The 243,793-nt window shown below is 40.6% G+C and overlaps 3 protein-coding genes across 6 annotated transcripts; 2 read left to right on the forward strand and 1 right to left on the reverse strand.

Moving 5' to 3' along the window:
- Window positions 1-68,152: 68,152 nt before the first annotated feature.
- Window positions 68,153-80,559, forward strand: HAO2 (hydroxyacid oxidase 2). 2 transcript variants are annotated; one of them, XM_059467017.1, is made up of 8 exons: window positions 68,153-68,255; window positions 69,857-70,009; window positions 70,668-70,819; window positions 71,593-71,876; window positions 72,254-72,469; window positions 74,206-74,364; window positions 76,068-76,137; window positions 77,839-80,559. In XM_059467017.1, exons 2-8 carry the CDS (start codon window positions 69,879-69,881, stop codon window positions 77,892-77,894), a joined length of 1,068 nt encoding a protein of 355 aa, XP_059323000.1. In that variant the 5' UTR covers window positions 68,153-68,255; window positions 69,857-69,878; the 3' UTR covers window positions 77,895-80,559. The 2 variants fall into 2 exon arrangements, with proteins under 2 accessions (XP_059323000.1, XP_059323001.1); XM_059467018.1 differs by lacking the exon at window positions 74,206-74,364.
- Window positions 80,560-83,168: 2,609 nt separating this feature from the next.
- On the forward strand, window positions 83,169-94,033 carry LOC132069537 (3 beta-hydroxysteroid dehydrogenase/Delta 5-->4-isomerase-like). 3 transcript variants are annotated; one of them, XM_059465819.1, is made up of 4 exons: window positions 83,169-83,342; window positions 83,470-83,683; window positions 88,458-88,622; window positions 92,659-94,033. In XM_059465819.1, the coding sequence occupies exons 2-4, from the start codon at window positions 83,530-83,532 to the stop codon at window positions 93,471-93,473; spliced, it is 1,134 nt and encodes a 377-aa protein (XP_059321802.1). In that variant the 5' UTR covers window positions 83,169-83,342; window positions 83,470-83,529; the 3' UTR covers window positions 93,474-94,033. The 3 variants fall into 3 exon arrangements, with proteins under 3 accessions (XP_059321802.1, XP_059321803.1, XP_059321801.1); XM_059465820.1 differs by having other exon boundaries at window positions 83,169-83,262; XM_059465818.1 differs by having other exon boundaries at window positions 83,171-83,204.
- An 11,468-nt stretch (window positions 94,034-105,501) lies between these two features.
- On the reverse strand, window positions 105,502-238,291 carry MAN1A2 (mannosidase alpha class 1A member 2). The gene is made up of 13 exons (XM_059466123.1): window positions 237,757-238,291; window positions 208,379-208,634; window positions 195,015-195,111; window positions 178,784-178,902; window positions 176,350-176,430; window positions 152,733-152,827; window positions 151,206-151,329; window positions 150,700-150,793; window positions 132,680-132,795; window positions 126,740-126,959; window positions 119,640-119,812; window positions 112,440-112,555; window positions 105,502-109,989 (listed from the first exon to the last, which is right to left on the reverse strand). The coding sequence occupies exons 1-13, from the start codon at window positions 238,062-238,064 to the stop codon at window positions 109,857-109,859; spliced, it is 1,932 nt and encodes a 643-aa protein (XP_059322106.1). The 5' UTR covers window positions 238,065-238,291; the 3' UTR covers window positions 105,502-109,856.
- Window positions 238,292-243,793: the final 5,502 nt, after the last annotated feature.

Consider the following 243,793-nt stretch of genomic DNA (forward strand, 5'->3'; position numbering starts at 1 on the left):
GAAGGGACCTTAAGATCATATAATTTTCAAACCCCCTGCCATGGGCAGAGACACTTCCCACTAGACCAGCTTGCTCAGAGCCCCATCCAACCTGGCCTTGAACACTTCAGGGATGGGGCATCCACAGCTTCTCTGGGAAACCCATTCCAGTGTTTCATCAACCTCACAGTACAGAATTTTTTTGCAGCATCTAATCTAAACTGTCTTGAAGTTTGAGGCTCTTTCCTCTTGTCCTGTCACTCCAGCCTTTCTAAAAAGTCCTTCTTCTCCTGTAGCCCCTTCAAGTACTGGAAGGTGCTATAAGACCTCCCTGGAGCCTTCTCTTCTCCAGGCTGAACAACATGAACTCCATCAGGAGTGTTTGCAGCAAAGCAGTGCCAGATAGATCCGGTCAGAAGTTTTTTATTTGCTTCACAAACATTGTATCAGCAGCATGGACGCACAATGAATCACGCTGATCTCTTGGTTAGTGAAACTTAGACTAGGGATGCTACAAAGTGACAATGAGGGTGCCTTTTCAGATGCAGTCACAATGAACATGCTGTCTCTGCAAACACAGATGGGTATGAATGAGAACCCAAGCATCAGATAATTCAGTCCACTTTTTGATTGCCAATGCAAGATTATGTGCAACAGTACACATTTTGTTTTAACAGTTTTTAATGATGGGTGTCTTCCGTGTTTGGATTCTGGCTGTTTTTCCCGTAATTTGATTCATGCAGTGAGGCATGGTTGCAACACTTTCTGTTCTGTGACAGAATGCTTCTTACATCACCTAACATATATGGAATTCTTTTCAGGCTCTACCTCATTAAAACCCGATGCTTAGATCTCCTGCCTCTCTAATGTACAGGGGCAGATCTAGGCATATTTTCACTTTGAAAAGATTTCCTTTCCTTTTCATTAATGACAGCTATACAGCTGTCTAAAGACTGTGGAGATCTCTCTCTACACTGCTGTGTTTACTGTCTTTGTAATCTGTTTTGGAGAGCCACATGCTTTTGTTCCCCCAGTAAAGCTCCTCTAAGTAGAACCTGTTTTCCCTAGTGTGGCCCTCCCTAATGTAGTCCTCCCAGTAAATAGGAATAAAGAGGGTGAGGTGCTCAATATGTGTGTGGTGGATGCCAGTGATGGGATGGTACTGCAAGGAAAAGGCTTTCTCAGCTGTGTCTTGGCTGCTGGGAGTGTTTCATGTCAGGGGGCTGAAAAAGTGCATCTCTCTGTGAGGGTGCATATGGAGCACCCTCAGAGTGCTTATAGGTGCACACCAACCGACAGGGCTAAGGATAGGAAGACCAAACCAGCCCCCAAGCATTTTGTCATCTAGTCTTGCTGAGCTTTATGTCTAGCTGAGCAAAATGTATTACAAATACTTGCCAGAGTTGTCAGCACTCTAATGGCCTTCCATGCCTGAAGAGGGAGTAGCTTGACCATGGTGTTTCACCTAGGGGCTGACTTAAATAACTGGGATACCCCAAGCTAATTCCTGTTTGAATAAGAGCACATACATAGAAACAAACCTTGATTTAAAAGCAAACTAAGTGATTACCAGTCTATTACATGACTATCACACTGTAACTTTTAATTTTTTTTCTCTTTACTCCACTGCTTTTCTTAACTTTCCCCATGAGGTGCACTGTCTTTATGGCAGTGACTTTCAGTCTGTGACCACAGAATCCTGGAAGTTGGGGGACTGCTTCTAAAGGGTGTGAGAAATAAGAGCAAAGTACATGGGCTGTGCTGTAATTGATATAGTGAAATATCTACAGTAGATGTTCCTGTGCCCATTGGCATGGTCAGGAAAGTAGGGTGATAGGTATTTCTCATGGGAAGAAGCAGGGTATTTGAATCCCAAGTTTGTGGCAGTTTTGTAATTTTTAGATTCTGCTTTGTTTCAAGAGAGGCATGGCACTTTGTACTTGGTACTTTGCTGGTACTTTGTAGCTTGATGGCACCTCCCAGGAGTGTCCTGTACCCGCAGAAAAAAAGGATACACAGTGCAGAGGGTGTTCACATGTGATTGGAATAGGTTCCATGCTACAGAGGTATAGTGTATCTGGCTCAAAATTCTGTGTGAGGAAATCTTGGACATGACATCCATGCACAGGAAAGATGCTGACATCAAAGAGTGAAAGTAATCTCCTTAATAAAGGGAGGCACAGATGCAAACCTGTCCTGGACTTGGAGGTGAAAATTTTTTGATCCTGTGCAAATGACTATGAATCAGTTATGTTTGATCTCTAATTCAGATCCTATTTAGTACCTTTCAAGTACACTCCCTTGTGTTCTATTCCATTTCTTTTACCCTTGCTTGAAGTGCTACCATGGCCCATTTGGCCACCTGTTAAATTTGATTCTGGTTTTGCCCAGCACCTTGGAGCCCCTTTTCTTCAGAGTCTGTGGTTCCATCTGTTTGTGTCAGCTGTGTTCTAGAAACAGATTTTTTTGCCATTTTTGTTTTCCCTCCAAAGCAAGTGACAAGCACAATGGATGCAGCAAAACTCTCTTCCATTGTTACTTGTAGTTAGCTCTTAGCTTTTCCTTGCAAACCTCAGTCAACTCCACTTAGCTTAGCTGTCTTTGTCAGAAGGGGAAACAGACTTTGCTGTTTTGTTTTCTACCAGTGAACCCCAGCAAAGAATGGTACTTACATTATAGAAAATCTACCCACATAGTGCAGATCTGCAGTCTTACTGTCATTGATCCATGGCTTAGGCCTAGGAAAAATTAATTTTGGCAGTTTGGCTAGAGGCAGATTAAAGCATTTTTAAAAAATAACAGATCTCTGGGTTCTTTCACAGATCTCCTTTTGGTTTTGTTTCTTTCCCAAAGCATCTTGTGTTTTCCTGCAGACAAACAGAATGATGTGAGATACTATGTATACCTAATCTATGCGAAATTTCTATATAATGCAATGCACATATCTGATTCTCCACAGAAACATATACTCACAAAAAATTCTGTAGATTCATAAATTTAGATACCTTAACAGATGCTGGATGTCCACAGGTGCTAGATGTTGTGAATGCACAAAATGAAACTAAAGTTTAATTCGGTGGAAGCTAATGAAATTCTGTTGAACATTAGGGCATTTTGACATATATGAGGAAAAATGCTTTATTAAGTATTATATTGTCTAAAATAAGCAAAGGTGCACTTACCTAATCCTGGGTAGAAAGGAAATTTTTGTCACTGGCTCTTGAACATACATACTTAAATTGGAAGACCTTAGGTTTTGGGTTTTGTTTTTGCAGCATGGATCAGTTGTATTATGAACTGGGAGTTATGAAATATGAAGTGGGAAATAGTGCTTTTCTTTAAAGGCTTGTCTGCTTCCACTTTTGTCAAGTTTTTGTTCTGTGTTTATCCTGTGTCCCTCTACTTCATTTTCATGTCTTTCAGCTACACCTGGATGTCTGTTATTAGCATGTACTGTTAATACTGCAAATTTAATTTTCAGAAGCGCAGCACAAACCAAAAGCAGTTGCCTTTGGTCTCAGCTGGAATCCAGCACCTCTGAAAATCAGGCACTCCTGTTTTTCAGTTGGAAGAACTGATTCTCATCTATAAAATGCTTTGAATTTACAATTTAAAGAACTTCCAATCTATGTAGGTTTTAAAACACTGTGTACATGCTATGTTTGCACGGGAATCTGGCAGCCATTTCTAGGGAGCATTAAGCAACAAGATCTTGTAGTGAGCAGCAGAAATATTTTTTATTTAGACATTACATAACTCTGACAAAATGGAAACCAGCCCCTGTGCTTCACTGTAGACCAGAACTTTCTCTTCCCAGATGGAGGGTGACCTTTAATTGTGTCAGTTCCACCCCACATCCTCAGAAAACAAGGGCAGCTGCTTCACACATGAAGGGAAGCAGAGACTGAAGCAACCATGTTGATCAAGGATAGATCAAGACTGAGGTAACCTTCCAATAGCTCCACAAATCCGACTGCATCCATCAGTCAGGTCTCCAAGAGAGTCCAGGTAAAAATAATTGGTCTTAAAATGTCTCAAAATGAACTTGTCCCCACCTGCCTGTGTCCCTTTAGCAGCCAGTGCCCTGGCAGTATTGATGCAGGCGGCAAAGCTGCCTGTCACCGCTAATCCATGTGGGATGGATCAAGCAGTGTTTGATGCTAGCAGTACAAAGAGTGACACTGAGCTGGAGTGGGAGGACTGGGCAGACAGGGAGCTGATGGTGCCTTGAGGCTCAGTCAGGGGAGGAGGAGTTCCCATGTGGACTTCATGTAACTGAGACTCAGAGCAAAGAGAGAGAGAATCTAGAGCCACCCTCAGTGCTCTGTCCTGAGTTAATCAATCGGAACTCTTATACCCCTTCAAAATAATTGTCCTAAAAAATCCAGCACCAGCTATGCTCCCCTACCTTTCACTCCTTATGTCCTAGACACTCTGCTAAACATTCAGAATTTTGATTCTCTTTCCCTGTTCCTTTAATGTTTTCATGGTGTGGAGGGGGTGGGTAGGCAGGAGGTGCTGGGACCCCTTCTGTGGAGCAGCTGAGATTGCTTCCCGAGGATGTGCGAGAGTTGGGAAAGATTTTGAGGTATGATTTTTTACTGAAAGGCTTTCTCCATCACCCTGAAGAAAAGAACCTGAGGAGTTGTGAAAAGGTATAGAGTTGTCAGCCCTGAAACGAAAGCGTTTGCACAGTTGGGAAGTAACTGGACAGTGTCTGTGTCCTCTGATGAGCTGAGACAATTCCATTACCCACAGTTTGCCAGAAATCAGCGAGTTCCCCTCTCTGAAACAGGTATTCAGTGTGTGCTCTGCTGTTCCTTAAAGCTCAGGGCTCTTGGTCAGAGATTTGACTTCAGAGATGTGGTGGCATGGAGTCACAGCAGTGAAGACTTTATCATTGCTTTTGGCAAAGCTGCCACTGTGTCAAACGAAAGCAGTTGCTTGCTAAAACACAGTTTTAAAATAAGAATTCACTCTGACTCTGTTTATGTTAACTTTCTGTGAACAGTCAAGCAATTTACTTTTATTGACAAGAAAATCTGTAAAAAGTCAATGTCAAAGATACATATGTGTGCATTTAAGTAAACTAGTTTAAAGTTCTCATGCATAAGCATTCAGTTTTGAAGCGCTTACACATTCCCTGAGCCAAAGGAATGGAAACAATACAATGTGATTTATCTGACCAATCAAACCTAGCCCAGACAGCTGCGGCACAGGCTCTCCTGCTGGCTGCTATTTTCATGCCGGCAGAAGAAGAGGGTAGATGCCTCACATGATTGTGTTTTTGTTGTGATCTTGGCACTCTGCTCTTCTCACCAGTGACTCAGAAGCTAGAAAAAGGACAACCTGCCTTGAAGGGTCAAATGGGAAAAGCCCAGGAAACCTGGTGCTCACCAAGCAACTGCCTACCCATGGTCTTCACCATGTTTGATCTTTCATTTCTGTATTTGAATAGGGATATGTGGATAGGGAACAGTTTTCATGCTGTGCTGGATACGAAATCTCAGCCCTCCATAACTGATCCAAAATCATTAAAGGAACTGTGGACAAATTCTATGCACTACGTAGCATATTTGGACAAAATACTCTGACATTTTTTGTCACAGTGTTGTTCTCATGTAGCTTGGGGAACATGAGATGATCACTGAAGTAACAGCTTCAAGCTGTACCTTGTATCACTCCTGTGGGCATATCCCTGTGAACAGCTCAGAAATAAAATACAAAGGCCTCATTAAAAAGAAACAAAACCAACCCACTAGCACCAAGAACCAATATCAAGATTGCTCAGGGACATGCCAAAAACACCAGCAAAGCTACTGCCAGACCTGAAGATGTCTAAATTTCTTGCTGGGCTATCACATTGCCAGTAAAACTCCTTGTGATCTTGAAAGTGTTGCTGAGCAGGTAAAATCTGACTGCATTGGGTAGTGCAGCATGTAACCTGCAAGATCTCAAGAAGAAAACCAGAGAGGTATGAGCAGGATTTCCCTGCACACCTCTCAGGTCTCTGTGACAGAGACTACAGAAATCCATGCCTGGGATTCAGGCGGGTTGTGTGCATGCTTGTGATGTGCTGGTGATCCCACCTGGCAATGTGGTTTAGTTCATAGCTCCCTGTCCATGCTAGTTCTTGGAATCTCTCTTACTTGTCTTTCCTCCATCTGAATTTGTTACAGGGAGTCTTTGCAAAGAACTCGAGAGAAAAGGGAATTTGAGGACAGGTCTGTATTTTCAAGGGGCACATTTTGACTGGGCTGTGCACTTGGAATAAAATGACTCAGAATGCAGTGCTTCTCAAATCAAATACTTAATTAGCCGTAGGAGCATGACCTGCTTACTGTCTGAAGTCAGTTGTCAAACAGAAACCTCCTTATAAAAACATTATTTTGAAATGAGAGAAATTGAGTGCTTTTCCCTTTTCGAACCAGAAGTCAAAGACAGATGGATATATAATGTGTGAATGCTGCCATTTTTGGTTTGTTGCTGATCCCTCCCATGCATTTAGGCGAAACCCCTGTGGCTCCCAAGGTGTCTATGGCTATGAAGGGACCATTTTCCGAGGTGTGGGGAGCTTCTGGTGGCCCCCACAAGGGCAGGAGCAGCAGACATCTGCTGCACACGTTTTGTGTAGTTCTTGTTTGCAGCAGCCGTATGGGCAGCGCGGTGCATCTCACACGTTTTCTCAATCTGTATCCCAACCAGGTAGGATTGACAGCTGGAGAAAACCATATATTCTGGGTGCTAAATAGGTTATCCACCATACCTAAGAAAGAAAAGCAGTGAGCTTTGCAGTCGTGCCTCCCAGCCCTGCCCTTGGTTGTGACTTTGCCACCGGCAAGGCCGAGTGCCTGACCCCTGCTAACGTGCGGTGCCTTTAATAAGGAGAGGGAGGGAAGTAATTTTATACTCAGCATGCATGTGATTCATGTTCTCAAAGGGGATAAAAATGTTATTAGAAAATTCTCCTGCCAAATGTGTGGCAAATGAAACCAATTTATTAACGCTGTGAAGCCGACGTGTGAAATTGGGATAAAAGGTGAGGTGCAGTCTCACCCCTGTGCTTGCTGTGGCAGAATGTATGCAAGACAAAGGGCTCTTGTCCTCGGGAAGGGGATGCTGCTGTTGTGACCACATGCACCACCAGCAAACAAACACAGCAAGTTTTCTTCAGCGCAGATGCACTTCAAAGTGTTAGGGTGAGAGATGCCAAGACATAAAGAGCAAATCTTGATCATGGGCGATCAAGCTGCTGCTTGAAACCTGTTAAACATTGTCAGGACACGTTTGGAAATGCTTTTATTAATTTCATAGTTCATGGCTTCCCATTCATTTAGGATTAATATTTATTTTATTATGTGTTAAGCAGTCTCAGTGTTCTCTGTGTCTCCAAAGACACGAAACAAAATCAGACCCAGGCCCCAGAACACTCCTGACCTGAAATGAAGTCCACACAAGCAAGGCGTGGGTTTGGAGCCAAGAGGCCCCAGACGTGGCCCTTGCTTTCGTAGTAATGAACTTTATGTGGGATGACAATGAAGGTGACCACATGTTCATGAAGTACCTATAAAGCAGGTGCTGTACTATTGACAAAAGCAAGGTGAAAGAGGTTTATAAAGTGACCCTTGAGAGGTGAAGAGTCCTCTGCCTTGGTGCCCTTAAGCTGAAAAGGTCTGTGACTCTTCCTGCATCCTCCTAGTTTTTGCTGTCTCTCTGCCAACACCATGCTTGATGCGACTGAACAAGTCTGAAACAGTATGGATGGAGTTAGAAACAGAATGGAGCAAGCCTTAGCTCCGCATCTTTTTACCTCATATGCAAATAGCATCATCTGCCTGTTTTCAGTACCTGGAAAACATCAACATCTGGACAAAGAACAGTCGTCCAGAGCCTGTCAGGACAAAGGAAATCTATGGAGGAATTTCTGCCTTGGAAAGCTTATCTTCTCCAGAGCAGTATCTGACTTCAAATTATTATGTAAGTAGTCATACACAGTTCTTCTTCCTTTCCCTTCCTGAGCAGCCCTCAAAGCATAGAATCTAATAATTCAATTTTTTTCAGCTGCAGGTATTTAAAAATCTGGACCTTGTTTAATCAAATTCTGATTTCACTGGAGCAATCATCATCTCTAAGGTGTTTTTTTTGCATGATTTCATAGTCAGAAACAAGGCTGAGGGTTGTTCTGATCAATTTCTAGAGAGCTTTAACCCAGGAATCAGCTCACTTAGCCCATCCAAGACCAATCTTTCTGATCACATTTCATTCAAGGAAGCACTTGCCATATTATCCCCACACACTGGCCGTGGGGCAGAAGGGTAAAGCTTTGAACAAAGCAATCAGTTTTGTTTTATATTCCCTCTCTCCTCCTCCCCCTCTCCTCCCTCCCCCCACCATTAATAGAAGCTAGAAGTCTAGCTTCTATTAAAGAATCTTGTAATGGCAAATTTATTCAGATATGAGATTTCTTCAGGCTTCTCTCAGCTTCCATTGTATGACTTTTCTGCCTGCCATCAAACCAGCAAACTAATTCCAAAAGATCTTAACATTATTTGTATTTTGTCTAAAGAAGGGATAAATCAATTAGTTTCTGGCATAATGTGAACATTTTATTAGCATAAGTCACAAAGCCAAGTGATTCAGAATTCAAATTAATTTTTGGGATTAGTATAAATACCCACAGTCATCTGTCAGGTAAGTGTCTCCATCTGTCTGTGTTTATGGCTGGATTTGAAAGGTGAAGTTTCCAGAATCAGTGGCTCAGTCCCTCACCTTCATATCATCAGCTAACAGCACTCAGCTTTCTTGCCACTAGACAAGAGTCCTTCCAAGAGTGAGGTAACCACAGCTGATGCTCAGGACACAATATTCCCAAGTGGAGTCCAAGGTCTCTAACACATAAAAAGCCATAAATAAATAAAGCCTACCACTGTTTGGCAGAAAAAAATATTCAAGCTCAATATATGGTTCAGAGTTCCCAGACTCATGAGAGGGTCCAGTATCACACTCCTAATCCAAGCCCCACAGTGTTTTCACCTTCACAAGCTGCTTATTGTTGATGCAAGTTCCTGTGTCTCTTAACTTTGTGAGTGAGCTTCTAGGTACTCCACATTTTAAGAACATCTTTGAGACTCGAAGCTTAATTCCAGCATTTGTCCACCCTCTTTATGGAAGTGACCTCAGAAATACCTGGCTGTGGGCTCGCTCGGTTAAAGCCAAGGAAAATCTTACGCATTTATTACACTTTGAAATGAATTCAAGTATGCGCTTGCCCAGAGTATGGATGTACTTAGTATGTTCTGTCTGACGAGTTGATTCCATGTGTTCTTTGGGCTCTTCAACAACATTGAAAACCCATTGAAACCAATACATTAGATTCAGGAACTTTCCTAGAAGAACCTGCAGAGCAGATAGAACCTGTAGACGACTTAGGCAAAGGATATCTGTGCCTAGATTAAGGCAAGAGGAACACCTGAAGCTGCATCTCAGGAGGTGAAGCCTGAGATGAATGGGCTGCTCAAACCATTCTTCAACAATCTGCTAGTTGTATTTCCATTTTTCTTAATTTTTTATTTTTTTATTTTTTGTTAGCACAAAAATATTACTACAATCCCTTCAGATATCAGGAAAACCAGGAAACTGTCCCTCCCTGAAGAAGTCTTCTCTGTGGGATCCCTGGAGACCAGTGTGCTGCATTTCAGGAGATCTAAGAGTTTACAGTCCGGCACTAATTCTGGAAATGCATTCCCTACATGAAGACTATTATTTGTGCAGTTCTAGTTCACAGACCTGTTATTTGAATTTTCTAATCCCTTGCTAAAATCTATCATGGGTCAGTGATTACAGAAGAATATATTCTGACAATCACTAAGCAAAATAGAAGGCAAATAACTCCATTAATTATAAAACTAAGGGAAAGAACATGGATGAAAACTTGTGGTATTTGTGTGGCATCCACTAAAATTTTGATGCCTAATAATGACATGAAAGACCTGGACCTCTTTCTCTAATTACCTTCAAGAGCAGCTTCCTGAATGGATTCTCTGGGTCAAGGAAGAGCTAATCTTGCCTTGCCATCTCCCCATCAGCAGGGAAGAGCTTGCAAAGATTTTCCTGTACAGGTAGACACTGTCATGTTGACTATCTAGAATCAATATCTGTGAAATATTGTCACTTGTGTCAGATATAGTTGAAACTGGCTAACCTGTTCAAGCAGCATTGTGAGGAGAGAGAGAATAGAAAGGAAATTCTAGGAAAACGAACATCCCAGTCTTCCATTTTCACCTTTGACAGCCCACATGTCTTCATAAGCCTTGCTTCCTCGGGAAGCATTTTAATTTGCTCTCAGCAGCAAAAGCGCCCAACAGACTTTTCTGCTGCAGTTTGATAATTTTGTGTTCTGAACAGAGACTTAACAGTCAAAATTATGGAAAGGACAATTAATGAGTTTCTGACATCACCTGTGCTGGTGTGTCCAACCTTTGGAGCTCTCTCTGTTGAAGTCACTGGGATTACTCTGTATTTCCACTGATGTGAGCAGACTAAAGCATAGCCTAATTTGTGCTGTAACTAATTTTTTAGGGAAGCATAGGATTTTCCATTTTGTATTGCAGTGCTTAATTGGGAGTTGTTTGTTATGTAGCATTATTTTCATGTGGCCTAAGTGTTAGTGGGCAGAATAATTTCTCAATGTAGTTTTGTATTTCCTGAAGTCCCAGGTCCTTGGATGTCTCAGACACAGTGCTCCAGCTAGTAGCAGCATAGATGTGACTGAGCTGTAAAAAGATTTTGGTATTGCCTTGCCACATAAACTGTGATTTATTGCTGTGTATCTCATTGTTGTTTTTTGCAGCTATATGTCAGCAGTGCTCTTCACAGTGTGCCAGAACTGTATTTGGCCTTGGATGTCAACATTTCCACAGCAGGACTGCATGATTTCGGCAGGGCCAATGAACATTCATATGTAAATGGATATATTCATATACATACCCTCTTGTGCCTGCTCCACTGCTCTGTGAATCTGTCTGAAGCTGGTGTTAGAATCATACAATAGTTTGGGTTGGAAGGGGCCTCTAAAGTCATCTAGTCCCAACTCCCTGGAAAGAGCAGGGCACCTCCCACTAGATCAGGTTGCTCAGAGTCCTGTCTGACTTGGTCTTGAATGTTTCTAGGGATGGGGCATCCACCAGTTGCAGTATTTCCCCACCTTCATTGTAAATATTTTCTTTATTATAGCTAGTATAAATTGACTCTCTTTCAGCTTAAAACCATTACCCCTTATCCTAATCCACAGGCCCTACTAAAAAATTCAGCCCCATCTTTTTTATAAACTCCTTTTAGGTTCTGGAAGGTGCTGCAAAGTCACCCACAGCCTTCTCTTCTAGAGGCTGAACAACCCCAACTCTCTCAGCCTTTCTCCTTAGTAGAGGTGTTCCAACTTGTTGACTGTCTTTGTAGCCCTCCTACCTTGGAGCAGGTCCCAGGTGGACCTGCTCCAAGGTCTGATGTACGTAATATTTAAGTGTTACAGTGTTTATCATCACAAAGAAAGAATGTCCAGAGAAAGAGCTACGCTGGCATTTCCCATTGCTTAGACTGCAAGACCCTCACTGAGAGATGAAGGTTGAAGAGGAATGTGTAGTAAATGTATGCCTTAACAATGAAGGCTCTTTCAACAGTCTGTGTCGGTGTAGTCACAGTTGGATCAATTTACCTAAAAATTGGAAAACACATTCTTGAAGAGTTCTCTTAGTAGCTAAGTGGGGGACAGTTAGGGCATGCTGGTTTTGGCTGGGGTAGAGTTAATTTCCTTCACAGTGACTGGTACGGGGCTGTGTTTTGGTTTTGTGCTGAACAAAGGATTGATAATATAAAAACATTTTTGTTATTGCTGAGCAGGGCTTTCACAGTGCCAAGACCCCTTCTGCTTTCCATACTGCCATGCTGGCAAGGAAGCTGGGGGTGCATGGCAAATTGTGAGGAAACACAGCCAGAACAGGTGACCCAAACTGACCAAAGGGACATTCCAGACAACATCACATCATGGTCAGTATGTACAGTAGGGGGAGGAGGGAGAAATAGGGGATGTTTGAAGTGGTGACATTTGTCTTCCCAAGCCATCATTACATGTGATGGGCCCTGCTCTCCAGGAAATGGCTAAACACCTGCCTGCTGTGGGAAACAGTGAATCAGTTTCTTGTTTTGTTCTGTTTGTGTGTGCAGCTTTTGCTTTTTCTATTTAACTGTCAACCCATGGGTTTTCTCACTTTTACCCTTGCAATTCTCTCCCCAGTCCTGCTGGAGAGGGAGTGAGCAAGCAGCTGTGTGGGGCTTGATCCTGGTTGGAGTCAAACCATCCCAAAGGGCCAGTGCTCCCTTAGGGCTGGGAACCTGGAAGCCAGCAACAGTAACATGCCTGACAGGGCAGCAGGTTTACCAGGCTAGGTTTACTTCCATCATACCTAAATGATGGAAGCAGAGTAGACAGGGTCAGCTGAAACCAAGAGTCCAGATCTTCAGGATGAAGATGAAGCAAGTGCAAGGTCAAGACAGGAAGTCAAGCAATGGGACAGAGTCCAGGATTGTGGGGAAGGTCTGCAGTGACAAGACAGGTCCATGAATGACACCTAAAACATGGGGTTCCAGATCTTCTCTGGAGAACAAAGGTCAAGCAAGGGCTGTAGTTAGCTCAGGACTGAAGTCATAGGAACCTTCTGGGCCCATGGTCAGGGAGTATGGGAGAGTTCCAGGTGTAAGGCTGGTCAGAGAAACTAAAGCCGGTTAGTGCAGTCAGAGCACTGACAGCTTTACACTGAAAATACTGTAGAAATAGTTAGAAATGTGGCCCATTATTTAGATTAAATTTTCCTCAGTACAAAATGCTCTGTAAGCCTCCTTTTCTATGTGCCTGAATTCTGTTTGAACTATCCCATACGAAAAAACATTTTCTATCCAAATTGACCATGGTCTGGAGCTAATGTGAGCTCTAGAGCTTGCAGGAGCTCACAGAGGAGCTTTAACTGCAACATTCACAACATTCAATGCATTTCCAGGGAACATGGCAAGTGTGTGTTCATCGAGTTTTTTCTTAGTCTATTAGTCTAATTTTGTGTGAAAGGGAGTCAAGGGCATGATCTCTTAATGGAAAACAGATGCTGTGCTTTCGGTTTGGGGCAGTATTATATTATATTAACAGAAATACTCAGCTGAGAACAGGTCTCCAAAAGAGATTTCTTCTGCAAAGGAGAGAATTGTATCTTCAACTTGTCCAAAAGACCTGTAGGCCAAGTGATTCAGCTGCATTGTGGGAAATTGTCTAAGGTCCCCACAGTACTTAATCCACACTTGCAGTCCTTATCTCATGTATTCCTAGTAAGAACTTAGTCCAAAGATCTTTTAAGTCTTTTCTGGAAATCCAGCAGTTCCTGGGGCAAATGCCACTTTTTATGATGATTAATTGGAGTAGGGACTTAAGTCTTGTTTTCACCTGCACTGGACAAGTGCCATATCTGCTAAATATGCAGAACCAGTCACTTGGAGCCAGCAGGAGTAATGCTGACTTGCATTTTGGTCCACCAAATGTCTGATTGTTTATTTGAAGTCAAATCCTGTCAGTAGGAGAAATCAAAATGGAGAAACCTCATTTCAAGTTATTGGTCTTTGCACAGGTAAAACTGAAATCCACATCTCTGTTCAGGAAAATGTGTCTCCAGCAAAGAGTCCTACTATAAAATTGATATAATTGCAACTTTTAGTGATTGCCATCTTTCCCAGCACCAGACTACATGATGTTGGAATCAATACTCCACAACTGAGTGGAAGGAAAGAATGCAAGATAATAAGAATAGCATGTTTCTGTCTTGATAGGATGCTGAGCACTGTAAATCAGTGTGGACTTCAGCCAGAAAGAATCTTCAGCTCGTGCTGAGAGTGTCAGCAGCAGAGAGTTCCCCAAGTTTATATCCCTTTGCACAAAATTTGTACAAATTCGAGCTCCTCCTCTCTGGTCCAATAAATTCTGAAATAGATCTTCATTCTCCATTCCTGGAACTTGTGATATCAGTCTCTAGGGATTTGGCTTTTCTGTGTATTTTCCCCTTAAAATGTCTCCAGTTGAATGAAATAAAGTTGTTTTTTCTACAGTGTTTTGGCAGAAGTAATAGAACGTCAGTCATAGAATTCCAATATATTTTCAGCCAGTGTCTAATGCCTGTTCAGATATGCTGAGAATGGACAGTCAAACCCAAGGCTGGCCTTAACCAGCTTAATGAGCTAGTAGCACATTGTGTTCAGATGAATTGCATCACCTTACCCTAAGGTTAAATAGGGTATTTGAGGGCAGTGTCTTTATGCTTTTGCTCTTGTTTTGATAGAGTATGCCCTTTGTGGTGAGCTCTTTGAGTGAAATTCCACAGTCCCCAGCTGGAATGTAAATACAAGCGGAAATCGTTGGGTGGTGAAAAGTGTTGTATCTCTAGTTGGCCAAAAGTCAGGTGAATAAATACAATTTCCATAGCAAACATAACCCATAGTAAATGAATAGCATGGCTGAGTGGTATGTGGTCAATTTGTTTGTCTCTGTGTGTAGCTGAGCTCTCAAGTGGGATTTTGTATCTGAAATAACTCATACTGGGATCCCTCCTAGACTCCTCATAGTTAGGTTTTTTCCTTTTACTTTCATGTTCTATTTCCCTCCCTCTCAGGATGCAAATGGTGCAACCTGAAGAATTCTTATTAAGCTGTCACACTAAGGATATTCCTTAGCAAGAAATGCAACTCAGATACATGGTCTGAAAAGGAACTGGCTGGTTCTGTAACATCCCACAGTTAGTGTTGTGCTATAGGGGTGAGTTGTCTTACTGTGAAATTCTGTGTGAGGCTGACATGGAGTGCTTCACCCTGATGCAAGAAAGTAATTTTTTCCTACCTTTTTGAAGTGAATGGGATGCTATACACTAGCAGGACAAAGGGAGTAGGGATAGCTGCTGCTGAAGCCTAACTGGGAGGCAATAACTGTGGAAGTCCAGCTTGTGGCAAATGACTGAATATGACCTTTTGGTGCAGGGCCATGGCTGAGTGAGCCCCATGAGTGATGGCTGGGTAATCACTGGGTATATAAACAGACAACACTGAATAAGGGGATCAGATGTCCTCTGCAAACAGCACCAGTCATATGTATCTGGCACAAGATCTGTGCCTGGTTCTGCTGTCCACACTTCAAAAGGGCGATGAAAAAATAACGAGAGTTTAGAAACTACTGCAGATAGGACCCGCAAAGAGAGTCTCTGCAACGAGAAAGCAGCTCCACAATGGCCTGTATGTAACTATACAGACAGAAGATTTTGATTGAACTGCTTGGGCAAAGGCAGAAGTCACCAGGAGTCTGCAAGTTTACACATTGTGAGATAGACAAAATCAAACACAAAATCAAGTTTGGACGCAGGGTGAGGCCAAAGAGTTGCTGGAAAAAAAAACCATCAGCAAATGCAGTGTGTTCCTCTTTCCTTGAAATAACTAAGTAAATTTACATTATGGCTGGCAGTTTGCCTGTGAAATGTCCTCCAGTTTAGAGAAGTTTTATATAGGATTTCTGTGCCTTGTATTTCACTAAAAGTGAAAGTAAACTATTTTTCTCCTGTAACCATAAAATCTATGTCCACCTTCTCTCCTGCTCCTTTGGCCTGTGGGATTGCTTCTTCTCCTTTGTGGCACAATTCTGAAAGCTGAGATAGTTCATATTCCTAATCTACAGGAAGGGTGGATTAAATTCACTGGGATAATTTTTCAAATTTTCATCATAAACAAAGAAGCTTGCCTATGCTTATTTCAGTTGTGTTATTGTATGAAAATGTCACGTTTAGCAAATAACTGGGATCTTGCTGCTGCTGCTGCTTGTGTCTTCACCTCACTCCTCATCTTCTTTGGGCCAGCTGCAGCTGTTGTGTTGGTGCTGAGTGGCTAGGAAAATAATGATCTGGAACTCAGCAGCATATTGTGTGCAAGCAATGAATTTATTGCCAAGAGTATGTATAAAATAAATTACTGCCACAATCCTTTTAGAAATCCTCACTTTCCTTTGCTCTGTGGCATCTCCTTGGACAGTGCTGCTGGGCTGGAGCCCTGGCAGGGACTGTGTGTACCTGGACAAGAGGTTGTGATTTGGCATGTGGCAGTGGGAGGTGGGAGAGGAAATCAGAAGGAGCTGGTGGAAAGGCTGAGGCGAAGTTTTGCTCCTTTGTGCTGTGAGACCAAGGTAATTTTTCTGAGACAGGCAGCTGGATGAGGAGAGGAGGACCAAGGTGAGAAAGATGCAGGAGAGAGACACATAGTAGGATCAGTTAAAGAACCACATTGGGAGGAAAAAAAAGGCCTTCATTCTTTTCCAGCCTCTGATGGAAAAACTGAGAATCATTAGTTTTTTTTATTCACTTACCTATTAACAATACTGTAAGGGGGCTTAATCTTTATATGTAGGATTAAAGACATTGACAATCAAATATTTCTCTCTATTTGATAAAACAACATAGATCTGTGTTATTTGGAAAATAACAGGATCTGTATCCTGTTATCTGCCATACATTGCCACTTCTGTGCCACATTTTTGTGTTTCTGATTTTTCAGGAAGCCTTTAAAAAAATGTGTCATATGATTGTATACTTAAGGGTTGAACTATAGTGTACATCCACGGAAGAGCCTAATTAGTGCAGGCAGCATAAAAACCCAAGCACGTTAGATTATTTCTGATTTGCGATTATCTGGCTAGCAGTGTTTTCATAATTTCATTTTTCTGTTTGTTGAATCGTACAGTTCAACCCGGTAGGCAATTCCCTAATCTAGTAGGGATTGACCTGCTGACTGCTTTTTGCAAGACTCATGCTTGTGCACAACCCAGCCTCTGCTGAAATCCCTGGTTTGCCTTCATTTTCTCATACTCTTATCATTCCATTTCTATGGCTTCCCTCAGTCCCAGCTGTCCAAACCAGCACATACCAAATTCTGCTGCCCATCTGTTCATCTTCACAGAGAAGCGTGACCACATCCCCACAGCCTCAACCAATTTCATTCACTTCCTGCTGTCTTTGGATTCCAGATAAAGCTTTTTTTTTAAGAAACCTGCCCCTAATCTGTCCACTGACTGATGTTAGTGGGCATGCTTTCATTTAGAAGGAGGTTTTATCATAATGGTTGTATTGCTTTTGTAACAATGCCTGCCTAAGTAGGTTTGTGAGTTGAGACCATGGGAAGAGCAGGCATTTCTTTTTGTTCCAATGAGGCATTCAGTGCTGGGTGGCTCCACATTTCCACTGTCACCTGGTTTTCCTAGGAAGTTCTTGTATCAAAAATTTGCACTTATCCATTACTGTGTTAGGACTGGTGTCAAAATAGTGACTGTTAGGACAGTCACTAATATGGCCCTGCCATGTTTGGTGTTATATAAGCACATGAAAACACAGCCTTTCCCCCCAGTTGCTCACAATGTGCTAGCACCATGCAACACGTACCCCTGCAGCAGGCACTTCTCATATTATTCCCTGGTATGGATGCCTGCAAAATGAACATCATCTGGAAGCAATGGATCATTTTACCTAGGCCACCAAACATGTGTTTGTTGCTAATAACTTTGGTTCACTATTCAGGCATGTCCAAGCAAAATGAATGGCCTGGATTCAGAAGCCTTTGTATCCCACCTCCACTTTTCCCCACACATTATTCTACAAGTCCCTGATCTATGGACGTTTGTTTTATAGCCCCCATGTAAAGTACCATGTGTTTTACAGAACAAAATAATAGTGACTGCCACATTTTCAGTCAATGTGGTTTGGGATTTGGATGTCTTTCCTCTGCCTCTCTCCCTGCTTTGGGACACTGTATTGTTTTCAGAACTGGCATATCTCAGCAATCAGCAAGTTACTGTGACTGGGCTCTGCTTTACCTGGGACCTTCTTGAGTCCTGTGCCGTGAGTTTGTCCTGAATTTAAACATGGAGTTTCTAGAAAAGGTAATCCCAGCAAGGCAGTAATATTTAGCTTCTTTTTGCAGCTATGACATCCAAGTAATGAGTAAGCCCACCAGAGTACCTGCCTGGCAGTGCACACGCCTGTTGTGCCGGTCTGTAAGCCAAAACACTTCAAGTGATGACCAGTGAAAGCAGGACACCATTGCCTGGGAAACCAAATAAATAGAAGCACACAGCCATCCATCACTGCCATCTGGAAAAGATTGGGCTGAACGTCTTCCTGTCAGGATCTGCTACAGTATTTATTTGTGTAGCTGAGCTTTGACTTTGGGGATTTCAGCAAAATATTTCTTTCAGTGACGACTCGAAGAGAAGATTTGGGTCTGATTGTCAGGCTAGTGCTAATTCCTCTGTTCAGTTTTGCAAAATTACAACTGTAACTAATATTTATGTTTCTTGTTTTTTTCACAGGTATGGACTTCACATGTATGGAAACAACATGTAAGAGATGATCTTGTTTTGCTATTGTGTACATGTGTTACCAAAGCACGGTGAATGACCATGAGCTGGTGACAGGTACAGGTGTAAATGATTCATGATGGATGAGTTTGCTCCTCCAGTGGATGTCTAAACCTCATAAGAAGAACAAGGTTTTGCTTAACACAAATAGTCTGGTGGATTCTCCTAACAGCTGAAAGATGAAGTTATTTTAAGCATTAAAAATAGAACCATCTGAATTTACCTAGTGTACAAGGAGCTTGTGGGTCAGGTAAGCAGTTCAGAGGATAAGGCTGTACTAAGGAATGTATATTGCAACGCAGCAAAACAAACCTTGAAATGTACTCGTGCCATAATACTGGAAGAACAGCATGAGGTGTCCAAGCTGTACAAAACAGAAAAGGGCAAGGAGGAAGTTGTACTGACTCATTTCTCTAAGTGAGAACACAAGAAAAGGAAATAAACAATATATATGTGCACTTTCCCCCACCCCCACCTAACTACAAGCCAGAAGGAGAATATGAACAAAATCTTCTCAAAACAGAATATTATAGAATCATAGGATCATAAAGTATTTAAGGTCAAAAAAGACCTCCAAGATCATGGAGTCCAACCTTTGACCAATTGCCACTTTGTCAACTAAATCATTACCATGCCCAATCTTTTCTGGAATACTTCCAGGGATGGTGCTGAATACAGGAAGACAGTCACTGCCCTGGTCCTCCTGGCCACACTATGGCTGATCCAGGCCAGGTGCCATTGGCCTTTTTGGCCACCCGAGCACAGCTGGCTCATGTTCAGCTGCTGTCACCAGCACCCCCAGGTCCTTTTCCTCTGGGCAGCTTCCCAGCCACTCTGTCCCAGCCTGTGCTGCTGCCTGGGGTTGTTCTGACTGACAAGCAGAACCTGGAACTTGGCCTTATGGAACCTCACACTATTGGCCCCAGCCCATCAACCCAGCCTATACAGATCCTCTGCAGAGCCTTCCTGCCCCCCAGCACAGCAACACTCCCACCCTGGTGTCATCCAGGAACTTACCCTCGATCCACTCATCCAGACCACTGATAAAGGTTTTACACAGGACTGGCCCCAGTATGGAGCCCTGGGGAACCCCACTGGTGACCAGTTGGATGTAAATCCACCCAGCACCACTCTCTGGGCCCGGCCACACAGCCAGTTTTTAGCCCAGCAAAGAATGGCCGTGGGCTGCCAGCTTCTCCAGAAGAATGCTGTGGGAAGTGGTGTCAAAGGCTTACTGAAGTCCAGGTAGAAAACAAGAACAACCTTTCCCTCACTCACTATTAGGGTCACCTGGTCCTAAAGAAAGGTCAGTTTAGACAAGCAAAACACCACAAAATGTCAAGTTTAGGGAGAAGCATAAACTTTATGTATGCTGATACCTGCCATAAATTCTCTTTAGTCGAAGAAGGGCAAAATAATTTTCTAAACTGAATAGAAAAAACAATATTACAGAAGAGAGGGAGTGTAGTCAGAGAAGGCACTATGAGGTATTTACTTAGCCATCTGAGAGGGCTGGAGAGCATGTGAAAGGCACAGGATAGTCTGGCACCAAGACTTGGGGTTGTGCCAACAGAGGACATGGACTGAATTACTGAATTCACAAATACACTGAAGAAGTAGAAGAAAGAAAAGGAAAAATTAATTAAAAATAGGGAGGACAAAAGAAGAGGGAATTGCAGTGGGCTTATTCTTTGGGAAAACAGGCAGGCATTTAATTAACACATTCAGAGAAAGATCTTCTAGTCAATAAAAGTCTAATAATCAAGGTTAATAGTCAAGAACAGAATGCAATAGTAGAAAAATCTGTTCTGCAAAGCTGAAGCAGACATATCTGAGAGTAAGAGCTACTATAAAGGGAGAGATTATGGTGCAGAAGATTTTGGTCTGGCCAAAACCAAGTGCTGCTGATTTGCAGGAAATTTATTCAGAAGAGTTTTGGTCCAGAGAAACGAAACCTCAGAGCCTGTGCAGACAACAATTTCTTTACCTTTCAGCTGTTCACTTTAAGTGCTGTTCTTCCTAGTTGAGTGAAATATGTTTTGCCAGATAGTTTGCAAGAGCAGTAATACATAGATGAAGAAATAAGCACTGAGCAAAGGTGAAATTAGGGATCAAGCAATATGGTGTGTAGTTTCTGTACTATTTTACAGGAAGTCTGTCAGACTTGAAAGCAATGGCCTGAGAGCAGAGGTGGAAAATTTCTCAGTAACTGGCTTGCTTTCCAGTGAAGATGAGACTTTGGCATTCTGTAAATAAAATGTATAAATTCCTGTGTTCAGTGAAGTTTACATCAGCAGCAGCAGCAGCACCACCACCACCGCCAACAACAGATAGGTGTGGAAAATGAGGAGGAGAAATAAAATGAAAAATTCCCTCAGCGTCTGGACTGTGGCTTTATGTTGTTGGAACAGTAACTCTGGGACTTCCATGCATCATGGTGATGTAAGTCTACCAATGCTTAGATATTTAGATGGACAGATGTTGCAGAGGTGCCACAATAATCACACCTGCTTTCTATGTCCAGCATCTTGCTTACTTAGGACTCACTCTGGAGATGTCAAACAGCATTGCTTCTGTGCTCCTTGTATCTGCTCCCTTGGAGGAGGCAGGGGTTTATTTTCTGCCTTGCTCCCTAGAGAAATCCTGAGGCACAGTTGTGTGGGGATGGTTGCAGTGTGAGCGTGTCCCTGATGAGCTCAGCTCGCCTCTCTTCCTGCAGTGATGCCTTCTTGGCTGCCCTGCTGGCACGTGGTAGCGAGCTCACAGTGTCCTGCCAACATGGAAAGCATGATCAAGGATTCTGAGAGCAGATGTCTTTTTATTTTTGATACCTTATATTCTGTAACAGAACTTGGAAAAAAGGGAGCATTGGTGTTTTCCTAAAATGGGAATGAACTTCTACTGTGCCTTTCCACCTTGTTTCATGGTGCTAATTTACACTATTTACCTGTTTGTCCTGTGACAAGTAATATTTTGGTTTGTTTCTTTTGCTAAAGGGATTGTGTATGTCATCCTTTGTCCATAAAAATAGCATATTTGTATATTAAGAGGGCCAAATGTCAAGACTAAAAATATAGAAAGACATAAAACCAATTTATTATTTTAAATATATTTAATGACTTTTAAGTAAACCTAACAATCTTCTTGCATTTGAATAGTGGAAGGAATAGGAAGGAAGGAAGGAAGGAAGGAAGGAAGGAAGGAAGGAAGGAAGGAAGGAAGGAAGGAAGGAAGGAAGGAAGGAAGGAAGTGTCGGAAGGAAGTGTCGGAAGGAAGGAAGTGTCGGAAGGAAGGAAGTGTCGGAAGGAAGTGTCAGAAGGAAGTGTCGGAAGGAAGGAAGTGTCGGAAGGAAGTGTCGGAAGGAAGTGTCGGAAGGAAGGAAGTGTCGGAAGGAAGTGTCGGAAGGAAGGAAGTGTCGGAAGGAAGGAAGTGTCGGAAGGAAGGAAGGAAGTGTCGGAAGGAAGGAAGTGTCGGAAGGAAGTGTCGGAAGGAAGTGTCGGAAGGAAGGAAGGAAGGAAGTGTCGGAAGGAAGTGTCGGAAGGAAGTGTCGGAAGGAAGTGTCGGAAGGAAGTGTCGGAAGGAAGGAAGGAAGGAAGGAAGGAAGGAAGGAAGGAAGGAAGGAAGTGTCGGAAGGAAGTGTCGGAAGGAAGTGTCGGAAGGAAGGAAGGAAGTGTCGGAAGGAAGGAAGGAAGTGTCGGAAGGAAGGAAGTGTCGGAAGGAAGGAAGTGTCGGAAGGAAGGAAGGAAGGAAGGAAGGAAGGAAGGAAGGAAGGAAGGAAGGAAGGAAGGAAGGAAGGATGGATTGCCTCCTTGATCAGAGGCTAGATTTTGCTTTGATGAAACTGCAAAGAATGTGAGCACATATGAAGAATGTCTTATGAAAGTTTTTAGAACCCAAATAAGACATACTTCACTTCTCAAAGCATTCCCAAATAGCAATGTCCCATTTAGTACATCAGCCGCAGTGCATCAAGCACCTTCAATTTATCACTCTGGCATCTCTCAAGTACCTTCTGTTCAATCCTCTCCTTCAACCTAGGCAGTTGTCTTTATTCCAGAGAGTCTTTAAATGCAGGAAGGCTACGAAGGCAGAAGGAGGACAAAAAATACAGCAGCTTATATCAGGCTACTGACAATAATTTTAAAGTGATAGAAAATGAAGGACGAAGCAGGAGACTTAGTGAAAGCAAACGTAGAGCCCATCATCAAAAAAAGGAGCAAGATTGATGCTAGTGAATGCTGTGGCTGTCTCAGATGGCATGCAGGCTACCAGCTGGACTGTTAGCTGTGATATAAATACTTTGTTGAGGTTTTTTTAAAATATTCATGGCAACTTTTTGGAAACATTTTTCTCATTTCTGGAGTCACACTCTATGAACTCTAAAGTCGCAGTAATGTGCTCGTAGGCCAGGAATTGTTTAGAGTCAGGAGTAGAACTGGTAGATATTTTTCACTTGAAAACAATTTTTTGATGAAAAATGGCCTCTTTTCTGAAACCTTCTGTATTTAATGAAAAACAGAAAGCAAATATGTTCTTTGACTCTAAGTTAAGAGTAAATATCATCCCAAGGCAGTGTGAGCTCCACATGAAGGGGGAAATCAAAGAGTGGGAAAGTGCACACACTCCCTAGAGCTTCTTTCACTCAGAACCTGTCATTTCCTCCATAGGGGTGCTTAATTGAAACTGGTGCAGGATATAAATGTTGAATACAGAGGAAAATAGCGGTTGCAGGAGGAAGACTGCAGCTGTATGCCTAATCAGAGAATATCAGCTAAGGGCTGATATTGTTGTCCTCAGAGTCAGAGTCCATGGCCTCCCTGTTTGAAAGATTTACCCATGCAATGATAGTTTCTGGTCACTTTTCATCTTGGTGTTATTCATAGCCTTCCAGTGATTCTGGAATATTTATGGTCTGATGTGGGTTCACAGAGCGAGTCACGGCTGAGGCATTTTTCACTCTAAACATAATTACCTTCAAATTGTCATCATTTCCTAATGTGCTTAGTCTCTGTTCAGAGCTAGTAATAAGCTGGATTAATCTCCATCACTTAAGTATTTAAGTAGTGAATAGTTTTGGAGTGATATGTCATTGAACATCTCTGTACTTAAACATATGTGAACTCTCAAGGACTAAACTTAATCCCTGGCTTCTTGCTTTGCAGGGAGTGCCAGCCTTGTGTGGTGCAAGGGAACTCATTTATTGGTTAACTTGGGGCTTCATTCCTTAAGCACACGGCACAAGACAGACTGATACTGTGACTGGCTTTATTTAACTGATGCCCTTCTATAAGCTGATGTCCTAATTACATTTCTTGTCAAGGTGAAGGGTTACAGACAGTCCCCAGAGGCAGATATTTTTAACAGGACCTCTATGACTTAGACTTTTCTTATGGGAAGCTTATCCCAGATAAAGGTTCCTCTTTGGAGGAGCAATGAGCAGAGGCCATGGATCACCTAGGGATTCAGCTGGCAGCTCTGACAGCTGTGAAATTGTCCTATCAGCAGTGTCATTGAAGGGAGTGCCACACAGATCTCCAAACAGAGCTAAATGACTAGGAATTGCCTATTAATTTCTTCGTGGTGCTTCACATTGGAATAAACTTAACATTTTTCCCTTCAATCTGATCTGGTCAGAGAGCACTGAGAAACCTCTATGTGAAGAAATGAACATAGGGAGGGAGTGGTCCCTTGGGGGCCATCCTGTGCCCACTGTAGAAAGTCCTCACTGTTCTGCAGGACTGTGTCCCGCTGAAATGCAAGGAACCAGACACACTGTGTCTGGAAAGGGAAGTCTTCCTTGGTAAGCAGTATTCACAGCTTGCCAGCAAGCAAAAATCCAAGAAAATACATAGCAACTTGCCATTGTCTTAATTTTTTTTTTCTTGATTCCTAGATTAGTAGTACTTTTGACATCGCAGGTTGTTTCTTCTGCACCAAGGTGAGTGTTAGATAGCCAGGGGAGGCATAGGACCTTATAATAGATGGGCTACTACACATCTGTGCTTATGCTCCATGATGAGTTAATTCAACTTGGCTTGAGGGTCATGTTATTTATTCTTTATTTCCTTTTATTTATGCTAATATTTGAAAGAAAAAAAAAGCATGTTGTTTATTTCTAAAGAAGGATAAGTTGCAAATCAATGACAAAGCTTATAAATCAAGTGGGAATGATTGCTGAAGCTGAACATGCAGAATTTTTTTTAGTTCAAAGGCTCTCTTTAATTTGTTCATGACCATCTGTAATTTTCACCCTGAGAGTCACGTTTTCAAGACTGACCACTGGTCACATTTTTTTTAAAGTGGGAGAAAAAGTGATTTAGTAATTCCTAAGTAAGGGGAAAACTGCAAACTCCATTCTTTCTGATTAAAAAGGGATGGAAATGTTCTTATGATACTATAGCTGCAGACAAAAACTTCAAAATCAGCAAAAAAAAGTGTCTTCACTGAAGACAAAAGCTTGTGGATGTCCTGGTGAAAACTGATTTGCTTTTGCCTCAGGGATCAGACTCTGCCTAGACTCAGTTAGTTTTAAAGTGCTCCTGTGGTACTCTTAACAACAAATGCCCACTGGAGCCTTTACTGTGTCCATTGTGTCTCCTGTATATGAATTACTTTTGTGAACTGTTTGTCTGGCACATGCAGTAGTGGAGGGCACTGTGCATGTGTATTTGAAGTAGAGAAAATTGTATGGCAGAAGTAGGCAGGTTTCATTGGTGCTGCAGCGGTATGATCTCTGCTTTAATAGTTGCCTTGGCATTCTGAAGGATCAAAATGCTACAGAAATATAAGTTATAATGTAGTTACATAAAATTAGAGCCACAGTAAAAATGAGAGTGGGCTAGAGCCAGGAGAGGATACATGAGAAAACAGTTCCTCAAGTGAAACATGGATTAAAGGTTCATTTAAACAGGTTGCTGTGTAGCTTTGGACTGACCACAAGCATGTTAAGGCAGCATTCAGCTCCTCTGTAAAACATTTGCTGGTCCACAGGAAGAGTTTGTTGCATTAAGTAATTTATGGGGTGCTAAGAAGTTCCTTAAGCTATTATTAAAAACATACAAAATCTTCCCTGGTTAGGACTCTAGTAACTCAGACTTCTAACTAAGCAGAACTGATAGGGCAGGCCTTTTGATGTTTAATGAGTTCTGAAGCAGATGTGAGATGTGATAGACAGGGGAGCCGGGGTGATTTAGTGCTCATGGAACAAAATGATGAGATCCCCCCCTGAAAAAGAAAATGTAGCTGAAAAGGACAGGTTTTCTGGTATTTTGGGTTTTTTTTCTTCTTCCCCCCTTCTTCCTTCTTGGTGCATGTGTTTTTGATTTCCTCACCCCGTGCCTCTCAGTGCTGGCTTGTTTCCATTCAAACACACACAGAACACTGAAAACTAATTAGCCCTGGATGCAGCCACAGGAAGTTAGGCTGCCAAGTCCCCTTTCCCCCACAATTCCTCAACTTTCTCAGCTTGCCTCAGGCCAAGGGCCTTGCACTGGGCCTCTCTGTGTAGGTTGCCAGGTCTAATTTTACAATTTCCCTTCACCTTATCAAGTGTGCCCCAGGCCCAACAAGGGGGAAAGGATCAGAGCCAATGTTGTGTTGTGGGCCTTTCTCCCCCACACCCAGTCCCCACCCACCTCTTTTCTTTTCTGCATCAGTTTTGGGAGTCTTGGTCGTATCTAGTTTCGGTGTTGACTTGTTAACCTGACCTTTGCTAATGCTTTTTAAAGGAACTAAACAGAGCTTCACCATCTTGTAAAACTTGAAAGTCCCTCCTCTCCAAGAGCTTCTCTTGAAGGTTAACAAATTTTCCCGAGAGCCAGAGGAGTACAGGTGTCAACCATTTTCAGGCATCTCATTTCAAAGCAGAGCCCACCACAATCCCAATGCGAGAAGCCAGACTCTGATTAGAGGAACGCAGCAGGCTGGATGCCAGCCTAGAGTGGGCAGAGTCGTGACATGTGCAACTCAACTAGAAATTACCAGCACAGCTGCGAAGTTATCATAGGCTGGGAGCATATTGGGGTTCTCTTCTTGATTCTTATGCTTGGTTGCTGTGGGACATTGAGCAAAAGTCACTTCAGCATGTTTGACATGCCTTTCTAAGCTGGTTATACCAGGACATAACCCCTACAGAGTGTACTTTGAGCTTTGTGGATAAAAGGCATGGAAAGAGTTGGAGAAGGAGAGGCATCGGGCAACTGAAGCCCCCTTCCTCCTTCTGTGGTATAGAGGAGTGGAATCTCCTGGTCCTGTTGGACTGTTGCCCATCCAGTCCAGTGTCCAGAACCCAAAAGTCTTCAGAAGAAGATTTGAGGATCCTGTGGTATGATAGCTGAGGAAAGAGAAGAGGATGTCTTGACCTTGTGTCCCAGTGCCATTAAGATCTCCAGGAGTTGGGAAGTGGCAGAAGTCCTCAAGTACGGAACATTGGCTGTTGTTGCCTGTGGCAGCCGTGGATGTTCTTGGTCTTTTTCAATTGGTGTTAGGTTTTGAGCTGTGCCTGTTTCCTAAAGATATGAGCTCCACAGTGTAACTGTGTGTTGTGTGACCATCCTCTTTCCACTGATGGGCTCAGTGAATGTCTGGAGAAACTCAGGCAGCATCTGCTGGTGCTGCACCTGCTCTGTAGACAGAGAACTCCACTCTCAGGCACGGCTGAGAGAGGGGAATTATCTGGGAACCAGCTCTAAATCAACTCAGAGTTTGAAAAGAACCTGAAGAAAAATATTAAGTACAGTGCTAAGAACTGCTGCTGTAGGAAAGGAAGAATATTCTATTTATATTCTTAATGTTCTTATTTCATTCTTCCCTGATGCAAGACTTGAGAAGAGTTTTGTAGCTAAGTTACATTTTAAACACGTTTACCATCTTGCCTTTCATTTCCATGAATGTTCTTCCTGTAGAGCAGGTGGAGGCCTCTGACGGAGAACAATGTGTGGGGAGCCATGCCTGCAGCCAGCCTCTTTTCGCAGCCTGCAAAATGCCCGCTATGCTGTTGTATTTAACATTTCATACATTTTGTAAGTGTTACAGACAACCAGAGCAGTGACTTCACTACAAAGGCACACTGTTCTGGAGTGGAGACCAAGCAGGAGCACAAAAATATGAGGTTCTAGAGTCCAGTTCAGAGTGTTCTTAGATGTGTGGTGTATAACATGTGACTAGTCCATTCAAATGAAAGGGACTACTCTGGTGACAGTTGTAATGCTAAGTTCAAATAGCTCATTGAGCTCAGGCAACCAAAATAAATTTTAGGGAAAAAAACAACTGTCTTCATTGGGTACAGACAATCCTGCTCATCTGATGTCAGAGATATCAGAGCAGCATAAGTTCTGTTGGGCAGTCTGTTTTTTCCTCTGCATCTAGACCTGGCACTGACTCCCAGTGTGTTTGGCCGGTCCCGATTACAACATTGACAAATATAAATTTGGCAGGGTTGTAGAACTAGCAGCTCACTAGCTGACCTCTATGCTCTTCCTCTGGATCCGAGTTTCAACAGTTCTTGCAAGAAAATAGCCTCTTAGTTTTTTGATCTCTGCCTGAGTGTCAGGACTCTTGGCCAAGATTATCACATCACTATTGGTTGCTCTGAAGGAATCTCTAAACCCCAGTGAGAACTAATCAGCAGGACCACATGTGTCTTCAAAGAACAAAAGAAAGACCATTTATGCAAATATCCGTATTTCTTTTGCGGAAATTCCACATTGCGCAGGATGCCTCTGAGACCCAAGCTGGCACCACTGCCAGCTCGGGCTGGTTTGACAGTGCCAAGAGTCTCCTGCAATCTACCATCAGGAACTGGGCCTGGTGAGTTTTGTTTGCCAGGGAAAAGGGCCGGCATTGATGTTCAGGGGCCTGTGGTGCTACGTGGCTGGCCCTCTGCTGGGGTTCTGAAAACCAGGCTGCCTCTGCCCCATTTGTCACTCTGCCCTTCACCCTTCCCCATCCTGCCCCTTCACTGTCACTCTCCCCACCGCCCACTGGTGACTCCCTGCAGCAGCACGTGGGAGCCCAAACATGAGCTTTGGGTGACACACAGACATTGTGGGCTGAGGGGCAAAGACGGGGTGGCTTGACTGGTGGAGAGCTGACACCGAGGATTAGGGCTGCAAAGGACACAGGGTACCAGGTAGGGTTAGGGTACAGGTGCAGCCCTAATGGTGGGACAGCCCGAGAACCCTCCCAGCAGGTTCAGGTAGTTACCCCAGTTAATATGTAGAGATGATTTTTGGAGGCCACAGAATTACAGGTAGGGGTTGAACAGTTTTTAGGGTTCTTTTTAGGATTTTTTTCAGTAATTTTTAAGGATATTTTCGGGGTTATTTTTTTGCAGAAGTTTTTTAGGAATTCTCTGTCAATGTTTGGGATGCCTTTAGGGCTTTTTCAGGGCTGTTAAAAGAAGTTTTTAGGGTGTTTTAAGGGCTGTCTTACTACTAATTGGAATTGTTAGGTGTGTTCTTGGGGCTGTTTTAGGACTACTTAAAAGTTTTTAGGGCTTTTTGAGGACTATCGAGGGTATATGGAGAACATTTTTAGGACTAGGGTATTTCTGTGGTTTTTGTGGGAATTTTTTAGGCTTTTTTAGGGTCTTATCAGGGCATTTTCAAGATTTTAGAGGTATTCTCAGAGCTCTTTTAGGACTATTTAGAGATTTTTTTAAAGGTTCTTTGGGGATTTTTAAGGGGTGTTTTAGGGACTTTTTAAAAGTAGGGTATTTTTAGTGTATTCTGAGGCTCTTTTAGATGTTTGTGGGGTGTTTAGGACACTGAAAACTAGGGCTATTTTGGGGAATTGATAGGTTTTTTTTAGGGTCCTTTCAGGGCAGGACAGGTTGAGGGGCAGCTTGAGGGGCACTGCGGCAGCTTGAGGGTAGCAGAGGCTGGGAACTGAGGGAGGAACAGGGAGAAGGGACAGTGGGTGACACACAGAGATGCTGAGGGTGGCAGGGGCAGCTGGAGGGTGACTCAGAGAAGCTGGGGGCTGAGGGGCAAAGGAGAGGGATTAAGGGTGACACACAGGAGCTGAGGGGCAGCTGAGAGGCACCTTGAGGGGCATAGTGGGGGCTTGAGTGTGACAGACAGAGCCTGAGGGCTTGAGGGCTCGACAGTCCAGTGGAGATCAGGGCTACAGGGTACAGTTTAGGAGGCAAGTTATGGTACAGCTGCACCACCCCTTAGCCCAGCCCTAATCAGCCCCCCTAACAACAGCCTTTTTCCCCAACAGCAGCACAACACAGCAACCCTAACAGTGAGACCGGGAACCCTCCTGGTGGGACAAGACATCAACCTTCACACCAGGATAACAACAGAACTCTCAGAGACAAGATCCACTGCAAAAAGGTAGGGAAGACATCTGAGAGCAACAGGTGGGGCTTGGAGGCTGAGAAGATTTTTTTCAGGATTTTTCCACAACTTCTGAGGATATATAGGGGATTCTTGAAGGTTTCTTAGGACATTTTTGGCTTTTCAGTGTATTGTAAGGGTTTTTAAAGGCTATTTCAGGATATTTTGGAGTATTGTTATGGTCAGGGTCAGGATCAGAGAGGATGCTCAATGAAAATGCGGAGTTTTAGGACTGCAGTGGAATGCATCTGAAAAGGGCCAGTGGTAACAGAGTGGATTGAATAAGACATTGCTGGTCTGAGGGCTGTGAGTTCTAGGAGCAGAGGAGTCATTGTGGCTAGGGTCAGATGCTGGAAGCTTTATAATGGAGAAATCCAGGACAGTAAAACTCACCACTCCATCAGTTTGCCACATGTAAAGTGAAACCAGGAACCTGGGCTGCTGAGTTTTATGTCCCATGGAAAAGGGTGTTGCTGTTCAGGGGTTTGGGGCCCTGAGTGGCCAATCATCTGCTAGGGTACTGAAAACCACAAAGCCCAGAGCTCCAGGCACACTGCAGCTGCAATACATGTCCCGAGGGGAACAAAAAACTGCCACAACATGGATTCCTCCACAGCTTTTTCCTTGGAATGAGCCATAGCCCAGGCCTGGGTTTATTGCCTTGTTTTGTTTCCCTGGGGAAAGGGCTGGCGTTCATGTTCAGGGGCCTGTCGTTATAGAGCAGGACACAGTACAATAATGCACGACTCCATCAAAAGTGTGCAAGAGAGAGATTTATTAGCGCAGCATTGCTTTTATACTTTTCCAGATGTTTACACCCATCCAACACACATACAGTGCCCATTGGCCATAAGAGAGAAACAAAGTTCCTAGTAGGCAGCCAGGGAGCGACATCACTCTGCGAGCCAGTAAGAGTCCATATTTCTCAACTTTCTCTCCTTCCTTCCGTCTCCATGGTAACAACCTTGGACTTCCTTCAGGAGAGATATGGGGCTTCTCCTTATCTTTAGGAGGCCCTGCTATCTCACAAGGACAGCATAAAGTGTCTGTCCCACAAAGGCCTGTGGCCAGAAATGGCTGGCTGCGTGCTGGAATTCCGCATTGCACAGGATGTTCCCCGACTCCAGCTGCCACCTGTGCCAAGTTGGACTCGTTTTATAGTGCCAAGTGCCTCCTGCAAACTGACACCAGGAACTTGGCCTGGTGAGTTTTGTTTCCTTGGGAAATGTCCTGAACAATTGTTCAGGGGCGTGAGGCCCAAAATGGCCGGCTGCCTGCTGGAATTCTGCATTGCACAGGATGCGTCCCAGACCCCAGCTGCCACCAGTGCCAACTCGAGCTGCTTTCATAGTGCATGGTTTCTCCTGCAAACTGACACAAGGAACCTGGCCTGGTGAGTTTTGTTTCCTGGAGAATGGGCCAGCGATGGAGTTTTGTGGCCTGTTGCCTGGTGGGGCTATCTGCCTGCTGAAAATCTGCATTGCGCAGCATGTCTCCCAGACCCCATCTGCCCCCTGTTGCAACTCGGGCTTCTTTGGCAGTGCCAGTTGGCTCCCTCAATCTGCTATGAGGAACCTGGGCTGATGAATTTGGTTTCCCATGGAAAAGGGTCAGTGTTTTTGTTCAGTGGCCTGTGGCTCGGATTGGCCATCTGCCTTCTGAAATTTCCCATTGCACTGGATGCCTCCCAGACCCACGCTGGCACCACTGCCAACTCAGGCTGGTTTGACAGTGCAAATCACCTCCTGCATTCCGCCATCAATAACCTTACCTGGTGAGTTTTGTTTGACAGGGAAATGTCATGGTGTTTGTGTTCAGCGGCCTGTGGCCCGGAGTGGCCGGCTGCTTGCTGAAATTCCGCATTGCACAGGATGCCTCCCAAACCGAAGCTGGCACCACTGCCAACTTGGGCTGGTTTAAAAGTGCCTAGCGCCTCCTGGAATCTGTCATCAGGAACCTGAACTGGTGAGGGGAAAGGGCTGGCGTTGATGTTCAGGCCTCTTTTGTCCTGAGTGGCTAGGAGCAGAGCAGTGCAGAAATGGAGCACTTGATCAAGCTTATTTCTGATTTCTGCTTTGCAGTTTTCTGAGAAATATTGCTAGTATAATGTCCTACAATCCTGAAACACATCACACTGCTTTTGTGTCTCTTTTCTGAGATTAGATTCCTATAGTTTGGCTCATTTTTCAGAATTCTTCCTTTTTTCTGTAGACCCAAATGTGAAAAACAGAAGTTCAATATGAGAAATTTTCTTCCTTTCATATTTGTGATATCAAAGAAGTGCCTATATTTTACTAGAGTCCTAGCAAAATGAGCCCATGTGGCTGGTCCTAGAGGTGTGACATTTATCTGATTGCAAGTATAACAAGCTAAGTAATTTCTATCCACATTTTTCTAAAATTCAGAAAGAATTTTCTACTGAAAATGGGCAATTACTCAAAATAATCCTCATCTCTTTAAGTTGTTCATCTATTCTTCTTAGACCCTAAACAAAAGAAATCAGAGGACATTTCTGAGTTCTTTGTGGCTAGGATTTATAACCATTTGTCAGTTGTTAAAAAATGCTTGCCTTGCCTTGCTTTGCCTTGCCTCACCTTGCTTTCCCTCTGTAGTTTGTCCTTTTTCTCAGTGATAGGCTTTTAAAAAGTAAATGTTTGATGTTCTCCTGTCAAGTTTCTCCCTCAGAAATCTTCACATTTCTAGGGGTATTACTGTAAAAGTTGCAGTCTGTCCACTTTTGATAATTCTGTGGAGGAGAATACAAATGTAGCCATTGGTGATGCCTGAGTATGGTGAACAGCTTCAGCTGAGTGCACATGGCTGGGTTTGAGGAGATGAAATTGCCAGATTTTAATGTCTTAACACAGAAATCAAATTTTAAAACATGTGAGAAGCTGATCTCTCACCTCTGAATTTGTGATCAATAATAGTCTTTCTCCAGTTAAGTAGGCCTGAATGTGCAAGATCTTAATTATCTTTCTGTGTGGTCTTGCAAATTAGTCCAGATTCCTTCAAGATTCTTCTAATGTAATACAGAAGACGATGATCTCTGAAGCCCTTTCTCTGGAAAATGCATTTGTAAATATGTTTACAAAGACTCACCAGAATAAAATTTCTGCAACATTTTGCCATTAAAATATCTGTGTAAGAATGGTCTAAATCAGGACTAGGGAACAGGGAAGTACAAAATTCATATTCCCCAAACTTATCAAGCCCCTCCCCCCAAAATCAAGAAAATGAGATAATAATGACCACAAACCACTTTCAAGTTGCTGTAGTTGGATGTATTATCTTTTTTATTCATTTTGGTTGTATACTAGAGCTGGTTGAGTGTTGAATTTTATTTGATTTGGGCACTTTCCCAAGGAACTTGGATTCTTTCAGTAAAAAATCAACATATGCACAGAAAATAAATCTTGCAATGCAAAATATCTGGTTTACAGAGTTTGCTTGATGCCTCTCTTCTTCCTGGTTTTCAGATTTTTGCCTCTTACAGCATCTGTCTTACCACCAGCCCTTTCCTGGTGCATGATTGTGCCAGAGCTTTAAGTTATCTAGGACTACACACTAGAGAAGCACGGAGGCCTGAGTGACCCAACAAAGGTGAAAGCCAACATTGGTCAATAGAACTGTCATTAGTGATGATTCTGGTATCTAATATCCCATGGGTGTTTTACAGAGATACATTGCATTTATTTACATTTACATTATATTTCTGGTGCTTAATCAGTCACAAAAGAACAGTTGCATGGTGTTCAATGTGGTAGATAGGAACTAGCGAGAGAAAAATATTTATGCTGGTATATGAAAACCAAATAAATAAAAACAATATCTCTCAAGAAAGTGAAATCAAAAGATTAATTACTACTACTCTGTTAGGGGAAAACAAAGGGACTTCTCTAGTGCAGCTGATATCCTTAGAAAGTCTTTGATGTCACTGTCATCTGGGCTCCCATTTCTGAGAAACTATCTGTCTCATTCTCAAATATATCCATGCATATAAACATGGCTTTTTAGTTTTGAATCACATGAAATAATTTAGTATAAACTAGAAAATAACTTCCAAATGCCCATTTTTGCCTGCAGTCTTCTGAGAACATGTGGGGAAGATAGTACATAGTTTTCTTACAAAGAAAATGAAAATGTCATTGTTTTCCCCAAATGAATTTGAAAAATTGATTTTGGAAAAAATGCATCTTTGAGATCAACCCTTCCCATATCAATACATCAGAGGAGTAACCAGTCACCTCTGCAGAAACATTTATTAGTTTCCATCATGTTGCATTGTTTAAAGATGAGACAGCATACTCTGCAAAGGGCAGAACTTCCTCTTCTCTCCACTTAATTGCATTTCTGTTCTCAGTATTACATAACTTTAAAGGCATGTTATAAATATTGTTCTGCATCATAGATCATGTCTATAATTTATACAGCAGTTTCACGTAGACATAGTCTCCTAAAGAACAAGTTAAGCATGGGGATTTAAAATAAAAGGGGCCAAGATGCCCATTTGAAAGACATTTGGTGCGTTTTTTTTCCTTCAGAAGCCAATTTGATGTATTTTGCATAGCATGGTAATTCTTCAAAGTCAGATTAGAAAGATTTGATAATTTTGTTGGAGTCAGAAAAAGATTTTTAATTGAATTTCCCCTCCGTGTCCATAATGTCATGTAATTATTTTAAATTCAAGATGAAATCATGTCTGATTTCCACCCACAGTGAGGTAACCAGATTAACTATAGTGGGGAATGTCACACTCTAAACAGTCAGATGTGTGAGAACAACCAACTTCACTCCTTGAGTTTTACATAGTAGAGCAAGAAAGAGGAGTGCTGCAGGTACAGGCATTTGCTCTTTTCAAAATTTGCTCCAGCAAGGTATAAGTTAAACTCCTATGGCAGAGAATAGGGTCATAATGCAAAGACATCTTACTGCTTATTGCAAATTCTACGCATTGGCAGCCTTGCAATCCAGCCTACATTTTCCCATTTGTTTGTGAAATCATAGCTATGCAAACCGTCAATTTTATCATTCAGGGTATGAATATGCTGCCATTTGTCTCCCAGTTGAATCTTTTTAATTTTTCTGTGGATGACTCACCTTAATTTTGAACTTTAGTAAAGAATGGAAATATGTATTTAAGTAACAATTCTTTTTTCTAAAAATAGGCTTACCATTAGCATATCAAATGCTCAGACCATCCACTTTCCTGCAGAGTAGAAGTTCTGAAAAGCTTTATCCAGAAAGATAAATTTTTTGACATCTTCATTTCTATAACATATTTCAATATCTATGAATTATGTTTTCTCAGGGATTTTTTTTGAACCCTATTTCATTATTAAAATTAGTTTGTGTACTGCATTACAAGCTATGTAATCCAAGTTCCTGTTCTCTCTTAGAGTTTGAGTTCCCTGGCTGGACAACATCTTTCCATGATGTGCTCAAAATCTAGTGATTCCCAGGACAAGCTTTCTGAGGAAAGGAAAAGAAGGGGAAGTGCATATGGAGATGGGATGGATCTCATCTGATGATTTCGGTACAAAGCATAAGAAAGCAATGATGGCTTTTTTGATGGCACAGACCTGAGGAAATCATGAGCACAAAAAAGGTCATATTTTACACAGGAAAAAAAAAAGGATATAAATACTGGTGCATGGAAAGGGGAGGGCAAGGTTGTTTCAGAGCAGGATAAAACCTGAGGGTTTACTTGATTGCACGTTTGCTGTGAGTTGCCAATGGGATATGAATGGGGAGAAAACATATGTCATCCTACAGTGTCCTGAAGCATTTCTACCAGATGTTGACTTTTAATATCGTGATACAAGAGTTCAGTGAGAACACAGTTCATGCCTGGCAAAGCCTAAGCTGGAAGTAAAATTGCAGAGGATGCCTTGCTGGCACGGTTGTAGGTAGAAAGCCTGTCTTATGTGTGGACACCTGTCATGGTTTGAGAGGAAGTAAGTTAAGAGGAACCAACATAATTTGTCTTTTTAAACTGAGTTTTCAGAAGACCAGGAAGAAAATCCTCATATTTTCTGTGCGCAATCCAGGGCTGAGCAGCCAGGGTACAGAAGAGCTGTATAAGCAGAGCGACCATCCTGGCACAAGAACAAATGGCTCTGAGCAAACATGTGCTGTGAATTGGAAGAGTTGAGGAAAAGCATCAGTAGGAATAATGGAAACTGGAAGCTGAACAAACTCTAAGATGGAGCTGGTAGATATTTTAAAAGGATTACATGATGTGATTGCCTGCTTTGGTGACTGGGGAGGTTCATTATGGTTCTGCTTTCTGCTTCCTTTCAGCCAGTGTAGCCCTTTCCTGGACACCAGTCCTTGGAAACAAAGGCTGAGAGAGACCTCATGAGATGAGATGTCTGCCCACACATCAATCACATGGGTTGTGCCAGAGGTCCCTTTGCACATCTGGAAGGATGGAGATCATCCCATTGTGTCTCAGTGGACTGCTTTGGGCAGTCATGCAGCATCTGCCCTAGGTTTGGCAGGAGCTGGGTAGAAAACTTCCACTTCATGTTCTCCATGTAGGTGCTGTCTAGTAGATGACATCACCTAAATGCCCATAGTCCGGGCTCTCCCCTCAAAAGGCAGTGTGATTAGGGAAAAAATAAACCAAACCTCCTCCCTAATCCCCCTCATCCCTAGAAAAAATGCAGAAGTCAAAAGTCTTATTTAATTTTGTCAGCTGAAGAGCAGCAACCCATCCTCAGGCCTCATAATTTGTTACGGATACTTAATTGCAAGGTTGGTTTTCTGTGTTTTTGATTGGGTGGGAAGCCTGCAGTTCCTCTTAAGGCTCTGTAAAGAACTTTGTGACGTGTGGTAGTGCTGGGGAGAATAAAGACCAGGAAACATATGTGGCTAGACAGGCAGGGCCAGTTGTCCTCCTTCTGCCAAAGTAGGCTGCCTTCATATGTGTTTCTGGCAGGGAGCTGCATGACACCTCTGGTTCCCTCCCATGTCTTTCCAAGAGTAACAGAGATTTTCTTCTTTGCAAAGGAAAAATGAAATCATGACAAAAAGTAATAAAAGCCATCATCCCGAGGCACTTGAAGGAGTATAAGACAAGAGTTGGTAGGTTTCTAGCACAGAATTATTTCTTTGCAGATTATTACTGGTTAATGTATTTTATAATTTTGTATTTTATTTTGAAGTGTTTCATTTCTTTAAGGTTGTGACCTTCAGCATGCTGACAGCACAAGTGGATGATCTTACCCTGTTTTGTACGGTCCAGTCATCCTTATGCATGTTTCAAGCACTATAAGCCGCTCCTAAGGTACTTTGAGACTAGAGTTTACTAATTAAATTTTTGACTAATTAAATGTTGACTTTTCCCTTTAGCAGTGCTTGCACTCAGGGGGGCAATGGTAGTTTCCCTGCAGTGCAGAAGGAGCTGGCAGCAAGGTGGGTGGTGGTGTACCAGAGCTTTCCTGCAGCACAAATTGTGGGGAGATGGGTGTCCCAAGCCCTCAAAAGTGATTAGCCCATCCACTTTTAAATATTTATGGATGTATGATTCTTACAATGGCATAAACTCTCTTTCCCTTCACTCTGTTTTGTGATGTCTCTAGCCATTAAATCCTCTCTGAGAAAATTACTTTTTTTTCTTTCTCTTTCCTCAGGCGGGTCTTCACCTCCCCAGCCTCTCAACATCTCTTTGTTCTTTTGCTTCTGACCTTTACAGTCCTCTATGGTTCTTAAAATCCTACTACACCACAGAGTCCCCTGAGATCCTTGTCAGCCCTTCCTTGCACACAGCATGCACACAAGTTTTTGTAACTACTTCCTCTTTATTCTCTGTGGTTTCCCCACGCATCCCTATTTTCCTTCTGTCTCATCCTCCTCCTCCATGTTTTATGATCTCTTTGCCAGTGCTAAGTAGTCCCCAGTAACATATTTACTACTCTTTTAATAATTCCTAATGATTTAAATGTCATGAGAGGCATGACTTGCCTAAATAAGTGATAATTCAAAGATGAGATCCTAATTCTCTCTTTAAAAACACAATCCAATTTGTCTTCCTCCCCGCATTTGCCAAAACTACAAACCAGTCTGTCTTACATTTCATATATATGATCTCATGTCAGAGCAGAAGTTTTCTGGAAAATTTGAGACAAATTGGATGAGGCATATTTGGACTTGTAGAGAAACTGAAGCATTCTTTAAAATATTATTTTTTTACACTTTTTTTTTTTTTTTTGGCATGTCATGACTCAAAAGCTCATGGGCTGGAAAATTCCAGATCTGCCAAAATAATGGGTTTTCTCCCCACAGTCTAGGTTTTCAGGTTCTTCTTGGGGCCCAGAGAGTAAAATCAATGAAAGGGACAGCCCTTTTTGGTTGGTTGTCTTTCTCCCTTCCCTGACTGAGCTTTGGTGTGTACCAAGGGACAGCCTTCCATGTAATTACCCATCACCTCTCAATTCCAGAAACCAAGGGTTAGGGAATGACCTGGGCCAAACTGAGCCAAGCCCATGGTTGTTCAGTGTCAGCCTTTTTTATGGTTACTGAATGTTGGTTTTTGAATGGTTTATCAATAGATGGTTTTCAGCTTTAATTCTGATTCAATAGTTCTGAAATTTTTTTTTCTTTTACTAATACAATTTTTTTTTCTCCCAGTAAAATAAAACATTTTTTCAGGATGACTTTTTTTTCCTTCAATACCAAAGCAGAGAAATAATTTAAATTTAGTGAGTTGTTTTTTAGTCTTAAGACTATTACCTGCAGGCAAATCTCAAAACAAAATATTTTGTGGAAAAATGAAAATGTTTATCAAGAAAATGTCAAAATTATTTCTTTGCTGTCCCCTCTCACCTCACTCCCCCTGCAAAATTTCTCTACATTTACTAAATTCAGTGTGGATTTATGTTTTGATTAACCCCAAATGACATTTTTCTGAGCAAATAGGTTAATTATTTGCCCCAATGTACTTTGTAGCTCCATTTTACAGTCTTTTTCTCAGTGATGATATCATCACTGACTGTCACCTGTGACTAGTTTGGTTAAAGTTTGAAGTTGAAATAAACCTATGGAAGCCTTTAGGAACTTTGCTTGCTGATTTTTATGAGCCTGAAGAAGCCCACCCCAGCCAGCTATGACATATTTAAATTTTTTTGTAGCTTCCCTTTTTGGATACAGCATAGGTTGAATTCTCAGTGCATATGGGGGAATTTACCCAAGCAGTTTTAAACACACAGAAGGTGACTAGGAGCTCTGTATTTCTTCCATGATAGTGCCATCAATTCAAAGATCGGGAGGGCTTTGTCTGCTGTAGTTGAAGATCACAGGTGCTCTCCCTGTGCAAGCAGCAAGCTATTAGTATGGTTTTTATTCTTGCTAAAATCAGTTCCTACCAGAAGTAGAGGAAATGTGCATAGAATACTAAAAAATAAAACATAAAATACTATAGAATGTGCATTCTTTTATCTTGGGAGTGAGAACAGTGGAAAGGAAACTCTCCATTTTTTTGTTTCTCCATTTTTCCTCCTCCTCTCTTGTACGAGCTCTAGGGTATCTCACAAGTGGCATGGGTATGGTCTGCCATGAGGGTCAGAGCTTTGGGAGGAGTAAAACTGGAAGCAAGGCTTTCATGAATTTTTTATTACGCACAAGTTGACAGTGATGGGCAATGTGGTGCAGTGCTGCCAGTGTGACTGTCAGGGCAGAACGTGATCACAGCTGCCAACAACGATTTCATGTCCTACCCCGGTGTATAAATCAGGTATATAAACCAATTGCACCGGCCTTTTGCATAGGATTAATTTTATTCTAGAAAGGAGTGACATTTCTTCTACAGAAAAATGAGCACTCCAACAGTCTAAATTAAATTAAAATTAAGAAAATACCATTAATGTCTGAAGAATGAAAAATAATGGTAAAAGACTAGAGTTAAAAGTAAGTAGGCTTAATGGAAATTCAGTGAGGTAATGTACAAATCTAAAACCTCAGTGAGTTCAAGGTCTCAACAATCTGTAGCCTGTTTTCCTCTTGTTGCATGTCTTCCATTTTCGGTAATGAAAACAACCCACACAGATCTGCAATCCCTATGTACATTGACAAGATGAGCCATCAGTGTGCACTGTATGTGATTTAAGAACATCTTAAGCTCCCACCCAGGACATGTGGACATCTACATAACCAAAAATCCACATAACTACTCTCTTCTAGCTCTTGTATCTATGGGGTAATCCTGACCTTTACAAAAGGAACAAAGATGCCCAGATTCCCATTTAAATTCCCCCTTCCATGTACTGAAAATATTAAAACAATTTAATCTCCTTACAATTCCCAATAGTGCCCTTTAAATCAGCTTTTCATTGGGAATTGAATACATACTTTCTGTAACATAAACTGAAATCTGGGAATTGTAGGCTGCCAGCAAAATATGAAGGTATGCTCAGATATATAAGATATGACAATACTTAATATATATTAAATTTAACAGGTGCTATGATCTCCTGCGTAGATACACAATATTCAAAGGTGTACTCCAGAGAACTCTACATTCCCTGCTGGTTCTGCATTTCTGTCCTTTGCAGCATATTCTTATCTCTAATCTTACCTCGCATTTCTTACAATCCAGATTGTTTTATTTAAGCAACATTATCCATTTTTTATCAAGTTCCTAAATTACAGGCAACATATGCAACCTTAGCTCTGGCTTCCCAGAGGTGTTAGCTGGGGTAATTGCAGGCTGTTTAGCTAAGCTTTGAGAGAAACAGAATGAAACTTGGATGTCACATTTCTCAACCGGTTGGAAAAGCTCTTTCTCTCACATGCTTTCTATTTGAAACTTACGTGGAGAAATTTTAGGGAAAAGGTGGACGGGAAGAAAGGATATTTTTATTTTTTTAAGAGCTCCTTAGTCAGTGAAGAGCCATCCATTACTACCTCGATCAGGGATGTAAAGCATATCAATGTGTCCAAAATTCTAAAATTTACACATTCTAAAAATTACAGGTCTTTCTGTGAAGACATGGTTCTTGATTGCCAGTTACAGCACCCACACATTGATTTCACTGATGCTGCAATGTCCCAGGCAGTGACCTTTAGTTTGTTTAATGTCTCACCCACTCAGGCATTAATAGAGACATCATCCCCATACGCATGACCGCGCTCTGCGTTCTCTGAGCATATCATGCACACCCTCATTCACTCAGCACTCCCACATCCACCTGTCCTTCTGCAGCTCAAGGAAGTCACAGTGAGATTTCCAGGCCAGCTTTCAGTGGGGATCAGCCAGCTGGTAAGAAGCAGGTTCTCTGAAAGTTTGTTTTCCCTTTTCGGTCAAAGGAGGATCACTTACTGGGAGAGCTATGTGAGAGGAAAATGTCATCATCTGAGTGAGCTAAAAATAACCATACTTTGCTCTCTGCCTGGTTCAGTATTTTTAAAAAGGGACCTGATGATGATGCACTGTACACAGAAGGAAGGAGGCTGCTCAACACAAAAAGAGAGACACTTCTACACATGAAGAAGCTGCATGAGGTTAAAAGCTGAAGATCAGCCTATTAAAAACAGAAGAGGTAAAATAAAAACTAAACTCCTGTAAACACAGGACACTAATGATGTTCCCAGAGATTCTAAAGCCCAGAGTAACCTCTACAATATTTGTAGTGTAGGCTTTTCCATAAGATAAGACAAGGATTGGTGGTTCCGTCAATAGAATGGTATCTTCTGCTTTATCTCTAAATTAGCTGTTAGAAATACATTCAATTTTTTATTTGAAAATGTCAGCTGATGAAGTGTTTCTTGGGTAAGTGGCTTCATGGACAAGAATATAATCTAATTTATTCTCTGAGATGATCTTCTTCAGTTTCCAGTCATTGATTTCCTTTTGCTTTTATTTGTCTTTCACTGGGTATCTTTTGCCCATCAACATACTTCCAATAATTGCATGACAGTTAACTTCCTCTTGTACAAATTAACCAGGATGTGGTTTTTTTACTACAGAGAAGACCATGAAGTTTGTATGAAATGTTTGAAATCATTGAGTTTCCTTTCCAAATCTAACTTCCTACAATTCTCTGGTGAACAGGACTTCAAATGAAATCTTTCTGTCAAGAGACAGTCTCATTCTAAAACACTGAAATGTCTTTGTCAGAGGTATCTTCAACACCAGATAGAACCTGTTTTTAAACCTACAAGCAAACAGGAATTGAGCACTTTTGAAATGTGTTAGATCGTGCTCCATGATCAGAATGATACCTCAAAAAGAGTTAATTCCATTCCATGTAGTTGTCCAGCAGAGGGCCTGGGTACAGATATCACTAGTTGCCTTGAGAGGAGAAAAATGCTGATCTGAGAATGCACATTATATGAGGAGTATGGAGGTGTATGAATTCTGGATGTTGAATGCATAAGTTGCATCCTTTGTGGATTTCATTGGTTTATGGATGATGTGAACTGGTGAATCCATTTACTGCAACAACGGGCAGATATCAGGCCTCTGCAATCCTGCTGGGAAAGGTGTCATATATCTTAGCTACTAGAAAAGAAAACCCAAAAAAAAGGTTAAAGGTTCCTTAATGCTGGATCCTGCCAAGATAATTTCAGAATCAGCAACAATATTGCTAGCCTTCTGTGGAATATACACACCTCTGACAGCCAGAGGTGCACTGGTCCAATCACATTCCAAATTTATGAAGCTTTCCTCTAGAAATATGAGTGTTCCACAAAAATTTCTGTAAGCATTTTGTAATAAGACATCAACCTCCATATATACAGCAGAGGTGCTAACCTTCCAAGGGATTAGCTTAAGTTGAGCCACAGTAATAGCATTTAGATTTTAAAAATCAATAGGGCATGTATTTTAAGGAATGTATGTTGTATGACATTTTGCAACTCTGGCGCAAGAGGCCTGGTGTTTGAAAGCCAAATCTGATCCAATTGAGATTGGGTATGAAACATGTGCATGGCTGTGGAGTCAGTTAACTACTGAAGTAACTTACTTAGGCATATGGTGGAATTTCCAGTAGTTGGAGACTTTAAATCAAGCCTTTGAGCACATGGAAAGGTTGGGTATTGGGACTGGTGTAGGGAGAAATGTTTTAGATAATTTGTTTTGTCTTTACATTCTAGTAAAACCTACAAGGGAAAAAGATTACAGGAAATCAAGCTAGCCTCATTTGTTGGAAAAACACAATTCACACAGAATGAATAAACATCCTGTGGTTCTGAAGTGGAAGAAGGAGAGAAAGTGAGGATAAAATGTGGAGCAAAATCTTTTTGTTTTATTATTTTGGTGGAGTATGCCTAGGCAGCGTAAGGTGCCTACTCTATAAAACAAATAAAATGAAAGAAAGCATGGTATAAACAGCTGTGTCCAGTATGATGGATATCCCTGCCACATGGAGAAATGAAATTTATATTTGGTGATATGACTTGCTTCTTCCAGGTGGTTGCACTGGTTTTGAAGCTTGAGGAGGTGTGTGGACACTGCAGCCACAGACCTGATGCTGGCAATTCCCTATAGGTTCTCACAGACCTCCCACCTGGGCATTACTTTGCGGTAGGATTTCCAGCCATTGTAAGTGCACCTCTGAATGGGTGTGTCCCAGCCCATCACTCATACACTGCAGATGTGTGATGGTTCCATTATGGACACCAGAAGACAAAATGGGAACACAACAGAATGGAATCATCTGTAGCACCCTCAATGCTATTTGCTGTTGCAAACCACTGATAAACAAAAGAGCAAAACAGAGATAATCACAGACTAAACCAGCAGGAATATATAGGGTGTATATGGTTAGCCCTGAAATCTGATTCTCACTCTCATAGCATATTCACATTGTGATGCTGCCCTGTCAAATATCTTGTCTCTAAATTCTACACGTTTTTTCCAAAGTGATTTTTTTATGCTGCATAAATTATGCATCTTTCTATCCCAGAACTTGTTAGTTAATTGAAAAACAATTAGAATACCATGGAGCTAGACAGAAAATGGTAGCAAAATTGAGTAAGAAGTTGAGATTACTGGAAAAATGAATATATATGGATTGAAAACCTTCCTGAGACCCACAGTGAATATATTACTTGTCATTTTGAATGACATTTGGCACTTCAACCTACCAGTATTTGTCTGAACAAAGAAAGGGATTGCTCCATGCAGGAGACTCAAGAACATGGCCCAAGTGCTGGGGGAAAGACAGTTATTATACTAAAGTGAGTACTTCAGGAAAACCTTCCTAAGGCAGGAAAAAAATGTTACATGAGGGGCTTATTAATTAAACAATTGAATGTGTCCAGAACAGGAAATATAATGGAAACGAGTACAGCACTTCTTCATTAAAACTAAACAAACAAATACATGTACAAGAAACTCATGAGCCAAAAGTTTTGTGGTTGGTATTCTGTTCCACTTATCAGGACCCACAGAAGGCATAGATGTAGCAAGTCACAATGTAAATCTAGAGACAAATTCCCTGTCTGAGGAGCGCAGATATCCAGTTAAGAAACTTTACTGTGCTGCCATTAATTATGAAAGACTTGATGGCTGTTTTCTGGACTCACTTTCAACAGGGATATGCAGGACAAATGTTAGTTAGCCAGTATTTTTGGTGTTCCCATTGTCTGCCTGACAACATACGTTAAAGTAGGAGTAAAAATTACAGAATCCTCTTTGGTTGACCTTGAATATTACCTAGCACAGAGGCTGCCAACAAGTTAAGAGGCTATTGGCAGAGTTACAAAAAACTGTAGGCCTCTACAGGATTTAAGATCAAAGTTGTAAACCTAAAGGGTTTAGTAATTTTTTTCAGTGACTTTAGTAGCCTGTGGCTGAGTTATACCATATCCTTTGCAAATCTTTTCAGTTTTGATGTAAGGTGTTTTTGTAATGAAAAATACCTCATGTCTCCCCATAGGTGATTTCATTGTTTAATTAGAAATCCTTCCCAACCCAAATTTGTAACTCTCATAGTCTTTTCTTGCTAAACTAAAGAGCTCTTTCTTATCAGATACCTCCTCCCCACATATGTATTTGTTGTTAAGGTTCCAATCTCATCTCAAAACATCTATTGGATAAGGTAGGTGTGCATTTCTTCCTTTTCCACTATACAGCAGATATTCCTGACCTAATATTAGTCATTAAATTATTTTCTGGAATTTTTTTGAATCCATTCCAATTTTGACCATTCTGACGTGGGTGTGGACACCAGAACTAGAATCATTGCTTCAATCACAGTACTTTAGCTATGGGTATAAACTGTTCAGCTGCCCATTTCTCTGTAGAAATTAGAAAGATTAGAGACACACAGTTGTGGAGGCAACTCCAGGAAGAAATGCAGAAGTGCCTAATCTCCAGTCCTCCAAGATGTCTCTGGGAAAAGCCATCCTCTTGTCAAAGATGGCAGAGGGAACCTAGAGAGACCAGCTTCCCTAAGCTGAGGTTAGTATTAGTAAAAAACCTGGAGCTAAAAATTGCTTTGCCCATGTTGTCACTACATGATTATCTAGCACTACATGAAAATCTAGACAGATTTTCTCAGGCAGCTGATTCAGACAGAACCAGATTTACTCTTTGGCCATGAACCAGGTTCCTGGTTCAAGAACTTTTCTGACAGTTTTCCATGTGGGATGTTATTCTGATTCATGTTTGGTCTACAGCAATAATTCAGTCCCTCCATACAGTAATTTTATGCTTTTCTAGCTTGTGTTCTTGGAAGATCTCAAAAATACTATAAATACTCATTGATTTACATTCAGGATGATCTAAAGAAGAAAGTAAATGAGTCTGCCTTAATAAGATTCTTCTGAGCCTTGTTTTAATATTACAGGTGAGGTCAGTTTCTGAGAGAGAAATAGAGCCAGTTTCTCATGCAAACTACTGAGTCCATCATATCTCTCTACTTGATATTAGAATTACTGTGCTCTGCACTGAAAATTCCTCTCCTTCTTTGTCTGTGTAAGTAGCCAACCCTATTGCTATAGTACACAAATACTTGGCTATATGCTGGAAAGGAACCTCAACAAGTATATGTTGAGTGTGGCTCCTTTTTTCAACAGGAGGGTTTTTTCCCCTCTCAACATTCAAAAGAAGAAGGAAATGTGGAAATAACTTCCCCAAAAGCATAATGGAATATTCCTGGTTCATACATTTCTCCTCTTGGACCACGCCCTCTTGGCTTGAAGAGGAAAAACTTCAAAAGATGAGGGCAGGGAGTTCTTTTTCAGTACATTTGTCTAAGCTGTGGTCCTTTGTGCTATGAGACACCTCTCAAGCAGCTTCAGCAAGAATCTTCTTTCTGCTCCCTTCCACATCTTCCTTTATTCCTACCTCCTTCTCCCCCTCCTCACTTTCTTTCATGTGGATCAAGGCCTGGAAAATGACAAGCCATTTGATTAATAGATACAGAAAGTCTTCTTATGTAATTTATTTGCTTTCTGCACCTGACTAGAATCACTAGGTTTATCTGGAAAAGAAAATATATCGCCCTTCCTGACTCCAAGTGGCAGCAGAGAGAGCTGAGCATGTGATATCAAGCTGCGCATGGAAAGCAAACAAAACGCCATTTCTGTATTTTGTAAGCATCTCAGGTCATAAAAGTGTCAGCACACTATATTTCTTGCTGGGATCCTCTCTGTTTTATTATCTGAGCCCTTTCCATTGTGTTGAATGTGCAAGGAGAGTCTCCAAAGCAGGCAACATCTGTTTCCCTGCCATGTTTTGATAATCAACTCCATATTCCTTGCAAGTCTCTCGTTCACATATTCCAATCAAACTCAATGGGGGCTTCAACAGTGAGGACACTTCCTTATCTCCCTTCCCCCAGACTCTCCATCTATCATTCTCACATGCTGGCTCACTAAATGCTGATGCAAGAAGCCTGTTCTTACACTTGGGGAACACACTCATAACCCCTCCAATTTGTTTTGTTTGCTTAAGTCTAATTGCTGTAAGGATGCCTGCCTTGTTGTCCTTGATGGGGGAGAGGTCAGAGGAAGGAAGCAGGTGGGACATCTGACTGATTTTCACTTTGGTACCTGTGGAGAACAGTTTTCTAAAGCAGTTTTAGATGTGTTTCCCAGTTTTCTTCCCTCAAGAGGAAGTCTCTTCCCCTCTTTCTCAGTTCCCAATTGCCAAATCAATCTCTCTGTCTTTTGCCAAGAGATCTGTTTTACCATTTATGCAGGAATTTCAATCTGTGGATGGGGATTCTGCCAATAAGAATCAATTAATCAATTGTCTTTTCCCTGTATTGCATTTAGAGGTTATCTGGCATACTGAGATTTGGGAATGCAGAAATGTAAGTTTCATTAACCTATGAGTTGTTTTTCCAGTGATGTTTTGTATTCACTTTCACAGGATCTGTTTGTGCCCTTGTGCAGAACAGCATTGAACAATCATAGGATGATGGCACCAGTGTTGCAGTTGAGATACAGAAATGGCATTCTGTACAAGAGAATTGAACTTAGTTATTTAAACTGTGGATTTCCACCACCACAGGTAACCCATCCGTCCATCCATCCATCCATCCATCCATCCATCCATCCATCCATCCATCCATCCATCCATCCATCCATCCATCCACAACAAAGCCATGTTGTGAACCCACATGGCAAAGCATCCCAAAATATCTCCTAGATCTCGGGGAGACTGGACTTCATACTTGCCTTGGTTCTTGACAGTTCCTCTTGCAGCTTGATTAAAAGGTGTGGGAAAGAGATCAAGGGTTCAGCAGGTCAATACCAGCACCAAACTGACTCCATGATGAAAGGCCACAAGGACTGAATACAGAAGAAAAACAAAAGAAAGTGGCTCCTTGCAGAGTACCTGTCACCAAAGATGACTGCAGGAAACAAAAGATAAGAGTGACGAAAAGTGGGGAGAAGTGATGGATGGACATAGCTCAGGTAGGAGCCAGACATGGAAGACCCCAGTCTTTGTTGGTGGGCCCACAGAGCAAGCTGTGAGTGCAAAGGCAGAGTGTTGTGAGAAATTGCAGTGCTCAGGCAGCTGCAAAACAGGAGTGTCCTAGAGAGGGGGTAGGAATCCCTGAGGAAATAAAAGGTGGGGGAGAAGAAAGGGAGCTGCAGTAAGGTGGGAGAGTCACATTGTGCAGGGTGTGAATAGCCTGAATGGGAATCGTGGACAAGGAGAGAGAAATAAAAAACGGTGGTCAGGAAGAGAAGGAGGTAATAGAAAATTGTGGTGAAGATCCACAGAGTGCTGTGTAGGAAAAGAGGTAGGACAGGTAAGGAAAGAAGATGAAGAGTGTGAGTGAACATGGGGGTGCCCATAAAAGGCAGAAAGAGAGGGGAAGCAGAGATCACAGCAGAAACTTCCTGTCAGGGATCCAGGAACAGAACACAAAATCCCACAGCTGAGGTCACTCATCCACAGTTTTTGCTTATGTTTCATACACCCTGTATTTATTAGATTTTTTTCTTCTTTTTTTTTTTTTATATGCATGCTATCTTCCCTACCTTCATGATCAGAAATATATTTACATAATATATTATTTCCTGTTTTTTAAGCACTATTTAGAATTTTTTGTGTTATTTTAGTAATAAAATATTTATGTATGATTAGATGCATACTTATGTATGAATGGAGCTAGCTAAAACTATTTCCTAGGCTGACTTCTTAATTCCAATTCCACTATATAAAAGTGTGAATGGCCTCATTAATTTTATTGGTTTAATTTGCCACAATGTTTTTAATAAATTCATTGGGAAATTTCTAGTAATAGACTGTTCTATTTAATACAGTATTTTTAAAAATGCATAATAATTTGCTTTACCCTTTTATACCTTTTAATAAAATACACAGCAGCAAGTTTGCATTAATGAAATCAAATATTTCAGCTTGAAAGTGAATAATTGCCTAGAGAAAGTGCCTAAATTTCAGTTATCTTGAATTAAAAATTGAGAGAGGGGTTGGGGGGAATGTCCTGTCTACCCTGTTCCTTTAAAACCACAGGATAGGAAAAACAGCATGAAAAACTTTGTATTGGATATCTGGGCACAAAAAGCCTTTGGGAGGACACTGTACTTCTGCAATGGGAGGTGGGAGAGAAGGTGGCTGTGTGTGTGACACTTTCCAAAGGCTGCTCAGCTGAACATTCAACAAGAGGCTCTTGAGCATCAATTAGTTAAATTTGTGAAGGCATTCACTCTCACTGTAGAAGAAACCACATATCTAGACAGTATCAGGAACTGAATGAGATTATAGAGAAATGTGGATCCTGTTACTGGGAGTTAGTGACTTCAGTTTTTGTTCATGGATATTTCAGATGTGCTCGCCAGGAAACACCATCCAATAAAAGGCAATGTACTGTGCAGTGGTACAAGGAGAGTTGATTGCAAGACAGATTGACTCAGGGCTTAGCTCTGCAATGGCTGTAAAAGCAAGAGCCAAGGAACATTGAAATTCCAAGTGCAGTTTGGCCTCAACTTGCTATGTGGTCCCTTACACAATATAAAGATGCCACAAAGGTTTGCCCTGTCTTGATCTCATGTGCTTGACCTTCCCAGTTTTCTCCCCCAGGCTTTGACGACTCTTCTGCCCTTTCTGCTGCATTTGGGAACCTCTGTCTTGCCCCTGCCTTCTACACAGCTCTCTGCAATGCTCTTCCCCACCTACAGGAAGTTTACAACCTCCCTGTACACTTCGTTGTCCCTTCATCTTTTTGTCCTTTATGGGTTTCTACATTAAATTTGAACCAAGAGGCAGTTGCAGTGCTTTAACTAGGAGATGTCAGATCACCAGTTCTAGTGTCTGGGCCTGGCTGTTGATTAATATTTAAGATAGATGCAGGCTATGATTTTTTTGCAGGCAAGTTCCCATTCCATTTGAAAATGCAATTTTTATTGAGTATGCATGATTGATAACAGCAGAAACTAATCTGAAAAACCTGACAAAATCAATTATAATGCTATTAAAAACAAAGAAAGTGTTGTGTCTAATTTTTATTCTATTTAAAAATATTTGCTCATAAGTCCAATGTGCCAGTCATTTATGATGCAGCATCACAACATCTGCAATTTTATTAGTTTGTCCAGACAAACTAATTCAGACTGGGAGAAAAGCTCTAGCCATGTTTTGCAGTTGGGAATGTGCCACCTTATGACCTGTGCCACTTTAGGATGGACTCCTGGCAAACTTTCTTTGCTTCTGATCTTGCCTTCTGCTGCAGCTGCTTGCCCACAGCATATACATCATTTGACTGCCTAAATCCAGTGCTGTCTTTGAGCCTTGACGCTGTGCATCTGAGCTCACCTGTCAAAGGATAAGTAGCAGTAAGATCTACAATATGGAAACATGAAGAGAAAGTAGACTTTGTCAGACAGAAGCTTTTAAAATAGATTTCAGTTGTGTGTGAGATGAATGGGAAGAGTGAGGGCAGTAGGTGGAGCAAATATGACACGAGAACTTTAACACAGAGCCAGGTTCAAATGTGCCTTACATGTCCCCCTGAGTACCCCCTGCTCCTGTCCTGCACTGCAGGAAGCCAGTCACACTACCTCCTACTTTGTCCCTTCTCCAGGTCACCAATGCAAGCATGTCACCTTCGCATTCTTCCCGTCCTCACCTCATCTGGATTCCACATGCCTGAGGTCAGTGAGATGAATCAGAGCAGCCTTCAAGCAGTCTTAGCTTTTAGGAGGCACTTGCAGGCAGCCCGACTGGGAAGTGCTAAGAGTGCTTTGCTGCTAAGGTTTCACAGTGCTAAGCTGCTTTGTCCTGTCTCTTTTTTAGAATTGTGTCAATCATGTTGTAACTCTGGACTCAGACCTTTGGCTTTAGTAGCATAATTTAAAATGCTTTGTCACTAACAGGCAATCTGAAAACTGCCCAAAAACTGGCTTACAGTCTACAGCTCTCCAGAATTTTGCAGAACACATTGCACACTGAACAATAATGTGGATATTTTCTAGATCTTTTGGGCAAGGGAGTGAGACTCAAGTTTCTTATGTCTGCAGGCATGAGGGTACTACCCAGGTTGGTGGGAATAGAGAAAGCCCAAGAGTTAGAGAGTAGGTAACTGGGTGACAAAATGATATCCTAGTTGGGAAAAGATAAAAACCAGTACATATGGGGAAAATTATCTAAAGCACATTATTCACCAGGGGAGCCGTGGGAATATGTAGGCTAAGGAAAAGACCTAATTTTGAGAGAAGCCTGTAAATTACACATGAGTTTCCAATGTGTCAGCAACAGAGTTTGGGGTGCATACACAAATGATACCACATGAGAGAACATGACAGTAAATCCCCTCTCTACATGCCTGGTGTGCCTGCACCTGAAAATTTTAAGGACTTTGAAGGCAAGTGGAATTGTGCCAATGAACACCAGCTGAGTGTCTGCCTGTTGGTTTGGTTACAGGGGTGTCATTAGAGATCATTATTGACAAATTGGGCAATTCCACACAACAGGAACAAAAGTTATGACTCAGATGGCAAGGCCCACACCTGTTAATGTGTATATATATATGATACTACATATGTTTGTGGAATGGTTCGGTTTGCATAGATTTGCATAAGAACAAAGATCTATGAACAAACATGGGTATGGGAGCAATGTTGGGGCAGTGCTGTGCTCCCTTGGCATGCCTATTTTAGTTGCAGCATCCCTGGAGCTCTGGGCTTTCTGGTTTTTTCAAGCCTAACCCTAAGCAGAGCAGTAAAAGCAGCCTTTTAGCTGAGGTGACCAACACATGGGTTGTGCCAAGAAGGAAGATGTGGAGGGAGCAAGCTTTGGGCAGTGGGATGCTCTTGTTTTGCAGTGAAATGGACCAAACCTTGCCAAAATGATACTCATTGAAATCCAGAAATCAGGGAATTAAGTAAAATAAAGAGAACTGGAGAAGAAATTGATTAAATGAACCACTAAAAATACCAAAAAGAAACAACAACAAGAAAAAATCCAAAGTGAAAACAATAAAAAGGAATGGGATGACATGAAGTGCAGGGAAATGGGCTGAACCATGCTGAATTGATCCTTATTGAAATCACAAGATTTCATTTCCTTTCACGAAATAAAGAATTTCATTTTGTGAAAGGATGTGAAATCTAAAAGAGAAAAAAGTGAAAGAAAACTGACTGGGATGGACTTACAATGAAATGAAATTTGATTGAGAGAAATACAAAAAAAATCTGGAAAGAAGTGATTGTAATCAAATGTAAGAACGTGACATGGAGTGCTCCAGTTTGGATGCCTTTTGTAATTGCAATGTCCCTGGAACTCTAGGCTTTGTCATTTTCTCAAGCCTAACCCTAAATGTAGCCCTAAGCCTATGTGCATCATTAAATGACACATTTTATTGAGGTGCCAAGCACATGGGTGATGCTGAGCTGAAAGGTGTGGAAGGAGCAATACTGGGGCAGTGCTGTTCTCCCCTTGCCCTATATTTCACAGCTACAGTGTCCCCAGACCTCTAGGGTGTTTGCATTTCTCAAGCCTAACCCTTCAAGCTTGTTTTCTCTCCATATCTTAGTTACATAGAAGTTTAGGTATATATATCTCAGTATAAGTGTCTAGATTGTTGTTGCTTTAGTGTACAGCAGTGAAGTGACCATGAAGCTCCAAACATTTTCCATTTCATTTTTAAAGGTACACCGGCCTTTACAGCTAGTCAAGGCCATTTAATGCCATGTCCCTTGAAATGAAATCCTGAAGATGAAAGTTCCCTGTCATTCTGTATAAGACTATCCAGGACCTGATTCAGAGCTCCGGAATTCAGTGAAAATCTTTCCATTGACTTCAAAGCATTTTCAGTCATTCCTAGATAATAGCACAAATGTCACTTCTTTCTTTCTTTCCAGTTGGGTTGTCTGAAACTGCACAGTGGATGATTGAATCCCTATGTCCCTTGCATATCTTGCATGCCAGCTCCCTTTAACACATTCTGTGAAGCTGGTGATATTTAATGACACACTCGGTTTCTGTAGGCATCTTCTTTCCAATCTGGACCCCAGCTGCTTGAGGTCTAACAAATTGTTCTCAAAGGACAATGTGAAAGCAACATTTGATGTATCTAGTCAGCTTAGCTGAGCACCTCTAAACAGATGACTATGAAACTTGGAGAGTTAATCTAGTTTCAGGCACAGAAGCCTCAGCAGCAGACAAGTGATTACAAAGTTACCTATTCATTAAGCTTGATAAAGGTAGATATTTTTCTTGTTTCTAGTGTTTATAATACAGAAGAGTCATAATGTTGAAGTGCCTACAGAGAATTTAACCTCTTAATTGTCAGAGACCCAGATAACCTACATCACATACACATATGAATGTGAATACATGACCAAGTCTGCAGCAAGGCTTTTACTCACAGAAAATGACAAACCTATAAAGTCTGCACTCAAAAAAACCAAAAAACAAAACAAAACAAAACAAAAAAAAAAAAAAAAAACCCAAAAAAACCCCCAAAAAACCCCCCATGCTAAAGACAGATAAACTTCCTATGGTGAAAACTCCTTGAGTTTCTGTCATGTTTTTTTGTCCCCAGATGATGCCAGAGGTCAATATAGGGTTATTCATCTTTGTACGTGAGATGGGAAATAAAAATCCTTGAGCTACCTCTCTGGTGCTCCTGAAGCTGTTCAGTCTTTCTACCACCTGACTGGTGCAAACACCCTCCAGATGGTATTTAGCTACTATTTAGATCTTATTGTTAGCTCTGGACACACAAAGTCTACTAGTTTCATTAACACTTGGTATCCTTATAACAAAAACTTGAAGGAAGTGGAATTGTCTATCACAAATAAATGATGTCAGGTTTTTTTCAGGGGATTCAGTCCCACCGCTGAATCTGGTCTAACCTGTAGGTAGCTCTCCTAAATTCACAGACACTGTTTCTCTCTAACAGTGTACAATCTACCTGTGTTGTCAGCCTCCTCACTTGGGCATTTCTATTGCATGTGACAGTGCAAAAAGATATCACTAACTAATATTGCAATGAATGCAAAGAGCTGAAGTTGAAAAATACATACAAGAGGAGGCAAGACTATTTGCCCTTGTCATGCTGGCTGACTGGTGATTAAAAAAAGAACAAGGTTAAACAAAGCAGATGAAAGGTCAGTGTACTCCCTGTCATAGGGGCAAAATAGCAGCATGGCTTACTAATAAAACCTGCAAAGAAACAAATAAGAAAGCCTTCATATGTAGAAACACTCTCCAAATACCACAAGCACTGATGGGGAGGAAATGAGAGGCTGGGGAGGAAATGAAAGGCTGGGCAGGTGGGATGGGTGAGAGCACCTCTGGCCAATCCAACAATAACTCCTAGACACGAATTTCAGACTCCAGCCTGAAATTTGGTCATTCTCAGAAGCTTCTCTGACCATGCCAGACAGGTCTGCTTTTGTGTTTCCATATCAGTCTCAGACACGCTTAGGCAGATGGAGTATTTACTCTGTCACAGCTTCACAGTCTCTTTTTTGAATTAATCCACATCTCCTAGAGAAGTGCTTGATCCCTGCTGTGCCATAACTTTCACTGTCTTTATGAAACTGAGTGCCCAGTCTTCCAATGTGAAATCCTCTCTCAAAGGTAATAGGAATTATAAAATAATTATGGACTATGACCTATGGTGACACAGGAACATCTTCCATAACTGAGGGCTTAGAGGTGGACATCAGAAAAAATCATGCATAATCTTTTGCAGACCAGGGCAGAGGAGAAGAGAACAGACAGGAGTGGAATGCACTTAAGAGAAATAGATACACAGATGAAAGAAAAAAGCCTTGATATTTAAAATATTTATTGTCTTAAAAGGCATGAAAACTGATACTAGCCATTAACTAATAGACGTTCTGCCTTTGTGATGCAGCTTACATCCCTAACTAAAACCACATCTCTCTTCTGACTTTGTCTGAAGCCAGGTGCACAGATGATTAAATTTTGGTCCAGCTGTAAGGAGGGTGTCTCCATCCTGTCCTCTCCTCTAAGCACACACCATCTGTATGATACTTATTCATCTCCTTTTGCTGGGCTGACATACTGAGTCCATATTCTTCCAGCATCAGTTGTCCTCGCACTGTCAAGCTGTGCAAATGGAAAGGATCTAAGCCTAAGGGAGTAGCAGGCTCTGGGAGAAGGCTTCTGCTGTATTAAAGCAGTATTAACTGCTCTGCTTTAACCTTGATGTTGTTCATATGCCTTTTCACAAAAAAGATTTGGGGCTCACTATTCACTGTTTCCAGAATGACTTATACATCTGTATTTACCATATTCAAATGCTGTGCTGCTGTGAATGTCCTCCGTGTGAATCAGAAAGGGAAGAGGTTGGCTTTGTATCTCCAATCATATGGATTCCTTGTAATGAGCAGAGGGTAGATTGCTTAAAGCATTTTTATTTTATTTTCTGAGCATAATTTTTGAGCCCCTGTTCCTGTGTCATAGGCCTGCTTGTAGCAGGAAGTTATAAACCCAGACCGCGCCTCTTTGAGGAAAGGATAGGTGGAGAAAAAGACTTCAAATACATGTATGTTTTTCATAAAAAGATAAGACAGCTACTTTAAGTGTGCTGAACATACCGGAGAATAGGAACAGATTCAATTTTTTTTTCTTTTGTTTGCTTCTTCCTCTGGTCTAAGCCACAGAGCCTAACCAGATCAAATGTATGCAATAGGTTTGACCCACATGCAAATGTTATTCAGACCTGGATCCAATTCTATCACCCAGGTTTTTCACTCTAGCAGATACTGAACCACACAAGAGGCATTCAAACTTCCATTTCAAGAAGTTCCTCTAAAGCATGTCACTATTGACTAACCTTACCCTTTATTCTCCCTAATTTCCTCTAAAATGCAAAAAGACATTTTCTTAATCAAGAAGAAGACAAGACTTTTTCACAAGACTTTAGGATCTGTTTTCTGTTGAGGATGGTGCCTTCTAGATGTGATTCTGCCCTGTACTTCCCAGGTTTATTTCAAGGAGGATGGACTCGGGCTGCACAGGGCACAGGTCTCGAATGGAAAAACTTTGAGAAGAGCAGGTAGAGAGCAGAGAAAACACCTGATGGCTTCCACAAATAAAGAGGCTGATGGTGGAGATTCAACACTGCTTGTTGAATATATCTTGTCAGGAGACAGCATCATCCTTTACCTCACATCACCCACAACTGGTGTCCCTCCAAGGTACCAGAAAAATGCTCGAGAACCCAGAAGGACGAGGATAGATCTGTGCTCTCTCTGCTTTACCAGTAGAGCACCCACCAGTACTGCATTAGTTTCCATCTTTCAGTCTGATTAGAATCTAGGGTGTGATAAGCCTAGGCCAGGCCACATAGCCATGCCAAAATTTCTAGAGATAAGGAGAAAAAAATTGAAGTGTTGACAAGAAGGCGACTGCTTGCCAATAGCATTCTGTCAAGTGTCCTACACCATTGTTTGGACACCATAAATAGCATTTTCTGCAGGATATTGTCCCTTGATAAAAATAGAAGCCCCAAGTGAAAGAACATCCAGAGAAGTGAATTGCTAAAGGTGAGATAGAGGAGAATATGGAAATTATGAGCTATGCTTTGCAGCCACTTCCTAGCTACAAAGTCCTTGCTTTCCTCAGCCACCTAAGAAATTTTGTAGGGAAAACCTGTAATTCAAGTAAAATTACAAACATATATAAATTATAATAAATAAATAAATATTTATGGAGTAGTCCATTTGGCCAGTGGGTTAGCAGACAGATGTAGGTGTAAAGGAAAAATAGAACAGCAGGTCATAGAAAGGGTTCTTTTAGAAGCACCAAGTTCCATATCAAGATAGCTTTTAGTGAACTCTTACAATAAATAGGGCAAGACATATTTTTGATAATGAACAATTCACATGTAAATGTAACAAACACATTCAGTCATGGGGTTTTTTTGTTTTGTTCAGTAATGGGCAATAAATTGTTAAACCTGTAACTGCTCGCTCTGTCACATGTAAACCACAGTCCAAACATAGGATATTAGGGATAAAAAAATAGATTTGGTTTTATCTAAAGTTTACCTTAGGGTCATTCTTGGAATCCAACCTTAATTCTGCTCTGAGAAAGGCTGTATCTCCTCTTCTCTCCCACAGGGAGCTGGGTGAAAAATGGGAAACCACTGCAAATTGATTAAGAATAATGAGATATAAAAACTTTATGGTGACATTATTAGTGAGATGATTTACTATACTTGAGATTATAATGCTTTCATGGGGGAAAGAATTGGCCTTGCTGGAGAAAAAGTAAGCAGGAGAGCAAGGCAGTAGCCAACTGGTAAGAAAAATTTGACTGTGTTCACAGGGGTCTTATGTTAAGGGAAGAGACAAGGATTTGACTCCATGTTTCAGAAGGTTTGATTTATTATTTTATGATATATATTACATTAAAACTATACTAAAAGAATAGAAGAAAAGGTTTCATCAGAAGGCGAGCTAAGCTTAGAATAGAAAGGAATGATAACAAAAGCCTCTGTCTCAGACAGAGTCCAAGCCAGCTGACTGTAATTGGCCATTAAGTAGAAACAACTCTATGAGACCAATCACAGATCCACCTGTTGCATTCCACAGCAGCAGATAATCAATGTTTACATTTTGTTCCTGAGGCCTCTCAGCTTCTCAGGAGGAAAAATTCTAAGCAAAGGATTTTTCATGAAAAGATGTCTGCGACAGAAACATTTCTTACCAACACCCAAACTAACAGGGCAAGGGCCAAACTTCAGGCTTCAAAAACATTACAGCTGGAAAATCCATTGAACATTTACGAAGATCTCAGTACAGAAAAAGGAAGAGAAGTTGAATGTACAGGACTGTCAGTGGCTTCTTTTTCCAAGTAGATATGTTGTTCTGCTGGATTAGAACCTTTTTAGTCTAAGTTTTTTTTTACTTTCAAGAAATAATCCTTTTCATTGGGACAGCTGCTTGATTGGAAGACAGGACTGCCCTTGCTTATGGAAGGAGCAGAGCAGGAAGTGCTGCAGGGAATCAAGGCACAGCAAGAAGTTCTGGTGTCCTTCAGGCCAGCCTGAGGAACCTTTCACAGGCTCTTACACCTGCCCCTCACACAAACCTTGCCAAGGCTCTGGCCTCCATGAAAAGGCTTTGGAAAGGGCTGCTTTTAAAGCTTCTGCCCTAGACTCTCCTTGCTAATAGGAGCCAGCAGAAATGACATGCATGAAATCTGTGTAAATGGTGAAAGAATGCTACATTTGCAAAATAATGATTCAACTTTGTTGTAAGTGTTCTGTCTAAAGGATTTTTTTTAATAGGCTGAGAAGACTGATAAAAAATTGATTCCTAGAGCAATCACATATATTATTTTCTGCATATACTTCTCTTTGTTACAGAAATTCAATACCAGAAAAGGCAAGCAGAATACAAAGTTTATTTTCTCCACAATACCTCGGTTAGCATAGTACTGTATCTTCCCCTGCTACAGTAAAATAAAAGATAAGAGCAGCCCTAAGGAGCTGGAAATTTAATTCACAGACAAATTAGCTGCATTGCACTTAATATTCCCAGTGAGGAAATGAAGAGAAATTTATTCTGTTCCCACTCTCCACAAATTCACCAGAGGGAATGATAACCCTTAATTAAAGAAGACTGATTGCTTTTTTTTTTCCCAGCTTTCATTTGCCCTAAAATAAAATGATGAGAAATAAATGGTGCACATAAAAAAATATTAAAACCTCACTGGAAATGTTGCAGTAATTCAAATTTCTCATTGTAGTAGATATTACATTCTAAAGAGCTCTTTAATAATCTAGCAGGAGAGGAGCTCAAATTGGACAAATCCATTCAAGAAAACAAACAAAACCCAAGGAATTCCTTCTCTTACTTCAGGACTCATAATTTTGGATAGTTTACAAGTATACAGCCTTTTTTTTTCCCTATAAGGACTATATTTAAATATGAAGAAAACAGGAAGATCTGGATGAAGAAGGAGATGGATGGCAAAGCAGAGAAGAGCCCAGGACTAGAACTATGCTGATGACACCTTGGCATGGTCCGATGAAACTGAATAGGAAACACAGGCTGAACAGCAGATCTGATCCTAATGCAAGCTTCACAAAGAAGTGTGGTTGTGCCTAGAGAGCTGCAAACTGTTAAAATGTTCATCAATATTTAAGGAATATTTATCAATATTTAAGGAGATGTGAACTAAAACCTTTGTTTGCATCTTGTTTATAAAGAATGTTCATCTTTCCATTTGTTTAAAAATGCAAAATAGAGGAGTTGGAAAGTCTAGTTAGAGAGAAGATGTCTCAGTACCTTCTACTGCACACTTAGACCAAGAAGGAACTCTGAAGAGTCTGATGGCAAGGGGGCCTTTGATAATGGGTAGGTAAGATAGAGGATGACTCTTGCATGACTTGTTTCTCCTGGCCTGAATGTAGCCATGGCGCTGCCTTAGACTGTCACTCAAAGGGCTGATGACACTGTATTGACAGTCTCTGACACTTTACCCACAGCATTCTACTGTTACAGATCTTTTCCAACCCAAATTTTTAGGATTCTATGTAAGAAAGAGGTCTATAAAAACTGTTATCCTGCTTTGATCCAGGATACTTTTGGCTCTGGCACAAATCCTTGTGCAGCTTCTCTGGAGATATCTGCTCTGAAAAATATGTATTGCTACTCTCTGTTTCCTTTGTTTCAATTAATTCTTTTTCATAAACTTCCTTCTTACACACTGGCTATTTAGTGCACTTATCAGGCTTTGGTGAGGCAGATTCTGTCTACAGGGCTGTCTTTGAAAATCTGCTGACGATCCTTTCAGAGATATGCAAGGAAAGCTCTCAGAGAAGACTTCTCTTTACACAAAGATTTTTACTCACTTGAAGTATATTCTATCTCTTCACATATGAAGAATGAATTCTCTACTGAATGTTAACGACTTGTCAACAGCAGAATTTGCCCTCTGACACAAACATGCCCTGGTCTTCTGGAGCTGTGCTGTTCACATTTCTAGGCTTAGAAAGTACTATGAAACATAAGAGCTGTGTTTCCCCAGATGTCCCCCAGGACCTGTTTTAAAGATTGGCTTCATAAATGTCACCTTTCAGTCTTCAGGTCCTAAAGAGGTTCCAAATGGAAGGCTGCACACCGTGAACAGTAATTCAGGGTTTCCATCCTTGATTTCTGCTTGGTATCATCTGACTCCAGCAGCTTGTAATAAATATTTCACTTTGTCTATTTGAAACAAAATCTCATCCACAATTACTTTGACTTCAGATGTATCTTCTGCATTGTCCCCCATATGAAAACTTTTTCCCTTTTCTTCCAGTGAAAAACACTGCAGAATGGCTTAATTGTCTCTGATTTTTGTCTAATCACTAGTTGGCCATTGCAGAGCCCCTAGCAAGATTTTTCTGCAGACATTTTTGATGAAGTACTAGTTTTGATTTCTTTAGCTAGTTCTCCTCAAACTCTTCTAGGATTTTTGCTTTTAATCTGCCTGACAACACTATTCTTTTCATTTTATTGGTTTGGATACAATAGGCATCTTTTTGGAAATTGCCTTTTTGCTGCTAATAAACTTACTTACTTGGCTGTTCATATGTGCTGGCCTCCTTTAATCCATTCTCCGGCCTTTCTCAATAGGTCATACGCAGCGGTGTTATGCTTCCAGTCTGGTGTTCTTCAGAAGTTTCCATGCTGTTTGCTAGGATTTCTCTTTGTTGACCTTTCTAGATTCTTTTTAACAAGCTCCCTCATTCCTGCATAGCTTTTCTTGAAGTGGAGGACAATGGCACTGGCGTATTTGGCCTGCAGTGCTCCTCTAGAGCTGGTGAAGCTGAGCCCTCTGTGGTCACTGTCACAGAGTGGAGCTGCCATTAGAAGGGCTGGAGCCACAAAGCTGAGGACTGCCTTTGCTCCTGTGGGCTCAGACCAGATGCTCCATGAAATAACTGCTGACAGAGCCCAAAAATGTCATCTCTCTTTCATCTGCTGGCATGACATTTGTCAATCTACAGGAGGGCTGTTGATGTCTCCCATTGCTACTGTTTTTCCTGCTTCTCTGATTTCTTACAGTGTATTGAATTCAGGGCATTTTGCTATCCTGGGTCAGTAACATTATCTATCATAACAATAATCTTCTGTTTAGGCCTGGAATTTCAACCAGCACAGACTTCATGTAACTTGAGATGGTGAACTGGTAAATTTTTTTTGCTGATGAGCCTTTGATGAGAAAGAGCAGATCTCTGCCTCCTGCACAGTTTATCTTTGTATTTTCTATCCTGGGTTTAGTGTCCCTTTAATAGTCTTCTTTGCTCCAGGTTTCCAATATGTATGATTGATCGGCATCTGTGTTTTGGATCAAACATTCTGCTTCCCTATTTCCTTTCTGAGATTTCACATGCTATGTGGAAGTGAGTGTAGCACTATTTTGGTTCTGCTATTGGCATCTTGTATAAAGTTCATTATGTTTGTTCTCCTTTGCCTGCTGGGTTACTTGCATCTTCTGCATTATGATTTTCTTGAGGATTCAAAACTTCCCCATTTTTTATCTCATAAGGATACCCATGTTGAACCTGGCCTTTTCCACACCCATCAGCTTGCCCCAGCTACCTGGGTTTTCCAGCCTGTTGGGGAATATTTTAATTCCACAATTATTGTCTGGGGCCTTCATTTTGCTAAGGATGTTTGGGAGTGTTTTCAATTTGCTGCAAGACCAAGCAATATCATGAAAGAGATATGTTGGATGTTTTCAAATCAGCTGGACTTGATGAAATTCCTGCTAGGATACTGGGAAGATTGTCTGAAGTGATGCCAGCACTATTAGCTGCTATCTTTGAGAAACTGTGAGGTACAGAGATGAATGTGTTGCCTCTTACATTTTTTTTAAGAATGAGGGAGCAGGGGAAGCAATAGTTGAGCCTCCAGAAGTCAACTACAAGGTGAGTGGCAACCAGGGTGGATTTATTAAGAACAAATCATACCAAACCAATCTAATATGTTCCTGTGATGGGACTTGTGGCAAGGGAAGAAAAGCAGACAGATTATTTTAACTTTAGTGAGGCTTGGAACATTGTCTCATGTCTCATAGCTTCTAAGAAGCAAGCTAAGGAAATATTGTCTGTGTACAATTTTCAGCAGTTGAGAGCAATACAGACTGAAAAATATAATCAGACAGTAGTCCTTGATATTCACACTTAATTTGATTATTGAGATCTCTATTGCTAACTTTTTAATTAATCAAATAACACAGGGAAAAAAAAACCCACAGAATATTTTAAGAGTTTTAAATTAGTTTAAATGATCTTGATGACCTGGAGAAATAATCTGGAAAATCTAGTATACAGTTTTGTGAGGAAAACATCTTCTGCCTTTAGCTCTCAATCACCAGCTGTCTGTGAGCTGGACAGCAGCATTGCAGGGAGGAATCTGGAGGCTGCAGAGCGTCCCAAGCTGAAAGATTCGTGCAAAGCTGCTGCAAAACAGAGAAACCCCTCAGTGGAGCGTTGCCACAGACCAGTGGGCAAACAGGGTCACACAGCCTCAGCTCAGCTGCATCCCACCTCTCAGAGTCAGTGTCAGCCAGAGGAGTGCCTCTGAGTGGGCTGCTGGGGATGGGGGCAGCCTCTGAACCCATTCTGGGGCCTCTTGAGAGCAAATTCTCTACTTTCAAGAGAGACTGAAGCTCTGCTGGGTGCCTAGACATTAGCAATAGTAGACAAGCCAACTTCCAATACACCAGTGGAGGTTTGCTCCCTGAAGGCAGCAGTTCAGGTGTTCCAGAGCCCTAGGCTCAGCTTAAGCACTAATTCAGTCTCAAGGCTAAAAGCAGCCTCTCATTTATACTTCTGAGTCCACAGTCTCATTAACACTGAGATTCATTAAAATGTCCTTCTTTTCTGTCCTTCCACCACCACGAAATCTCAAGGCTGAGGTGGACCTGTCATGATAGAGATTGTTCATGACACTGTTGCTCAAAGGCCTCCTTTACACCATAGCAGTTTTCTCTGCCTCTTTTTCTCTGAGGTGACTTCCAGGATGTATTAGGGTGTCTCTGTCATGTATTTGGGATGGAGTCTTTTTAAGTCATCTGCCACCTCTCAACATCTTCAGCAAAAATGAGAGTTCTTTGCTACGTGGTTGATCTCTGAGATTTGAGATTTTTATTACCCTTAGCCTGACTCTTATCTGAGCTGAAGAGGAGATAAGACTACTTCTTTGTTTGGAAGAGATGAACAAAAGTGTTTGTCTCCTTTCTTCATCTCCAGGATGGACTGGCACACCTGAAGCAATAAGTAAGGAACATACTGCTGAGTAATGAACACAAAAATATTGTATCATCACAGCTGAATAAACAGTAGTATTGGCAAAATCTGTCTCCTTTGTTCCATATGAGGGCCAGGAGAGGACTCAGCTGGAAGATCATGTCCAGTTCCTGGTGCTTTAATTAAGGGAGGATGTTGAACAGCTGGAGAGTCAGAGGACAGAACTTGGGATGACCAGAAATCTAGAAAATATGGCTCATGATGAAAAGCCAAAGGAATTTGCATAACTTGGTTTAGAAAAGAGACAATAGAGGGGGTGGCCCATCAATGAACTTGAAATATTTTAAAAATAGACATGAGGAGAAAGGGACTGAATCTTTTTTGTGCCCATTATGGGTAGAAAATAAGTGAAATTACAGGAAGAGAGATCCAGATGAAACATCTCTAAATTTTCATTGTATAGTCAATTGATAAAACTGGTTTTCTTTGGAGGAACTGGCATCTCTATGAGTGCAGACAGGCATGGGTGTAGCTAATTCTGACTTCAGGAACAGGAGTGGACTGGATGGCTTCTCCTCTCCAACCTACTTTTCTGTTCTTCTGTGAATGTTGTCCAGTGGCTGACAATGACTTAATCCTCACTGATTCCCAAATGATGCTGCAGATAGCAGGATTACTCCCACTGCAAGTAGAAGCCACCAGGACTTTTTCCAGCTGACAAAATGGAAAGGGAACATCAAGAGCAGAGCACCCTTTAACTCAGACAGGGGCAGGTCCCAGGTACCTCTTGTTTCTGTTTTTCATGTGCTCTGTGAATCTGAGCAAGCTACTGCTTTCACTGCTAGGACCACAGTACTTTAAAAGCAAGGCAAAGAAGGAAGGCCACAGCTACAGAAGCCTAGCTGGCCCAGCAGGCTAGGTAAGGCTAGGGACAAAATAATCCACAGCTAAACCTACATTTATCATTATATATGTCAGGGTATGTCATGATTAATGTAGTTCCCAGCTGCCTCTGACTCCCTGGCTTCAAGAGGGACAGCTGTCCATGGAAAACAAGGGGAAAACCCGAAGCTGAGTCTTGTCTGAGCTCCTCTGCTGCTCCACCCTGTGTGAGCTCAGTGTCTTTGGAGACAGCTTTGGCAGCAGCTGGTGAGAACCAAAGGGTGTTCTGGGAAACAGCTTCCATAGACCTTCCTCCCCAAGTCTGTTCTTGCTCACCTCACACTTTACACCAACTTTTCATAAAGGCTATAAGTTGCACTTATCTGTGGAGTTCTTTGACTGACAGTCGTCTTAGATACATACCTGAAGGGTGCTGTACGTTTTCATAGTGAGAATATACAGTCAGTGTCCTCCAGCATTTCCCAGCAATAGTTCAATAACTCTGCATGTGCTCTCTGAAATCCATTTTTAAAAATGTTTTGTCATGGTCTGCTCAACCTGTGACTCTGCTTGCACACACCCTCCCTGATATCTGCAGGTCATCCCTCCTCACATGACCCATCTGGGTCTCCTACATCAAACACTCTTGTGGTCTTTCCTCCCAGCCTGTTGGACTCATCCAAGCACTGCTGGTGTCACAGTTTACAGCTCCAGGTAAGAGAGGTAACCGCATTATCTTTCTTCAGTACCACAAAGCACTCCAGATCTTCCTCATCTGAAGAAAGACAGCAGAACAGACTTCCACAGTAGGACACAGAAGCAGGCTGCTGAATTCTTCTGGGTTTTTTTGGGGAGAGGGAAAGGAGGAATGAAAAAGGAAATTGTAAGGGTGAGAGGAAAGAGGATACCACAAAAATTCAGATGAATGCTGAGCATAAATCAAGTTCTCTTCTGGTTTTTGGAGACAAGGTTTTGCAGAAAGAGCAGCCAAATTCTTAGTAGTCTCCTAGAACACTAGAACAGTGTGTCACAGGCTGTCCCCTCCTGCCTCTTTCCCAAATTTATCCCCTTCTCTTGATCCTTTTATCCCCCTGCATCCCTGCCATCCCAGGACATCCCTGTCTTTTTTGTTCCCACCTGCTCTGTCTCTGGCCTTGTTGCCTCTGCACATCCCTCCCTGCCTGTCCCTGGATGCTGTCCTGTAGGTCCTGTTTTGAGGCATTATTTTTCTCCTCCTCCTCCTCCTCCTCCTTCCCTTCATTGCTGTTTAAGGCTGGATCCAGCCCTGGGTGGCACAGGGTGAGGGAGAGCAGGGCACAGCCAGTTCTCTGCCCTCTGCTCGTACTTGGGGTTGAGCTCCTGCAGCACCAGCATGCTCTGCACCAGGCAAGTCTTCAGCACAGACAACATCTGGATTTCAGAAAAGCTCTGCAGGCCATGTGCAAGTGGAAAGCAGTGATTTACAGCTAGGTCAGATCTGACAGGATTTTCATATGGCCACCAAGTACAGGCTGATGTCTCCAGGGATCAACCCCCGCTAATTTCAAGCCCCTGCATGAAGCACTGAACTGCAGTGAAACCACTGTAAGATATTTTCAGCATGGGCCAACCATATTTTTCACTAACCTCATTCTTGGAAGTTGCTGACCAACTTTCAGTGAAATGTTCCCAAAATAAAACACAGAGAACAAGGGTGGAAAATTTCAGCCTAGAATGATTAAAATATGAAAAAAAAATTAAAAGCAACTGAAAAACAAATCTTATAATCAAAACTGTTAGGCAACATTAAATATAAGATGTGTTGCCCTCTCCACCTGTAACAGAGGGATGGCTATTTAAGCATTCAATTTGGGAAAAACTTTCTTGCATAACTGGCCTTCTGCACTTGAGGCATATGCCCAAGAAAGACATCTGATAAGGAGAAACAGTGGTGACTATGCAAACTGTTATATGATCTGAATTATTTACATTGCTTGGAATTCACCAGATTCTTCACCTAAGTGTTTTAAAGTCACTGAGCTCTAGTGGAGCACTAGTGGATGCATCAGGGAGAGAGATGTCAGCTTGACCCATCGTGATTTGCCATCTGTGAAAAGCAAACAAATACAACCAGCTGGAGGAAGGAGCATTGTGACTGTAATAGGAACTGGAGCACTGATTTACAGAGGATCTTTGTGTTGGACTCATGAGCCTTTCACTATGTTAGCACTGAAAAGTAAGCAGCTGCAAAAGCCCAGCTACACAGATCTGTGCAAAAATCAAGCTTTGCCTGTTGACTGCTTGACAAAATTCTACCTGCAAGGATGGACCAGATGTGTGTAATTATTTCCTATACTATTTTCTCTAGTTTTCAAAAGAAGATAGCTAGGTTTCCAGCAAAGTTTTTAGAGAGTCTTTGTAAGGTTTTTTGCTATACTCCAATGAAAAGGCTCCAGGATTTTAAAACTTGTCCACTTTTTTTCAAGTATATACAGGGGTTATAATAAAAGATATTATCTCTGTGGCAAATTCTGGATTCCTCAGATTACAGCTTCGTAGCTAAATCAGGATTATTACTGCTATCAGAGAAACTACCACTTTTGGAACAAAAAATCACTGCTACTTTGAATTGAGTCCATTGCTGAAAGAAACAAATATATCTAGATGCAAAGTACAGCCTCTTAAAAGCCACAGCATAAACACAGAGCTTTTCCCCCTTTTCTGATCCAAAATACAGTAGTCACAGACTATTTTGAATTCATGTAAAATTATGATAATCATGAAAGCATAAAATCTATGGTTTGCTGAATTGGCTGCAATGTGCATCCCTAAAGTATGGAAGTACTGAGATCAGCATAATGAGAAATATGACAGAGGACCCTGCAGCTGAACCGAAGATCATGCCAGACCAGATGTAGCTACATTTATTGCTGTGCTGTGCACCAAAAAATGTTAAAAATAAGGCACAGGGAGTGAAGATTTCCAAACATATTAGCAGTGCTCTGGTGATGTGATTGTAGCAGTTTTAAGGCCATAGTGCCTTGCAGCGCAGGCCAGCAAGTACTGCGCTCTTGTTATTGCTTTTACCAACCTAGATATTGAAATATATGACCCAAACCTGACATCTAGTGGAGGAAGAACGAGGGCAGGATTTTCTTTGCCTTCCCAGGCATGCCCTGGGCTGTGAGCACACACTTTGCTCTTTTCAGAAGAGACCTGAAGGCTGTCTGCCCTATGGCTTGTGCTGGGCAGGGAAGAAAACCAAGGAGCTTGTGGGCATTTCAGCTAAATGTGCACACCTTGTCTAGCTTATGACACCTTTACCCACAGCTATCCATGCCAGAAGCCAGTTCCACAGTGCTGTCAGCAGATAACGAGCTCTGAAGGCTGAATTTAAAGTTTCAAAAGACAGTAGTAGAGCCAACCATGACTGGTTGAATTTAGGCAGGATCTTGTGAATGCATCTAACAGGAAGAAGAGGTGCTCACTACAGCTGCACAGATGGTGCCAGCGACCTTCAATTTCTGCTGTCACAAATGTCAGGTCTGTTCTCCTGGACGAGACCAGAGAGTTAAATGCTAGCTAATGAGGCTGCAGCTCTGTTTAGCTTCCAGCTTTTCCCACCACAGTAGTTCATTCACTCTCCCATCTGGGCTGCTTGAGCTGGGAGGCCAACAATACTTTGGGAAAGTTTTAACAAGTTTCTGAGTTGTCCTCTGCACCTGCCTCTGTAATATCTCATTTCTCAGTTAGCAAAAAATCAAAACTTCAGGCTCTCATACTTGCACAGAAATGTCGAAGGCACGAAACCTAAAGGCTAAAAGAAGCTAAAAGCCAAATAAAACTGTCCAGTGTTTATTTTTCATATCTTGAAAATTTAAATCAATATCAGAAATTTGTTGGTACCTCTGTCCTGATGAGGTACAGGCCATTAAAAAAGGCAGAAGAGAAAGGGTATTTTAGTTGTCTATACATTGCAGGAAGCAAAAAACATCTCCCACATGCTAGTAAATTATTCAGGCTTTGTAGCTGGGAGTTGTAACTACTCACAATGTCTGTGAAGCATCATTTTGGGAGTATGAACCAACAAGTTACCAACAGTTTAGAGATTCATTAAACCCCCTGAAATACTGTTGCTTGATTAGTGAATGCAGAGCCATCAGCCACTGCCAAAGATCTCAGCTACAGGGCTCTGTCCCAAGCAATCACAATGCTGACAAGGTGATGCATTTTTCAGAAGGGATTTTTAATCTCCTGATGGCAAAACAAAGTTAGTGTTGTACAAACAGTACAAAGTTTACCACAGGATTGAGCTTTAATCTCTGGTGGTTGCTTATTGACTGCAGAAGAAACAGAAGCCGCTCAGTGAAAAGACCTTCTCAAAATCCTGTTTGCAGGCAAACTTGAAGGAGAAGCTCTCACCCCCAGCAGCTTTCCCTGAAATCCAAAGTAAGTCTGAACTGGGGTTGTTTAAAATTCCTGTTTATTCTGCCATGAGAGGACTTGGTTTATCTTATCTTGCTTGATGATGTTGACCTTTCTAAAAGTTAGAAAAGCAGAAGTTGTGATAGATGGTTTAAAGAATGTCACAGTACATTTATGAAGACTTGTGCTATCAGAGCAATTTCAAAGTCAGAGAAAGCAGACTTGGGATACTTGCACCCTCTCCTACCTGATGCCTGTCAGAGCAGACTGAACAATACTGAAGAAATCAGTTGCATTTCTTCTTCCAAGGAGTTCCTCATCCTGGGCTCTTTACTAGCAGAGAATTGTGAGTGCTAATTCTCAAATGCAAACACAGGTACTTCAGTCAGTGAGAAGCAGGGTGCCTGCAGTTTGACAGGTTGTGTCTGTGTACAGAACCTGTGTCTTTATCTGTGCCAAAAGTGACCAACACGGGAGGCTGATTTGGGTGAAGCTTGCAACCCTTGCTAATCTGGGGTGGGAGGTTAATCCTGAAAATTAGGATATTTACTTCTTCCTGTATATTTTTTAGAGTAGTCAGACTGAGCCGCAGCTGTTTTAAAATTTCATGTTTCCACATATCTTGCTAAATACTTATTTTAATCAGGACTGCAGAAGTAATTGCAACAAACAATTTAGAAAATTGACTTTGTCTGTGTTTTGTACACGTTTCTGCACACACGGGCATGGTTTGCTAAAACATTCATTTGCATAGCTTTCAGTTCTTGCTTCTTCAAAAGTATGTAAGTGCAGGCATTTTCTGGGCAGCATTTATGTTGGTTTGATTAGACATCTGGGTCACACAACTTCACTTCCATTCCCTGAAAGGCTGAGGTTAGTTCTCAGAAATATGTTTCATATTGTGGAATTTGATTTTTGCCAGTGTCTTCTCATGGTTTGTCCAAATTCTGTATATTCCTTTTATAATATGTATGAGTGCTCCAGCATGTAATGCAAACACCCAGAAAGTATTTGTTCCAGAAGAGAAAGGAAGATCTGTAGAAAATTGTTTGTTTTTTCCACAGCACTGGCCTCTACAGTGACTTACTCTCAGGGTCTGGACATAGTTTTACAGTGTGTTCATCCTGGAGCAGGTTACATGTAGACTCTGTATTTACTTGTTTCCAGATTTCATGGTCTTGAATTCCATCCCTGTGCTCCATAACTAATTGTTCAGTCATGGTGCCGTCCTTAGGGGTAATCTGACAAATTATGTTCTGGGACAACCTTTGAGCAGAATTAGTGGAACAAATAATGCAGCTTGTTTTAAGATGGAACTTATGACAGAATTACACAATTGAAATAGCAGAGGACCTAAAATGTCCTCTTCAGGCTGCTGTTTAAAACAGAATGAAGAGAGGCACAGAGATTCAAGCTTCCTCCTTCTGTCATGGCTGCATCTGCAAGTTTTCCTCATACTGTGGTAAAGGATTCATAGACCAATGTGCAAGACAGACTGACAACTCAGCATCTCTTCTATAAAACAGATGGCTCCAAGTTTTGCCTTCAGTGACATTAGAGCCCCTGGAAGAGAGAATGACAGTTCAGGGATCTAATTTCTGCTCCATGTCATTCTTTTCTTCAAGGTTCTCTACACCTCTCTCAGCAATGTCTATGGTGTGTCTTTCTGACTTCGAAGCTTATGCTAAGAAGTATTTGCCCAAGATTGCTTGGGATTATTTTGCAGCTGGAGCAGACGACTGTACCACACGAGATGAAAACATCCTGGCATATAAAAGGTAATGTGAGAAGGGAATGAAGGGAGTCATACTGGGACCTTTCAAACTGGTTTTGTGCAAGTATTTGGACTTGACAAGCAAAGGAACCTAAAACCTTGTCCTTTCCAGGGGGTCCCCAAGCTAAATGCAAAACCTGAGTGATGTGCACTGTGTGCTCTGATGCCAGACTGAGTATGACACGGGTTGTATGAGGCTTTAGGGATGCTGAGGATATAGGCAGGTGCTAGGGTAGGGTAGGGTAGGGTAGGGTAGGGTAGGGTAGGGTAGGGTAGAGTACAGTGTGCTATGGAGTGTGTGGCATTACAGGAAAGGGCATGAGCAGCTCTGATAGAATGAGTTGCAAAAGGGAGCTCTTGGTGAACAGCAGGAAGATTATGTGCAAGCAGGGTGGGATTTGGGGAATATGCTGCAGAACCTGAGGGCAGGCACACAGTACAGTGAGGACAGACACGTGAATGGAGAGGTGGAAGGACCCAGCCTGCTTGCAAGTTAAAGGAATCTGGAGGAGGAAGTGGGAGAACAAGACACGGTGACCTGAGGCGGGAGATGCAGAAATTATGTGGTAAACGAAGACCTGGTTTCCATGAAATTTCAGAAAACTCACTGAACATCTGCTATCCTGAAAGCAGATGTGGAGAATACATTTTTTGCCTTACAGAATTTGTTTCCGGCCACGTATGCTGCGGGACGTATCCGTGATGGACATCAGGACTAAAATTTTGGGTTCTGAAATCAGCTTTCCTGTAGGAATTGCCCCTACAGGCTTCCACCAGCTAGCATGGCCTGATGGAGAGAAAAGCACAGCCAGAGGTACTCTTCTGCTCTGGTGCCATGTAGCACCAAAAGGGGCTTGTAGAAAAGCCTCAAGAAGCTGTTAGGAGGACTCAAAGTGTGACTGAGAAAAATTTTCAGTCTTGAGGGGGAAAACTCCATTCCCACTTTCTGACACACTGCATGGGAAGCCGTATAGATGGTGCCCTTCTTCTCCAGCTACCAACATTAAAAATCAGCACCATGGAGTCTGCTGCAAACCGAAGAAGAGGGCAGTGAACAACATATTTCTGACTCATACCAAAAACTACATAAGGTTCTCAGTCCTAGGGGCTCTAGATGGGTTGTAGAAGGGGTGGATGGGACTCAGACTGTGAATTCCTTGTTACTGGTTAAGAAATGTCTCCCTTGGACAAAAAGATACCCCCTTTTCACAAATCCTGTGGAGAGTTTGGAGACCTGACCCCTAGAAATGTTTTTTCTTCTGTGTACACTGAATAGATCTAACAGTACATCCCTGAGAGGACTCAGTCATAAAGATAAAATTCATGCTTTTTAAAAAATGCCTATGCAAAATGAAAGCACAGCTTGATTAATTACCTCTCCCTTTTTTGCTTTCTTAACCATGGACTAACAAGAGTGTAGGGTAAATACATTGTTAATCCTGGGGCATAGCTGCCCTGTGCTTTGTAGGATGCACATGAAATCAGGAGTTGGGGTGGTCTCTGCAAACAGTGCATGGTTTTGTGTCTGATGCCTGGCAAGGCCCTTCAGATGCCTTTGTTTCTGACTCCTTCCCAACGCCCCCCCAGCGGCCAGAGCAATGGACACCTGCTACATTGCCAGCACCTACTCCACCTGCTCGCTGGAGGAGATCTCCGCCGCTGCGCCCGGCGGCCTCCGCTGGTTCCAGCTCTACATCCACCGCAACAGGGCAGCTTCCCAGCAGCTGGTCCGGCGGGCAGAGGCCTTGGGCTTCCAGGCCCTCGTCCTCACCGCGGATCTGCCCTACACGGGCAAGAGACGCGACGATGTCCGCAATGGCTTCCGCCTTCCTCCCCACATGAAAGTGAAGAATTTGGAAGGAGCCTTTGAGGTTTGTAAAATGAGCCTGTCCTTTCATTCACTGCGTTGGCATGTACCACATGAGAGAAAAACCACTGGGTAACTGCTGCCCTGGCATTTGCTGTATAGGGTTGTATCTCCTCCCCTGCTGCTTCTGCAGCATCCTGGCTTGACCTCCTGCCGGACTGGGTTCTGTCACAAAATCCCCACACAGCTGCCTCAAAGACACTGATCTCCACCCCCATTGTAATTATTCTCCTCCAGAGACATGTGACATTTCTGGAGCTGATGAACATGTCTGTTGGCAAGTTTGATTAATCTGTTCTAGGGCAAGGGAAGACACCAAGGGACCTGTGTATTGCTGCAGCCTGGATGAGTTTTCCTTTTGCTGTTTCATTGTGGCTGTAGGGAGATGACTGCTCTGAGTACGGACTGCCACCCAACAGCTTGGATCCTTCGGTCACCTGGAATGACATCTACTGGCTGCGGAGCCTGACACGCCTGCCCATCATCATCAAAGGCATCTTGACAAGAGAAGATGCAGAGCTGGCAGTGAAACACGGAGTTCAGGGAATTATTGTGTCCAACCATGGTGGAAGACAACTGGATGAAGGACCTGCCACTGTAAGTGAGAATAGATGAAAATGGATGTCCCACATTTTCCCTGTTTACGGTCTGCACGTTTGCATTAACCTGGGTGTCTCTATGCCCAGGTTTGTGCGTACACTTCTGGTGGACTTGAGTTAGTCCAGTGGCCATGGAGGTGTGCAGACATACTTTAGCTTTAAACTGGTGAGATCCATGCCTTGGCATGGGGCTATCCACTGAAGTATTTCCTCAGCTTCTTGGCAGGGTTCTGTATGTACCACAGAACCCACTTAAGTGCAGGTAAACTCCTGGCCTAAGCCAGGGAGAGTTCCTGTCTGTGCCTTCATGAGCTGGTGCAGCACACTCAAACTCTTTGCGCACTGCAGCAAAAAGAAAACAAAGCTCTGGAACCAAAATTGTACAAATGAGAGCATAATGTATTCTCATTGTTCACATCTGTCAAAACATGCAAAATAATGCAGCTAGATTTAGTGAGAGGTCTGCTTGCGTATTTACAGGCTCAAGTCTAAATGGGAATTTATTGACTTACATGAGCCAGAAAAAGGATAACTTATCTGGAGAAAAATTCCCCTGCTTTTAAATTTGTACAAATCATGCATTGTTTAGACATGCGTGTATTTCACTGGATTAATTTGGCTTCTGTCAGTTTTTCCAAATGCTTTTATTTTACAGTTCTACATTGCAGAGTATCTTACGAACTTTCTTTTCTCGGTTTTCTTTTGTTAAATAAAAATAGGTACCAGGGAATTCTCTTCTATTCTGCGTCACGGCTGACAACAACGAATAAAAAAAATTTAATAAACTCAATGCTAAAGGCATAATAACAGAAACGGCATCCACATTAAACTGTTCTTCTACCTTAAAAGTTGTTTTACATACACAGACAAGGCAGTAGATACCTAGTTGGGCTCTGCTATTTTTCTAGTGCCAAGCTTGGCTCTTGCTGAGTTAGTCCTAGAAAATTTCAGCCTGAAGGTTCTCAGTTTGAAATTCAGAAAAAAAAAAAAAAATAAAGGAAGGCAAAAAGGTATAAGACACTGCAGAAAAGAGCCTTTTGGGTTTGCTCTGAAGGAGAGTTAATTATGTCCAGTGCCTTGTCCTGCCCCTGGCTGTACTGCCTTTGGGGCCAGAGCCAGCATCTCTGCGTGGTGCTGCCCTGCAATAACATCTGAGGCTTACTCCATGCTGAGCTCTACAGAAAAGACCTTAGGGAATCAGGAGACCTAACCTGGAGGAAATTATTGACTGTACTACATAGCAAATGAAGCCCTTCACAGATGCTTTAGAGGGAGGCACTCAACAAGTGGTCACCAGGATTAAGTTGAAATGTAAGCTTAGGTAGTTTGAGCAGTAGAAGTCTGACATAAGCCTTTCTTGCAAACAGCTATATTATTCATCATTGTCTCAAATAAAACACTGATGACAGTTATTCTCATTGAAATTTATATTTAAAAATCTTTCATAAATCTATTGAAAATGTTGCTTTTTCACTAATCAAAAGTGATAGCAAAGAATATCAGTATAAGCAAAGCACTGGAAAATGGCATTAAGTGTCTGGAAAGCAGAGCAGGGATCTGCATGTTTGTTATTCTGCAGCTCCTGGTGCTGCACTATTTGTGATGCATTGTCACATTTCACTTCGAGAAGGTATCCTACTAAAGCACTGTATCCTCACCTGTCTCTTTGGAATATGTCCTGCTTCTCTGGGAATCAAAAGCTGCCCTCGAGGTGAGACTGGCTTCTTCTTGCAGATTGATGCTCTGGTTGAGGTTGTGGAGGCAGTACGAGGCAGAGTGGAAGTTTATGTTGATGGAGGGATACGAAAAGGCAGCGACGTGCTAAAAGCTCTGGCACTGGGGGCAAAATGTGTCTTTATTGGAAGACCAGCTTTGTGGGGCCTGGCTTACAAGGTGAGTAAGGAGCTCTGGGTCCATATGCCTGCTTCTCACACTCTCCAGCAGTCCTGCAACTGAAGTCACACAGTTGTCACTGGTGGAGAATATATTTTTTTAATTTTATTTTGCTGAATTTGAAGTGGAATCACCCCAAATTGAATGAAACTCCGACATTTCCTCTGATTTAAAAATATCACTGAATTTGACAATTTCCTGGGATTTTGGACAATGGGATTTTGAAGGTGATAGCATTGTTTTGTGGGACCTGATTTCTTGATGTTGTAGTTTGGTGCTAAAATACTTTAGGACTCAGTGCTTTTGAAAACTGGAGCTGGCTTATTTGCCAGAAAGATTAGTCTGACAATTTTATTTGCTTTCAGCTAATAGTTGGGAACAATACATGGTTTTGGTAGAACAGTTTCAAAGCAGTGCTATGAATTCTTCAGAAATACATACAGAGCTCAATCCCATGGGTGGCTGAAACATTTTGGACCAGGCTGAGCAAAACTGTATCCTGGAAAAATGTATCCACAGTTTTCCACTGTGGCCTGGGTTTCCACAGCTATTTCAGTTCCAGCTTTGCTGCTTCTCAACTCCAGGCATATTTCTATGGTCCAGAGTCATGAATTAGGCCTCTGATGCAGGAGGTAAACTTAATATAATTAAAATTCAAATAGTATTATTATACCAGATGGGGGCTTTTGTTAATTTTTTGCTTTTTACACTCTGGATGGAGTCTTCCAAAACTTTTCTCTAGAAGAAAAGATACTTTTTTTGTGTGGTCTAGACACATTTTCTTTCTCTTAAATGGCACTCTTGTCCAGTGGTGTGATTGCTGTGGATTCCAGTAGCAAGACTTTGATCAAGAAATCACCTGAATCTCCTGAAAAAACCTGTTAGAGTTGACAGTACTGTGTTTTTGGCCAGTAAATATCAACAAAGGGCCCAAAATGAAAAAGGTATTCCTGTGAGTTGCTTGCACTTTCTCCACAATGGCAACAGAAAGGAGATGAGATTTTGGGGGGTTCAATTGTGCTTTGGTGTTGTATTCTGTAGAGTATTCCTAAAGATGTATCTCAGTGGCATTACCAAAGCATACAACAGAGGAAGGGCATAAACAAGTGCTAACACTGACTGCACCCAAAGCATTCATTATTGCAAGACATAAAAAGAAAATTCAAGAGAAAAAAAATTAATCCCCCAGTATTTCATAGGAAGATCAAAATCTTCTATGCATTTTTTTTTTTTTGGCTTTTGAGCTTCTTGGTGTCACTTACACAAAGGAAAACACATAGTCTATTATTTTTAAAGATTCAGTCTAGTAATTGAGTGAACTACGGTTTCTGGAGTGGTAACATATATAAAACTCATTACTTTGTTAAAACCTGTCAGCATTGTAAGGCTTGACATTTTAAATAGCAAGCCCATTGGTGGGGGAAAACTGAAAGCTAAAAAAAAGAACCAGCTATAAAATGTCAGAAGTGAAAAACAGCTTTGTTTTCTTTTCCTGTTCAGATGTATCCCAAAAGGAAAAGTATCTAAATTTATCTGTGATGAACTGAGCACATCCATCATATCATTTTAATCATTCATCTGCATGACAGACTGGAATTGGCATGGATTTAAGGGACTATCCCAGCTCTCAGGGTGCAGGCATCCTGTAGCACTGCTCTGTGCCAGTGCTTCTTTTACCCTGACTGCTTTCTCTGTTGGTGCAGGGTGAAGAAGGGCTTCAGGATGTCTTGAGAATCCTTCAGGATGAGTTTTGCTTGTCTATGGCCTTAGCTGGTAAGTATTTTGTTTGTAATGGGTGTTACAGATCTTTCTGCATGCAAGCCCTGTAAAATCAGGAGTGTGATGGATAGGTGACAAAAAGGGAATCCACAGGAGCTGCGATGGTTCTAGCTGCTATACTTGAGATTCTCTGCTTCCTGTGAAACCACTTGGCATTCCAGGTGTCACAGCAATGAAGTTTGCACAGAGGGACTAGGTTAGAGCAGCTTTGTGACCCAAGTAAACACATGCAAAACTCCGAAGTACAGCTGAGCAAAACTTGGAATTTCTGTTCTCTTGGGAATGACAGCAGCAGTTTTTCAGTATTTAGTGTTTATCAAGGTGAAATGCGACTGATCTTTTTCTGCATGAAGAGCTCATTAAAAATGGATGCAGAATTTTTCTTTCTGTGTGTTAGACAATATGGTCTGAAGGTGATTACACGTGTTTTAAAAGCTTTTGTGTCTCCTCCCTTTACTCTCACTCTGTTTTTCTCACTCCTGCTCCCAGCTGTAGCTGCCCTGTTTGAGCCTCTCACCAAACAGCAAATTTGCAGAGCCCAGTGCAAGCTCCAGTTTTACTCTTGGACAAGAGGGTTATGGCACTGGAACAGGCTCCCCAGGGCAGTGGTCAAAGCACTGAGCCTGACAGAGTTCCAGAAGCATTTGGACAGTGCTCTCAGGCACATGGTGTTATCCTTGGGGTGTCCTGTGCAGGGCCAGGAGTTGGACAGGATGATCCTTGTGGGTTCCTTCCAGTGCAGGATATTCTATATATTATGACATGTAGAACTCAAGTGGATAGCAACACTGACTGGGAGACTGAAGCTGAAATCCCTGTGGCCATAGTGTGGTTTTATGGGTTACTTTTTCAATCAGTAAATATTCCTGGGTCTTTTCCCCAGTTCTTTTCATGCAAAAGGGCACAGGATTCAGCAAGAGTAGCAAGTTGGGATCCTTTTGCTGAGGCTGTGAAATTCATTGAATGATACAATCTTTTAGGTTGGAAAAGACATTTTTAGATCATCAAGTCCAACTGTTGACCCAGCACAGCCAATTCCACCATGGAACCATGTCCCTTAGTGCCATATCTGCGTGTCTTTTAAACACATTCAGAGCTGCTGACTTAACTACTTCCTTGGCAGCCTATTCCAGTGCTTGATAACAACTTCTGTGGAGAAATTCTTCCTAATATCCAGTTTAAACCTCGCCTGAGCAGAGGATTCAAGGTGCAGCCTCAGCAGTGCCCTGCACAGGGGACAATGACTGGCCTGGTCCTGCTGCCCACACCATTGCTGACACAGGCCAGGATGGCTGTACCAGACCTGGGTACACAGCTGGCTCATGTTCAGCCAGCTGTCAACCAGCACCCCTATTCCACCCATATTTATCCAAATTAAATGGCAATGCAAATCTTCACCTCTGGCCATTTGGTGCACAGCAACCCCTGTCTTTTCTCTGTTTTTCTGCTGATTTTACTGGATCAGGTTGGACCCTGCTCAGCTTGTTATAAAAATAATTTTTTTCATGTTTCTGACTCTTCTTGTTGGGGAACTCCAATGCTGAACCTCGAGGCTGATGATGCTGCTGAGGAGTGGAGATATTGAAGCACCAACCTATTTCAGCCTGGCTCGTACAAGACTGGGGTTCAGAGCAGGGGGGCTCCCAAGCTTCACCCACAGACCTTTCCCTCTCACCAGTGTTTCATTTATTGCAGGCTGTGCCAGCGTCTCAGAGATTGGCCAGCACCTGGTTCAGCTCTCAAGGTTGTGATCAGCCTCCTGCCCACCAAACAGAGGCAGCTGAAGCTAAGGTCCCAGCCAGACTGAGATGAAAAAGGAGGTGCAATAAGTATCTGATAAGGCCTTCTGGACACTTCTGAAGAGATGAGGAAAGGCTCTGTGTTAGCAACGGCTGTTCTCTGCTTTTATTGAATGAATTCCATAACAGTTTGGGTAATTGTTACTTGTCTAAATGCATTTTCTTTAAACTGGCTGTTCCACAGCATTACCTATGTTGGGTCTTCCTCCAAAGTTCCTCTACACTGGACAGCCAGACGTGGAAAACCCTGTGCCTTGCTTTTTCCACTTGTCATGCCAAGTCTCACTGCAACCCAATCCACACACCTCTCCTGCTCTGGGACTGTAAGTGTTGCGGCTGCTATCTTCCACAGACTTGGCTTTTCCTGGATGTATTCATAAAAGATATAGAAGTAAGGTGAATCAGCTGCCATGCACCTCAGCTGCCCTTTGCAAGTGGGGGCAGTTCTTGCCCACTGCTTCTAAATGCAAAGCAGGGAAGGGGTGTGAGTGCCACAAGAGTGCCACTTGTGGGGAAAGAGCCAGCTCTTTTTTCCAGTGGTGCAGCCCCCTGCCTCCTCCTGCTTTGGAGCCAGCAGATTCCCTGACACCCATTTCCTTGGCACATGCAGGTGGGGCCATGCTACCAAAAGGTGACCTTTTGCATGAATCCCACTTTGAATCTGCCCAAAGAGGGCAGAAGGAAGAAGCTAACCCTGTTGGCTCTCTCTGTTTAGACTTTGGTTTTTCTCAGAGATAACAGTGTCTGCAGTGATCTTCCAGAGGCCTTCACATGGAGGCCTTCCTCTCTGTTCCAGTAACAATAAACCTTGTCAGCAGAGTGACAGCCCAGCAGATAAGACTTGGGAATTACAGCACATCACACATGTTGATGGATTTCAAGGATGTACAAGAAGAGAATGAGACAACTGGGAGTGCTCAGTCCTGCGAAGGCTAAAGGCAGGGGGAGGAGGGATCACATCACTGCCTTTTACTACTCATTTGGAGAAGATCCAGGCCAAATTCTTGGATGTGTGCAGTAAAAGGGTGAAAGGCAATGGGCAAAAGTTGCAATGAGGAAAATTCCAGGCAGAAATCAGTGGGGAGAAAAACCACCATGAGGGCAGTGAGACACTGCAACACAGGGTTTGTGAAACCTCCATTGTCAGAGATATTCAGAGCTTGCCTGGGCAAGGTCCAGACCAACCTGTCTGACACTGCTGTGAGAAGAGGCTGGCACTGAGATCTCCCGAGGTTGCCTTTAATCTGAATTGTAGGAACATATCACAGAATCATAAAAAGAGCTGCACATGAGATCTGTACCTGCCATGCCACCGTGCTGCCATGACCAAGTACCTGGAGCTGCAGAGGCTCCGTGTATCTCCGTGAAAGGCTGCAAGAAAGCATTTTCTGAGTGAAAAACAAAGATATTTGGTGAGTGAACCTAAAGTGAGAGGTCACAGGGTTCAATCAGGATAAGAGCCTATTTAACAAGCCCAGTTTTTCCAAGATATTGAAAGTTTTCTGTGATCTGAGTTAGGCCTAAGCCAATGCATACCAAAGTTTTACACCCCGTTGTCTGCACCCAATTCTGCTTTATGTACTTGATGTCTCATACACATTCAAGCAAGGTTAAATCTTATAAAAAAACTGTCCTCAAAGATTGTAAACATGCAATTTAAGGACTAATCAAACCCTGCTGTTTCCCAGCATCCCTGGAGGATGGGACAGAGAATCAGCCTACTTACAAGGGTAGTTTATCTACAAAATGGATCCAAACATAAACATTTTTCTTTGGCATATAATGCAAATTTCTCCAGCCTTTAAATATATGAGTCACTCATCAATTTCACCTGAGGAAATAGAGTTCTTCCTAAAACTAAAGGGAAAAGGAGACTAAATGTTTGTTTCTAGATAATTGCCCAAATCATGTGCTGTCTAATATGGCAAAGACTACTGCAAGAAGCCTTTTTGGTCGTGGAGATAATGTCAGAAATGTTTACAATCAGCTTCTCCGTTCTACTGGAATAATTTTGGTATTACTGAAATAGGAGATATTTTCTTTGTCAAATTTGAAGACACAGAAACACTGAGGCCTCTTAAGCTGGTTTTCTTCATACCATGATAAAAGTGTCTTACAACTCTCTCCACTATGAGAAGTTGTGTTTATTCAGAGTCCAATACAGGACAGTTGTCCACAAGTTAATTATTTAAATATTTTTCCCCTCTTGTCAATATATAACTAGTGGAGAGAGAAATGTTTCCAGGATGGAACAGTGCCTCCCACACTGAAGGGCAGAAGATTTCCTTGAATAAAACTACATTTCAAAGTCCAGCCTCTCTCCCAGAGCTGCCAGACATACAGTGCTAGAGAAACACATTAGTTTTTCATGTGAGAAGAAACATAGAATTGAGTGAGAGAAAGAGAGAGAGAGAGAGAGAGAGAGAGAGAGAGAGAGAGTGTGTGTGTGTGTTTTGGTCATAATTACTCTATATTTAGAAATCAAAAGGTCCAGCGAAATAAAGAGTATGCTTTTGCTGCTTTTGCTTTTCCCTGCTTCAGTTCTCATAGGTCTGGGCAACAGGCCAGATTTCAGAAACCCCTTTCCTGAATTAAAATTCTTTCTGGACAAATAGAACTGTTCTTTCTTTTTTACTTCTGGATACCCTGATTGATAGGAAAACCAGTTTACCAGATTCCATAATTAAACAGCATTGCCCTCTGTAAAAGTACCTTTTATCCTATAAAACTTCCATGCTCATTCCAATACCGCGATACAGTTTTTTCCTAATGCTGCTGGGAATTTTCCCTTCATTATTTCTCTTTGTGTCTTCTCATCTCCCCTACACTCCCTCCCAATCAATTTTTCCCCTTGTGACAAGGCTAAGCAAATACATTCTCTGACACCTGCCAGACATTGCCCCAAAGTATCTGTCACAGCAAAGCAGAGGAGCAGCCGTTCCTGGGCCAGGCTGGAATGGGACGTGGGGCATTGCCCATATACTAAGCTATGCACTTAGTCCATGTGTAGCAGTTCTCCAACACACACATCAAAATGTACAAGCTCTGATTTTCTAAAATGATGCTCTCAGTAATGCAGTCCATTCTACAGCAAAATATCAGATTGTGGTGGCTTCATTTTACAGACATCAACATAGTTTAAAAATGTCTATGCCTTGACACAGCTTGGTACCCTTTTCAATTACTGCTCAATTATGTTTCTATCTGCAAGTCCCCTACCTGTGCAATAACTCTGAATTTCATCAAGTTGTTCCTGGTGGGGGGGTCTGGTGGACTTTGGCCTTGCTGCTCACTGGCATGTTCTGGGGTGTGCAGCCCATTCCAGCATCTGCCTCCCTCTCCTTTGGGGAGCACCAGAGCCAGTCCTGTCTGCCCAGGAGGAGCTGGCACGGCACTCAGCAGCCCAGCAGCGATATCAACACGAAACAAGAGGTGAAAACGTTGTCTCTAGATGAAACTGCAGAAGAACCAGGAGGTCTGAGCTGGAACTGAGCAAATTGCTGCTGTCTGACCACTGACATTCACACACAGCAGTTCAGATGGAGGCTGCTATGCAGTGATGTATAAAATTCCCTCAAACTAAGCCAAGCATTTGTCTGAGTAGTACCTGAGAGGACAAAGCACAGCAGCAGTAAATCTCCCTGCAGTCCCCCGTGAAGCACTCATATTCTCATATAAGCACTACCCTGCTAAGCTTGGTCATTCTGATGGGCAAGCTTGGTGCAGAAGAGTGTTTTGTATCCTAAGAGGCTATGTGGTGTTGTGTGGTCTTGTAACGCCTCTTCAAAGCATTTTATTTCCTTTTTGAAAGCAAAAAAAAGGAAGCCCTGTTACAGAGAATGCCACTTGGAGCAGCAATATTTGGCCAGTTTTTTTTTCCTTGCAAAGTGCACAAAATTAATTTGCAGCAGCTTCTGATAAGAATATACAATGTCAAGGTCCTGAATGTGAAAAGCCAAGGAGAGAAGCACTGATAACAAATTTTTTAAAGCTCTGTTGGGGTAAGTAACAGATTTTCAAGGACTCTGGGATTGGAACAGTTGCCAAAACTTTGTCATCTGTGTCAACTAGAAACCTTTCTCCTTCAAGAGAAGAGGTTTTGTTTTCCTCCTGAGACTTGCAAGCCCAGTTTTGCTCTAAAAAAGTAACAGTGTGGGGATGCTTCTACAGCTTTTCTTCAGAACTCTCTTTAATGAGTGAACAAAACCCATGATAGAATAAAAAAAGGAGCGTAGCATGAAAGGAAACAAAGCATTTTTAGAGATCCATTCCAGCTAAGTCCCAAAACAAGGATCCCTTCTCCAGTGATTTCAGCCTAATTAATTGTGTTGCTGGGCTTCTTTGTAACTTCCTTGTCGCTTAAGGCAGCTCCCTATTTATCATCCTGCTTCAGCAGGGATGGCAGCCTATCCCTGTGTGAGAGAGAGAGAGAGAAAATACAGCTGCAGCCAGCGTGTCCTGACAGACCCAGGAGGGCAGTGCTGCCTTCAGGGGGTTCAGGCTATTGCCCTGCCCTGGTCTCACACTGCAAAACAGTTTTGCTGGAGGTGGAGTGAAACCCCAGGGAGAAACACCTGGGCATTTTCCCTGCTTGTTGGAGATGCACAGCAGAAAAGACACAGATCACTGCAGAGGCACAAACAGCCTTACTTTAAATAACTACTCTTGCACAAGACATTTCCAAAGGTGAATCTTTCCCTCCTGCGCTTGAATTTAACTTGGATGGTACATTAAACAATTTCATCACTTCAAATGCCTGTAGTGTACTGAAAAAATACAAAATCCCCAGGGTTAGTTTCTGATGTTGCACAGAGAGAGTAACAAACCCACATTGTGGGGTAATGGGGGAGCCCAGTATCCAGAAAATATACAGCAGCACAATTCACTCCTCAATCAACTTTAAATAGCTTCTCCTCTATTCACATTTAATTTAAATCCTCCCTACCCTCAATATTGGCACACTGGCACTGTATTACACAAGCAAGTGCAGCTGAAGAGAATTATGAACATGAGGGTTTATTCTCTGGGGATTTAGGGATGCAGGACCACAACTAGGCTCAGACCTCACTGTATTCAGAGCCTTCCTCTTTGGTGGGAGTGGTGTGGAAGCATCACATTCTTTTGCAGCAAAGGAGGCACTCAAGAGGGAGGGGAGCAGAATGACTGAGGTGGTGCCCTGCAGGGTATAAATACAGGCAAATCTCCCCCATGGTCTGCTGAGTGCTAGGGAGGTGGAACCGAGACTCAAGGCAGACTTGTGGGGTTTGTTTGGCATTGAAGTCGATTTTGAGCATTTCCAGATTTGCTAATTGAATTGGTGGTTTGTAATGATTTGTTAGAATGTTTTCTTTGCATGGAAAAAATCCATAGACTACCTCTGAATAGGATTAGCTAGCAAAAGTAAGGCATGCTTAAAAATTTTTTTGATGTAGGGATTAAAGTTTGTTTTTCAGTAGTCTCTCCTTCTGGTAACACCCTTTGATTGGCAGTGTTTCCAGAGGTTGATGTCATATGTTCCTTCCCTCAGGCAGGAGGAGAACCAAGCTCAAGAGACGGCAAATCCACCACCGAGGAGCAACCCAGAGCGATGTCCCTGGCTGGGGTGAGCTGCCTGGTGACAGGGGCAGGAGGGTTTCTCGGCCAGAGGATTGTGTGCTTGCTGCTGGAAGAAGAGGAGGCTCCGGCCGAGATCCGGCTGCTGGACAAAGCCTTCAGCGCTGAGGCACTCAGGAGGTTTGACAGTAAGTGACATTGCTGGGACTGTGCTGCAGCTGGGGGTGCTGCAGTCCCTCCTGGGCGCCTGGGAAACCTTTACCTGTCATCTGAAACAGCTCTGCAGATAGAGGTTTCAGCTCAAGGAATCCTTGCTCTATCCCTCCTTCTCTCTCCAGCACAGAAATCAGATGTAAAATGTGAAAACAAGAGGGTTTTTTGTCAGGCCCTGAGGCTTCTGTATACTGTTCATGCAGTAAACAGGCTGTCTTCAACCTGACCCCTCTTACAACAAAACCCACAGAGCAAAATTAATGCAAAAATCTCACACTTCTTCTTGGGGAAAGGGAAAATTCAAGCATTGCTGTACTGGGTGGGAGGGCAGAGATATCCAGAGCATGCTGTGCTGGGCTCTGCTGTGCCAGACAGCGAAGGCAGTGAAAAAGTTGTGGGTGCAAATTCCAATGGTTTTCTTCAACCTGTGATTAATTTGATTAATAGTGATCTTCTGGCTGAGAGCTGTGGTGAGGTATTTTTAAAACTGCTTCTGTTAATAACATTATTGCAGTTTCCTGTTTAAGCAAATGCTAAACAGAAGAGACAGAACCCATTTGCAAAGTGCAAGGCAGGCTTCTTGAATGGATTGGAGACAGCACAAGGGACTGATGTGCCCAGTGTCAGGAACAGTCTGTGGCAAGGAAAGCAGCTCAGAGGGTTTAATTTTGAATATCCTGTTTACTGAGATACACTGAGCACATCTATAAAAAGGCATCTAAGGGGCCTAAATTCAGTCAGGTTTGTAATTCCTTACATTATATTTACTTAACAGTAACTTCCTCCATCACATCTTCACTGCAAGACTCCTCTTCCTCTATGCAGGAAACTATATGGGAGCCCTTAAGGAATATCTCTGTATGATTTGCTGAAGAGCCTCAATCACTCTATAGAGCATTAAAGTGTCATCAAGGGACAGCAACAGTGCACAATACACCTGGTACAAATTGCACAAGCCTTTATCGCTGTTTTACACAACTCTGCTCCATTTTACAGACTTCTTCTCCATTAAGTCTGACTCAGGATTTCTAAATGCCCCTGAGCTTTGCAGCAGCCCTTCCTGCTCTGGTTTCCAGAGAGTTTCCACAGGAACAAACCCAAAACCTGCAGCTACAATAGAGGCTGAAGCAGCAGGAGTGTGTGTGGGTTTAGCAGTGATGCAGCAGGGCAGAGGCATCTACACAGCTTTGGGCCAGAAGAGCTTTGTGGGGATAATGGAACATCCTGGGGAGTGACAACCATTGTTTGTGTGGGCACAATGTTGGCTGGGCTGCAGCAAACATTTTGATGCTTTGTTTTTTTGTTAATAGGCAAGCTCTGTGCCCTCTTTCCTTATTCTCCCTTCTTCCTCCACAGAGCACTGCCCATACACCCCCTCTCTTATTCTTTTAACATTCCTTCTGCCTATCTGAGCAGCACAGGAGGTAGGGAAAAATCAGTTACCAAAGCCTTTTCTTCCCCATAAATAGGTAGTAGGGACCATAGGCTGACATTCCAGATGCGCTTAAACAGATTTGAACCCCTGCACTTTGACTGGCAGCACCTCTGTCTGCATCAGCCCTTGTGGCTACATGTCTTTTAGTGTCCTGCCAGTCCCTGTGCTCAGAGCTGCCCAAAATATTTCCCTGCTGCTCCCTTTCAAGCCCTTCCCTGTCTCAGTACTCCTATTCCAAGTGCGGGGCAGCTACAAAACCTGTGGGTGGGGCTGGAGTCTTCTGACCTGCATTATTTTTACTACAGGGGCTTTTACTCGCTAGCAGATGTTATCTGGATTTCTGGAACAGGCAGGAGCAGAGCTGAGTGGGTTTTTTCATCACTAATCTCTTGAGCACCTTGCACTTGCAATATCTGTGCAGAGTCAGAGCTGTGGGTAATGAGACAGAGCAGTGTGTGCAAGTCACAGGTCCCTGTGCCAGAAGGCACTCAGGGGCACTCCCCTTTTGTCCACACAACTTTCCTGCTGAGAGCTTGCCCCTCCCATCAGTCTGTGTAGGACAGTGGCATTTGTGGTCTTCCACTGCCCCAGGGAGTCTGGGATGATCCAGTCAGTGTCCAGGGCTGTGAGCTGGAATCCACCTGGTTCCATTGTGTGGTTGAGAATGGATGTCACATTCAACATGGTTCTTTGGTTTCTTACCTCCCACCTCCCATGTCAGATTTATCTTTCTGCCCTTCCTGTGCTCCCACTTACACAATCCTTTTTTTGTTGTTCACTATTGCATTGGCACTTCTGGAGAAATGAAAACTCCTATGTTGTTCTCAAGTTCAGGGCAAATAGTCTGTACTGCTGAGTCAAAAACTGCTCACAACAGGACACTGAATTTTATTGAGAAATCATTGCATTTTCAAGCAAAAACTACCCACAAGCAAGCAGGGAGATTACTTACAATTCAGAGGACACAGAAACCACTGGTGAAGAAGAACAAGTTTTCCCAGTGAGGAGGTACTTTGTCATAATCACTTTATGCAAAAATGGAGAGCTGACTTGAATTTATTCTGTTCCTCCCCCTCTGACCCACCCACAAGCGTTCTTTTGCTGCCTGGGTAATGGTTTGTCCAGATGGAAATCAAGAGCAGTTCTCTCTGCTGGCCATCCCTGACTGAAACCCCTGCCAGTCATTTCTTAACTCTCCTTTCTTCCAAGCTCACCTGTAGTTTTGTCTTCAACCAGGGCAAAACAAGATCAATCTGCTGATTCCTGACATGCAGCTGATGCTGCTAATGGGAGCAAGGCCCACATTGTACTTACCACGGCAACTTCTGCTGGATAAAACAGAACAGAGGAGCAGATTTCCTGACTCATATAATACACACACAAACTGCAAGCCCAAACAAGGCACAAAGCACCTAGACAGCAGACTTCTTGTGATCAGCTTTAAAAGGAACAGGCTTCTTCTGTACTTTTCCCAAAAGCTTTGATTTGCATGTGTAAAGCTTCCATTTTCCTAACCCCTTCCTGGGCATTGTGATAACTTTGAAGAGGTCACATGTCAGAATTTATGTTGTGAAAACTATTTCTGTCTGTTCTTGGGATTATTACAACCCCATAATGCTTTGTTCATGGAGAACATAAACCTAAGGGCAATGCAGACACTAATATTTATTAGAGCAAATCTCTAATAAATCAGGAGCTTAAAAGCCCAGCCCTAGTCTGACACTTTTGCATCCATGCAAGCAGAGATCAGAGTGAAGCTTCTGGAGACAGAATCCTAGGAAATGAATGCAGTCTGTAAAATAAAGGAGCAGAAGAGAGTGTGTGGCAATGACTGTGCTGGGAGGGCAGCAACTCTAGATTTAGTAACAGTTCAGCAAATGTTCCACAAACCTTAAATCTCAGACCAACTGTCTGTGGTGGGAGAAAAAAAGTCCCTTAAGCCTGTTGCATCAGAATAATTGTTAAATTGACACAGGATTACATTCTTAGTGTGCTATAGAGAAAATGAGATAAAATCATTTTAAAATATATCCCCACTCGGTTCCAAATCCAGCAGCTGTCTCTCTCAGTGTTTCTTATTACAGACATGGGATGAAATACTGCCTGCTTTGGAGCTGGTGACAAAGCACTAGGATACACAGGATTTCAGTCATGGCTGAAGCTAAAAGCTGTACAAATTAATCAGCTTCTCTTATCTAAAAGGGGCATTTGATGATGCTGAAGAAGACAGAGGCTCTGCCTGTGCTGCAGAGTCCCTGCCCAGTGGCTGTGCCTGGGGAGCCATCTAGTGCAGCCACAGCAGAGGCTCCCAGGGGACTTGGTGATGGCACCAGCTCCTCACAGGCTGTGGGCATGCTGGGGAAGTCCCCTCCTGTCCCGTGGCACTGCTGCAGCCAGGCCAGCTGAGGCCCCTGCACAGCAGCACTGCCTTGGATTGGGCATTTTTCCAAGTGATTGTCTGGTGCTGGCTCATTTTGTGTAGCTCTGGGCTGCAGAAAGAATCCTTCTGCCCAGCACAGCTTAGGGAAGGATGGCTCTGAGACCTAGAGCTCCTCTGGGGTCACACACTGCAGCTGCTGTGGAGGGACAGGGCGTAAAAAGCAAGATTTAATCAAGCCAGGCTGAGGTAGCTCAGGAGAACACTCTTGAGAGTTCAGGTATGAACCAGAAAGATGTGCAGGCTAAAAATGACCCCACAGCACAGACACTGAAATGGAGCCAGAGCTGGAGCTGGAAGAGGCACTGTAGGTCCTGGCCAAGGTAAAAGAAAAAGATGTCAGAATTGTATGCGATTTATTAGAAGAGCTGCAACACAGGCAAGGTAAAGGTGCAGAAAGTAGGCATGAACACATCCCTGTGCTCACATGCTCTGGGCGGAGAGAGATCATTCATCAGCCTGAGGACAGGAACATGCAGTGCCTGTTCAGTGCTCTTGGGTTAACACATCCATAGCCAGCCAGCCACCAGAACATGCACAGCTAAAGCCACTCCTCTGTGAGCTTCAACACAGCCACAGCTCAAGGAAGCTTGCTAGCAGGGGGAAAGATCTCTCTCTAAAAAATAAAATAGAAAGAAACACGTTGAATATTGGCTCCAGATCTATGGCAGGTAATGCAAAATAAACCTCTGTAGCACTGTAGTTAGCATTGACAAGAGAGTCCTGGGGAGATGCCTTCTGTTTCACAGCCTTAAATATCCCTGCACTTGCTGGACAGTCAGCACCTGCCAGGCAGGGTCAGCTCTTCACCAGCCTTCCAGAGCTCTTCTTAGGGTGCCTGTAAGGTCTTGTGCTCTGTTTTCTGCTGCCCCTGCAGAGTTCAAGGGGAAGACTGAGCTGAAGATCCTGGAAGGGGACATCCGAGATGTGACATTCCTGCACCGCGCCTGCCAGGGCGTCTCCCTGGTCATCCACACGGCCTCCCTCATTGACACCCTGGGCCTCATCGAGAAGAAGCTGCTCTGGGAAGTCAATGTCACAGGTGAGCAGGGGAAGCACCTTCCTCAAAGCCACATCTGTGTCCTGATCACTGCTCAGGGAAGGGAGCACCTGAGCCGTGGTTGTTTTGGGCCAGGTTACCTGGGTTGTTCTGCATCTTGCACAGACAAACCCAGGGGTGCAAATCCCGTGTCTGTGCAGCCCCAAGAAGTTCTGGGCCTCTCCACATCCAGTCTTTCATTTCAGGGCAGTGCAGGATCACCCACTCTTGTCAACACTTATGTATGCCCATGCTGAAGTCTGCACAGGCTCTGCCTTCAGTGGTGATAGTTACAAACCCATGCTCAGTGGAACTTTCTGGAAGAAATTCCCCTCTGAAATCCCAATGCTCACCTCAGAAATTGGTTCTTATTCTCCCACCCCATATGGCATCCCTGCCTAAGTACGTTTTTCAATGTTTACAACTACTGCAGACTTTGGCTGCAGTTACAGAAATGTTGCACTGATAACATCCCAGAGCCTGTGGCTCTCTCCTTGCTATTCCTTTTCTTTTGCTCTTTCTCCTTTTCCTTCCTCTGCCTTTAAGTCTGTGTGTGCAAGAAGGCAGTTGAAAGGAACAAGTGCTCTCCCACCTTGAGCTTATAATTTAAAAGTCCCCAACAAATTCAGAGCTTTGGGAGGGAGGAGTTTCAGTGACACAGTGATGGGATTTTCCCTTCCACTAAGGAACCCCCATTCCTCAGGAAAGATCGGGTGAAGGGAGAAGGTTTAGCATCACCTACCAGGAAGTTCAAGGTATTACCTAAAGGAACAACTTCACCCCTGTCTGTGATGCCAAAACCCCCAGTGCCATTCAGAGAACAGGCACTGCCTAACCTGCATGCACATTGGCCTCCCTGGCTGTGCTGCTTCAACAGCTTGGGGCAGATTTGGGGAAGATGTTCTTATTTACATGAACAGCTTTCCCAGTTCTTTGTTCCCCTCTGCCACAGCCACAGGGCTTCTTCACAGAAAAATAAGGAACATACCGGTACAGGCATCACTTCCACAAATATTGGCTGCTCACCAGTGCTCAGAGGAAGAGAGAATTCTTGGCAGTCGAGTTGTTTCTTACATGTACCTGAAAAACAGTGGGATGGCATTTTAGTTGTTTTATGTGCCTCATTCCCTGTATCATTAGCTTCCAGACCCTTTCATTTTGGTTCAATCAAAGCCACAAATTGTCAGTGATCAAAGCACAGAGCCCACTGGGCAGCCTCTTAGGCCCCTGTCAGGAGGGAAGAGTAGAAAGGCAAGTTCCTGGAAACCTGTGCATTGGGTAATATGAAAATATACCTGGTTGGTAGTTCAGAGAGAGGATTTCTAAAGCTCTGTCTTGATGCCTGTACTCCTGCTAAAATGTGTTTTTTCACAGCAGAATGTGCTGCTCAAACACATTTTACCATGGGGAAAAATAAAAAACAACAATTAAAAAAATAAAAAAAAAAAGAAAGAAAGAAAGAAAGAAAGAAAGAAAGAAAGAAAGAAAGAAAGAAAGAAAGAAAGAAAGAAAGAAAGAAAGAAAGAAAGAAAGAAAGAAAGAAAGAAAGAAAGAAAGAAAGAAAGAAAGAAAGAAAGAAAGAAAGAAAGAAAAGAAAAAAAAAAGGAAAAAAAAAAAAAAAGGCAAAAAGAAAAAAATCCAACTACTATTAAAATGTCCCAGAAAACCCAGAAAGCTCTTTAGCTCTGACTCCCCAGTACTCAGTCCCTTGGCAACAGTGTCTGCCTATGGGTGAAAAAAGCCCCCTGGGCCAGGGAGGATTAGCTGATAACATTTGCTAGAATGAAATACCACCCACAGTCCTGCTCCCAGAGCCAAGTGGCCACAAGGTCAGTGAGTGAATGCTGCTGTCCTCTCTTCCCTGTTTTCTTCCATTTCCATTCTGATGCTCTTCTGGTTTTCTGACCAGCCAGGGCACTGCTATGTATTTCATGGGCTTGCAGGATGGAAGTTTTGTTTCTCCTAGAAAATAGAACTTGTGTAATATAAATATAAATGTTTCTATAATAGAAATGTTTCAAGAATCAGATGTGGCTGTTCATGAACCAGGACAGAAATGAGAAAGTTAAACCTGCCTTGATGCAGGGCTTTGCTCCGTCACACAATATCTCAAAGCAAAAATATCTTTTTAGGAAGGAAGGGAAGCAAATTTTTAAAAGTAAGTGAATTGAGAAAATAATTAATTATAATCAAAACAAAATACCTTCTGTGAACCAGATCCTCAGCCAGAAGGGCAGGCAAACCATGGGGACCCTCTCACTAAATAAAGCATGTAACACAGTAATAATTTACTTTATTACATGCTATATGAAAGATACTCAGATTCCCATTACTGTAGGAATCTTTAAACTTTTACATACAACTCTGATGTTCAAATAAACCACGTTTTATTTGGGTGAAAATTATCTTGAACAGATATCAACTGTCAAGATTATTTTATTATTGCCTTTTTCTAAAACTTGCTATCTCATTTGATTTCATCAAGACCTTCTGTATTTGATTACTTTCCCTTATTTACCAAACAGTATTGACAGCAGGAATAAAGCTATTATTTTTAAAATAATATAATAAATACATTTTTTTCCAGATGACCCTGGCTTTTATGTCATCTAAACAGGGTGACTTGCATGAGCTCATTTTTCACATTAATTTATTCCTATCTGTATAACTTTTTTCCAGTGCACTTCCTTAATGTTTCTGAAAGCCTCATACAGATTTGTTTTCCATTTGTTTCAATTTCTTTCTTTTTCTTGTTCAAGGTTGAAAAGAGGAATTTTGGTGCCCTAACAATATTCAGTTCAATAATTCTTCCTATTTTTCACTCATTAACAAGTCCATATTTTGCTGCCAATATTTCTGGCTCTTCTGAACCTCTGTAATTCATTATATTTGTTTCAGTCACACTACTCTGGTCTGCCTTGTGCTGCCTTCAGTTGTTGCTGTAACAGACTGGGCAGACTTGAATGATCTTTAATGTGCCTCACTGCTGGTGCTTGATTTTATCCCCTAGATTTTAGTCTACACCCTTCTGATATCATATCAGTCATTTTAATTTAATGTTTCTCTGCCAAAGATCTTTTCAAATGTCTTTGAGCTGTGTCTTCATTTCCAAAGTCACTGGCCTTTTTACATTTAATTTCTCTCATTACACCATGCACAACAAGTAAGGCAATTTCTGCCTGAAAGCTGGGTAGAAAAAAAGATTTTAATTGCAACTATAACAACACAACTTATTAAAGTATTTATTTCCCCCTTCAGTGTGCTTTCCTTGTTTAACCTTCTTGGCTATTTAAAAGACTTTGAACAGCTGACCTCTGCTGCCCCCGATGAAAGCATTAAAGGATTTTAAATGTAAGAAATCCTGTACTACTGCAAGGAAAAGCCAGATTATGCCAGAACAGGAGACATACATCCACAAGCCTCTGTTTTCTCATTGCACTTCATGATCTTTGACTACATGTTATTGTGTCTTGCTTCACCATGTTTCTCTCCAAGCCCTTCTCTTTAGTCAGTCAAATACTGGATAGATTTGCACTAGGTGTGAGTGCACTGATTTTGCAGCAGACCTTCAGGTCCCATAATAATTTTGTCCCTCCTTAGCAAACCAAGAGCATCCTCAAACCTGAAAAACATGGGCTTCACCATGGATGACACCTAAGGAGAGGGGCAGCTTCTGAAGGTTCTCTGCCTTAAGCCTACTCAAGTTGGCACAAATCCCTGAACCCATGGTCAGTCTCCATGCTAAGGAAGGGCAAAATTTTGATTCTTGGCATAAAAAAACCTCCCACAATATGCAATTAGGATCAAATATTCACCCTTGTTTAACTCTGGAAGGTGCACTGATACCACTTAAATACACATTCAGAGCAGGTTCAGGGTCATTGAACATACTGCCCTGTTCAGGACAGGATTCTCCCAGCTGCAGGGAGGGAGATCTGGCTAAGTTCAGGCCAGAGATGCTGTTTGTGACCCGAAACCCCCACTTTTCCCTGGTTAGGAGACCCTAACCTAGACTGCCTTTCATGTTTGCTTTCTGAAGGTACTCAGCTGCTGCTGGAGGCGTGCATCCGCTGCAACGTCCAGCACTTCATTTACACCAGTACCATAGAAGTGACGGGCCCAAACTGCAAAGGGGACCCCATTTTCAACGGGGACGAAGATACAGCTTATGAGAGCACATCCAAATTTCCTTATGCCCAAAGCAAGAGACTGGCAGAGGATGCTGTGCTGAAAGCAGACGGCCAGGTGCTGAAGGATGGCGGCACGCTGATGACCTGTGCCCTGAGATCCATGTACATTTTTGGGGAAGGCTGCCCCTTTCTCCAAGGCCATCTGGACAAGTGCCTGCTGAACAAGAACATCTACCTGCGCTTCTCCAGGAAGGAGGCTCTGGTGAATCCCGTGTACGTGGGGAACATCGCCTGGGCACACGTGCAGGCCGCCAAAGCCCTGCGGGCCCCGCAGAGAGCCAAGCACGTCAGGGGCAAGTTCTACTACATCTCAGATGACACTCCTCACATGAGCTACGCCGACCTGAATTACGAGCTGACCAAGGAGCTGGGGTTTGGGATTGAGCCCCGGCTCCCCATGCCCCTGACAATGCTCTATTACTTCTCGCTGCTGCTGGAGATGCTGAGCTTCCTGCTGAGGCCCTTTGTCAGATATGTCCCCTCCACCAATCGCCACCTGGTCACGCTGCTCAACACCCCCTTCACCTTCTCCTACAGAAAGGCACAGCAGGATTTTGGCTACGTGCCCCGCTACTCGTGGGAAGAGGCCAAGCAGGGCACTGGTGAGTGGCTTGCCTCCGTGATCCCCCAGAGAAGGCTGATCTTGCAGAGCAGCACTGCCTGAGCCCGAAGAGGAGCTTAAACCCAGCTAAGCAAGTAGGGCCTTGAGCCAGAGGAGAGCCTGTCACAGACATGTTTTATGAAAAATCCTTTCCTTAGGATTTTTTTCTCCTGAGAAGCTGAGAGGTCTCAAGAACAAAATGTAAACAATTATTATCTGCTGCTGTGGAATGCAGCAGGTGGATCTGTGATTGGTCTCATGCAGTTGTTCTTAATTAATGGCCAATCACAGTCCAAATGTGTCTCCCTCTGGTCAGACACAAGATTTTGTTATTCATTCAATTCTTCTTCTTTCTTGTTAGCCTTCTGATGAAATCCTTTCTCCTATTCTTTTAGTATAGTTTTAATATAATATATATATCATAAAATAATAAATCAAGCCTTCTGAAACATGGAGTCAGATCCTTGTCTCTTCCCTGGTCCTAGGACCCCTGCAAACACCACCACAGAGGGCCAGGAGAGCAGCAGCAGCAGCAAACTACAAAGCATTTAAATGAATACTTTGTGTAAGAGCCCACTGCAATCCCTCACCCTCGACCTCAGAATAAATAAAAGTAAAATGTTCATTTGTTTGTTGAGTACAGGCTGATGAGGGTAACTGTACTGCATAGTTCACACCCACTTGTACATCTCTGCAGCACAAGGACTTATTTTAGCAAGACTCCACACAATCCATGGTGTGAACACTTCGGCCCTTCTTTCACTCCACGCCACCTCCAAGGCTTTTGTAAAACACAACTTGTCCTAGAAGTATTACACATTACAAATGTGCACCACTCAGCTACTCCCTATTCACTCAGAGTTTGCCAACCTCACCAAACAGTAGGCAGGCAGAAGCCACCTGATGGCAAAAGCTGCAACAAATCTTGTTCACTTTTTCAAGGGTGTTGTGCATTTCATGTTCATCTGACAGTCAAACTCTGAGCACCGTAAGCATCATGAGATCAAAAGTACAGTGTAAGTACAATACAGTTTTAATCAGGACAGCATGTGGAGGGAGAGAAGGGACAGATCTGGTCAGGTGAATACTTTATACACCCTCATTTTGCAATAAATCCAGTGGGTGTCCAGCAGAACAACTTCAAGAAAATGGAACGGAGAAAAATATTGCAGGAAGGCCTTGATCACAGAGGGGTTCCCACTGCAGAGTCAATGTATTTGTGAGCGCTGAGGAAAAATAAAGAGTGCTGAAAAATATCCTGCTCTTACCACACTTCAGCTGGGAACAAAGGCTAACCTAGGCTGATAGGTACACGTGTGCTGCCCCTGTGCTTCTCTGATAGCCACATGAGCTTCTGCACAATGTGTGACTTGACTTGTGGGCAAAAATACAGATCTTGTCTGAACAAACAAATCTGATCCAGTGTTTGTTTCTTAAACATACATCTCACTTGCTGAAAACAACTCTAAAGATGGGAATTCCTCTGTTGTTTCAGAGGTGTGAACAGAAACATTTTACCTGACTCAATACTAACATACATAAATCACACTTCCAGGGGTGCTGAGTGCTTGAAGTCTGTGTTCAGTTTAATTATTCAACGCCCTAGACATTAGGTAGTCCCAGTGCAAACATAACTATGTGCTTTAGTAACATCTTTGGTCAACTGTGTAAGATGTGAAGTAGCAGAATAGCAGACACCAGAACTGTCAGTCATGTTCTGGGGACACAGATCCCCACAAGGGTATGGCCTTTGGTTTCCATCTGCCTGCAAGGAGATTACTTCATCCCTCCCTGCCTTCAGATGTGAGATGATTCACCTTTTCTGCCATGGTGACAATGATTATCAAATATCCTGAAGGAACACAGGATCTCTCTTCCAAAGAGGTCTGGGGAGAGAAGGAAGGGTCACAAGCACTTTGGGTGCTGCTGCTTTGGGCCCTGGCAGAGCACCAGCTGCTCCTGTCAGGCCTCACCTCTCCCTGCAGCTGGGACACTGCACTTGGATCTCTGTGCTTTCTTCTTCTCCATCGCCTTCCATGGACACTGTTCCTCTTCCCTCCCCTGCAGGCACACTCTTATTGCATTTATTCTGCTCTCTGCACACCCTTAGAAAAGCAAAAACATGTTTAGCACAGTAACACCCACAGTTTTTCTGGGCTAATGATATTTCATCCTAATGCTCAGTGGGTGTCAAGCAATGGGTGCAGCCATGGCTGCTCTGTCACTGAGGTAGGAGCAGGAAGGGCAATCCAGGCACAGGGAATTAGATCAGCAAGGGAAGAGGGACAACAGCACCAAAGCTACTGTTTAACAGGGGGAGACACTTCACACATCAAAGGGGTGGGGCATTAAAACACATACCAGAAAACTGGGACAACTTTCCGCATGTTTAACAGAGGTCCTAAAATATTCACAGATACTGCCAGAGAGAATAAAGGACAATTTTTCTTCCACAGTTCAGTGACTTGTTTCCCAAGTGCAAGCTCCCATTGCCAGACTTTTCTTTGCCATTTTTGCCTTCACAGGAAGACAGTGGGATCTTTTTCATCTCTCCAAGAGCCTTGCTCCCAACAGTCAGATTTCTAAGTGCCAAATGCCTCCTTTGTTGAACTTCCTCCCTGTGTCTCGCTACCACATTCCTTCAATCCCCACGACAAGTCATTCCTGCTTAGAGGAAGCTCATTCCCCACTTCAGTCCCTGCCTGAGCACCCCTGGGTTGGCATCTGTGTTGCCTTTTGCTTCAGGTGTCTGCCCAAAATAGTGGAGTGCCTGCAATAAAACGTCCTGGAAGCCCAAGGGAGTGGCTGCCTGAGACATTTATCCTGCTGCCCAGAGGCACTGGAGCTGTTACCCAGTAACAAACACAAGCCAATAAAGATTTTCCAAGGATACCGCGAGGGAGAACAGGCAAAATTACTGCAGGGGGTTGATTTCCTGCAAGTTTGCACTCCAGTCTACTTTGCAGTAACTTGTTTCCATGCTTTTACCCTTGGCAGGTTAGCAAAATGGCTACAAAATGCACTTGATCAGGACAAGCCTTGTTGTTTTTATGTCAGCTGACCAGGACCATTCTTCTGATTTAATTAGTTTGTCTGGCAATCAAGAAAGCAAACTATTGGTTATAAATGAAGCTCCACTGTCAACAGGATCACAGTCAGTAAGAAGAACTTTACTTCTGTATAAAGAATGGAAAGGAAAAAAAAACCCCAAAGCATTAAGGCTGCTTTGCTGGAAAGGTGTTTATTTACCCTTCAGACATGCAGAAAAGGATGAAATAGCAAATATATCAGTGGTACTTACATGCTAGAGGCAAATTAATGACTTCTGGTTCCAGCAGGTTCAAAACCCTACATTTATAAAGACCACCATTTGCTGTTAAATATTTTGTCACTGCAGAGGAGCAGAGTTTTGCTTGCTAAAAGGGACCAGGAACTATAATAACACACATTTTGAATAGATTTAGATATAAGGAAGAAGCTCCAGAGGAAGAGAAGCAAAAGTGGTTATCATGTCAATACCAGAAATCCATGCCTGGAATTGGTATCATTAATATAGGATACAGTCAGTGGAGGACAGTTGGATAGTTGATGCCAATGAGCATGTTTTTGTGAAAAATCCATTTTATCAGACAAGCATGACACTGGTATTCTGAGTGCATTGCAGACTTCAAAGAATGATAAAATTTTTTTACATTATGAAGTTAAATGGATTAATGCAGACTAAATTATAAAAATCACAAAATTAATGTTAACGTTCTCAATTATGATCTTTAAAATTGCTTTTTTTCCTTTTTAAAGCTTTGGCTCAGTTCACAGGCTTTGTGCAGAATAACAATGTGAAAAGTTATGAACAGGCCCTGTAATGTAGGAAACCAAACGTACCAATTGTTTCTTGACCTGAGAAATCTGTCACTGATACATGTAGCTATAATAGATTATAGTGGCTGTAAAGCTAATTTGGGAAGTGGGAGCACAGTTGGGTACATTCCCAAAGAACAACTTCACCACTCCTTGCCATGTCCCCTGCAGTCCCATGTAATACTCTTGTCCCTCCTGAAATCTCTCCCTCCGCATCTCCATCCCAGTTCAAAATCCACTGGATAACTGGAATTCATGTGTGGCTGTACAATGGATTTCTTACTCAGACCAGTGATTGCTATTTCTAGACATTCCTCATTCACAAAGCTAAACTTGTCTCATTTCTTAAATAAGATGTGTCTCTCCAGTGCTGGCAGCAGGCACTGAATATTAAGCAGTTAAGGATTAATCTCCAAAAGGGAAAAGAATATTAATCAAAAATAAAGATTTATTAAATCTCCAGCTCGATCCTATAACAGGCGCCACTCAAAATGCTTAACATGCATTGTGGAAGACCATCAAGACAGAGAAAGGTGGGGATTTTTTGCTTCCTAAAACGTGGAAAGACAATCTAGAAACTTGAAAGGAAACAAAATACATGTGGGCAAAAATTGCTTTGAAGGTACTGATATACTCGGTAATAATCTCATCCTTCCAGGGTTTTTTTGTTAAAAAGAAAATTCCTGTAATTTTCAGGAATGAAGCACTTTCAGCTTCTCTATTTTCTTTTTCAAATATTCTTGCACCTCAAAATTTTCTATGTGGTGATTTCATCAGAAGCTAGATATATATTTTTCTGATAATCCCACATGCAATTTTAATTATATATTTAGGTTTCATTTATCTAGACCAAAAGCACACTGGATTTTTCACATGCACTTGGGCTTTCTACATGCTCTGTTTGCAATTTCTTTGTGCTGATGACATAAGGAACGCTCCGTACTCACCACTAAGTCCAAGTAAGTTCACTTTCAGGGGGGAGTTTCTTTTGGTCCAAATTGGAATTGATGTCTCTTGTCTCCAGGGCTCTTGAAACAACCCCTGGCCCACAGGCGCTGCTGCAGCAATGGTCTCTCTGGCCGGCCACCAGCAATAATCAGGAGATGAGAACTGTCGGATCCCGATCATGGCACGGCAGGTATTGCCTGTACAAAGTGGTTGGGGCAGTGTGCTTCTGCAGTGTTCAACTTCTCCTGCTTCTCCAGGAACTTTCCCTCAGCCCCCTTAAATGTCCTGGCTATCCATTTACAGACAGGAATTAGTTACTATTACAGCGGCCTCATTTAATTCGAACTCTCTGTTCCTGGCATTGCCATAAATGAGGGAAAGGAACCAGGACAAGCTCTCAGCAGGAGCTGGATCACCTCTAGGAACAAGCTCTGTGATTAAGTGCGAACTGGCCGGGTCCTGCTGCAGGACACAGATCCCAGATGGAATCTCCTGCCCTCGGTGCCTCCTCCTGGGCTATGGGAGCAGCCAAGCTGGGCATCAGGGGCTGGCGGCAGAGGGCAGAGCTCCTGATGGACTGGACAGGCGGGTGGGAAGGGGCCACGGACACACCTGGGAGAGGTCCCGGGGTAAGGACCCGATCTGTGTGAGACTCCGCGTCTGGGCAGGCTGCTCAGGTCCAATCCGGCTGGCTATGGCCCTCAGCCCACACGATCTTACATGGACGAAGGCAAAAGACGAGAAGCGCTCTTCTCCACGTGGGAATGACTGTCATCCCTTTATTCCCAGGAGAACTACCAGATGGAAAAACCCCCACGGACCGAGACCGCCAGCGGCCTCTAGGGCATTTTATACCCGGGGAATGGGGCGGAGGAAGAGAACCACAGGCAATGGGACACCGGTGAGGAGGGGCGAGAGGAGGGACTGACCAGGGCAGAGACCCCCAGGGGGTACTGGGGAGAGGGGTGGGTGAGGGGAAAGCCATATGATAAGAGAGCGGAAGAACAAACCATGTAATATAACATCAACTATTCCGTGCAATATAAAGACTACTCAGTGCAAATCTCCAATCACCCAGTGCCAAACAACAACTAAATTAATTATTTAGTGCAATACCACAGATCTGCATTCAGATCTCGCCACCCTGCCACAGGGAAAGTTGTTTAGGGCATGGATGTCCAGGAGCGGCCGCTGGGTGGGGTGAGTGCCGTGTAAACCTGGGGCTCTCCCTGCGTGTCCCCTTCCCGCGGCTACTGGGCGAGGACACAGCGGGACCGGAGCCCAGGATCAGGACTTGCCCCTCGGTGGCATTTCCTCCTTTTCTTGGAAAGGCAGGAGTGCACGATCAGCTGTTGGGTAGGACTGATGCTTTGCTCCACGCAGCTTAGATCTGCTGGCTCTGTTGGTCTGTGCCTCTTACTGCCACAAGATGGTATCTTCAGCGATGGTTTCCCCTCACTTGCTCTGCAAAGCCCGACTTAATATTCCGACTGCGGAGTTTCTGTCCTCACAAAGTCTGCACTTTTATCACAAAAAACACCGTGCAAGGTTGCTGGTGTGGGCTGCCTGCTGCTGGGTACGGGGGATCCAGACAAACAGAGACAAATGAACAACCCTGATACATCACAGAAGTATTCATCCCACCTCCTCTTCTGCATTCTTGGGTGCTTTGCAATCCAAGACAGCTCCTCTTACGAGTCAAAATTTCTCAATGTCACTTTAAAGGAATGACTTGATACATATATTTTAAGAAAGGGTCTCAGGTTCATCCTCTGACACTGCTCCAGTGGGAGTGATGCCATGCTTAGCTGTGACAACACCAGAGCTACAGCACAGCTGAGATAGTGTCTGGAAGAAGCTTCCAAAACTGGAGTGTCACTGTCTAGCTTTTTGCTCCTGTCTGAGAACAAATTGGTTAATACACTTGAAGTCTGCTGGGTCTCTCTGTACAAGCAGATAAGTAGCACAGGGTTAAAAAAATCCCGGGAGTTTCTCCCTTGCTTCCTCCCTCCAGCACTCCTGCTGCAAGTGATGGAAGAACCACAGGTGATAGACTCAAGGTCAAGTGTATGAATCCCATTCAAGTGCGTAAATCCCATTTATTCATTTCCACTTTGGTGTGGAAAAATTATTCTGTCCCCATGAAGATCAGTGCAAGAATCCTTGAAGTGACTCTGGGGCTCACATTTATATCACAGGGACATTTTACCTGGATGTTCTGTTTTTGAGTGTTATGTTTTGTACTTGGTTACTGTGAGCCATCTCACTAAAACCAAGATGCCGCCAACTGTTTGAACCAGAGCAGTCCACAGGATCAATTGTGTGGTATGTCTATGGAATGAAGATCCATGTCTGCTTCACATTTAAGTTGTAAAAAATTTTGGAATTTTATTTTCTGAACAGCAAGTTGCCCTTAAGTATCTGTAGCAACGCTCTGGGTGAGCTTAATGCAGCAGTGCCCGCTCTTGATCATTTAATAATGCTGGAACTTCTGCCAGATTGGAAGATAAGCCAAGTTTTATTTTTCATTTATTTTTAAGGGTGGTTCTCACCATTCTGGAAAAAAAAAAAAGGTCAGAGCTTGGAAATATTAAACTCTGAGTGGCACAAAAGCTTGAGATTAAATAAAACCCCACAACTGCAGACATGGAAAAAGATCCTCAAACTCATTATTTAGAAGCAATCTCATAATTCTTGCAGCCTCACTCATCAGTTTTTGAAAAATCAGGCTTGTGAAGCAGCTGAAGTACAGCCTTTTCCCAACAGGAGCCAGTTAAAATCTCATGGTGCCCACAGAGGTTACAGACCCTCCACATCAGGTGATTTTTTTTTTCCCTTCAGGAGGAAGGCTCCTCACAGACACAGTTCCTATCCCATATCAGAAATGCATTTTCATCCTTTGTATTGATTTTCTGATCTGTTCAGGGCAGATTGCTGTGCCCCCTGTGCCTGGCTGGCTCTGCTCAGCCTCGCTGACTCCCCAAACCAGGAACTTTGCAAATCCTGGCAAGTTAAACACGCAGGGGTGGACAAAGGTTGTTCAGCATTTGGGTGAGAGTGTTTGACATATGAACCTTAATGCTCAAATGTCACCATTCTGGAAGTCAGTCTGATTCTATTATTGAAAACAAACTATGACTTCCAGATTCTGAACTGACATGTGCCAGAGCACACCCAGCCACATCCTTGCCCTTTCCCAACAGCTCAAGCTGGCAAGAAGTTTCTACTGCAGGGGTAAAAAAAGGATGTGGGCAGAGCATCTTCCTGATGCAGCTAACCAGCCTCTGGCACCAAACATAACCTGTTCGGAGGGAACATCTCCAGGGCTACAGACTGTGCTCTATGAAGCCTGGATGTGCTTGACCCATAGACTTCTATTAAGAAACAGCATGAGCAGGATCTGGAGAAAATTTGAGGCAGTATATTGAATTTTTTTCTTAGGGGATACACTTGAAAAAGGAGCATTTGTGTATTATTTAAGCTAATAAAAAGTCAGCGTAACGATGTCACCTAGATGTGGCAGTGAATTTTTCACTGTTGTCACTGAACTCATCAAAGCCTGCTTCACAGCGAAGCAATTAATTCCACAAGTTGATGGCTGGTGTGCATTCAAAGATTTGGAGGATTTTTTCCCTGTGGAAAATTTGCACTTCAGTTGCAAAATTTCTAATGAGAACCTGAAAACCTAACCTTGCTGTGATACAAGTAGAAGTACAGTGTGGGAGTTTGGCATAAGGTTTAGCAGACTGTAGTACTGGTCTGACATATATGGTTGCTCAAGTTACACTGGTTTTAAGATTTGAGCACACTAACAGCAAGAATCTGTGCATTCTTTGAAATTATGTGCCTGGCTGAAGTGTTCAAAATGCATGACCATGTATCAGTGCTGAGCTAAGAGAACACTTGCAAAAATGCCAGAGAACTGTCATGGAAATCCCTTGATGTGAACATTAATTAGTGCAGAAATAGCCCACAGGCATAAAGCGCCCCAAGTAATAACAGGATGTGTACCCAAACAAAGGACAAGATGAGCCATCTAGAACTGGGAGCAGAAAGAATTTAAATTCATGCAACAGAGAGTATCTTCAGAGATTCTCTCTTGAGGGTACTGGTGATCTTCCCTTAGTTTGCTGAGTAAGAATTACTGCACAAAGGACTCTATTTGCAGACTGTACAACTCCTTTGTTTTAATATAATATTCTTAGTTACTTGGGTTTTGTTCAGTAACAATCTTTAGATCAAAAGAGATTGGTGCCCCTCTGTTGTTAACACTGTGCTCCAACACCGTGCAATCTGTTTCTGATTTCTCCACAGAAAATCCAGTGGCAAAAGGTCATTGGATAACCATGTTAGAAAACTTAATAGGAAGTCTTCTGGTGAATTTCTATTCATCATTACTCAAACAGCATAGCAAATGTGAGTAACTCCCATCCATGAAGTTAAGAAAGGCTTTTTGCTTCCTGATTCCATGGCCTTTTAAACTCACCCGGCCCTAGAAACAGATAACAGAGCAAAGGAAAGAGCTTTTGTAAACTCAACCCTAGACTTAGAGATCCCACAGGAGCTCTGGAACGCAGCAAAGGACCTCCTACATCCTTGATTCAGGTACATGAAACTGCAGGCAAGCACACAACATCACCCTTTTATTCAGCAGATAAACATGTGTTCTACTCCTAGGACATCATTGTCAGAAATTATTCAGGTGTTGCAGATATCAGTTTGTGTGGGGCCTTTGTGCAAGGTTTGTCCTCCAGGAAAAACAGCTTTTTTCTCTCCCAGGCTGACCAACCACTTGATTGTGTTGTGGACAGCAGATATCATCTCTGTAAGTCTTCCACTTTGCCAGGCTGAATTCCTCTCACCTCTCCTGATGCCAACTCCCCATTCCCTGGTAAGCCTCAATACTCCTGTCTCCACTGAGACAAGCCCTCCTGAACACAGGTGACCAGAACCACAGAGCACATCTCAGAGGTGTTCACCCATCTCTGCACAGCACTGACATGCTTTTTGTGTCATCAGAAATGGCCTCCCAGTGCATGGATGCCTTGCCAGCACCATGAGGCTCCTTGGCAGAGCTTGCTCTGTCCCTGACAGCTGCTATTGATTCAATGAGTGACTGGACTAATTCCAGAGAACAGCCCCCCTCCATGGATGTCAAGGCCTATTAAATACCACGATAATCACCTATGGCTCAGGAAGCTGCAGATCACTTCAGGCTACGTTTGTGAAGTATCAAAATTCACTTTCCTGCTCTTCTGTTGGAATTTGCTCTTGATCAGAGTTAAGATACGAGGTCAGACAGACATTAGTTTTGACTCAGCACAAAAATTTTAATTTTCACTTGTTTTTTTCACCCTGCACTGGTGATCTGTGTATTATGGCTGACTGTATGTTCAGCCATATATATTCCATTTTTTCTGTTACCAATTTCAGATTGACATCACAGACTACAGTGAAAGTTTTTGCTCCTTCTCCCAGGAGGAACAACTTTGCATTTTCACTTTTTAAATCTCTTTTGTCTTCTGCTGTTAGAGGCATCAGCATTATCTGATCCTTTATTCTCTGTATTGACAATTCTTTCTAGATTTTTCTGCAAACAAATTCTTCTTACCATTACAGACAGACATCACACCTGTCACCTGTGACTACTCGGAAACCACCTAAGAAAGCAGTGACACTGTTGGTACACATGAACACACGGTGCTTTTCCCTTACTCCCCAAATTCTTCCCTGAATTTTTACCTGCAAGTAAGTTTGGCTACATGAGTGACTGCTCTTTCTCAAACCATTTCTCATGGGGGTTGCCTCAGCCTGAAATATGGTCAAAAAGACTCTTGCTCTTCATATTAAAAAAACAACCACACCATCACCAGCCTTCACACATCCCACACGTGAACCAGCAAAGACAGAGTAATGCTTCCTTTCCAAAGCCCACAGAAAGCCTATGACTTTGCACTGAGAGAAGCCAGCTCCCAGAGTTACAAGACAAAGGCTAAAAATAACCCATTAAAGGATTAATTTCAGGATTTTTAAATACAGCCAATTAATATGCATAGGAAAGGCACACGGTCTCTAGGAAGGAGCACACACCATCACAGAGTCTGCAAGGGAAGGGGGGGGGGGGTGACATGCAGGCAGAGTGCCAGCAGAGAGATAAAAGAGGATATTCCCTATATATATCCCTTGGGCAGAGAACATGCAAAAGAACGTCTGCTTCAGAGGAGGTGCAAGCAGAGGCGGGAAGCACTTCACTGTTGAAGAGGCACAGACAATGCAGTGCAACCACAAAGGACAGGACACACCTTGCTACAGCAAGTGAATCCCAGTGAGGTGGTTCAGGGGCTGAGGACACCACAGGGAGATCAAAGGATGCAAAAGCTGCTGCTTTGGAAGTGACGCTGCAGCTGGGAGCTGGGTGCAGCGTGAATGTGCCAGTGCAAGAAGCTATGGAGCAACACATGGATGAAAAACTGGATCTCAAGGTGGATGGCATGGCAGTGCAGCAGGAGCCATGTGTTGCACTCAGTTATGGCACTTAGAAGGCAATTTCCTCTTATGATCATTACATCCTGAAAACAAGGTACCATGTATGAGCAACATGGGTGATGTCAGACAGAAAGGACTATGCAAAGTTAAAGTGAATCAGAAAGCAAATCTGGTTATTCACTGGTTGTACTGGAAAAAACAGAACTACAGCAGCAGTTCCAGAGAATTTCAAGGTGCAGGGGAAAAACAAGCTCAGTTGAAGCCACACAGCAGTTTCCCTGTGAATAACACTTAATTGGAAACTTTCCATTTCCCAGACAGCAGAGGAATGGACAGACAGATGTTATTGCCCAACTCACTGGCTACTGAAGTCTCAAGAAAAGCTGGGGGTTTAACCTGGTGTCTTAATTATTTAGTACCACTGCTTGTCTGTCTGACCCTTTACCCTCATCTAAAAGGATCTTTGGACCTTTTAGCCCCTTTCACACAATTTCACACAACTTTCGTAAGGTTTGGTGGCTTTCACAATGACACCCAGGAACAGCCTTGAAGTGTTGTGCCTGAAGCTGCACCTTGAGAGCCATCTGAGCACTACAGGGACCTGTCAGAAGCAAGTACAAGGTACAGGGGTTTAAATTTGCAACAGGGGGTCTTGATACATGTTTAAGTTGACTAAGTCCTTAGTAGAGCTGCAGTGGAAAGAAAAGTTGCAGCACCACCACGACTTTGGAATAGGGTCAGCTTCACACTTAGTGCTACAGGATGCTGCTTTTGGAGGCAAAGGACAAAAACCACACTCTTTTCACTTAAAGACATTCTTTATTCAATCTTTTTTATATACAATATTATTTTTTAATCTGTAAAAAGTACATATGCAGGATTCCAGGTCAGAGGCAGAAGGTTTCCACATCAGAAGATAGACTTTTGCCCTTTTATTATTTTGGAGGAAAAAAAAAATCTGTCAGTTTTAGACAAAGCAAGAATAAAGGCAGAATGCAAATCCAACTTCCACCAAGCAATTAGGATTAAAGGCAACAATTCACTGTAACAGGTCAGGCTGTCTCCTCTGACTTTGGTGGTTCCCAACTTTCCTGGGCAATTACAGAGCAGTTTGTTAGAAGGCGCTGACAGCTGAAGCAGCTCCTGCTTAATATCTCTGCTACAGCTTGCACACACCTTGCAAAAGAGCCTGGGCTTCCTCTGTGTATGGCAACTCAAACTCTTGAGTCAGAAGACTTTTCTCAAGATTCAAGGAGTGAAAGAGGGATGTCTTACTCAGGGTGAACGGATCTCCCAACTACAGTATGAATCAAGAGCTTGCTTTCATTTTTCTCTGGCATCAAGAAGTCTGTTTCTTATTTGTCCCCTTATAAACATGGTCTAGGCTTAGTGGTGTGAATACCAACAGGGCTTTGCTGAGGGGGTGCACCTCTAACCTTAAAGGATGGCATTACAGGGAGTGTGTAATTAATGTCACCTTTCAGAACCCAGGCAATATTCAAATCTTGTAAAATACTGTGAGGGAATGTGTCAGTGTTTGGGAGCTAGAACACAGTGATCCATAAATCTAGAGCTGAAGGAACAGCAAAGGTGTGACTGGCACATGGAACTACTTGCTCTTCCTTCTACTCCAGGGCACTTGCTATTTTCTATACTTTCCTTGAACATTCAGTTTGAAGGACTATATTGTGCAACAAAGTTAACACTCAGAATATCCTTCAAGGGTGCTTTTTATTTAGAGGACAACGCTAAGAATTTGACTTCTTGACTGCGGGACATGCACAGCTCCAGGGTTGTTAATGGAAGCTGCAGAAATCTGGCCTCTTTGAAAAGTCAAGCTCTAATTGCTAGAAAAAAAATTACTGTTGGCAGATCCTGACCAACAGGCAAGTTTGAGGCTTGGATTAGGAAAAGAACGATACATCTTTGTTTTGACTGCATGCAAACAGGAAATAGACAATTTGGGGATTTCCAGGCTCTTGCCCAAATCCAGTGTGCCAAAAATGCACATGATTTTCTGGTTTTTATTTCATTCTGTAAGGGGAGAGGGTATTGTAGAAGTTGTAAAATGGACAGCTACCTAGAGAAAATGAGGATTGTTTTGTTAGAGAGTACAGTGCAAGACTCAGAAACAGCTAGGACTAAAAAGTCATTTTTGTGCTTAAATTTACACTCTTATCTTCAAGAAAGTAAGACAGCAGCAACAGAATGAAATGACAACATTCTACTGTACCTTATGTACCCAGAGGGAAAACAGTCTGAACTTTGGGTTGCACATAATGCCATTTTGCAGATCAGAACCTACTTTTCTGTGAAGGACTCAGAAGGAGGGCACATCACTTCAGTCTGAAGTTTCAGTATCTGTGGTGCCTGGTAATTAAGCATGTACCTCGGCCAGAACCCATAACCTCCAAACTCTGCTTGATCTAGGAAATCTCAGGATGAAATTTATGAAAGACACAGCAATTAGTCCTTAAAATGCATTGTTTTTGATAGACTCTGCACATCATTAGCTTCTGGAGGAAAAGGCCAGTTGGTACTTTAAAGAATGATGGAGAATAAACTGACTGTCATTGGGGTGACTGGGAAACAAGAAACAAGTGTTCTTTATTTGGTTCCTGCTGCTTATCTACACAAAGAAGAAACAGCAGTACTGTACATCTGCTTTGAGAAGAAGACCATCCCATAACATGAAATGGCGCAGTCTTCAATTCAGACATTCTTGTGGCAATAAGTTAACCCACTGGGATTCATGGAGAAGTTTGAAAATTTGAAGGGTTCCTCTTTAATTCACAAGAGGGGGATGGAGGAGGAGAAGCAAGTTTGCTGTTTCTGGGACTCCTTGACATTTCTCTGAACAGACTGGCAGCCATTCTACACCTGCATTTACCAGGAGGAGTACAGGGACAGGTCTATGGGGCAGAAAGTGCTTTTATTATTTTTAAATCTTTCTTTCTTTCTTTCTTAACAGAAAGGTCTGCTTTTCCTCTTTCTTCTATATACCCAGAGACATGTAGGAGAACAAGGCAATCAAGTGCAGTTTTAAACTAATAACAGTTCTCATAGGATCAGAAAAACAATTTGAAAACACAGCATACCTGAACTTGGAAAAATGAAAAATTGCTAGTTCTTCAGTAAGTCACTGAATAATAATTAGAAAAATAAATTAATGTGGGGCCAGTAAGAAGAATCCATTTATTAAGCTACTTCTAATTTTAAATAAACAATTACTGAAATCAGTATTATTTACTATACCAATTACTTTATAAGTTCTCAAATTATTTTTAGGATACGGCTGCAAATTACAGTAACAAAGTAACTGGTATTAAGGTACAAACATTGAGACAAACTTTTCCCAAGCCCCATGTTTTCTTCCTCTTAAACTAAAGTAACTGTCTGGAAAAAAAGCATCTGACAGTATTTTTACTCAAGATCATATGATGATTTCTATGTCTAAGTTAGTGACACAGACAAATGAAGAGTAATTTTGGGGGGAAACTCTACAGTCAGATGTAATATAATATGATAAGGAGCAAAGTTTTTTTTTTAGAAAACTTTATATAAAAACATTTTTGAGGAGGGAAAATAGCACTCACTCCCTTTAAACTGATGCTGTACTGCTGTAGCTCACTGAAGAGTTCTCCCACTTGCTTCAGTACAAAAACATCATCAAGATTTTTTAAAGACTCAACCTGTGCACTAATTAGGAGGGAAACCTGTGGGCTGTTGGTCAGCAAAGGAGCCAGTCACCATGGCAAAAAGGTCTGAGAGCTATATAGGGGAATAAAAAGAATAGTTTGAGCTGTAATTATTCTGAGCAACAGTAAAAGAGATTGAGGAAGACAAAACTGAAAAGATAAAAAATCTGGAAAGATGAAACTTTTTTTAGCAAATAAATGAAGACTGAAAAAGACTCCATTTAAGGGATACTATCCAGCCCAGCCATGATGTACTTGAAAATACCCCATGCATTTAGCAGCATCATAAATTAATAAAAGAAGAGACTCTTCAGTTTCTTTTTCCAGTCACATATGAGAGATGTTAGGCTGCTTCCAAAGATCATGTTGGATTTGTACTGGAGCACCCAGAAGAAAAGCAAGTTTTGTAAAGTAAATCAAAAGCAGTTTTAGGCTTCTGTCAAACACCCATATACCTGCAAAGAAGGTTCTGTGAATAGTATCCAAAGAATGAAACGTAACAAATTGTGTACAAAAATACAGAGCAGCAAGCTCTCACTGCTTAGCTCAAGGGGAGCTTCTTTTAGTTCCATATACTGTATCCTCCTATATAAATCATGAAACAGTTATGCTTATGTTGTCATCTCTTTTTATCTAGCTAAAAGAACCAGGACTAAGAGGAGAATGGTTTTTTCCATGTGACATAATTTGTGAAGAAGGGAAACTTAGGCTCCTTCCTACTCCTGTGATACACTCCAGACTCTGACTGAGCTTGCCAAATGAACTAAGCCCACTCTGCTGACAGTGAACTACAAAGCAAATGCTTACTAATTGTTTTTCTTTTTTGGATATAAGCATTATTTTGAAAAGGGGAAATGAGGAGGCAATATTTTTTGTACTTTAGGTCTAACAGATAAGAGGCTCTGAGAATGGCTGCCAGTCTGGACAGATGCTCCTTAGAAAATTCAGACAGGTACAGAAAGAAATTCAAATCCTGATGCTGCTGGTGCAGTGGTGTTGCTTTGTTCATGCCATCATAAAAATTTTTGAAAAAAAGAAAAAAAGAAAGGAAAAGAAAACCTAGGTATTTGGAACCCACCCAATCTGAAGAGGTGACTGTGTGTTGTTCCTTGCAACAGCAAGCAGCAAGTTCCTTTCCCTGGAAGGGAAAGCCTCCTCTTTCTCATGCTGCTGCATTAATATCATCTGTAGATTCCATGTCTTGCCAGGGTTCAAAGCGTGTGAAGTCTCCGCCTGCAAAAATCACACTGACGTGTTTTGGTCATGTATAAAACAGAACTTTTAACTTATTTATATGTTGAAGAGCTTCATTTCCCATGCCAATACTTGCTTGACTCGGGGGTCTAGGTTTACCAAGTGTCTGTCTGTCTGTCTCCCCTCCTGCTAAAGTCTCAAGTGGTCCATGTAAACAAAACAGAGCTGAAAACAGTCTCTCTTCCTCTTCATAGAGCTGTTTTTATCGATATGCAGGATTTCCTGACAGCGTGGTGTTGGCTAAATGTAAAACAGGCAGCGGATGAGCTTCTGTGTTAAAAACCCAGTTGTCTAATGGTAGAAGATCATCATTGGAGAAAAGCAGATACAAATACCTGGACAACAAGACAGAGATGAAAAACGTGGATATTAAAGCAGAGCACAGGCAGACAGGAGCAACAGACCATCTTCAGGCCTCACAGTTCAGCAACTACAGCTATAAACAAATTACTTGCTTTCAATCTTTGTACAGCACACACACAACCTTCCCTATTATGGCAATCTGAACTCATTTTTATTATGATCAAGCCCTTCAATGAAAAGTTGTTATAATGACAACATTTTAATCTTTCCAAGAAACTTTTGGTTTTTGAGTCTCCATTCAAAGACCTGCAGTGTAAAACAAACATCAAGACCCCAAGCACAAGTATTTGGAGACCAGAAGAGCAGAGAAGTTGTCAAAAAGCTTTTCTTAATGGAGGAAACCCACTTGGAAATTACTAATCCTCTTTAATCCAAGCCAAAGATTTCGTGAAGAAGCTACTAAACCATGGCAGGTATCTGATTTGTCATCACTGTTCTGGAAGCTGGTTCAGCTTCTGGTGAGAGGAAATGGGACAACAGATTGTGCAGAGGTTTTCACAGATGTTGGACATTATAATAAAATGCAGAAGACATAAAGCATGTAACAAAATAAGGATTACTGGACATATGCAGAAAAAAAATATTTGTTGTTCCTTTTTTCTTAATGCACACTTTGAACGCGGCTGTGCTGTAACTCTGTAGGACATACTGGTAGTAGGGATCTGTCAAAGTTTCCTAACACAACAGCTAAAACTCAAATGAATTTCCCGTGTTACAGAACACCTGGCTGTCTGAGTGCAACCACAACAGCGTGGGTGTACAGGATCTCTCACCTCCTGCTTGCTTTCCTGCCATCCAGAAAAAGACAGCTCTTGCTGCACTTGACAAGGAAAGGGTGTCATTCCCATTAGTGGACTCTGTCACATCCAGAATGTGCACACTTGTTCTGCTGCTCCTTTGCTCTCTCTCCATTAGACACTGGGAGTGTCTGCTGCTTTCAGCCCTGTGTCACTGTCTGATCAATTCTTCTGCTGCCTTTATTTGCCGGCTCTATCCACAATCCAGTCAGTGGAGCCTTACTTTTTCTTTCCTTCCTCATCTATTTACTGTTTACAGATAAAAATTTCTTGCAGGGATGATTCAGTTTTGTCACACATATCTTGTTTCCTTCTCCACACTCTTCATTTGTCTTTAAAGCATCAGGCCCTTCCTTTCCTCAATACTTCTGCCTCGCTGTCTCCTGCTGCAGCTCTCCAAGCCCCTTCTCACCACAGCAGCAATATTTAATCTTACTCAAACTCACCTTCCTCATTTGATTCACACTTTTCCTTTGAATAACTTAAGCAACCTATTTCTCCATCTTGGTCCTTCCCACTCAACAGGTACCTTCATGCCAGGTATTGCTCAAATCTCTCAAATTTGCTGTGTATCTCTGATGAATTGAAGTATCCAAGCAGCAACAAAGCATATTTGGGACAGTTACCAAATTTGAATTTGAGAGGAATGAATATGCAGAGATAATCACCAATAGCAGAAAAGACTACAGCAGGTATTGCTTAAGACATATTTTACGCCCCTCTTCTGAGGAACATCTTCATTTTTCTCATGACATCATACCCAACCCTTCTGTCTTTATTTTCATTTGGGCTATCTCATTGTGAAAGCAGTTTCTGGTTTAGGCTTTGCCAATTGCATAGATGTCAAAAACATCTAATATTCAGCTCTTCAATAAACCTTCATTTTGTTCCACAAGCAGGAAATACTCCAAACCAAAAGTCAGTAAAAATTTCTGAGTTCTTTCCTAGAAATGCCACCATCTGCAATGCTTGTACTATAATATATCCAGTTACTGAATGATGCATCAGTGAATTTTCAGATCTCCTTGTGATTATTTAACATGCAGACAGGATTCTGGTGATACATCAAAAGTCAGCCTTGCCACCACACAAGTCCCTCAGGAGCAGATTTCATTCTCTCATTTGGCTTTTATAGGCAGATCAATCATATACCATCAGTTCCTGGAGAGGTACTGTTTCTCTGCCCTGATCTGTTTGAAACTGCTGCCTCTCTCTTTGGGACCACTGCTTTTAGTCTCCAGAAAATGAACTTGAAGGGTAAGTGAAATAAAATTAAAGAAGACAACAGAGGAGGTGGCAGCGGCTGACTTCCTTTTTATAATGGTAACACAAGGCAACAAAGTATTGTGATTACCTAGAGGAATTTGGTAAGGAGCCAGCAGAAGGATAGAATAGCCACACTATCCCCTTAGACACAATGAACTTGGAGTCCCTTTTTCCCAGTGAAACATGCTGTGATGCCTGAATTAGACACAAAACCTGCCATTTTCAGGACCTGCTTTCTGTTCCATTTGGTGCTCCTAATACTTGAAAGCAGTCTTTGTCTCCTTTAGCTACCTGTGGAGCATCTTCTAGAATTTAGATGTGAGTTTTTACAGAAAGATGCAGAAGTGAAAAGTACTTACTTCAAAGTTTCAGCAAGGAAAAAGCTCTGCTGTACATCATCATATGTAGGAGATGAGGAATACACATCCTTGACACCAGAAAAGCCACCACTAACTCGGCAATACTTGTCAATTGCCTGCAAAAAGGAAGGGAAAAGACAGAAAATTTAACTGTAGAACAAGATTTGGAAATTTTAAAGCATCAAGCTTAATCAACAAAGAAGGTGGTTCTTTTTGTGCTGCATTTCTCTGCTGTGAATGTCTTAGTTGAAGGATGCTATGGACATTAACAGATTATGCTGAAAAAAATAGACTGGACACATACAGAAGTCGCATCCTTCCAGCATTATTAATGACACCACATTTGGCAAACTGCTACATGCTAAGAAAGTAGTCTGGGGAAGAACACTTTCTTTCCTGGGTATTTACTGTTGGCTGATATTGATGACATGACAAGGACTCCATACACTTTTTCTCTGAGCTCATGCAGTTCCTCATTGGTGACACTGGGTAGAACATCAGTCAAATCAATGGAATAAGTGCTGTGATGTGCACAGGAAGGTAACAAACATCCCTGGATTTTGGAGCTGGAAGAGTCTGAAGAGTTATAGGAATTTTTTGATTGGTAGCTAGTCATGGAGACTTACTGAAAGTAGAAATAAAATACTGTTCTCATCTTTATGGACTGTTGATTCCATCCTGTAAATTCTTCTAGCTGCTGCTTTCTCCCCTCATCTCCTTCTCTTACCTACGTTATTCTCTGTTTCCTGTTTATACAGCTGAAACTCAAGTCAGCTTGCATGCTGGACTGCAGCAGAGCTCTTTACCTTTAAAGCATGGAGTTTAAATCCATGCACATTCCATGAAGGAAGGGGCCAATGGATTCTTCCCCTCCCCAGCTTCAACACAGTACTGTGAAAAGCACAATGGAAGAGGAGGAGACGGGAAAGAACGCGTTAGTAGCTCAGAGCACCTCTCGCCTACACTTTCATTATTCCACTGGCATGCACGACCTTACAGCACACAAGGATATCAGCCATTAAAACTGGCTCTGAAGAAATGATTCACAGGTTATTTGTGCTTCCCTGCTGCTTTGACTGTGCTTCCTCAGCAGATAGCAACTCTTTTAATAGATTCATGCAGGGACAGAAAAGAATCAGGGATGAAGGAAAATGTTTGTCTCGGGATGTCTGTCATTACCAACAACTGAACACAGCCACCTGTAGCTCAGTCATCTATGATTCAGCCCGATAGCCTTGTGTGAAGCTCCTCTCCACAGGGTGCTTTAGGCCCACATTTCTGTTAATTCTGATTTTTGCTAGTTATACTCAGCAGAAGCTGAGGGGAGTCAAGGCAGGGGAGCAAATAAGTTTTCAATTATGCCCTTTTTATGCAGAGAAAACAGATTCAATCAAAACTAACTCTTCAAGGACCTCAGTATTGCCTTTGCATACTAGAAATACTGGGAGACAAAGAGGAATTTTCCACTGGGCAAATGGACAAAGAATGTCAGCAGATGCTGTCACTGAAATCAGGAGGAAAAGCAAAAAATTGAGCAGGATACCCAGGACAGTAAGTCACAGCAGGTACTACAGCTGACCTCCTCCTAGAACATACCCTGTGGAAATCTCAGACCGTTCACGGACCAAAGAATAATCCAGACTGTACAAAGTTCTTTCAATTTTCCAAAAAGCAAGGTTTTAGAAAAGCAAGAGGAGAGACTGGCAAAAGGATGTTATTGGAATAGCTGTGGCTCTAGAGTCTGAACTTCTGCCAAGAAAGGTACAGTCTTTCTTGGCAAAATCTAATGCTTGCTCTAATTCCTTATCTCAAGCACAGCTTTCTCCAAGTTTGGATGGAAAGGCTCCATTTTTTGTTGGGACTTGAGTCTAAAAGGAGAAAGTGTCTGGATGAATTACTTTCAGATTTGGTTACTGGTGCAGGATAGGGCTACACTGAGAGTGCTCACATGCTGAGAGCTGGGTGGACCAGGTTTTCTCTACAGTGAAGGGAAAGGTGTATGTGACACATCTAACCCATGACAATCTCTTTGTCTGCATGCTCTTGCACAACAAAAGTGATGCTAGCTACCACATGGCAGCCAAACAACAACATCACAACACAAACAACCCCAACATCACTCTCTCCACACAAAATCAAAACACACCCATCAAACAAACCAACAAAAAGGAAAGAAAAAAAATGAATTAATTAGCTTCTGAAGAAATAACGCATATGCTGTTTACAGAACAATTTGCATATTCCTCCCCAGAACTCCTACAGCCACCAGGTAGGTGTTTTATGAATAAACAAGAGCCAAAGCCCTTTTTAGGCAGAAAACGAAGTGCCTGCTCTTGGCACTATCCCCTTTTATAATAATGCAGAACCCGACCTTGTGTCTGCTCTGAAGCATGGCAAGATGGAGGACGAAGCCCCAGTGTTTACAACTCCTGCCAGAATTCCCAGCATACAGCCTGATCAGGACTCTGGTCCACCAGCCAGCAACCCTGATGCTGTGTGCCCCAGCCTGTACAGGAGAAACCTGCTAGCGACTGTGGCAAAATAAAAACAAGGAATACATGGTACCACTGTAAGGACACTATCTCCTTCCTCCAGAAGAATTAAATCCCCAAGCCAGTGTAAGAGACAAAACTTGCTTATTTTGGAAATTGCAGCTAGTGGATAGCACTGAGATCCTCCTCTATGCTGTAGAGGTCTCATATTTGGGTAACTAAGTGCAAAACTGGTGAAGCCAGCAGGCCTACAAGCCTAGAGAGAGAAAATGTATGTTTTTTTTTTTTTTCATGATCAACTTTTTTTTTTTTTCCTTACAGTTACCAAGTAACCTTGTATCTTCAGAAATTTCTCCTTGGGAAGGTAGACTTGTGTTCAGAATAGGCAAAGGATTTGCCCTAGCTGATCAGAGTTCTACATAATACAGGTAGTAGTGAACTGTACAGGAAAAAAGCCTCTGGAAAATTGCTTTTCAGCTATATTTGTCCTTGATTCCAAGATGTGCAGAATTTCAGGACACTGGCTGAAAAACTTGGTGGCACAGACAAGCTGCTTAGATGCCACTTGAAATTCTCAGTGTTCTGTTTTCACACAGACCTCAGAGCACTTGGTGCACTGGCATCTGCTGTGCCACCCAGATACACTTTCACTCCAGAGCTGAAGACCAGTCTCCCTGTAAAAACAATGCTTAATTTATTGCACCAGAGAATACAGGGAAGCTTCAAGATGACTGGAAGGGTATTAAGGTAATATTGCTACTATTATGAGGCATTGGCAGACTGAATAATTATAGGACAGCATACCTAATGTTAGTTCCAGTCAATTACAGAGACACATGGATACATATATATATATATATATATATATATATATATATATATATATATATGTATGTATATAAAATTAGAGGATAACTGACACCAATCAGCATGGTTTTATAGAAAACTATTTTGGTTACAAGCTTGATTTCATTCTTTGAGAGCTACAAATTTGACAAATAAAGGTAACTGCAAAGATGCAATAAACTTAAAAGCTTCTAAGGCAATCACCACAGTATTTAAGATGTTATGAGAAGACAAGGCAGCACTATACCATATCAATATAATTCAATTTAAAATTGACTGACAGCGCTATAAGAAAGAACTGGCAATGCAAAATCACCACAAAATAGAGCTGCTTCTCACAGAGATCCACAAGGAGCAGTCTGAAGTTTTATCAATCACTGCAACACTGCTGCTGGCTACAATGACATATGTAAATAACAGCAGACAGTGTAATCTGCTGGTAACTGGGTGCCAAACAAAATGAGTTTCATAAAACCAGGCACATAATCCTAAATCTAGTCATCAAGACTGTGTAACTGCAGACCCAGGCTAGCCTGGAAGGTAGAGACAACCTTTGGAATGCAGAGACACTTCAAAGACTTCCATGGCCATGTAAGATAGTTCAGTCTGAATTCCTGCTAGGACATTGCTTATTATAATCTATGAAAATTCTTTGGAAAGAAAACATGGGGGAAAGGACATTTAAAAATGGCATAGGAAGTCACAGGAAAACCCAGTGATTGAGAGCTGAAACTAGGCAAGTTCAAGTGGGAAATAAAACATGGTTTTTTTTAACAGCAAGAACAAATAAATAATGGAGCAAGCTACAAGAAGTAGTGGGTTCTCTACTTTCCTTTATTCAAATACAGAATAGAACAGGAGAATATTCAGCAGTATACTCCTGCCAAATACATGTGTCTTGACTCAAAAGTGACAAAAAATGAAATTTCAGTGCCGATAACATACAGGGAGGTCAACATGAACCTAAGTTCTTTGGAAATAAAATTTGATATGCTTCTAGATTGGACCCCAGCTCCCTCTTTCTCTGAGGGTGTTTTTTGTGGCATATGCAACTTTTCTTGACTGTGCCAACAACATGCCCATGAAAACTGTGCCAGTTTCTTCACCAGCTGTCATACTCACAGCTTCTAACCCACGAAACTGTGAAACCATATTTCTTTTACCTCCAACTTGTCTGGCTCTTTTCTGTCTACTCCTCTCTAAGTAGAATCACAGAATGGCTTGGGTTGGAAAGGACCTCAAAGATCATCTAGTTCCAACCTCAGTGTCATGGGTACAGATGTCACTCACTGGAACAGGATGCTCAAGGCTCCATCCAACCTGACCTTGAACACTTACATCCACAGCTTCTCTGGGCAACCTGTTCCACTGCCTCACCATGCTCTCAGTAAAGACTTTCTTTCTAACATCTAATATAAATCTGTCCTCTTTCAGTTTAAAACCATTGCCTTTTGTCCTGTCATTATCTGCCCACATAAAAACACCATCTCGCTTCTTTTAATAAGCCCTTTTTAGGTACTAGAAGGCTGCAATGAGGTCTCCCTGGAGCCTTCCCCTCCCCAGGCTGAACAACCCCAGCTCTCTCAGCCTTTGTAGGAGAGGTGCTCCCACCCTTGGATCATATTTCTGTCCCTTCCTGGAACCTGCTCTAAAAGGTCCACGTCGTTCTTGTGCTGAGGACCCCAGATCTGGGTGCAGCTGAGGTCTCATGAGGACAGAGAGCTATGGGTCTTTCCACTCCATCTTAGTATCAACCCTCAGTTTGCCTGAACTTAGCCTGAGCTTCAGGTCTTGGCTATTTATTTTCACTGTTAACAGAAGCTCTGACGAACTCAGCAGCCTCTCTCTGGTGCAGTCCTATTTAGTGAGATACACAAGTCCACAACTCTTAATTGAGCCCTTCATTCACACAGCTCAGATTAGTAATTGGCTTTACATGCCTATTGTGAAATGGTGGCTCTTACTGCTTTCAAATAATTAGCCTGAAAAGGATTTTAGTAATTTTCTGTATTTACCCTGAGTATCCTCCATGCATATTTCTGCAATACTTCAGCCAGCCCCCCAGCACACCATCATCCAATTTGACTGGCCCAATACAATTGAGATGAATGCTGTCTCTAGTGCTAAGTACAGTATTAGGGACAATTAGCCTTTTTTCATCAGGAAAGAGATAGAGACCCTGTCACAGGGATTTATGATCACTGAGGGAATGTAAGATTGAACTTCCTGTTTTTTCCCCCAGAGACACTGGATTTGGAGAGATGCAAAAGAACAGGCCTTGGACAAAGCATAGGATTTGTACTAAAGTGCATAAGTTTTGTCAAAAAATATAGATAATAAATCCAAGTATGCTTCAGAGGTTGGAAGGCAAAAGGAAGACAAATTCAGACAGTGTTGTACAACAGCAGTAAGCCAACTGCTCTGCGTGTCACACCAGCTTCTTCTCTATTTATAAATGATGGAATAAACACAGCCAGGGCAATGTGTGATAGGGAAGAAGAAAAAGTAGTGAGTAGGTGTGAGGAATAAACACAAGAACTTATTATCTATATGCAGTGAACAGAAAATCCTGGGGAGCAAAAAGCTTCAAGCTTCTGTGTCAGTACGATTGTGGGGTAGGAAAATTCCTAATTGTGGGAAGGAGGGGTTTGCAAAATTATTTATGAAGAAGTCAAAAATAATTTATGGCTAAGTTAGATAAAGAAATCTTGTATCAAGGAAACAACAAGCAGAAGAAGGCAGTCTGTAAGGATAGAGGCAATTAAGCACAGGGGCTGCTTGATTTACAACTTCAATGGAGGTTGACAGAAGGATAAAATAAAATCCTACCCCGCACACAGAGAAAACTGGAGGCAGGGGAGGAGGAAGGGAGGGTTTGTTTTGAAAGCATTAATGAGAACCAAGATAATGAAAGCAAATGGAGAAAACTGAGCAAAATGCAATTAAAATACATGCTTTGCAGTGTGCTTAAGAGACTGATCCTGGCTTGAAAATCTTTACATCTGTAAATTTTTTAACCTATTACAAAGGACCCCACACCTCAGCTTGGATCATCCAGCCATAGCTTCTGAAAGGAGCTTGGTTAGATCAGCAAGAATTTGTAGTATCTACACAGGCAAGGAGACAATGTTTTGGAGACAGCAGCAATGCATTCTGGAATACAAATGTGGAACCTGTCTCCAGAATAACATAATTCTTGTTGGAACAAAACAGGCTAAAAGGCAAAACCACACTAATACATAACTGTAAAATACCTGGCCTCTTCTAGGTGTTGCAGCTGCGCTGAGGAATGGATAGTAATGAGCTTGGCTAAATATTCTGAATACAGGCATCTCAACAGATCTCTTCCCACCTTTTCTTGATCTCTTGCTTCTGGAGCAAAACTGGTTTTCAGCCACAGAATAAACTTATCCAGTCTCCTGGTTTTGTCTCTTCCTTTGCTTTTCTCTCATCTCCTCTGGATGTAGTCAAAATATTTCATTACTGTCTTGTTATCTTTAATGTTTATTCTCATCTTTGAAACTGGCTTTGAGCTGTTTCCAAATACTGCTGGAGCAATTCAGAGAAGCAGAGAAACTCTTGGGGGCTGCACACTACTGACAACAGTAGGAGTCATGACTAAGGAGTTCTGTTTCCATGCCTGAACTCATGGGCTGTGTAATGCTGAATGCACCTCTCACCTGAGCATCTGACTCAGCAAATGCAAAACAGCAATAACTGTGTGCACCCTCATATGTACCCCGGTTTGCAGCAAACTGTGAAAATCAATTACCACTCCAAGTGTTTCATTACCATGAGACTGAAGTGGCTTCAAAGGGGAAATACACAAAATTAATTAGTGACAGATGATTAACAGAGTTACCTGTGCTGCCTCCCAGCCCCACTGCCTGTACTTGGGATCGTGGGTGAACCTCCACATATACCAGTAGGTCTCAATCACCTCTGGCCTTAGGATGTAATACTTCTCGTTCTGCCGTACTGCCACTGCCTCCACGCCACCATCAAATTTGAATGCTTCTGGGCCCAGCTTTAGTGCTGCAGAGAAAACAAACAACAACAACAAAAAAGTAAAGGTAAGAAAAAATTTGTTCCATACCAATCTTTGCAGGAAGGATGGGTAGGAGACTGCTTTATCCCAAGCTTGTGTGGAAAAAAAACCAGAACCTTTAAGCAGTCTCATAAATATTTCTTACTTTAGAGGCCTATAATTTTTCTTATGAATAATTTATCTAATTCCTTTGAGAAAACTACCTATTTTGACAGGACTACAGTAATCCTCTTGAAAACTAATGGAACACTAAGAATATAAACACACTAACACATTCAATTATAGGATAAAATTGAAGGGACCAACATCAGTTCCTTACAAGAAAAAAGAAAAAAAGGGTCAACACAGGTTTTGATGTCATTTGATCCCACCTAGAACAGTAGGAAAAGATCTTGGAACTAAACCAAGTAGTATCATACCAAATAACCTGTATCATTATCCAAACTGTTGGTTTAAGGATGTGCTGTCAGGTCACTGTAACTGATGTGCTGTGATCTTCCAGTAAAGGGTTTACAACTGGGCAGCGAAGTCTTAAGTACACCAGAAAATAAATCTCTGAAATAAGAGATTCACTTATTGTTAAAGCCCTTAAAGGAACCTGTAAGGGCCCTGTGTCAGCACCTGGAAGACTACTCATATAAGAACAACACACCTGTAAAACATCTGTCTATAATAAGAAGTTACACATATTTTGTATTAAACAGCTGAACATTGGTCCTCAAATTTAACATTACTAATGCACTCTTATTACTGCACTGCACCATTTGTTTTGGCAGAGACTTTTTAAGGTGCTGAACTCTGAAGCTGCACTCAAGCTTTAAAAATTATCAAAGCAATTAATCGTGTAATTCCTATGGGCTAGAGATTCAAATTAACCAAGGTTTCATGGGTCTGAAAGGGGAACCTTAGAATGCTATAATGAAAAATACAAGCAACTCTCAGTGCAGCCCCAGCAGAAAATCTCCAGAAGTTCCTTAATCTTTTTGTTTCAAGGGACTATGGCTCTGCATGCCAAAAGAAAAAGCATCACACTGCTTCAGCCACATGAATGGTATGGGAAACTCCATCAAGAAATTTTTATTGCACTTCTTTCAAAATGGGACACTTTACCAGTTTCACTTAAAAAATTATATAAATCTCACTATAAAATAGAGGAGATTAGATACAGAGTTCTACCAATCCAAAATTCTGAGTATAAGAATGGTTATCTTGGACCAGATGGAATTCTGTCTGCTCCAGTATCACATAAACAATTGCCAAGATCAGACATTGATGGGGAAGTGGAAGCACCCATCAAGTATATGAGATACCTTTTTCCATCTTTTCTACCAGCCTCTACTGTTTTTGAGCTCAAGACTTCTCCCAAACTAGACATATTTTTTTTAGGTGATCAGTAATTCTTAATAAATTTATTTCCCAAGTATTCATCTGGTGCTTCCTTAAATCTGTGTAAGCCTTGAGCATCCAAAACAACCTCTGCTAAGGGGTTCCACACCTTTAATACCTATTTGAACCACTCTCCAATCCCTATGTGATTTTGCAAATCTGATGAATCCTACCTAGAAGGTCCCTTTTCTACCCCGAATAATATTATTCAATTCAGTTGTGCCTTGAATAGAAACTGTTCCATGCCTCTAGTTAATCTTCTTGCCCTTCTCTGCAATTCTTCCAGTTCTACTATATCCTTTGTTAAATGAGAGGACCAGCAAATACAGGGAAAAAAGGTGCAGGTGAGATTAATACAGTGACATAATGACATTTTCTATTTTTCTCTTTCTCATTTTGTTTTTCCTGAGTGCTACTGAGTTGACATTTTCATAATCTCAAAAGCAATTTCCTGAATTGCAACGGTCAGTTAGCACTCATCATTTAATATGTAAGGTTAGAAATAATTTTTTCAGAGGTGCCTCACTTTACAATTAACTACACTGGATTTAATTTAGCAATTTATTATGCAGTTACTCAACCTCATAAGGTCCTTATGTAGTGTTTTTTTTTGTTGTTATCAGCACACTTAGTTTACTGTTCCTGCCCTTTTCTGATAATTTATGTATATGTGTGCTTTATTTATAGATAATACATACTAAAATATGAAATGCAAATATATTACACACTTACAATGTATATAAATACAGTATACATTTTATACACCTATACACACACATATATATATATATCAAATATATCAGAGTAGTGCTGGTTAACCAGCATTTATCCACTGCAAGAGTAGACTATTTACCTCTATCCTCTTTTCTATATTATGCCCATTTTCTTCCTCCATGCAGGTACTTGCTGCTTAAATTGTAATCATTTTATGTCCCTAATGGGCCTTAGTAAAACACTTGTTAAAAAGCCTTTTGGAATCAGGGAATCACAGCTATGTTAGTCTTATCCACCAAAGAAGCTGGATTTCAGACACTTCTGGTGATCCACCACCTACAGAAACTGTGATGTCTTGTCTTGCTTTGTAGCCTGCTCGTGCATTAAATCCTTAATTATCTACTCACACCTACTCCTAATGCTATTGAGCACTACAAGAAATTAAACCACCCAAGGATGGGTGACCTCTGCATGTTGTGATGATTTCACCAAATACTTATCTGAAATCAAGGATGCAAAATTGATAGCTGACTAAAGAAAATAAGCTATTATGGACACAGTATCTTTCAGGGGCCATTCTTCTAAGCCAAGAACCATCTAAGGCCATTTTACAATGCTATAGTGGTCACAGAATAATCCAAATATTTTCATATTAATAGCACTGATAGACTATAGTCTAGGCAGTGAGACTAGATGAGAAACAATTTTATACCAGTGCAAAGCTGAACAACCACCATTAAAAAAAAAATTTAACTGACGTAAAGTTGACTTCAATGAGAGCTGTATTTAGCACTGCCAACAAAAGGGCAAATCTTTGTACTTTTAAATAAATATTTCTAATTCCGTAAGTATTTTTGAAAATATTGTTGTCTGTTTTGTATGTTTCTTTAAGACTACAATCAATCTAACAATAAATTTCTGAAAGTAAGAAAGGATTCACAGTTATAATAATACATGCTAGGCTCTAATTCATACAAAATTGGAGGAACAGAACATCCAAGACACTTCTCTTTGAGACTCTGAACTATTCCATCAACACATTGCTATTTCATACGTCTCACAAAAACATGTTATTATTCTCATTTCCTCAGCCTTGCCTGTTTAGCTGCTTAGTGAAAGTCTTGGGTCAGAGATAGCATCTACTCATACCCTTGCATATGTCTCAGCTGAAATCTTAGTCATCTGGCTTATTCTGCACTAGAATTGTCACACATAAAAAACAGCTAAAGCTGTACTGCGATTCTGAGGACAGCTCTTGTCAAGAAACTTTAAAGAAGTGCAAAAAATTTCATCCTAAAATAAGCTCTCTGTAGTCAGTCAATACTTTACACACTATCAGCTAATGGCTAGGAAAATTCTTATGCATAAGGGATGGTAGAGTGTACTAAAAATACTGTGTGCTATAGATCAGCACACAAATGCCATCTATACAGATAATTTTGCTTATTTATCTAACCTCTACAATACTTATGAAAGCTGATTATTCAGATTGATTTGTTAGTGATCTTTCCATTCCTTTGATTTCATTGAACTTGTTTTTTGTTGCCATCTCCAGATTTCGCATTGCCAATTATTTTATGCCTGTGCCATGTTTCTCAGTGGTTCACATTAAGCATGAAAAACAAAGAACTAATCGCCAGAAACCAGAACACCTCAAGATGTGCAGTACTCACATAAGCTTCAACATCAAGAAACCTTGTGCCATGAGCACAGGAAGCTGTATTTCTGTAGCCTTACCAGTGCCCACTGACAGCATTGTGATTTCTTCTGCTGGTAAATGAGCACACCAATCAGAATATGCCTCCTATCTTTGTTTTTCTCAATCTTCTCTTCAAACCGAGAGCACACAGGACCACAGGAAAATCCTGAAATCTCCTGTCACAGGATGGGAGATTTAGGATGGCTGCAGCATTAATATATTGATAATTCATGGTACAAAAAAAATAGTAGAGTTGGTAGGAAACAGAGGTATGTGTAGACTGCACATCACAAGACTATTCTGGTTACAGTTAAGTTTTCTCATTGAGCATCAATAATCCTTTTCAAATCCTTTCTAAGGGTGCCACATGCATTAACAATTTCCTGAAGAGGGGAAGAGCCTTGGAGGGGGCTCTCATGCTGCCATGCCAAATAGATCCTGGAAACACAGATCCCTTGCTCAGAGGCAGACCAGAACGACGACTGCACCCCTTGCCTTCACCTTCCAAAATCCACCAGCCTCCTCCAGCTGCTGAATTAGAAAGACATCCTTTGAGCAGTGCTACAGACTGATCCTCAGCTCAAGCAGAATCTACACGGATTTTCACAGAGCCATGACAAGGGCCCAAGCTTCTCACAACATACCTAGTCACTCCTCCAGCATCTTAGTCTGGAGTCTAAAGTCTTCTCTCAGGTATTCCTGGGGAACATTGACAGGTGACAGATTATCAGTGGGACTACATCTCTGCATAAACTTCTTGATTACATGGCAGTGATGCCAGCTGCCACTGGGACATAATCCCCAAGAAAACACATTAGGAATAGTTTCAAGGACTTTCCAGCTTCCCTGTACCAGTCAGCACTAAAATAACCAGCTTTCTGAAATATCAGGTTGTTTTTTCTAACAGACTTTCAAACCTCCAATATGTGCAACAGGTTGATGATAGTTGTCAATATAATGCCCTCATTTTCCAGAAATGCTTTTCTTCTGTGAAATTTTGTTTCAATTTTTCTTAGAGAGAGACTTAAGCTCAGCTATGGAAATTTAGGTTGCTTCATAAAGTAGTATTTTCATACTGAAGTATTACATCACCATTACTGTAGTTTATTACAAGCAGCTGTGGGATGACACAGGAAAGGGCAGCTCTGCTGGTTTATCTAAAGAAAGAGCTGCCTAACCCCTGCCTGCAGTCTCTGCATCCTTCTCCCTCCTCTGGGCATGCCCAATGGGGCAAGCTCTCCCATGTCCATAGGAGAAAAATCAGGAAATCCCCTTTGCCTGCTGAACCATAAACCTATTAGCTGAACCAGGATGTCTGCCTGCCCTCTTAAAGATGCTTTTTCTGCCATCAGTTCTGCCATTAAAGTGTACCATTATGCTCAAATCCTGCTGTTGAAACATAACAAAAAAGTTGACATTTTGCATATATAAGTTCTCAATATCCTTTGAAAAATCAGGCCAGAAAATTAAAACCAAAACATCCAAACACAAACAATCCACATTCCTGGGACTGCATGACTGAACAAAAGAGAACAAGAGCATTGCAAATTTATAGCTGTCTGTACAGCTTTCAGTCTTTCTTGCTCATGTGTTCTTATACAGTCATTAAATATGTAATCAAAACTTTTATCTCCCCCATCTTTTGACTTATTTAGGGTACAGAATAAACATCTGAAGGAATAAAATTAGGTCTGCTCAAACAACTGTGAATTTAACATTGCTTATTTTTAAATGTCAAATTAAACATTTAAATGCAATTTTTCAGAATGCAACAATAGCTGCTATGTCCTACCTTTTCTTCTTCAGCATACTCATATTTTTTCTTTTCCTTTTTTTAAAACTGTTGCTTACGCAAATAAAATTATCACTTCTGTGACTGAATTATTTAGAAAGACAGGCAACTATACAATGATACGATGTAATCCTGTGGATAAATACATGAATTCTCATCTTAAAACTGCTTAAGTTATAGTTACCATTATTTCTACTGGGAAGGTATTTCAGAAACTCACTTCTCTGATAGCTATGCAAAACCATTTCCAATCTCCAACCTACATTTATGCACAGCGAGCTTAAAAATTTTGCTCTCATTACAACTGTGTTCTTTTATATCCTAAAATAACTATTTCTCTTCAGTGTTTACCCCTTGAGATGGCAATAAATTTGTTCCTTTCTTCGGTATTATTTTTCTAGCCTGAGCAGGCCAATCTCTCATATTTTCCCCACTGTAAGATAAAAGCTCTGTCACTCTATTCATTCTCTTGGTCCTTCTCTGCATTTGTTCTGCTTGAAATTCAGATTTATACAGAGTATTCAGGGTGACAAATTACACATGTCTTCTAAGGCAGTCTTAATATTATCTAATCTCTGCTGAAAATTCTTCATCTGATACAGACCAGGACATTTTTCAACTCCCACTTCAGACAAAGAGCTCCTGACTTTTTCTGGCAAACTTCTTATTTCTGATAGTCCAGTTCTCAAGATGTCCCTGATTACTATTCTGAGACTCTTCCATTTTAATTATGTTCTACAACTATATGGCCACCCTAAGCATACTCAGTACACTTCAAGCATCAAGGTCACTATAAAATAATCCTGGTCCAAAAGACTGACCTTGAGAAGCTTCCAGCCCAACAAAGTTTGATGCTGCCTCCTCACTAGTCAGGCCTTTGGCCTTCTCACAGTCTGCAGAATACTCTTCATCCTCTCTTGTTTAATTGTTCTTATTCAGAATGGACTATTACTAAAACCAGTAAAAAGTCTATTTACAATTTTTACCCTCTACTTAACTGTAAGAACAGTATATATGAAAGAAAATCTTCCCTATATATCTGTGAGGACAAGAGGTCACATAAATTCCTTCCTCACCATACCCAGATAACCCATCTTAGCTGACTGATCCAAAAATGAGGACAAACATGCATGAAGGAACCATAAAATCTGGGTTTAGATTTACTCACCATGATGAAGAGCAGAAGTAAATACACAGATGTTAAAAATTCATATTGGTATAAAACCAGTGCATGTTAGACAGAGTCCAAACAAATCCTAACAATAATTACAAGAGTTACTGTATTCCAACTATTGAAATAATTAGATTAACAATAGGTCTTACTTGTCCTGTCATACGACTCATGACACGTATGTGCAATTTCAGCTCCGAGCTGCAAATAATGTCCAGCTTTATCATCTCTGGAACCATCTGCTCCAAGGGCAAACATTCCACCTGCAAAACAGGTCAAATGGCCCATCTTTCTTTCAAGATGCCCGTTCTTCCACTCCCCAATGAAGGTCAGTCCTCCATTGGACTTTCTGATGAGATGTTTTTCTATGGCCTACAAAGAGATTAAGAGAACATTCAAATGCTGTTCACATGCAAGCTTTACTTATTAACTTTCCTTTAGCAAGCAAAGTCTGGCTTTCAAAACAAAAATAATTTTCTTTTTTCAAATTCACTTCTGAGCACCACAGGAACAGACAGCTCTAAGAATATAATTTCAAAGCACAAAAAAAACCCTTAACTGCTAAAAATGCTAATGACATCTAACATATGAAAATCACAACAGAGACAATACAGGGCTTTTACTTGAGAATTCAACACTTATTTTATGGCTCAAACAGTATTTGTCAAACTGGTAACTCTGGGAAGTACCGGAGCTCTGTGCACTCTGTGAGTACTCAAAAAACATAACCATGTTGGAAATTTTTGGTCAGCAATGTATGCAGTCATCCTGTCTTTAATAGGAAGTGGCAGGAATGCTCCAGCCACCTTCTAACTTCTCCATAGCAGCTTTCTGATTGCACATTCTCAAATGATAGGTGTTGCAGCAGCTGATCACAAAAAACCCTTTATTTTATATGTGAGGCAATTGCTGCTTTCTTTTTACATTTGTACCTAACATGCCATTGCTTGTGACTTAAAAATGGTATCCTTCTCTTAGAAGAGCAGCTGACTTAACTTCCCAAAGTTTGCAAACTACATGGAACAACATTTGCTTAAGCCTCTTTCAGAGAGGATCACAATTCCCACCAACCTACTTCAGTATTTACTATGTCTAGCATTAGACAGTGAAAAAGTAATGAAAGAGAAGTGCTGGTCTGCATTGCTGTTGGGTTAATTCCTTCACTAATACCACTGATAGATCTGAGGCTTGTGCTCATGGCAGGATCCAGAGAGAAGAAGGCAGAAGTAACTGACAGAGTAGAAACCAGTAAGTCTCTGTCAGCTGCCAGGGTGCCTGTCTAACCATCAGGCAAATTGGTATTGACGACTGCCTTCTGCTGCTAAGGAGCCTGATGTGGTTAACTCTACAGGCCTCATTTGGGCTGAAAGTACTGGTACAGGAAGTATTGGACCTGCTGAAAACTGCCATTGGAAAGGATATCAAGATCTGGAGCATTAACTCTGTTGATTCCATTATTCTAGACTGTGACAAAACTGATGTTTTTCGACCATATGGTACATAAAAGTTGAGCACTCTTTGAAGGAAAGCCACTTTAACTGTGAAGAGCAAAAAGGCACTAAAGCGTATGGATTATTTATTTCCTAGAGGAAAGCATTTTTTTCCAAATGCTAAATGACATCCCCTTTTGAATTATATTTTCCCATAACTTCATAACTGTTGAGGAGCAAATGGTTGCAGAAGCATTTCCAGTGGGACAAAATTACTGTGGCTAGCACCAGGACAGCCAACAAGGGCCAAATTTATATATTTCTCCACAAGCTACACTTCTACTCTGGATTTGCTTTCATAGTTTGACTGAAGAGGATGTTCTAGGTGCAACATGCTCCTTTTCTGAGCAGAAAACACATCTTCTGAAATTGGAAATAACTGCCTGGTAGAAGGGGTAGTTTTTGAAATCTGAAAATCAAGTCCTATCAGCTACTTAATAACTAGGTTAGGTTCTGAGAGTCACAAAGGAGGCATCTCAAGAACATAAATGCAACTCTCTCAAAATACTTTATCATTCAACAACCTGCTGCCTGCCAACTGCAAAAAAATGGCAATTGGTATTTACAGTAATTAACAAGGGACAGCTGGGCATTGCTGGGAGCACTGCCCAGGGGTGCAGGTTGGGATAGGTGCGGCATTTGTACCCTCAGCTGGATGGCTGAGGCCACAGAGCACTCCAACAGGAACTGCAAAGCAGTGGCATCCAGCTGGACTACAAGGAGTATACACATACCAGAGTGGATGTGTACACCTCAACTCCCAAAGAGAAGATTTAGTTCACATCACCTAAGAGATTAACTAATGGAAGGAGCTTCCTTAGTCTGAGCAATGCCTGAGCAACAGGGGTGGTTGAGGCCACTTGGTTTGTTCAGCCTAGAGAAGAAACTGAGGGGAGACCTCACTGCAGCCTTCAACATCCTCACGAGGGGCAGTGGAGGGAAAGGCACTGATCTCTTCACTCTTGAGACCAGTGACAGTAGGCATGGGGACAGCCTGAAGTTGTGTCAGGGGAGGTTTAGGTTGGATAGCAAGAAAAGGTTCTTCACCCAGAGGGTGGTTGGGCATTGGAACAGGCTGCCCAGGGCAGTGGTCATAGCACCAAACCTGACAGAGTTCAGGAAGTGTTTTAACAACATTCAGGCAGATGATGTGATTCTTGGGGTGCAGGGCCTCCTGTGCAGGGCCAGGCGCTGGACTCAATGATTCCTGAGGGTCCCCTGCTATTCAAGGTACTCTGTCATTCTATGCAAAACCTGAATGTTCCCTGAAGTTCACATGCTTTTCATGACTACAAAAAATAGCATTTTCTGAGCTGTCTTGCAGCAGTACTTGCTACGTTGTGACAGTCAAGCACACGGCCAAATCCTTCTTTTAGCTACCTAATGCTGTGCAGTAAGAAAGAGTGAGGATCAAATTTGTGAGCCTAACAGATTAGGCTACTCAAGGCAGCAGATCAAAAAGAAGCTTACCTATCCTCCACCTGATGTGAAAAGGAAAAAAAGACACTTGAAACCAGACTAGCTGGAAGGCCCACATGATGATGTTGAAAGCAAATTCAAGAGGCCCATCCTCAATTTTTATCATCACAAAAAATTCCCAACACGTTTCACAATTTCAGCTTTTATCACAGCTGTGAATTTCCATACTAGGAGATAGCAATGAAGTGTCCTTTACAGTGGAAGATTGCACCCATTTTATACAGAGGGGTTATGGATATACAAATTGTTTGGATTCATGTTAGAAGTATGTGGTGACCTGGATAAGACTTCATATGCCATGGATCGGAAACCATGACATCTGAAGAACAGATGCTGCATTTTTCTTCTCTGTGATAGTTCCAAGGAATGAGATATCACTGTCTACTGTAAGACTTAGGAGTGAGGTTATGTTGTCCATCTTCCACTCACATTGCTGTAATAAGGGAATGAAGTGTGGCTGGACAGACACATTCTTTTAGACTGGTGGGTGCTGAGAACATTTCCAACTCTGTGCTGTGAGTGGGAGGAATGCATGCTACACCTTTCCCCTTCTGCTTGCACAAATGATGCAAACAGCTTCTGCTCCACATTTTGAAAAACAAAGAATAAGAAGTGTTAGCTATGGAGGAAGACCTATATTATAGGCAAAAACAAAAGAATGGTAAGGGAATGGCCTCTTAAAAAAATTATAATAAAAATTCCAATTGCAGTTACACAAAGCGAATCCTACTTAATGACTCTTTTCCTATGTCCTTCAACATCAAGTAGGACCTGGGAGAGAGACAAACCCTGAAACAGCACATAAATTCCACAGCACATAAATCAGTACAATTCATGCAGACTCAAATGTAGAGGGTGGGTGAGAAAAAACAGAAGGAATTCTCTGATACTTGGACTGCAGGACATATCACACATGAATAAGAAGCAGCTTGGCTTTTCCTCCCTCCTATCCACAGTGTGTTTTCACCTGGTCCCAAATTTGCTTTGCTCTGTCTCCATTCAGAGATGTGCCCATATAAAATGTTTGCAAGATGATTTACAGTGAAGAGGATGAACAGGAGAGTTTATTTCCTCTAATTTTGAAGTGTTCAGAGTTTAAGAATTAGAGTAAAATATTTCAACAGTAACCACAATGGAAGCTAAATATCAACTGCTAAAAATCTCTAAACCCACAGGCCCCCATACACTGTATTTTAACCTATTAAAAATACACGAGTAATTTATGAACCAGTAATATAGATTTTAACAAACCCTGGAAAGCTAAGGAAGTTCAAAAGGACTGGGAAACAGCCAATGCTTGATCAGTAGTTTAAAAAGTTAATAAAACAATTATATAAAATGAATGATGTGGTTTCAAAAATAAATGTTTGATTGATATGTGTATGCTGATACTAGAAATATTAGAGATTTCAAAAATTTCTTGGCATTTTACAAAATATTAGTCCTAAACAAGTAAAGAAAAAAAAAAAAATCCTTATCCCATGAAGATTCTGCATAGCTACTTTATTCAACACCAGACAGTATTTCTAACAATGATCTCCAAGAAAAATGCTAGAAAAAAAATTGCAGATGACACAAAAATTGATGTAACTATAGATAATGATAAAGGAAAAGTCAGTTCTGTAAAATCACTGAGAGCAGGTGACAAAACAGGTTTTGCCTGAACAATGTGTTGCAATAGAGATAAGTGTAAGGTCAAACACTGAGGAATCAGGAATGTAAATCACAGTGGTAGGAAAGCAGTAAATCGAAAAGATTATAACCAGCTTCAGAATAAAGCAACTGGAAAGTGGATGATGGTGTGAGGCAAAGGTTAAGAGTACAAGCAGAGCTTCTGGCTGGATGAAGAGGATAAAATCAAGAAGGAATCAGTTAGAAGAAGAATCACATTAGAAGAACATTGCTGTCTCCATATTGAAGATACTGGGAAATACATAGAAAAAAGCTTAAGAAATAATTCAAAATCTGTTTTATCTTGTGAGACGCAGAAAAAAAAAAAAAAAGGCACTTTTCCTTCAGGAGAGAATTTCTATTGTACATTTGATAGTAACCAACTATATGGTGCAGATAACCCTTTAAAACAATGTAGAGAAGGGAAAAGTCAAAGCAGCTGGAAGTCAAATGTAATCAAATTCAGGTCAGGAGTAAGACATATTACAGCTTCAAAACAATTTTGTACTAGAATTTTCACTATATATCTTGTAAAATGTGAATTTTGATAATTCCAAGAATAGGTCTTTTGCTTTAGAAGACCGACCACACTAAAACTAAGCTGTAAAAACTTACATTGAAAGCAACAGGGCATGCACAGAGCCTGGAACACATCAGGCACCAGCCACACATCAGCACTGGGACAAGGCTACACAGCCCCTGCTGCTGCTGGTACCACAGCTCACTCAGACCAGCTCAGTTACTCTTTATGTTTCTAAACTGCAGGAGAGGAATGGTGGCCCAGTGGGAACCACTATGAGAGGCTGCTGAGAGAAGATGGGGAAACTGGGAAAGTAACAGCTGGGCAGCAAAAAGCTCAGAGCCACCACAGAAAGGCCACCAACCCCCAAATCCCACTGAACCATCTGCAGTACTGCCCTGCTTAGGCAAGCACTTTGTCTGTGACAGGGAGTAAGACCATAGCACAAAAGAACCATAGAAACAGGAATAGATATGAACTGCATTTTACAAGGTAAATATGGAATATAACATGTAAATGCCCTAGAAAATAATGCAAAGAATAAAACAATTTGGGACTTTGTGTCCTAGAATGATGAATTCTCAACACTGTAAAAAAGTGACTTGGTTGTTCTGCACACATCTCAAGGTTGCTAGATCTCCTTCTAATAAATTAGAGCCTGGGCTTTTACATTGTACCATTTGGGACAAGCTGATTATTTTTAGCACAATAATCTGCATCACATGTATTCCACAATAATACTTTTTAAACTACTCAAAGTGAAAGCTAGTATTATTCATCACTTGATTTCTTAAAACTTACATAATCAAAACAAGTCCTTTGGTTGGTGGTGGTTTTTCTCCCTAGGTTTCTTTTTTTAAATTTAATTTCATTTCCTTAAAATCATTAAAGATTGTTCCACTGTATTGGAAAACTCAATGAATCATAATCACCTCAATTGCATCGTCGTACATTTTCCTTGCCTCCGTGTCCGTCTTGTCTGACATAAGCCAGGCTTTCAATAAATATTCATAAAAACTGTCTCCCAGCCCGCCCACGGATGTGTGATCTGTAGAAGGGAAAGAGGGAAGAAAACAACAAAAAAAAAAGGTTGAAGTTGTTATGTAATAGCACCTTAGATTTATTCAAAACATAAACTTGTGTTTTTAAGGCCTACTGCTGCAGAATTATAAACATTTTTAGCCTGTTTAGAAAGCTGCACTGCGCTCCTTCCCCTCCAAACTTACATCACAGGCATAGAACCATCTGTATGTGTTCCCTATTTGCCATTCTGCATAGGCTATCCCTCATATCAAAAATGTACTTTAACCTCTGTTTTTACTTCATTCCAAAGAACCTAATTGTTTTACTGCCAGGGTTTGGGGGTTTTAGTTTTTGGGTTTTTAAGGTATATGTGAAAAAAGCATGTAGAAAACCTCCTAAGACCTCTGTATCCAGGATGCAACCAGGTCATGTGGCTGGCTACAAACTGTCATTCATTAACTACACAGAATCCAATCTTTCCAGCAGATTTTTATTTCTTACAGGGTAGTTACTCAGCAGCCTAATGAATTCCCTAAATTAAATGTTCTTATTGAAATTATTTTTCAAAGGCAAGCAAGGTGCCTTTGCAGTGTACAGCACAAGCCCTGCTCTGTTCCACTGTGCCTGAGAAGCTGTGCCATGTGCCACAGGGTAAGAGTGTTTCACTATTAGAATCAACCAGCACATAAACTGAACCTCCTAACACACAGATTTCTTCTTTATCCCCTTTTTTATTTTATTTTATTTGTTCCCTTGCAGAGGTTGCCTTTCACCAATAGTGTCACTGCTATTCTGTGCTGATAGACCACTTGAGAACTATCTGTATTTCTCTTTGGCTGAACTATCATACTTCCCCACAAAAAGCCTACTGATGGTCTGGCAGCCTTGCAGCTCCTGCTCCAACCAGGGTAAGCACTCACTCAGTACACTCTTCATTGAAAAAGCAGCACTCTGTTTGATTTAATAAGTGACTCCAACCAGAATACACATAACCTTCTCTTTCCTAATGTTACAGCTCTCAAAACAGCAGCACCAGAACAGTCTTAGACTCCTGAAGCTAGGCAAGGGAAATGTTTAACACCAACATTGTCACAATGCCAGAAATTCACTGCCCTAAACATGGCTGGTTGAGTCATGTAAGTACCCTTTCACTGGGTGAAGAAAAGATATGACACTTCCTTTAAAAAAATACCTCAAAAAGTGGTATTATTCACAGTTTTTCTGGGATAAAGGTGCAAAAGAGAGGTTGAGCTCTCCTTCTGTTCTTTTTTCCTCCAAGCACCACTCTACCACAGCATGTCTGCTTGTCTCTGAAGATGTGAGTAGGAGGTTAGAGCTGGTAGATGCTGCTATATGCTGCTATCCTAACTCTTCTAGCTGCCTCTTGGCTCCTCTGCTACTTAAAAATGGATTTCTAAACAAAGGAAGGAGCAAGTAGAGTCTGTAGCTTTCCCATTTCGTTTCAAGTTGTGAATTTGAAGCAAATTACTTCATGCCCTTCTTTTGTACCTCTGACTCTCCCTGCCTTTTCACACCCAGTTACTCAGTGATTATGAGTTTTCATAAGCTTTCTCACCCTGAGCTATAAGAGGACATTCAGGTCATGAGTCACTTTCTTACACAAAAACAAGGGCTAGAAATCATTCCTTCGATTTACAGTTACATTCTTAAGCAGACACAAGAAACAAGGGTCTGTGGTTTTCAGGAAAAAAAATAAAAAAATCCAAACTATCCCAAGACTTCAAAGCTACAATTCATGCCAGCATTGCTCAGGGACTGACTTCACAAGAGACAGTTTAAAACTACTTCTGTTAAGCTGCTGCCTTGTCCCCAGCTGAGCTCTGTCATTTGAGTAAAGGATGATCCTCAGCCAGATTTCCTTGAAAGATGCACTCAGGTCCCAACAAGGACAGGCTGTTGAGCCCTCAGCAGTGTTCTCGTAGTAGCTCCAGCTGGGATTGGAACAGGAAAGAGCAGGAAGATGAGCAGAAAAGGTTCATTTCCTAAACAGAGAAATCCACATTCCAGGTGTCTTTCAAAAGTCAATTATCAGCAACATGTCCCATTTCATGACTACTTCTCCAGGCAGTCATTTGAGAACTGTCCTTCTCTTCTGTCAGCAGCTCTTCTCCTTCACATTCCTTCTCATCTTAGCCAAGAGTATAGGGAACACAGGCACCAGAAGCACTGGGGGACACAGAACTCACAGCCATCCCCTAGACAGTCTTTTTTGCACCTTCTTCGTGCAGAGAACAGGGCTGCTCAAGCCTCTTGGATTCAGATCCTCCTCCCATTCAGAAGCAGACAAGCACATGGTAAGAAACTAAGGCCTTTCAAGGGCCTTCCAATTCCCAGCAGTAGCATTTTCCTTGTTCCTTTTATGCATACCTCACTGCAGCTCTGACCAGCCCAGAGTTTTCAAGGTTCCTCTCTCATCCAGCAGTGGGCTACTCCACTCCCCAGCTGATGCCTTTCACAGCTGGACCAGAGGGAAGACCTGTCAAAAAAGGCAAACGGATCCTGTTCCTTCTCTTCAGCAGCAGGAGAAGGACATATGAAATATTTCTGGTGGGAACACATGATGGTATTTCAGGGGAGCTGGCCACATCAAGATGCAGCTGTCTTTATGTCCTGTCCCCTCCCCATTCACAAAAATAGCCAAAAGGGGATGGAAGTGAAAAGGAGGCCAGTGCAGCAGCTGAACTGAGTTTTAAACACAGTGAGTTTTCCAGCTTCTGCAGCTGCATTAACTGCACTCTGGCAAGGTCTTCTTCAGCTTTTCTGCTAGTGTCTGCTAAAGCAGAATTTGCTGCATTTTATAAGAACTGTAAGTAGAAATTACTTAAAACACAGTTTGCAACAGATTGTGGGTCTTTGACAATTTGGTCTCACCTAGAGCAGAAATGCTAAAGAAATATTTTTCAAGATTCTTTAGGAAATATATAACTGGTGAAGACTGTAGAACTGGGTCATCGCATATCATTCTCTCCTAAAAGCAAACCTCCCTATCCAAACTTATCAGAAGGTCCATGGTGGTTATCACTTTCTCCTGCTCTTTGAGCTATAGCTCAGATGGCTTCAAAGATTTAAGTCAGCTCAAATCTGAATGTTTTGCTCATAAAAATGTTTTCCACATGAAATTTACTGACGTTTTCACACTGGCCCTAACCTTCTGTGTCAATCCAGAGTACTAAAAAGGAATAACTTGTGATTTGAATAACTGAGCCTACAATAGCATCTTGACACTGGGTACTCCGCAGTAAACAACTGAGAAGATAAGCATTAAGTACAAGCATTTTGAACATTTTAAAATGGATTCGCTCTTTCACAAATTTGATCTACAAGAAACATTTAATTAGCTCTTTGTCATGTAAAGGTTTTTATTTTGAGCTGTTTTTGATTAGCTGTTTTACAGTGAAATTCTGGAGTTAAATTCATTCCAGATTAAGACAAATATAGCAAAAAGAACAGAAGTTCTTGATAGCACAACAAATGTGGCTGAAGCCACATGTTCTGTTCAATGTATATATTTTTAGAACACTCATTCCTTCAAATCAAGACAAATTTGGGTAATTTCTTCATTCTGCATTTTTTCAAATGTAGGCCCAGATGACTGGGCAAGCATAAAAGGATTCCAGTCAAGAATTGCTTTGGAATTCCTTTCAAACTAAAAGACACAGTAACTGCAGTTGGAAAGAATACCTTCAACTTCTGCAACCAAAAGCAATTACAAGAAACCCTGTATTTTTTCTGGTTTATCACACTTGAAAATATATTGTGTGCAAACCTGTGCAGTTAGTCTGTTTGTAAGGATTCTTCTTCCCAAAAAGAGACAAATAAAACCTTAATAGAAAGACAATGGTATTCCAAGTTCACAGCAATATTTCTGCTCAGCTACTACAAAGGATCTTAATCCTGTTAAATATTGGCATTTTTCTTCTCAATAAACAGCATTCAATTGTAAACAAAAAACTCTTAAAGAACAACAAACCAATCAATCTCAGAGCAATACTTTAATGAGTTTTTAAGATATTGATAAATATCTGTGCTTAGTAACATATTGTGTCTCAGCTAATATGCTGAAAACCAGATCTACCTCTTTCCCACAGACTGAGACGGGGACCTTCTTTTACAACATCACACCATCATTATCTAATATTCCTAAGATAGTTTCATTCCAAATGATCTTATTGGTATCAGCAACCCATGAGCTCACTGCTGACACAGTCTCCCAGACAAGAAGCAGGACAGCACTAAACCACAGCACAGGCAGGAGGTCAGACAGGGCACACAGTCTCGCTGAAATGTCACTGGATCTCAGCCCCAGAGAGGAGGGAGGGTCTGCAGAGCTCGAGTGATTTGTTCTCTGTAAGTGAAACTGTTTCTTTACAAATCTGGGGAAACAAATAAACAGGTTTTTTACTGCAAACAGCTCTTCAAGGCATAGGCAACAAGGTTCCCCCTCCTCAGTGACAGGTGAGGCACTGAGACTGTCTGCTCTTTCTCTTCAGGACTAATTTTTGAGGACGGTTGTAGATACCATGGATACTATGCATTCCCATAGCTCATCCTCATTTGTCATACCCAGACGTACCTAATATCTGTAAACAACTTCCTCCAGAGCAGGCCAATTTCCACATGAATGGCACTAGTTCCCAAGAATATGGTTATGGCCACAGACTGCAAGTTACCAACATGTGCCACTTTGTTTTGTTTACAGGGAAAGTTTGGTTCAGTGAGCATGTTTCCCACAACAACTGACAGCCCCCTAAAGATAACTTTAATAATGAAGCCTGTTCTAATGAAGGTCTACCTGCTCTCTAGAGCAAACTTAAGATGTGCAAATTATTTTTAAGCAGATGGCTTTAAGTAGTTAACAGCAGCTTAATGAGGCAAATTAAAAACAGTTCATGATTTGCTAAACCCTCTCTGCTTTGTGCCTTAATTGTTCAATTGTCATTTCTTGGCAAGGAGCAAGAATAAATAAAGAAGCCAAGCATTGTATTAAAGGCAGCACCTCATGCCAGAACTGATGCTGCAGTCCCAACACCTGAGGGTGAGGCTTCCTGCTAGCCAGGAGCAGAGGGGAGCGAGCCTCTGCCCTTCCCTGACCCCGGGGCAGAAAGTTTCTGCATAGATTACTGCACACAGGATAAAAAAGATGAAATACAATACTGAGCAGAGGTATGTTTAGCATGCACAGGCTGCCCTGCTGGAAAGCAAGACAGTGAGATAACATTGGAACAGTGCAGAAGCACAAACAGGTGGAGATCAGGATCAACTATGCCCACAGTATTTTTAATTCACGAATTGTAACTACAACACTGATTCAATATTTTAAACTAGAGACAGAGAGAGAACAAGCAAGCAAAAAATTACTAATTTGGCTATTTGTAAACTGAAATCTCGGAACTGTAATTGTCACTTTGGACTTTAAAATAAAGCAAAACTCACTAAAACCTGTGCTATTCTCACTAGACTGGAAATGCCAAGATAAACAAACCACTGATTAATTTCAACCAAGAGCAGTAGTACAGAATTACTTTGCAACAAAAGAAGAAAGCAATAAAAAGGAGGCTGATCTTCCCCAAGGATCACAAATTGACAAAGTGTTATTGTAATATGTCAGAGAAGGAGTTCAAGAGTGGAGAAGTTAAATGACCAGGAGGGGGTAGCTAATATTGACTTTCATTAAGAAACCCACATAGCCCATCACCATTAGTTGTTCTGGCCTGCACCAACTAGCCTTACACTGCAGGAGCCCTCTTTCTCTGTGCAGGAAACTTCCAAAGAATTGTTTTTCTGTTTGTCTTTAGGCTGGCTCTGATTAAATTTCAGTTCAATCTTTACTTCATGTAGTTGGTCTTACTGCTCCTCAGCAGCTCTAAATAGGTGCAAGCTCCCCTTTTAATCCTTTAATCCAGAAAGCTGAGGCCCTGGAAATTGCAGCTGCTGCAATTCACAGCAGAAATTCAACCTAAGGATGTCATAAGCCATAGTGGTTGGCTTAAAAGTGCAAACACTTGTAAATTAACTTCAGGAAAGGCAGCCCTGGTAAAAGGAAGTGGAGGTGCAATTTTAAGTCAAATATAAACTATGTATCACTAAGGAACACATTACCAGCATGAGAATTTTTCTGAAAACATTCAGGGTCTCATATAACAGAATCACTTTTGGAGAATTTAAGTTAAGCATTTATCAGTTGGGAGGTAGCTGAAGAGACACTCCTTCCCATTCTACAGTCTGGTGCCACAACAGAATCCAGCAACATGAAACACCTCGCTCAGCTCCTCCCAACCTGGGGGTGCGTGAGCACGCCTGCTCAGCACTCAAAGCTCTGGAGAATGGAGCAGCTGAACTCTAAAAACTCCAGATGGAGAACCTAGATGTAAATATTTTAACAAGACTTGGGAAAATATGGATGGTTCTTGAGTTCCTTAACTGTACTCTTTGAAAAAACAGTTTAATCTGAGTAGAATCACGTTCCATTTCTAGTTTCATTTAGAGATGACTAAAGCATTTTTGTCAAAGTTGTTTAAAGAAACCCCAAGAGAACAGCTTGAGGCAGACAGAATATTCCAGTTGGAAGAACTAAAGTCTGGCAGCTACAAAAACTGAAAACACAATCATTTAATGGAAAGTATTAAGCAATCTTAATTATAAGTGCTACCAGTTTCTCATATAATAAAATTAAGCAAAATTACTTCCTAGATCTGTAGGGACTATCAAACTACAGATTAAAAACAGTTAAACTTGCACAATTTGAGTGAGTCCAAAGACAATAGAAACACTTTGAAACAGACCAGCAAGCATAACAAGCCAACTAATACACATATTTAGGTAACTAATGTTCTTAGAATCAAAACATTTCTTCAGACTGAATGTAATTTACAATTCTGTAATGTCAAAGGAATATCCTAATTTGGTATCTTACAACAGACTGTACTTTCACTCTCAGGAATTCACAGCTGGAACAAATGTTTTGTTTTGTTTTTTGTATTCAAACTTTCCTGAAACATCAAAACATTCCAGCTATTATTTATAATTCTGGAAAGATGTAGGTCATCTCTCAGAAGACATACTCAAGAATTAAACACCAATCAACTAAAAAAATCAAGTCCACATGCTAAAATTAGAAACACATTAAATCCTTATGTCAGTGTGTTTACTGAGAAGTTTACTCAGAAGCCTTTTATCACCTGAAGTTGTCTTTTCAAGGTTATTACACTCACCCACAGAGCCACCCAAATGAAGCACACCTGCCTCTTAGCCAAGTTTGGAGTCACTGTAAATCCCAACTGTGTGGGCAGCTTTAACAAAGCCTCTGGGATTTGCAGTGGATTGGTGGGAAGTCACGTGCATGCTTGTCTCTGATGACTTTACTTGTCAAGGTGGCTGTGAAAAAGCTAAAAGGGATAGCATCACCTGCTGCAAGTATGCATCCAAAACCCAGAGTCCCTTTTGAATAAGAGTTCATGTATAGGGGGATTGACAAGTTCTTAAGGTTGTTACACCCTTTAGTTTATTCACCTTAATCTTCCTTGAATATCTTGATTCTCCTCCTGAATATTATAAACAAGATCATGGGAGAGGGAAACCTTTATTAGAGTAAATCTAGTCCAACATTCATCTGCACCAAATCAGCTGGAAAAACCGCTGTCAAAAACTTCACCCTTCAAGCTGTATAAAGACATGGCAGTTTATATATTTACATATATATATTTATATTTATATCTCTTACATGGACGCTGACAGTCAAAAGTGATTCTGAGGAGCAAGGAAAGACACTCCCTGTTTTTGATGTACTTTTGGATTATACCACATGCAATATAAATCCAGGCTACTCTGTTTCTTTCTCCTAAACTTCAGTCTATGTAGCTCTTATTTTTCTTCTCATGACAGATGCTTGAAATGGTGCACGCAGCTGCCTGACATTTTGATCACTCTGTAGGTGCTGGGAAATTGTGCTGATTTTAAGACTTGTTCAGTCCATGCTCTGTGACTGACACTGAGCTATAACACCATACGTGGACTGCATTCATCACCACTCCTCTCTTACTTGACTATATATGTCATATGGGACCATATCACACAGATCTTCAAGTTGAGACAGTATTTTAGGTTGCTGCTACAAGGACAGTCCAACTCCCAGTGAAAATTCAGGATTAAAAGATGCCATTGGTCAGATACATTCAGTGTTCACAGAACACAACTAGAGACCCTTTCCTCTCAATGTCACCAAACTGGAAATGTTTCTCTCGTGACCACCAGCAGTTATATCTCCACATAGAACTCAGAATATGGAGTCTTAATACTGAAGACATAATAAAAAGAAAGAGATGTCAGATATGACAACAGATGTGTCACCTGAATTTACCAATCATCTAGAGAGCATCAACAGAAACACTAGGACCTCCAACACATTACAGAGAAGGAATAAAATAAAACCAAGAAAGTTTAGTAAGACTGTAACAAGTCTGTAAGTGGACTTTGATAGCCTTCCCTTTAGTAAGAAACTAATTAGTCAAGAATGGTTCAAAAATGCAGTTTTAGGCATAAAATTATCACAGAAATAATGAGATTCCACAGGCAATCAAACTCTAAAAACTCACAGAGGTGTCAAAGGATAATAATCATTGGAAACTCCCCAATGATTTCAAGTTAATGTCTTCAAAGCCATCAGTTTAAGCTCTCAAAAACATCAGGCAGTACCCTAAACATGCCATACTTCATTAATACAGATAAACTTACTGAATTCACAGTAAATGACAAAGATGAGAAAGACAAGTGGAAAAGCCGCTGTGGGACAAATCACAAATTCTAGATATCGATGCACTCCCCACCGAGATCATGCCCTAAAAGTATAGCTTGATGGTAAAACAAAATGAAACATTAATCTCTTTGCCTAGCAATGTATGCAAGCATTCTCATAACCCAAAGTTACACCATATCCAAATCCTCTCTTTAGGAATTATTTATAGACACTTCTTTCCAAATGCATAATTCATATACATGTTTAACCTTCCAATAACACTAGAATCTTTAACACACTAAACAAAGCTTTTATTTGTTCACCTCTTCCAGCATCTTGCTCAGCAGACCAGCTGACCATCTTAACCTTGTAGTCTTATAAAAGCACATTCCCTGTAATGCACAGTTCTGTTGTATTTCATTAAAATAAAGTTTTAACAGATTATCTTGCTCTTGGCTTCTAATGAATAAACAAATTTGAATGCAGCTTTTTCCTGGAACACAGCTAATTACATTTGTACAAGGTTGTAAAGCAAAAGTGCAAGGGGAATTCCCCAGCAGAGATTACACAGATTATCTTCTATTCAAAACACATGCATGTTCCAAAGGACAGAACAACACAAAATAAATTGGAGAGTAAAATTAAGGACACCTGTCAAGATAGCAAAAGAAATTAAACTGCAAAGAACCACCCCCACATCCTCATATGCAACAGCATGCCTACTACTGGAAGTCTAGAAATACTGCGGTAATTTTATTTGTTCATAATGTAATAAACTGAAAGCAGATTTCAAATAGCAAAACCTCCATAAATAAATGCTTACACAAATGTCCAAACTATCCAATAGATCACATATCTCCAGTTCTATAAATGATGTTCCAAACACAAATTAAAAAAGAAATTTACTTGCTAAATCAAATAAATGTGCAAAAATGCAGTCAGGTTGAGAACTACTCCACATGTACTTTTACAATATGCAATTATTTTACTTCTGTACCATTTCTATTTAAGAGAGAAAACCTTTTCCTTAAGCTGAAGGGGAAAAATAATCATCTGCAACTTAAAGTATTAGAAATTATTATTCACAAGTCCAAATAGAAAGTAGTTATCTGATGAGTTTTGGAAAATACTTCGGAATATACAAGGTTGACTTGACTCAATTCCCTTTGCTTCATTTTAGCTTATGGATGTTTTGCCAGAACTTGACCTTATATTTCACAATTTTATTTTTCCTGACTTTGCTAGTTCCTGACTTTGCTAGTTTCTTTAAAGAAGGTACAGGTATTAATAGACATAATTTAAGATACTCCTTGTGCTAAGCAAGGCATGTAGTAAATAGGTAAGGGTACAAGAGAGAATGTATAATATCTTCACAGTTAAAGGAGATTATGAGCAGCTTCAGCTGGAAAAGACGTGTTTTCCACAACTAGTATCTTTGCACTATCTCTAACCACACCATCAACCTGTTAATTTATGCTACAATTACATTTTTATCTGAAATATTTATCTGCAGTATTTCTTTAATCTTTTCAAAGACTACTTCATTCTTCAGTATTATTCACTTCACCTTGCCATCTGCAAGGGTTTTCATCTCCCAGAGGCAGGTGTAAAGACTGAAAGAGCTTCTGCTTAATTTTAAAAATGAAAGGCCTGAAAACTGATAAATAAATCAGGATCTGGATTTCTATCTCTGTAGCACCCTTGAAAGTTTGCATTTTAGAGAGCCACTCTCCCTATGGATCAGACAGAGCTCACACTGACAGGGCAATACCCTTCAGCTGACAGGCTGATTTTTCTCAGTGTTTGCATTCTCACAAGGGGATGCACAGAGTGTGACAGCACCTTCTTCATCAAAAAGAGGTCTGCAGATCATAGGGGCTGGGAGAGCTGCGTGGCAGAGCTCAGAGGCTGATGGTGGGTCCCAGGGCCCCAGGTTTACGTGCCAGCAACTGAAATCACCACTGTGTGTTTGTTTTTCCCAGTGAATTTAATCCTGAGTGCACGTGTAGTTCATTAGCAAACTCTCAGCTGGACAGCAGGAGACAGGAGACCTCTGCATCTACACAGGTCCAGGGTGCAAGCACAAGTATTGGACTGAAAGCCTCTGCTAATATTTGAAGGGTCCATGAGCATGAGGATACTTGTGAAGGGTGCAAGCCCAGGCATCTATCTGACAGTGAACATAAGGAGGAGGATCAAAACTTGGCTACCTGTGGGTGTGTTGCAGGTGAGTTGTGGCAGGACTACACAGGGGTGCTGCCAAGGCAGGGCTCTTGGTGGCTGTGTGGGCAGCTGCATCACTATCCTCTTAATGCACCTCTGGAATATGTCCTGACTGCAAATGGGAACTTCAGCAGTCACATCCATCAGACAGGGATGGAGACACTTGGACCTGGCTGGCCTTCAAGTGCTGGGAAAGAGGAATCCACAGGTCTTGGAGTCTGCTAAATACAGTGGTTTCTTTATCAACTTTAACCATGTTACATACATTATCATCAAATTTATTTTCACTGTTCCTTTAAATTCTGAAAAATAAATATACACAGATGGTGCTGTGTATTTGATACCATATCATATCACAAATGAAAATAGATAGGATGCATTGCTCATGGTTTGTCTATTACCTGCAAGAGTTTAAATGAAGCCTTTTGCTTAATTACTTTGCTCAGCCCAAGGGCATTAGCCTCAAACCAGCTGTACAGACAGGCATAAAAAATCTGGAATATTCACCCAGTATTTCCACTGACTTAATGACAGTAATTTAATGTTTTTTTCCAATGTTTCAAATTTGCACCATTTTAAAAGAAAGGTAAATCTAAGACAAATAAATCTACAGATGCCTCCTCCAAGTAGCATTTTAAAATTAAAAGTGTTTGGTTTCATTTAAGCAGTTATTGTTGAAAATTAAAGACCACTTGAAGAAAATGCAATCTGCACATTTATAAAGATACTTGCTTAAGTTTATTAGAAGGCCAGTCTACAGCACAATCAACTGGGAAATGGAGGATGTAAACTTCTCCCATTCAGCCATCCAGGTTGTACCTTTATCTACTCTGTAGTAACAGGTACAAGAAGCTGCAAGAAAGTGAGAACATCACCAGAGGGGGCTAAGATAGTGTAAGAAGCTAAATAACCCGGGTGAATCCTCTTATTGTCTTTAAAGGATAGCTATCACTTTGACATGGAAGACACCATTTAGATTTAGTGCACTTAATACTCTGATCACTTGTGATCAATATCACACTGTCAATGAGTCCTTATAAAGATGATGACAGTGTCCCACACTGGGCTACTTGCAAGTCTGAGTAAGGGGCTTGTTTTCTGTAAGGAGACACGAATAAAGCAGCAGAGAACAGACTGCAGCCTGAATGTTCATCACATCAGCATTCGGTGGTGACAAATTTGGTGTCTGCTGCTACATTCCTAATAGCAATGCTCAGCTCATGCACTCTAAATTCACATGCTAGCTTACTGCATAGCAACCTGTCAATGTGCCCACATATCACTAAGGTGAAATAAACATATAAGTTTAACACAGTATGACACTTCTGCTCATTTTCTTGCATATGGAAGCCATATTTCGCCTAAACCCCATCTTCAGTTAAACTGACAACTCTCTTAGTAACCAATCCAGGTAACTCCATAGGTAGCCCAGATGCAGGAAATGAGATTTGAAGTTAAGAGTAATTAGAGTTCCTCTTCAATAACATTATTACTTGCAAGAGATATTGGAACCAGAAGAAATAAAGTAGTTTATTTTCAGTGTTGGAAAGCAAAAAGGAAGAATGACCAATTTACAGAAATGTGCAAACATGACGTGCATGCCCTGACTTTGCAATAACATGAAGATTTGGCTTTTCTTTTGTTGTTGCCTTTCTAGTTGGTATTCTCATCTAACATGTTTGCAAATGCAAACTAAATTTTTTCAACATGTTTTAATTTTTTAAGAAATCACTTTTCTTCAGTACCAATCAATTTTCATAATTTTGAAATACCAGCTTTTTAATCAACTTTCTGTTATATCTGCTTAGGAAGCTTCTCTAGAAAGCACTGTTACTGCTTTTGGAAATAATCTAAATTCAAAGTTCTGATGCTTATACCAATCCAACTACTCACCATGTGTAAACCAAAAGCTAACAAAGTCTACTGAAGGTTAATGTGAGAGATTAGAAAATCCTTCCTGACAGCTATTTTCCTTTCAGTCTTACAGAAACTGAAACCCCAAAACAGAAGTATTGTAAATAACTTGTTCCTACTGGACCATCACCTTAGCCCATACGTAAAAATGGAATCTGTCAACATTCCTGTAGGCATTACAGCTCTGCCTTCTAGCAAATGCCCCAGTGAGCTGACAAATACTGAGCTGAAGCCATTCAAAAGATGTCTGTCATGACCCCCATGCTGCAATAATGCCTGCCCATTATAAGCTTAACCCCAAATATTTAGCTATCATTTTCCTCCTCCTGGGTATAATGAACCCCCTTGCTGCTACACAGCATTAAGTGTCCAGTTGTATTACAAAGTATTTGCATAGGAAAGGATGGGGATTTAGCAATGACCAGTAAACCATTCACCCAGAAGTTCTTAGAATTGGGGTTTACAGCATTCAAGTGGAAAGAATTATGGGATGAAGCAGTAGTCCCTGCTCAGTCCTGCCTGCTGTGGCTTCAGACCCTGGCTGCTGCTGCTTCACTGAGGCAGGCAGTAAAAGAAAGAAGTAATCTGTCACCCTTCTTCAAGGGCTATGTCAAGTGCATTAAATGCAAATGAACATTTATATTAATTAAATTGTAATCACTTCAAAGACGTGCCTATAGATTAATGCCACACTGACATAATGATTTGACTCATCTCTATAACTTGTTAAGAACCTGGAAGCAATGGTCACATTGTTCTTGATGAAATGATTATTACTAATTGACTGGTAGGTTACTTCACTGCTTCTAGCTGTTCAGGCATTTGTAAGAGAAGCATTGACTGGTTTGAATGAAAGCACTTGTCTTTGTAAGCTCCAGCAGACGAATAAGTGGAAAAGACGGTCTGCGCATCTCAGGGCACTGTCCCCAGCATGTCATTCCCAGCAGTGAAGCCGCAGAACACGCTACTTACACTGAGATCAAAAGGCCTGCACTCTGATAAATCCAACCCCAGCAGAAATGACTCACTGGACCTCACATCAGAAGGATGTTGACAAAATTACAGCATATCACACACACCACTCCCCTTCTCCTAACCCAAGAAGAGCACAAGACCACATTTTGAGCAAACATTTAAACGAGGCAAACCAGACACAGCAACATGGCCTAAGATCTTTGGAGGCTAAGACAGAAATATTCTGAGGCACAGAAAAACCCTGTAACAACTGCTGATCCCCAAAAGGCCTGAAAGACCTTTACAAAAGCTAGCTCATCACCATTCATGAACACTGGATATGCAAAGAGGACTAGGGGGGCCAATGTACCTTTGGTTAAACCCTACAAAATTAGGGTGTGCCTAGGTTCCTAGTGCAAACAGCTCTGAGAAAGAATCAAAATACTCTAACAAGTATTAAGGTAGAAGGTACCAAGAACTTTCCACAAGGTTTTGTTTGCAAGTACAGATAGATCTAGTTTACAGCCCTATGGGGCCACACCAAAGCCACAGAAAATGATGCTTCCCTTTTGTCCCACAATCTTGCAACAGGAATTTCTTTAAATATTCAAGCTTACCTATCAGCTTGTTGGAACAAAATTAAACAAAGCAGCAATACTTCTAGAAGGGAACAATTTTTCTTCTATTCAAATAATGTAAATTTTTTCATTAAAAAGTAAATATAAAGAGAAAGAAAAAATATAACTGCTGAGAAAATTTGTCCTAAATTAATACTTCCACTATATATTTTGTCTAATACTAAGAATCAACTGGTAGTTATAGCATTAATTGGTCTGACTGCTAAGTTCCCACCACCATTGATGTTATTATTACTTTGAATAAAGGCACTCACCACTAGAATAAAGGGTACATAAATAGAAAATAAACCCACCACTAGAAATATGTTATATTGCAGCTATATCCCATAGTTCTTCAGCAGAATCTTTAGGTATATATTTATGCTGATTTTATCTATCTCACACCCCTCGTGACTTAGTTGGAATACTGCACAGATTAACAAAAAAACTAACTAGAATTGAACCAAAAAAGTCTGAGCAGAGAAAAAATTGTTGAAAGGAAGAAAGAAAGGGATAAAAAAAAAAAAAAGGGAAAGCAATACTAGAAAGGTCAGAGTGAAGTTACTTGTATCTAGGCAAATAAGGTGTTCCGAAATAATTCTCAGAAACTTATCTGCAGAAAGTACTTTGTACAAGATAAGATGCATCAAACTAAAGGTCACAGCAAAGATGAAAAGGGCAGCTTTCCCAGAAGCTGGAAAAAGAAAAGCTATGCTTTGATACTCTTTCCATTGTCTCAGTCTTTCCAGTACAAAGGTATATAACAAGCCAAATACAATGCTCTTTGAAATTACCTTCTGAGGGGAACATAAAAGCCTTGCCTGCCTGTAATACCAACCATGGGACTCAAGCCAGTGACAGTGTAGGGGGCTTAGACATGAGTCCTCTAGTGAATTGGGATGTTGTGGTAAGGCACCATCCCTACTCGCCTCACTCATGCATAGCAGAACACAACCTCTGCAAGGGAGAAAGAAATTCCTGCCTAAGCCCCTGCTACTCCATCCCATCTGTCCAGTGTTTCAGACCATGTGCTCCTTTACTGTAACTTCTTAAATTTTTTTCAAGTAGATGCACCTAAGATTGATCTACCAGGGATACAGCCAAGACATTTTCTCATCATTCCATCCAAGTTTGTGAAAGGAAGTAGAGAATTATGCTATCCACAATATGAGCATTAGGTTTCCAAATGCAGTTTGTCCTAGTTTCAGCCGGGACAGCATTAAGTTTTTAGAGTAGCTGGGAGGGGGCATGGCCAGACTCTAATGTTGCTCAATACCATCTCAGGTCATTGCCAGAAGCAGGGAAAATGACCCCTCTCAGGAAAAGGGCATAATTTCTGCTCAGGGAGAAGAAACTGGCTGGAAAGAACAGGTCTCCTCTTCTATATAAACCACTTCTTTGTTTTATACGTTTTGTTATTAATATTCTCGCAGTTATTGTTCATTTTCTCATCTCACTGCTGTTTCCAGCAAATTGTTCTTATCTCAACCAGTGATCTGTTGTGCAGGAGGCAGGCAGAGGGCAAGTGAGCAGCAGATTGTGGTTTTAGCAGAACTACTAAAATGGAGACTACTAGCCTAAGCCATGATATGGCTGCACTGTAAAAATCCTAGAAATATTACAAGAATATCTGAATATGCACTTGGAACCTTATTTGCTAAAAAAAAACCTCAAACCCCAATCACTAAATTCCAGAAAATAAATTTTTCACTCATGATCAGCATAGAAAAATTACAGCTCTAAGAATTTGTATTTCTTTTTATCCTCAGAACGCAAGTCTCAGTTTGCACTCCTAAACTTGAGTCCCAGATTATTATTATTTTGCAAAATTATCTTGCAAAATCCATTTAATAATATGTTTGAGCTCCATCAAACTTCTGCAAAGTTCCACTGTATGTTTATTATTAGTGATGAGGAGCATCTAATTCCCAAGAGATACTAATTCTGTGCATTGTAATTACAAGAAAGCTGGACAGGGACTTTTTACAAGGGCATGTAGTGACAGGACAAGAGGAGATGGATTCAAAGTGAAAGAGAGTAGGTTTAAATTAGATATTAGAAAGAAAGTCTTTACTGTGGGGGTGAGCTGCCCAGAGAAGTTGAGTATGCCCAATCCCTGAAAATGTCCAAGGCCAGGTTAGAGGCTTTGAGCAACATGATCCAGCAGAAGGTGCCCCTGCCCACAGCAGGGAGGTTGGAACTAGATGATCTTTACTTGCCCCTCCCAACCCAAGCCATTCCAAGATTCTGTGAAACAGCCTCTAAAGAATCCTGGTGATACATCACATTAGACTGCTTTTGATAAAACCAGCACAAGCAGATGGTTAGGAATAAAAAAAAAAATACAAAAAATTGTTTCAAAGCAAAAATACAAAACTGTCTTTTGAATAAATAATGCCTGAGTATTTGTATTTGCATATTTTCTTATTTATGAATATGTTGTTAAACTTAAATTTATCCGAAGAATTTGTCCCATCAAACCATTTGCCCATCTCAGCTGGTGTCATGATCCACTCAAAGATACAAGATGCTTTGGAGAGAATTTTGGCTTTTAAGATGGGATTAGACTAGTATTTCACAATGACTGCAATGACAGCTGTATTCATATCCCTCACATACCAGATTCAAAGTCAGAAGCAGATTCTCAGTTTGCAAGCCAGAACATGTTCTGCAGGATATTTACAGCCAACCACTGAAATCCCCAAAACCTATCAATGATGTCAAACAGGACAGAAATAGATCATCTTGCCTGTTCTTCCTAAATAGACTTGCATTTATAAAAGATAAAGAAATAAAACCTTGAAGAAAAAAATTCTCTTTTATCACTGCCACTACCAAAGCACAAAACCACTCAACTTTTTTTGAAAGAGCCACTACAAGAAAGGAATCATGTTTGTGTCTCTCTCTTGATGTTTTATCTCTCCTCTTAACTTGTCAGCAATAATGCCTGCTTTTTCTTTTCATTCCAAAGCTTTTTTTTTTTTTTTACATCTATAAGGAGGTTCATCATGCCATTTCACAGGCCACTAAGGAGATGAATTATGTTTGTAGATGTCAGTGCCTAACACAATTTAACCACCACAAACATGCATTAATTCACGTCACCTTACAATAATCCACTTACCAGATGGTTTGCAGAACAAAACCAGGAACAGAATCAAAATGAGGAAATACTTTCAGCCTTATTCTTTATTACTGAAGATTTTATTGACTGATAAACATAAGGACAGGCATCAGATTAAGCAGCAAGCTGTTTTCAGAAAGTACCCTAAAAAGTGAGCTCTGTGACTTCAGACAGAGACAGGAAAAGATTCATTTCAGGAGATTTCAAGTTCAAGCAATCCTTCTGCATTTTATGTCATCAAGTAATGCTGTTTGTGCCCTACAGAATAAATTTTCTGATCTCCAACTCAACAACAAGATAAGAAGTAGACTTCTAATTAGGAATTAATAAAATAAGAATACTTACGCTGACCCCACCGGCCTGTTCTTGGATTCAAATAATTTGGATAAAGTCCATTAGGACGATCCATTTTTTGAAGTAACTTCCGAATGTGCATGACCTAAATTAAATCAAGAATCAGGTTCACCACTAACAACGTTTGTCTGCCCTCTGCACAAAGTTAAATCTAATCTTTTTTACTTTTCTTTCATTTTTAGTAGCAAATTTTATTAATCTGAACTGCAAGCTTTCTTGAGGGCTTTCTTCAGATTTGTACATTTTTGGTTTTAAAGGACTGCTCACATAAACATATTTAAAAATAATGATTCTTAAATGTATTCTGAAACAAATAAGAAAACCTGTGTTATCATATATTTCTAGTTGAAATACAACAATTTGGTAACAGAAATACAAGCATGAAAATATTTACCTGCTACCAAGAATGGAAGTAGAATTCAATATAGAAAGTACTTCTACTTTAATTAAATTTATGATAAGAAGTATGATAAAAAATATTGATTTTTGAGACTCACCTTGTTGTAATATACAGGGTCTCCTGTCAAATAACTAAGGTGGACAAATTCCATGTGCAGAGTACCAAACTCAGCAAGGATGCTGCTGCCAGCAGAAGCCCAGCCCCAGTTTCGACCAACACCACTGAATTCCAACAAATATGCATAAAGAAAGGAAGAAAACAACAGAAAAGTCAGAATTATTGTGCACAGCACAACTACCACAGCCAATTAAGCAAGCAACAACAATATTTTAACCCACACTTAAGTTTACAGGAGTTGTGATTTGATTGGTCAATTGGTACACTGGTTGGATCTTTTTGGAATAAAGATACCATAACCTCATCGACAAAAAGTCCTATGTTTAAATAATATAATATCATGAAGTCACACAGATATGGTGACTTAACACTGGGCTCAATCACAGTTGTTTCTTATTCACTGCATGTTCTTAAGAAAAAGAACCAAGGTAAGACAAGTTTTGAAGGTGGCAGCATTGCTGCCTTGTCCTGCTGATCTGCTGTGTTTGCTTCACTTGTGTGAGATGTGCTTCCCTATCTTGTGTCTACATAGGAATACAGGATGTTTACTGTTGGCATAATATTTGAGTTCCTCAGGCTCACCTAAAGAATCAGCAGAAAGCGTGACATATCTATTTTTTGCACTCAAAGTGATACCATTTTGCTAATCCTAACTCCTAAATTACCTCTGGTTTAATTTAATCTGGGAGTTTTCACCACCTTTCAGGATTGGGTCTTTTAATTTCTGTAATTAACTATGTATTTCTGAAGATTACTTCTACTTCCTCTCATAAATGATTTCAGTTATGAGTTAGTGTACACACAATCGAGATATACATCCCAATTCAGCTACTGTTTAAGGACGTAGTGAAAATTTAAAGAATGCCTTGCATCAAAAACACTCTCAAAATCTGAGGGAAATCCTAGCACTGAGCAAGCAATACAACATAAATTAGGCAAGGCAGTTGTCTTCCATGAGGCAATGCAGACCATCTAAGTTCAGTCTGATCTGAGCAGTCATCTAAAGGAGCCTCTCCATCTGCACAGACCACAGTTCACTTTAGCACATCAGACCCCAAGCTAAAATGCAAAATGAAATAGTAACTTCAGAGTCCCATCATCTTCTCAAATGCTGGGAATCTTCTAAAGGTAATATACACCTCAAACAGTACAGAAAACCCAGTAAGTTCAATCATGTCCTGCAAACAACTTTGATTTTTAACAGATTTTGTAATGAGTAAAGAAACAATTATTAAGCTCTAGAGCAACACACAGAATAATACACTGTGTGGTCCAATGGCAAATTGAATGTTTATTGTAGAATCATAAAAAAACCCCAGGATCAAAATGTATTGCAGTTATGAGTTAGAACGTGCTGAACTCTACCAAAACTATTCTAACATGCCAAAAATGACAATTTGTCTACATTTTCTACAGTCCCACTACTAAGAAAAACTGCTGTATGCCGTTATTAATTTTAAGTTGGAGGGAAGGGGAGGAAGACATTTCACAAAAGAAAACTCATTACCTTTTCAGATTCACCATTGCCCATGGTATACCCGTAGGTGTGTTGAAGGCTGGAAGAAGTTTTCCTGCCAGTTGCACTGCTTTGATCTTGAAAACCTAAGATAGTAGGATCAATTGCAAATAGTTACAAAGTCTGATTTATCTCCCAGAACTGTAAAGACTGAAATTTCCTTGCCCCACCTACCTCTTTGTATTAAAAAAGCTTTATGTTTTAAAAAATATATTAACTTATAATTTTTTGCCACTTGTTCACTTTATAACTTTCGGTTAGACTTGAACATGAAAAGCAAACTTGTCATTTTGATTTCTTTCCTTCCAATCTCTCCAGCAACAGTTCTTAGATTCCTATTACAGAAGAATATCAGGTCTCCTCCCACCTCCCTCCACCGCTATTAGGAAATTCAAGTGCTTTTTAAAACAGTCTTTAAATCATACCTTGTATTTTTCAGTTAAAAACCAAGACACAACTCTCCTACCCAAGTATTTTAGCTTTTACAAACTTCCAACTTCTTTTTAATGACTTTACTTCAGACAGAGTTCCTAGTCTTTTATGAACATTGTCTATGCAAAACCAGATATGCAGTTTCCTCTGTTTTTTCCTTCATCGATAATGCATATGAAAAATAATTCCAGGGCTAATCTTCCCTCTCTAGTCTGAATCCCCAAAGAAATTATTGACAAGACAAAATCTCAGTAATTTTTACTGTTATTTCTCCTTACTTTTAGAACATAAATCTGTAATAGCCTTACTCAGAGCCCAGCACTTATTAGACAAGCAATTGGGGGAATTCTTCTAAGTCTACCTGCAAGCATGTTTTCCAAAGGCATATTTGGTACCTAGATATACATAATACAATCTAGATATACGTAAAATAATAATTCATACTCCATAGTATGAATCTGCTTTTACCAGTTAGTTGCTAGCACACATTTTAATCTACGCCCTCTCAGTATTCACTACATTTCTGGACAAGTATCTCCTTAACCTGAAGATAACATTATTTGCCAATTTGATGCACCACACAAAACAGTTAGAAAAAAAGCTACCACATCCCAGAATAACACGCAACACAGACATAGCATAGAAACATCATCTCTTTGGTGACCAGCAATAGGACATGAAGAAGTCTAATGAAGATGCACAAGGGCAGTTTCAGATAGGGAAAATGTTCTTCACGAAGAGACTGGTCACAGCACCAAGCCTGTCAGAGCTCAAGGAAATTGTGGAGATGCTCTCAGTCACATGGTTCAGTTTTAGCTAGTCCTGAGAGAAGCAGGGGGTTGGATTCCCCAGTCCTTAAAGGTCCTTCTAACTTGAGATATTCTGCAATTCTATTGTTAATGACCTGACCAGTAATCTGTAATCATAATTAATAAAATCTTTAGGAAGGACTGCAGCAGTTGATTTGTAAGGTCTATGGGAAGAAACTGAAGAGATGCTCACTAGAGAAGCAAGCTGAAAAATAAGCAATCAAGAATATCCTTATTTTTCATATGAAGGTGGGAAAAAATCAATATCTTTATGTTTGAGGAAATGACTAGTGAGACATGAAATAAACCAGAAGAAAATACTAAAGATGACATCTAATTGTATTTGATGCAGTGGAGTATGGAGAGATATAGGTGAATGTGAAAGCAATGAGCCAGGATAAAGAACTTTTAGAGAGGTTCTCCATATGAACTGTAAGATGGGATATGTCTAAACTGAAAAAGGATATACCTGAGAATATGATTTGGTATAACTATGAAGCAACAGAGGCAATGCAGCTTGAATGATTTTTAGCCAAGAAACTGACAAAAGACAGTCTTTGAGAAAATACACAGAAATTTAGGAGTACAATTCATATAGCACTTTGACCTTGAATAAAGGACCGATTCAGAACAGGAAGGCATAGTATAAGGAAGAGGTATAGTACAGGTGGAATCTCTGGTAACTGGGAAAAAAAGAAACCCTTAAGAGAACTAAAACCTTGGTCTTGGCCCAGTTGCATACGAACTACCTCATTTGAATCTATAAATAAGCATCAAAAATTCATGTTGAACTTTTCGAATTTTAAGTAGCAGATGGGTCAAGACCAGACAGAACTATCTACTGGGAGTCATCTGGGAGTACTCCCTCTACAGTGCAAGCAAGCTTCAATACCTAATGAAGAACAGAATGATGACTTCCAGTGAAATTGCAAATAGTTTGGAAAGACATTTGTAATATAAATTTGTTTATCTTCAGCTTTCTTATCTTGCACCCTCTGAAAGTGCTATGCACTATCATATTGTTCATTAATAAAAGATACTGAAACATTAGGGTAAGACTATTCAATGGAAGAACATCCTGAGAAACATCCTTGCTCAAGAATATTCTTAATGGCTATTTAGATTGCTATCCAGCTTTTAATTAGTTTGAAATGTATGGTATCTGAGGAAGGAATTTTTCGCTAGAGCGTATGAAGTAAAGGTTGAGCAGATCTAAATGTGCATGAATCTGGACAAGACAGTTAAAAGGCAATCACAGAGCCATTTCAGCATCTGAGCACCAGCAGGAACTGCTAATTCACACAACCATGCTGTTAGCAGTACCTGCCCAAACCGGCTGTGATTAAAGGCACTTTTCTGTCACCTCCATCGGGCTGAGGACTCTTAAGCACCACTGATGTAGCATCAGAAGGGTACAACACTCCCTCTCTATATGCTTCACATCTAAAACCGAATGTACTGGTTGAAAGCATGCCTTTACTTTCTATTACTGTCATCTCAGTCTGATCTTGCTGCTACTTCTGCATTAAAAAACCACTGAGTGCTTGGCACAGTGTTTACCTATGCAGGCTGGAGTAAGAACTGGGAGACAGCTGCATAGGATTTTATCAGAGCCAAGTGACCACAAGAGCATTTTTGGAGAGAGGGAGGGAAAAGAAATGTAGCAGGCAGTGGTGAGTGAGGTGCCGTTTATGGGAAACTGCAGATGTGTCCAGAGAGTTTTGCTGCGCTCATTAAAGTGCCTTCTTTAGCAAGTTTCAAACTTAACATAAGAACAACATTAAAAGCCTTGGGCTCTAGCTTATAAATAATGTGTTGGTATCAGACAAAACAGTTACTTATCATTTAATATTTTTACTTTAATTTTTTTTACACTGAGTTGAACTCATAGATTCTATTTCAGCCCTGGCAGTTCCCTGTTGACAGGCAATGCATTTCAAAAAATGAATAGGCAAGAAAAACAGAAAAGAACAAAAAATGAATGGCTGCCTTAAAAATAGAGCTCATTAGGAAACAGCAGAAGAGTTGGGGTTATTTAGTCTAGACATAAGATTTTCAAGAGAGGACAAGATAATGACTTTTCAGTATATAAAAGGCTAACACAAGTAAAAGGAAATAATATTTTTTCCATGGACACAAAGAACAAAAAATAACACCAAAATGGACCAAGGAAAAGTAAGTTAGTTATTAGGAAAAAATTGATGATAAGAATAACTACTAATGCAGCATGACTCTGATTGCTTCAAAGTCATCACCAAAGCTTTTAAAAATGCTCTGCACAATACATACAAAGACTTAGATGATTTAATTTTGCCAAGGAACAGAAGAATAACTGAGAATTACTCTGCTGTCTTAGCACTCTTCCAGCCATGTTGCTGCATTTTGTTTGCATGGTAAGGTTTTGGTAGTAGAGGGACACAAGGATGGCTTCTGTGAGAAGCTGCCAGAAGCTTCCTCATGTCTGGCTAAGCCAATGCCAGCTGGCTCTAAAACAGACCATGGGTCAAGGCTGAGCCCATCAGTGATGGTGGTAGAGCCTCTGGGATAACATAGTTAAGAATAGGGTAAAAAACCAACCACAGAAGAGCAACTACAGCCAGAGGAGTGAGAATATATCAGGGAATCAACCCTGCAGACAGCCAAGGTCAGTGCAGGAGGGAAGGGAGGTGCTCCAGGCATCAGAGAAGAGATTCCTCTGCAGACCATGGAGGTCCATGGGGGAGCAGAGATCCACCTGCAGCCCATGGAAGAGCCCCACATCAGAGCAGGTGGATCCCCAAAGGAGGCTGTGACCCTGTAGGAGCCTACACGGGAGCAGGGTCCTGGCAGACCTGTAGTCCTGTGGAGAGAGGAGCCCACGCTGGAGCAGCTTTGCTGGTGGGACTGACAACCCCGTGGGGGGATACTCACTGGAGCAGTTTGTGAAAAACTGTGGCTTGTGGGAAGAACTCATGTTGGAGAAGCTCATGGAGAGCTGTCTCCTGTGGGAGGGACCCCATGCTGGAGCAGGGGAGAGTGTGAGGAGTCCTCCCCCTGAAGAGGAAGGAATGGCAGAGATAACACCTGATGCAACCCCATTCCCTGACCCCTGTGCTGCTGTGGGGGAGGAGGTAGAGAAAATTGTTAGTGAAAGTGAGCCTGTGAAGAAGAGGGGGTGGGGGGAAGGTGTTTCAAGATTTAATTTTTATTTCTCTTTATCAATTAATTACCCCTAGTCCAGTCTAATTGCCCATGACAGTAGTTGGCAAGTGATCTCCTCCTGTCCTTACCCTGACCCATGAATCTTTCATTGCATTTTTTTTTGTCTCTCTCCTGTCCAGCTGAGGAGGGGAGTGGCAGAGCAGTTTTGGTGGGCACTTTGCATCAACCCACCACAGTTTCCAAGTATGAGATGGCTTGTGCACATTCCGTATCCCTAAGATTAAAATGTTTTGCCCCTCAGGTGTGGTATCTACTCTGTAGATACACAAAGCACCTTTCATGGATAATGGAGACCATCCACCCCAAGGTACTTTGTTAGCACAAAGATACAATTATAGAACAGATCAGAATCTTCTTAAAGACAGTAGCAGCAAGTCATCCTGCTTTGAAGATTCAAAAATACTGTTCTAGATAAATGGGTATTAAACCCAAGGTAGCTGTTCTGTCCACTCCCAAAATATGGGCATTCTTCAGAAAAGTTTTAGAAGCCACTGTAGCCTTGAAAAAGTGTCTCCATTTTACATGGCAAAATCTAACACATTAAAGCCATCAATTTACATGGCCTTTACTAGCCTAACACTTCTTTCTTCAAATACTGTAAACCAACAGAAGAATTTTCCCCCCTTTCAAAAACAAATCAGGCTGTAGGCAGCTAGAAGGAAAGAGAGTGAAAACTGGCAGAAAAAGCAAAATCTAAACCCCAAATCGGATAAGTGGATCCCTCATTAAGATGAAAACAGCAATCAGTATTTACAAACTAGTATGTACAGCAGACCAGCTGTGAGGGCCTGAATAATTTTCATCCAATAAATTGATGCTTAACATATCAAACCTGCCACCCACCCCACAATATGAAAGCTTGCTCCTGAGCCGATTAATCCAAGCAAGGCCATTAAAACATGCAGCAGAAAAGGGCCTTAAAGATTTCAATGATTCTTCAAAAGCCTTATTGATGTATCCAGTGACTGCCTAGATGCATGGCTTCAGCTCTCAGAAGACTGTATTATGCTAATACTGCTGTTAGGTGTTCCCTTCCAGCACTATGAATGGCAAACAGCACCAAATGGCCTCTGCTCCTAACTTTGAGAGTGATGATAGATGTTTTCTACAAATAAGGAATCTCTTTCATTTATGTGCATAGAGCAGCCTTTGAAACGTTCTTATTAAAAAGTAATAAATGCCAGACTTCTCTCTAATCTGATGGTTATTAAGTAGTGAGAATCTATGGCCTTGCAATGTGGCTGGATCTGTAGGCTTGATAGCCCTGGATCACTGAAAAAAACATCAGACAAAGCAGACATATTGCACAAGTTCACAGAAATGTAGTGCTTGGTTCAGCATCAGTACTACTATATTGGTATCAAATCCTGAACACATTTCCTTTCAACACTAAGGATGAAGATGATGGGGGAGATCTATCGATCTACTAAATGTAGATTGAAAAACCAGAGCCCTTGACAGCAATACCAGACTCAGACCCTTGAGGAAACTACCCTTGTGGTATTCCAGAATACCTTGTGGTATTCCACAGACCCTTGTGGTATTCCTTGGCCCAATCAAAATTAGTTATCTTTGTACTTTCAGAGTTCAATCTGCAGCAGTCAGCTCCTCACTGCCTTTTGGTGGCTAAACACTCATTTAAAGGTCAACGTCTTAGACAGTACTCTCTGCATAAGTAGAGATAAAGGTTCATGGTGAAAATCAAGCAGCATTATCACAAAAAAAATAATTAAGAAAAGCAGAAGTAGCTTAATAAGCATTACAGGTTTGATGATACATAAGTCTTACTGCATAAGAAAAAGATGTCTGCATATCAGATAAATAGCTGCAAGTTCCTAGATGAATAGCTCTTAAATTTCAACATATTTTGCTTCTGTAAATCTTGGGAGCTCCCAGGTTTGGGGGCTCCCACTGTTCCTAGGGCATTCTCCCCTGCTAGTGGGGGCCATCTTGCTACCGAGAAATGGAGAAACAGCTCCCTCTTTACACATCTGCTTCTAGTAATTTTCACTTTGTAATTACAAAGTCATCTTGTGAGATGAGGGAGATGCAGTAAGATCCTGGTAAGATTTCAGCTATCATAGTATGAAATGAGAGTAGGAGAACACTTGAGGTATATTTCATATATGTTTGTTAGTGATGATTGAAGAGGTATGCCACATCTAGAATTGGTCCTGGAGAATGTAAATCACGTTCATGTGAAATTTAGCAAGGCAGTTACAAACTATACTACCTACAGAGGTGAAATGATGTAGAAATACATAAATTCAACAGCACCTCATCAGCACTATAGGTTTCTTGAGTTGTAGCAGATGTTCAAGGAGGGAAAATATGCAGATACTGTAAAGACAATGCCATAGCTGAGGTACTATTGCAGTCCTTGGTGAGCTGCAATGATTACCAAAGTACTTGATGAACAACACTTAGCATTTCCAAAAGACTGAAACTCTTTAAATAAGAGAAGACTTATTCTGCAAAGGCAATGCTCTATGAATTTATATTACATTGAGACAGAAAAAATCAATATGAAAATGAAAAATCTAAACCCATCCCAGCAGTCTAAGATCAGAGTTAAAAAACCAAGAATCAGCTTGAATCTGGACTACAGTGACAACTTAAAATGGCTATCATGACAATTCGTTCTACTTTCTTTACTTTGCACACTGTGATGGGGTCTCTCCTGAGCCTTTTTTTTCTCCAGGCTGAACAATCCCAGCTCTTTCAGCATTCCCTCAAATGAGAGATAATCCAGTCCTTTAACTATCTTTGTCAGTCCTTTGCTGGACTCTCTCCAGTGTGTTCATGTCTCTTGTACTATGGAGCCTATAACTGCATACAGTAAAGGCTAAGAACTACCTCCCTTGACATGCTGGCATATTTCCTAATGCATGCCAGGATACCATTCACTTCTTCACTGCAAGGACACATTGCTGCTCATGGTCAACTTGGTGTCCACCACTTTTCTGCAGAGCTGGGTCTGTTTGTTCCTCCCCAGGTGTGGGACTTTGCCCTTGCCCCCACGGAACTGAATGATGTTCCTGTCAAGCTTATTTCTCCATCCTACTGAGGTTCCTCTGCATATCAGTTGCTCTTCCTGGTCTGGTGTCATCAGCAAATCTGCTGAGAGTGCCACCTGTGTCATCACCCAGATCATTCCTGAAAACATTGAACAGGATTGGACTTGGGGTAGGCCTCCAGTCACTGTCCTCAAACTCTATTTGGAACAGCTGATTATCACCCTCTGAACTTGTTTGCTCAGGCAGTTTTCAATCACCCTCACTATCTGCTCATCCAGCCCATACTTCACCAACTTCTTTACAAGGATCTTATGAAATAAAGTCAGTTCATCATAGGTCATCAGGGTTGGCTGAACATGAGTTCCCCAATGACCTTGCTGTTCTGGGGAATAGTTTACTAAATTAGTTGCTCCATCATCTTTCCAGGCACAGAGGTAAGACTGGCCAGATTGTAGTTCCCCAGACCCTCCTGGTTTGCCCTTTTTGAAGGCAGAAGTGATCTAGGTGTGATACCATCACACTCATCTTGAGCATTAGCTCTGGTGCCCACTGATACCCACTTTGGCAGCAAAGCTACTACACCTCTGCAAGGCACTCAGCTGTTACATGCAGGCAGTTTACACAGGCAAAGGCAAAGAAACTCTGCCTAATTCTAACAGTCTCCAAAATTTTAAAACACTGCCAAATTCACCCTCATAAAAGTCCAGACTGGTTAAATCCGCTGCTGCAAAGTACTCCTGGGCTAGGAGAATTCTGGTCTCTCAAGAGCAACAGGATAAAGCAGATAGTACTTAAGCCATAAATATTACATAACTTGATGATTTGCTCATTTCACAAGGCAATAAATGCTTCATGGAATGTTCCTTCTATGTGGAAAAAAGGAACTCCCTTAGTTTTCAAAATATGTTGACTAGGTTGACATTTTCTTTAACCAGTAATATCACAAACAAGACTTCTACAAACACTTTTATTTAAAGAAGTCACACCAGATTCCTCCCTGAAAGATACATTTTTGCTGACAATTTTAAAGAACAGTAGGAAAGACAAGAAAGGCTGTCCAGTTTCAGATGACACATGAAATTAGGTGATGAAACACCTAAACTTCATGGCTACACAAGCTTGGCTCTCCTTAGTTTCTCTGCTTAAGGATGCAGAGACTCAGCTTGTAAAAATATTCTATTGCAGGGTATCACAACTATCACAATTTCCAAGGCAAAAGCTGCAACTGTGCTCTACACTCTGCTTCTGAACCCAAAAGCTCAGTAAAGCCCACAGGACTGGATAGGTCCATTCATACATCCAAAGCTGCTTCTTTCCTAGAGGCTCTACACTATTTCGAGATGAAAATACAAGTAATGATTTTTTGGAATAATGAATACAGGGACAAAGACAATCAAAAGAAATGGGAAGAAACTCTCTATCTTATCATAACACTCTAAGAGAACTATCCTAGTTAATAGTTGTACTTAAAAGCATTAAAATGCCTACCTGATCACACTGTTCAGCTACAGTCTACAAATGAGCTGAAAAATAAACACACAAAAATACTCCAACTCCATCAGTTAACTGCAGATAAGACAGATATTATCTGGTTGACTACAACTTCCCCTATTTACATTTTACAAATTAGCAATCATATATTCAAATAGTGCTTCTTAGATAAAAGATAAATACTCTGGCATTTCTCTATGATCAGCAGGGAAAGATTTCCAAACAGAATTCTTAAGTGATACTATCTTTACCTTCTTCAAAAGTTTTCCAAAGCTGGTTTCCTGGACAAGAGACATGAGGAATCCAGTTACTGTTGACTGAGGCATCTCAGGATGTAATGAAATATTCATTGGTTTCACACTACTGATATTTTTGAAAAATCCATATGAGAAAGTCTGTGCATATATTAGCTTATTAGAAATATTCAACATTTTTGCTTTAGAAGATCTGAAAATAAAAATTTGGCATGAACTGGACAACCAGCTAATCATATTTGAACTACCTGGCACTGGCTAATAATACTTCAATTAAACTGCATAATTTCCATTTACTTCAATAGCCGTATTAGCTTCCTTGGCACAGATTTCATGCATTTCTGAGTAGAAATGTTACATGTTCTCAATTTTTAAAGGGCCTTCAAATCCAAGGCACTTTACAGCAGTCAGTCAACATCACAGATGACTTAAAATTCAGAATAAATGTGATGAAAATCTGGCATATAAATGCCTCCTCAATCTGATAATTCCAGGAGATGTAGCATATTGCTTCACATCCTGTCTGAGCCAAAAACCATGGCAGTCTTGAGTTAATTTTTCTTCTGCTATTATTATTAGAGTAGTAAGCAATTTTTGTGCTTCATCTTTCCTGCTTTTCATATCTCTGGCTTCTTCACTCTAAGTTTACCTGCACAAGCAGTATTGACCTGCCAGTTTAGCTACCTTTGTTAAAAAATGGTCCCTGAACTAAAAGCAACAATCTTGAATTTGCACAACACACCAACCACAATCACCCATGCCTAAGCACAATCTCCTTTTTCTGTGGGAGCTACTCCAGTAGCAGAGGGAACCAGATGTGACAGCATGGACAATGCCTGGCTTCTGGATTAAATGTTCCCCCACTAGCAGCTGGCACAGAGAAAGACTGATTTAAACTGTGGAGAAAGGGAACAGAGACAGAGAAGGGAGAAAAATTAATCGGAATGGCCATCAGGAAATTGGAGAAAAGAACCATCAAGGTACAGAAGATCAGCATGGAGCTTTGCCAGTGGGGAAGCAGAAGTGGTAAAGCACAGGGCTTCTAGTCCCCTCCCTCCTACAAGGTGAAGTGTCAGGGAGAAGCTGGTAAAAGAAGGAAGCATAAATAGGCAGTGAAGGGGAGATACAAAGGCATCAGGAGGAAGGGCAGGGAACGAATGGAGATCTAAAGAAGGTAGGACATAAAATGGATGGACTGCCAAGAGCACAGCTGAAAGTAACAGGATTATGAGAAACATCTTGGGGAATGTGACAGAAGAAAAACACTTTCTCATCTCCAAAACATAGTCCTAGGAACTAGAATTGACTCTAATATATCAGTCTTTCAACATGCCTTTGTAGCCAAACACATCCAGGCAAAGCAAATGGTATCAATGAACCTTGGAGTGCTGTTTTTTGGGTTTTTTCTATTAATCAATGGTCTTTGGTATTTTGGTACTACCAGCTGTTCTCAGTTGAGTTAGACTGCATTACGTGCCTGAAGTTCACAACTCAACTGATGATCCAGTCACTCTGTGATTTTTAAGAAGAAAAATCTGCATTAGAAACCTTAAGAAATGGTTCTGAAGTCAAATAATTAAGATGTTTGTACTAAGCTAACAAGTTTTATTAGAACCATTTTTGTGCAATGGAAGTTATCTACTTCCTGTGGTTATTAATCTCTCTTGACATTGGTTTCTTTTCGGCAACACCTTTTCCTAGCACCTTCTCTATTCATGACAAATATCTCCTTAATTTCTCATATATTTTTTTCTATGCCATGAAATATATTTCCCCATATATTTCTCTTTTTTGTCCTTCAGCTCTATGCTTAGATTGTCTCAATTTCTACTTTCTTTCTCAGTTATTCCTCTATCTCCCATTTCTCTTGAATGTGCTGCCAATCTTTCCCTGCCAAGCTTTCCCTTTTAAATTTATCTTGATTTCGCCTTTAGTCTTTGTCAGAAACGACTCAGTCCCTTTTAGACTGTATTTGCCTTTACAAAGAAAAGTTAAACAGAGATTAAATTACATATTGTTTTACACTATGTGCAGTCATTATACACACAGCCTCCCTTCTCCCACTGTGGCAATGTGACAGATTACAATGCAAAAATCACAGTCTAGGGGGAAAGAAAAAGGTAAAAATCATACAGCTTTTACATCTTCAAAAACATATTCCTGACACAATGACAGATGCAAAGCACATTACACTGCACCTGATTAAAGTAAATAGTGTTTGGTGGTTGTTTTTTGTTTGTTTTTTTCTTTTTTATGAACTGGCTTGTTTTCCCCAGTCAACAGATATGTAGCTTATCTACAGTTTGTATATACATATATGGACTAAGTTCTGACACAAAATTAGTTGGCAAGCAAAACCTATGAGCAATGAATTAGTAAGCACTGAATCTTCATAGTAGCATAAATTCTGCAAGGCACTTGAAAAACCAGACATTTGCTTTGACAAAATGGTGAGATAAATATCCAGACTCCTGCAGCATAATTTATAGTTCTCAGGATCAGAACTATAAGATAAAAATGTTGCTCTTTTATGCCACACAAATGAAAATAAAAAAGGTTCAAGAACAACAATCTAATCATCTGCATAAAATAAAGGAGTAAGTGTCAAGATACCTTTACGCAGATACATCAATAAGCAGTACTGAAGGGGAAGATTCCCTTCAGAGAGATATCTGGACTGTGTCCTGTATCACATCCTGACTATTCACTTGTCCAGGAAGCACAACTACCAGTCCTCTTACTTTTCACGACTTTGTACTGCTTCTACAAATCCTTCTAAGAACATTATTGCCAAGAAGCTTGCAGCATACCAACAGCAGTCTTGTAAGTCTTGTTAATGACTTCAACAGAAATAAATTCCTCCTCATATGTGAAGTTCCTATTTATAAACCCAAATGCTCATAGGTCTTTTGCCACAGGATTTCATACCAGAGATTCAAGCTGAGCAGCTTGCCTTTTCTGAGTTTCACATACTCTTCCAAAGCCACAACTACTCAAAATGCAATCCCTTATTCTGACCCCATGTTGGTCTGTTCAACATGAGTTGCTCATTTTTCTTGTAGCTGCCAGTCTGCACCTACACCTTTGGCAACACTAAAATGGATTTAATTTACACAGGCCTAGATGAACATTCAATTAAATTTCTCAGGAGTTTTCTACTTATTTTCCATTTCAACAAGAGCAAACTTACAGTCAGATATAAATTCTTAAGACTTTAATTATCAAATCACTAATGTACCGGTCATGTCTTATTTTCCATTATATAAATTTCTGGTGTGGGCAGAAAAAGTGAAATCAGACTATCTGGCTCACAATTACCTAGGTTACCTTAAAAGACCTTTTCTTAAAATGCACATAGTTGCACTATTTTGATATAGGCACTTATCTTCAATCCTGTATTTTGAATTGAAAAAAAAAAAAATCACAGAATCACAGAATGTGCTGAGTTGGAAGGCTAGAGAACTTCTTGGTCATTCCTTTAAATATTTGTTTCTTGATTTTCCAATTCATAAATGGTAACAGAATGTTACTGCAGACAGCATCCTCTTGATTCCTAAGATAACAAGAGTTCATAATCTTTATCATGTGGTAGGTGCACACACCATTAGAGGCAACATATTTTTTGTTAATATTTTCCTAGATTCTAGTGGGTTTGCTTAGCAGTTATTGTAGCATTCCTGGCATTTCTTTTTCTCTCACCATATCTGTTCTCAGTGAGCATGCAAATTCCTTTTCAAGACAAAAACATAAAGAGTTAGTACTGAATGAGAACAAGTTCCAAAAGTCAAAGCCAGCCAAAGATACTGAATTTAAAGCAGTATGTCCAGAGCTGTATTTCAGTTCTGTTTCAAAGTGAAAAAAAATCCTGCTGGAAGAACTGTGTTTTCAGTTGACAAAAGACAATGCCATACTTCCTTTCTGGATCAGATAAAGTGGGAAAATCCTCAGGAGGAAAGAAGAGGAAAACTCCATGGTAGAAACTAATGTGTTACTATGTCAAGAGTAATGCCAATAAACAAATGTCTGGAAAAACAACAGGAAGGATACTGTGCTTGCTGTCACTGGTGCCCATCAGCATCAATGTGTTTCTTAAACTACTGAAGAGGGACAGACAAACTCACAGACCTGGTCAAGAGGAGATACATGACACATGAACAATAGTTACCAATGACCTGCTCCTTCTTAGCTTTTACAGCCCTCCACAGGAACATGGCCAAAGAATGAGTTTTAAGAGTAGCTATCACTGCACAGCTATTCTATTTTCTAGTGCTAAATCAGATAGTCCTTTATTTCCACCAGTTTAAAGTATATTACACTAACAGAAAAAATCTATTTCCAATCAGAGTGGAAGAAACAAATTCAAAATAAAGTCAGTGTTCTGCTTCAGGTGTCGTGCAGCACCAAGATGCAGCAATAAACTGGGCTAAGTGTCCTTTGCCAGTCAAGAATATGTTTACTACAAGCCTGGTAAACAGAAACTGCACAAGCATTGCGATCTGCACTGCAGTGAGCTGTGGCAACGCCCAATATGAGACAACACTTTAGGAGTCAAAGAAAAATAGAGGGGTTTTTTCAGACTGTGTCCTGTTAAGAGACCAGTGAGCTGTCATAACTACTTATGAATATGCAGCTCATCTCCTGGCAACAAGCTCAAATCTCATCTTCATTGAATAGGACATACACAATGCTGTTAACTCTTCTGAGATTTTCACCCTTTGAAAACTTAATTTAGATAGGCCTTAAAGCTTTAATTTAGGTAATTTCATCAGTACAGCTAAGAATCCCGTGAAACCAGTACACACAGTATTGTCTTACTTATTGAAGACCCATATTTCATCTATTTAGGTTGGTTGGTGGGGATATCCATTGACACATATAACATAATTTGACTAATGAGCTTTCCTGAACAGAGGAGATGCTGCCTGTCAGATTCCTGGAAAGGATTAGTTTGATTATCTGTTAATAGAGTATCAGGTACTTAACATCCCTCGTGCTCTACTTTAAATGAGATTTGAGGCTAGATTGATCCACACAAATGATATTACTATTTTGCCCAGAAAGATATGTCATTTTGATGGTGTTTAAAAAGATGAAAAAGACAGTCATGTAAATGAACTGCTTTATATCTAAAGCTGACAAAAGTAAACAGAGTAAACTATTAATCTTCTATTTTTTTATGTTGCAAATACCGTAAATAACTTTGTTCAACAAAAATAAAACAATAAGTTACCCTTTTTATTATATTAATAAATCAGCAGCAGACAAGAACACTTTGTCATAATGGTGTAAGTGTCCTCCTGCTGCTATCACACAAGAGACATTTAGAATAACATTCACTTTGTTTTCCTTACTTGACGCTGTTCCTCAAGCACAGCCATGTACACTGTGCAACAAGCGACTGTCCATCCATCTCTGGGCTTTTGTCATTCCGTGCACTACTGCTAGCAGGAATATTTTATTTCCAACTGCCACTCACACCATAAGTTTTAAAGATTTGTGAAGCTTCACTTCATGAAAAAAGCAAGCAGTCAATGGGTCGTTTGTGCACTCTCTCCTCAGACAAATGCTGCTAGTACCAGAGAACACTTAGTTACTCTAAAGGCAAGATGGGGTCACTCTTGTCTACCCTACAAATCTCTTATGGACTGCTAACAAAGGAGCTCTTGGCAGAGAATGTAAGTTATCACTTACTTAGCCCAATTCTCAGTCACCTTGCCTACAAACCAGAACACATGCAAGAACTGGAAACAGCTGCAGATGAACTTTTGTGGGGAGCAATTCCAAGGCCATGGGCTCAATGTCTGGTTTTGTTACAGACTTTCTATCATATACTATTAGAAAAGTTAAATCCAAGTTTTAAGAGATCACTGTCACATTCCTTTTTCTGGTTCTTCTTCCTTCGGAAAATGTGCTGAACTGTCAGAAGCTTTAAGGACTCTAATGTGAGAGGGCCACAGGCACTTAGAGTGCTAATTGCTGAGAAAAGGTAATGTCATACTCCTGATCACTGAAGCACTCCAAATCCAGTAAATATCTTCACTATTTTTATTCTCAAGTCTATCCACTTTGCAATTACTAATGCCTGAAACGAGCGTGACAACATTCTCTCACAACACTGTAAACCTTCACGCACATTAATGGGACATACGTACAATACAATTCCACAAAAACGATCAAGAACACGAAGTTCAGCCTGGGTGCTCATAAAGACGGATGTCACACACACACCTGCCAACTGTCCCTCACAGCACCTACGGGTGATGGCTGAATAGCCCTTCCTCTGTGATCACCTCTCTGGCTGAGGTTGCATTTCATGCATTTGCAGAACAGAGCACTACTTCCCAAGCACCCTGGAATGTAGTGACCATCTCAGACATGGAACAGAGGAGTGCTGGTAGCATGATACTATAGTCAGCACACACAGTGCTTTGGTGGAAATCCTAGCTCAAAACAACCAGCTTGGCAGATGCATTCTAGAGCCTGTGATACAATTTTTTAATAAATCATAGAGTAGGCACATGAAAACAAGCAATGACTTTTTAAGGATCAGAAAATAAAACAGGCTTACTCACTGAAATGACCATTAAAGAGTTTGTCTGTATAGATGTGGGCTCTATTTACATGTTTTTGTACTATTTCTTCTTTAATGTTCAGAAAGACAGGGGAAATCCACACATTCAAAGGATCCATCTTAATTTAGATAAAATCTAGGTACCTGAAAGAAAGTCTGCAGTGAAACAAAATAGATCCATGTAACATCATGTTCCTCTGACTCTCTTGGTCTCATTAACTACATCTCCTCAGCCTCCTGACAATGATATGCATTTTACACCCTGCCTTCTCCTACTTGGAGACATAGCTCCAGCAAGTGCCTGCAGATGTTTGCTCCAGGTACTCTCTTTCAGTGTTAGAGGATTTTATCTCCATATAAACAGTATCTCACTTAGCACATATTATGAGAAAACAGAAAATAATGCATGCTGGGAACACACAGGGGAAACACCAAAATCCCTAACCCAGGCTGAAACTGCTATTTGAGGAAGTTTACCAACTCCCACAGGTGACACCAAGCCCCAGAGGGGATCCATGGTCATGAGGGCTCACCACCACAGCTAGCCACCAGATAGCCATGCCGTGTCACAGACTGGGCTGCAGCCATGGGGAAGGGGAAGGCTTGATATATAAAAGGTAGAAGATTCTTTCCCTTCCTGGGGAGATGCTGATAATTCTGTAATTATCAATGGATGAGGCTCTTTATTTTTTGGCTAGGGCTTGCTGTGTAAGAAGTAAGTATGCCAAGCCACTCTGGAAATACAAACTTTTCTAAAGCAAGAAGTAGTTCCACAGCATGGAGAAGAAATAGTACTCAAGGATTATTAACCTTTAGGGAAGATGTCACAGCATCCAGAGACAGCAGACATGCCTTTGACTGGGATCCCTGTGAAGAGATTACTATTCTTGGAGATTTGCTCAAAAAATTGGACCGTATCTATCTATTTTTCAAGAAGCTGGACAGACATTTGGCAGGCAGTCACGTTCATTCTAGCAGTGGGTATCATCCACGCTGGAGGCTATTGGGCAGGAGCCATAGAGGAGCAGTGACGGCAATTCATCAAATACTACTGTAAAAAAATTGGATTTTGAACACAGAGCAATAACCTCTGGTACAAGACTGTTCTTTGTCTTATTTGGGCTTTATTGCTCCAATGATCATTCTCTGTGTTTAATTACAGGATGATTCTGCATGTATATAACACTTAGACTATGCAGATGTCTGTCCCTCCCTCCTTGAAGACATTCCCATTTGGAGAGCAGAAAGTTCATTTACAGTGTGCTCACAAACACTTGGAAGTGAAAATACTGCTCATAGCAGGGTTCAGTATCTTCACTGCTGTCTTTTGGATGGGTTTCAGAAATAAGGAACAATGGGTCCTGCAAGATGCTCTAGGAATCTCCATCTGCTTTTATGAGCTCAAAGAACTTCACACACTCAACAGGAAGGCTTGAAGCTGATTTCTTCTGGCATTGTCATCTGTGAAGTCTTCCTCATACTGACTGCTCCTTCACTAGCCAGGTCTGGGGACAGCACAGCAGAAATCACAACTCTTGGACCACTTGATACAGCACACCACAAGAAAATCCAACTTCTGTTGAAAATTCCAGTGTGATATCCTACATCAGGTTGCAACAGTCCTTTTACTGTTTTAGTCTTTAACGACACTGGAACTCCTGGTTTCCTGGTAGCCTACTCTCACAAATTCTACATTCAGACACAATCATCATGGATCTATTTTGTAAATTCTCCTGCAGCTCATTGCTGTGGTCTGTTGGCAAGCTTCATTCTTGCAGCATTAACACAGAGAGATCAGCCAACTCATTTCTGCCTCGTGCAGTTCATTCTTACTGCTTGCATGCTTGCTGCACTTTTGCAGCAGGAGTTGAAAGCTTTGTGGACATAGAGTGATTTTACAAAGCAGTGCTCCTATCCTCCCTCAGAAATCAGTATCAGCTACCCTGATGCTCAAAAAGACCCAGATGCACAGATGCGACTGAAAGAAGTGGAAGAACATATAATTAATCATATACCAAATAAAGATCAATTAGATAATTCGTGTTGAAAAAATGAATTTATTAATACCAACATCCATATAGAAGAGAAAAACCCCATCTTACCCAGAGAAAAACCAAGCACCGAACATGACTGATCTTGAATAAAATCTTGAACTGCAGAACTAGATAGACACCAAAGGAGATCAAAGAATTCCAGAGGCACATCCTCAGAAACCAGTCATGCTGGGGTTCATTTCCAGACAACCTCCCTGGAAAATGACTTTAGAAGACTGTATGAACAGACAGATCTAATCTAATAAGAGTACAAATTGCAATAGCATTCTTTTTTTTTTTTTTTTGTGAAATACAAGTAGTTTATCTTGCTCTAATCTCCTTGTATACATGATACTCATTCATTAAGCATTTCTATCCTGATGGTGTTACATACAATAGAGTGACATCAAGATATTTTATTTCATTAGTGCTGGATACTAAGTTAAAGAAAATCATAAAGAATACAAAACATTCTTATACAGTAAGTCTAGGGAATGAACTTGGAATAAACAAAGAAGCCTACTGTTCCAGGGAAAATGCTAAACAGTGCCTTGCCAGGCATCACTGGAAACTATAAAAAACCACATGGATTCATAACTAAAGAGAAAAATTATATTTGTGCTGGTACAATGCACTAAAGAAAGAAAATCCCTTAATGCAACCACATAAAAAAAGTTGGGTTTTTTGTTATTTTGTTTTGGGATTTTATTGACAGTTATTTTTTGTTTTTTAAATCATGTAAGGCTGGTTTTCCATACTCAATGTTTACTCCAAACTAGGCATATGGAACATTTAATTTATACTTATTTCTGTTACATTATCAGCTGTATCATAGTGTTGTCCCTCACCCCCAACCCACAAGCATAATGAAGACTGTACATAGTTCTTACAGAAATTAAAGGATTGTTGCAGGGATTACTGAGAAACAGTCTGGTTCAACTTAGATAAGAATTCATTACATATTTTACCATCAATATGTTATTTTGGACTATTAAATCTATTTGACAGACGCAAAAGAGGAAGCACAGTGGTTCCTCTGAACTCAGAAGGTGGGAAGCTTGCACTTCACACACTTTAACTACAATCCCGTTTGATCAAAATGTAAAATACAAACATGTTATCCATTCTATCACAACCTGGGGTAGAAAATAGGAGTGCCTAGTTTTCACAGTATGTCTCCCAGTCACTCACAATTCTACTAAGCAACTCTCATAAACCCTATACCTCAAAAATATTTAATTAGTGGCTCCTTATTAAATATAGACACAATGAATTTTGCATTTCTTATTTAGGTATTTAGGTACTTAAGAGATTATACCTATTAGCATACAATTTAATAAAGAATAACAATGAGTGAACACTTTGCACAGATTGCTTACTGGAACTGGGAAGAAATATCTGGCATACTGCAAAATACAAGAGAGTCTGCCTGGAGAGGCTGAACTCTATTGTCAAGGTGTTTTCCAACCTAGATGATTCTATTCTTTTATGACACACAGCACTCCCAGGAGAGAACATGCTTTTTTTCTTCATTTTTTATTGAGCTTCCCTCTGTTGCACAGAATCGGTCAGGTTGGAAAGGACCACAGGCAATCATCTGGTCCAACCTCCTCTTTCTTTCATTTATACCATTTCAAAAAAAATACACTGAACCCCCACTTATACCGAGGACCCTAATACCATTTGCAGCTCTGAGGTCCCAATAAAAGAAGAATGTGGCCCTGTTCGAGCAGGTTGAGAAGATGGTCACAAAAATGATCCGAGGGCTGAGGCACATCTCCTTTGAAGGCAGGCTAAGAGAGTTGAGGTTGTTCAGCATGGAGAAGGCTCCAGAGGGACCTTCTAGCACCTTCCAGCACCTGAAGGAGGCCTGGCTTCCAAGAAAGATGAAGAGGACTTTCTACTATGGCCTCTAATGACAGGAGAAGGAACAACTGTTTTAAAACTGAAAGAGGGTAGTTTTAGAGTGGATATTACCACAAGACTGTTCACTTTGGAAGACACTCCTAAAGATCATCTAGTTCCAACCCCTGCCAAGGGAAGGGACACCTTCCACCACATCAGGCTGCTCAAAGTCCTCTTAGGGCCCTATTAGGAAGGCATTTGTTACAATGAGGGTAATGAGGTTGCACTGCCCAGGGAAGCTGTGAACACACCTTCCCTGGCAGTGTTTAAGGCCAGGTCAGAGAGGGCTCTGAGGAATGTGTCTGTAGAAAGCTGTCCCTGCCCACGGCGAGGGGGTTGTACTAGATGATCTTCAAAGATCCTTTCCAACCCAAACCATTCTATGATCCTATATTCCATGATTTTAGCATATATTCACGATATAGTTCAATAATGTACCCTGCAGAAAAGTCATTGCCTCAAAGAATCTCAAAATTGATGACAGATTGAGACCTCATTTCTCTGTGGGAACTGAGACAAAGAAGAAACACACTTTCATCTGGTAACAGACACCTAGCCAGACACCAGACGGCCTGTCCACAATCAGCCAGGAAAAACATACTGTGCAGAGGATTTAAACAAGGGCCCCAGACTGCAGATCTACAACCTCTGCCACCAGAGAGGTATCAGTGTTGCTTCAACTTCAGAAGACTGAAACAGAATGCATGGGCAAATTTTCCACTGTGTTAAGGTTTGCAGTTGTATCTTGATTATCTTCCATTCAAATGGCACGCTGAGATGGAAAAATGGAGAAAGATGGTGATCTTTCACACATCGAGAGAACAGCCTGTTAGACAGGGAAACAATTTTGTCTCGCTACTTTAGCACACAGATACAGGGAGGCAAGACAACCATGACATTTGCACCAAAATGCATCCTTCTCAAGCTTTAGCTTTACATGCTCATCACTTATGAAAGCCCACCAGAAATTCCCACATGTGAAAGGCTGAGCTGTTAAAAATTTTACACATGTCATGTTTCACAAAGAAAGGCTGTGACTCAGCACTGGACAGGACAAGCCCTACAGCATTTTCAGCCAAGCTGTCAGCTGCTAAAAACAGCAACTTTATTTTTGGTTGTATGGGAGATATATTTCATTATTCACTCATTCACTGCAGTGAGCAAGAGGGAACCCTTACTGATGAAAGGACAGCAATACTCACAATCTTAGTAAAAAAGGCTTAAAATTCTACCATTACCTATAATCAGCATTATTAAAACCATGATCTCAGTTGATGCTCCTCTAAGTAATAGCAGTAACTGACAGTTTAAATACAGCATGGAAGCCACAAAGTCATGCCACTAGACGTGCTAAATAAATTTTAAATCTAACATGTTTTCAATAAAAGCATTGAAAAGGACTATTTCATCTAAATTAATAATCTGCTGTACTTGAAAACTATGGTCAATAGCTACCATTATGAATCAATCAGATAAAATCCTGTCAAGCACAGTTACTCTCTCCCAACAAAGGGCATCATAGATACACCATGAAGACTTTAAAATTCTCCAGACATGGCCATTTACAAATTATTACAGTTCCACAGCTGATATTGAGTCTTGGACATTGTTTTATGGTTGTCCCTACAGCACCTTTATCAACACTAAGTGGCGGGAGTCCAAATGAAGTACGAGCAGCTTTAGTAACTATCACCAAACAGCAGTAACTCCTGCCTAAGCAGAATTTATATTTCTTTAAAGGAAAAAACAGAATTAATTCAAAGCAGCAGTTCATTGTACCGGACCTTATTATAAATACATCAAACAAGACATGCAAAAGTACGGAAAATCAGTATGAAAACCTTCTAAAACCAATCTAGCAACAGCCTTGCAGAAGTAGAGGCTTGGAGATAGGAAGAAGGCGACAGGAATATCAACAAGGTAGGGTAAGTGAATATGATCAAGCAAATGATGGCTCGATGAACAAAGAAAGGACACCTACCAGGAGACAGAGACTGCCTAAGGTGTAAGCCCACGTGCACATTCACAACCTGATCAGGTAAAACACCCAAAAGACTGGGAAGAGGCTTGTCTGTCTTAGCAATGCTACAAAGTGCTCCTCACATGTCTGAATGCAGTGAATAAAGAAATCAACCATGTCCCAATCCTGAGCTCAGGAATATGCTCCCTTTTTGGGGAAGAGAGAGGACCAGATTGGAAATCACATCTCAAGCAACCTGTTTCCAACTCCAAGGAGTTCCCAGACGCAGGTGTCTCTCCTGGGCTCAATTGCTGAAGAGCCTCAAAATCCCTTCCTTGTCATATACACAACGACAAATTGCAGAGAAAACCCATCCAACTTGGCAAGTGAAGCAGTGTCTCAGATACCCAAAGCAATCCTAGCTGCCACACTATTTTGAAAGAAATGCAGTCTGAGCACTTTTTTTAGCAGTTCCTTAGGAAAATAAAGATGATACATATGGACATTTGACGGGAATCCTGTATCACAAGCAATGAAGCATTTGAAGTCTGTTGGAGAGAATGATGCCATAAAAATCTTAAAAACAAAAGACTCAACTCAGCCAACATTTAAGAAACAAAGGGTAGATGTTTTCTAAGAAGGAAAGAAATTAAAGCTATTAAAGCAAAAGAGCTTGTTCTGACTCTACCAAAAGGTTAGAAGCAAATTTAAGAAAGAATACTCTGCTTTACAAATGCAGGCAAAGCATATGTTTTGGCAGTGCTTGGCTGCACCCATCTGCATACTGGGGCAAAAAAGTTCTTTTTAAGGGGCTTGTGCACAAGTGCAGTATCAATATATACAAATAATTCAGCTGTGAACATGTGATCCTAGCTTTTTCTCTGAGGTTTTTCATATTCACAGTAGATACCTCTAAGGAGCATGGTGCATTTTGAAGAAGGTGAAGCAGGAGCACTGGATGAAAAATAAACCACCCATTTCTTTCAAGAGCTACACAGGATTTTTGCTTTGCTGCTGAGCTCTTCTTCCTAAGAGAAGATCCTCATAAAGGAGAAAATTCACAGATAAAGAGAAAATAAATTATGAGTTTTCTCTTGGTTACTTTTAGGGCCACAATCTTAAAATCCCTGAGAACTTGTTGGTACATATGTGGTGCTTCCCTAAACAAAGGAAGTAGTTACCTAAGAACACCTGAAAGCCATGAAATATGCCTGGTAGTGGGCTACAGATGGGTCATGAAAAATAAAGGACAAAACCAAAAATCAAAGACACAGGCAATAAGTTAAATTCATGCAGCTCCTAAGATATGAGAAGAGCTGGGGGTCAAGCTCTACTCTTGTTAAAGTATGTGAAGTAAGAGGTCACAGCACTGTGACTGCTGGACTAAGGAAGTCCATTGTTGCAAGTCTCTGGGGACATGCATCCTGTGAATCCAAGCATGAATCTACATTGTTTTAACAGAAGTTTCAGAAGCTGTATAAAATTGGCTTGCTATTTCCCAGTTTGTCACCAAGAAAATGGTAAGAAGATTGAGTAGCACTTTGATGAAGCAAACCTACATCCTTGCAGGACAAGTGACAAAGCTATTATTTCTGCCTTCATGGAGCTACAGAATATCAAAACAAGTTATTGTTGGCATGAAAAGGTTGACATTTCACTTGACATTTCAAGCTGATGCTTATTTGAGTGGATATCTTCTGAAAACATCTCGATAAAAGAAGCATTTCAGAACTGTAACCAAGTGTCCTAAATGCCAAGAGACCTACTCAGACACAAACTTTAAAGATTCCATACTCTAAGAATTTTGTTATTTTGGACATCTGACTGCTGTGAAATTAGTTTGCAATCTACTGAGAAAAAAAGATTCTACAAAAGTCTCCATATGCCACATTTGGTAGAAGACAATGAATTTCAGACACCTTTCAATCTCCTTACCTCTTGTCCTGAAAGGTAGTATGCTGCCAGAAGACCACCAATGAAGCGAATATTGACCTCAAAAACAGACACTTCAGAATTCTAGAACAGAAAGAGAGCATTAATAAATAATTAACCAACTCCTTAATGAAGGAAGAAAAAAAAATTGTCAAGGCAGAAAAAAGTACATATCCTAAGGCAATCCACATGCAAGGGTCTGTACTGTTGCAGTCTCTAGACCCAAACTGAAATTCTCATGCACATCTTTGTGACACCAAATGACAATTCTAGTTACAGCTTCAACCGATTTTAATAAAATCAAATTAGTTTTTCTCCTGCCCTCTAACCATTTTATCACCACAAAGTGCAATTACAGTAATTTTGGCTGGTGGAAAAGAAGGCAAGGACTACACATTTCTATAATTCAGCATCTTCTCTTTTATGCTTCAGCATAGCACCAAACCTTCTAGTTTAAAAAGATAAAGCAAAATGATAATTAGAGAATTCCCATAATGCACTTTTTTAACCTAAATTACTAAACTCAAATTCAGAGCTCTATTTTAACATAATCTTTGTCTCGGAATAGCTTTTCTGTTATGACAAGTAGTACTGCAGGACCACTGATAAATTCAAGAGAATAAACAATTTTATTGCCTTCCTCCACTTTATTATCCCTAGGTTAAATTCAACAGTATCTTTTGACTCATTTAACCCACAAAACATTAAGAGGAATCAGATAGTTTTAGCAACTGACTCCCTCTGTGCCCCATTCAGCTAATTTTCCACATACACTCCATCTGTCTCCCCCATAAACTTCTCTTCAACCTATTAGACACAGAAATATAGTTTTATTAAGAGATTTTGAGATAGGCAAAACTTTTCCTTTTATCCAGAAAAGTCACTACAATGTGCACTGAACAAGCTGAGTCACCAATCTGCACACAGCTGAAATGACATTTACAGGTACGTCTTTCCTTTTGTGCTATTTCTCTGGTACCTGCAGTGCTTGGATCAAAACTAAATTCATTTTGCACATATTACATATTTCAGAAAGATTATGTGAATAAAAATTTATTCAAACAGCACTGACTAAAACTTGGAAGTTTGAAATACTCCCAAATGTTTTCAGTAAAAGGTTTTCCCTTTTAACATAGAGGTGATACAAGAAAAATAACACCAATGCAGCATGATTCCACTTAATACCCATTAAAGTCATGAATCATACATGCAGTGGGACAGTGTAAAGTGAAACCAATGACTTCCATTTCCCAGTAGAAGAATCCAAGAGGATCAAATTTATGTATTTATTTATAAACTCCAAACTATGTAAGAAAATTATTCAAGTTTGGTGTATACACAAGACAACTCATTAACCTTCAGAAATGGTTTTTGATACATAGGAAGATGTAACTGAACCCCAGAGGGTCATGTAAATTTCTTCCATCCAAATCCTAGACAAATACTGCAAATTTATATTGAAATTGCCTTAGATCAGACAAAAGTTATGGAAGCAATTTAGTTCATCCTCATAATGGCATCATTATCTCTACACTGTCTCTGATATATTTAGGATCTTCAGTTTTAGACTGAATAATTATCTAGCACTAACAGAAAAAGCAGAGTAAAAATTCTTTGATGCTTGCCAGACAGTCAAGGTATAAATCAAAAGGAAAAAGCCCAAACAAATAATTTTTGAAAAGTGGGTTAAAATAAAGAAACAACAGAAAGCATTTGCTGAATTTGGAGTATACAACTATATTTCATTAGGTACATTTACTGAATGAAAAATTGTTTTTGGAACCATAGGGCAAATCTAAGGACTGAAATACAAATTCCATCACAGAGTCTGTGACAATCCCAAAATTAGTACAAAGAACACTAATCAATAAGACTAAAATAGAGCCATTTCTTCCATTTAATGCTTCTCAAGAATGTCAGATACTGTATGACCAACTGGGAAATTCTTGTGATAGATTAAGAGCCTGTAGGAAAACTCACGAATTCAAGTGGCATATTTTGTGTTAAAACTCTTAAGAAATGGAAGAAGAGATTGTATTCTTAAGTAATTTACACATGGTAGTTTTGGGGAAAATTGTCTTTCATAGCTCAGTTATTTGTAACAACTATCAGCCCATAAAACCTCATCTTTGTGTCTTCATTTCTGATACCTGGTTGTTTCTCACAAAACATTTTCTGTTACTTCCATTATCCAGTTATAATTTGTACTTTGAAAATACAATATATAGGTGTACCTCTACTTAGAATCATAACTGTAAAAAGGTCATGGCATTTTTTTTTCTAAAACAAAGTTAGATACACAGAGAATGTCACACCTGTTACAAGTTCAGATCTAACACTTTGATCTGTAATTTTTATTAAGTTTCACCTGAAAGACCTCTTCCAAGATGAACACTTGAAAAGAACTACAGAAATATTTAGGGCAGGATCTACTCACCACACTGAAATCAAGATTTTTGTCAATCCATTCTTGTCCTTCTCTGAATTCATCGTGAAGGCCCATGATATAAAGAGTATCCAATGCATCTACTATGGTAGCACCCATTTGTGAGTTTCCTACGTGCAAAAAAGAAGGATTTCTATTACAAGTGACTATTTCACTACTTTTCTTAAGCATCACAAACATGAGAAAATAACCCAAGCAGTAGCAAAGCAAAGTTACTACAAAGGTGTCAGCACAAAGAATTATCAAAGAATTATCCTTGCTCAAATAATGAGCAAGGAATTATCAGGTACAGAAGAGAATTCCCACTTCTCTTTGAAAGTATCAATCCTCTGGCACAGTTTGGCTTCTGCGGAGAAAAGAATGCTAAAGACAGAAAAAAAGAGCCCTTCTCATCTGCTTTCCCAACTTGAACTTGAGCAACTGTACTTTGACACCAAAAAAAAAACCCCACAAAAAATCAAAGGACAGAAAGATATTCAGCTTCAAAAAGCTACTAGGAATTCTAGGACAGAAGCATTAGGGGAGGGGAAAAAAAAAAAAAAAAGGCATAGGCAAGATAAAGCAATCAGCACTTGCAGTAATGCCTTAGTAATGCCTTGCATTTCCCAACATTTACTTCTGAAATATTCAAAGTTTGGCAATTATGGACGCTAGCTAATGATTGAAAAGCACGGCCTGATGAGCAGGGAAGCGCTGGCCGGGCGCGAGTGCCAGAGCCGCAGTCCCAAGATGTTCTCCTGGGCGTCTGCAGGGACGCGCTAGGAGCGCTAATGGATTTCTCAACTGTCACCACTTCAAGTGGAGCATTGAAAGCCAAATAAAAATCAATGGTGCTTTAAGCTGAAATGCCATTCACTTGAAACAGCAGCAATTTAGAGCTGATTGATGAGTGACTCATCGGTCTGTGCAAGGGATGAGGAGATGGTGAGCCCTGGCCCGTGAGAGCCCTGATCTCCCTAGGCCATGCCAACCAAACCTGCTGCCCTCAGTAGGCACAGGTCTTGGTTTCTAGAGGAAACCAAAATCATCCTGAGTTATCTGTTTTCATGAAGTGTTTAAAACTTCCTGTGCACCAACAAAGTCGCCAAATTTCACTGTCTATACCTGTAATCTATACACCAGTGCACGCTGGTTTATAAACTCTGGTGAATTGATTTGTAATTTAATGATGCTAATGACAAGTCCATTTTAGGGTTCTTTTAATGTGCTTTCCACCACTAATGGGAATCTCTACAGCAGTGTTCCTGCTTGGTAGTTCTTATTCATCCATTTCTGACTTTCACATGGTTAGAGCTATATTTTTTACCCTCAAACATAACAGTAATTGAATGAAGCCATCATCCCCACTGTGTTTCTTTCACACATCTAAATGACTGAGAAAGCTTAATTCCATTTTCAGGGACTTCTTTCTCCAGATAATAAAAATTAAACACAACAATATCCATGACAAAGTAACCACCAACTAATTTTTAAAGAATAGCCATGCATTGCTTTTAATTAATTTCAATTAGATTTGAAAAGCCTGAAGTTGGCAGTGTTTGTTAAGAAAATTCAAGTAGAGATTGGGACACGCTACCTTTTGCAAGATTAATTAAAAGACAAATCCTTTGACAAATTGTCCACCAGCCATACCTATAACTCTCTGGAAATGAATTCACTGGGGTGCTCAAGTACTGTAAGGTTTAACACCTTCAGCCAAATGACAAATTCCACTGCTTATGCTAAAGTGGAGGCTGCTTTGAGCAGAGCCACAGCACTGTACTTAACTTAGCACCTTCTCAAAAGCATCATGTGACAGTTATCTAATTTATCACTTCAAAAATATGCAAATAAGACCGTGACACAAGGACTACCTTCAGTACCAGCTGACAAAGTATTTTTTTTTACATAAAATTGGAATGTGTTATACAGCTTCCACCACATGCTCAAAGTAATTTCTGTTCCTTTATTTAAATCACATTGATCAAATTGTCAAATACACACAGTGTTTGAACGAATAGGGATACATAAGTCTTGTGAAATCCTGGAAGTTCCTCTTGCAGTAGTTTCAAAAAGTAAAAACTTTCCAACTTAAACACAGTGGTAATCAGATCAGTAAGCTCTCGTATTCTTCAGCTTGCAAGGGATGCCGAAAACAAGTTGCATGGAAATGGCCTGTTGTGTCATTGTCCACCACCCTACCTCCCCACACCTACTCCAAAGGACTTCAAACACCACGGTACAATCTTCCACAGTTTTCTGGATCTCAGAACTACATTTCACTGTCAACAATATGGGAGAGCAGTATGTTGGGGGCAAGAATATCTACTTGCCAGATGTCAAGAAAGTATCTTCAAAACCACAAATTTAAACAATCCTTTTCACCGAATTCTCTTTGCACAGAGCCACAAAAGAAGGGCCATGGAAATTAAAAAGCACACAACTTTTGCCATCTAACAAATCCAATAGATGAATTCAGAGAGAACAGAAAAGAGCTCTCTCCAGAGCTGATCAAAGGTGTTCAATGTTTCCCCAGAGCATCCCATAATGACTGAAAAATATGACCTCACCAAATAAAGACAAGAAATTTGCTTTCACTATCCCTGTGTTAAAAGTGAGCCCTCAACCCCATATACAGAGATCTCACCTAAACCAGTAGGTCCCCAAAAGAGATTGCCTACAAAGCGCTTCTACAGAGCCTTTGGTGCTGTTTGCAGCCACAGAAACAAGTGTAGCCCAATAAAACTGGCTTGTTCAGTACTTTTTGTCCCTAAGAGTCAATTCAAAGCATAGGCTTACACTCTGAGATTTTTGTCTGGGCCATACCCTAATACTTTGTTCAAGCCCTCATTCCAGCTGCCTTTACATTCCTTTCTTTCGCCTTTTATGTTTATCTTTTCTAGAACCATGCATGTCCAACAAAACATGATTGAGAAAAGCCTGTTCTATTCTCATGTGCCTCTTCCCTAAGCAGTGATGGGCACCTGTTTCTGAGGCACAAATCAGTGTGGTTATATTTTCTAGACTTCACGTGAGAGCCTAACTCTTTTTTATCCCAATCTCCTAAAGACAGCATATACATTCCCAACCTATAATAAATTATTCGTTTTTTCATATAAGCAGACTATTTCAACCAAACTTGAGTTATTTTTCTTTTTTCTACACATGAGTACTTCTTCCTTGAGGAAGACTCAGAAGAACAATCTTTGCATTTTCCAATCCTTTTGGCTGAAGATGTTTCCAAAAGGTCAAGAGATGACAAATCAAAATTTTGCAACAGATTGTCTGCCCAGTCTTCTTCCTTTAGTGTCAATCAGGCAGCAGGAAGCAAGCTAATTCCTTCCTCATGGGCATTGAGGTGGAAAAGTCCAAAATGCAGAATTCACACTCAGAAATCTTGTGTCAACAAGAATACAAGGCAGAACTGAACATAATGCAATACTGAGGACAAGACACATTTAACACCTTGGCTACTCCATACTGTAAGACAGGTACAACTTAAAACTATATATGGGCTATATGATGCTTGGTCAGAGTAAAATTAGCTCTCAGCTTCTTTCTTCAAGGACTGTGTAGAAAGGATGTCACTCTTAATTTGTTCTTAAGTAAGACCTTCCACTGAATTCTTCAGTATCTACAGCTTGACCAAAACAAGCAGTGACATTCCTCATCTTAAAATGTACTGCACTTGCAGCAAGGCATAGACTGAAAACTGAAGAAGGAAGAAACAGCAAGTGTTCCAGTCACTAGCCTGCACTAGGGTCAGTGTGCTGCTATAGGTAAAGCAGAAATGGATAGGCAGTGGTCCTTCCCCCTACTGATGCTGATAGAAACCATTCATCTAAAGTCACAAAGTGAAATCATTTTCCATTCATAATAGAGAATGCTCCTTTTTCTTCTTTCCCAGCCATGCCAAGATCCATAAATTTTGGATCAAAAGGACAAGGGGATAACCTTCCTGGAATTAAACTGCAGAAGGTATCATTCAAAGTGCCATAAAGTAACTCTAAATGACGAGATAACAGTTTATAGTATACACTTCTTGCTACCACCTCAAGCAGTCTATTATTGCTCCACATATAGAGGGAGCAGATGTCTCATTGTGGTGAAAAAAGTCTATAAAACAATTAAACTATAACAGAAAATAGCACTTCTGCTAGCTGAAGGCACTCCTCCCAGGTCTGCCTCTGTTCAATACAAAGGCTCAGCTAGTCATGTCGCAGAAGATAATAACCAATTCCAAAAAGGCTCCGTTTTAAAAACGTCAGATTAGGAAGTTTCCTTTCCATATAATTATAGTTCTAGTTGATTGAGCTCCAAATTTAATGAAGTTTGCCTAATGAATGCAATGCCCATTCTTCTAAATAAAACAGAACATCCATCATGAGCTAATGGAAAGAATTTAGCAGTGAAATAGCTGAACTATTAAGAAAATCATGCAGACTCTCATTAAGCAAAAGTATTATTCCAAAGGACTGCAAAGTGGTAATTCAAATTTGTAGTTAGACTTCAGTTTCTTGAGATAAGTCAAATAATTCCTTCACTCAATGCCACATAAAATACAGTTTGAAAATTCTAGCAAATAATATGACTAAGTGTAAATATCAGGGCCTCTAAAAGAAAAACAGTCTTCTCATCTAAAATTCTTTCAGTATGCCAAAGCACTAGATGAAGAACTGGCTTATTAGTACCATTTGGAAGTCCCACAAGAGACTATCAGAGTACAAGGGAGACAGATTGCTGTCAAGTGTTCCACAACAAAATGAATATGAAGAAAATAAATAGCCCATTTTCATTATACCATAAGAAAAAGTATAGAGATTTAGAACGTCTGATATCACCCTATATCAGCTCAGAGTTTCTTTGTGTATTTATTATGTGGAAGCAGAAGAGACTATAAGCAGTGAGGTACTAGAGAAAATATATTAATAGATCAACTATGCATAGATCAATTATGAACAGAAAAGACTAAAGATATGATACCTAGACAAGTTAAATAAGGAACAAGACGACAAAACTCTGCACCAACAGACTGAAGTCATGCACTAAGCTGAAAGGTAACCATCAAATAGGTGCTTCACAGAAACTTTGATTATTTAACATCTCACCCATACCTCCTCATTACTTCAACATGTATACATCACACACAAATCTCATTACCTCTCCTAAAAACAATCCATAGGAGCTTTCATTGGTCTAAGTGGAGGGTTGAGCAGGGATACTGAGTCTGCATGGGAGCAAGTTAATTTTCTTCACAGCAGCTTGTATGGTGCTGTGGGGTTTGGATGTGTGACTAAACCAGTGTTGGAAACACATGAGAATTTTGACTATTGCTGAGCAGTGCTTGCACAGCATCAAGGCTTTCTCTTTCCTGCCCCCCCTGAATCCCCACAGTAAATAAGCCAGGGGAAGGCATAAAGTTGGAGAGAGAATTTCCTTCTTAGCCTTTCTCCCTATGCCTGTGCTCCAACACCCCTGTACCACAAGTGTGTGAATGTCTTACAACACACTTGGCACTTACCCAGAGACTTGCTAGAGGAGTAACAAACCTGAAGGAAATCCAGCCTACTCAAATGGATCTCTCATTACCAAAATGTACGCTGCTCCTATGAAGTCAAGGAAACCAGCCTAAGTGTAAAACTACCAAGGCCACTCTGCTTCCAAAGAAATCATATAAATACAAAGAAGTCATATAAATAGATGCATGTAACCATTCCTACTCTTCTGCCTCAAGCAGTAACTGAGAAGGAAGCATTTTATTTTTCCTCAGAAAAGACAGCAGATGACACGCCCAAAAGCAGGATGCTCATCAGTCCATTTACAATCAAGGTAGGGTTTTCATATTTCCTAAACCAGTGACAAAATCACACAGGAATAAATAACAGTAATAAAGACTCTTATTCTCTTTGGCAAGGATAGCCTGCAGACATCAGCAGCAGCTACATTTTGAAGAAAGCTAAGGGAAATTGCAAGACTGAGGAGGAACAAGAAGTTAGATACACTAAAAGCATTTGGGCAATTACTGAAGACAAGTGTCTCTACACCACACAAAGAGCAAGTATCTCTGTGTTAAGACATCCCTGCAATCAAAATAAATTATTTTATACTCTAGAAAGCAGACTTATCTTCCTAAGCAATAAAAAGCTGGAATCCATAGTTAGTTATATGCAAATGCTAGAGATATAGATGCAAGAAAATAGCTTTCATTCTCAAAACAACTTCCCATGGCCAATGGGATGGTCATATAGACTGACAAATAAGATACAAACAGAAATAGTGCCAGAAATACTATTGGTCTCAGCCTGTCTCATATCTGATTTTTTTTTTTTTTGCAGGGCCCTGGACAGACATCACTCAGTGGAAGCTGAACCTACTCCTACTGGTGCAGAACATGCTTGATTGGTGGTGAAGCTACTTGGGGATGGAGGCAGGATCAGCTTGCAAAAGGAATGTAAGAGGACCAAAGCCTCAAGGGGTAATTTACCATAATTTCTAAGATAAATCTCCACTAAGCAGGCAACCTCAGCTTCAGACTCATCCAGCACTACTGACAGAGCAACCCAACCATTGGGGTGTACACAAGCATAAAGCAGATCCTCCCCTTTCCACCATAGTGGTTCCAGAAACAAAAGAGGAGATGTAAAGCCTCCCCAAGGAGAAATATATACTCTCTCAACACTCTGAAGTGTTACACTCTGAAGGTAAAAGTTTAGTTATTTTTCACATAGGCAGTTATTTTAATTCCCAGACTCTGAGTGAAAATGCTTCCTTGATAAACTCAGCCTGACATTCAATACAGAGTTATTACAATCTTAAGGAAAATAAATATTCTTGTTATTGTTATTCCTGTCTGCCCAGATTCATAATGGCTGAAAAATACATACTGGGCAAGACTGCACTATATATTAGAAAATACACCAATTTCTAGTCCAAAAGATTTAAATAATTCAAGTTTTTAGATTGTAGCAACAGAAATTCTTGATGTGACAGACAATTAGAGACATAGTATGAAAATATGTAACATGAAAATTAAAAGCAAACAATTATCAACAATTTTCTGTATCTCTAATGAGAGTCTGGCAATAAAGCTGCTACTGCTGAAGCATACCACTTGCAAAATATCTTAATGACTCACGAGGAACAAGATAACGTTTAAGAAAATTAATTAAACTTTTGAACAAGAGAGTTTAATTTCACTGAGAAAACAAGTGCCTCAAAATTAGTCAATGAAACTACACATTTCATACAAAACTGCAGTGTATGATTTCAGCTCAGTCATAAAATGCAATGAATAAGCCTGTAAGTATCCATGAAGAAACCAATTGCCTTTAACATTTTAGACTAATTAAAAAAGCAGAACAAAAAAATAAGCATGTTGATTGCTTAGTTCTGTTAAATTGCTGATAATAGACAACATGAAAAGGAGGTCTTAATGTTTTGTATCAGACAATAGAGTACTTCAACATATAAATAACATTAAATGATCAATTTTAATGCTTTCCTTAATTTCATAACTGAGGAAGTCATGGGAGTAGAACACGGAATTGTATGCTAGACTTTGAACCTATTAAAAACTGGACCTGCTGGTATTTGTTAATAATCAACAAACTGCTGCCTGAATACCCATGCTCTTAAGACTCGAATTTTAAAACTTTGTCTAAAAATCTACACGGCAATAAACCTTCCTCTTGACTGCTCTTCAGCTGATTGATTTACTTTGCTCCTTAAATCTTACATGGCCCTTCAAATTAATTCAAAATTCATGCAAGCAAGAGCTGAATGCAGTCCCCCCTAGTACAAAGACTGAATATCCTCAGACCATTTCAATTTTCTACATTTCTATCCAATTTCCTCCATATTTTTTGTTCTCTTATTTTTAAAGCACCAAGACCAAACTCTATTACTGTATACAGGAGGAAGACTGTGTGCAGACCATAATAAAGATTAATGTCGGAACTATAATATGAGTTAGTGGAAGGTTAAGACCTGGTGATAACTGAAAGCCACAATGTCAGGAGAAGGTTAGGATGAATTTCAGAGTAGGAAAGGAAAGAGGGAGAGAAGATGGCATTGAGTACAAAAGAGGCCATGGAAGCACATCAGAAAGAAAGCAAGAATAACATGTGAAAAGTGAATAGTGACAGCAAATCTGCTGTATACACAAAGCAGTCAATCAAAACTAATCAAAAATATAGATCTGAAGTAAGCCCATTTTAAGAAAACAGGAAGTGGAAAACTGAAGGGAAAAGTATCTGTGGATGATGGCCTGGAAGTATGAAGAGCCTAAACACTAGCAGCAATCAGTTAAACACCACGGCAAGCAAAGCAAGACTAATATTTGAGAGTAAATAAGAGAACAAGATGTTATCTGGACTTGAGTATAGTTGTGTGACTTTATATGAAGCAAGCCAAGTACAGGTCTTCCATGACAAGATAACAATCTCTCACAGATAATTGTAAGCTAAATTACTTTGTCAGCTAGGCAGTAGGAAAACACATATCAAAAAAACAACACCTAAGAGCCATCATGGCACACAGGCTTTTCTATCTTTATATTTGGGCCACTTCCACACACTTTGGTCGAAGCCACGTCCTAAATTTTCTTTGGGACAGCATAAGAGGAGCAGATTTCCAGTGGGATAGCCATAGAACTTCACCAGATGGGTGCAAAACTTGAGTGAACAGTAGCAGTGTATCAGGCACAAGCACAGTGCTCCACTCACGTGATTGAGCTGTTCCTGAATTCCAGCTGCCTGGTGCATCCTCTGGCTTCAGATGACAGCAAAGCACACCCACACCTGACTCCCTCACTGTACACATGCCCATGGAGTTGTCCTCAGCAGATTTAGGTTTAGAGCTCAGAATGCTAATTCTTACTCAGCTGTCATGCCTGTTCAAAACAAGGCTGCATGGCCTTATCTTCATTTCCTTATTATACCCTCTGCGCTCAATTCCAAAAGGTAGGAAAAAAGTTTAAATTCATGATTTAAATTCAAGCATTCCCACAACCTAAATAATTCACAATTCAAAATAAACATTAAGTCCAAAGATTTCCAACAAGAAACAATTTTTTTTTCCTCAGAGCAAACCATCTGATTTATAAGAGAAGAACAGAAGAGAATGCTATTGGGAAGAATCAAAATTCTGAGCCTCAGCCCTAAACTCTAGCATGAATAATTTTTTCATTGCCATTTCATGCAGATGTTTACCTCACTATCCTATGTGTGTGTAGGTGAGGTGTGTTTATCTAATTTCACTTTGCATTTGTGCATCTGTTGTTTGTTTTGTGGTATTTTCTCATTAAAGCAGAATTTTCAATCTTCTGAATAGGATTTAACGTAATTGATTCAGACACTTAAAGAAGTCACTGAGTACAACTGCCCTAATTATGTTGTACACGAACTAATACAAACTGTGTGAGAAGAATTCAGTAAGAATATTGTATTATTAAAAAGAACAAGACAACAGCTGCTTGTGGTGAATTTTCCTGTTTTCCTGATATGCATAGGCACACTTTTGACAGTTTGATGAAATATCAGTGACATTCAAAAAACATTCTTACTAAGCAGTTGTTTTTATCTACAGCACCAGTACTGTAAAACACTTAAGAAGGAACATACAGACAGATTGTATCCTGTCTGCACAAATTTGCAAGTTTCAGAGAACAACTATATTCTGAATAAGCACGATACACATTGCAGTGAAGCAAATCAGTGTTAACAAATCACTATTTGCCCAATTGGCAGCATCAATCAGAAAACAGCTTTAAATGAGATAAAAGAGGGAAAAGTCAGAAATTTTGTAGAGGGATGTGTTGTCTTAGCATCAATGTTAAAGTCTTTTTAAGAAGTGAACTTGCATATCGGCAGAGAACATACACAGAAGGGATGTGAGACCATCCCTTAACAAAATCTCTGAGAAAACTGACCTGCCACACAGTAAAAGAAAATTGTTCTCGTGCAGATGAATAACGGTTTAAAAGATAGGAAATGGGATAAGTGTAAACAGCCATCAGTGTGAGGTAAAATCACCAGTGGGATCCTACTGAAATGATTAGGTTGGACAAAAGCTTAAATATGAAATAACTAAAAATATTTATAACATTAGCATAAATCATAGGGTACAGTGGTGAGGATTTCCAAAAGGAATGTTATTGGAGAAATGCTACCCTGTACTGTGTTTGTAGACTCAAGAAGGAGCCTAAAAGACAGAGACTATCATTATTAGGAGAGGAACAGCAGACAAAACAGAAAATGGAGCAAAGTTTTAGCCTTCGTCTCAAAGACCAAAAAAGACCCCAAAACCACTGCCTTGAAAATATACAAAGAAAGAAAATAACAACATATTAGGTATGAAAAATGTAAGTAAGATAAATGAGTTTACAGGCTAAAACCCTCCATGCAGGACAGGGGCACTACTGAAGGCATATGCAGTTCTACAAACCCATGAACGGCAAGCAAGAGATGAATAATGGATTTATTTCTTTTTTCCAACACCAAAAGCAGTAATCCAGGACAGCGAGCAGCCTTCAAAACAAAAAAGTTTTCTACACAATATCAAATCAAACTATGGAACCACTCATAGTGGGTTATGTTGCTCTTATGGTTGGCCAGACTCCAAAGCAGTTTGGACAAAATCAAGGAAAAATCAACTAGAAGTGATTAAATAAAACTTGCTGCCTCTGACCACAGAAACACTAGCACTATACAAACTTCTGTAAGGCTGTGGAGTACTCTGAGACAAGCTCACTATGAGCTTTTCCTGCTCTTACATGTCTTCCCTAGGTACCTGCTGTGAGCAATTTTTGAACACTGATTAACAATCATGTTTGATCTGTCATCTGACCTAAAGGAACTTTTCTTCTGATATTAGAACACGGTTCTAGTTTCAAATAAAGCCAGCAGCTCAAGAGTTATGCTCTTTCTCAAAATTTTATCTTTTCAAAGTTCGTCTTACTGGTCAAAAAATACACATTCAATGTACTTATAATATTCAACATTATCTTGCTGTAATCACTCATTATGGAGTTTGCAGAGGACACAGATGCACAGGCCTGTCTTAAGGCCATTTCCATTTATTTTAAAATTGACTTGAACCTGAAGTACAGAGATTAGGCTGAAATTTGCATTGTGAAATTACCTCTCTTCCCTAGTTAGGAAGAATGGATTTTCTTTCCCTTTCCATTTGCCACAGAAAAAGGCAATAATGACTACATTACTTGTGCATGTACAGTTAAAAGATAAGGACTACTGCTCACTAAGGAGGCTTTTGTTTATCAAGATAACATATAGTCAAGAACATTTTTGTTTACATATACACCTCATATTCCCTTTTTGTGCCCGTTTATCCTCTACATGGATTCAGAGGCTGAACACATGCACAGAAAAAGGATGTTGAGCAGAAGCTGTGATTTCCATCTGTCTTTTTATTAGGATTTTACAGTGAGAAGACATGAGAAGTTTTCCACCATGTTTTTAAAAGGTCGTTCCACAGTCTTTAAAGTGTATAACCTATTTTCTTTCCAGTAAAAGTGTTTGTCTCCATACTGTTTATAAACAAGTATTTTGCCAGCTAAAAACCAAAAAAAAAAACCAGAAAATACAAAAGGCTTACTAAATCAGACACCCTTGACAATTAATATGAACTTCAAAAGTAAATTACAACTAATCAGGTGACAGCAGATGATAATGCCAGAGCAGCTCAGGCAGCCCAGTAACTGCCACAAGGACAGATAACAAAAATGTCTTATAAATTAAAGAATATTTCCAAGGGTAAGTAATAATAAAAACTCTGTTATGGTGTTTTCTTTTAGTGCTTAGAAGAAATATTCCACCCCTCACTTCAGGAACCACAAAGTGGACAAAGAAATCACATTGCTCTCCCAGGCTGTACTGTACTTGTCAAAGGCATTGGAAAAGCAGGCTCCTGTGCCTGACTCATCTCCTCCTTGCCACAGCCTCCCATCCTTGCAGTGTGACAGATGCATTTTCTTTGGGAGTTCTGCTGCTCCTGCTCCCCGGCACAGGGAGAAATGCACTGTCAGATCTCCATTGCTTAGCAACACGAGGAGCTGCTGCAGGAGCTTCCTACGCTGCTGCAGCACCGGGCAGTCACCTCAGCAACTTTCACCCGAGTAACCGGTGTGCATCAGTGGCACTGGCAGCAAAAGGCTGAGGCTGGACATGCTCAATGATGTGGTACAAACCAAGTAGTCCACTGGTATATCAAGGAATATTCAACACATGAGCTTCCCCACCTGAATCCTTGAGTTATTCCCTTGGACGTATCTCGCTCACCAATGACACTTAAAATGCCAGACAAAAAAATCCCTCATAAAAGAGAGGACAGCTTTATTTGGTCAAGCTTTAAGGAAGAGATAAGGCACTGCATTGCAGCCTCGGGGCTCTACCAGGTACCACAAATGCAATCACAATGTGACTTCACTGACAATTCTCTCTTAGAAGACAGGATCCCAAGAGAGAGCTGGCAGGCAGCTCAGGGTAAATTGACTGTTTGCATGGCATGTGAGGTGAAAGAACAGGAGAGACATGAAAGCACTGTCAATGCATGAGACAGCTCTAGTGTGACAAAATACAAAATAATGACTTCATTAAATCTTTGGGCATGAGAATAGGCATGTGTATATACAAGCATCCACAAATTCTAAACTTTTAAAACTTTTCATCACTATTAAAATCTTTCCACACCCTTCAAAACACATCTAGACATATAACTGTCTATGGATTATGTGCATTACCAGGCCATCTTCATATAAAGCAACTCATCTCTAGACAGAACACATCCAAATGCAAGGTTTAGAAGTGCATTGCTAGTAATACTGGAAGTTTTCAATTTTGCAAGAATTGTATCAGTACTTGCCATGTACTTATTACTTGACAAATTGCACATCTTCACTTTATTTGTGTCAGAACTCTTTATTAATGTCAGAACTCTTATTTCAGAAAGCATCAGGTTAGATGACAGTCCACAATTTCTAGTTTTGATGAGGACAGTGCTCCAATTTGCCCAAGCATTGTATATTTTCTTTATATTGTTCCTTATAGTAGTTCAGGTTCTCAAATAAACATATTTTAGAAAAACACAGATTGAAGACTGATGCAAACTAACTAGTACTAACTACTCAATTTAACTCACAATAAAGTATCCTTACAGCTTATGCTATGGTAATTAGTTCATATTATACCAGATACAAACACATACAGTTTAAAACTCTGAAGCATATCCGGACTGAATAATTTTGTTTGTGTTTTCAGGAGATGTTCACCTACATCAAACAGAGACAAATAATCTTCAAACAGCATGTTTCAGGTGGTTACTCTCATCCTCAAAAGCAAATCCAATCAGATTGCATTACAGGGAGAGAATCCAACAATACCATCAACTGATCTGGTTCATGCTAAACTCACAAAACCTCCTGAAGCAAGCTCAGTGTTTGCTGTGCTTGCTCATTATCTTACATGCATCATTTTCATAATCAGCCTCTTTACCCTTTGTGTTCTAATGAGAACTTGACCAGGATCCTACACAAACCCCCTCTGCAACAAGACCCTGCAGCTGCCATCAAATTTTTTCACCAATTTAAGCAGTCCAACAAAAAAGGCCAACTTTTCTTTCTTAGCTTAGCTGCTACAACCTTCAGCAGAGCTGCAAATAAAAATCTAAACTGGAAAGAAAATTTACACCTCTCTGCTGCACCTTCTCCTTGACTTTTATATTTCATTTTACAGGATAGGAATAAATGCCAGCCTTTTCAAAAGCAGTTATCACCCCATTTCACCAAGAGAGAACCTATTAAGGTTTGTTTCATATATCATCTAAATGTAAATATCTTTAAAAGCTCACCCACTCCCAGTCATACTTTCTCAAAGCAGTACCATACTACCAATGCTGTGACCCAGCTGTGGAAGAGGTGCTGCTCAAGATACTGCCCAACTACACAGTTTGAAAGACAGTATTTTTAGCAGACTCTCCTTTACAATTTACAGTCAGACATCTCAAAAAGACTGGCAAGAGTTTCTTGCTGCAGGCCAACTAAAGCAACCTACCACGTTTTGTCATAAAAGTCAACTAATAATTGAGGAAGCCCATAAACATCCTTGTTGGCATGCTTCAGCAAGGCATAGAGCATCTTGCTTTAAAGTTTATAAAGCTTATCCTTCTTTATATTTTAAATTACTTAAAAGTAAGATTTAAGAGCAGAGAAGGCCAGCTCCTCTGCCCTTCTCTGACCCCAGACTGAAACCTGCTAGATCTTGCAATGTTAGAAACAGTTGTGTTCTCCTTGGCACAGATATAGATATACACTGCTTTAGACAAAAGTGGAGTCCAACGGGGAAGACTAATGACTTATTTGTCTTCCAAATTGAATCGTGTTTAACCTCACTTGGGAGTTATCAGCAAACCTGATTTCCCAAAGATTCATGCAAAGGGCTGCCTTTCATTCAACCAGCGATACCATCTCCTTGCAGGATCTCATAGACGTGCTAGGAATTGAAATGGAAGCACAGTAGATTGCAGTAATGGCTGAAAATAGTTTGGATCAAATCATCTTTGAGATGAATAATAAAAACAGATTTTGCTGAGCATCTTTTTATTAAAACTAGCATGAGGCTTCAAAAAAAATTAAGCAACCCTGCTATAAAGGCAAATACTGCTGGGAATCGTGTCAATAGGGGTAATAGAGATTGGTAAAGAGCTTGGAATAACAATACAGCCTAAGACAGTCCTTGACAAAGACCTATTTCCGCACACATCTCCCCCATCAACCATCCACCAAATGAACAATAGCTGATTCTATTTTAGACTTGATATATGCTGAAGATTATGTGTTTCAGAAAAGTTTTTCATATGAAACAGCCTTGAATACAGCAATCATGACATGATTTGGCTAAAAACTAAATGGCACAAAATAGCATCTGGATTTTAAAAGGACAAACATGTAGGGCATTGGCTGCTAGAGTTAGCTGGAACAAGAGGAGCAGAAACTTTAGCATGGACAAGGCCTGCAATTTCTTTCAGAAAGCAATGCCAAAATTTTAAAAATAAGCTCTCCAAAGAATAATCATTCCAAGAAAAAAAGCAGAAATCCTCCAGACTCATTAGCAGACATGTTAGAAGTAAGCAGAGGAGGAATAGAAAAAAAAATACTACAGTGAAATTGCAATTTGTAACTGCTTCAAAATATCGTGTCAGTTACATTAAAAACAAACATCATAAAAATGTCTTTCTGCCACATGAAGGAAAAAAACTTACTTCATAGAGTCTGGGTTACAAACCAAGGCTAATCTAGAATTACACATGGCAAATTAAGCAACAGATTTGCAAGTAGCAAAGACTACATGATCATAGAGGTGTACATTAAAGATTTTTCCCTGTCAAATCCAGTTTCATCAGCCATAAAAAACATAAAGGAAAACCATCAATTAATCATAACATAAAACTAAATCACAGTGAGGTGCAGAAGAGATTTTCTCAGCGAAATTTATGGCAGTGCCTATGTACAAGATAACAAAGTATCTAAGAGTGCTACACAATGCTGCCCTGGTACCTAAGAAATGCCCTTCTGCCGTGGAAGCAGCCTTTTGCTCCAGTGTTGCACTCAGCTCACTCTCTCCTTGCACTGTGCTAAGCACCACTGGTGAGGCACTGGCACAGGCTGCCCAGAGAAGCTGTGGGTGGCAATGCTCAGAACCGGGCTGCATGGGGCTCTGAGCAACCTGGTCTCATGGAAGGTCCCAGCCCGTGGCAGAGGGGTTGGACTAGATCATCTTTAAAAGGTTCCCTCCAACTCAAACTCTTCCATGCTTCTCATGGACCTAAACACAAAGATCTAGACAATATGAGGTGGGTTAAAAAAAAAAAAACAAAAACAAAACAACCCAACACATTTATATTCATTGCATCTCAAAATATAGCCAAAAAATAACCATCACTGCATCAGGACTTTCATTTATATATGTACATATGCACACAAAGCATCAGTGTAAATAGACACAGCTTAGTCTCTGCAATAATAAGAACATACTACTCCCAAAAAGATAGGTCAATAAAGTAATTCAATGAAATACCACTGAAATAATACATTTCTGTCAATCACACTTTGAAAGATTCTTTATTAAAACAGAGTTTGCTAGAAAGTTCGGGAAGACTTCCAAAGAAGACACATGGACAGAAATATTAAAAAAAAAAAAAAATCACAAACAAACCAGAAAATATAGCCTACCAAATATGTTGGTGGAATGTCCTTTCCGGGCAATTGGTTTGAGCTCATTATGTCCCCATCCATATTGCCTATAATTGTCCCAGGCATGCTTCATCATCTAAGAAACAGGAAAAAAATAGGATTTGATTACATTGTAAAACTACTCTCTATGAATACAACATTTTACTCCTTATTTGAGATTTCATCTTTCACAAGCATCCCAGCACAGTGACTAATTATTTTGCCACTGCTTCTGTTACAAAAATCAGATTTTACAGCATGAATAAATTTGGAAAAAATTTCAGGCCTATTTGACTTGAGCGACAGATCCTAATGCTCTGCATTAGGTTGTTTTCTTGTTCTTTCTTTTCCTTCAATATATGCACAGACATTTGAGAACGTAAGCATAAGGAATGCATTTAAGTGTAAGAAATTGCTTTAAAACACTGGCTAATGTCTTAAGATGCTAACTAAAAGAAAAATATATCTACTGATACCTGAAGCATAAAAAGGATTCATTTACACTGGTACCTCCAAATAGGAATCAACAATTTTACAAAAGGCATAACAGATTTCTCATTAGCAACACCTACTTGACAAAGATGTACCATCATATAGCCTCTACCAAAAGAAATGCCAAAAGCTTTGCTTTTTAGAAAGCATAATGAACAAAGCAGTATAATGTTATTAACATTTACTACACAAAACATTTAGCTTTTTAATAGATATTTCCACCACCTAGTAAAAAAATTGCATCTAAAAACCCAAAAGGTCTCGCTGACTAGTTGTGCACATGAGCCACTAAGCAATGTTTTCATGAATTTGCTAAAACCCTTAAAACTCCTTACTTGTTGGAAATTCAGCAGCCACCAAATTGCAAGGTGAATGCAGTTTTAAATAAATTAATATTATTAGTAAACAAACAGGTAAAAGAAAGTAAGAGGAAGAAATTAGATATCAAAAGGCATTGACTGCCCCAGACACAAGAACAGTAAGAAGAAACCTTTAGAACAGCCATGTGTCTATAACCACAACATTTTACATATTTTATTTTATATTTCATTTTTTTAAATGGTATTAAAATAGTGTTAATATAAACAAAACATCCAAGAAAATGCATAGGACTTAAAATCATGATTTTCACAAGTCTGATAAATGCTTTCTAAGAGGAAAAACTATGTGAATGTAACTAACAGAACAATACTAACCCTTTAAGAAACTGAGGCAAGGCAATTACGATTTACATGACTGTAATTTTCTTATTTTAATCAGACAGCCACCATACTCACAGAAAATGTGAAGGAACAAGCAGATGCTAGCTAAAAAATTAGATGCAGCCAGCTGCCTTACCAGCACTACCTCACATCTCTCCTCTTACTACCTCTCAGATTCCTCCTCCCACCACATTCAAGATTGAGTGGAAGTCAGCATCTTTCAAACTGCATCTAAACTGCCTGCTGAGACATGGAAAACAAAGTTTCTGTTCCCCCTACAACCATCAAGAGACCCCTATCCAAACTACAAAGTCATAATTCCTTTTAATGTAAGCTGCCTCCAAATTTCCCATGGCCCTGTTAAGTCATGCCTAGACAATAAATTTGAACCCTCCACAGGCCCAAGAAGACGGGGAGCACTTCTGTGTTAAACTGGCATCAAGCTAAGCACAGCTGCCCCTCTCAAGATGTCAAAGTCCCACTCCTTTTGTCATTCAAAGTCAACTCACATGTTGCTTTTAGTATTTGCACTGATTTTGACACCTGATTAGGCCATAATACTCTAGAACTTTTTTTAGTGCCATGAACTAGCAGTGTAAGAAAAAGAGGATGCAAATACATTAAAAGAGGAGAGAAAAGCCATTTTCCTAGCAGTCACAAACTCCTTAGTGTTTACACAGCACTTACCAAACTGGCCAATTCATGGCTATTGAACATCAAGATGAATCAGGTAAAGGGACCCTCTCTTGACAGGTAAGAAAACTGCAGTGAGACAAATCCAATAAAAGCCTGGGACAGGCAGTAAGCACACAAGTTCCTCAGAGAGCTCTCACTAATGTTATCCAGAACAAACCTATAACCTTCCATATAAAATTGTTCATTAATTTAGTAACATAAAATCGAGACTCACAGCATCATTCATACGGGAAGGAACCTCAGGATGCCTCTCCTGCCTAACCTCCTGCTCAAAGCATAATCACTTATGGGATCACTCTGGGCTACTTCAGGCTTTATCTAGTCAGGGTAGACTTAAGGACTGGGGACAGTCAAGGCCCCTGTGAAGGGTCCTGCTGTAACCTGCAGCCTGCCAGTCCTAAAAACTCTACTTGGGAAAACAGACTTAAAGGTTTAGAAAGAACTAGAGGATAAAACTAAAGGCAGACCACTGCACTCCTTGTGTTTGAAAGCAGAGAGATAACTAAACAACATGTGACCATGACGTGGCAGATCCAACCAACTGGCTTGCACATAAGGGAAACTGGGTTTCTGAGATCTTTGGATGTCCCAAATAAGTATTTCATGAAGAAGAATCAAATAGCCATTAACATTCTGATAGCAAATACCAGAACACACCAAAGCTAGCTAAGTCCAGGAGAAGAACAACTTGTTTCCTCACAGCAGAATGTTAATTGTGGAATATTTCACTGTCCCAATTCGCTGTACTTCTGGGGGGGAAGGTACATAATTCATTACAGAATATTTCATTCTGAAGAAACCCAAAAAAAGTATGCAAATTACAAAGGCCAAAACAGAATACATACGACACGTTTCGCTATATATAATTTATCCTAAGAAAATTTTATTAAGATAGAAACTGAAAAGGAGTACATTTCAATGGATGGATGAATTAATGCAGAAGTAACTTAAGAATACACTAGTGAGACCTGAAAGTCTCTTCAACACAAGAGACTTAGTTGACTGCATCAACTAAGACTGAGATAAGAAATTATATTTTGAGGAGACTAAGCTACTTTGGTAACCACAAACACACCTGTCCTGCCTCTCTGCCTGCCCCAAAAACTAAGAATATGGTGTTTTAAGTCCTCAAGAATCATTTATGACACTAAGCAGCCAACTGATTGTTTCCAGATGAACGCTGACCATTACTTGGGCACTCAACTCGCTGCTTTCCTCCACCACAAAGCAAACAGACTGCATGATATCATGTTAGTGGAGAGCTGCACATCACACGCAAGTGAGAAGCCCCAGAGCTCTTGCATACACTATTAAGTTTTGTAAGGATGAGATGCCAAGAGATCTTGTAACAACATGAAGGTTTCTGTTACTGCCAGAACAGGTAGCATGTTATACTGTAGACAGAACATCTATACCATTGAGAGCAGCTGTGCACACAAAAGCTTTGGAGAGACACAAGAAGACAGATGCCTCTGACAGCTACAAAATTTAACTGAGGATGGCATTTTGGCTCAGAAAGTACAAACAACATGAACTCTTGATTGAAAAAACAAAATTATTTCTACAGGTACGCTAAGCAGCGTTTGCATAGTGCAAATTGGAAATGCTGAAGAATAGCTGCAGGGATAGACGGGCTTTTCCTAAAACAAAGCTCTGTCTTTAAGAGGAGAGGAAAGTCTCAGAACTGATTGGAACATAGCACTACAGATAATAGCAAGAAGGTAAAACTATTTAAAAAACAAATGTACCCAGCCCTTAAAGAACTCAAGAGAAGTACCTCAAGCTCAGTAGAATGAAAATTACAAGCATGGATCAGTAAGTGTGAAAACCACAAGACATACATTTCCATAGCTGAAATTTCCATACCTGATAGCAGCTTGTCACAGGAAAGGATTGGAACTTGGGCATGTCATATACACATCTTGCAATCTGGCCACCAGAGAACAAGCAGTTTTGACTTTTAACTGACACCATTAATGACAGATCTTGCTTTTGAAAGCAACATCATTCATGGGGTATTGGTCTGCTGCATCCTAATCTTGAAAATGTTTCTTATGGGATGTAATGGAAATTACAACCAGCAAGATGCTGCTGTAAATACAACTTGGTAATTCTACAAAAAAGACTAATTTGGACTCTGCTGCAAGACAGACAGAAAAGGAAGAAGCAGGACATGCCAAATGAAACTGCTTTTCTAGGTACACCATTATCTAATTGGTTTTGCTGATTTTAGAACATGTTCGTGGGATCTAATCTCCTACAGTCACTGGGAAATCAGATTTTTTATAAAGAAGTTTTATAAAGACAGAGTATCAATGATGTCTTTTGACAAACAATAAAAGAAGGCTACAATTATTGAAAAGTGAGTTGTAAGGCAGTTCTACCACTACACCAGCATGTCACAAACGGTAATTCAAGGTAAGGATTGGTTCAAAAACTGCTTTCCAGTCTTAAAAACAGGACAGGCAACCAGCAGACAAAGTAGGAGTCCTGAGAAACAAGCACAAGAACCAATTTTCTGGCAAATTGCTGTATTTACTGGTTCCTGCCATTCCATCAGGAACATGCATAACAGACAGCAAATAGGTTTTGCTTTCAAAGCAATGTATTCTGATTAAGGATACAATTTTGAGAGATTTATATAAACCATCTTCAAACTCTATTTTAAAATTAACCAAGGACTTGCTGACAAAATTACTGCTCAATTGGCAGATTAAAAATTAATAATAATTTTCCTACTGTTGTATGTTAATTTAAAAAATTATCTTTTCCTTTTATACTCAGATTTTTGATGAAACTTAGAAAACTCATACATTTATTTTCTGGGAACTCTATCTCAAAAGAAATTATTTTAGGCACCAGTTCATGCCTCTGTCATGCATTTTTAAACATTGTCACTGAAAAAGTCTGTTTGGAATATGTTCCTAACACACACAGAACACTAGGTTTTCTTTTACTGTCAAATCTGGTAACAAATCCATTAATAAAACAAAAACACTTATCAGATGGAGGCAAAGTGGGAAACTCTTTTTGCTGGCATTAAATACTTGAAGCTTTAGATGCCTGATGAAATTACAAAGGAAAATCCTTCAGACTGGTGAGAACTGGAACAGCAGATGTAAAGAGCCTAAATCTGGAGACCTTCACTGCAGCAGTGAACCTTGCTCAAAAATGTTAAGCAAGCCAAATATTTTTAACTCAGCATGATGCAGGTATTTTTGACCTTGGGCATCATCACAGTTTCAAGAGAACATGGTATTCACAAGATTGATTGGTGCTGTGCTGTTAAGAAAAGTAGAGCCTCTTGGATCAACTTTGTAAACAACCACAGCTGCACATCAGCCAGGAGAGAGAGGTTCCTATAGCTCCTTTCTTCCAGTCTTGTCCTTTTAGGCATCAGTCTAAGCTTAGCCATCATCTGCTTAGCCCTGCACCCCTGCCAGTTCTACCCTATCCTTTTTGAAGCTGAAAGACTAGAACTACATGAAGCTTCCAAGATGCAGGGGCACCTGAGCTTCACAGGCTGAGGTAAAGAACCTCATCTGTTCTCTTCTCTGAAATGCTGAATATCTGCTCACTGTCTGCCATTAAGCACTACAGTGACATTTCCAAGGAACTATAAAAAACACAATTTCTCATTCTCAAGTGTACTAAGTCACCTCACAGCTTTTCATACTTAGCATGAAGTTGGAATCTCTCCATCTCCAGCCCCAATATGCATCATTTTACATTTAGCTGAGAAATAAAAAAGAGATTATCACTCAGTCCCATAAGGTTTTTCTGCAATTCTTCACACTGGCAGCAAAGCTGTCATACCACTACACATCCATTTTCAAACTCTAAATAATTCATTTGTATAATTTAGAGCATGGATCCCCAGCACATGTCCTCTGTGACCTCCAGCACTGTTTATCCGCACTCTCAATTTCCTGCCTTCTAACCAGTTTTCCAGGCAAACACAGAAACTATCCTCCATCCCTTGGCTGCTTAGTTCAACACCTATTAGCAGTGAACCTTGCCAAATATTTTTTTTTTTAAACTATGTATCCAACCATCTCTCCATTATTCACATGTTTCTTGGCTCTTCTGGGGATCTTCGATGGCTTTGGAATAGAGCAGGACATCACACATATCTATATGCTCAGTGACTCTATTCCCTGTTCTGGTTTCTGGTAATCTGCAGTTCATTCAGCAGGCATAGGGTTCTGCAGTTGCTTTGGATTCTCCTTGAATCCCTTTCAAAAACTGATGCCTTGTTAGCCACTATTCCTCTGGTAACAAAGCAGAAAATAAGAATAGATGCCAGCGATGCAAATCAGGAATCCAAATCTCAGAGTGAACTAATTAGAGTGAACTGTAGGGAGTTTCAGGTAGCTCAGTATTGTATGTAGATGGTCTCTGACTTAATGGAATGCACTGTGAGAGGTTACACATCAACTACCAGTAGCTCAGACTGTGTATCAATATCATCACTACTACCAATACTTGAGAGCTAACACCATCAGGAAAACTGCATGTTAAAAACACATTAGCATATATCCTATGGAGCTGCTCCAGCAAACACAGAGGGGACTACAGGAGAAATTATGTAAAGATGACTAACAAGAACACAACAGCATGCTCTGGCTTTCCAATCAAAGTCTCCGTAGCTCAAAACACACCTATTGTCACTTGTATAATAGATCATGTGTAATTTAAAACAGACATCTCTTCAATCTAGCTGTAATTCATTATTTTTGCTACCAGCATTTCTGTTTCACAAGAATAAATGGCATAAAATATACAAATTTAAAAAAAAATAGCAGTAAGGTCAACTAGATTTCATGGAGTCTTTTGATTTACCCAGTTGTGAAGATAGAAAATTTACCTGGAGTTTTTCTCATTTTTGTTTGGCTGATAATATCAGCTAAGTGAAATATTTCTATATTTCTTTGATTTTAATTTGCATTTATGAGTTTTAAATACTGCAAATGTGCTAATTCACTGTTGAAAGACAGGTTCTTCTCACAATGGTCTGGAAAAAAGCCATCCTTAATAATGAACACCTTCCTGAATTTTTAACATGCTTCCAATACTGCATAAGCGCTGGAGAATTCTGTAATTTCTACAACTTGACTAAATTGATTCATTTTTAAAACAAAAAGCCTCCAACAAAAACTTGCATTCTTCATGAGTAGCGCATTTTAAGTTACAAATCAAATCAACATATCCGGGATCTGCAGCAGAAATATTGCAAATGAAGCTGCACACTAGGATTTGATTTCCATTCTTCTATTCCAGCAAAATAAATACACCGAGATGCAAAGCTTCTCACAGACATAAATGATTGAATTAACAAATGTAAAATGAATTCTTTATAAAATCATTCCAACAAGCTGGGGCACAGCTTTTTCAGGGCCACTCCTAACATGCCTGTACTGGCCAAAGTGCCAATTGAACAATATTCATTCTAATATATAAATGGAAAACTAGTTTACCCATAGGCTCAATCAAAAAGATTTTATCCTCAATTTACAGATTGCACTAATTCAGTAAAATTAAGATAAGCTATAAAAGAGTGCAGTGAAACTAACTGAAAACAAATTTATCTGTTCTCAACTTGTCAGATTACACTGGAAAACCCCGAACATAGAGAATCCAAATAATGTGCGCAAACAAAACCAACTAATAAACAATGTGTGTGTGTATACACGTGAGTAAATGCAAAGAGCTTTTTATACACACACACACACACTTATATATAAAATGTGTGTGTATGGATTTTATATAAACATTCACACTGCAGGGAGTGTTACCTTAAATACTGAAAAAGTTGGGTGATGATAATTACGTCCTTCAGTTTCAGGAAATAACTGAAGAAATGCAAGTCAGGAGCAGTGAGCTACAAAATACAATGCAAAACCCTTCACAGGCATGGATCATTACAAACTGGTATTGCAACCAACTAGAAGTCCAAGTAAATTTGACCAGGGAAACAAAGACTGTAAAGTGTCAGCAGTAATGAAATTGTTCTAAATTGGTTTTAGATATTGATAAAAAGTCCTCCAGTCAGAGAAGGCAGCCTATTTGGCTAGATCAGAAACACTGCAATGAGAAACAATAAATGAGATTAGCTCTGAAAATTGTATGAATAGTAACTATGAAAAGAGGATTTAGGTAGGATGAAAAGATCTCTGGATGATTAAGTAATTCTTTCTTCTACACAGCTCTTTCCTCAATAAGCACAAAAATTAGAACTCAGGTGAAGGGACACTTTCTATTTTTAGCCCAATTTCTTAAAAGAATGAGGCTTATGCAACCTTGCTGTCTGTACATCCATCATTTGACACATGCATTTACAGTAGCCTTTTAATCCATTTTCTAATTTCACACTTGATTTTAAAGAGCTGGAGGAACCAGATACTCTACTTTTTGTGTTGAGGAAAAGAAAAAATATCTGTGGCTAGATAAAGCAGACCGATACAAATTGGTACCCTGACTGAGACAAATGCAGTTATAATTCAACCCTTTATTCATTCAGGGGGGCAGCATTTAGCACACCAGTAGCTCTAAAGAAGGCACAGAACACACTGCAATTCATGCAGGCAAATAGGAAGCTAAGAGGATATTCACAGCAACAAGTGCATGATCAGCAGAGGGTAGTATGAGGGAATATAGGTCAAAAATCCATAGGAAATCATAAGTTTTGCTGCTTATAAAACAGCCTGTTACTCCTCAACAGTATTAGCAGCCTCTTGAGTATCATCCAGAGACCAGGATGAAAATACATTTTAATCACTTCTCTTCTTGGCACTTATCTGTAAATACTTCTGACATTGCCTCCACTAATATTAAATAAATTAACTTCCTACCTTCTCTTCAAACAGGCAATATATTACAACTAATTTTAAAAGAGGTTAAGTGGGAAGTTGTGATGGGGGAAGTTCACTGGCAAAAGAACTCAAGTCAGAACATCCCCAGCTTCCCAGACAGACTTGTTCCTCACTTGTGCAAAGCATCCAAACTTAACTCTTTCTACAGGTGTCATATGTCACAAACGAACTTCAAGTTGTGCTGGATGACCTTTAAAGGTCCCTTCCAACCCAAACTATTCTATTATTCAATGACCTTTAACTCTGGCGCCTCTAGTTCCTGGATGTCCACTTCACAATAACTTTTGTTTAAATATCTCATCCACCTTTTTTTTTTTTTTTTAACCAGAAAGGTGTGATACACAGGAACACAACCAGAATTTTGCTGGGTTGAGAACAGCTTATCAGAAAGATTCCACCTTGCCCTCCCATCTCATTAAAAATAAGAGCTTTTAAACTGCACAAGCAAGAATGGTACAGGCAGCAGTTTCAGTCACTTCATAACTCTACCTTACCTCTGTGGACAGCACACCTCCTTTCAGCTTGATTTTTAAAAAGTGCATTTATAATTAGCACTGTGTAATCACACGATTGCGTATCACAACAAAGAACAAGTAATAGAACAGAAGCTCCAGAGAACTCAGATTTCCCATCTATCTGAAACCTTAATCTGAAGCATTATTATTTAGCTGTTAAGTTTACCATGTGCCCTCATGTAACATTCCAGAGAAGCTGTCTTCCAGCTGACAGGCTGAGACAACAAACATCATCTTACTTGAGAATAGCTGAGGTTGAAAGGGATCTCTGGAGGGTATCTGGTCCCACCTCCCCACTCAAGGAGGGTAATTTTAAACAAGCTGTCCACTCCCAGTCATTACCAAGGAGGGAGACTCCACAATCTCTGTAGGCAGCCAGCTCCAGTGCTTGGCTCCAGTGCAAGCTGCACTTAAAATCTTTTAAAAAAAATTCTCTTTTCAATATTTTTGTTCTACATAATACAAAAAGCCAAAATATGAATACAAAGCTAAAGTGTAACAGCAAGAATAATTTTCAATGTGTTTGTTCTTAAAGTACCAGTTAATTAAACACCACAGCATCTTCTCAAAGCCTGAACAGCAAGCTAATATGCCAGAGAAGTGCTATAAAGCATGTATGGTAAGTAAGTGGAAAACCTTTATTTCTCAGAGTTGTCACTGTGCATCTAAAATAATCAGCCAACTCAGAAATTCTCCTTATTGAAATAAATAATAGCTTCTTAGTAGAATATAGACAGATTATACAATTTTGTAAACTAAACTTGAGAATACAATGTAACACTATATATAATTTTCAGAACCAAATGACACACAAAAAACCCCCAGTAAGATGCAGATTCTGCTCCCAGTTGTATTCCTTGACCTTAAGAAACTTCCCTCTCTGTGCTCAGCAAACATTCCTATTATATAAAGTTTCCAAATGTTTTGCAAAGCTCTCTTAAGAGCATTACAGAAATTCTTTTTTACTTTTATATGCACTTTTTTCTAAAATCAAAATATGTCTTTTTAAAATGTTAAACTACTGCCAAACCACTTATAAAGAGATGTTAAAAAAAAACAGACTTCAACAAATTGCTATTTGGAAAGAAAAACTGGTAATATATTTTCTGCAAAAATAATAGAAACTGGATCCTCATTTGAAAATTTTCCAGCCTTCCTCACATATGTAAAGACTCATGTGTGTTACAAACAGCCCCCACCCTTCCATCCAATTCTATACAATTTTTCACCATTTGATAGGAGCTGAAATAGGCTGTATAACATCATTAATTTTGTGAATTTGAACAGTCTAAAGCTGTTCTTTGAGAGTGAAATTCCTCAAAAATTTATCAGGACAATTCACAATAAACCAAAGCAGGTCAAATGCTTTCTTGAGAACACCAGGAATTCTGAAGCCAGATATGCAGCCACCAAAGAGTCAGTAATTTCCCTGGGCCATTTTTCAGGCAATCATAATGTCTTACATGTCAAAAATTATATATATATATATTTTTTTTTTTTCATATACATCAGTTGTGGACCTACATTAGATATTGTCTTCTTTGTTCATTTTTTTCTGCTATGTCTCTATCTCCAAAGACTATTTGTATTAGTCCACACTGGTTACATAAAACAGTGAGGGAGGACCTCAGTGATGAACGGATTTCAAAATGCACTTCACATCTCTGAAATCGCTGCTGTCTTTTCTGAGACATGGGATGCTGTCAAAAACAGGCTTCAGATAAAATATTGTTCATTTGACACTATTAATATATGTTTTAATCTCAGCCACATTGTTCATCAATGGTTCCTGAGCATTACTCCTTATCCATTCTCCCTAGCAGACCTCCCACTGCAGTGTTCTATGCCTTCACACATCTAGCTATAGAAGTGACAATCTCCTACCCTGCATGAAACTAAAATTAAGAACTCTGGAGATCACCTGGTAGCTACAGTACTAACGTGGCTGAGTCAATGAAGGCAATTCATACAACAAAGAATTTGCACTCACGCTCCTGTGATCCTGGGCTGTAACAAGCACAGTGTGCGCTCAAGGGAAAACTGCTCAAGACAAAGGCATTATTATCCTAACTGAAGGACTTACCCACTTAAAACATAGTCCCACAAACACCTATGGTCTGGTAATGAAAAGCTACACTTCAGAAACCATAATAGTAGTCATCAACAAGTTATGCAATAGAAAAACAGCTTGTCAGTGTGACTCACACGTAGGTTGATCATCAAAAAAAGAAGTAAGCCTTTTACAGCATGAGGTGTGTGGCAACTGCAGCTAAGGATCACCACCTGGTGATTCTTACTCACAAACTACTCTGAATTCCTTACACTTTGCTATACCTCCAGGTTTAAATCAGCAAGAATGGTCCAAATTTTACTACTTTTTCATGAGACCATGAAAATTGCCATTCTCTACTAAACCTAGAGTTTATAATCTCTCAAGCTACAATCTGACCAAACAACCTCAGAAAGGCAAATACTAATTTTCAATCCCCCCTCCAATTCCAGACTTGGTCTATAAGAGTTTTGGTTAATTATTTCTTCTAGATAGTTCTTCACTGTTAGTTGTGTTCTGTAATTTTGCATTACTTGGTAAACTCAACTTTATTCTATGCATTAAATCCATCTCAAAGGTATTTTGCTACAGTAATCTGTAGTAAAACTCAAGAAGTGTTGACAACCATGCTGTTCACTGTCCACTCTACAAAAACATTTAGAAAAGCAAACTGCTCTATATATTCTCACTCAAAATGTTTGCAAACAAATTAGTAGAGCCTTTTCAAATCCACATTTCAATTTTGTTCTTCGGGAAGCAGCCCTAACCAAGCAGGGTCAAGGAGGTCCAATATTCCAGACACAACTTCCTAGCAAAAGCACTTCTGCAGTAATCACTAACAGACACAACTTTCACAGAAGGATTTGCCACTTCAGATACCCAGATTGTGCCAGGGCTCTATATGGAGCAAATACAGCTCGACACTGCATCACTCATATATAATAACCAGCTGCTCATTACTTTATAAGAGTGGATTCCATCTAGCCATCATTAATACTCAAAGTAAAATTCCAGCTTGGGTGGTCTACCTACAGAATGGGTGATCCACCCACAGAATGGCACATAATTCAGCTACAACTACTTCCTACAACGAGGACAGGTGAATGACAGATTTCTTTTTGGTTTTATAAGTGACCTGAACTCAGATTGCAATTTAAAAGTAAATTTATCTGATGTAAATACTAAGTGCTATTGTCCTGGACATTCTTTAGTAACAAAGTCAGTGCTTGTCTGCATCTGGCCTGAAGCATTCCTTTAGTGAAGCATTGCTTCGCTCAATCAATTTTTTGGTATAAAACTCATCAGAGTGCAGGGAAGAAAAAGAATAATGGAGGCTGTACAATGTTTTTGCTATATGAGTTAGAAGGTCAGACTCAGAGAAACATCTGGCAATAGTAATAGAAAATTGGCATTGCCAGGACAAAAAGGGGCAATGAATCTCACAGCCAACCAGTAGTGGAGAGGAACAGCAATTCCCATAGTGTAAGTTGCTACAGAATCAAAAGCCTAAGCAAGATCTTAGTTTGTCTCACTTACCTGTAACACATTCAATCCATTTAAATTTACTCAATTTTTAAAACCCATTTAAAATGCATTTTGAAAAGTATGTGATCATTTGGTAATTTTCAAATATTAGCAGCAGGTCTTCTCTTTCCTCACATTCAATCTTATGTTTTAACATCTAAAATCATCCTGTGACACAGTAAGATATTCCATTCTTTGAAAGGAAACTCACAAAGTCATGCCCTACTTGAAAGATGCCCTTGTTACTCTTCCATGTGTTAATGACAAAATCACTTTGAATCCATACCACTAAGCTGAAGAAATTCCTTAAAATAATTTTAAGTTGTTATCCAGTGAAATATTAATACTCAAACAGCATACAATAATGCTGATGCTCATTACTACTTTTAGTTTACTACATGATTTGCAGATCTGTTTTTCTTTCTTAACATAAATCACAGAAACCAAATGCCATATAAATAACTGCTGTCAGACACAAGAACAGGCAGAACCACATCATCATCATCATCTTTACCTCTTTAATTTTGTTCCTCCTCTCTCGGATATCCGGGTCTGCTGGTTCTCCGCTGTGTATCCCTATCAGGTTTGGTAAAGGAACAGGGGGCAGTGGCTTGCTGTCTTTCTTTTTCAATTCTTGCACTACTTTGTTCTTTTCTGTCTGAATCTCAGCTTGAATCTCATCCCGTGATTTCTTCAATTTCTCCTTAGCCTCTTCCAGAGCCTTTTCATGATCTGCTCGGATCTTATTTCTCAGACGTTCCTCTTCTTCTCTAGAGACACAAATGCTAGTCAGCATCTCATTACTAAAAAAATATTGGTTACAAACAAACTGCAGCTTCAACAGAAGCCACATCCTAACCTGGTTTTCTCGAAGCAATTCTAATGATTTAGACAAGTTTATTGATTTATATTAGTACACAATCCTACACTATTTTTGCCAAGAACCCCAAAAGAACACCACACACATCCACAACACTATTGTAGAAAAATTTATCATAGGAATTTTTTAGATTGTCTTAGCACCTTTGCTTGCCCACTCAAGAATTTAGAGAGTTGTACTTCAACTACAGGATGTGTGCAGAGGCCTATCTAGCAATAATTCAATAATATTTTTTTTAAGAAATCAGAAGGGCTCTTCTTCACTTTCTCCACAATAAATAAATCGTACACAACTTGACAAGATTGGAAGTAACCACTACAAAAAAACTCCACAACCACTTCATTTATTACCAACACCCACCACAGCATGTTTTCCCTTCAATTCACAACTCATTGTTCCAATCAGTAAAGTCCTTAAACCACCAGTCCTAAAAGCAGAATTAATTATAAAGCCATTTAGGTGCATAAGAGCTTTTAGTAAAACATTATTTTGAAATTCACTTTCAACAAGACCAGCGTCATCTTGATTTTAAGCAATACCTTACAGTGTGATCTTTAATGATCAGTCAAGGTTTTAAGATTTGCACATAGAATGAAGAGTTCTAAAGCTTGGCTTAAAGAGGTTATTCTAACAACAGACAAAAATGGCCTGTTCCAGTCCTAAAATATTTCAAGGCATCAGAAAGACACACATCAGACTCTCAATATAGCACCACCTTTACAAGCTTCTTTAAAAAACAGAGTTGCTCAATGACTAATGTAAGCCAAAAAAAGTTGTAGGCATTTTAAAACAAGCATTAGGTAAAAAAAAATGCATTGTTACACAGAGTACTTTATTAGCTCTTACATTTTTCCAAAGTGCTATTAGGTTTGCATTTAAAATAAATTATAGCAGCATTATTACCTTCAATATATCAGTACTAAGAATACAAAGCAACATTTTAATAGATGCACTGATGGAAACACTTTCAAACTGAAGTTCTTCAGCCACTTTTCTCAATATGATTCACACCACATCCATATTTCTTCCAAACAATAAAAAAACAAAGGATTGAGCTCCTCAATTTGACTGTGAAATCCAAGATCATTAATAACTGTCTAAAGGTATCAGTGCCAGTGCCTCTCTCTCTTAACTGAGAAGCAAAAAAACTTCCAAAGCAGCAAAACACTGTTCTAAAAAGAGAGAACAAGTAATACCATTTAGGATAACTTTTACTTCTACTGTGGCCCACTTATATGAGAAAAAAACTTCCTTGTATTCCTGCAAAAGCTACTCACACTCTGTTGTGGCAGCAATATCATGCTCAAATAGCAATAACAAAAAACAGAAAAAATTTCTACCACTTGGAAGATCTGAAGCTCTGGAAAGCTTTTCCAAGGCTAGCAGAGGGCTCTGCATAAAATGCAACTGGAGAGAATGAGAATGAGGTCGCCAGAACAAGACATCACTCCCACAGTCATGTTCTCCCCGAGAGACAGTAAAGGAACCAAAGAGGTGCTTGACAAAGAATGAGAAATCTGAAATGTTACTGAACGGTTAAGAGTCAAAATATTTCAGTGTGGGAATAATGTATTTTGCAGGTTGATTTCCCATATTCAAAATTCAGTATCTTTAGGTAAGTGACAGTATTTACTCTCTAAGTTCACAAATATTTTGCTGATAGGTATTGAAATTCTTTTTGCAAAGGATCAATCATCATTGAAATAACGGCATTTTTATGACGGAAAAGGTAACAGTGTATCTCAGACCTTAATAAAAAGTTGGTCAAGGTATCTTTACATTAACCTAATTGCTTATTGATAAATAGAAATATGTTTGGTAAAACACATGGTTAACTTGGAAGTGCCTAAATACAATCCCCCTGTGTGAAAAAGAATTATGAAGTTTGAGTAGTTACAGTGAGTCTGATTCACTGAAATGAGTCACTGCCGATGTGCTTTGTGAACCTTAACTTTGCACCACCAATATCAAGTGCCAGGAAGATTTTGCTTTTATCTTTTTTTAAGTTTTCCGTTCCAGGTGCCACATGTAATAATCATAATACAAGCTCCATCACTCTACAAACTTCATCTGTTTCTAGATTCAAAGTGCATGAAACAGCCATAAATTGGAAAACAAGTTTTGAACTCGCATCTGTCTACACTGCAGGAACCACTGTATAAACATAGAAAAGCTGTTCATTTCTAGAGCACAATAATCCAATTAGAGCCATTAAGAAAGTTTGAATGGCACAGTCTGATTTCCTTCAGTCACTCAGAAGAAAATAAACAGACTCAATAGAGATGAAAAATCCCAATGCTAACTTTATGATCAGCTCAAAGCCTTTCTTCCAGGAAGTGACATTTTGAGATAAACAAACAGTAAGATGAAGAGAAAGGTCAACAGGTATTTGAGGGAGTTTACAGGAGACAGCACAAGAGCTTCTTCTGCAGATACATATTCTCTGCGCAATTACCAATGATGGACAGCATGAGCTACATGACACCTCATATTCTACATGCCAGCTGAAGACATATTTTTAAATGCATTCAAGTTTAAGACTCTGATAGAAGAAAAATCACACCCCTAAATAACAATACCACATGTTTCATCTGAGCTCTTAAGCAGCAAGAATTCCGTGAAAATAGAGAATAAAGTTCAGAGAATGAGAAGACTGATTATGTGTGAGCAGCTGACACCCCCTCAAGTCACCAAGCTTCCTGGCCAGCAGAGGAAGGTGTAAGCAACAATTTAATACATGCAGAGAGCACTATACTAAAATACTCAGAGCCCTCAGAAGGATCAATCTAAAAATATAAGATTGGAGAGAATCCCAGCATAAACACGTATACCAAAACCTGTCAAACTGTTTCCGTATCCCACCCCCGCTTCCAAGCAACATAAGTAAACTCTTAAAATTTAAAGTATTTTGAGTAAATCTTCAAAACCTTATCTAAGAGAAAGCTACTTACTTCTAGGCATCCCTAAAGCTTATTCAAGAGTCTCAAGAGATGTTCAAGTACCATGAAACTACAGCAGTAGCTACTTTAAAACAACCAATGTTATTAAAATAACCTGTGATTAGACTGTTTTTGCCAAGAAGAACCATAAATAGATTTAATAATTAGAATCTGAAACTAGAAACAGGTGCAAGTTCTTTAAACAATCACTGCCATGAGCTATTGCAGCTGCCTATGCAGGAACACTGTATGCTCTCAAAGTGTCCACGAGCTGCCTAAATATCATTCAGAGAAGACCACAAATTATAACGCTTGACACCCAAATCACCAACTGGAACTTAATGTGCTTTAATTATGCACACAGTAGCGAGCCTTCTCAACAGCTCCCAAGCGTCACTTGTCAAGACAATGACTTTTAACAAAAGTCTTCCCTATCTGCTGTGATACAACAGGCTCTTTAGAAAGCAAACTGAAAAAAAACCCTCTAAAAATTTGTTCAAATTTCTTTGTGAGATTCAAGATTTAAAAGAGAGAAATAAAAATTAGAACGGAGTCAAGAAAAGCAAGCAGGCCACCAGCAACTGTTCTTGCCACGAAAAAGTAGGCCACTGGCTTACTATACAGAAAGGACACACAGTTTATTATCATTTGGATTTTCAGCAGATGGATAGACAACTGTTAGAGGACACAAATATTTGTGTAAGCTTATCATTCAGAAATAACCTCCTGTGTGGAAATTGTGAACTTTTACCCTTTGGTCACGTCTGATCTTCAACCAGAGGCTACTTTCAGAGACAGTGAAAGAAAAAAAGCAGGCACTAATTAAAACAAAAAAGTTTGAGAGTCAGCCCCTAAGAAGCGTTTCACACACTAACTGCAAGACTTCATTCCAGTCCTTCAGCATACACTGTTTTATACTATCCCCATGTATCACAACCCCATTACCTTCCCTCAGTATATGGTGAATATACATTCGTGGCATACATGAGGCATGGAGATACACATCCTGCCCCTCACATGATTGGAGTCTGAAAGAGGAAGAACTGGAAGAACAGAGCAGTTGTGCTGGGTTTTGTTCTTGCTGGATTACCCTTACTGTATGGATGGCTGTATTACTGTCAAGCACACACAGAAAAAGAGGCCTGATTATTTTTCTCTAATATTTGGTTTTCATCATGATCATCCTGCAGAAGTGACCACTTTCTCCCACTTTGCTGGGCTGCTCTGAGACATCAGAGGTAGGCTCATGAAGGAGTACCAGAGCTGTATGTGTCTGTGACAGATGAAGAAGGAAGCTCCACCATTAACACAGAGGCTGTTACTCAGCAAGAGTTTTCTCTTTCAAGGCAAGTCAAGATTGTATTTATTAGACTGAATTTTTTTTTCTTCAGGTAATGAACTGAGTCAGAGATCACTGGTTAGAAAGGAATATTTTTATTGGAAAAAAAATGAATTCTACAGGCATGGAGGTAACTTTGGTACATCAAAAATACTGTCAAAGTATTGGTTATAAAGATTTTCAAAAGTGACTTTAGGAAGAATCTTATTCATGTTTTCAACCAAATGTTTTGTCCCCAAAACACTGTTTCTAAATATATTTTCACCTTGCAGATGGACACAGCCTAAAACTCTAGCACTCAGAGTAAAGAGATTATAAGTTAGTAGGAAAAAGGTTTTGTTATTTAAAAAAAACTACTAAGTCAAACTGTCCTTTGTCAATGTTCTAAACTACTTTAAGAACATTATGCTCTTTTAGGTATCTGCAAGCATTCTACCTGCTCACTGTTTTACTTAAAACAGCAATACCTACATGTGCTATATACACACTCTATACAGTTACTTGTGCATCTATGTGGTGGCCTGGGAATGAAATGCTGAAATGCAGAATATTCCCCATTTCAACCTTTCTTCCCCAAGGGAGTTAATAACACTTCATTATGACATCAGAAGAGAACATATCTAATACACTTTGAAAAACTATTGTTGAACAACTTTTCCATATACAGAAAACCTGTGGAAAGGAATCCTGGTCAATGGCAAGTTGAATCTGAGTCAGCAGTGCCCTGGCAGCCAGGAGGGCCAACATTGTATCAGGCACAGCATCACCAGCAGGGCAAGGGAGGGGATTGTCCCACTCTGCTCTGCGCCAGGGCAGCCTCACCTCGAGTGCTGCGGGCAGTTTAGGGTGCTACAAGAAAGACATTGAGTTATTAGAGAGTGTCCAAAGGAGAGCCATCCTCTGATGGTGAACAGTCTGGAGGGGAAGCCTTGTGAGGAGCAGCTGAGATCACTTGGTCTGTTCAGCCTGGAGAGGAGGAAACTGAGGAGAGAGCTCATTGCAGGCTGCAACTCGCTCAGAAGGGGAAGAGGAGGGGCAGGCACTGATCTCTTGTCTGTGGTGAGCAGTGAAAGGACCTAAAGAAATGGCCCAAAGCTGTGTCAGGGAAGAATTGGGTTGGACATTAGAAAAGGTTTTTCACCCAGAGGGTGGCTGGGCACTGGAACAGTTCCCCAGAGAAGTGGTCACAGAACCAAGCCTGACAGAGTTCAAGGAGCATTCGGACAATGCTCCCAGGTACATGGTGTCTCTTGAGATTGTCCCCTCAGTACCAGGAGTGAACTTTAAGATCCTTCTGGGTCCTTTCCAACTCAAGATACTCTCTGATTCTGTGATTTACTGCCCAGAAAATTACCCCAAAAAATAGATGCCTTGAGTGGTTTCTTTTAGACAAAGATGACAGTAAAATCTTTTCCTTGCAAGTGGTTAATTTGCATATGACATGAGCACTGTTCCTCAAACAGAAGGAAAATGAGACAGAATCCTAATTCAACTCCTATCCCTTTCCATCTAGTTTTAGCTTTTCTTCCTCTTGCTGTAACACTTCCTCTTAACCTCCTTCATCTTCCTACTTCCTTTACTATTATTTGCACCAACTTAGGCTTCACTACCTTCCTTCCTTGGTCTTCAAAAAGGGCAGGGCCACCCCTCTGGATGCCAGTCCTCCTCACTGTAATCATTCAACTTACTTGGACAATGCTAGGCAGAAGAGAGAATTCACTGACACAGCCGCTCTCCTTGAATCCTAAATACTCCCACAAAGTCTACACAGACCTTCTCCAAATAAATTTCCTTCCATCCTTCTGCAAGAAATGATGCTCCTAATTGATCTTGTTCATAGCCCAAATCTCACACCAAGAATCTGAGCTTTTAGCCACCCTCATCACTGCCCTCAAGACTTCTCATCTCCATGACGGAAGCTCACAGATCCTGTTTCAGATCTGCTCTTGTGTTTAAACCAAAACCTTAGCCCCTGACATTTTTTTGTAGATAGCTGGGTGTCACCTTCAAGCAAATAAACTAACTTAACTTTTAATCTTCCTTCCCTATCTTTTGTTTAGCAGTGGAAACTTTGCCATTGTCCAGATTGCCAGTGTCTGGGCATTCTTCCCATTTTCTAGAACCTGACTACATCTAATTTATCTGCTTAGTTGCCAAGTATTCTAAATTCAGTCTTTCTTAACCCATATCATTAGAAGCCCTCAGAATTTGATTGTGCTCCTTTCACCCAGCAATTCCACCAGGAAGACAAGCCACTTAACTACTGACATCCTTAGATTGCCTTTCTGTATTTTTTTCCCCTGCAACTTTAATTCATTATATGCATTTTTTTAGAAACACCCAAAAAATATGTCTATTTCCAGAAATCCAGTATGTTAAACTCACAGATTTCTATGCTAGTCATTAGAGGCCTTCTGCTTGTTAGTACTTTACTGTCTCTGCCTAATTGTTTTCCTTTGTCCTCTAATTTAGGTATGGGCCTTGGAAACAGCTCTAGAATGAGGACAAGAAAAATCCTGGGGGAAATATATTTAGAGAGAATTTCAAAAACAGAGATTGAATGGGCACACAGAACTTGCAGAAGGGAGTGCAGAGTTGAAGCACATCCCTTATGCATGAAGTCATCTACAAAATGAAACAACACTGAATATTCCTTGGTATCTTATATAGTATCTTGGAGCACAGCCAGGACCTTCATGGATCTTCTTATGCTAATAACTTATTAATTAAGAATGTTAACATAAAAGACAACTCATAGGGTTTCTTTACAACCATAATAAAAAGAACAAAACATACCTTCCAGTTAAGACCAAAATAGTACAGCTAACACTATCAAATTTGGAACATGTATAGCCTTTGAAGGAAGAAGGAAAAAAAGATATGCAGGTAAGGGATCATCCTTTGGGAATTATTTGCTTCCTATGTTATGAATATTTACACGAACAGAATTGGTAAAACTTATTTTGAGAATCTGTCAAGTGGCGTGACCATTAGCAAAGGCATTTGTTCCTCACCTCTGTCTACAGCAGCCATGTAATCTGAAAAAAACAACTTAAAAAAGGACAAGGGTGCCAAGCTTAGGAAGCACTGCTGGTACAGTCAGCTCAAGTTTTACTAGGGAAGGAAAGTAGTTGTTTTCCACAAACACTCCTACACTTGCACTTACATGAGCAGCCAGGCATTTGACAATGCTAAGAAGGGTCACCAGAGACTGTACACATTTAAAGCTTACATGAAACTTCTTTGTTTTGCAGTTAGAGTATCAGCTGAAAGAGATTTTCAGAAGAATCAGATCAACTATTTCAGGAAGAAAAATAATACTTTTTAAGACCACAACAGCAATTAATGGAACGTTCACTAGTGGGGAGCAAACAAAATTACACATTTTCAACTACATATAGGCAAACTCATTTAGTTTTTACTGTCTTAATGTCATTTGGGTACAAAACCACTTCATTAGAAAAAGCAGGAGTTGCACAAAGTTCAACAATATGGAGTTTTCAATCACTACAGCCCTATCAAACATCTCTTTTGTATCTCTTCTGCTCCTCCAGTGTAAAGTAGAATACAACCACTTTTGCCTCAATGCACTAACACAATCAAAAATAGGCATTATTTCAGTTTTTTTGATGATTAAAGGAACTTGAGTTAACACCTGCAACTAATTGCTTCTGTGCAGAATATTAAGCGTCTGCAGAACAAGGTCTTAAATCTGGTCCAAGCACTTACAATGCTAACATAGAGGGGGAAAAATATATTTTAGTAATCAATCTTATGCCTATAAAAGGACTCTGAAAATTCTACTAAAAGTCCAGGAAATTTAGGATCTCTTCCTGTTTCCTCAAGAAAACTGAGTGAGAAGAGTGGTAGTACCTTGCCCTGAGTAAAACTGTTTTAAATAGCTTCCTGTATCCTAGCACCATACTGACTGGAGCATCAGATCTTCATTTCCAACTAGCACTCAAATGAGACAGACTTTAGTTTTTAAAAACAATAAAGATGAAAGAACTTTATAAGAAATGGGAGAGAAAAATACATATAGACTAGGGGAGTAATAAACAGAAAAAGAAATCAATACTGAAAAAGAGAATTGGGTAGGATAAAAGTTAAGAATTCTCCATTTGGAAATGTTAGGTTTATTTTGACATGGGTTTCAATCCATCAAAAACCAGTAGGATTAGTTTAATTCAAGATTAATTTCAGAAGCCCATTACAACTAACAATGTCAAACCTCAGTATTTTCCACTACAAATCACTCTAAGTCACTGGAAACATTGCTGTTACACAAATTTAATTATGTATGTAGCAATGTATTTACACTCTACTCACTATAGTCAAGTCTAAGCATGGACCACCGCCTTGCATACTGCATTATTTATCAACACAAAGAGCAGTTTGATGAAGGTAGAATAACACATAGCTGGTCCTGTGGCACTGAGGAAGTAATGAACTGAGTTCTCAAGCAAGACCAATGCATCATCTCTGCTTCCTACTAAAGAAGGAATTTTTATAAATAGGCACATTTACATACAGGACAAGGCAGTCCCACTGATGTTGATGGCACAGATCAGATACTGAAGCATATGCTCAAGCAGAACTAAAAGGAAACAGAGAACTCCCACATACAGCATTAAGCTCTTAAATATTATTTCTAGTCTACTACTATTACCCAAAATTGAATTTCCAATAGGAAGAAAACCCAAATATTTAAACCCATCCACACAAGGCATAAAGGAAAATAAGAGTGGTACATTCTATAAGTTGGCATATATCACAAAAATTGCTGCAGAGTCTGAAGCTTTGCTGCATTTTCCATATCACTCAAAGCTCATCCTTCGCAGAGGTCACCACGTTACAATCTTCACAAGCATTACCTATTTTTCTTTATTCTATACAAAACTGAGTACTTGTAAACTCAAGTTTTTCACTATAATAAACAAAGTTGCTTCGATAGAAGTTTTTTCAGAGAAAAAGTTGCTAACTTAGCTATCCAACATTAAACAGAACCCTAAAATTAGCTAGACTTAATTAATTTTAATTTTAGATTAAAAACAATAGATTAAAACACCTAAACCCCAAGAATATCACTGGTTTCGGCTACACCTTAATTTTCACCCTTTCAAGCACATGCAGACCCACAAGTTGCATGTGCAACTGCTATTCTACATATTTTAATATTCTTGGGAGTGACAAGTTTTTTTGACTTTTCAGAAACATAATTCCTAAATCTTTTTTACCTAAGAAAAATGAATCATGGGTTCCATTTTGTACACCACCAGCAACTGTTTTAGTGCATACTCTACAGAAGCTTGAATTATATGTTCAGCACTACAGTACTGACTTACTACTCCCTTCACCTTCTGTACCACCCACATTGCCCAAGAATTGTGCCAAGACAGGATGCTGGGTTCAAAACCTCAAATTTGTACGGGAATTTTGGGAGGATATGGGGACAAACACAAGAACAAAGTGACAACAGAGGAACTGCAATCATACATGTGTGTTATACACAGTATCTTGTCCTCCCTCCTTTTCTGATCTTCCTTGACCCCAGAATTATAAATCTCTCCTTTTACACATGATACTACCAGAGGAAAAGAAACAGTTTCTGAAGTCAGGCCAAAAAATGTTCAGGAGTAATGGAAAGGACCCAAATAATAGTCTTCAGAAACTGAAGTTGTGATTAGGAGCTTTAGCCAGTTGAAAAAAATTCTTTCTGCACATGCATATGTTAAAGCAAAAGAATTTTTAGCACATCTATTGATGTGCACATGCCTTTGTTCAGATTGTTCAGCCCAATAAGAGAACAATATTTGTCTGCCTCATAAGCTATGACGAGTTCTCCAACATTTCACCTGATATACAGAAACAGCAATATAGAAGAATCTTCAAGCAAAAGAGAAGCAGGATTTTGCCTGTTACCTTCATAAAGTTAGAGCTTGAAAACCTTCATTCAGCAGGTATCAAAAGCTTGCTGAAATCACTGTGTAAGATTATCACAGTGAAAGCTGCATTACTTCCTTGCAATGAGAAGTGCTTAATACAAATGCTCTAAATACTTAATAGAACAGGACAGCCTCATTCTCCACATGTGGTAGGACAGATGCTTCTGTGACATTCTACAAAGACATTATAAGCTTGTTCTAAAACGAAGGAACAAGAGAGGACATACTTGAAAAGAATTTGTCCAAAAACACCCACACTAAATGTATGATTCCAGGATGAAGAGTAGAAAGAAGAAAACTCCTGGTCTACTGATGTTTTGTATAAAAGATCAAGCAAATCACAACACAGACTAAGAAAGCTTTTCAAGCAACACAGTTAACAAGCCAACACCCCTATCAGCCCTCCTTTATTTTATTAAGAACAGGGTTTGAAAACTTTATTTAGTTTCAAATAACAGCCAGGAAAAGTTAAGACAGCAACTGTGAGCAGCAATATCTTACTGACTTCTAGAAGCATCAAGTAAGCAGCCTTAAGAACAGAACCTGAGACAACAGAAAATAGGCTGACAAAAGACATTTGCCATATAGAATTGCAGTAAGGGATAAGGGTGTGTTTTTAAAGAAAATTAAGCAGCAGCAATCACTGAAAATTATGACAATCATTTAAATATTATTGTGTTTCAAAACAGAAATCCTAGAGCTTTTTGTCACTAAGAGAATCTACCATTTGAGCTAGTAGCAGGAGGCTGTCATCCTCTATCTACGTAAACAACAGAGGAAGAGGAAATACCTTGACAGGGTTTCACACATCTCAGCTCACAGCAAAAAATAAAAGAGACTCCATTACACATTATATTTAAGCTGATTAATACCTAGCTACTGACAAGTGAAATGTCCCAACAGCAATACAGCAAGGATCTGCTGGAAACTGAGGACTATTGGATAAAAACATGGTGAGATAAATGATAGCTGGACAACTGAAACAGCACCTAAAGCACAGAACACCAGCGCATGCACAAGCCTTGGCAGGTTGAGCTTTGGGAAGCTCTTCTCTGACAAACTGAGAGGGGATCCATCTGCAGACCCCACTTCCAGCTGCAGAATAACACTGCCACCACTGCACACCTGAGATTGTGAAGCTACCCTGTGCGGTAAGAAGATATCTCTAGGTAAGTTAGAGTTGCACTTCATCAGCGTGGGTCCCCTCTGCTGACCTCCAGCCAGATAAAGCCCAGAACACAGCTTCCCTGGCATTGTCACAGCCAGTCACCTATGGCTACAAACTAGCACTTCTGTAGGAACAAGAAATGGCATATAAGGATGCTCGGATGTCCATACCTGCTGCTGATTTAGTAGGTTAAAGACTGATTGTGTGTGACTGCAGCATTACTAGAATGATCAGCTGAAATATTGGTTTATGGATAAAGGATGTTATAACCCTATATTCCTTGTACTGGTCACTATCTCTGTACAAATCATTCTTTTCTCTTTTAGTGGTCCTGTAAAAGCAAGCTCCCTTACTCCTTATGCTGGCACTCAGGAGACTGGGCAACAAGCCATGCAGCCAGTGGTGAGCTGAGCCAGCTGAAAAATTATGGATCATTTCAGGCCAAATCAGGTCTCCTAACTGGCCGACTGCCCAAACACTGATGTTGAGGCTAGAATATCGTCAAGATTAAATGTCTGGGGACACAGCAGAACAGGAAATGAGCTTCAAAGTGTTTAGACCTGCATGTTCAGGGGTGTTAAACTAAAGCCCAAGGTACAAGTAGCGTGTTTTCTGCACACAAATTCACATGGCCATTAACCACTACTATCCATGGCCATTCCCTACTATCACTTCTTTCTATTCCATCACTCAGCCACATGGTTTCCTCTACTCTACCCCATTGATACTGCTTCTTCCATCAGCAAGAGTCACTTCCTACCATCTTAAATGCTATATTTGCCTTCCTAACTATCAACTTCCACCAAATTTCTCCTCTTCCCAAGGCCTCTGATTAGTCTCTGGTATCTCACACAGCCAATGCCTGCCTCTTCTTACACCTGAGACAACAATAATCTTTTTCTACTTAGGGAAAAAGGAAAAGAAACCAAAAAGCAATATTTCAGTGTTATCCTACACGCGTCTATTTTGCTCCAAGTGCAGTTTCCATCTCCAGCTTTCAAAGAAATAAACTGCTGCTCCTCACTACCACCAAGGTCCTCTGCAAGCCCTGGCTCAATCTCACCTCTCCCCCTCCAGGTTCCCATTCCAATCAGGTACTTCCTTCCCTTTTCCTACCCCCTATACTTGGAAAATGAGAACTATATTAACTGAAGGAATACCCTCTTCCTGATGTCTGTGTTCCAAAGGGGCATCATAGTCAATAAAATAGCTCCCTCCTTTTACACTCTGAGTCTCCTTGGTAGCCTGATCTCCAGGAGTAAGCACCAAAACTCTCACCAACAGAAGAAAAACAGCTGGAGAAAGTTAGCAATTTAAAGCAACAGCCATGATACTATTATGGTCTTAGTCTGAAAGTTCTTAATTGTTCAAATACTAAATAGACAGCAAAAATAATATAAATAGCAAATATAAATAGACAGCAAAAAAAGACAAAGTGAAAATGGCTGTTACAAAGTAAAAGTAGCAAGTGGCATATAATGCAGACTCAGAGATGGCAAACTTTCAGGTAAGCAGATGGTACCAGGCTTCTCTGCATGGGAAACCCTCTGGCAGGTCCTACAGAGCTCTAAGGAAGTGACTACCCTCACACAGATGTTCTGTCAACTCAAGCTACCACATTTCCATAATGCTATTTTAATCACCCAGCCAAAGCTGCCTTGCACATCCCAGAAGCAACACTGCTTTAAATATCTGATTGGAAGTTCACACACATTGCTCAGATTTCTCTTCCTCCTGTACCAATAATTGTTACTGTATGTCTATATGGTAAATTGACACCTGTCTACCAATGTGTTTAAAATCAGAATAGCACTCAACATGCATGGTGCTGCAAGCCCTGCACTGAAAGGCTGTATGGCAGAGCTTGCAGAGAAAGAGGAGGGGGAATATCCTGGGATCTCCCATAGGAAAGGGAGACAAGCTCTTTGCTATGGGGAACCAACACTACTAGGAGTGGGCAGCTTTGTCCAAACACAGGCCCAGAACAATTTCTCCTGACTGTTCCTCTTGCCCCCAGGACACCACTATGCACAATCCTCCTGGCTCACACGGAATCAGTGCTACTCAATTTGCCTTGCTGTGGCACAGCAGCAGGACTGGATTTGTCTGAAAGACACAGAGCTTTGAGTGCAAGATTGGCAGGATCACTCCCTTCCTTCTACATGGCAGCAGTTTAAAACCTAGCCCTGCTCTGCAGAAACTGGATGAATTACAGGGCAACAACAGTAACGAAACAAACAAAAAAATTAGTTCAAACTCAGTCTCCGAATATCAATAGATTCCAGAAGGTATTATGTGACATGTCGTGAGAAAAGCTCTGACAGGACAGGAGCTGCAGGCAATGTTCTGCTGTTAAACACAGTTGTCCTTGTTTCAGGGTGGAAATACATACACACACACAGACACATATAGTACATACACTGTGATTCAAAAGGTTTTCATATAAAATGGCACAGGCTGCAGTGTGGACATATTTAGGAGTAATGCTGCATTAACTAAAACAGAAATTTAAATTCTCACATTCAGCACTGCTGGGACTAGTCAGAAAGAAAGAACACCAAAGCTTTATGCCTCTCCACTTAGCAAATCAGCCAAAACAGTAACTAAAGATAGAGCAACAAAATACCTGGAAATCATGACGTACGGTCTAATCTGCGCTGTTTCCACAGAGCAAAACTCTATCTCATTACTCCCAAAGTTCTTTAATCTTGTCAGTAAAGCAGAGGATAAGAGACAATTATATGACAAATTATTTAGCCTTCCAGGTGCTTTTAATAAGTTTCCACATGACAATAATCCCCACTGCTAATAAAATACGCAATTTTGATTCAGGAGACAGATAACTGGATGTTGGTTTTTTTCCTTTTCAAAAAGGCCAGAAAAGCAACACTAGGTTAGCAACTCCCATCCAAAAAAACCTAGCAATGCAAGGCTCAAACTACTCTGTACATCTATAAATATGGAAAAGTAGCTATTTGCATGTCAGATGAGAACACAGTCCTTGTCACAGAATGACAGAAAGGTCGAGAGGGAAAGATGTCTCTGGAGGTCATCTGATCCAACCCCACTGCTCAAGCAGGGTCACCTAGAGGTGTTTGCCCAGGATCACATCCAGATAGCTTCCAAATATCTTCAAAAATATAGATATCATTGCCACAAATTATGCAGGAGTTTGCTCATTTGCTCCATTCCATGAGCAAACTGCACAAAATATGAATGATAAGCTTCACTCCACAAAAGATACCTTCCCAATTGAAATATATTCCCAAATGACTAAACACAGTTGACAGCCATCTCAGCTAGCAAAATCCAGGCTGCAGTCTAAGGAATCACTGACCCATAAACAAGGTAAGGATGGTACGAAGCATCATGAGAGTAAACACCACCGAATGCAAAAAGTACAAGAGAAGAAACAATGATATGTAAATAATTTCACCAAAGATGACTTGCCATTCTTTGGGAATTGCTGAGCAAATCTTTGTCCACATATATCTGCAATCAAAATATTGTCAGGACACAAGAAGGGAAACAAAATACAGCAAATGAACAATGTTTCAGCAGTATGTACATTTAGAACTACCACATGTGGTTTTCACAAGCCTATCATAATATTAACAGATTAAGCTAATGCAATGAAATGCTGATTTAAAGCTATCAGTGCTATTTCCACTATCAGTGAAATACTTTTAATACTAACATGTTTAACAAGCTATACACAGGCTTTAGATGTATGCAGCAGTAGATGAGCTGGACACAAACTACTCTTGACCAAAACAGAAAACACAAAGAAGTACCACAGCCCAAAGCATGAATCTAGAACAATGGGAGAGCTGGGGGTATAAAATGTCTCAACGATTTGATCTTTGAATTGTGTTCAACAACAGAATCTCAGATTTTTCAGAGAGCTTTAGAAACAGTACATAGTACACAGTATTTTCTTCCCCTGTTCATTTGCAGAATAAAATAACATATGCATCCAGCATGTAAAGTCTAACTTCTTCCTCTACCACCATCACATACAACTTCCTGAACTCCCAACAACAAAGTGTGGTTCATGGATAGCTGTAGTTACATGTTTGATTCCTTCAAGATTAAATTAAAATCTGTTCCATTACTTAAAATTATTATGGCAACGTTCTTACCTCATTCATGAAAAGAAGTTCATTTCACTAACAAATACATCCACGCTATAACTGCACATAATTAAGAAAGAGATTACTCAAGCAGGATAACACTGTCAATTTGACTAATGCAAGTTTTGGAAATGGAAAAAGACCCACAACCCTTTCCTTCACTTCACTGGCTGTAGGCAACAGTCATGTTTATTTTGAGTTCAGATCTAATAGTTTCAAATACACTTGTCCAGAGTAAACAAGCATGCAATCCCAAGATCACCAAACCAAGAATTGTACTCTTTTACTACCCAAAAATTCAATGTGAGCTTGGGCTGAGCTCCTCCAAAAATAAAGTGGTACCTTATAAGAGGATTCTCTCATCACTGTAAGCCACAAAAGCTAAGAAAGAGAGTGTAACTGATGAGACACTAACTTAATTCAAGAGAAGAATATTGACTAAAAGAGGAATAAAAACTGAGAAAAAAGTGGATCTGGAACATGTTGACTCAGCAAGATCAAGAATCAATCCACTTCAAGATCAAAGGAGGCTGGTATTTTCCTACCTTATACCTTCCAGGCCAGCAGGGACTCCTTGAGCTGGTAAGCACATTAATCCACAGTAAATTGCCTAACTGGCTAGGCTCTCTGCATGAGCCAGTAAATAACTGCTGTGTATCTCCTGCTTGAGGAACCTCCGCGCATGGCAGAAGATGCCGAACACTCACCCATGGCAATTTTAAAGACAGACTACTTCTCAAGACTAATGGTCTGGTAAAAGGTTGTGTCCTTGCAGCCAGTGTCCTGCATGGAAGATAATATTAGCTGGAAGTTCTTTCCAATCCTAAAGACACTGCAAAATTAAATACGCAGACTAGGAATTGAAAGTTTTATTCCATCTCCAATTAACACTATGTCACCATCAGTCACCATTTTGGATTCCAGAAAGAAGGTATGGGGCAAAATAAATAACACAAAACTTGGTATTTAAGACTGATGTCAAAGCCTAATGTAACTTCCTTTCTTGAGGATTTCTTTAGTTTTATTGAGACTTTTACTAATTTCTTCTTTTCAGAGGTTACAGTTCAGTCATTATCAACAGGTTAAAAGAAGCAGTATTATCCAGCCAACACCATAACACATTTCAGGACCACACCAAGCCTTTGTAGGAAGAAGGCTGGGGCAAAGGCTGTGATGTGAAAAACAGCATAGCTGTCCTGGTTTAGGGCAAATTTAGGGAGTAAACCCCCAAAGGGGTCCCTCTAGAAAGCAAATTCAAGTGGCCCCTGCCTCACCCAGCTCAAGAGACAAAAATTTCCTTTGAGAAAAGTGGAAAAACCCCTGTTTCTTTAACAAGTACTCAAAACATGGAAAAATGAATAATATTAAACAATGGAACTTCTCATTATTCTGAAGAGATGGCAAAAACAGAAAGTCCTTTTTGTGGGGTGTGGCTCAGCTCACTCAGTCTCTTATCTGTCCCTCCAGTGCTGGAAAATGCCGTGTCCCAGGCCCCAGTGGGCTACAGCCATGAGCTCCCAGTGTTTTTCTGGGTTTTTGGACCAAAGCAAGGCTCATCACTTCCAAGAAAAAGAAAAGCCACGGTCTGGGGAACTCCTCTGTCTCAGCTAGCAAAAAAAAACTAACTAAAAGCAAAGAAGAGCCCTCTCCATGCTGCAGACAATACCATCTGTGAGAGAGCAGGCTGAAGCTCTCATCCCTTCATTTTTAAGTACAGCCACCTCAGACATTCCACTGCTTCTTCTCCCCCCCTCACTCTCAGATCTAGTTTAAAGGTGCAAAACTTATTTCTAGGCTAAACAGATGAATGGGGATACAATTCAGCATCACAAAGTCACCCCAGGACATTGGTATAAAGCAATACAAGAAAAATTTCTGGGTTACACTTCAATCCAACTCTTCCTATCCTTTCCTCCCTTCCCAGCTTTTCCATCTCTAGAGAGCATAGAAGATGATGCTGCTGTTTCAGAAGTTCTGGACTAGAGAGCCACTGCATAGCCCTTGCCACTTTACTGCCCTGTTTTATTTCAACTGTTGAGCACTGAACTGAAAGCAGTAGGGTCAAATTGCTAAATATAAGTGAACAATTCTATAAAAAGGAAAGGTAGAGCAGGAACTGAAAATAAAATACAAAACCAAAAACCATCTGCCACAAATGTGTTTGAACAGTTGAATGTAAGTAAAAACAGTAAATGTAAGAGCTTCTAAATCTCAAAAGACATTCTATTTTAAGCATTACTGAATACACTTTAAAGCTAGAAAGAGCAAGGTTATGGCTGATGGAGTTTAAGTTTAATTTTTTCAAGACAGCTTGGAAGAACTCTACTTACAGTCTGTACAGGCTCCAGGAATTTTTCCTTCTTAAAAGGTTGCAGATATAGAAAAATGAATTTGTTAGGTATCATATCTAAGGAGTACTTAAATTTTTTTATGCTTCCATATATTTTCTAGTTACTAAAACACTAGGCAATATTACACAGCCTGCTTTTTTCCTAAAAATTCCACACTATGAATCCATGAAGGTTCAAAACAAATTTGCTAGAGAACCAAAGAACAGCAAGTAATTACAACTGACTCAGAAGTTACACACACTGCTTTGGAGTTTGGGCTAGTTGCTAGTTGGTTTACTTGTTACTGTATGAAAGGAAGTTCCATAGATGTTTCCTTGGATTTTCTTTTTCTTTTAAACTTAAAAGGTTCTTGAAATTTTCCCAGCATCATCACCACCACCACCAAATTCTAGAGACTGAAAATCTTTTAACAAAATTAAATATCTTAATGGAGTAAACCACAATCTTGGGATGGGTACTGATCAGGTGGCTTGTGTCAGTATCTGAACCTCCCAGCACAAGTAAGGGTGGCATTTTCCTTGCACTGCCTCCAGTTTCTCCAGCAAGTGCTCCTGCAGGTTACATTCCCACTTGAAATGTCACATATTTCATTGAGCATAATGACTCAGGCATTTTGCCAAATTGACACGAATATGTCAAGCCTCATTTTTCTTTGTAATAGCAGTAGATTGGATGATCTAGTCCCACTGTAGTGTGATGGCCAGATGCTATTCTGAGAAAATTATGTCTGAAGAGGGGAGACAGGGCGTCAAGCAAACGACGATGCATAACTGCAACAGCAAATCCATCTGAATAAAATTAGTGCTCAAGTGATTTATGGAAATCAAAACAAACATATCAAAAGACCACAGATGTATAAAACCTGGACCAAACTAAGGACCTGGAGTTCACATGGAGTAATACAATCACAAAAATTCCATTGTTTCACCAACACACACAAGAACAAAGTCACCATTAGGCTCTTGGCTTAGTGAGTCAATAAACTGTTCCCATTGCCTACTCTGGCCAGCAAGCAGCTGCCAAACACTGCGATGCCAACATGGGGCTAAGTAAAAGCCAGTCAGCAAGAACAACAAAAAAACACTGCTGGAAGAGAACCTGGAATCTTTTTCACATTAAGGAATACCAAGAATGATGGCAGGCTTTATTGTTTGGTTTTGGGTAGGGATTTGAGTAAATTTTGGTCTTATTTTCACAAAAGAGCTTCCTTTGGTTACCAACACACTCTGAATCATTTCTGATCATTGTGTTCAGATAAATACTAAACCAAGTTCATACAGAAGTTATTCATAAAAAGTGCCAATACAGTACCAGTCATCTCCTTAGCCACTGGCTTTGAAGTTTCACATTCAAGTAGTGAAATTATGGCAGTAACAACTGATTATCCACCTCACTGGGCAATTTATAGATATAGATATTACACACACAGATACCTTGGTATCCTTCCATAGGTATCAGACCCTCAAAATGACAAAGCTCCCAGACATGACACAAAACTAAAAAAATTCTTAGTTATCAGCGTGTCAGCTACTGAAGAGCAGTTGAGTTCCCTTCCAGAATTTGGGATTTGAAAACTAACTCATTTCACATAAAAATAGGTGTAATGGTGCAGCTCTTTGAACTTTTCACTGCATGGATTTGGAGCAATTTAACAAGTGTAACAATTAGCACATCCAGCTTGACTGTTTTTAAGTATCTAAATCAGAACAGTTAGAACCAGTTAAAATCATGTGCAAGACAGTGATAAAACTGAAGTTAAAGTTTTGTTTAATTGCTTGCATTATTTCCCATTTGTTCTGATTTTTTTCTGCTTATTGGAAAATGTCTGTATTACAGACCAATTAAAATTTTAATTGTCATAGATTCCACTGTCTGTAGAAGGCAGATTTATTCACAAATCAGAAATCTGAATTTCCATTATACTCCTTATAACATCAGAACTCCAGAATGCAAAGAGCCTCTTACACCTCTGCAATATTTTCTTCTCCAGAACACTGTGCATTGCAATTCAGAATTCACTTCATGTGTTACTTAATCACTTAGAGAACACTTTCCACTCAAATAGAAGCCAGTGACAACAGAACAGATGCCTTTAGGAAACTAAGGATGTGTGATTACAGTACTGGAAAAACAGACACATGCTTGCATCATCTGCAATTATTAAGTTTAGAATTAAATAGTCATCAGTGTTTCCAAGATAAAACTGATTAAGAGATTTAAAAGGTCACTAGAAACACAGTTCTAAGTCAAGCTACTTCATGCTATCATTTTTTCAAAAAAAAAAACTTTCTTTCTGTGAGAAAAAAAAAAAAAAAAGGAGGGGGGAAAAATATTATATATTAACCAGGAAAATAACTTCCCTCTTCTCTAAGCATCTTTCCCACTACTGTACTGTCATCTCAAACAACCCAAGAGAGTGGCAGGTCTTCTTTCAATTTTTATTTTTAAGTGCACAGCAAATTTTATTTCATAAAAGTAATGAAAACAAACAGGAAGTCTGTGGTCCAGAAAGTCAGCTCTGGATTATGATTCTCTAAATATACTGCAGAAAGGACACAAGTATATTGGAGCAAAAGCAGATCCTCTAACTTGCATTGGGAAAACAGCAAATAGCCCTCCAAAGGCAATACATTGGTAAAGATAGCAACACACCCAGAAAAATCTGCTGAGGAAACAGCACACTGCTGTGAGCTATTCTTACTTGCTAACAAACCTAAACCAGGAATAGAACCCAGTATATTCACCACAGGTTTGTTTATCCAGCAGGACAATCAAAGCAAGATTCCCACTGAAGGATTTAAGGGATATACCACTCCCACAAATGGTATGTTTTTCTCACCCTCCGTAAGTACATTCAGGTTGATCCAATAAAAAGCAAATTGGATTCGTTTGATTTACCACTGATGGTCACCTGCTCTTAAGTGGCCTGATGGTACACTTCAGCCTTAAAACATGTCAGCAGGTCACAGAGAGATATGATAACAAATTACTGAGAAAATACTTACACAGCTTGTCGGTGCAAACTTCAGATGCCTTGCTGACCTGCAAACAGTGCTAAAACTCGGCTGAGATGAATGTCATCATGCAAATCACTTCCAAATGGGTACTGGCATACAGAAAAAGCTGGAGCAGCTCTTTATGAAGACAGGCTGAGAGAGCTGGGGTTCATTCAGCCTGGAGTGAGCTCCATGGAGACCTACTACCAGCCTTCCAGTACCAAAAGGGGTCCTACAAGAAAGCTGGAGAGGGACTTTTTACCAGGGCTTGTAGTGACAGAATAAGGGAGAATGGCCTTAAACTGAAACAGGTTTAGATAAGATGTTAGGAAGAAATTCTTTACTGTGAGGGTGATGAGGCACTGGAATAAGCTGTCCAGAAAACCTGTGGATACCCCACCCCTAGAAGTGTTCAGAGCCAGTCTGTATGGGGCTTTGAGCAATCTGGTCTAGTGGAAGGGGTCCCTGCTTTTGGAAGGGGAGTTAAAAATTGATGTTCTTTCAGATACCTTCCAACCCAAACAAAGTTCTGTGAAAATTGACACTTCTGCATGCTGGTGTTAACAGACACAAAGTAATCTCATTGAGGAGCTCTTAGAGCTTTATATAGCAAGAAAATACTTTCGTCACTCCCTTAAAACTGTAATTTTGCTCATGCCATACTGATCAGATTACATAATGTTAAGCCTAGTGAAAACCTCAAACTTGCTCTCTCAAATAGAATCACAGAAAATAACTAGCTGGCCACTGGAAGCTGCAATGGCAGTGCTGCTGAAAGGAGCTGGGGAAGCATTTCCAAAATCATCTGGTGGGTTAAGAGTTAACTAACAAGTAACAGAGCACATCAAACATTAACAAAACTGATGCTGAATACAATATGCCAGGTAATCCAGTTCATAGGTGTGCATCATAAGAATATTTAAAAGAACAAAGGCAGCAAGACATAATGACAAATATGATTCAATGTTTGGGCAAATAAATCCTTGGAGAAACAGAACTAACACACCCCTGTATTTCAAACCTGAATGACCTTTAGCCTTCTGTCCCAATGTTTTCTACTACTTCAGTAAACACACCCTGTTGCTACTGCTGTGCCACAAACCCCCGGTTCTCCTTACCATTCATTTCCAGCCACCCTTCTCTAACAATCAGTGAAGAACAGAAGACTCATGCTGTGGCTGGCTCAAAATTACACTTGTGCAGACTGACTAGCAGCAGCAGAAGTATCACAAGGTACTCCTGGGCTCTGTGATCCTTCCTTCAGCACAGCTCCCAGTTAAGGTCTTTCCCTCAGCACCAGGACACACAAGATAGAGAAATGTAATTCTAACAGGTCACCCTTTGCTGCTGACTGAGTGGGGAAAAGGAGGGAATAGAGAACAGCAAGGGATCAGTGAGAGCTACAATGTGTCCACAGCATGGCCACAAAGTTTCTTGGCTTCCAAGACAAGGCTAAAAACGACCTTTCAAAACTAGTCTCTAGATAACAAAAGAATATTACAGGTTACTTCTTAACCTATCTTCTCGGGGGTTTTTTTCCTTTTAAATTTTAGAAATGCTAGTGTACCTGGTTAGGTACTCTAAAAAACAAGAGTGGAAGGAATGGAAGTTACCAGGAAAGTTATCTCCCTTCCTATTTATCATTTAGTATTTGCAGACCTGAAAAATAACACAGAACCTCCATATCCTTGAGTGAACAGATGAAGTTATATAATTTGCTCTATACTGGGCACTAGATTAGACAACAAAGACAAAAGGAATCAAAAGCCTACAGATTTTATGAGCAAACATATGACAAGAACTTAGTCACCAAAACTTTTCCCTATCTTTGCCCCCATGAACACATGTATTCACTCTAAATAGAACAGTTACAGGCATACAGGACATTTGGAGCACTCAGAATTTTTATTTCAAGGTTTGAGGTGGCAGGAAAAAGGCATTTATTTTTTCCCTTTCTTGCCCCTTATAGGCTTATTGGCCTGTTAAGCACCCCCCTCCCCACAGTTTACTTGCAACAGAACTCTTAATTCAGTAAAAAAGCGATAATCTAGTTACTGAATTAAGACAGATGACAGCACTCACTTGAGCTTGCTTCTGAAAATGAAGGGAAAAGAACAAATCCCATAAGCTATACCCAAACATGTGTCCTCAAGTTCCTACTCTGTTAGCCTGAATAACTACTGTGAGAAACAGCTGCCTACCCATGAGACCAGACTTTTCTCAACACTGAGAGCTGCAATAATTAAAAGTGAAGGATGGTGGAATAAAAGCACTGACCATGTTTAAAATTTTACAGGCTTCTTAGGGATGGACATAAGAAGAAAGATATTACAAAATTTGTCTTCTTTGCCCATATTCAGCCTCATTTCAATTGTTATGAAAATATGTACACAAACCACATGTGGATGTAAAACTAATTACAAGTTTGGTAATATTTTTGTAAGGAAGAAAAATCCCATCATTCAGAACTAGCCCAGTAGGACTGAGATATCTGTATTTACTACAGGAAACCAAAAGGATCAGAAGATGGGGGAACTCTTGCAGTGCTGTATGCCCACAACTAGCCATACTGCTTACTATTGCCTGCACTGCTACCATCATCAAGCAACCCACATTTATGCTAAAGTTCTTCTAAGATTTTAATCTACAAAACTCCAAATGAACGAAATTGCTACTGCCTTCCACCCACTAGCTGGCATAAATCCAGCCAGCAGGCTTTCTGCTGTTTTCCCACACCTGATTGTTTCCCATCATGTAGACAAAGTGTAGATCATGCAGAAAACCAACAAGTTCAAACTTTTTTTTTTTTACTGGAAAGGGTAAGAATTGGAGAATACCAGCACTCAACTCCTCTCTTTCATAATACAGGAAATACTTTGACTAACTGGAGTACAGCAAGAGAACATGAAGAAAGCAGCACTCTACATATGATGTAGGCTGCTCAGCAGATTGGGGGGGGAGGAGGGAGGACATCTAAACAGATGGTCTAAAATTTGCATTTTGTATTTCAAAGCTGAAAGCATTTCTCAGCCTACAATATAAAGCACTAATTTCAGCAGAACCTTAGAAATAATCCAAGAGGACACCTCTCCCACTGTCCAGTGCAACTGCAGGAAAAATCCAATTACGTTTAAGGTTATAACGTAGGCACTCCAGAAGACATCAAACCCCCCTAATTCTTCCAAGTACCAGCATCATCTCTGAAGTCTCTTCTCAACACAGGCTCCAGAGAAAAGAATAACATGCAGCTACTAAAAACTCTAGCCAAGAACAGTCTTCAAATAAAGAGGGTCAGTGCTCTTGCAGAAGCTTCAGCAGCTGAAGATGACACCAGGCAGTTACACCTCAACTTCACACTAGACATATGAGATGTCTCTGAAGCCTGACCTGGAATGCACTATCCTGCCCTCACTGGCTCCAGAGATGTCACCATGAGGACTTGCATTTCCTGAAAGTGGCACTCCAGAAAATCCTTGCTTCTAGATCAAGCATCTCAGCTTAAAATCAGTGCCCACATTTCAGAGAGGCTGTGGGGAACCTGCTCTAAAGATAGGCTCAATCTCACACACTGAAAAACTGAATGCAGTAAGAGCTGGGATGTGGACACCAGAGCGGCTCCTGATTTTTCAGGGGAAAAAAACAGGTTCCCTGAATCACAATAGCAAGTACTCCTAATTTCATTAATGAACTGTGCTTCAAGAAAAGTTGGAAAGGAAGAGCAAAGAGTTTTATGCACTTTTATACTCAATGGCATGGCAGAGGATGACAGAAGACACTGATCCCACTGAGCAATAGAAGCTAAATTATCTCCTCTGCCCACTTTTACTATAGCCAACTAAGTAATATAGATGAGAGAAGATAAAGGGATTCAAAATAAGCATATTAAGCTTTTCTTTTTTTAAAAAACTGCAGAAATTAGAAGAAGAAATTAAGACCAAAAGCACCTCAGAATAATTTTTGTTGCTTTCACCTACTGAGCAACAGAAGAAAGAGCACGTTTAGGCTATTGCCATACATCTGCTGACCCACAACTCATCATATCAGACTGCAGACCTTCCATCTTTGCATAACACAGCAGTCAGTAATCCTCAGCATTCCAGAAACAAAGTCAAAAGCACGATTTAAACTGATCTATACCCACTGCCACACAGAGGCCAAGGCCATTGAGGTGGGCACATGTATGAGCAGCTGCTGTCAACCTGATGGCTTGAGGGCTGCTGAGGTTTTTTTCCAGGCACAGACAGAAATTTTGACTTGAAGTGATACACAGGAATTCAGCAGCTGAAGATACATCTTCACAGATTCTGAAGGATTGAACTGTTTGCCCAACAGCAGTCCAAGTGCTGCTACAAAGTAGCTAAGAGCTCACACACTTTCACCACAGAAACGGCCTTAGCTTTTGTCAAGTAACACAGAGAGCAGCTGCTTTGACAGATCATTAAAGCAAAAAGTCTTCTCAATTTACATATTGCAGATAATCTTATTTTTAAAAAATCTGAGAAATCAAGGAGATTACAGGGCATTTGCATTCTCACTCATTTGCATCAGATGCAAAGCTATAAGAATGTTTTGGTTTACTTCCAGAGCTATCTTTTAGATCTGGTACTGAAGAATGAAACACCACAGGTACTTGAAAAGTAGCTGGATAGTAAGAAACATCTTAAGTATCTTTGTGCGGCAAGAGATGCAGAAGTTTGGGGAAAATTGCAATTATCTAAAATCATGTAACAAATTTTGAGTGCTACACAAGTTTGTTTGGCAAGATGTGTCTTCAAAACCATGCAGCTCTCGTTCCAAAATCTCTGCAATATCCTATTTGAAATGGAAAGAAATTCATCTTCAGGAAATGAAATTGATTTTTTAAAACTGTGATATGTGTATGCACATATCTTCCTAAGTCCTGGACTAATCCTTTCCATTCTCCCTCCTCTCAAAGGAAAAAATTTGCGGTACACCTTCCCAACATTACTCACTCATTCCCCATGCACTACCCTGCAGGAAGAGCTTACAGATGAAATGAACAGCTGAAAGTGAGAACTGCCTTGCAATACAGCCCATCCATCTCCCAAACACAAACTGCAGTTTCACTCCAGATTTTAACCATTTTCTTAGAAGAATTGTGTTTTTCTCAGGAGACAGGCAAGAACATTTTAATTTTTGAATAAATATTTAAGATCATCAGGAAGGGAGTAGGGCTTTCCCTCCACACCCCCCACCCAATTTTTCTGCCTGGAAGGGGAAAACAAAAGACAGGAGCAGTAAAGAAAACAATTTAATGGAAGATGTAAAGTTAACGTCAGCAAGGGGTAACCACTGTAACAATAAAAATAAAAGCACTCAAGAATGTCAAGGGTGCCCAGGGGAAGAGGTGGGAAAGCAATGCAAGGAATACAGAGAAAGTCCAATGGGAACCATTGTTTGCACACCCAACTGTAAAGCATGGTTTTCACAATGATTTTCTACCTACATCACTGCTGCATTTTTCTAGAAGACAGAAATACAAATATTTTCCAGTAGCCTACAAAACTAAAGATTTGAGAAAGGCAAAATGAGCATTAAAATATTATAGCCTATATACCAAGGGACCAGTATAATAAGATGTGTTTATCATTTGGTAGACACCAATAGCAGCATTCACAGAAGAAACACTATAGCTTTTAGTGACTAATCAAAACATCTGTGACTTCATAATCAAGTGTATACTTCATATGAATGACCTTTGATCCAATCAGTTCTGAAGCCCCTCAATTTCTGGAAACAGCTTGTCAATCCATCCTCACCCTTCCCATTTCAGACTGCATCCTCCTTCACATTAGGATTAGGTTAATTTCTCTTGATCTTTTCTACCCTAACCCCTCTGCCTCACTCAAAAAACAGCACTTACAAAGTAGCTGATGCTTGCTTGACTTTGCCTCTTGATAGTAAGCAGAACAAATTTTTCCATCCCAAACTGTAACAGTAAATAATCCAGAGCTCACCACTGAAGATCCTCCACTTTCTCAAAATACCATCTGTCAATATCCCTGCAATCCAGGAGCAAGAACTCTGCAATGAAAATGGCAGCATGTGTTTTCCATTATGCTAAACAACCACATGAGCCACAAGCTGATGGCAAATAAAAGTTGATTAAACTGTAGTGATCAGCCAAAGTTGCTTCAAAAGTAAAGCACATAACCTTGCTTCACAATGCATATTGTGATATTCACAAAAGGGTTTCACAAGCAGGTTAAGCAGGCAGGCTTTTAAGTAGTTAAGATATGCCTGTTTTTGCAAAGCTAAAACAACAGGAATAATAACTATTCTTGCTCAAATAACAACTCAAAAAATGAACATGACGGAAATTTTGGATGTAGGGCAGGTGGGAGGTACACACAGCCATAGCAATACAGGAACCACAGCTCAGTTAACTGATGTCAGGATAACCACTTTGTTTAAGAACAGATCCCAAACAACTTAGGTCTGACAGTTGTAAGCTACTGCTTATCTACACATGACACAGAAAAAAGTAGCACTTCATTCCTAAAGATGTGGCCTCAGTAACTAAGAGAGGGAACCTGGAAAGAATACGAACTATCACTATCAACAGACTCCTTTTTTTCTACAGCCCATCTACTGGGCAACACAAGGTACAACAAGCCACAGCTGGAGTTCTGAACATTCCTGAACTCTTGTTTCATCTGTCCTATATTTTAGAAACTGAATCTGACTGCATGTGCCACAGGGACTGGGGAAGCTAAGAAATAAGATCACACACACACAAAAAAAATAAACCCACACAGTGAAAGACAAGAACTTCAGAAGCATATTACAGACTGTCTAAACCTATGTTTAACGCAGCGTTTAACCACACCAGCAATTAACATCATAGACAAAACAAGTCCTTGTTAAATATTAAGTACCTGTGCTCTCTCAGATAGGGAGAAAGGGCTCAACTTAAGTGCCCAAAAACATCCAAGATGCCAGTGAAGATGCCTTAAGGAAAAATACCACAGTATTCACGTATTCTTTATAACTCCTAACACATTAATAAAAATAAGTAAATTAAACCCTCTCCTTTTAATCTCATACAAATAACCTTTAAATCATTCTTATGCCAGTAAGATATATTTCAAGCTGTTTCCAAAGGAACACTATCAGCATAAGTAACCTTTCTTTAAAATCCCCTGTATTACTAATTTGAGTATGGAAAAGCAGGTATTTTATCACCCACCATCATATTTTAACACATCTTTCACAGTGACAATATATCTGTCAGCCTCATTAAGATCCAGGCAGCAGTGTAGGATTTAGGCAACTGAAGTATGTTAGAAGTGAATATACTGTATAATCATTATTTAAGGTTTAGGCAACTGAAGTATATTAGAAGCAAATATACTGCATAATCATGATTTAAGGTTTTTTACCAGCGTTTTGAATGCTTAACTTCACATGATCCAGTCCTAAACATTTAGAGGCTTGCACCACACAAAGCTATGGGTGGCCCCCCAAAAGCTGTTGATACAGCATATCTACCCTTGATACTCTTATTCTATCTGTGATTTCTTTACACTGGCAAATACAATTAAGGAAACTCAGCCACCGGCACCTTCAATCGTCTGGATTAACATTAGAGCAAGTGATTTTAAGGGCCAGAAAAAGGCAATTGTGCCATCTGCACTAGTTCTGTGTCCTGCACGTCATAGGCTGACAGTCTCTGGATCACAGCATGAAGTCTTTTTCAGATCAAAGTTCTTGTGCACTATTCAGCAACAAGCAGCTGTTTTGAGTAAGCACATAATAGCTGTAGAAGAGATGCGGCAGTTTTTCAGTCACTTGTACTGCCTCCACAAATGCCATAACTTAACCCCCTTCTTTCCATGGCTGATGCATGGAATTGGCCAGGCTGAGAAAATAAATGAGCCACTGGAGGACACCTCGTATCTGCCCTCTCAGGTCTAGCTCGCCAGAAGGCTAAATTCACACTAGGGAAGGCAACACGGAGCCACAGCTACATATGGCAGCTGGAGGACACAGGACTAGCGCTCAGAAGTTGATACACGTTTGGGAGGACGTCGGTGAGAGGAGGGACAGCAGAAAGACATATTTTAAGGGATCTCCCTGTCACCCAGTCCCGCTCCCTTCCCGGCGAGCGAGGCACCCACCTGTGCCGGTGCTCGTCGTGCCCTTGCCCGTGGATGAGGAAGCCGCCGAGGTTCTTGCCCCCTTTGCTGGTGTCCACGTGGGGAATGAGCACATCCTCCAAGCCCAGGTCAAAGCGCTTGTGCTTCGAGGAGTCGGGGAGGAAGAAGAACGCCCCGAAGCACAGGGTGATGAAGGCACTAAGAATAAGGAGCAGGATAAATTTTTCGGAGAGTCTCAAGGTAGCCCTGTGGTGCGGGAAGGCGGAGGCCCCCAGGTTCAGCGGGGGCAGCCTCCGCCCGGAGAGCGGCAGCAGGGCGGGAGTGGTCATCCTTCCGCTAGCGACCCCCCGGCGGGGCACGGCTCATCCCCTCAGCCCCTGCGGAGGGCGGCCCCGGCCCGCCTCGGGGGCTGCGGGCGGCTGCACCATCACCATCCTCCCCGCGGCTGCCGGAGGAAGGGAGGACGGGGGGGAGGCCGGGCCGCCCCGACGGCCCCCGCCCCCACGGGGGCTCGGGCCGGGGCGCGGTCGCCCCGCTACCTGCGCGCCCCCCTCCTTCCTTCCTTGCCTCCCTCCCTCGCCGCGGGGCCAGCCGGGCCCGAGCGAGCGACTCCGGTCAGCGGCGCTCCCCGAGCTCCGCGGCCGCGGGGCTGCGGGACGAGCGGCAGCGGGGAGCCGGGGGCCCGGCCTGGCGCGCGGCGTGGCTCCACCCGCGTCCCCTTGTCCGGGCCGGGCGGAGGCGCATCCCCCTGGCCGCGCCGGGGCCCCGCTGCGAACGACGCCGGGAGCGGCCGCCGCGCCGGTCCCGCTCCGGACCCTCTGCCCGCCCTCACGGCGCCTGCGCGGCGGCGGCGGGCGGCGCACGCGCGCGGGGCGGGGGCGGGGCGGGGCGGGGGCGGGGCCGGGCTGAGGGAGCCGCGTCTCTCGGGGGAAACGCCGCACGGACAAACAGCTGCGGGACAGGGCCCGTGGGTGGGCACAAATATGCTGAGGGGACTAGGGTATCTCTCTTACGAGGGAGCCGCGGGAGCTGGGCCTGTTTTGTCTGGAGAAGGCCGAGAGGGGATCCCCTTAATGCACATAAATATCTCAAGGGTGGGTGCCTAGAGGATGATGCCAGACTCTTTCCTCTGGTGCCCAGCCACAGGGCGAGAAGCAGTGGCCATAAACTAAAATACAGTAAGTTTCACCGAAACAGGAGGAAGAACTTCTTTACACTGAGGGTGGCAGAGCAATGGAACAGGCTGCTCATGGAGATCCGTGGAGTTTCCCTCTCTGGAGACACTGAAAGCCCACCTGGAGGCATTCCTGCTCCATTATTTGCACACAGTAACCTGCTCCAGGTGACCCCGCCTTGGCAGGGGGGTTGGACTGGAGGATCTCCACGAAGTCATCCTGGACACCCAATCCGACAGAGCACCATGACAAGGTTTCATGCAAAGGCAAAAGGAAAGACCTGGTCAAGGGAGCTGCAGGATCCAGATTCAATGGAGGTCACAGAACAAAAGTAGGTTCATAAATTTCAGAGACAAGATTCACTGGCAGCTTTTTTTCAGAGTAAGGTGTTTTCCACATTATAAAGGTTTAACAACACTGGAGACTCAGGTACTCCCAGATTATGGAGACCAGGGTCTGTTTAGTGAAACTGGCAGCAAATCTGAATCACAGCTGAGGAGGTATAAAGGCAGGGGAGAGAACAGGTCAGCCCAGCCTGCTGAAGTGAAGCTAACTGGGCTGGAGAGGACTTCCCAGGGGCAGGCAGCAACCCCAGGTTGCTGTCACCCCTGTAGGAGTGACAGGATGAGAACTGAGCTGAAGCAGCAGGCAGCAGCTCCCTGCAGGAAACCTCCCCACTGAGACAAGCTCCAGAAGGAAGAGGAATCCCATCTAGAGGTGTAAATACACAAAGAAAGTGAGAAAAAGCATTGAGACACGTGTCCTGCAGGTAGACAAAGCAGACATGCAGCCAAGAGTGGTTTCCAGTACCACAAATGCTGCCAGTGGCCCTGAGTGGAGTGCCTTGATCCCTGTCACAGCAGCAGGAATCTGAGCAATGCAGGTTGGATAACAGCAATCCCGGGCATTTAGGTTTGTTATCTGGCTTATACTTTGTTTTACATGTTTTGAATTTGTTGAATCATGTTGGCCTGTGGAAGAAGAACTCCAAGTCCAACTGGATGTGCTGAAGATTACTCCTCGGCTTCTCATCTGAGTGTGATTTACTCTGGAAATTAAGCCCTCGAGAAAGGTTACTTTGGGATGTTTCCAGGGAAGGAAAGCAGCTGAGCTAACAAAAATACTCTGACAGTTGATATAGTGGCACAGGTGTGGGTGTGTCAAAAAAAATCCAGATTAAGGAACACTTAGGGACAATCAAGTTAGTTGAAGTTAACTGCTCAAGGTAAAGGAGACCTTACCAAGATTAACTTTTCTGCTCTGACCACTCCCTATGTCCTCACAACCAAGTCATGAATCCCACCTTGCTGGATCTTACGGTGTACCATGTCAGAGCTGTTGGCCTTTCCCATCTCTCCACCCAGCTAAACTCTTTCATCAACTTATTTTGCTTCCTCTTTGTTTTCTACAAAGAAGACCTGTGACAATGCCATGCAGCGGACAGCTGGGCCCTGCTCAGTAGTCTTGCACTACTGAAAAGCAGTATAAAGTGAGAAACTGCCATGAGGTGATAAAATCCAAAACACCAGTGTGGGACAGAGATACCAAAGAGAGGAGATGCAAAAAGAGCTGTATTATCAATGACACTACAATGCACTCCAGTCAGTACAGAAACTAAACCCAACATTTAATGTTATTAGAACAGGATCAACATGCTTCAACTGGTCTGCTGGCCACTTCAACTGTCTTCTAGTTTTGATCTGGTAAAGTAAATTATCTTCAAATATGTTCATGTCTTCACTTGTTAAATTGCTTTTATACACAGTCTGGAAAACAAAGATCAGTCCATGAAGACTTTTGTTCTTCAGTCTTTTTGCCCTTTGCTTCACTCTTCTCTGCCAACTGCTAGTTTTTCCTTTGCTTTAAAAGATTGAGCAGAAGCTTCCAATTTCTTTAGAAAATGTTTCTTTGTGTTTAGCTTATGGGAAGAAAGTGACATTTCTGTAGGTTTTTTAGTTTATGATGACCTTTCCAAATTCTAAAGCATCTGTGTCTAAACCGTGATGAAGTTTTCTACAATTTTTTGCTTGTTTTGACTTCCTTATTTTTTACCAAAGACTAATAGTAATTTTTCATCCTTTGGTTCTGTCATACTGGGTAATATGCATATCCCTGTAAGTTTGCCAGTGATTTTCCACGCTGCAGTGGTGTTACTCTGTAGCTGAACAATATTAAATATAGCACCATATTGAATTAGTTGGGTTTTGTGAGGCTGTGCTACATTGTATAGATTTTGCATCTATTAGTGTTTTATCACAGACACCCAGAACACTCTCAGAAGTGTCCTGAGCTGAAACATAAAGGCTTTTACAAGAACCAGGAATTTCCTGTACTCACTGCCTTGACTTTGATCAATTGCTAATGTAACTGGGAACTTGAGGTCCAAAAGTGCTTGATCATCAGTTCTAAAGTCACTGTATTTCCACAACCCAATATTTCTGGAAAGCTATTAGGGTAGTCCACATTTTTCAAAGGTACACAAAGTAAGTCTTGTAGAAGTACAGATCCATATCAATGTACTATTTCTTTCTTCTTGAAACTGCAGTGATCCTTTCTAGCATCAGAATTTGGACACACAGTCTGGATTCATTGTTTGCGAAGCTTCTTCTTCAGTTTTCTCTCCAAAATTGTCCAGCCTTTCCAGGTTCCATGGAAAATCCGATGTATCTTGAAACAACATTCATGTTCTCTTGGACTCAATGGTGACTGTGGTCCCAAGAGCACATTCTTTATGAAATCTAAAATCTAGAGATTCGCTAGTGGCTCCTGTGGCTGTCTTTATGTTTTCGCCCCTATCCCTCCAATCACAGCCCATCTGAAAAAGACTTTACCCTCAGCCAGCCTTTGCCACAAACCTTTGGTCTTTGGCCCATTGCCCTGTTCTCTATATCCTCCTCCCTGTGTTGCTGGGTGTATATAAACGTACACTTTACTATTATTTCTATCAAAATAATAATCATAAATTGACCTTTGCAATTCAGATCCCATCTTCTTCCAAGCAACCCTTACCCTATAACTTTATGAGGGAGTCTAGCCTTGGTCATCCTTAATGTGGCTATAGCAGGATGATTATTACTGTCCTAATCTCATTCTCATCCTTCCATTTTCAATTGAGATGAGAACACACTCTTCTCCTAATTCAGACCTATATCATGTGCAAGTCTACTGCTCTGAATTCTCCCTATGTCCTCACATCCAAACTCCAACTCACACCTTGCTGAGTTTTTTCTGTGTAACATACCAAAGATACAAATTTTCTGATCCGTCACCTCAGCCAAACTATTCCACCTAGGTATTATCATGCTTCCTTGTCTCTGGTTCTGAAAAAGGCAGTATTGCACTTTTCATGTCCATTCAGAGTTCTTCTGGAAATGCATTTTCTTTGTGAGTGACTGCCCTTGCTGTGTCACTTCAAGCTTTGCATCTTCCCAATCTTTCCTGACATGCCTTCCCTCTCTCCTAGGATTTCTGATTCATCTCTAAGACACCAGCTCCTCCTACACCCAGTTGGCCCATAATATCAGCCTCCAACACCTATTTATTAATGTTTCGAGTACTTCCATGCTTTCTGCTGTGCTTCCCTAAGGCATGAAAGGACTTGCACATCAAAAAGAAATTTGGGAACCATGAAAGTGTATTAGACTGCACCAGAAAATTTGCAGCTATGAAAACTGAACTTACTCATGGCAACTTCTCTACAGAGACACAAAATGGGCATAAATATCAGATTGTAAAGGAAATGTGATATCTATGAGTGTGTATTTGAATCAGCAGCAGTAATGCTGTTCTTTGGCTTGGAAGTGAAAATAAGTTTTCCAGGGATGGTGAGAAAAAAGAGCCAAGAGCTGCACAGCTTCAAGGCCTTGAAACCAAATAGTTGCCTGTAGTGTGCACTGGGAAGACCATCCCTGAATTATTGCAGCTTGTTAAGTGCATGGAAGAGATTGTGTAACGAGTTAAATATATCACCTGCTTCATGATCTACGTTTGCATATGATGGGACTTGATGGCTGAGGTTGTCCCTGGAAATAAAAACTAAGCTGATTATTCAGATGGACATGAATCTCACACATTTGATAGTCGACATCCTAGCACAATCTGCTTTAAAAGAAAAACAGGATTTATGCCCCATTTGTGCAATCCTAAAAATAGAATCGCTAAGACATCTTTACGATAATAGAGTTGAGAAATTTCTAAGTAAATAAATTATAGCTTCCCATTGCCAGAAGTTTATTACAGAAATGAGTCAAGATAAAGATTTTCAACATTATAAAAAACAGGTCAGAGTCTACTTTGAAACATAATTAGAAAAACCTGTCACCCATTGCCACAGGCATACTGAGATGGACAACATTTAACAGTGGCAGATCAATCAATGTTTGAAAGGGTCATGTTTTTCTTAAAATTCCATCCCTAGTCTGGTGAGCACTACAGGAGAGCGTGAAAATCAAGTTCATATTTCACAGTGAAGCGTTCTTCCATTCTGGAGAGGGCAGATTAAAATTTGGCTGGAAAAGAGAGAGACTCGCTCCCTTGCAGCTGTGTTTTGGAATATCTGCATGTCCCCTGTTCCTCTATGCAGATCTTCGTGCCTGTCTCAATGAGCCTCCCTGCAGGCATATGGACCCAACTGCACTGATTACTTTGCAGAACTGGGGGTTAGAAATTACAAAGCCACATGCTTTATAATTGCAAAGTCACTAACTTATCCCAGTCTCATTCAACGATCTTCTCCTTCCCAGCAGGGCCCATCTGTCACCATTCCACTAACTCCATGTTTTAATGAGATCCAATTTCACTCTTTGCTTTCAAATGTTTTTATTCTATATCTGTACATTAAAAGAAAAAAAATGTTTTCTATTTAAAGAAAGTCAGTCACAAAT

The sequence above is a fragment of the Ammospiza nelsoni genome, chromosome 2 (assembly GCF_027579445.1).
Source record: "Ammospiza nelsoni isolate bAmmNel1 chromosome 2, bAmmNel1.pri, whole genome shotgun sequence".
Classification (NCBI taxonomy): Eukaryota; Metazoa; Chordata; class Aves; order Passeriformes; family Passerellidae; genus Ammospiza; species Ammospiza nelsoni.

What these genes read in the sequence shown, in the direction of transcription:
- HAO2 (XM_059467017.1), top strand. Translation starts at nt 69,879, where the DNA reads ATGTCTATGGTGTGTCTTTCTGACTTCGAAGCTTATGCTAAGAAGTAT. An exon ending in AGAGAAAAGCACAGCCAGAG is followed by an intron (nt 70,820 to 71,592) that starts GTACTCTTCTGC and finishes ACGCCCCCCCAG; the next exon opens with CGGCCAGAGCAATGGACACC. An exon ending in CTTGTCTATGGCCTTAGCTG is followed by an intron (nt 76,138 to 77,838) that starts GTAAGTATTTTG and finishes CATTTATTGCAG; the next exon opens with GCTGTGCCAGCGTCTCAGAG.
- LOC132069537 (XM_059465819.1), top strand. Translation starts at nt 83,530, where the DNA reads ATGTCCCTGGCTGGGGTGAGCTGCCTGGTGACAGGGGCAGGAGGGTTT. An exon ending in GGCACTCAGGAGGTTTGACA is followed by an intron (nt 83,684 to 88,457) that starts GTAAGTGACATT and finishes CTGCCCCTGCAG; the next exon opens with AGTTCAAGGGGAAGACTGAG. An exon ending in CTGGGAAGTCAATGTCACAG is followed by an intron (nt 88,623 to 92,658) that starts GTGAGCAGGGGA and finishes TGCTTTCTGAAG; the next exon opens with GTACTCAGCTGCTGCTGGAG.
- MAN1A2 (XM_059466123.1), bottom strand. Translation starts at nt 238,064, where the DNA reads ATGACCACTCCCGCCCTGCTGCCGCTCTCCGGGCGGAGGCTGCCCCCG. An exon ending in CACGACGAGCACCGGCACAG is followed by an intron (nt 208,635 to 237,756) that starts GTGGGTGCCTCG and finishes TTGTGTCTCTAG; the next exon opens with AGAAGAAGAGGAACGTCTGA. An exon ending in TGAGTCGTATGACAGGACAA is followed by an intron (nt 119,813 to 126,739) that starts GTAAGACCTATT and finishes TTTTCTCTGCAG; the next exon opens with CACTAAAGCTGGGCCCAGAA.